At 31.5% G+C, this 247,293-nt stretch overlaps 2 protein-coding genes and 1 long non-coding RNA gene across 6 annotated transcripts; 2 read left to right on the top strand and 1 right to left on the bottom strand.

Annotated features, from left to right (window-relative positions):
• Positions 1 to 11,088: 11,088 nt before the first annotated feature.
• On the top strand, positions 11,089 to 15,144 carry LOC126749245 (uncharacterized). Its single transcript, XM_050458946.1, has 3 exons — positions 11,089 to 13,101; positions 13,204 to 13,510; positions 14,383 to 15,144. Exons 1-3 carry the CDS (start codon positions 12,953 to 12,955, stop codon positions 15,142 to 15,144), a joined length of 1,218 nt encoding a protein of 405 aa, XP_050314903.1. The 5' UTR covers positions 11,089 to 12,952.
• A 3,506-nt stretch (positions 15,145 to 18,650) lies between these two features.
• LOC126748214 (protein grainyhead) lies at positions 18,651 to 239,109 on the bottom strand. Of its 3 annotated transcripts, XM_050457294.1 has the most exons (14): positions 238,962 to 239,109; positions 221,863 to 222,683; positions 52,532 to 52,804; positions 36,968 to 37,277; positions 35,829 to 36,515; positions 35,465 to 35,640; positions 33,484 to 33,646; positions 28,177 to 28,288; positions 23,045 to 23,139; positions 22,703 to 22,858; positions 22,431 to 22,610; positions 21,975 to 22,349; positions 20,691 to 20,755; positions 18,651 to 20,423 (listed from the first exon to the last, which is right to left on the bottom strand). In XM_050457294.1, exons 2-14 carry the CDS (start codon positions 222,537 to 222,539, stop codon positions 20,297 to 20,299), a joined length of 3,396 nt encoding a protein of 1,131 aa, XP_050313251.1. In that variant the 5' UTR covers positions 222,540 to 222,683; positions 238,962 to 239,109; the 3' UTR covers positions 18,651 to 20,296. The 3 variants fall into 3 exon arrangements, with proteins under 3 accessions (XP_050313251.1, XP_050313252.1, XP_050313253.1); XM_050457295.1 differs by lacking the exon at positions 20,691 to 20,755; XM_050457296.1 differs by lacking the exon at positions 35,829 to 36,515.
• Positions 166,784 to 239,703, top strand: LOC126748234 (uncharacterized). Of its 2 annotated transcripts, XR_007664670.1 has the most exons (3): positions 166,784 to 166,947; positions 238,629 to 238,761; positions 238,897 to 239,703. It is a non-coding gene; the product is annotated as an uncharacterized LOC126748234 (long non-coding RNA). The 2 variants fall into 2 exon arrangements; XR_007664669.1 differs by lacking the exon at positions 166,784 to 166,947 and having other exon boundaries at positions 238,405 to 238,761.
• The last annotated feature ends 7,590 nt before the right edge of the window (positions 239,704 to 247,293 follow it).

The following is a 247,293-nucleotide window of genomic DNA, read 5'->3' as shown; positions in this document are numbered from 1 at the left end:
AATATTCACCTTATAAAAGAGTATAAATATATTAGCAATACAAAACAAGACAGTAAAATAAAATAATACGTAAAATAAATGCAAAGGTTCCAGACTCTTGCAACTTGCCAGAAGCAAGCTGTGTGATCTTTCTACATTGCAAAAAAAGTAACTTGAAATACATATAAAACCGAAAAAAATGAAGCTCAAACATACAAAATTTCTATATTTAGTATGAGAAAAAAAATCGAGGCTAACAAAAATATAAAAATACGTTCATAAATTCATCAATTTTACACTTAACTCCCTCAAGCTGAAAAAGGCTCACCTCTCACTAACTAAAATAATTGCTTAATAAAAATTACTTGAACGAATGAATTGTTGTGGGCTGCCAAGGCAGTAGTTGTGCATATAGGTCTCCTGATGGACCCGTCATGCCCCAACGGGGGTTACCAGAGCTCAACGGCCTTAGAGAAACCGATAAGGCTCTCTGGTCTGAAGGACTTAAAGTCGCTCGGTACACTGAAAGTGTTACCCAAGTATTTGAACCTGGCGCGCGTGAGTGCTGGGCACTCCCCGACTACTTGGTCAACGGTTTCATCCTCCTCACAGCACCATCGGCATCCGCAATACCGATAGTATGGATATGGCTTCTTAAGTGCCAGTGACCGGTAGATTTTTGGTGAGACAGGCAGAGGGCCAACCTATGTGCGCTTTAACCTGTCTCATAACAGGGGACTCAGTCCATCTTCGGTGGGTTCACTTGTCCAGCAGATCCTTCATTGACGCGACCGCAACGCATTTGGAGATACCAACTATGGTATCCGGCCCCATCGACACATTCGCGGATCCCAGTCTGGCAAGAGAGTCCGCTTCCTCATTACCTGCATGGCCTGCGTGGCCAGCTATCCAGACGAGCTGGATCCTGCATCCAACCTGTACCAGTTTTTTCAGGACTTTTATGCACTCTAGTACAAGCTTGGAGATTACCTTTGCGGTCGTGATAGCCTTAATGGCAGCTCTGCTGTCCGAGCATATTGATACGACTGTATTGCGGTGTACGCAGCTTAGGATTTTCTGTCCGCATTTTAATACAGCGAATACTTTGACCTGGAAGACAGTGCCGTGCTCCCCCAGCGAGTATGCCCTACTGGTATGTGGGATCCCTCCACAAAGCCCTGATCCAGCTCTGTTATTCATTCTGGAGCCACCTGTGTACCAGATGGTCCCCCTATTTAGCAATGCAAGTCTGTTGGAATGCTGCCACTCCTCTCTGCCTGCAAGGTGCGTCACGAATCCCTTGCAGTCCACAGTCACTGGAGCCATGCAGTCACTGCCCATCAGAAGGAGAGGACATTCCTGTATGGCCCGTGGCCAAATTTTTGGGTGACCGGTCTCGCCAGCACGTAGTTCGCCGAGGACGTATAGCCTGTACGCAGTCCTCATTGCCTCGAATTGCACAACGAGGTCCAGAGGCGGAAGGCTCGGCAGAGTCTCAAGCGCTCTAGTTGGCGCCGTCCGCATGGAACCCGTTATGCTGAGACATGCAGGACGTTGGACTCTGTCCAGTTGAGCACGAGTTTTCGCTTTCTCCGTACATGGCCACCAAACGATAGCCCCGTATGTGAGAAGAGGTCTCACAATGCGTGAGTAGATCCAGTAGAGGATCTTAAGAGACAGACCCCAGGTATTGCCGAAAGCCCGCCTGCGGGCCCATAGCGCGCAGGTTGCCTTCTTCATTCTGTTGTGTGCATGATCGTGCCAGGAGAGTTTGGGATCTAACTTGATTCCCAGAAATCGAACTGTCCTGGAGTAATGCAGCTGCACGCCACCTAGAGATATAACAGGGGGCGTGCCAAAGTTACGTCTCCTCGTGAATAGTAGGAGCTCTGCTTTTTTGGGGTTAATCCTGAGACCCCCGAGAGGCACCATATATCCACCATACGCAGGGCTCTCATCATGGGGCCCCGGATTGAGAGAGCCTGGGCAAAGGATTACCAGATCATCAGCGTAGGCCTGTGTGTATAGGCCATTGTTTAAAAGATTTATCAGGCTGTCGACCACAAGGCACCGCAAGATAGGGGACAATACTCCTCCCTGCGGGCAGCCCCTAGCCGCCAACGTTTCGACAATCTCGTTGTTGAGGTGGGCAGATACATGACGTTTCGAGAGCATGGCCTCTATCCAGCTAACCAAACAGGGTTCTGAGCCGCGGCTCTCGAGTGCTTGGCAGATTAATGCGAAAGGGGTGTTGTCGAACGCCCCTTCAATGTCTAGAAACGCACCCAGACAGGCCTTGCCACTACCCAGAGCACTCTTCACCTTCCTAACACACCTCGTGTAGGGCCAGGTCCGTCGATTTGCCCGCCTGATAGGCGTATTGGTGCACATGCAGTGGTTTGTTGACCAGAATGCTTTCCTTAAGGTACCGATCAATCAGCCTCTCCATCGCCTTCAGCATAAAACTGGTAAAGCTGATAGGTCGGTACGATTTGGGATCTGTAAAATCGCTTTTTTCGGGTTTCGGAATGAAAACGACTTTCACTTGACGCCATAACTTTGGACGTAGCCCTGAGCAAGGGACGACCTGAATAGTCTGACTATGTGTGGGGTTAGTACTTCTAACCCGTTTTGCAAAAGGCATGCATATAATCCATCCATGCCCGGAGATTTCAAGGGAGGGAATGTCTTGGTTGCCCATTTCACCCTCTCGTAGGTAATTATTCTTCTAGCAGTCTCGAACTCTTAGCGAATCGGAGCCCGAGAACAGCTAGGAGGATCGCGAGATGAGTTGGAGTCTGTGTAGGGAGTGCGCAGCATTACCTCCAGTGACTCCCGCTCATTGGTAGTAAAGCCGCCATCTGCAAGTGACAGCGACCCCAATTTAGTTGCAGGTTCCTTGGACAGTACTTTGCACAGTCGTGCTGCGGAGGGTGTGTTTTCAACGTCATCGCAGAACTAACATGACTTTTTTGTGGACAGTGCGGGACAAGCTTTCAACAAAATATCGGCAAAAAACTATCAAAACAAAATGTATTTCAAGACTTTATAAAAATGATGTTTAATACTCGAGAAGAAATATAAAAACTAACAAGAGATTGAAAAAACAAAAAAATGCTGGATACTAATAATCTGATTAGATATTGCTCATCATAACTTTGCCTTCCTCTCAGGCCACTGATTAATAAATAAGTCCGTATATTTTTTTCCCTGAAGGATTAAAGCACATATGGTGGTTGAAAACTACAGCCTAATAACTTTTCGTAATTAAATAATTTTTTGTTCTCAAATATTTGAAAGAGTTATGCGCAACAGGGTAATGTCTTCCTTCTTTCAGCATAATCTCTTGAGCGAATCTCAACATTTTTCAAGCTTTTCTCAAGGGAACATCGATTTGGAACAAGCATATTTTACTTTACATAAATCATTTATAATAACATTAAAAAAGCTACACTAAACACTGGCAGCATTTTTAGTTTTATTCAAAACTTTGCCTGTTTAGACTGCAGGATTTTTCTGGAAAAGCTGAAACTGTATGGGATAACTCAATAACTTAAAAGTATAATTTTATTCGAATACTGAATATCAATAAAATACACAATAAATAAATACCTAAATAAAAGTTAGTTCGCCGGGTCTCTCATTTGATATTCTGCTAAATGTGATTAATTTTTATTTAGCAGTAATCTATTTAACTATACATATGCTTAGTTTCATCATACTATTTTTTTTTAACTTAGCTTAAGTTTTATTAATATCTTAAAATAGTCATAGTGCGAAAAATAAAAAAATCGTTTAGTCCCTAGTTTAGGTAAATTTTTACGGTATTTATATTTGACATTCCCTTTTTTTCTTGACAAATTGTATTTTTTTTTAATAAACTTATTCTTTCTGTCAAATGAACGTTTAAAGAACACGTTTGTCGCATTTTAAATCAAGATTTAGGCACGAGGAACCTGTCCGTGCGTTAATGCTATTTTTGTTTTGTTCGTTTATTTTTATGAAAAAAGGTGCATAGTGTTATATATTTTTGACACGGTACAACAAAAGGCAAATTGAAGGATAATGGAGAAACAAGGGGAATCCCAACATGCCCTCTATCTTTAAAAGAGCTATGAAAATTCTGCGGCATCTTTAGCTTTAGAAAAAATAACACACTGTCATAAAAAAATAAAATGGAATTGCCACCTTTGACAATTTTATTTCGCAACTCCTCTAAATTTGTTGGCCTACTAAATTCATGCTTGTAAATGGTCTTTTTTTAAAAATACTCGTTTTCATTTGCCTTTTCCATCATGGTTTCACAAAATTCCATTCTTCGCCACTGGTCTTCAGGAAATATTTTCTGAGTTTTTGAATACTTGAAACATTTGTACCCATATTTTTTCCAGATACGAGCAACAGTTTTATTGCTCATTCCCAGTTTCTCTCCAACACTTCTAGTGGACCGTGTCGAATCAAGTTCTAGGGTACTGCAAACCATTTCACCCGCCGTTCTATATCCTGGACCACTTCAACAGGTGGTTCTTGACGTTTTGTGTGGCATTTTTTACAATCTTAAAGACAAAAAGATGTCTCAAAATTTGTAAGCACATTTAAAACCGTTTTTGCACAAGGAATCGGTCTATTCTCTAATGTCACTGAAAACAAATCTCTACATTGTACTGCCGAATTGCCTCCATAAAACCATTTAATTAGTTGAACTCTTTCGGAAGAGGTATAAACAGCCATAGTGAAAAAAACATGAAAATAGCGCTCAAAAATTATTATTGCAACGTGCAGTAACCCAGCAAAGTGAGGTCTGCTGACTCCCGGTTCAAAAAATAAAAACGAAAAATTCCGCCGTCTGCAAGCTGCAACCAAGCGGTGTTGCCATTATTTTGGGTAGTACGTAGCTCACGATAACACGATCTGTATACACTTATGAATGCAGCTAAAGAAGTTTTACTTCAGTCGTGTGGTCTCAAGCATTTCAACGTACTTTACACGTATATAATTATACGTTATATGTATCTGTTACGCTCAATAGTCGAATTCGAACAACATTTCCCGAAAAAATACACAAATCTAGTTTTGAACAAGAAATATGTTAACCAAAATAAATTTAAAACAACAACATAAACAAAGCCCTGCTTTGTATCTGGATTTGGGACGTTGTAAAATAAGGAAAACTATTACTGGTAATACAGAAAATGGACAAAACTAGTTCAGTGCATTTAAAATCGAATAAAATTAATTTTTCGGGTTTGGGAGATATTCCTTGCTCAGAGCTAGATTTGCGTATTTTTTTCGAATTCGACTATTGAGCGTAACATAGAGGTGGTATACATAAATAAAATCACATTGCTAAATGTTAACGCTAATAAAAGTTTCACCTTCAACTGCAAATGATCAAATACCTGCCACTTATTTTGTCTATAACCAATATGGCGGCCATAGAAAATTGCCGGCTACATTGAGGTTTAATAGATTTATCAATAAATGAATAGTTCTCTATGAAAATCATCAATTATGCTCTTATGACATTCTTGCGTTTGCATAGCATTATGTATAACTGTGATTCCAGAAGAGGTATCCATAGGTTCAATTCGGTTTTGGTTGTAATTTCTAACAATTGAGGAAGTTGCAGGTCGTTTTTGTTTTGGTTAAATTGGTTGGTTTAATGTTTAATCATGATTATTATTTGGGTTGAAACTTTGTTAAGTTACTTATTTTTACTAATAAATGTAAATTTTTTATTAAAAGACATTATATCTTTTTTGGAGCACCCCCGGTATACCTTTAGGTATATACAACCTATAGTATATATAACCTAAAACTTACCTACCCGGTAAGTTTTAGGTTAAAAATATATATAAAAAAAAGTCCTTTTAAAGTCACTAAAATTTTTTTTCTATATAAAAGTAACTTAACTGACCTGAATGAAAGGTCGTAATAGACTGATGCCAAGTTTAAATTTTTGGACACCTATCCGAATTTTTTGGATGTGGAAGTCCCATTTTAAGGACGTGTATACAATAAGTTCACATATTCAACAACTTTTAAATTGGTGTTATGTAGTATAAAAAGGTTCTAACGTATTTTTATTTGACAATATTCTAGTCTTAGAAATGTTAAAGCAGAGAAGATAAAAAGAAATTAAGGTAGGAAGAATATTTAATGGTGACTAGGTCATATGATATGTTTCTTTGTATCTCCTTGGATGCTCCAAGTTTCAACATCGTCAGAAGACGGTCTAAACAAGCTGATTTCCGTTATTAAGCTATGACTTAAACCGTTTTAAATGAATCCGATTCTCTGAACCCGGGAAAAAAGTTTTTTTGGAATTTTCAATTAGGAGTCATTTGCGTCGTTATGGTTTTTTTTAATTTTTTTGAAACTTATAGGCATAAAACCCCCGATGAAAAGAATTTCTGAAAGTATCATTATGTAAGTATTTATTTAAAAATTATTCTGAAAGTATATTTTTTCATAATGACATATTCATTTGTAAAATATAAATATTTCCATGAACACAGTTTGTATTTGGCTGAGATTATTTCATCCCACTCATAGAACTCACACCACGTCTCACTCCATACCTTTGTAAAAAGAAAAGATAAATAGCGAAATTGAAACCAACACCGCACCATGGCAGTTTAGCTGATCATACCTTTAATGATTATTATATAGCAAAATATTATTTTAGGATCCTCTGGGCGAATATTTTCTTGCAATACGATTTTACCGATATTATAGGTGCATATTCGCATTTAATTTTTTAGGCCCTTTCGAAATAATAAATATTAACGGTTTTATATGAGTAAAAAATTTCCTAAAATTAGGATTAAAAAAAATTTCAATTTTTATACAAAATTTCGTCCTATATTTATACTTTCATAAATTTATAAGTACATAAATAAATTAGAAATATCACAAACTGAATCGTAATTCCAGTATGTTTTTCTTAAAATTGCATATGCCTTTACTTTAATTCGAAAAACCAACATTGCGGAAATAAACCTAAATAAATGTCATAAAAAAATTACGTCATTAAATAAATCTATTTAATTTTATAAAGAATCCGCTTATAACATAATTGATTTATACGCGAATGCTATCAACACTTACTTAATAAATGGCGCATTTATAGGGGTAACATTTAAAAGGTCCTTTACCTTATTAGTACTATTTATAACTTCCACTTCATCAGCGATGTCTGATTTTGATCAGTTTCCAATGTTTCAGGTTGAGAAATGTCCTCTGATGAAGATGCCAATCTAATTGCCTCAATAATATTTGAATCCGAATGCATGATTTTCAATGCTTTTTAAGATATTCCCCTTTAATGTCCTTTTAAAATTTACCAATTTCTTATATTTTTTCAAGAAGAAATTGTAAAAACAACCTGGAGGAGATTATAGTAAGGGTCATCAATACGGTACTTGCCAGAGTCTTCGAAAGGTTTTGCTAGAGAAATGAGTCACAACCAAATTTCAAGGAATGTTGAAAGACCAAATGAAAAAACACATAGAGTTCTAATATTGTTAAACGACTGAGACAAAAATATTGCTTCTATTTAAAAGCTGACAAGGGAAACAAAGTTGTTATTTTAGACAAAGCAGAATATTTTAAACTACTTGATCTTTTTGAAAATGGTCCATATAAAAAGATTTCTAACAACCATTTATCAAAAATGATCTCGCAGGTTAAGACAGCATTGAATAATTGCAAAAACCTCGCTTCTTCTTTAGAAAAAGTTACAACTTTCAGACCCAACAATTCCAATTTTATATTGTTTACCAAAAATCCATAAACCTGGCAATAAAATGAGACCAATTGTCTCCACTATAGGATCTCCAACTTACAACATTTAAAAGTTTTTAGTTAAGCAATTTGAGACATTAAAATTACCTTATGGATGATTTTTAGTCAAAAACAGCAACAGTTTATTTCAAAAGTCAATAATTTAATTCTAAGTGAAAATGAAACTCTTGTTTCTTTCGATGTATCTTATTTGTTCCCAAGCATTCCTGTGATAAAAATTCTTATGATTAAAAATTCTGCGATGGCTTATTGTTTCTATGCGAAATCATAAAGGAAATAAGTGTTAATGTAAAGTTATTGCGTCTAGCCTATAAGTAGGTCGATTAATTATGATAGCGTAAGCAAGTTAGCTATCGAACAAAAGGTTATTATACTTGAATGAAAATAATATAGTTTTGGTTTTAGTAGAGAATGTGTGTTTTAATTTGAGTACGTTCCATTCGAACAATATATTCTTAATGTTCCCAAACTAAGAATATTATATTAGGACCCTGCCAGCCGCACGTGCTTAAGTTAAGTTTTATAGTGGTAGCACAATGCCTACGGTTCCATCACAGATTAAAAAGGCTACTAGCTAAAAAGTTTGCTATTTGTGGTTACAGTTGAAAAGAGTCCTGTTTCCCTGAAAAGAAAGTTAAAAACGATACTTAAAATGGGTAAAACACAATCCAAGGAAGAAGTTATAATAGCACAAAGTGGAAATAGCGGCGGCGTTACTGCTGATGGACGTAATGGCGTATCGGCAATGGAAGTTTTGGGTTGGTTGGTGGTACAGTCGTAGTAATCTGTATCCTTTGGTACTGCTGTCGTCGGGCAAAGAAAACCAAGTCAAGAACCAAGTTTAATGAACTAAGCAGAACCTAAGTGAGTAGTGAGTGAGTGGTGAGTTTAGTAGTTAGTGAGTTTTAGTGTTAAGTGGATAAATATAAATAAAAAGTCAATAGTTATGGATTCTAGTAGAATGGTCTATATGGAGGTTAAAGAGTAAGAACAGATTAAATGTTTTAGTAGTATATACGCTTATTTTTATATATTTTTGTTTCTCAAGTAATTATCAATGGTTAGCGAATTTAAAGAATTATTAGGAAACATTGTTCAGTTAAGACGTAATAATAAAGGCCGGGTTCGGAGATTGTAACTTCAGATGCCCTATCTCGTGTGTGTATAAATGTTGATAAATTAAAAAGTATGAATGAAAACGTGAGGGGTATTATGAATGTGATGACTCGAGCATAATATAAGGAACAAGAAAATTGCTTAGAAGTGGAAAGTAATTCTATGAATCATAGGCCTGATCAACCAGTTATTGTAGAGTTGCTTAAACGTCCAGCTAATTTAATAGAACTACAACCAATATCATCTACAGAATATTTAAAAATAGAAAACAAAAAACTAGCTAGTAATAAAACGAAGAAGGTAGGCAACAATAATATAGTATATGATGTCGATATGCAAATTATTTATATTATTCAGAATGGTCGACCAACGTATGACTTAGGTACTTCGTTGGGACATCTGATAAGATTTTGCAATGAATATAATATTCCGGAAGTCGTTATTTTAAGAAATGAACGTTCAGAAAAATTTTTAAATGACTTAAGAAAAAAGAAAAATATTTAAAAAAAATAGTGCACTAAAAATTATAGTTATAAAGGATAAACAACGCGTTGATAATGATGAATTAAAACAATTGATTATGAATGATTACCACATGCTACCTACAGGTGGACATGCAGGTATAACTAGAATATGTAAAAATATTAGGAAAAACTATTTTTGGTCCAACTTGGAGAAAGATGTAGCAGCTTTTGTTAAACGGTGTGATGACTGTCAAAGGTATAAACATTCAAATATGATTAAACAACCAATGACGATCATTACAACAGCTACTTCAGGAACAGCTACAATGGAAATCAAGTAAAAAGCTTGAAATGATGCAAGAGCTAATATTTTAGAAACAAAATGTAAGCGGAAGGAAAATTTTGATAAAAACTGTAAATACATTAGTTATAAACCAGGTGAAAAAGTATTGTTACAAAATAATAGTAAAGTGAATAAAATGGACACATTGTTCCAAGGATGATATACGGTTATTAAGGAAAGAGATGTAATAATTATTTTAGACATTGACGGTAAAAGTGTGGAAGTGCATAAAAATAAAGTAAAACGTTATAGTGATTAGATTAAGTAGAGCTATAATGGTGTTTATTATGGTTATAATAGTAAGTTATAAGGTTTTAGTTTAAGTTTATTGGGTTTTAGTTAAAAAAAAAAAAAACAATATTGTAACATAGTTTTGTTTTTTTTTTAGCGGGAAAGGTGTGGTAGTATGCAATAGGTTAAAGACCCTTAAAAGTAGTTTTTAAAAATTCTGCGATGGCTTATTGTTTCTATGCGAAATCATAAAGAAAATAAGTGTTAATGTAAGGTTATTGCCTCTAGCCTATAAGTAGGTAGATTAATTATGATAGCGTAAGCAAGTTAGCTATCGAACAAAAGGTTATTATACTTGAATGGAAATAATATAGTTTTGGTTTTAGTAGAGAATGTGTGTTTTAATTTGAGTACGTTCCATTCGAACAATATATTCTTAATACCCCCAAACTAAGAATATTATATTACGTTTAGTGATTTTATTTTTATTCGTGTATAGTATGACAGCATATTCTAAAACATGCTCATTAGAATCCCACTTAATTCCTACTATTATAATATTATGATAATATTTAATTATCATATGTAAATTATTATTATTATTATTATTAGATTATTTTGGACTATAAAACTGTAGTTGCCATCATCTTTAAAAACAGCAAGGAGCATTCCGGAGACGCGAGGGAGACTCAACCTGCTCCTGGTACTTTAAGCTAGTTAGGACTATAAGCACTGTCCTGGCAAAAATCTTAGTTTTTAACCATTTTATTCTTAGAGAGATAATACTTTGCCAGAGGCAGAGGCGAGAATAAAATGACGCCATCATAGCGACCCACGTCTTGTTCCCGGGTGGTGCGGAGGCAATCATATGCTCTGCATACTTTCCGGGCGATGCAGCAGAATAACTTACTTCACAGATGATGCAAAATCCGATTGCATACTGCAAAAAGAAAAACGTGCAGTTTATCCTGGGATGTGATGCAAACTCTCACCACACAGCCTGGGGAAGCACAAAAATTAGTTACAGAGGTGAGTCTCTCTTCAACTATATACTTGGAGAGGGAAAAGCAATTAATAACACAGGCCATGAGCCAACCTTTATCAGTGAAAACAGAAAAGAGTTACTAGATTTGACTATTAGTTCAAACTATATCGGCAGTTCAAACTATATGTTCGAACAATTAGTTCAAACTATATTGCAACTGGGTGGTGTCATCGGAGCCAACATGCTCGGATCACAGACACATACGGTTTGATATTGCTATCGGTAACATACCAATAGTTGAAACAACTATGTACACCGTACTGTTAATAGTACAAAACAGATGCAGTGGTTATGAACACAGGTAATCAGATCGAGGATCAACAAACATCAAAACTGATCAAACACAAAAACTGGCCAAAACAAAACTTAACAGCCTTTAAAGGCAGGCGTGCTTGTTCATTACGGGGGCGATCAGTACCACCCTAAGAGCCGCCATGGAAGTACTACTTGTACTGACCCCTCTGGAGATATTGCAGGGGGAAGCCATAAGAACGACTTACAGACTGCACTACGTCATAAATGGCATCTCGGCAAACAAAGTCTGGATGGAATCAACTGAACTGGCTGAGAAGGTGTGAAATCACAGCACAATTGGTATGCCATCAGACCTAATGCCAAGAAAAACACTAAACACGAGTTCATACTCGGTCAACATACCAGACCGAGCATACTGGGATCAGAAACGGATGAAACTAGAGAAAGCAGACATTCGAGTATATTCAGACGGCTCCAAAACCAATTGTGGAGTAGGAGCTAAGGTCAGAGAGATCTATCTGTCTTGGGAAAGACTTCAGACGGAAGTACATGGGATTGAAATCTGTGCAAAAATGCTTAACCAAATGCAACTTGAAAACAGAACCATCAAATCTACAGTGACAGTCAGGCGGGTCTAAAAGTGCTAGAATCCCCTACCTACACATCTAAAGCAATTTGGAGCTACAAAAGCGAGCTCATATTGCTTGGGGAAGAGATCAAAATTAACCTCATGTGAAGCACCTCGAGCCGTAATGGGAATGTATACCGGCTACTGCAGACTACTACTAGAACATTTAAATTTTCGATAGGGCTCTTGATAATTCGAAATTCATGTGTAATGTTTTTTTAGAATTTTCTCTCTGATAGCTAGAATCAATTCGTAACGGATCAATTAACGCACCTCGTAATATTGCCCCTATATGTCAGTTTTATAGTTTATTAACAAAAAAATAAAAACCATTTTTTCTTTCTATTTTGTACCAAAAAAAAAATGTGGGTTTTTTAAGTGGAGATTGCTAGTTTAGGGGGTGATTAATAGCCAATTTAGAAGAAAAAAATGGTGCTGTGGGAAAAAAACTGTTTTCTGTTGTTTTTTTCACATTTTTCCTAATATCTCCGCTTCTATAGCTATTGATTGATGGTTTCTTTTATTCCGTATTTTTTTGTGTAATAATTCTTTTTATATTTTATTATAATTACCTTTCAAAATAAAAATGAGATATTAAAAAAATCGACGTAAAATCCCGTTTGCCAAATCTTAATATATAGGCTCTTATGGGACCTGATCTTTCCCTTTATATTTTCCCTTTATATTTTCCCTTCCCTTGGTGGCACTCGTATGAATCGTTAAAAAAAATTTTATTAAGTTTTACTACTCTTTGAATAGTCTTCAAGCAGAAAAATGAAATTTTGAATACGGAGCATATTTTGAAAAAATGCTCATTTTTATCCCGGATTTTGTTCCAAAATCGAAAAATATTTTCTTTTTCGTTAACGAACTTTTATTTAGAAGAAAAATATATATAATATTTTTCAAACAGTTTTATAATCCATACCCAATTCCTTTCCAACACTTCTATTGATCGTATTGAATCCACTTTACGCCGGTTCCACACATTGGGCCCAATGTTGGGGCCAACAGCGTTCGAAATGTGAAGAGTGGCCACACATTATCACCAAGCTTATTCCTTTGTGCACCGGGCCAACATTAATATGTCTGGGGCTAAACGTGAAAAAGAAATTGCGTTGTGTGCGTTTGCAGTGATGACTGCTAACAACTATATTATAAATTTAATTCTGCAAAAAAAAAGACCTCGTAAAAGAAGATGGTGGGTTACAACTCTTCATAGGTTACGTAATCAGTAAGTAATAAATCAATAATGATTAAATTATAATTATTTTATAGTGTCTATGTACATACCCACTGCATATTACGAGTATCTTAATTTCTATTTTTGTTTTAGATATGATGGACGGCATTTATTAAATAACTTAAATCAAGAACCTTCAGGAGAATTTAATAATTTTTGCCGTATGTCTCCAGTAGATTTTGAGTATCTTCTGCGATTGATTGAACCTGAAATAAAGAAAAAAGATACTTTGTGGAGAAAAGCTATCCCTGCAAAAGTACGATTGGCAGTTACACTGCGATTTCTTGCGACAGGAGATAGCTTTAAAAGCCTTCATTTTCTTTTTAAAATCTCAAGCCAAGTTATTTCGATGATAGTACCCGAAGAAGCTTTATGTAAGGCATTAAAAGGTTATGTAAAGGTAGGTTGATATAGCTAGGTTTGTTTATTAAATATCTATTACAAGTTTTTATACTGAGCTTGATACTGGATAGAGAATACCAAAATAACGCAAACATAAACTCCTGTAGATATTAATTTTTTAACAACATTTATTTCGAACATTTTGTTTATGAATTTAAATCATTGTGTGTGCGCCATATCAAAAGCTTTGCGCACTAGGTCATTTTGAATAATATGCGCTTTTGGTTTTGGTTGCAAAATATAAATATCGTTTTGATACGTGTGTGATAGACTACAATCTGTTAATGATGGTGATGGCAAAGGTTGTGGTACTGATACCGGCGGAGGAGCTGACATACTCTGAGAAGAGGGTGCTACATAAAATTCATTTCGACTATATACTGACGACGTAGATGATCCACTCTGAGGAGATGGTGCTGTATAAAATTCATTGCGACTAACATATCTTTTTTTATTAAACATTAGTGCATCTATTTCATCCATGATTTCTTTTTGACTTGCTTCATTGAACTTTTTTATTTTTTTTTTTTGAAAGAAGCTTTTAATTTTTTTTTTAGCTTGCGTCAGCTCAGCATTTTGTCGTTTTCTAGACGATGTAGAAATCGTTTCTGTATTACAATTCGGTGATTCACTTTCAATATTTTCACCCATTTCCGTAGGCTCGCTTTGCTCATTAGAAAACTGACATGTCTGAAACAAGGAAGATAGAAAAATAGTAAAATATTAAAATAAACACAAAATGTCTGAGAACAACGTTTCAAGCACTACAACTTTCCTGTTTACATTTTTTTTTACACTTAAGGGGGTGGGAAAATAATGATCGCCCTGGCCGCAACGTTTTTTTTTTTAATTTTTATTTTACTGTTCCAGCTGCCTACAACTAATGACGAATGGCTTCCTGTAGTTCGTGGATTCGAAAACGTATGGCAATTTCTGCATTGTTTGGGAGCTCTTGATGGTAACCATATTATGCTACAAGCACCTGTCAACAGTGGATCGGAGTTCTTTAATTATAAACATAACTTTAGCATCATATTGCTAGCAGTGGCTGACAGTGATTACAATTTTTTGTTTGCCGATGTTGGTACTCATGGACGTATGAGTGACGGTGGAGTTTTTAATAATAGCTTGCTGTATGAAAAAATTAAAAGAAATGACGCAAATTTCCCAGAAGCAACTCCTCTGCCCGGAAGAAATGTGGCTGTGCCATACGTTTTTGTGGCTGATGCTGCATTTTCATTATCAGCAAATATAATGAAACTTTTTCCTGGTATACCTCCTCCTGGCAGCCCACAGAGAATGTTTAATCAACAGCTATCACGTGCCCGGGTAGTAATTGAAAGCAGTTTTGGAATTATGACATCGGTTTTTAGAGTACTGGGAAAACCTATGTTGCTGCAACCTCAAAAAGCTGCAATTATAACTTTAACCTGTGTAATACTGCATAACTTTTTGAAGAAAAGTCCTCACTCAAGAAATATATATTTGCCTGAAGCAAACCACATTCCAGATGAGCAACAAAATTGTCTAATGCCCTTGGAGCAAGTTCCGAGACTATCAACAGAAAATGCTAGGGAAATACGAGATGAATTTGCAAATTATCTTTACTTACGAAGGCAAAATATGCAATGAATAACTAAGTACATACAATATATATATATATTTAATTAAAGAAATATCAATTACAGTGTTGTTTTCACTTACCTCTGTATTTATTGTCACATTATCATCTTTGTTGTACACTGGTCCCAAAAAACTGTCCATCAGAGTATATGCAAACCTTATACCTTAATTAGTTGTGTATAGCTCGTCTGTCGATGCACCGGAACGATAAGATTCCTTACATTTTCTGCTGTGTAGTCTATAAGTGGACATCAATGACTCTCTTTTTTTTTAGTTCCGCAATTGCAAATTGACAATTCATGGCAACTTGTATACGTTGCCATGCGTCTATCATGGCATTCCTATTTTGGTGTTGAGAATGACGGGGGTTCCATAGAAGCGGTTCCGCTTGATACAGTTCTATAAATTTCAAAACTAATTCGTTGGTCCAACAACACGAAGCCATAGCCATTTTCGATTCACTTGACATGTTTACACCTTGAACAAATACATTTGACTGAACCAATGTGTGGTCGGCAAGACGAACGACGAGGCAAATCTCTTTGATCTTTTTCAAAAATACCGACATCCGTCGGGTGTGTCCCAATACGAGCGCCAACGTCGTTCAACGTTGGCGCCAATGCTATTTCGTTCATCCACACATTCGACGAACGCTATTGGCCCCAATGTGTGGAGCCGGCGTTATAGTCGAATACAAACCATTTCTTCTAGTCGTTTTTGCTCCTGGACCCTTGCAATAGAAGGTTTCTTGCACTTGCACATTGAAAATTGTTTTTCGCAAGGAATCGGTCTATACTGAAGGAATTTTCTGCATAAAACCATTTAATAATTTGAACTCTTTCGGAAGAAATGTAAACAGTCATACTTAGATTCAGAAAAAATAATACCGTATTCAAATTAAAATTCAACGTGACAGCCCAAGGCGGCCGCTCACCAATGAGAGGAAGCGGTGTTGCCATTATTTTGGACAAGCGTAATCTTCAATTCCCCAACCTGTATGTTAAAAAATATATCTTTAATATAAAAACTCCGTTTATATACTTAAAGTATTACTTGCCAGTATTTGTATCCCCAGACATTGGTTCTCAGAACCCAGTGAACTCGAGTAATGTGAAAATCTCCTACCCTAAAAGGAGTGTTATTTCTATAAGATTTTAATTTTGAAAAAACTTTCCCACAATCAGTTATTTATACGTGTTTATTTTAAGTAGAAATAATATATTAATAAAAAAATATATGTTTTTATTGATAAATAAGATCTCAGCTTAGGGTATTTATGTTTTACCTATCTATTATTGATTTATAATACCTTAGAAATGGAATATGTTATGGTAGCAATAATAACTGCTATCACACCTAGGGCCATTATAAGCGGGCATTATGATAATGCCCGGAAATTTTAATTTTATTTCTGTCATAATAAAGAATAAACATCCATTTTATACAAAAATAATTTTAATGGACAATTTACAAACTATACAAAATAGCGTTAGTGCTGCCACCTCTACCATCACAAAAAACACCGACTATTCTATAGTGGGATTAGCTACATTTTCCGGGACATTTAAAAATTGTAATTTTTATTTTGAAAATAAAGTTTTTTATTAAATTTAAAGCGTCTAAATCTTCTTCAATGATAGTAAAACTTTTTGAAGTTGAAGTTTTAGTTTCTGGTACCTTTATATCCAAGACCGTTCCTCTATCTTCAATATCATCAATGGTCATTTTGACCAACTCATCTCGTCTTAAACCTCCAAAAACACCCATTACCAATATGACTTTGTGTACCAAGTAGATATCATCAGGAGCCTTCTTAATAAATTTTATTATTTGTTCTCCTTCCAAAACTTTAGACTTCTCCGGGACATATTATCCTTTCGACTTAACTTTTAAAAAAGATATGAGACGATGGTATTGCGAGATGTCTATATTTTTATAGACCATTAACGTAGACCTTAGGGTAGAATACATGGTCCAGAGAGAGTTCGGACTGTATTTTTCCGACTAAAAATATTAAAATTTGTACAACCTATGTACCTATTAAAATAAAATCAATAACTTACCAGTTCCTGAAAATATGCCATTAGAACGGTTTCGGTTATTTGAACAATTGCGTTGGCATCTTTCCAAATACCAAATATGCCATACTCCCGATCATACTGTTGCCTTGATTTAACTGGCAAACGATTTTCGGTCGCTTTTATGGCCTTTTCTCTTCCATTTTAAGCAAATATTTAAACAAAAAATGCCAACTGACTAACTGACAGAAACATCAAGTCAAACTTAAATAATCACTGCAAGTCACTTGATAAATTTCTGTAGGTAGGTATGTACGTATACCTACCTGTACAGGTAGGCCCTATTTTTTAATTAATATTAAAATTATTTTTGTTCATAAAAATAAATTTTTAGGTAAAACATAAAGCATTGTATGCACCACGGGCATTGTTAGACTCTAATGCCCATCCATATCGTCCTTACAATGCCCTTGATATATAAATAGCTATTTTATAAGATAAATTGAACCGTAACGGGTTTGATTTTTTAAAATTCTGTATTAATTAACTGATTAAAAAATATTTTGATTATGTTAGTGAAGTGAGACAGAATTACGAACAAGCCTTACATTTAACAACTTAAATGTCATTTAACGTTCTATCATTATAATGATGGACTCAACTATATCAAATGCGATGCAAGCTAATTTATGCATGCGTGGTTGTGGTTGGGTTGGTAGATTCCTAAATAATTTTTATTATTGCACTTTATTTTCGTAGTTATTTTTATTTATTTATCATTTGAACATAATTTATGTTTACACAAAAATTCATGCTTACACTAGAATAAATCGCTATAATTGTTGTCACTGATCTAAATGCTCATAAATAAAGCAGCGTACCATAAAAGGTTTTTATTTTTGATTACGATGAAGTAGGATAATACCTAAATTCAATGTGGTAATTAAAATTAAAAACACTTAATGTAATACGTAAATATAATTTTATTTATAAACTCAAGACTTACATTAATAAAAACTTAAGTAATATTGCGGATATAATCACCTCATCTAAACATTTCAAACAGATTTAATACCAAAGATGATGAGAGTTGTTCTAGAACAACTAATTTTTAATTTATGCTAAAGTTTGAATACAGAGAGCGATCTTAAGCTAAATAACTAATATCAAAATGGAGATATACAACTGACTATATTGGTTGTACCTTTTTTATAAAATAAATTATAAAATAAACATTTACACATACAATCTCTTTTGTAAATCAGATCAGTACCACGTAGAATATAAAATATAATTTAATACAAAGATGAAAATATTTCGAAGAATTGTACTTCAAAAATTATTATTGTTAGAAACGTTCAATCAATTTTTGGACAATAGCTAGAAAGAAAACGTAAAGCATACTATATAGATCAGGTACATTACTTTCTTATTAAATATTAATTTGGAGATTTTTAATCGTTTAAATATTTTTGTATACAAACTAAATTTTGTGAGTACATTCTTCAGGTTCTCATGGGTAAATAAAAGTTCTTATCACAACACCACAGGTGTTTTCTCTACGTCATAACGCATATTATATACAACAAATAAATCCTAAAGCTATATACAACGAAATGGATCCTTATTTATGTGCCATCATATACACACCTAAACGTTCTTTATGTCTAATGTGTTCTTCAGACCATTATTTTAAAACATATTATACCTTAATTTTGAGATCATTTATGGATTGACCAATCAAATTAAGTGTAAAGTATCATAGAAAATTGTTCGATTAAAGGAGTGTAGTAATATATTATTATTGTATAAACGCTTAAAAGATAATGTATTTGTATACTGTTATACATGGTTAATTATACATGGTGTCCGTAACGGATGGCTCATGTTTCGTTTTCTACATTTCAAAGTAAATAGATTATTGGGTAATAAATTAACAAAGTTTCATTATAAGTATTATTCATTATATTAATCAAAAAAGCCCTAATTTAAATTTTAGGTCAGGGCAAATTCTCAAAATAACAAATAATCAACAAAAAAGTAATTTAAAAAAAACTATTCAAAATTCCGTGCCACTCGGTAAGAATACCACGTATATTAACATTGAGAGTATATTTTATAGATAACTATTAATTATGTTTTCACAGCAACATAATTGTAATATTTTTAATAAATACATTAAAACAATCCAGTTTTTCATTTTAAAAAATCATTGTGGAATAAACTGCAACAAGTATACTCGACAAACCTATATTGTAGTATAAAGATTTTAATTTAAGTTAATAAATTGGAAATAAGTCTTTAAAAGTAGCAGATTTAGGACGGAAATAACACCACTTATCCCAAAAAAAATTGATCGATTTTTGACCGTCTACTCTATTTTATCTACTATAGTGTAGCTTTAGTCTTAAATAAATATTTGCCTCACACAACAAAATTATTTATATTCAATAGTTTTTCAATAAATGTGAATAAAATTGTTAATACTACTGTTGTTTATCAACCGATAAGAGAAAAATTAGTTTGTTTGTCTGATATGTTGTAATTATGGTTAAAATCTTAGACTAATGGCAAAACATGAAGAAGTTCGGTTCAAAATTCCGATTTTTTTTCAAACGTAATAGTTTCATTACTGTCCTCGTCAACTCTGCTATTTCAACAGACTTAGCACAAAGAGCTACAAGGATGCTAATTTTTATACTATGTAAATTAAAAATATATTTCAATATATATATAAGACGGCCACAGGTAAATAAAAATTTATTGGCCTTCAGAAAATGTCAACTATAAATTAAAAAATATTTAAGAAGGACCAATAATGATGACCAATGCACCAAGCACAAAAATACAAAAAAAAAACTTTTTTACAAACAAATAATAAATGTCATTATCACCGAATTAACAGTGTGAAAAATCTAACAGATGCGCTGAATACTTGACCATGTCAAATCTAATAAAAACTAATAATAACAAAAAAAAAGATCTAACAATAACCTAATTTGATTAAAAATCAATAGAGTAATTAGAAAATCAACATTCCTACTATAAACAAATATAAAGTTCTACACTTTGCTCGTAACGTATAAAAACAATCACAACAATTGGAATGAGAAGTACGTGAAGTTACAAAATAAAATTTAATTTTAGTGTTTCATGAGTTCAACAAATGTGATGTCATATAATTCGTCATCACTTTCTTTAAACTCTAACAAAAATAAATCTTCATTGCAGTAGTATGCCACCATATCATCATCAATCTTGGCTATAATGCTAAAAAGTAAAAAGAAACATATTAGTATAGAATATTTAAAATTCTTAAGTTAGTTTTATTATGGTCCCAGAGCTTTACGTAGTTAGTAAAATGCGAACTGTTAGTGCTTACGCCAAGTGTTATAGGTTTTATTAAAAATCACCATTGACCCCATTTACACTTATGCATAACCTATAATACTGGGCCTCGAACCGTCAGTGTCCAGTTCACTTCTTTACAACTACTCCGCTACTTATTATTTTTTCAAACTTCTCTAAAAAACTTACCCTTTTTTGTTTTTGCGATACAAGTTATTTATGCTCGAAGCGCTAATTTTGTACTTATTCTCAATCTGCAAAATAAGGAAAACAGAATTAAAATTTTGAAAAAGAAGAGTTCTTTTCTGTCTTTCTTGATTAAGCTTAGATTTAGAAGAAGTACTGAGCTTTTGGAGGTCGAAAAAGTGAACTGATTTCACAAGGTGGTAAAAATCATATATGAGTATTTCGGCCCAAATTCTTTTAGCAGACATGCATTTTTCGTTTGGATATTAAAAATACATCATTTATAAGTATTAAAGGAGTATTTAATTAAAATTATATTTATCGGCTACTGAAGTCATTGCTATTTGATATATGATGAAGAAAAGTTACCTAATCTGACGGAACTAGATTGGAAAAATGAGGCATTACATATTAAATTTTTGTACTAATAAATCACTACTGTTAGATAAATAAATATTAAAAAAATTATCGAACTTCAGCCATCAAAGAAAAAAGTGGCAAGTTAATTAGATATGATATTTTATAGTTAACAATATGAAGTTCGTAACATTATTGATTACTTATATAGATTCGAAAATTAACCACACTAAAAAATATGCATATAAAATATTTTAACATTCTGAACAACTTATTAAAAAAATAAGACTTTTTCCATTAAAAAATATTTCATAATTAAAACGTTACATCGATTTAGAAGCTCACGAGTATTCTCTTCTTTTAAACATAACCTGAACCATTTTTGATTTTTTTGTCCATAATTCGTCTTTACTCTATATAACTGACATTCCTATTCCTAAGAAAGTATTTTTCCTAATATTGAAATAAATACGCATAGAAAAATCTGACCGACTATACGATTGTCCATTGTTTGTCAATTTTCAAGAACTTGGGCCTACAATGTTAATTAGACATGCCATTTTTAGTCTGGTTATTTTCTGAACGATGTAAATGAAATGAGTTTGAATTTTTTTAAAAAGCCCAGTACGTCCAGGTCCATGCACTTAAGCACAGAGCTTCCAGAATATATAACCCAGTGATGATAGCCCTTTATCCACTGACAAATTATGTAAAGTTACTGCATTAAATTGCCTCCCTTGTTCAATTTATAAACCAACATAAAGTTGTTTAAAAAATGAGCAAGGTTTAGCAAAGGTTACAAATAAAAACATCTTGAACAAAAATCGACATATAATTTTTTTTTCGGGCAATTTAAGTTAAACCTTTTTGGAAGCTCAAAAAGCATTACAAGCTAAAGCGTTATTCGTAAAGCTTCAAAAGTGAACTCACCGCATTGAGCAGTCCTTGCGTTGTAGGAGGCACTACGTGAAGTGGAGTATAGACATCATCATTATCCTGTCTAACGTATAACATTACTCTCTCATTTAAGGGCGGTGGACCAGCACTGCTTTGACTCATCAGTTTTGTTCTTTTAAGAGGGGGTGAAAACACCGAGTTTTCCGTTGATAAGCTCGAGTCTAGGATATTTTCTTTTTTGTCAGCATCTGGAGGAAAGTGATTGTGGAATTTTAAGGTGGGGGTGGTAGGCGGCTTGGACCCTGCATGAAGTAGGAACGGTGAGTTGGCTTTTACGTGATCCACTGAGCCGGTTAGAGAATTGTCCGGATCATGTGTATAAAAGCCTTGAAGCTCCATTGAGGTAAGCTATTAGTAAGATAAAAAGTTTAATATATATAATGTTTGGTTAATATAATACTTGCAAATAGGTTTTAAATCAATACTTACTTTATCGATATCCTCCGCAGGTGAGAATAGAACCGGAGGTTTTGTGAGGTCGCTCATTGTGTAGAACTCTGACCGTTCGCATACGGGATGATACAGCTCGTCTAGCTTTTTTCTGCCTGTAGCTGTCATTTTTCTTTTTGCTGCTCGTCTTTCTTCGTCCCTGGTTTTTCTTTCGGCTCCCTGTAAACCGCAAAGAAGCAATCATATAATAATATGTTTTCTTTATTTAAACAAGATAAATAGCTACTAGGTATATTAATTAAATACCGTACCTTATCACAGAAAACTTTGATTTGACAATACCCTCGATGATATACGTTGCTGTCCCTAGGGTCTTCGTAGGTATCGATTTGGAGATGTAGAGGTAAGCCCTTAACACCTTTCTGACTGCTAAAATCGGTGCTTAGGCATTGGACGGCAATATTAATCTGTAAACAAATATTATTTATATAATTAAAAGATATAAAATTAGGCACTTCGGTTTTTCTATGTCTTTAGTATTTTTAAATATACTTATTTTATGGCATATTTCTTATATAAAAACCTTATAGCACTTTAGAAACGTTCAAATAAAAAAGGCTGAAAAAAAATTTTTATGTGCTTTCAACTATTACCTTAGCAGGGCTTTCCATGGGATTCCAGTATATTGCAATGGCATTATGAGCAACTTCTTCAATGCAGCCAACCAATCCTACACTATTTTTTGTATCTGCAAAAAAAAAATACATTTAATATTTTACTAAAATATTAATGTGTATAATTTAACCGAGAACTTACCAATATTTGGGCGAAACAAATAGAAAGCGTGAAAAAAATTAAATTAATTAATTTTATTTAAGTTTTAATTAATTAAGTTTTTTAAAAATTATTTATTTAGTCTATCACCAGGCTTTTCTTAAAGGAAAAACTACATTAATTATTATTTTTTTTGAAACATTCTATGAAAAATTACTTAAACTTTTAAAACTTTCCTAAATGGGAGACTAAAATTTGGCTTTATTTTTCTTACATGTATGAGTATGATTTAAGAATCTGGAATAAATTGAATAGAAATTAAACTTCTTAATAAATCTATGGTACATATCGATTTTAGCATTCTTCATACTTTGTTGATAATATATGAGAACAAGTGGATCAATCGATCCATCGACCAAGCAGAATATCTTATGAGCTGTTGGAATGATCCAGGGTGGTATACATTCGCGACGTCACACAAGCTGTAAATTCAATTAACAGCACTATAGGAAGGTCGTGGCAGAGATTTGAAGAGACAAATGAAGTCAGACAAGGACAACAAGAGCAACAACGTATTTATCATAGGTTTATTCGCCTTCAGTCATTACGAAACCACAATAATACTGGCAACCAGCTAAGAAATGTTCATGGCGTTAGGATCACTGCGAAAAAAATCAGGAGTTGATTACGTGAAAACAATCTTTATGATAGATGTCCTGTTGGAGCCCAGTACTATCTCGTGGAAATCGCACAAGAAGATTATAACAGGTCAAAGAACATCAGAATCTACACACATTTACATCCTGATTAAAGAACGCTGAGAGTGTGGCGAAAACGTGCCAACGAGTTTGCAAACCATTCAAGAAGTTGATAGCTACTAAGGCAACTTTGATGATTTGATAGGTTTTCGAAATAATCTGCTTCCATTAAAAAGTTCCTAGCAGCAAACTAATATCGCGATTAAATTCTGAAACGTAATTTGGTGGAAATTTTGTACTTATACACGACGCATAATAAAAAAAAACACTAGAAAGCATTACAATAATTACTATCAAACTCGTTTAGGATAGGTTGAAAAGGCGTGTTTTAAATTAAGGAATAGTGTTTCAGACGAGCGAATAATTACTAAACTGTATCCAAGAACAATGGCTACAAATTGACCAAAATGACATGACAATTTCATTAGGAGCATGTCAAAACAGATGTCGAGCTGTTATCAGTGGGAATTTATGGATTTTTAATTTAAAGGGTGCCAGTAAGTAAATGGTAATGTGAAAAAAAGGATCAAAAGGGGACTCCGCCAGAATTTCGCGCTCAGATTCTTGATCGAAAGTCATTAAAAAAAAACATTTTTGGAGCATTCGTATCCTTTTAAAAATAATAGCTTTGCACCAAGTGGAATTCATCTGCTTGAATCCTCCCATTATCAAGCCAAGTAAAAGCAAATGTAGAAAAAAGAAAGTATTTAAAGAATAAACACTACAAAATAAGATTGTTTACTTATAGTTAAAATCTATTCTTCTATTTTTTTAGGCAGCAATACCTTCAATCACTTCTAAAATATTCTGTACCAGTTTTTTTTTTCTATTTAAAGCATAGCAAGAGTATTAAGTCTATCCTGAGCCATCGTACTTCTTAAAAAGCACATACTTTATTTTTAGAGTTGAAAAATTTTTCTGACATTACTTTACCATATTTACTCTCTTGTATATTTTTTCCAAACATTCAGCATATCGTTAATTTTATTTGTAAACCGGGCGTAGGACGGCCTAACTTTTTAAATTTTCTTCATAGGATGGTAGCCTATTTTCCAAAATATATTTAATAGTATTTCATTATTAATAATATTACGTTTAACACAAGAAAATAACCAAAACGAGGACATGAGATCCACAATGAAAATAAAATATTTAGGCGCTGCTGAACTCCGAAGGTGCAAACATTTAAGACCACAGCAAATGCATGACGCGAATGATTTGCGTCATGAGTTGGCATGGCAACCACAGATCTAATCGCCGATCTATTGGTCAACGTGCTTCGCGTGACGTCATATCGGGTTGCATTCGATTCGAGACCCTGTGGAAGTAAATTTTAGCTATACTACCAACGTCCACTCATTATTTTACTCTTGCGGAAATACTCTAAATTATTTCTCAATGAATCTCACTCACGAACTTATAAATATACCTGGACTGCTAATGCATATTGCCACGATACCCAAAAATGACCACTGCATGGTGGCCGCCATTTTTATAGTGGTTGTGTCCTTTTAATGTTGGTCACTCTGAAAATTTTTAGTGTTGCTAACAAAAAATATATTAAATAACGGTAATGAAGTTGACGATGCTGACGTTTGACGTATGAGTATAGCGGATTGCCTAGTTTTTGGCGATTTGTAAACGACGCTTGGGTATATCGTCTGGAACAGGTGATGTATCTTTCTCCTTATTTAATACGTGAATAATGTATCACCATCTTTATTTAAAGGTATTTGGTTCAGTTTCTCAAAACGAATTATTGTGAATTATCCGTCTGTATTGTTTATAATAGAATAATATATTGAGTTGTTGACAGAATAATATATTTTTACTATATAAACCCTTTATAATTACAAACCCTCATAAAATCATCTATATTTTGATTTTTATAGATGGTTGTACCTATTAATGTGGAAACACTGTACTTGGAAGGAAAGTAAAACTCGTAATAGTAAAAATAGAAAGAAAATAAGTGTTTTTAACTGAATTTGTTAAGTAAATACAAGCAAAAATTTAAATAAATATCATAATTTTCATGGTATTAGGATTTATAAGATTCAAGATTATCAGAAAAATAAAACAAATATTTTAAAGTGCATGCATCTATTTCAAGTTGATTAAAACTTTATCTCATTTAAGGCGAGGATTACTTTCTTTCATAAATTTTAACGAAATTCTTTAAGAAATACTAGAAAAATCACAGATCTAACGCAACCATCTTAAATTTTTACCTATATGTAACTTTTTATTTTGTATTTGCGTAAACATAACCTCTCAAAAACTTTAAGTGTTTTGTTTCCCTACAGTTGGCATAACTAAAATTTGTCAGAGTGACCAACATTGAAAGGACACAATCACGCAAAATGGCGGCTCCCTAGTAGTGTAGTAGTGTATATGTGTATAGTGTAGTAGGTCCCTAGTCCAGGTATATTTATAAGTTCGTTTCGTGGTCTCACTGTACACGGACGCGGCTGCCGGTTTAGGCTTGGATGAGATGTTATGTAGGTTATGAGGAGACTTTAATAGTCTACCTTATTTATTTTTATGTTTAGTGAATTTAATATTTTTAATTTTATTAAGGGTTGGGCAGTATTTCCAAAATGAATTCAGATGTATTTAATTTCAATATTTTACTAATATTACAAACTCTCATTTAATTGTCTTTTAATACCTTTGTCCCCTATGGTCTTTCAGTACCATGTTGACGTTTGTAACTTTAGCATTTTTATTTGATTTTGTATTAGATTTATTATGTACTTAACTATATTAAGACTATTGAACAGAGTTCAGTGAAAATATTGCTAGATATTTTACTTATTAATTTCTTATCAATCATTTAATTAATATGATTTTTAAAAATTTTAACAGATTTAAAAAAACCATAAAAAATATAGGTATAAGATTATATTATAACATTTGTAAAAAGAAATTATTATTAAACAATTTAAAACCAATTTGTATTACCAGTAAACATTTTAAATACGACATACGCACGCATATCACTTTTGATCCAAAATCGGAGCATAACTAAATTGAAATAGGCATAACTCTACACGGGCTTGATTTTGAGTAGGCGAGTTCTAATGCGAAGAAAATGATTCTGACATCGAACCAACAATTGTCTGAATATTTAATAGTATAATTATTTAATATTTATACGTCGCGTGGATAATATATGGCGACTGTAAAAATGCTATTAATTGTTTGTACGTAATTGGAAGGTACATTGTATTTAAATTCTAGCGCTGTGCGATTAAATAAACTGCCGTAAACTCATTTGTCGAATTCGAATAATATAATGGAGCTAATGCATTCAGAATACATTTTATATGAGTAATTTTATATTTATTTACTATTATCTCAGTTGAAATTCAAAATCTTTTGAATCATGAAATCCATCTTTTAATTTTAACATCAATAAAGTAAAGTATTCTAAAAATATTTCAATTAAATTAAAAATATACCATTTTATTTAATAGTGTAACACCTATATGAGACAATTTACAATGTTAGATGCAAATTGGACTGAATTAGTGATAATACTTTTACCCACACACATAGAAGAGCAAAATAGTATCGATATCGCCCACGACTTAGCCTACACGAATTCTCTATAGCTGAAAATGTTACAAGATATTAGGTACCCACATTGATACTGTTACAGAGTTGGTTTCCTTTATTATCGTTTATGCAAAACCCACTGTTACACATTACAATTGTATTTAATTTTTTTTTGCGAGAGATATATTAATATGATATAAACTGAAATATTTCTCGAAAGGTAATGTTATGTTACAAAATGCGTATGTACACGAAAGGGCGCCCCGTATAATAATGTTTGGTGATGGTTTCCTTGTGATTTTGTTATATATACAGTTAAAGCGTAAATAAGTCTTTGCTGTAGTATTTTATTTTCAGGCCAGACCCGTGTAGATCGTGGGTTTGATTACTATTACATTACGTATGCAAGTTAAACAAATGACATTGGGCTCTTCAATCGTAAAATATAATATAAAGAGCATTAATCTTAATTACAAATTATTGATTTAATTACAAATGATACAGAAATGTGTGAGGTCAATTAAACGATAAAAAAAAATCGAACAGAAGGAAAACACTTCATCGCGATGCGATTGTCTTTGTCTGAGCGAAACAATGGAGTACTTTAAATTGCAGGACAGTATGCAGTAACAAAAACAAAACGGATGGATCCCGAAGAAAAGAAATAAATAAAGAATCTCGCTAGTGCCTACCTGCGTCCAAAATTCGTTGTTTAACCGAGTGTTGCCGGCCGTGCCAGAACTGCCAAGCTTTTATTTCATCTTCGGGGCTCTTTTCTTCTCTAAACATCAGCATAACAATACTCTGCAACAAAAAAGAAATTATTATTTGAAAGATTCTTTATTTACAATTACTTTTCATTTCTTATTAGGTAAACTTTTAAAAAACTTGCGTTTAGATAATTAATAGTTATTAGATTTATTTTATTGCAACCCTTTTTAATTAATTGGGTTGTTTAGTAACTAAACACTATAATTATTAATTATTAAGTAAGCTTTCAGCTAATATTTTGAAAGGCCAAAACTAATATGAGAAAAAACTCCCAGAAAGATTTGAATTTGATTAAAGTTTGTTGAATGTCAAAAATATAATCGACTGCTAAAAGAAAGGTGGAGCTGAAAAACTAACTTTGTTTAATATTCAACATACCAAAAAAAGACCAAAACCTTTATGACGAGGACGCCATGATAAACTAAAAAAATAACAATAATTAACCTTTAAAATATTCTTCTGGTTATTAATAAAATTCAAAACGTGTTTTTTGTAAGCCGTATAAATTATAAAAAGCTCTTTTTCAGATTCAATAACGTTTTAGGTAAGATTGGTATTTTATTTGTTTTGTAATGTCACCGCGAAGTTATCGCAAAACGCATTAATATATATTATTAAAGTTAATTAGCAACTGTCTATAAACTTTTGTATTAATTGGTATAATTAAAGGTAGTACCAGTGGTCAGTCTTAATGATCGCGTACGTACATAATTGTAAATTGTCTTCATTAGAATTGCTGCATTTTGTCATAGGATAGGAAAAAGGCTGGTGACCAGCGACCATTACTCATGCCCATAAGAGGAATCGAATGTCAACGGAGCAGGTTTTTTCGTCAGATTCTTGATCAGTAATTGGCTTTCGACGTGAAATGCTCAACTGCTAATTCTTCATAATTTAATAAAAATAAGACCATCCCATACATACCAATGGACACGCCAGATTTTTTTTGGAATAAGTTTATTGAAGTTTTCTTTTCATTTTCCACTTTTTAACGTTAATAGACTTATTTTTTATTTGGCCTGCCCACTTGTAATATAAAACGAAAATTAATTATTGATGCGACCATTTAATATCTTTTACTTTAAGTACTCGTATTTAAAATTTATTTGATTATGCCCAAAAAATATCTGAAGTTTTGCTTGATAATGGTTATTTGATTATTTTTGTCGCTTAGCGATTTTAAATAAATATAAGATTTATTAGGTCATTAATCATTTTGCATCCATGCTATTTGCAATTTAATAACGTATTAAGAACGCCCACATATTTACGTAAAATCTATGTATATTAAATATCAATAATTGATCGAATCTGCTTCTATTAAAATTAGCGATTATTAAAATTTCCAATGTGGGTTGATGCAAATAACGGTTGGACCCCAATTCCCGCAATTAGTTCTCTAAATCGATCATATTTAATGAATACCTATCAACGTAAGAAATATTTTAATTATGCCATTTGTATATCGCACTCCTGGTGGATTTTCATAATGGAAATGGATATATTAAAATATTTTAATGAAACCAATTTATTCGAATTATTTATTTATCCCTAAAAGCAGAAATAAAATAAACATATCTATTTTTCGATTAAAAACATCATTACGCACTTCCATGAAATTCATTTGCATAGAAACGACCTGAAAAAAAAAGATCGGCAGAAACTGCAAGAACACAACATTCTGCATTCATGAAAATGCGCTTTTTGATACTTTGATAGTCTTGAGTTTATAATATATGCGTTTTATACCGTAAAACTTATCGGCTAAGCAATTACACTATGTATCCAAATATAGCAGTGACATATGTGGCGTAATCAAAATATGGTAATGGAAGTATTTTCGTAGTATTTCGTTTTTTCATTTCTAACTTCAAATATAAGCTTTAAAGTTAAAGTTTTCTAAAAAGTAAGGTTTACGGAAGGTACGGATAATGATTATAGTATACTAAATTACATCGCGAGTGTCGCAAAATAATAGTAAATATGGGACAGAAAATTCTTTACTTTCTGGAATTTTTAGCAGGCGTACAGTCACCCATATTTACTGCTAATGTATAATTGAAGTGCGATAAGATGCTTGAGATTTGATTTTTGCATACGATGTGCTTCGACTGTTCAAACAACAAAAATTTATTAACATTAGGGTTTAGCTGGTTTCTTGAGCCACATTTTTATCGAATAATACCTTCATAGAATATTTTGATGGCAGATAGGTTGCTTGAAGTGTATACCAAAAGTTCTAATCTTTAAGAACCAATTCAAAATGTTAATAAAATGTAATCAGAATTTTGATTGCAGATGTTAATTCCTTTTTGGTACTTTACCTCTAATGTATCTAGGTGATATACTGAAATAAATGGGGACAATTTTGAGAAATTTTTGTAAAAACCGGCAACCATTTAACCTTTAAAAGTATGTATATATAATAATGTGAATTAACTCTCCTATAAGTGATTTTGGGCATATTAACTTCTTTTGATCAGTTCTACAAATGTTAAAATAAATGACTTAACACTCTGTGTATGGAAAATGGGTGATGGATGTATTACTCGTAGGTAAAGGAGGGATAGTCAGATGACTGTATTCGAGTAAAATGTTTAAATTTTAGTGTACTGTGTATTAATTTCTCGTCTAAAACGTGGTGGCGCCACATCATGTTTAGGAACCACATATTCTGTCTCACATTTAGAGGAACATCTAACAATTGTGGCAACTTGTGTCGAAGAAAATATAAATAAATTTCACCGGTCGGTCGAGCTAAAAAACGTAGGGTTTGATAAGCATGCCATTTACCACGCCAGACCAAACATTTATTGGAAATCTATCTTGAAAATTAGATCTTTTTACAGCATGTGGATTGCTTGCTGCCCAAACATGATTGTTGTGGTAATTTTGCAGTCCATCTCGTGTAAATATGGACAAGCAGTGTTCATATTTAATATAAATAGATTTTTTGTACTAATTTTATGTCTATACATAAAATTAATTTCGTAAAATCTTCATTTCTGCCGAACAGTTGTAACGCTTGTACTTCGTTGATAATTATAAGGATAATACTGTTGTTTTATATTCTACACTTTACTATGAGAGACTTTAACTGGAACTACTATGGCTCTATAGTATGCATTATTGGGTCGCCTTCGACCATTTCTAAAAAGTCTTTCTCAATTTGTAACATTTCAGGTTAAGCAACTCTTCTAGCGTGGCCTCTTCGTTCTTCATTGAAATATGATGTGTCACGAAGTCTAATAACTAAATTTACAAACATACGTGAGCCAGATAATTTCTTAAAGGAAACCTTTCCGTATACAACCTGCATGCTGGAGCTGCATTTTGTTGGAACTCTCCATAGGTATTATGTCCACTAGTTCATTGTTTTTGTCAATATGACCAATTTTTCCGAACAAAATAATGAGACAAATTAAGTACGCAGTATTAAACAACTAATCGAACCAAAGATTTGTAGTCAAAACCATACAATAACAGTCCTACAAGCAGTTAAAATAAATTACTTAACTTTGAAAAAACCCTATATAATATTCATATCTGTTTTTGAAATTTTTAAATAAACATTAAACATTTTAATAATAATAAATTAATAGTTGCTTTGCATAACAGATGGTACGTTATGTTTAATTTCAATAAGTTATGGATAGTCAATCGATAAACACATTATTCCAGTTTTATAAGACATCTTTTGTTAAATGGAAATAGGCCAAAATTAATGAAATTAATAATTAAATGTGACAGTAAGACTAAACCTCTTTAAAAAAATACAAATCCAAAATATTTAGATGGCTTTTTTGCTATTTAATCGAAATTAAAAAGAAGGTAATTTGTACGAGATAATAAAATATATATTAAATATGAATCTAAATAAAAATTAAATATGATTAATTTGAAAAAAATTAATAAAACAATATAAGATACAGTTTTTATTGCACTCATAAAACAGGCCATGTAAATGTAAAATCGCGTAGCCAGGAAGCCAAAATGACTATAAAATTGTAACTTACTGCAACAAAAATATCAATTCTTAGGGATTATCGCATGTGAAAACAGAAAATAATAAGAATGGCAGTTGAATATTGGAAAGGCTATTCCGGGGTAATTAAGCACAAAAAGGCTAAAAGAAAACGTATGGAAGGAATATTACAGCTTTCCACATAAATTGTTTGAGTTGGGTTGAGTATGTTTCCTAGTTGCCTCTAAGTATACTAGGAAATATAAAATCATATGTTGGCAAGTATCATCCTTCCTATTTTCTCTTTTTTCACTTCCTTAAAAAAGGGAGAAAATTGCTTTGCTCTGAAGGAGCTAATAATATATAGAAACCGGTATGGTCAAGCAATATTTTAGTCATGTTTACCTTTTATTTTCCTGTCATCTTTTGTTGGCTTTTTTTCATTTGCCTCTAATTTTTGTTAAAAAATTATACAGTAAAAATTCGTGCAGAACCTTACTTTTCTAGTAAAAAATAGACTGGCGAAACTGTACAGCTTGAAAAGCAATTTTAAAATTCAATTGAGTTCTCTTGTTCTTAAAATTTTGTTAAATAATAGCAAATGAGAAGCCGAATATCGAATATATTATGGTTAATTTATACTAATAACAAAAAAATAATTACTAATAGTTTTTAAACTAAATTTACCAGTTTTTAAATTAAAATTGTGATATATCAGGAAATAATTTTTGCGCGACGAAATGCGACATAGAAAACAACTCCTTGAATATTAACTCATAAATTAAAAACAACGGTGCAAGAAACCGACTTAATTTAAATCAAGCAAATATGCAAATATGTCTTGCATTTTAAAACAGAAAAATAACGATAGTATTGATATATTGTTAATAAATATAGGGTATAGAATTTAAGCTGTATTGCAATTTTTTACATTTATACCATTAATCTGACAGCGAACCTGGGTATGTTATAGAACTTGTCTGCATAGCCATAAACGCTTACAAGAAGCGAAGTGAAAATCGCGTGCTTTAATAGATGGTTTTCCTACTAGACTCTGAAACATCATATAACGGGGAGAGAAAATACTCTTTATAAACAATTTGCATAAAAATAATATAATCACTATAAAAGTCTAAACCGATTGCTGCAAATTGATTAAAACGTATCTTAAAAGCAAAACATTATTTATTCGTGGTTTTTCGTTATAAAAGTGGCAATAGAAGTGAAACATATTAACTAATTACAAAATATATCTCTTGCTCACCTTGACGGTTTGAGATTTTAATTGTTTTTCTGGATCAGGAATGTACTCCAGAGTGATACCATAAAACTGTCCTTTATTGATGTACGTAATTCGATCATCCTCTCTTCTTTGTGATGTCGAAATTGGAGATTCTAGGTGATCTTTAAAGCCATACGGTGAGTATCTGCAATAGAATGGGTGCTTATATATTTCTAATAAATAAAAATTAACTTTTATAATATTTTAAAGATCTGGTTCCTAATAAAAAATTGTACATTTAGGGTATTTTCAACGGAGTTTTTAAACAGTTTTAATTAAATAACTTTCAAGTACCACATGAAAATTTAAAAAATATGTTAAAAAAATAACACTTATTAAGGCCGTGAAAATAATATTTTTTTCCGGATATATGCATAGGTTGCCATCTGACAAATAGAATTTAACAAAACAATGTTAAACTTATCTGAATTCGATATGCACTGATATACTTTTTAGACATATCCTTCTTATACGGTCTTTTAATCGTATTTTTCAAAAATTGGAAAAATATTGCTTAATGATTTTTCAAATATTGTCAGGAGACTCACTAAAATATTTGACGCGTGGTCAGAGAAATAACCATTTTGAATAAAAACATATTTTTGGTCGGACCCGTAAATATATTTTTATCTAAAGACGAACAAAAATAGCGAATTATGTAGTAATATTATTTTCAAAGTCGTAATAGGTGTTGTTCCATATAAAGTCTCAATCCCCACACATATGTGTCGGTGTTAGTTATCTAACTCTTGTGACAGCTTTTATATATCTACATTATCTACCTATATATTCTCTAAAGTTAATGGGTATATTTATAACCTAAAGTGCACTGGAACAGTGTTATTAGAACATAGAAAAGTAGGATTTAGTTAATACACCCATTTAGAATTAAAAACGGTAAAATAATGGCCTCGGGGCAGTATAGGAAAAATATTTTATAAAACTAATAAATTAACATACATCGTTGTACGAATACGCATCTCTATTTCAAAAACATATAATTTTTATAAATATTAAGTATTAAAATCAGATGGTACAATACTTTGCTAAGTATTGTTTTTTTTTTAATTATTAAATATAAGTAAACTTATAGACATCCCTAAACTTTATGAATTTAATTGATGTCAGTGTTTTTATTGTAGTCACAGAACCGTTAAATTAAAAACTTGTTTTATATTATGGTAAACTACAGAAGGTGTACGAACCGATTTACGCGACCTGCTGACCCCGGTTAGCCATTACGTGACGGGCTATAATGGTACTTGACACATGTAACGAATTGTCGCATTACTCGGAAAACACTAGTCGGCAGTGCGCCACTTGAATCATCACAATTAAGAAAACTAGTCTGTACCGCAAACCAGACGTATAACGAAGTTGTCCATTTTGGGAACCCATACAAACATATCGCGAGGTCACAACATTGTGTTTTCACTGTTATACGCGTAACTAGCTATTCAAATCTAGAGTAATTCCGAGAAACCGGCCAGCTTTTTCCCACAATTTACAAGGGATCCAACATACCATAGTCTGCATATACCCGCGTTATAGCGCGACAATTCTCACATTTTTTGGAAGGCAATAAAACGACACTTAAACATGCCGTTTTATAATGCTTTAGAACACATAAATCATAAGGTGCATTGCTTGTTTTTTCTTTGTAATTTTTACAGTATTATTTTGGTGACGTGGTTGCCTTAAATGACAAAAATAAATTACTGCTAACATATACATAATGTATAAATAAACATAGTGTAAAAAAAACAATAACACTTACATAAACATACACACTACATACATACATAATGCCTCAAATAACTTTGAATCGTGCCAATAAATTTATATCTTGACATTTTAACTACTATACTCTAAGAAATTTATCAAACAAGTTTAAGGGCAGAGATCTTTAAAAACTGAATGAAAACAACTTGAAACAGAAAGAAAATAATAATAATGCACTTACATTTTGGGAATTTGAATTTTATCAGCATCGTTTTGTCTGCCGAAGTCATGCCACGGCCGACTTCGTGTTGTGCTTTGTGATCCAGGACTTTGGGAGTTGCTATTGCTTCGTTGAGATAGAGATAAAGGATCCAATAACGAAGAGTTATTTTGGCACATTTCATTGTAGTCAAATGACTGGAAATATTACTTACTATTATTAATTGAGCTTCTAACAAGTATGTAATATAATATGTAAATATTATAAATCCAATATTTACGTATAAGCTTAATATTTATCCCCAAAATCATTTGTTTAATGCGGATAAATAAAAAGACGGTAAGATTAGCTGGGTAATGTTATGTAGGTTGGTTCTAGGGCTCACCTGTTGCAGCGTGTTCTGGTCTCGAGGAGTGATAGCATCAGTTCCAATGCCGCTATCTGGACTGGGAAGATCAACTGTAAGTCCAGCGGCGGCAATAACTCCCTTTCCATGATACTGAGCTTGTCTAACATAACGCTCGACAAAACTAGCAGTAGCACCACCACTAGCTACTTCTTCTCCATATGCGAGCTGACCCTGCCTTAATTGCCCAGAATAAACAGGTTCAGGTGTACCCGCACCCGAAGCAATAGTTGTAAAGTATTCGCGGTAGTATGGATCTGTGGACACCGAAAATGCACTTGAGCTACTAGGTCTTCCAGATGTTGAATAAATTGCCGCACTAGATCCGACAGGACCAACACCCATTGTACTTTGAGTGTATTGTATCGCGTGATCGTTATAGGGAGTTGGAGAAGGTGTGCCACTGCCTGTACTATGGCCTGTACTATTCATGGAGGCGAATATCTGAGTAGTATACATAGTCGGCTTGAGTCCATCCGTAGAAATAAATTCGATCGGCCCCGTGTTGGATCCGTCTGCCAAAAGGCTGCTGTGAGTTGAAGTAGGTGTACCGTTAATTGAACGAGAGCCGTCTTGGGGTGAGTGTAATCCTCGATGTGTTTCGTCTTTTATAGAGTTTACGTCCACTACTAAGTCCGTCGGCTGGCTTGAAGACACCAGCACCACCTACAACCACCAAGGGATGATGAACTTACTGAATTTTGGGCAATATAGCCATGACATGCTGCACTAGGTGACCATAGGACTAACCTACTTCAATAGCTACCAGCTTTAACATGCACTAAACTACTTTAAGAAGGAATGTGCGGCATGACAAGAATAAAAAAAATTACTCTACATCGACAAACATCTTACCTATCGAATGGCGAAATTACAAAACCTTACTATCCCAAAGAAGTGCCAAAACAATGGAAATCTTTTGCCCGCACATTCCTTCTTAGAGAATGTCCAAGCTAACATTTTTTCATTCTCTAAAGAAGCGATTAACTTACGAATATACGTATATACATATTTTGACATTCACTTGCACCAAATCTTTTATTCACAACACAACCTTAAAAGAGCAAAAAAAATCAAACCAGAAAGCGAAACACCCGAGCGTCACTAAAAATAATCACCTTCGGTCTCGATTGTTTTGATATAATAATAGAACTGTCTAGGCTTCCGGAACTAGGTGAGCTGCAGTCTAGCTTCCGGTGATGGCTCAGATCTTCGGGTTCCCGTTTCACGATCTGTAAATTTTGCCCGGCGGTGCCCGCGGGCTGTGCGTACATATGTTGGTTAATAAATAAACCTTGCAACTCTTGTGAGCTCAATTGACCGCCGCTACTCATGGGCGGAGTCGTCAATTCTAAGCCCGTCCCACTCACTAATCCATTGGTTGCCTTTAGCTGCGACGTTAGGATGCCTCCAGCCTGAGCAGTCGGCCTGTAACAAATATATTGCATCATAAGCGCCGTCAATAGTGGGGCCGCAAATAAATTCCGATTTATTCATTAAAACTTATACTAGCTGTTGTATTATCTTTTTCATTTTTCTATGACGAAGAACAAACAACATTCAAGGTCGATTTATTATAAGAACCAATCAAGCATATCAATACATAAACGCCTTTTTTTTAATTCTAATCAAGCCCTACATGTATAAAGCACCAATTTTTGTGAATTTTTTAGTCTTAGCCGTTTGTTAGGCCCCTGAGAATATCCAAATACGATAATAATAAAACTGTGATAAGCTCCTAATTAAAAAAAAATGAATACTTTAAAATGTGATACTCAATAAATACTAATGTAACACAAATTTTTTGTAAGTATATGATTCTATAAGCAGTCCTTTCTAAGAAAAGACAATATTAGTGTAAAAGCAAAGATAAGTAATAAATGCCTATATTCCATTTACTTAAATTTTTTCGATTAATGTTCTGATATTGCCATGTAGTATTTATTATCTTACTAAGGATCTGCAAAATATAAACTAACATGAAAAGACCATAAAATATAACATAACATAAAATGATAAATCACTTTAAATTTTGCCATATGCGAAGTTAATAAAGTATTTGCAATAAATGTGCTTAAATACGAATTAATAGGAAATAATCATTATTAGAACCAAAAAAATAATAGTTCATGTCTGTAAGTCTGGTCGTTGGCGCTAATCTTCGTATCGTAATCGTGATTGCTTGCGACCTGCACCGGGTTACCTTCACAATGTCGTAGCTGCGCACTAAAGAAAGTACGAGTTGTCTGCTCGGTAAATGAATTGATTTTTTTAAATATTGATTTATACTAACATTGTTATTGAGATTTTTAATAATTAATAATTTTCTCATAAGACAGTTAATATGTTATATGCGTTAGAACTTAATCATTTCAGTAAATTTACATAGGTACCTAACTTTTGGTAAAATGTTAATGAAGACCAATTTATCTGCCACAAAGTTTCGTTTTTATTTATTTAAGGGTATTCAAGAAAATTGGGCCAAAAAATTATTTTAAAGGTATTTGAGCTCAATTGTTGTATACAGTTACAGGATCGCTTATAAGTTATGATCATAAATGACGGATAAAATTCAGTAGGTTTTTTTTACCAAAAGTTTTTTGACTATGTTGCCTTGACATTAGGTGCATTGACCCAAATTTCTCATGTTTATGTTGTAACACATCTCGTGAGAGTTAAAATTTGTATGAATATAAAAAACATTCGACGACTATTATTGGTAACTCATTATAGGAGGCCTTAGAATATTTAAGCGAAATTGTGTTTAATAAAATCTGCCAAGTTTTTTGTCAAAATGAATTATTGTTTTAATGAAATACACTTAAATAATAAATTGCAATTAGATTATTTGTGTATAAGTTCATGAAAATTATTGGTATATACCGGGTGACACACCTAGGTTAAGGGCTTAACACTTATTAGCTTTTTTACTTTTTAAGATAAAAAATTATATTTGGTATGTCGGTAGCATCTTTTGACATATTCTGTTGTTTTCCATCACTTCCGGTTTAACAGGAGGTGATACTAACTTTTTTTATTTTTAAATGGGACTTTAATCAAGAAGCCCATGAAGTAAAAGCTAAATAAAAAAATGAACGAATTTATATTTAAAGTCAATAAAAATAGCACAGATGGTTTTTGATTTATTCAATAACAGTGGGTTTGTAATGACACGTCTGCCTATTTGTTTTTAGACAGATATAAACACATCATATTTTGTCAAACGTCACATTAATATTTGAGAATAAAAAAAGAACAAATTTTTCAATGCCATATTTTTTCAATATCTTAATTTATTTTACTTAAGATTTACCTTACCATAACGTAGGTACACACTAACGGTTAACAAACAGGAAAAAAAAAATCGTAATTTTTTTAAGGTTAATAAATTATTCTAATATAATACTTTTTACATGTATTGTTTGAAATGACCACCTTCTTGTCTAATGAAAGTATTCGTATATACGCAGGAAATATAACGTAGGGCATATTAACTTTTTTTTTACTGGTAAACATTTCAAATATTAGTAAAGACTAAAATTCTTTCAAAAAACTTTGGTAAAATTTATTTAAATAACAAATAATAATTGTGCTTGAAAAAATGTCATGTATTATGTCAATTAAATCAAATAAAAAAAATAAATGAAAAACGTATCAACCACGCAGCCTGCCTATTCAAGAAATCAGTTTTCTATGCTATTTTTATTAATTAAATGCGTTTATGTGACTTTGTTTTTTTCTTCTTATAGGCTTATTTATCCACCGATTTAAAAAATTATTAGATCAAATTATTGGTAAAAAGAAACCTCATTTCAAAAGTGGTTGTTCACAATAATAATGTGCTAGTTAAAAAAATAAAGCAAATGACATAATTAATGGTTTGGGACGTTGTAAATAGGCACGTAAAAAATGTAAGTCATAAAATGCAATGAAAACTATTTTTCCGTGATTACTTGATTAAAAAATTAAAACTTTCCAATGCACTCATGGCACCCTATTTTAAAATAAAAAAAAATTTTTTTCTATGAGTATAAATCAAAAAGTAGCAAATGCAGGTATGAAAGTGATGAAAAACAACAGGGCGACTCAGGAAAAACGCGCCAAAATCAAGTATTGTACAGCTGAAAATAATTTTAAAAAAGCTCATATGTTCTTATCCGATTAATAATTATAGGGATTATTAGGAGAAATCTGGACAAAAACGTATTTATCAGAGTTTTTAATTTAACAAACTTTTCTTGACCGCAACTCTGCTTATTACTAGGATAATTCTGGGAGAGATGGCCCGCCGGGTGAGATGGCTCTTTCTAATATTTTCTAAATATATTTGATTTTGACGGCACTGTAGCTTTAGACACATCCTATTCAACGTGCTGTATATATCGTGATCCAGGTTTGCGTTTTTTTCTACACTTTAAGGTATGTTTTGCTAAAAAAAATATTTTACAAGCATTAAAAATATTTAACCTTAAAAGTATGGTTTTTTTCCGAAAAATTTTTTTTTCAAGTTTTTATTACTCATTTTGGGTTTATGCATTTTTGAGGTTATGTTAATGCACCCGTACCTCTAAAATTTAATAAATCTTAGGAAATATTTAGTGGGCCATCTCACACCCTAACTTTTGGGATAGATGGCCCAACTACTAAATGGGTTAGTTGGCCCATGGGCCATCTATCCCAGAAAACAAAAATAATTTTTCCACCATTCCACCACCAACATTTCGCAGGCGCTTCAAAAACAATGATTTCCAGAAACGAGCTCTTGGTCCACCTTGTGTTCTTGGTATCGAAAATGAGAAAAAAATTAAACTACATATCCAGAAATTACAGAAACATGGATTTGCACCAACTCGTGAATGCGTCAGAGCAATGGCATTTAACTTGGCAGAGCAGTTGAAAATTAAACACACATTTAATAGGGAGAAAAAACTGGCTGGGTATGATTGGTTAACTATGTTCTTAAAACGAAACCCCGACCTAAGTGTTAGAAAAGCTGAAGGGGTGTCACTAGCCCGTTGTAAAGGAATGAATAAGACAGATGTTTCTGTGTATTTTAATTTACTTGAAACCACATTAAACGAAGGAGAAATAATGAACAAAGCTGGTCACATATTTAATATGGACGAAACGGGCTTACAATTAAATAATAAACCTGGTTATGTTATTGCTACAAAAGGCTCAAAAAATGTTGCTGCAGTTACTGCTTCAGAGAAGGGAGAAACCATAACAGTAATATCATGTTGTAATGCAGAAGGTTATTACATACCATCTACTTGTATATTCAAGGGGAAAAATAAAAAAGCTGAGTTTGAAGATAGAATGCCCCCTGGCTCCACTGTTTATATGAATGAAAAATCAGCTTACATTAACACTGATATAACGTTTGCTTGGCTAAAAAATCAATTTATACCACGTAAACCGCAAAAAAAAGTTCTACTTTTACTGGATGGGCATGCTAGCCATTGCAGCTCATCAGAGATGCTTGAATACGCTGATGAACATAGTATTATTCCTCTTTGCCTGCCTAGTCATACCACACAGTTTCTCCAACCTTTAGATAGATGTTTTTTTAAGCCTTAAAGCTTTGTTTAATAATGCTTGCAACACATTTATTAGAACAAATCCAACTAGGAAAATTAACCGGTTACAATTTGGTTAGCTGCTATCTAAGGCGTGGTCAAAAGCTGCGACAGTTGAGAATGGTGTATCGGCTTTTAGGTCAACAGGTGTTTGTCCGTTTAATCCTTCAGCAATACCAGAGTACGCATATTTGGGATCTGAAGAGGAAATGATAAATTTGGGTAAGTCCTTCTAACAAACGTATTTTTATTCATTTATAAAAAAAAACATTTTTAGATAATACGGCAACAGTTAATAATGCGATGCAAATAGAGCCAATAATGATGAAGATCAAATGCCAATACAAGAACAAGCAATACCATCCACGTCAACGTCAGGCTTGAATAACATACCATCGGAACGTGATGAAAATCAAAATCAGGACACACCCGGAACACTGTTAAACAAATTTTCGCCTGTTCCAAGCACATCAGCTAATATTGAAAATGCACGAAAAAGAGCAAAACAGGTAGCTTGCGTCCTAACATCTCCGGAAAATATTCAAAAACAAAAATTGGCTAACGCGCGTAAGAAGGACAAAGAAAAGAAAAAAGAAATTAAAAAAAATACAACTATTATAAACAAGCAAAAACAAAAAAATAATGATGATGGGTCAAATGATTTATGTGTAAAGGAACAAACTAAAAACATAAAAGGGAAAAATAAATTAAACCTAACCACCCAAAAACTAAGAGCGAGAAAACTTAAAAAATTAAATAAAGACGACTCATCCACAGATACTGACACATCAGACGAGTATGTTTCCGAATCTGAGGATTGCTCACAAGAAGACGTTTTTACAGAATGCCTTGGATGTGGCGAGATATACAAACTTACAACTAAAACTGATGACTGGATTCAATGTATTCACTGCACAAGGTGGTTCCATGAAAGCTGCTCTAAATATTTGAGTCTCTGTGACCTAGGTGGCAAAATTTTATCAAAAAAGCGATATTAAATTAAGTTTTTTTAATGGGCCGTCTCACCCAGTATGGGCGAGCCAACTATAACCCATAGCACCTGGGAGAGTTGGCCCATTCGGCTTATTAAAACTGTTTGTAGAGTTAGATTTTTTAGTTTTTCTTTAAATGTTACTTTTGACGTTAACTGGAATAAATGCTTATGTTAAATCTCTTTTCTTTGGTTTGATTAACTTTTGGATTTTTATTTTATGTCATTTTTTAAAAAAGTGAGCCAACTATCCCGGACTTACCCTATAACATAATATCTGAACTCAAGGAAGGTTTAGAAAAAGTAGAAAATATTCTGAATTTGGTAGATGATAATGCAGAGACCAGCTCGCGAAGAATTACTACTCAATTGGTGATTCCACAGAACAGAGTAATCAACATACTTCACGAGCAAGGATTATATCCATACCATGTACATACGGGTAGAGTACCTACAACCTAAAACCGGAAGATTATGTTAGGCGTATGCGATTTTGTGGTAAGATAAATAATAATCATCCTGTTGTATCGCGCATACTTTTTACCGATTAAGCAAATTCACCCGTGATGTCATCAGTAATACCCATAACTCTCATATATGGTCAGACGAAAATCCACACGCAACAATCGAAACAAATTTTCAGCACAATTTTTCGGTAAACGTATATAGTATAGTATGGTCGATAGTTATTTAGTTGGCAGACACATTTTAGAAAATTGTCTCGCAGGGTAGAACTACTTATTTTTCTTTTGCGAAATGAGTAAAAAGCATTGTTAGAGGAACTTCTCAATCTCTCAACCCCTTAACATCAGAATGCCAATATATTATCAGCACGATCGAGCTCCCGTATATTTCGCTCCTGAGGTCAAGCAATATTTGGACGAAGAGTTTCTAATTTGTGTTTGTGAAAGAAAGACGTGAATCACTTAGAAAAACAACAAGCGCCATTGGCAGACGAAGTAGAATATGTTTAGAGATTAATGGCGGTATTTTTGAACGTTTGTTAAAACAGCGCTATAATTAAAACTTGGTAAATGTAGGAAATTTAGATTATTTGTAATTAGTATATTTTGAGAACAAATGAGAATCGCATAAGAACATATAGGCTTTTTAAAAATTATTTTCATGTGTACAATATTCACCTGAAGTTTAGTGCGTTCCTCGCGACCCACCCTGTATTTATATATAACTTTAAAGATTTGATAAGAAATGTAAGGGTTTTATTTTCAATTCTTACACCAATTGATTTTTTACTTATTTAAAGAGGAGTCCCTTTGTCGATGCTACAATCTATATCAAAATTTGACTGTGTGTCTCGATTTGTCTCGTTTCTAATACAAGAATGGTTTAAGATTTGGATAGTTTTATAGGCACTATGTTTGTGTTAAATGTCATCAAAGCCGAAAAAGTAATATTTTGTAATGCAATATCAATTATTCTGTCTTAGAAAAAATATAGTGTGTGGAGTGATATAAACCTATAGGGAAATACATTGGATATCTTGGATATGGATACATAGATATCATAGCTCACTGCTTGTTTATATTGTTCTCTAAAGTGAGTCAATAAAAATAAGAAGAAAACGGTTTTATAAAGATAATCCCGATCTCATAGATTGCAAAAAACGATTACCTAGATCTGCTGTTCTCTATATGACCTATATGATCCTTTTATAGGAGAGTACAAAAATGTTAAAAAAGATTATGATAATCTAATAAAAAAGTCAAGATCGATGGGCTGTGATTGCAAAGTTCAGATAATAAATCCAAATACATGTGGACAATTTGTAATGAAATATTCAGTAATAGAAACAAAAGCAACGATATTTCTTTAGTTTGTGACTCAAAAGGAAATTGCAAATCAGTATATCTTATCTAACGTTCAATATAACGGAATTATTCGATAAGCTAGAGACACTTGAATATACTAATAAGATTCATCCTTATAATCATTCTAGGCTAAAACTATGCTAAGCAAATAAAATCATAGTTCTATATATACATGTATACAGGGTGTTTCAGAACTATGGGATCAAACTTCTGGGGGTTGTTCAGTGCAACAGAAGAATCCATTTGAGTATAGAAACCCATGTCCGGAAATGCGTCACTACGCCACTGCGGCCCTAAGACGCGTTAAAATTTATAAAAAACATTAATTACCTAAATAGGATCTGCTGCATTTATTTTTACCTTTTGTACATGATACCATAACCACAATTGTTTAAAATCAACGCTTATCAATGTCAATTCTCAATGTCATGTTTAAAAATTTTATAGCTTACAATTTTTAAACATTTATTGCTAATGGAAAACTTTACCAATCAAGAATTGGCGGATATGCATTTGGCATATGGAGCAACAAACTGCAATGCACGAGCAGCATCACATTTGTATCATGAACGTTATTCCGAACGACAGCATCCTGGATACAAAAAGTTTATTGCGGTTCATCGGCGGCTCGAAGAAACAGGCATGTTTAAGACCAAGATGCATGATACTGGTGTTGCTCGAACCGTAAGAACGGTCGAATTTGAAAAAGAGGTGATTCAGCGAGTTGCCGATGAACCATGAAATAGCACACGTGACGTCGCTAAGAATATGAATACGAGTAACGCTTCTGTCTGGCGGGTACTACACGAGCAACAACTCCATTCTACCACTTCCAGAAAGTTCAAGGTATGACTGCAGCCCATTATCATCCTAGAGTTCAATTTTGTCGATGGCTTCTGGATCACATCATTGCACAACCAAATTTTTTACGATATGTTTTGTGGATGAAACCTCTTTCACAAGAGACGGTATTTTTAATAGTAGGAATAGCCATGTTTGGGACGAAGAAAATCCTTATGCAATTTTTCCAAGAACACATCAGAATCGTTGGTCTGTCAACGTAGGGGCAGGCATTGTTGATGATTATTTAATTGGGCCATACCTTCTACCGAAACGGTTAACAGGACCTATTTATCTGCGTTTCTTGGAGGAAGTTCTCCCAGAGCTCCTTGAAAATGTTCCACTAAACGTTAGACAGCAAATGTAGTTTCAGCATGATGGAGCGGCGGCTCACTTTGCTGTACAAGTACGTGAGTATTTGGCTCAGAGGTTTGAGCACCGTTGGATTGCCAGAGGTGGAGCAGTTTCTTGGCCTCCTAGGTCACCCTATTTAACGTTGCTCGATTTTTTCTTGTGAGGACATGTAAAGTCTTTAGTCTACGAAACTCCAGTAGAATCAGAGCTAGACTTAATTGGACGAATAACAGCAGCATTTGAAATCATTCAAAACGAGGATCAAATTTTTAGTGTAGTCCGCCGAAATTATGTGCGGCGTTTAAATCGGTGTATTGAGGTTGGAGAAAGACATTTTGAACAATTGTTGTGATGGTATCATATACAAAAGGTAAAAATAAATGCATTAGATCCTATTTAGGTAATTAATATTTTTTCTAAATTTAAACGCATCTTAGGGCCGTAGTGGCGTAGTGACACATTTCTGGACATGGGTTCCTATACTCAAATGGATTCTACTGTTGCACTGAACAACCCCTAGAAGTTTGATCCCATAGTTCTGAAACACCCTGTATAGAGGGTAAATTAACTGAGGCAGCAACCTTTCAATTCACTGCAATTTTGAGATATTTAGAGAAAGAACTAGCTCTCGGCATCTGTCTGGGATTTTGATTGTATGTTGTACAATTTTTTTTACAAATTGAAATGTTATAGGTATTTCGCTAAAGTTATTTTAGCCATATTTATAACAAGAAAAACAAAACAGATATAAGAAATGTGGGATAAGATATTTCTCTGATCTACAAAACAGGTACAGCTCATCAGGAAAGTACATTATTTTTTCTGTAATTTTTGTCCATAGTAGATCGAACATCGAAAAGTTTGTCATGTTATACTGATAATACTAACCTATTAGTTGGTGGTTATAATATACAAAACATAACAGACAGAAGTAATATTCTTCGAAAAGCTAACAACTGTTTTACTTAAATCAAACTTATTTTAAATAATGAAAAAATCAACATCATACTATTTCGAAAAAAGGAACGACAAAACTTTTAGATATAGTACGTAGTGCTGCATTCTAAATAATAAAAAAGTAGGTATAAATATTGATCAATATTTAGAATGGCCTGATTATATTTAAAGACTGTTAAAAAAAGCGGAACTCGATGCTATATGATTTGAGTTTTTAGTAAAAATATGATTAAAAAAACACAAGAAATGACTATTATAAAAATTTTCAATCTTGCAATCAGCTTGTTGATGTATATTTACATTTTCTGTGGTAGAAGTACAAAGGACACTCAAAACGTATTTATGGCACAAAAGAAAGTTATGAGATCTATAGGGAAGATGAGTTTTCAGCAGAATTATAGAGATGTTTTTAGATCTAAAAAAAATATTTAGTTTGATGTTTTGTATACTGATACCGATTGTTAAAAACAGATTTAGAACACTGTTTTGAGCAACACAGAATTTATAGATATCATATAAAAACTTTAAATGTAAATTATTTCGTGACACTGAGGAAGGATCTATTATATGTGCATCAAGGTTGTTAACAATTTTCTAAATAACATAAAAATTCTTATATGTATTAAAACCTTAAACAATAATGTCATTATTTTTCTATACAAGATAGGACTGAATATTTAACGGGCATTATAATGAAAATTTTGTTTATTTATTAAGGTGGATATTGTAAGTATTTTTCTTAAAATTGTGCAAATATATTTATGGGTTCGGTGGTATTATTATTATTTATATATAACCTTCATAATTTAGTATGTTTTTTTGGCAATGCTATCGTTTAATTTTTATTTTAAAAATTAACGTGCGTAAACTATGCACAATAATAATGTAAGCCACGTAAAATATTACTCTAAATACTGAAAAATTCCCGTCAAAATTTGTTTTGATAGTAAAACCTAATCCAAAAAAAGGTCGGAAAAAAGTCGAGCAAATATTTTTATCCCGCAATAAATCAAAATAAGTTAAGGCACCGTAATGATTAAATTTAAATCCCTGTATACTACTATACCTACTTCCCAGAGGGGCTTCCCCGTTGGTACAATATCTTACATATGTATTTTTAATCCCTTTTATTAAAATACTTATCTTGAATCTGCATAGTAACGTGATACTGATAGTATCAAGTGAAACCCTTACAAATTATAAGACCTCCGAGGTAGACAAGATGAGTTAGTCGTGAGATTTTAAACGAATGTTAGTTTTACATTTAAATATTCATACCATCTCCAGTATATTTAAAGTAACTGTTTAACTGTTCAATATATAAAATTTATTGACCGGAAAGGGGCAAAATGTAAATAAGATACCGCTATTCAATAAGATTTTATTTTGGTGTTCACAGAGGATGTGTGAACCCTTTTCTAGTGAGACATGACAATAAACTATAGTAATTTTTACTTTTGAAGCCCTAAAAGCACCTTTTGAAGCACCTTAAAGTGTATAAAATATTCGCAATATTAATTAAGTTTATTTGTAGAATTCTTAGGTTTGATAATTTAAAATAAAGATACTACAAAATGATCATAAAGAAAATGTAATCATCACGCAACACTAAATGATGCATTAGACAAAATAAAGTGGTATCAATAATATATTGCATTATGTAAATTCGGTAAAGAATATTTAAGATATTACACGCAACAAGAACCTTTAACATAGACAAATTGGGTACGTGAAGATTCAATCTTATTTATTAATAATGAGGTAATCTTACGGTGAAAAATGATGTATTAAATCAAGCTACGCTTTTTTACAAAAAAAGGTCTTAAGATCGAAAGCTAGATTCTTTGTGCTGTTACATATAGTTACATTATTAATCAATATTACTTTGCAATGTGTATATCTTTAGTAATATTTTAATCGACTTAAAAAAGACATATATATTCATTGGTTTTTTTTTCAACGATTCTTAGTAAGCGATTATTCAAAAATTACTAATTAATATTTACTATTTTTGACTCGCCTGGAAACTTGAAAAAACCCAGATTGAAACATTTTCATCCTAAATTTTTTTTTCTTTGATATACAACAATTATTAGAAACATAAAATGGCCCTGATTTAACATTCATTTGAGTTAATTTATTCATTTTATTAGAGTTGGATAATGGTTAATAATCTTCTGTTATATCATAAATGATCAATATTAACAAATTTAATAAAATGAATAATAAATACTTTTGATTTTATGCGTTTACTTTTCCTTCTATTATTTTTTAGAAATTCTAGTTTTGTCGTCTATTTAAAACTGGTAAATTTTCTATAATTTAGAATGACATTGCTTTAAAAAAATATATTGTAGCAATATATTAATACAAACGCTATTCTTATTTTTTTCTTGTGAAAAAATAGTCTCTCAAGAATCTGGACAATTATTATTTATGACGTATTAAACATGAATATACTTCTAACGTGTTTTATTAAAATCACAGTTACTTTATTATAAAGTTTGCCTATTTTGTTTTTTACTGTTATGATACCTTCCAAAAACGTTTTAATAACTTTTAAAAATTGGAGATGAAGTAAGGTTGGATGTGCATTACTAAACTGAAAAATTCTCATCATTAAATAGTGACAAGGCAATTTTCGTAAACAATTTTAAATGTTTATTTTATAAAAGATTTTTATACTGCTCTTAAATTAAAAGCATGATCTTAATTAATGTTATTGATTTATAATATTTAATTGGGTTAAGAGGTGAGGTGTAGAGCTCAAACGAAACAGGTCTTAGCATCAACATAATATTTTATTATTAAATCGAGTAAAATACTTTGGCAGTGCCTGTTTTTTTTAAACAGTTCCGTTTATCAGCATAAAATGGGCTTAGGTCGTTATTTATAAATAAAAAACCAAAAATTAGTATTTAACTAAAAATTAAGGTAGCAAAAATATGGTATAGTGAGAAGGTTTTGGTTAAGTAACTGTTGCCATTATTTTAGTCAATTTCTAAAAACCTTGTTAATTTTATCCAATATGAAGCATTCTTTTAGCTTAAAAATCTTGCATTTTGGGATATGCTTATTTTCAGTGCATTTTTAAGTAAATTTGGCAAATAAATCAATTTCGCAAATGGCATGGCCGAGGTAAGAATAATTTAAAAAAGCTTCTTCTTGCTATGTGTTACAAAGATGGCAAAATCTCTTTTATTTTAATATATTTAATTAAGTATTTAAGAAATATATTTTATTTTGTTTAAAGCTTTACATTACTCCATTGTGACATTCTGTGTCCGATATAATTTTTTAATCATCATTATTTTTTTTTATTAATGCGTTTAATTTTTATTAACCAAATATAGTAGTCCCCTCTATTAACTATTGTTTCAGACTTTTCACAAGAGCTCAATAACAGGAATAGAGATATAGAAAGAAGATAAGTTATTTTAGTTTAAAAAGCAAATCTGTTCGGATATAAAAAATAGGTGTTTGCTTATTTATTATAATTATCATTTATTTCATGAGATCATTCATTTATACAAAAGACGAGTAGTTTACGTAGCTGGAGAGATCTCAAAACAAATGCATACTACATGATACACACAATTTAAAATACAAAAATAAATCCGTACAAATTATGCAAACGACTCAGATTCAACAGCCGCTATTCAGAAAGATTTTTTTACGTTAAGCCTATTGTGCTTGTCGTAATAAATAGCGCTGCGATACGACCCGAATGACTATAAATTCTACTTGGGGACGTTTTATTCTAAAAAAGATTCGCATATATTTTATATCCTTTTTTTCTATCTAACCGTTTTGGTTTTATATTATTTGATCTATACCTCCTTATTCTTTTCGCAAAACAACATTAAATCTTCTTTCGGTTTAACAGAAAACTCAAAATTTAGTTTTGGTTCCCGCGATAACAATTTAGTTGATATATAGTCTACAGCCAATTTTATTTTAAGTTTTAAGCACTTTAAGTCGAGAAAAGTTTTTATAAACATCTACGAGTCAATTTCATTTTAGGCGCACAAATCTATCATATTATTTTTTGGATATATAGATCGAAAAATAAATAAATCCACTAAGTGAAGTAGAATAATTAGTTAGAAAATCTCCAGTAGTATACAGGGTGATTTTCAACCTATGCGCATAAACTTGGGAAATGATAGCTGATGAGTAATAATGAAAAAAACATGTAGTAAAATATTTTTAGTTTTGGAGATATCCATATTTTTTTAAATAAAAAACGTGTATTTTTTAACGTGTTTAATTTAAACTAATTTAAAGCAACTGTTCGAAGTTGTTTCCATTATTTTCGATACAGACTTGAGCTCGTCGAATCCATGAAGACGTACATGCACGGGCCAAACCAAGCTGTAGGCGAATTGCGTCACTGGCAGCGTTTATGCGATGTCGTAGCTCTTGCTCAGTATCAACTTCGTTTACATACACCATTGTTTTCATATGACCCCACAAATAAAAGTCTAATGGATTAAGATCAGGCGAGCGAGGGGGCCACCCAACTGGACCATCACGGCCTATCCATCGTCCGGGAAACACACGATCTAAATGATGTCGCACTGGTCGTGAAAAATGTGGTGGAGCACCATCATGAAGAAACCACATGTTCTGCCTAACGTTGAGATTCACATTTTCAAGGAACACTGGTAAATTGTTGCGCAAAAATTCTAAATACCGAGCATCAGTCAAACGATTTTCCAGAATAAAAGGAATCAGATTTCAGCCCATACATTTACAGAAAAACGTTGTTGAAAGTACGTTCTCCGTGTAATATGCGGATTTTCCAAAGCCCAGTAATGAGTGTTATGAAAGTTGAAAATTCCATTGCGCGTAAAATTTGCCTCATCCGTAACTAAAATGTTCATGGTAAAGTTTGGGCTTAACTGCTGGTGTTGTAACAACCAACAAAAGTGTACTCGAAGCGGCGAATCTCTTGGAAGTAGGGCTTGTACCCTCTGCACATGAAACGGGTACAGCAACTCGTGCCTTAAAATTTGCCAACTTGTAGATTGCGATATTCCAAATCGCGCTGCAATTGTCCTAGTGCTAATTCCAGGTTGTTCTTCGATAACTTCTAAAATATCCTCCTCCAGATTTAGAATGTGCCTAGGTCTAATAGCTCCTCCATCTTGTCCAGTTTCTCTACCCCGCTGAATAACACGTAAGAAAGCCCCACGTCTCGGGTGATATCTTCGGGGAAATCTTCGGGGAAACGCCATTACATTTGACGCTTTTATTTTGTTCGTGTGAAAATAACGATCGAAAACGATCACAGCCACCAACAAACTAAGTACTGCTAAAGATTCCAAACAACAAATTCCAAACATTATGACTTGTTTACTATCAGTTATTAATAAACAAAATAAGTTCGTCTGATACACGTTCTGTTGACATTTGTTTAACTTTATTTCGGAAACCAAAAATATTTTACTAAATTTTTTCTCATTATTGATCTTCATCTACCATTTCAAGTTTATGCGCATAGGTTGAAAATCACCCTGTATAGTTTGTCTTTTACAGCAAGTGATAAGCATTTGCAAGATTATTAAAAAATGATAATTTCCTGGAAATCATAAGTTCATTCTTTAAAAGTCCAAATATTGACTAATACAATATACATATATTTTTAGAGTTTAAAGTTTAATTTAAGCGAGCCCTAAGAAATAAAAATAATACATAATTAACGTTTAAAGTAACACGACAAAGTTAAAGATCTAAGGTAAAGCGAAAAATAAGTAAAGAATTTCATAGTGTGGGCGCCCTTAGCGTTTATCTCGCGTGACATTATAATATTATTTTTAACCAGTTCAAGTTTGTTCTGTCTATCAAGGCCTGTACTAAGGGTTTAACATTATTTGATGTAGAAGTCTCATGCATGATCTCGCATTCGTATCGTGGTCGTTGACTCGTTTAACGCCCCAAATTTAAGCCTCTTGCATTTTCTCGCCCCATTTAGCAATGTATCTCTAACCCCTTTAATAGAATAAATCTTCGAAATTTTAGCCTGTCAAAAGAAGTATATACAGATACATAAAAAATATAAGAATTATGCAGACCCTGTATATTATCATCTGCAAAATTCGAGCATTCAAAATAAATTAAATAACTTACTGCCAAAGATCAGCTAACTTATCCTTATCAGTAGGCAGAGATGGCAACTTATAATATTCATAAATTAGTCCCATTGTAGCGGTTTGGTCTTCTGCTCCTCCTCCTATGTTTAGCATGGCGGTAGTTGCAGCGGTTAAAGGATGTTCGTAATACGCTCTCCAACTTTGCTGGTCTTCGGGAGGAGTAGCCCCCTCAGGCAATTCAGCCATACCACGTGGACCGACCACTGGTAAATCGCCTTGTGAGGTGGCTTCAGTATTTTCTTTACGCTTTCTGAAACAAGTTAATCGAAATTTATTAAGAGTAATTAAAAAAATATACACGAAATTAAAAATTTACGGTCATCAGGATGAATCAACACGTCTTAGTTTTGAAATATATATTGCGAAATCTGCAGCTTAGATAGTATTCTAAAAGAATTTTATATTTGTTTATTTTAGCCATGCAAAAATTAAAGCAAATCACGCTTGAGTCAAAGGGGTTAAAAACTGTTAAACGTGACGAAGAACTTAATGGAATGTGTGTTTAAGATTTTAAAGGTTTTGACATTGATTGATTGGGCTTAATGACTTTTCAACCCCTCTTTGAACGTAAAGCAACCCTTTAAGGCTTAAGACATTTTTGCAGATGTTTTGTTTATTCTTATTCTAAATCGTTTTTTGTATGAAATGTGATACCATGACCTGATATTTTTTTAGATGAATTTTAAATAGAAATCTGCCTAAAGCAAAGATTTACTGTGAGTATTATTTGAGGATTACAATTATTTATTTTTGTGGTTTGAAAAGGGATGCATAAGCATCCTATCTCTAAACATGTCGAATAATTTTTTTAAACTATATTTATTTTAGTGTTGGTATAATTTTTGGTATTAAATAAATATATTAAAAAAATATAAAGCATGAATCGTTTTCTGGGATAGTTACTATTTCTATTTCTGAATAACTATTTCTGAATAGATTTTAGAGTAAGAAGCTCATTTCGTTTTTTGCCTACCATCGTTTATTTCATTTTTTAGGCCGCCACATATTATAATTAGCCCAATAAATAGTAATTTTAAAGTTGCCATACATGAGATGATGGAACTTCGAATATATTATGATTATTAAAATTATAAAAAAAATTGCAAAATAATTTTTTAGGTCACATTAGGAATGCAACTCAAAATACATGAATAAATGAGATGTTACAATTATTTCTACAGGGTGATTGGCTAATAGCACGTACCAATCATTTTGCATAAATCGATAACGATTTATCATTGCCGTAATATGCGGTAATTCACATTTTAGTCCTAAGCGCTAATGGGTTTTATGTTATTTTCAGATTGTTTAATATTGAGAAATTAACAAGGCTTTTAGCCAGTCCTATAAGATATGATATAAATAAATAATAATATGTTCTATTAATGCCAATTTACAATATTATAAAGTATACAATTATTCTCATTCGGTTTCGCAATCGTTATTGTGTTGTTTTTTTTAATTGATAAAGCGCTTAAGCTCATAATTTAATTATTGCATAAGAATTCTTTGCCGCAAGATGATATTTTTTTTCAATTTATTGCAATGAAAGTATAGGAGACTTATTGTTTTTGACCTGAAATACCTATAATATAAAAGGTCTAACATGCATTTCTAATTTGTTTATTAAAGTTAATATATATTTGTTGTACATTTATTAAAATTTGGAGAATTAGAGCTTATTGATTTCCTAAAACACCATAAGGAAAATCAGAGGGTTGGAAAGCTGTAAATAATTACCGGGAAGGAATAGGAAAAAAAATTAAAAATTTTAATCCTGACGACTGCTATTAAAGAAAATGCGGCATTCACTAAAAATATATATACATTATATACATTAGCAGTGTAGTAAACATGTTATTTTAGGGAATGAAAGTAATTACTTACGGGAGTATACAATCAATTTCTGGGATTTCCTCTGTAGCAAATTGAAGAAAATATGTATAATATTATTATACCGTTCTTTACATTTTTCTGCCTTCTTCACCTAATAAAATCGTATGCAAAATATCCTTAAAAACTTTTTTGTTTTGTCACTTCTTCTATCTACTTTAACCATTATTCGATTTCATTTTTAAGATATCGGTACATACAGCTATGTAGCTTATGTAAGTCATAAAACAAAAATCCTTACAATTTTCCTAAATTTTGCCAAGTTATTGAAAATAGATTTAGTTGGCTAAAATAAAATGAAATTATATTACTTAAATTATTTAAAAAAATATATAAAGTTTTTTCTTAAAATAAACATACATAGATTTAAAAGTTATGCACCACCTTGTTTTTATACGAAGAAATTCTTTAGCATCTGCAATTTTTTGTGGGCTTATTTATCAATGTTTAATTTTCGTATTCGTCGCATATTTGTTGTCCGACAAAAATGTTGACAGTTTTTTGATAAAGTAAGTTTTATTTTTGGTTCTAGAGTTAGGGTATGTAAAGTGATGTGTCTCGGACCTTGAATCTCTATTTCCAGAATAATTCTCTTTATGATAGACCGAGAAACGGTAGAAGGCGTGTAACTGATCAACAACAGAACCGTTATATTCACTTTACTATCCCAAGAAACCCAACTATGGCAATACTAGCACTCCAAAGATTGTTTGAGGTGCCGCCGATCATTAAGATCTGAGCATCATCGACTACAGTGGGCACAAGAGCACATGGCTTTACCTGCAGAATTTTGGAATCGGTGTCTTTTTAATAATAATAATAAATAATAATAAATATTTTTTATTTGCAAACTCAACATAACTACATAAAAAAAAGAGAAAGAAATACGCATTTATTATTTTATGCAAATAAAAGGCCGACAAATTCAGAATTCTGCCAAGGCAGATTCTGGTCTTTAACATTGTGGACAAAACTTAAAAAACTAACTGGAAAAATATTAATTATACACACCTACCCAAAAAATTTAGAACATTAACATTAACATAGTACTTCTCACAAAAAAAAAGGAAAAACACGCACATTAGTTACCCACACTAAACACAAATTTTCAGTCTCCACCCATACCCAAACTAACAATATTGACCCTTCAATATTTTACGCAGATAGCTGCTGACCCCTCAGACGCACCATCATTTCCCTGCGAAAAGTCTGAACAGACACCAAATCCAACTCAAAATTTATGCCCAAAGAGTTCATCTGATATGCAAAATTATAGGAAAAGGACCTTTTAAATAATTAAGTCTTATGTCTTGGAATATGAATTGTGTTTCTTCTTAAGCCCAAATGGTGAACATCATTTCTAAAAGTAATCTTAAGGTATAGGTAAGGTGGACTACGGTATTTAAGAATTTTATAAAAAAAGTAAGTGAATGAGCAACCCTACGATTTTGCATATTTAACTACCCCAGCTCGGAAAGTCTATGGGAAACGCGATTATGTCTGCGTATGCCAAAAATTAGGCGAATACATGAGTTCTGAAGCTTTTGCAATCGGCACCTGTCATAGTCTAGGCACCAACCGTAAACAACATCGCAATAATTGCATTGTGACAGCACTAAAGAGTCACACAAAATTTTTTTAATATCTTCACTTAGATAATGCCTATGCAAGTAAATTAATTTTAAAGCAAAATACCCTTTTTTAGAACATTAGAAACGTGTTGATGAAATCGCAAATCACTAGCCACTATTAAGCCCAAACTTTTGCAATTATCTACAACAGGAATATTAGCATCACCCATCTTAATAGTGTTGCTGTTTAAAATATGGTTAATTTTTTGCTTATGACCAATAAATATTACAGACTACTTAGAAGGATTTAATTTTAGAAAATGCTTTGAAGAAATATCACATATGGCTTGTAAGTCTTGATTAATTTTTGCTTCCGTATTTTTAGCATCTTCTGGCAGAAGAGTAATACAACTGAGCATCGTCGGCATAAAAATGGTAAAGGCAGTTTTTTAAATAAAAATAAAATCTAAAAGTATAAATAATAAAAAATAAGGGTCCTAAAATACCACCCTGAGGCACGCCATTATGAACTTCCAAGGGTTCAGATACATTTTCCTCTATCTTGACTCGCTGCACCCTACCGCTTAAATAAGAATTAATGAAATTAATAGCTTTATCAGAAAAACCTATATAGTGAAATATAGATTTTAAAATTTCGTGATTAACAAAATCAAAGGCTTTCGTATAGTACAATAGAACAAGGGCAGAAATCATACCATCATCCCTAGATCTTATGATGTCATCAATAACATCCGCCATTGCTGAAGCACAACTGAAGTTCTTTCTAAACCCAGACTGTTTAGGGGGCAAAATATCATTAGCATTTAAAAAATTTCGAATTTGAGTGTCTAAGATTCTTTCAAGAATTTTTGAAAATGTAGGCAGAATACTAAGGGATCTAAACTTATTAAAATCTGTTGGATTATTTACCTTTGGCAATGGCATCACAAAGGCCTCTTTCCAACATTTGGGAAAATAGCTGCTTTCAATGCATTTATTAATTATATGCAATATAAAAGGTATTATAAAAGGGCGGCACATATGAAATAATGTTATATTAAGATTGTCGATACCAAATGCTTTGGATTTAATGCTAAATAAAATAGAACATATATCATTACAACTCACTGTGCGAAATAAAAATAAATTTGAAACGGGCAAGGAATTATTTTTATAAAATTTAATTATTTCCTGACTATTATCGCTGCTTTACACCTATACTGACCATAGAATATTTTAACCTTACTGCTGTCAACAAAATAATTGTTGAAATTATCGGGATTCTTAAAAGCTCCAGGAATCTGCTTTTCTGACGAAACAATACTTTGTTTGGGTCAGAATAGCCAGCGGATGTGGGTATGGAGGCAGCCAACAAGAGTGCATGAGCAAGCTACGCACACTCCGTAGTACCTTTTGCAGGAAAAATTCTACAAGATTCTAGACCCTTACGTCAGACTGAGGCGAGGATCTGTCTTAATGGCTTCCGCCATCAGTCTGCAGAATGAATCCCATAGACTAGACATGAATCCTATAGAACATGCTTGGAACATGCTTTCGAGGATAGTAGCAGTATACTGAACGTTAACATCCTTAAGTTATTTTTTACTTTGCCTAAATTAAAATTTCTACCTAGGACTACCTAGGACTATACAAGAGCTTTTGATGCTGCTCAGGAAGAATGGCACAATATTATATACTGCTCATAGACAATATGGGCAGGAGTCTTCAAGCTTGCTATATATTGAGCTGCAAATACGCGGTATTAAAAAGTTTTCCAATACCTTTATTATTTAAAACTAAGTTAAGTTTAGTTTAGTAAGTAAAGTCTAAGTTTATGAAAATAGTAGCAAAGAAGAATAAAACAAAAAGAAATTTTAATTTAGGCAAAGTAAAAAATAACTTAAGGATGTTAACGTTCAGTATGCTGCTACTATCCTCGAAGGCTTTTTCCAGCATGTTCTATGTAATTCATGTCTAGTCTATGGAATTCATACTTTTTACTTTGTCTAAATTAAAATTTCACCTAGGACTATACAAGAGCTTTTGATGCTGCTCAGGAAGAATGGCACAATATTATATACTACTCATAGACAATATGGTCGTGCGTCTTCAAGATTCTTGCTATATATAGAGGTACAAATACGCGGTATTAAAAAGTTTTCCAATACCTTTATTAAGTCAAACTAAGTTAAGTTTAGTTTACTAGGTAAAGTCTAAGTTTATGAAAATAATAGGAAAGAAGAATAAAACAAAAAAATTATAATTTAGGCAAAGTAAAAATAAGTTTTTAAATTTTTTAGCAGTAGTAACATTATATAGAAATGTATATATTATTATAATATTTATTATAAATTTACTAAAAACGAATCCCTGTACTTTTTAAATACTTTTGAAGTTTGTACTGTTACAAAATATATCCAGTTTCTCGAATATCGACAGATGATCTAAATCTTTTAGTTTTATAACTTTGCAAACTTATTTGAATCGTTTCGACTTCCACTAGAAAAAAGCGTAACAAAAGAGAATATCATATACATATATATTTAAAAAGACATGATCTATATGTGACTCTTAAAGTACACAGTGGTACTTATTTTCTTAGATATCCTCTCTACGCAAATATTTTGATTATTTATTAACTTCTTCGGTAAACTTATATTTTATCAATAAAACAGAATATTATTATGGCATAATGGAATATCTTACGAAAGAGCAACTATCCAAAAATGTGTTATTTTTTATAAGTGTTGACCAACAAGTTTATAAGTATAATGTATCATTTATATCCTTTATAAATTAATGCTTGAAATTTTGCATATAAGATGTTTTCATGATAGGTCCTTATGCAATTATTTTATTACCTTCTCAAGTTAAATGTAATAAAAAAACTAATATGTGTATCACATTACTTGAATTATTAAATATAAGACCGTAACCTTATTACCTTCTAACGGCAAACAAAGTTGTTCCGATTTACATGTTACATAAAAATGTGGTTTTTTAGCGCTAAGTATATAAAAAGCTTTAAATATATAACCTGCTTCATTCATACGCTTTACGCGGTCAAACTCGTTTCATACAAAATTTCTTGTTATTTCTGAGCATAGTATACTATTTGCTCTGATGTAATAATTATAGGGTAAACAGGCATAATGATAGCTCGTTACATTTCTTTTATAATGCTTTAATGAAATAGTACCTACTGTTATAATATAAAAATGTTAAAAAGCTAATTAAATCAGCTAATAAAAGTGCCTTGAAACATGTTTATTTTGTTGCAGTTAGATATATAATTATAGCAGCGAATAAAAAAATGATATTTGTTAGCCATTTTTACAGTTAAAGTGGTTAGAAAAGTATGTTGATGTTATGTTCGTAACTATATAGTTTATATATTATAGGATCTCATAGTTAGGATCATCAAATGTTTTCCCTAAAATATTAGCCCAAAAAAGCAAAACCTTAATACATAAATTTAGTAAACACATAAATAGTCGAAATAAAACAATTTATTAACGCAATATCCACAGGCACTATATAGTCTATCCGTATATATGCTATAAATCTAATATCCTTATTACAATATTTTTAACCTCCATAAATCATCATTCTATAATTTTTGATTAATAGCTACTATGGTCTGAATAAGTTATAATGCCATGAGGTAAGATGCGCCCATGTGAAGAGAGCAGGTATGGTATATAGTAGCTATAAATTGACACACAGCCTAAAATTAATGTAAATATATTCTTTTCACGTATAATTGTACTGGGCATACTAAGATTTTCATTGGAGAAAGTCGAGATTCAAATTATTGACTGCCGTGATCAGTTACTTCTATACTTTGATTTTTTTATGCGTACAACTGTATTTTTTTAAATCCCAATAAGTCGTTTATCTGTGAATGAATTGCTACGAATTATTATTCTTTAATTACAATGACCCATTTAGTTTTAATCTTCGGGAGAAGAAAACGTTACCGATAGCGAAACACGTGTCGAGTAAAATAAAGAGCTTTGGTTAGTCGTAAAGCTGTCTCGTAATTTGAGTGTCACACTAAAGGTTCCAACCTCAGGACCACTACTTAAAATTAGAAATTGAGTTAAGCTATTTTAGAGTTTGGACATTTTTATTTACTAAGTTCCAGTTTTTAATCCTCATAGATTCCTACTCATAGAAAAGTAAAGATTAAAATATACCTGCTTGTCATTAAGTCCTTGAAAATGGTACAAAAGATGCAACTGATATGCGTTTATAATATGATTGATATATTAAGGTGCGCTGAAGGGTGATGTCACGCAATGCACCGCAGCTTCCGTGCTTTTTTACCTGCTTGCTTTTATGAATAAACACAATAGAGTACACCTTTTTTCGATCCACATATGCACACTCTCTGAGTAAACCTTTTGTAACTTTAATAAGAGGAATCTCTCTATGAACAGTTACTTTGTGTATACCCGTCTCATCTTGTTGAACATATTACGTTTTGACACCAACTCGGTTTGTTAAAATATCCTCCATGATGCTCTGTTACCTTCTTTATATTAACTTTAATAAAAGCCCTTTTATTAAATTAAACAATGAACACAAATTAATTGAAAAAAGTAGGCTTTATATATATTAGCATATTTAAAGTGTATGCTTTAATATTTAGTAGTGTGCATAGTTTTTACTTTTCTAAGTAAAGATAATCTGATTGTAAAATATTAGATTATTAAAGAAATGTCTTATTTAAATAAGGCTGCACATTGATAAAATTTTTTGTAGCCACGGATATTTTAGTCTGTTAAATACACATTTTATATCAAAATATCTAACATCCTTTTGACATCACTGGGTCAGAAAAAGGTAAAACGATTATTGTAAAGAATCCGTAGACTTGGAAGAGACATGGATTGAGGAAAAATAATTTAGGTAGAGTCGAATAAGGCAAATTGTTAAAAATGTTGTGCCGATGATTACGTGTAACCCATGTAGTCCAGTAAATCCAGTAAGTAAATAGCCTAGTAAATGGGGCTTCTATATATTCGAATCCTTGAAGAATTGTAAAATAAAATCCTAAAACAACAGTAATAGCAAGACTTGTAATAGCTTGGTTATAGTTATTTTCTATAGTTGAGTGGTGGGATCAAGAAATGGTGATTCCTGAGGAAAGGAGAATTATTGTATTAAGGGGAATTTCTAATGGATTAAAGGTAATAATTTGTTTTGGTGGTCAGCTTAACCCTAATTCAATTCTAGGTGAAAGTCTAGCATGAAAAAATGCTCAAAAGAAAGCAAAGAAGAAAAATACTTCTGAGGTAATAAATAAGTACGAATCTTTACGAAGACTTGTTTCTTATCTTAATAATTTATTAGTTACATATTTTAATTTAATTTTTTTTAATTATACTCTTTATGGGAATAAGCATTATTATGGAATGTATTCCTTTTACCTGCTTTGCTACTATTTAAAACTTTAAATTGCCTAACATTTCCATATTGTAAATAAATAAATTTACCCCTAAATTAAGATTCACAAATTTAGATAATATTATATGCATCATACTTACTAGTTTTCAGGTGGTAGCTTTATCAAAAATTTAATAATTGACATAAGAACACTGCAATTCATAATGAGTGAGTGTTTCAATAAAATTCTGACGAATGTTCGAAATGCAGACAAAGATCATCCCTAAATTTCCCTGAAATGTTTGCAGTAGTGCCAGCGAATGGTCTACATTACATCCTTATCTAACCAAACTACAACATATATTAAGGTAAGGTAGAACATATTTAGCACTACCTGCTTTCAGTTCATGTGCACATTATATTATTTACTTTTACCAATATAAAAAAATAGTTTATATACAACTAAATTAAATTTTTTCATTAGCAAATCCATAAAAAGAAAATTTGGCAGTAAAACATTAAATGCTTTGAGTTACTTATTTTATTGGGTATTACGCCACTTATAGCAAAAATCAATTTATAAATTACTATCTTATACACTCAAAAAATTGAAAAGAAGAAAAAAATAGACTTATTCACGCATTTAAAAGAAATATGAACTCAAATCTGTAATGATACCGTTCGATATACTTATAAGTTTTAAATACAATAATTTACTTAAGGTATAATAAATTTTTCATATACCTAGGAGCTGAGGTTTAATCTATTAATCTTTGAGCTCGTTTCTTCTTTTCAATATCCTACCTAACTTTGTTAAGAATATTAAAATTAAAAAACGATAAAAACAACGAGAAAACCTACTGCTTAAAAAATACCTAATTTGAACCAACGTTTCGGTTGTTATATCTACTACAGTTATCAAGGTAATTAAAGTAAAATTAAATTAAATTAAAAATATAAACAAAATATACTTATCTTGCAAATCTTTAGATATATAATACCATCAAAACTCCTTCCTAATTCGAAAATACTTTAAATACTTTTTTTTATATGATTTCACCGTATTTAATTTATTTTAATTTATTTTTTTTTAATGAAATGCTTTATGAACGACTCTTCTTCTTCTCTTAAAAAATTGAGGATGCATCTATGTGAAAACGTTTAAAAAACAAGCCAAAGTTTGCTTACTCACTAAATCAACCATTCCGTTATATACAAACCTTTTCTTATACCTCAAATTATTTTTATATAAAACGTAATATATATTTAAAATGTGTACTACTTAAGCAAATAAACCATACATAGATTTAAAAGTTTTGCATGACCCTAAATTTCCGAAGGTTTTTTTTGTCAACAAAAATAGATTAGAAACTTATTATAAATTATAATAACTTAGTTTTAATTAAGAAAACAACTAAAATGCTTGTAAAAAACTTTATTACTTTAAGGATTTTTTTAAAAATATAGTAGGGTTACTAAACATATTAACAAATTGATAGTTTTTCAAGCTTGGAGACACCTGTCCATACTGTCTATGAGATTGCAGATATGCTGCTGAGGAATATTGTGCCATTTTTTCCCGAGAACCATGAACAAGCTCTTGAAATATTACGTAATACTAGATACTGCCCTGCAAAGCACGTCGAAAGCATGTTCTATGGTTTTACTCATATCTGGCAATAGTTCGGGTCAGTCCAAACGAGTGATGCCTTTCGATTCCAGATAGTTATTCTCCATAAAAACGAAAGCCTCACCAACAGCTCCCAACCTCGCCATAGTCTAACGTAAGGGTTAAAATAATACAATAAATAAAATAAGAGCTTTAAATACAAATTAATTCTGTGCGACTATTAGACATAATACAGGCCAAAACATAGCACTTCATACTGCAAATGGTGGTACCGGGTGTGCATGAGCAAGCTGGGCAGCTCTTGTATCTGATTACGATACTGTACTAAACAAATTTTTATTTCGTCAAAAAAAACACTGAGTTTCAAAATTCTGCATGTTAATCCATGTGCTCTGGTGCCCACTGTAGTCGGCGAACTTTATGCTCAGGTTGTAGTCGCGGTACTCTTAAAGGTAGGCGACACCGTCAAACTTGCCAGAATTCGCCTCTGCAATATAGAGACCGATACTTGCACTCTTAAAGCATCACGCATATCTCTTTGGAGTGCTGCTATTGCCATATTTGGATTTCTTCGGATGATTTAGTGAATATAACGGTTCTGTTGCTGATAAGTTACATGCCAGCATGCAGAAACCCACCTAGAACTATACAAGAGCTTGTTCATGCTGTTCGGGAAGAATGGCACAATATTCCTCAACAGTATATCTCCAGTCTTATCAATAATATGGGCAAGCCTCTCCGAACTTACACATACCCTAGAGGGTATTAAAAAGTTTTCCAGTACCTTTATTAAGAAAAACTTTCAATTTGTTAATTTTAATTGTATTAAAAAATAACCCTAGAATTAAAAAAATGTTTTTTACAAGCGTTTTAGTTGTTTTCTTAATTAAAAGTAATCAATTAATAATAGTTTGTAATCTATTTTTTCCGATAAAAAGACCTTTCGGAAATTTAGGGAGATGCAAAGCTTTTAAATCTATGTGTACTTTAAATCAAAAAGGCCTAATTTAGCAAATGACAAAAAATTTAAATTGAAATACCGTACTTCATATACTATATATACATAATGATGGTGATGGTGAAATACAATAAACTAAAAAAGGTGTCCTGTTGCATATATACTTTCAGTTCAGGTAGAAGACAAACCTCGGCGTGGAAGCTTTTCCTTCTTTTTTATTTCTGAATAGGAATACTGATTTGATAAATGAGCTTATTTCGGTCACGAAACATTTTATAGCACTTAAAACGAACACAAAATGATTCATACATATGTAAGATGTTTATAAAATACCATCATTATTACAATTTATACTATATTTCTTGAGGCTGAAATTAAAATGGTCAACTCCTTACTACTAGAAAAATGTTTTGAATTTTTCCCGACAAAAAAATCAGGTAATAATTAAAAGAAAAGAAATATTAAACAAAATCATAAAATATTCGACTTTCCTATTATTCCAGATACGTTATTAAATTTACTCTCACGATGTCAAAACTTAAGAGTCAACGTTTAGTCAGGTATCATTTTTGGATTTTTAATTTTTTTAATTAGATGGTAATAAAGATTATTAAACATGATGTGACCGATGTTAATTTGTTGGTTTTAAGTCTAGTAATTCAACAATCAAGACCTCTTGTTGTATAATATCAGATTTCATTTTCCTATGCATAATACATTCATTATTAAAATTACTTTTAAATGGAAATATGCGAAATAAGCGATTTATCATTATTTTATGTAATATAACAGAAGATAATCATTCTAAAGGTATGGAATGCTTAGCCTATTAAATAGATATAGCATATATAAAGTATTGTTAGTTCCTTTTAAGCAACTCTACATTTTCTAATTTCTTGCTTCAATCTATCTGGTCATATTTTAGGACAATTATAGTAAAACCGTCATAATTTTAAGTATTATGAACTCAAATTGAAATCAGATTGATATCAGTTAAGTCGGTAATATATCAAGTAACTGATTATAGTAATAATTTTTAATTTTTTAGACAGTTTATTATGAGAAATAGTCGAAAAGGGAAATTTTGTTATTTATGGCTAAATGAACGTTTAGCTGCAGGTTCATTTTTGATAGAAATGAATTCAAAAGCGAAAGGTGGAGTTAATTACATTGAGTAAGACACAAAGTGTATTACACATAATTTTTTCAAAACAGCATCTTAGTAAAGTATTTATCATTTACTGGCTAATGGTGATGCTAATCCGTGTGCCAGCAATTTGGCAGTTAAATTTTAACCCCTGTCTTCTTGTTCAAACAGTGGGGCGATACTTGTAAATAATACTAGTATATATTTTCCTCCTATATTTTCCTAGAAAAGAAAACAATTTTTTTCGCAGAATTTAAATTATAAAAAAAATATTAAAAGTTTTCAATTATTAAGAGCCAGATAAAGACAGGCAATGAGATATAATATCATTATTTTAGCATCAGGCTAGTGTTAAGGTGAACGTGATAAAAATCAGTTCAAAAAAGATGATCGCATATATCATTAAAATTCTTAAATATTGAACTGCTTTGATTAACGATTAATGATATTCAGTTTGAGTGTATAAGATGGCCTGATGCGCTAACTTAGATGGATTTTTTATTCTCGATGCCTTCGACGGATACATTTAATTTGTACCGTTACCCAGCTTAAATAAAAAAGTCTACATGGTTCCTTTATTATAAATTCTATAAGTAAATTTATGTTTTCCCAAGAATAAATTATATGGTATCTTAAGAGTATTTATGATTTGGCTAAAAGGCCTTGAGAAAGGATATTTCCTTGATGAAAAATTGTCCAAAACAACACTTCATTACGTCAGGCGCTAATATCATTAACATAAGTTAAATCTTGTCATTAACGTGTAATAAAATTCTACTAGATAAGGTGCTCTATTAAATATTGATTATGTCAAAGAAAAACCCACAATTTATAAACCATTATTTATAAAAAATATAAAAACACATATTAATCAACAAAAAATTACTAATGCAACTACAAAACAAAATTTCAAATTGATTCTCCCTAGACTTATAGTTAGCCCACTCCTAAATAATTTTATAATACGCATTAACATATTCATGGAAATAAAATACTTCAATTTGGCTACAGATTTAAATCAGATCAGTTGACATTTTAAACGATTAAACAGATTATAGTTTAGATCTTATAGAATGTCTTTCAGATATATTAGCGAAAGTTGCTTTAAAATGACAAATAGCCAAGTACTATAGCAAAATAAATGGCATTCTTAAATTGGAACACACATAGAATACCACACCTTGCCCATTAAAAAAAAGATTGGTCCCGTATATGTATCCTAAGAAGAAAAACTATAACGCTGTAGGCACTAAGATCTACTAGAATAAATATAGATTTAAGCCAATATATCATCCCGGTACATGTTACTACTCTTAATGTAATTGCTTCGAACTAAATATTATTATACATCAGAATGTACTACATTTATGCTAGTAAGCATTTGGGTTTTGGTTTTTGATATTAACTCTTCTTGCCAATTTTAGAGTTTTTATATATAGGTAGAAAAAAGTCTAATTTTGTCACATTATTTATATCGCATTGATTAATGACGTTTACCCCTCTCAATATTCCTTTCATTTTTAATTTTTAAGCTTTTGCCACTTAATTTAAGCATCGAGTGTCACTATTGAATATATTAGAATGCCTGTCACATGTCCGAAATAATTACATAAATACAAAGTTACTATACTGTCTAAGCCCTTAAGCCAACACTATGTAAGTTCCTGGTGAAAAAATATATAGAGAATGTCATACAAGATTGAGATTAATGCAACGTAAATAATTAATAATTAATAAGTAAATACAATATATATGCCGACTTGATAGAATTTTTTTCGAAATACTGGTTGTCTACTGAATAAAATAAAATCAAGTATGTGTATATTATTATATGACTGCCTTATTAACTGATAAAGGCGCGAATACTCTATTTTATTATTTCTACTATTTACAATTTTTGAGAAATATAGTGCCTCCCAAAAGTTATGTCTAAATTCATTTAAAATTCAGGGGTGTTTTCGCGAAGTTTGTATATACAGGATTGCTCAAAAATAAATTACAACAATCAACTTCATTTTTTCAAATGAAAGCATCTTTTTTTTATTTAATTTTTGAATTTCACGTGGAATTCTACGTATGTTTCATGCATCATGTCCTATACCTAAAGTTAACAGTTATCGAAAAAAACACGACCAAACATTAATATTGAAGTTCACTTTACGAGTCACCTTATCTCTGATAATTTTTATACGGAGCAAAACTCCATTCATTCATATTTTTTTATTGTTGGCTGGTGACCGTGTATATTTATAGAAACTGTAGGAAAGTTGTACGCCAAACAGATATTGTCAAGTGTGAAGTGTACGAGAAAAGTTGCGGTTTTCACAATGGTTAAGTTAACGGAACGAGAAAAAATAGAAATTCTGTGCATGGTTGGGTTTGGTGATAGAAAGAGAAGCTGCTCAATTATTCAATGAAATCCATCCTGATCGTCCTCCGATATGTCAAAAGGTGGTGGGTAGAATAGAGGCTAAATTTAGAGAATTCGGTCATGTTAGAGATCTGCCGAAATCTGGTCGTCCTGCTAGAGATGAACAACTTGACGTTTTGCTTTCTTTGGAAGAAAATCCATGCACTCCTCTGTCGCAGATTGGGGCAAATTTACACATGGCGAAATCTATAGTTCACCGAATAGTTAAAAACCACAAATATCGCCCCTACAAAGTTATTCCTGTGCAAGAGTTATTCGATGACGATTTCGATAGGCGAAATGAGTTTTGTGAACGCATAAAAAATATGTGCAATCTAAATAATAATTTAGTAACAAATATTATTTTTTCCGATGAAGCCACGTTCTGTTTGAATGGTAGTGTGAACAGATAAAATTGTCGATATTGGGCAACAGAAAATCCGCATTGGATGATGGAGGTACACACCCAGTACCCTCAAAAACTAAATGTGTGCGCGGAAGAGTAATAGGTCCCTTTTTCTTTGAACAGACTTTAACGGGACAAGTGTCTCTCGTTTTTCTCCAATTTGAATTATTTCCAGCATTACTAGCTTTATTTCCAAATCCATTGGACCCAGACTATCCTGACGAAGAGAACTAATTTTCCAGCAAGATGGCGCTCCTCCGCACTATGCTGCCACTGTGCTTACATTTTTGGATAAAACGTTCCCAATCGGTGGATGGGAAGTAGAGAACCCATCGAATGGCCTGCTAGGTCGCCTGACCTAACACCAATAGACTTTTTTTGTGGGGATACCTCAAGTCGAAGGTATTTGTTAATAGGCCAAAACGACTTGAAAAAAAGAATTCGCAGAGAAGTGCGCGCCAGAACTCCGGAAATGATTGAAATTGTGCAACGAGATTTTATTGATCGCCTTGGATATTGTCAAGCCGTGAATAGCAACCATTTTGAACATTTAACTTAATTTTTGTTCTTTTTTTGTTTGTTACATGAATCGTCTTTTTTTCGATAACTGTTGACTTTAGGTATAGGACATGATGCATGAAATTTGACATTCTTCGTATGGAGTTCCACGCGCTTTCATTTGAAAAAATGAAGTTAATTGTCGTAATTTATTTTTGAGCAACCCTGTATATACAAACTTCGCGTACAAAAATGTGCAACTTGAAATAAAAAGCGACGGGTCCAAGTGTTTTTTTTTTCGAACACACCCCTGAATTTTAAATGAATTTAGACATAACTTTTGGGATGCACTGTATATGTTTATTAGTAGTATAGTATTAAATAGGTTAATTTAGTGTTTTAATTCATGACCTCAATGTATGCGAAGCCCTTATGAAAGCTGGTAAGATGATTCTTATAATTAAAAACGTTTTCCGGTAAATTTTTCTCTAAATCTTCCGCTTCCCATTTTTTCATCATCCTGGTTCAACGTCCGGAAACCAAATGAGATTCCCATGAGATCTACATTTCCTATCGTGTCATTGTTTACTGGGGATATACAACTTTGGATTTTTGAAAGAGTTATTCGACATATTATTTGACATTCTTTTCGTTTATACCCCACACCAATAATTTTTGTAATCCATATAATTATTATTTGTGGCATTGTTTTTTCAGTTTCGCTTTTGATCTAGATTTTACATTGCTAAAATGCCATAGGCATTGTTATTGTTGGCAGCGTAGTACATACAGTACAAAATGCAATAGTAAACTTTTTATTTGCATTGATCTAGTTATTAACGTAAAAAGTTAAAAAAAGCATTAAGGTAAAATAAATGTCTAAGTGTAGGCGTTAACTAGACAGAATAATTAAATTCAGGAAAATCTTTTTTGCTTGACACTCCGCAACTAGATTCTGCAGTTTCTATTTTTGCGAAAAATATTTAATTAATTTAATAGTTTAATAAAATTCCATAGGATAGCCTACTAGATATAATTAATTTAGGAATTGAAAAAATTAAGGTTTATTTCCTTATAAAAAGGGCGGTCTGAAATAAAGAATAAAAACTATTAGGGTACCACCAAGTCTATTTAAAAAGTGGGTAGTTTTTAAAATATTGTTAATTCTCTTTATCCGTTAATAATAATATTCGTTATATTATCTAAATTTAATTGTACGGATAATATATTTTATGCATATAGAAAAACTTATAGCTAAAATAATCAGCAATAAGCATTATTTATAGAAAAAAAAATTGTATAGAATGTGTATTCCATCATTATAATCAAAATCGTAACCTGAAAATGGTCAACTCAAAAATATAAAGCACATTGAAGTCGTCTATATCTGGTTGACACTCTTAAGCTTCCGAAGTGAAGCAACAATACTTCTGCTTTTAAAACGGGTTTATTATACTCATTGTCGGATACTCTGCACGATCACTGACCAACAAAATATGATGGGTGACCGGTGAAGGTATTCAGCAATTTTGAGTTAGTAATACGGTAAAAATTTATTTTTCATATAAGTATAAAATTTAAAAAGCAAAACTAATGAAGCGATTCCTAACCCTTTTTAATGTGTAGTTAAAAAGTTAAAATATGCACTGAGTCTAGGATTTATACTAATGCTTTATGCTAATTTATTTCTATATTTTAATTTTTAGGTTTTATGACTAATATTCACTTCCTTTAATCGCTCGACAATTACGCAGGTGAAAGACATGCACACATAAGTTTAGAGTTATTAAGATGTACAAGTTACAAAATTTGCAAGATAAACATCGACGAAAGATAGTGTTATATAGGTTGAAATTGGGAATACCGTGCCGTAATTTGGAAAATTACACGACGATGTTGTGTAACATGCTTGGAATGCAATAAATATAGTATTCTGTATACAGTGTGTATCAGTCAAATGCAATAAATTTGATCATAAATAAATGAGGTTATTCTGTAAAAAGCGCACCGGCACATCGATATAGGTATTTTTACTTGCCAATTTTTTTCAGTTAAAAAAATTATTCAGGATGTGCCATGTAGCAGTGGCCAATATCAACTTTTTTATTTTAAAAGCGACACCCTGTATATTACTTAATTTTGGGATTCTTCAGAATATTCTCGACGGAAATATTAAGTATTTTCCGATTTATTGCAAAAAGTTGTTAAAACACACTTAATACTTATTTCCCACTTTAGTTTTGATAATGGAAAAATAAACATAAATCGTTTCAATATACCTTGTTACTGATATGAGATTTAAATACAAAATAAATAAAATTCTGGTCTTTACTTTGGTTTACCATGCTTGACTTTGAAAATTATTGTCTGTCAGCAATAGTGATCAGTGTCATAGTTGCTTGAATTTCGTTAACTGCTTACCTGGTTAAATTAACAGAAACGCAAAAAATTATAATTCTACAGATGATTTTCTTTCCAAAGGTATATTAAAAAAGCATCTGCGAATGCAATAACTGATGATACCAAATTGGATATTATGCTTGAGTTTAAGGAAAATCCACATACTTCTAGTCGAAATGTTCGATGGCACCATTCATCGATTGACAGAAAATAAAATGCATTCCTATAATTTGATATCAACTTAGGAACTAATGGAAGACGATTTTGATAGGAGAACGAATTTTTGTGAACAAATGATGGTAAAGTTAGATAACAATGAGATCCAATCAAAGCATGTTTGGTTTTCTCATGAGTGCACCTTTACACTTCATGGTCATGCTAATCGATAAAATGGCAGCTATTGATCTAAAGAAAATCCTAGCTGGATAAGAAAATAACATACCCAATACTCTGAAAGGTCAATCTTTGGGCAGGAATTGTTGGAGATCATATCATAGGTCTCTTGTTCATCTTCTTGATGCGTTCCAAATCGGTAGATAGGGAGACGAGGATCGATCGAATGGCCAACTCGATCCCTTGATCTGACATCGTTAGAGTTCTTTTCTGGGGCTACGTCGATAATATTATCTATAAAACTAAACCTCTCGACTTAGCTGACTTAAAAAGACGAATAACGGTTGCAATTAGTTCGGTCATGCGTGGGATGTTAAGTAACCTTAGAAGAAATTTCTATTTAAGATTAAGATGTTGCCAGGACGTCCGTGACGAGCATATTAAACATCTCCTGCATTGATATTAATGTGTTTTTTGTTTAAGAAATAAATAATATTACTTTTTAGTATGTTGTAACGAATATATGTAACCAAATATTTTTTTTGTTTTTAGTATTAATTTTTGCAATAAATCGGAAAACACTTTATATCTTAGTTGAAAATTGGTATAGGACAACATTGTACATGATTGGACATATTTCATGTACAATATCCTATACCAACTTTCAACTGAGATAATATATTATAAAGAAAAATGCTAGAGATTAGTACCTAATAAGTTTACGTTTTTGGTAAAGTGGCCGAAGAATTAAAACTAAAATTTTAAATGGTATGTGTAATATGGTATATAAATTAATACAAAAAACTTATAACTAGTTTTCATATCTCACCATCTCATGGATGTGTAAAACGATATATAGATTTTTTAAAGATTTGTACTTTGATTATTATTAGACCCTTATATTATTAAAATATTAATATATAATTAAAATATGCTATTAAAAAATTATTTCAACTATATATAGCTTAAGTATATTTATTTTAATTTAAAAAAAGCAATAAGAGGTAAAATTATTACTTTAATATTTGAGCGATCAGATTTTATAAATAATCTATTGATTATTATATTTCATGACATAATTCAAAACATGCAACAAAAAATTAAGCAAAAGAATAGCCATATTCTATGGCTTGATATGTCGTAAATTAATTTAAAAATATTTTCGTAGTGGTCTACTACTAATACTCATATTGCTCCTATTCACATACATTATATCTTCTAGCTATTCGGTTTGGCCAATTTATTAATTGTTTACATGAGCAATATCCAGTACGAAGTAAGCTGAAATCGTATAAATTGTCGATGTTCATATATGTCATCTATTTTTTTAATTGACCGTTTGCTTAAATGCTGTTTTCACGTTTTCAACGAAAAATACCATAAACTTTGCCGAGAAACAGTAAAGAACGACTGGCGGGTCGCTTTCACATTTTTTACAGAACAATTCTCGGAGGATCTAGCATTTTAGCGGCTTTCGTTACTTTATGCAATTTTCAATACACCGAGCTATTTTTATTATATATTGTGCAAGGAAAAACTTTTATTGCTGCCCATTCGCATTCTGCACTTCTTTTGGTGACAACGCACAGATATTTTTATAATATCTTCTCAGGAATACCTGGTTCAAACTTATATTTATTTTAATTTATTTACTTACACGTAATACATTATATATCGAAAAAATTAATTGGCTTAATTAAGCGTTTTATTAGCATGCATTAAATGTATAAAATCTTAATTTCTTTCTGATTTTTTTTAGAACCAAAACATTCCATGTTGTATCCACTCTTTGTGCCAAAACAAAAACTGTTAAGATTTTTTTTTACCTAAAAACTACTTTATATTAAAATTACCAGCTTATTATGTACAACATACATAGTATATTAATTATAGTATCAATCCTATATGAAGTTTGCGTTTTGTTTTAATATATTTTTTTTACATTTTAATTGTTTTTATTTAGAATATACATGTTCTTTGTACGTAAAATCTTTGAAGAAAATAATATTTAACAAGGGAGCTACGCCCCTTTTACCTCTTTTTTACCTCTTGGTCAATAACGCTAGGAATTACCATTTTCGAGAAAAACGCATTTAAAAATAACGCTGCATAGTATTATTAATAACAATTTTTATTAAAACTCAATAGCACGCTTCAAAAGTAAATTGACAAATAAAATTGCAAACAGATAAAAATACTAATTTATTTGAGGCAAATGTTCAAACAAGTTTCCGTTTTCCAGAATGCATAACCTGGATCTTTTTTGAAAGTTTTGGGTCGATCTAAGAATTTCAAATCGGTTTTCTCTTATTTGGCTTGCAGCTGCGAGAATTCGCCTCTGAAGCTCTTCTGGAGTATCAATTTCGGTGGCATAAATAATATTGCACATATTACCCCAAAGATAATAATCCAGAGGATTAAGGTCGGGCGATCGTGCAGGCCAGTTTATTGGACCACCTTGGCCTATCCATCTGCCTGTAAAATTATTGTCCAGCCAGTTTCTCACCTGTCGGCTGTAGTGAGCTGGTGCCCCATCGTGCTGAAAAATCATTTCCAGTCGAGTTTCTATGGGAACATCGTCCAGTAAATCTCTGAGATTGTTTTGAAGAAATTTTAAATAATGACGACCAGTTAACCTGTGTGGCAAAATAATTGGGCCTATCAATTTATCTCCTGTCAAACCCGCCCATACGTTAAAGGCAAATCTATGCTGAAAGTTATGTTCGTCGAACTACTCTCAGATTCTCGATGCTCCAAAAATGAGTATTACGGCTGTTAAAGCCCTTACTCCTAGAAAAAGTTGCCTCATCTGACCACAAAATTTTTTGACGAAGATTTGGGTGACTTAAAATCCAATGACAAAAGTCTACTCGAGCTGAAAAATCTTCTTCTTCTAACTCCTGAACCCTTTTATAATGGAAAGGATGGTATCCTAACATCTTAGTCATTCTTCCAATCTGAAATTATTTTTAAATATTTTAAATTGCATAGGAAATAAGCCTAAACCTTAGTAAGCCACTAAACATTCCAGTTAGTCGTCAAAAGGATTTGTTTTGGGGTGTTTGATGTTTGTGATAAGACTTATCCAAGTAAATAAAGTAAATAATAATAATAATAGTAATTAGAGTATTTTGAAATAAATTTAATGCGATCCGACGATAATAATTAGTAACAACACTATTTATACCAATCTCAATTTTCAGTTATAAGTACTTTAAATTTAATTTTTTGGATAACAAATTAGGTACTTAATTATTTATTTATCATATTTAATTTTACTTACATTTGACTTTGGGATATTGGTAATCTCTTCTAAGGTTCTCAATGATATTTAAGGGTTTTCTTCAATTAAATTCAGCACTTCCCCATAACCATAATTTGCAATTGGTCTTCCTTGCCCTTGAGCACATTCGAAGGATCCACATTCAAGTAAATTTCTATGAATTCTAACAAAAACTTTCCAATGTGGAAGCCTTCTTGCAGGAAACCTCCGCCGATACTCTCGTGCAGCGGCATGTGCGTTTCCATTGCAAAACCCATACATAAAATGAATATCTACTTTTTCACGGGTCGAAAAGTCTTCCATATGTTAAAAAGATATTAACAATTTGAATGCAAAATGACAACTAATCAATTACAATAAATGTTAATGTCATTATGCAGTGTGTCAATTTTTTCCAGCATATCAAAATTGGGAGAATACCAAAATTTAAAATTTTTATATTTACCCGTTTCGAAAATAAGTGGAAAAAACTATCTTCAGGTGCCCCCTTTAAAAGGGGCGTAGCTCCCTTGGGGGGCGCGTTTCGTCCACTAATTTTGGGACACCCTGTATATCTTATCAATGGTTCACTATTCCTCAAATAACAACATAATTACTACTGACCACATATATTTTACTAACCAAAAAAATGTATTTAAGTATTATTCATAGAATTATACATAGGTCTTACGTAAAAAACAAAAACTTCCAAAATTGCCAATCATTAATTAATTTTAAGCAAAAACTATGAATAATAAAATAGTTATGACGTTAAATATTTTTAGTATAACTGGAAGATATTATAATATTTCTAGAAAATAGGTTAAAAATAAATAAAACTTTGCTGTAAATTATATGAAAAATAGAATTGAATACCTTAGAATGAGAGAAACGTAAGAAACTTACGAGTTATTCATTGCTTGTTATTGAGGTGCCCTTGAAAATATTGATACATTTTTCATTATATCATATATAATAAAAAAAAACAAATTTATGATTAAAAAACTATGAAAAAATATGGTAATATGATTGCAATTTTATATTTTAGCTTGGAGCACTGACTATGGCTGTTAGTAAATCATAAAATGTACATGCTAACCAAAATTCTGTGATTTTTAATAATTAATTTAAAAAAAAAACATTGATTTTAAATTATTACTTAGATGAACGCCAATGGAGTTTTATTGGCACTCGGTATATAAAAATCTAATTAGGTGCGGAAGTATAAAATTTAAATAGAATGTTTGGTAATGCCTTATAAAAATTATCTTCGTCATTATTACAATATAGTTCTATAAAACAGTTCGGCAGTGATTTGTAATTAGAAAAGATCGAGCAACCGATAATCTTCAGACGAATAAAAATACTAAATCGCGAGCAGAAACCAATCTGTTGGAGGCTGGATAAAAATCTCTATGTGGTGTAATTTTGATTAAAACCGAGCTACTTCAATACACTATATTATTTTAATAATAGTTGACTAGCATGCAATTAGCTCGAAACTATTTAGTCTTTTAATTGAGAAGATATATCAGGCCTACCCATTATTTTTCTGCAACCGGATGGCTGCTAATAGGCCTTTTTTCACTAGTCTTGCCTTTTTTATTTCCAGAATATTGAAAATTCTAATTTATTGGTAATATGCAGGTTGCTTGCGTTTTTGTTTTGAACGAGGTTTGCGGCAAAAAGCGACGGCTAAATCGAGAACATTTACAGTTTTACTGTAAATCAACGTCTAGTGGCGTAGAAAATCTGCTAATATAAAAGGTTTACATTGAGACGAACTTCTTATTGGCGTAAAATTATAATTTACATGAATATTTAAAGCAAATCACTTCGACTTTTATGTTTTTAAGCTATTACTTATACAGATTAGTTTCGTTTCTCCTTTTTTTCAGAAATTTTACCATTATTAAGGAATCTAAACAACTTAATTTATTCATAGTTATATAGTTATAAATATAGTTTGTCAAATAGAAACTTAGTATATTAACTTTTTTATGGTAGACAAACTTCCTATAGTATTTGTATAATATAATAAATTATGGCTCTACGCGACGCAGGGGCTGCCATATTAAGAGTTTTAAATATCTACGCATAGTGTAAATTAACCTTAAATACAATTTAAATGGAAAAGTTAAGTAAAAGGCAGTTTTTCTGGATTCTTATGTAGCATATAAAACGTCAACAAAAAATGTTTTCTATTTCTTCGCAAGCCTGTGAATAGCGAGGTATAAGTATGTTGTCATTTTTGTTATGCTTATATGTTTTTGATGTTTCATGTTGTTAAATTTTTGCGCTTTGTTTTTCATGTTTTTGTTAGTCCGCTTAGTTAATTCGAAATATCCGGAAATAGTTAATTCGAAAGTCATCAACTTCTCGCAAGTATGAATAGGAAGGCAGATCTATTCTTATACAAAAAATTAATTATATTTTTAATGGTTTTTCTTAAAATTTCGACATTTTCTAGCTTATAGGTTCTTACTAAAAATTAAGTATTTTTGGTTAAATAAATATATATTAATTAAAGAAACTCCAGTTTGAAAAAAAACTTCTTTTAATACATTATTAGCTTCAATCCTATATCCTGTTTCATCACAGAGTTGTACATTAAAAATTACATGAGAACGTAGTTATTTTCATTAAATATTTTATGCTATTTTCGAAATTATTCAAGAAAAGTTTTAATATCTTTCATTATTTTGTCAGTTTACCTTATAGCTTAGAATTTAGCTTTTAAGTTATGTTGTCAAATAAGATATTCAAAAAGGTTATTTATGAAATGTTAATTAAGGAATTATTTACTTTCATTTTACATTGTAAAAAAAGTCACACTATCCCAAGATCTACAGTACTGCACTACCTTGAGAAGTCCCAGTAAATTGTAAAAAAATTTATTCGAAAATATTTCATATTTTTAAACTTAACACAAAAAAAAATGAAAATAAAAACCCATAACGTAAGTAGGGGCTAACCAAACGTAGAGGTATGCAAGAAGGGTTATTATATTCGAGCACCAAAATGACCGGAGGCTAAAAATACCTTTACACAAACCCGTCCAGGGTTGTCCAAATAATTTAAGCTTAATTGACCGTCTCCGAGACTTCGGTTTTTGCCGAATTGTAAGTTTTTTCTTAATTAAGTTTTCTTTTAATTAATGAAACGGGCATAAAGTAAACCGTAAGAATGTAGTATTTTATATTCGAAATGTTTTTTCTTAAATTATTTCGCATATTGCTTCCAAATCCTCTTAAATGTATTGATATTTTTAATTAATTTAATTTCTCATATGGAGATTAGGTTTTTTAATTTGAGCCTTGACATTTTAGGAGTTTGGGCAGTAAGTCGGTTGAGCCCACCTAAATAATTCCTTCAAACAACGAAATGTTAATCGTGCTTACAATGGCTCGCTAATGCTTCTTAAAATAATTAATTTAATCGGTACCACGCCCAAAAAATATAAACCGAAAAATATGTTCCGTGTTTTATGAGTCTCATGACATTAATAAACACGATTTTAAATATGCGTATTTATATATGTATGTGTGCTACGGCTAATGATGATAATCTGGTATATTATTGTGAATATAATGAAATAAATAAGTGATTTCTTAATGCCCCTGATTACATATTATGGAAAACAGGATCATATGCATTTTTAAAATGTATCTAAATAGACTTGATCGAATAGAGATGAAATAGAGAGTGAAAAATCGTCATTAAGAAGATGATTTTTCAGAGGTCTTTTAATAATGTAATTTAGTTAATATCAGTTTGGACGACCCTGGCAAACTAAAAAAAAACTAGCCAAATAATCAAGCCCTTTTGTCCCTCATACAATATAAAATCGCACCTTGTAATGTAGTCCACTACCTGAGAGAAGCTTCGATGTTCCGCAGAGCTCACGTTGCTTCGAAGAATAGACTGTACCCTTTCGTTTTTTAATTACCTATATTCCCCTATATATGAATGCGAAAAATATTCTTGACCCTACGGGTCTCTCTTATGCAAAGATTTAGCATAATTAGACAAACTTTTTACAATTACCTTAAAAGTACGTAACGTATTACTAAAACATGTGATAGTCAAATTTCCGTGGTGGCTTGACCATTTCTTAAACAAACATTTACTTAACTTCCATATTTTGGACTGTTTGGTTGGTTATTTTTACTGAAAATTAAACAGACTCGGGTAAACATTGTAAATGGCTTAATAACAAAAAATTTGTTTGACTAACCAAAACTAATATAACGCTTTTTACTGAGCTTTGTCCAAGTAAATGGTGGAAGGTACCTTTTTTCTGAGTTATAAGTCTTTTTACATGATTTTGTATAAATTTTAATTAGCACCATAATAAAGTGATGTCTGCTCCTAATGGCTACAAGTTTTAAAAATTTACAATTTAAAATAGCAAAAAGATAAAATGAACAGATCACCAGTCCCAAAAATAAATTATTTGTAGTCTGAAATATAACAATTTATTTTACGATTAACATACCTTATTTGCATACACTTTAAATAAATAAATAATTAACATCTAACAAGGTTTTTGTAGGTATCGTTTTCCTATAGCCATTGGATCGCTAAATCCCCATATGCTTTTTAATTTTTAGAACCTGGTATATTCATTATATGTGACAGGCATTTTTCGCTTTATTTATGCAATATTACTGTTTTTTTAGGTATATTTATAAAAATCGTTTGGCAGATTTTAAAAATAATGGAACTTAAAGGTTGATATTAGTGGTATCAGTTGAAAATGGTATCATTTTAAAAATTAAATTATTATTAATTACAATCACATAATTCAACAAGTGCACGTGCACAAAACATCGTATGTGACTTATGTAATATCTACACTTTAATTCGCCTTTAAATGTCTTATTTATTTACCTGATAAAGAATTTAAACAAATATGACAGAAAAAAGCAGTTTATATTTTTGCAGCACACTACGTAACTATGCTAAATTTCTTTAATTGTATAATTATCAAAAATAAACACTAAGTTTTAATTAATTAAATATATTTTTATAAGTCATCTTTTTTCTTTTAAAAAAATTACCAAACATCAATTAATTTTTAAGCTTTAAGAGATACAGTCAAGCATAATTTACCAGTCCTAATCAATTATATAATAGTCTAGATGATTACTGACAGGTACAAGTGCAAAGTTATTAATCATAGGGTTAATTTCTCAATAATCTTCCAATTTTGTTTATGGCATTCAAGCATTCAAGGTCATAAGTTTCGTTTTACTATTAGAAGGCATTTTAAAAGCCTTTTAATTTGGTTTTAATACAAATAATCATCAGCGACAATTTACCTATTCTATTTAACATTAATACGTAATTTTAAAAATATTACTTATAATCATAAGGTTAAATTATGGAAATCTTTTGGAAAAAAACGATGTGTGGATTAACACAACGGTCACTATGAAATTTATTTATTTTTATAAATATTCTTGACGTTTTAAATAATCTAAGTGTCTAATGCCCTGTCATTTTACCCTCCACTTAACAAAACATTTACATAATAAAATTAAAACAATATATAAAATAATTACAAAAATTTACCTTTAAAAAACAAGATCTCGATGTAGATATCCTTAAAAGCGTAATAAATAAACGTAATCACTATCAAAACTAATCACTAAATTGTTCACAACCAAACCCACAAAAATAAATCTTCATTATAGAAGGAAGTAATGTCACCGAATGAACTGTTCCGAAATCTTATAAGTAAGAAACCTTGTCCAACAAGTTTGTGCTCATATGATGGTGACTATGGTCAGACTGAAAGAGTGGCCAGGTAACTTCAAATAGCTGGGCCACCACGAGCAGGTTGCTTGTCCGGGGCACTATGGTCACTTCACGCATGCGTTTTTGTTGTTTTTTTTATTTCCGAATATCACTTCCTAAAAAACTTTTGCATAATAGGACATTACAACTCTAAAACTGACCCCTTTTACTAAGGAGACCACCGGTCATTAGACAAGAGCAGACGGATTTTATTATTTTATTTTGTGTACTACCTGTGGCTTGAAGGGTGGGATACGATCATGGGCATGGTTGTTTAAAAAGGTGCAGGTAGAAAACTCGTCCTCTTTTGATGTGTTATAAGTTTATCATACCATTGATTTTCGTAGACTAGACGGTATTTTTAATAATATCAATTAACTGAGGTAATTTTATTTATTATTTTTTAAATGCTTTATAGCCATTTATTTTAAAATGACTATGCCACCGAAAATGATTTTAATTTTACTTCGCTGTCTTCCGGATATAGGGATTTTTACGATTTAGGCTAAAATAGACTTCGTTTTATGTATGTATAGTCATTTATTAAAGCACGTACAGTGATGGCCAAAAGTAGATAGGCAAAGTATTATTTTCATATAATTGTTTAATGATTTACCCACAGGTCCCCTAGATTTTAAATTATTGTTATTTGTAAGGCGGTCTATAAAAAGATACCAATAAATTTCAGTTAAATATTTTGCTTGCTATCAGATAAAGCAATAATATAAATATAGCTGGTCAAAAGTAGATAGACAAAAACAATTTTGGAATAATTTTTTTGTGTAGATATTTATAAGATAAAATTAGTATAGTATTGCTTCTCTTTAACTCAAGGTGCAACATGCCACGCGGAATTAGATTCTCTCTTGATTTAAGACAACGCATTATTAATGCATATCGCGCGGGTAAGCGTCAAATTGATATTGCTCGTAGATTTGATGTTAAAAGAAAAGCTGTTTGGGCAATTATCAAAAGATATGAAAGGACAGGATCATTAGAGCCAAAAGGTAAATCTGGTCGACCAAAAAAAATGGACGTTAGAGCTGTACGCAAATTAAAACCAATTAGCCAGAATAAACCTTTCATGACTTCTCGTCAAATTCAGATAGAATTACAGGCTCTAGGGATTTGTAATGTGTCCTCAAGGACTGTAAGACGAAGGTTGGTAGAAGAAAATCTATTTGCACGTAGGCCAGCAAAAAAACCATTGCTTTCAAAAAAGTATCGCTTAGCCCGATTGGAATTTGCCCGTCAGCATGTACATTGGACAAAGCATGAATGGAAACGTGTTTGCTGGAGCGACGAATCGAAGTTTAGTTTGTTTAATTCTGATGGAATTCAATAAGTTAGACGTCCTTCTGGCCAGCGTTTGAATCCCAAATACACAAAACCCACAGTTAAGCATGGAGGTGGATCAGTGATGGTTTGGGGTTGCTTCTCAGGTTATGGAATGGGCCCGTTACATCGCATAGAGGGCATAATGGACAGGTTTATGTACAGGGATATTCTCAGAGATGTTATATTGCCCTATTTCGAAGACAATTTACCATTGAGATTCCAATTCCAGCAAGATAATGACCCGAAGCATTCCTCCAAAATTATGAAGCAATTTTTCGAAGAAGAATAAATACCAGTTTTAAAATGGCCATCCCAGTCACCCGATCTTAATCCAATCGAAAATTTATGGAAAATTGTAGATCGTGATATTAGGGATACAAACTATTTAAATAAAGGTAAATTATTCGAACGGTTGCAACAGAAATGGAAAAATATTGGTTTCAAACTCATAGACAATCTTATTGAATCAATGCCACGTAGATGTCAGGCTGTAATAGACAATAATGGGTATTTTACAAAATACTAATATTGTAGATGGTTTAGTTTGTAATTAAAAAAAAAAACTTCGAAAAAAAGAGTATCGGTTATTTTTTTAATTTGTCTATCTACTTTTGTCCAGCGTATATTTAGTTATTTCTTATTATTTAACAAATTAGGTGATTGTTTCTAAAGAATGTTTTATTATTTTTATACATGTTTATGTTGCCCATAATATACTTTAATATCTTTATTATAGAATTTTTATTTTCTTTGATTTTTTTAAAAAACCATTTGTCTATCTACTTTTGGCCATTACGGTATATGTATTTACTTCTCACATTTTAAAGCTTTAGTTGTCCTCTTTAAGGCATTTTCCTTATTTTGGTCCAATAATTACCTAACTTAAATGTTGATAACCAGTAAAAAAATATGTTCTTAAATTTGTATTTTAGGTTCGATAAGGCTAATCAGTCTTTTAAATACGTCGAAAATGTTAGTGTTACTTTTTAAATCATTGTGTCTATTGTTTGGTACTTAAATTGATGTTTTATTGATTTATCTAGAACTAGCTAATAACATTATTTAATAAAATATGAATTTGCGATTATAAAAAAATAACACTGTCTTGTCTTATATGGAATTAAAATTGATATATCTCAAGCAATAATCTAAAAAGTATGCACGAAATCTTAGCGCAATTAAAGCAACTTACCTTAGTCAGAAAGTTATTTGCGTTTAAGACACGGAGTGATCTAATTAAAAAAAAAAACAATATTTGTATGTTTTTATGAACATTTTTTACCTTAAAATAGGTACCTGGGAGGTGTTTGTGAAGCGAAACCATTAGAGAGTGAGGTGAGATAAATAAAAAACCTTAAGATCCTCTCCAGTTTATTTTAATTAAATTTACGTGCTGTTATATAATATATATATTTATATAATATGACACCTCACATGGATCGTTATTCAAACAGCAATGTTTATCCAGATTAATTCAAATTTAAAGCTTAAGAAGAACTAAAGTCTTTTATTTACCCCAATTTTACTCTTTTAAACATAAATATTAAAATTACAAAAATTTAATTGTTGTTTGAGATAAAATTATATGTTCGACAGTTAATGGATTTTTTTAGCATATATTTGTCTAAATATGTGTTATTAAAAATTAATGATAATAAACGCTTAGCTTGGGCCGTAAGATTACCAATATAGAGTTTATTGCAAATAAGAAAGTATTCTATATTTTCAGTTAATTTTCTACATATTATTTTAAAATTATGCTAAACTAAATGTAATTACTGTAAAAATACCACAACTAATTTTTTTATAGAAACGAGCTTAGAAAAACTACTTTACTAAGTAGTACAAAGGCGGATTATTACAAGAACTCATTTAAATTAAACAGCGGAAATTTAAAGAAAACATGAGACCGAATAAAAGATTCTTTTAAAAACTAATTTTGATTCTAATAAAAAATTAACTTAAAATTAAATCTATTTTAAATCATGAAAAAAAAATTATAGTCGATCAAACTAGAGCAAATTAATTTAATTACTATTTTTCAAATTTTGGCAAACCGATAACCAGGCTCCTGTGACTAAAAATTATATAAGAAAATAATCGCATGATTAAAGGTCACTTTTAGCATTGGTTATTATTACAAAACAATTTTTAAAAATATCCTATGAAATAATAATTAAACCTCTAATTTGAACCCTAATTTAATTGATAAATCTAATTTTTTACGGGTAGCAATCATTTTATTGTTCCAATTAATTATAACAATTTTACAAATACAAAACAAATATATAAATGAAACAAATTGCCTTTATAGTCAGCTTCTCTCCAAAAGGAGAGGCTGTTAAAGCCGTAGAAAAATTTTAAGCCGTACTTACATTTAGTTACCTAACCTAAGCCTAATAAAACCCAATACACCAATGAAAAGCATCTAGCTTTGGACCATGACTCGGTCCATTATGTTAAGCGGTACACAAAGATACATATAAACGCCCATAAAAACTCATTCACTGAGAAGCTGCTGTCTGATCCTTCTTGCCAACTCTTAATAAATTGTTATTTGACAACTCTTAATAATTACCGTCCTATTTCACTTAGTAGTAAAAACAAGCAATATTTTAAAAGCCATACAATCACGGCTTAAGTTTCACACTATTATAAGAGTCTCAGGTCGGAGGACGTATTGGTAAGGGTTACAGCTTTTAATTCTAGATCCCTAAATTATAAAGGTAAATGCCTCTTGATATTTTTGACCTGGCCAAGGCCTTAAACACTCTCGGACCGTATCCTGCTGAAACAATTAAACAGACTTGGTATAAGTGGTGTAGCGTATGATCTTATGTGATCATATCTGAAAAACCAATGCCAACAAGTAAGAATTGGTGACTCACTTAGTGACCCTTGCTTGTATGATGAAGTACAGTGTGCCTTAAGGCATTATACTTAATCCTCAACTATTAATGATCTACAGGGTGTCCCATTAATAATGGTAAATATTTTAATAGCATATTCCTCTCATAAAAATAATGAGGTTAGGTTAAATTTTCCTAGTTCGAAAATGAAATGCAACCAAGATACAGGGTGATAAACATTAAGTATTCTTTTGAATTTTGTCTATAACTTTAGCAGTTGTTTTTTGTTTTTAACTAAATTTGGCATTTGGAAGTTTTTTGATATGCCAAATCTAATTTTATTAGGTTTTTTTAATTATCTCATAGAGGGCGCCCCCAGCCACATTTTAGTGGTTTTTTGAACTCCATAGCTTTTTTACGCACTGTATAATTTATTTTAAATATGCATTCTGCAAGCATTTTTGCTTTTTGCATTTTTTGCTTAACCTAAAAGGTATACCTTAAAAATGTCTCTAGGATTACTCTTTTTCTAGATATTTACATTTAAAGATTTTAAAGACATCCATGAAAACCATATTTTAAACTATTTAAATTGCTATATTATACTTTAAATGATTAATTAATAAAAATATAAACCCTAAATAATTATTTAAATTTATCTCAAGACATTTTAAAATTCTTTTATTAAAAAACCGATAAATCTTAAAAAATAATTGCTCATTTCGAAACGACTCAGCAGCGGCTTGAATTTTTTCTAATAATTGTTCCCTTGTGTTTATTTAATTTTCGTAAACAATGGATTTTATGTATCCCCATACTCAAAAAATCCAATAGGTTGAAATCAGGACTTCGTGCGGGCCAAGGTCTTTAAAAGAAAATTTTCTAAATAATCAATGAGTTTTGTTTCTAAAAAGTTTAAATATAATTCACCGTTTAGATTTGGAGGTAACTCGTAAGGTCCTAAAAAATTATCTATAAAACCACACCAAATATTAACTTTAAATTCGTGTTGAAAGTGTTTTTCAGTAATGAGGTTTGGATTTGCAATATCCCATGAATGTTTCTAAAATTAAAAATTCCCCGTCGGGTAAAAGTCGCTTCATCCGTAAACATAATTTTATTAATAAATAGGGGATCTTGATTTTGTTGTTCCTGGATATAGCGAGCGAAATCTAATCTTGCTGGAAGATCTGTCTCCAAAAGATTTTGTACTGGCGTAAAATGGTATGGATAAAGACGCTCACTATGAAAAATTCTTAAAACTGAGAACTTACTAATTCCAGTTCTTGCCGCCATACGCCTTACACTTATTTCTGGATCTTCAGCAACCTGGACTAACACTTCTTCTTGGTCCACATTACGTCTATTTGGACGCCCAACATCTCGCTTGGGCCTAAATGAACCCATTTCCCCAAGTCTCTGGTAAATGATTTAAAGAGTTTAAAATCTGGCTGCCTCCTATTTGGATACAATTGCGCATAACGTCGACAAGCTCTTAGACCGCTTTAATTTGCTTGAGCATAAACACAAACCATATCTCGATAACAAAACTATTAATAACTAACAAAAATAACGCGATAAAAGGTAATAAAGTAACTAATCGTGTGAGCTATAACGCGCCACAGTAACTAAAAAAACATAAATCGTGACAGTGACAGTGACTTTGTTTTAATTTTTTTGTTAGACACAGACTATTTAATTTTTTTCTCAACTTAAAGTAGAAAAATGTTAATTTTTTCTTGAGCGCATTGCAAGTTTTAAGTCCAAATATCTCCAGAACGGTAGATCCTAGCGATATTTTTAAGATATACCTTTTTTAAGGAAAAACACTTGCAGAATAGACATTTATAATAAAACATTATATGATACAAAGTGTAAAAAGTTAAGGAGTTTAAAAAAGACTAAAATAAAACTGGTGGCGCCCTTTATGAGATAATTAAAAAAAAAAATAAAGTTTTATATTTGGCATATAAAGAAACCCCCACAGACCAAATTTCATTAAAAACAAAGAACAAATGCTTAAGTTATGAGCAAAATTAAAAAAAAAACTTAATGTTTATCACCCTGTATCTTGGTTGCATTTCATTTTCGGACTAGGAAAATTTAACCTAACCTCATTATTTTTATGAGAGGAATCTGCTGTTAAAATATTTACCATTATTAATGGGACACCCTGTATATATTTTTTATTTAGTCGTGTAATATTTTATACCAAATGAAACTTTGTATGTATTATAGAGTTGAGTAAATAAAAAAAAAAATATTATATATACTACAATAAAATCCTATTTATCTATATACCATTATGATCCTTACCTTAGATGGGACCCACATATTTAATATATTAATACAAAAAATAGAAAAATGTAGCACAAATTTTATCTTATTTACTATACATAAGAGCTTGGTTACCTGGATAAAATATTTTAACTATTTACAAATTGTTTGTGAAATCAGTTTCTTCATATGGTTTAGTAGTCGTGCAGCGGATACTCCTGTTAGTACAAGTAGGAATAGGGCAAAAGAAAAATTATGTTGGATAAAACAATGAGATTCTCCAGTTACTTGTTTTATAAAAAAGTTGTTAATTACTCTAAACTAACTCATTTGCATCCTTTTGGCAAAGTGCTGCTAAATGAAAAAAGTAAAATTTGGTTAGAGAGGGTGACCAGATAATCTTCAAAATGTAATGCGAGGCTCTGAAACAACATCTTCAAAAACTCATAGAACACCATAGTACACAGTGCCCAAAATGTAGAATATAGTTTCTTTAAATTTTTATATGTAATAAAATTAAAAACACGTTATCCACTTGGAATTTGAAATCAGGAACATATTTGATAAATAAGAGTAAAGTATAATATAAAATATAAATATATTATGTATAATTAGCGCATAATCATTTGGGCTTAATATATATATTTTCTGTTAGTAAAATATATAGTCGTAACAAAACGTGTAACACACAGATTTGATAAGAAGCATTGTATGTTACCTAGACTTACCATGCATTAATTTACATTGATGAAAAATTTTGTTTATTTTGTTATTAATATTGTTATGTAATACTGTTTCGTTAAAATAAGTTTTGTTGATAAATAAACTCTGAATATGATCTACTAAGCAGCTAAAGATCCTGCTTTTCAAATATTATTTACTTGCAGTAGAAAAAACCCTTAATAGTTATAACTTATCCAAAAATTCAATTAACGATGTTTTTTATTCCAAAAAAATAAATCAAATGGATATAAACTGCTAAGAGAAAATCTCGTTATGAAGAATGCTCCGAATTATTAATGTCAATCAAATCGTAAGAAGGTAACTGTAAGAAAATGAGAGACAATTCAGATTACAAGAAGAAACATAGATTACAGTATAAAATACATAAGGAGTTAAAAGAAATACATAGTAGCCAGTAACCATAAGAAATACATAAGTAAGTTTTATCTAAGCTATATGTTTGCGATATGGCCTGTGCGATAAGGCCCAAGCAACACATATATTATTATCGTTAAATATAAGTTTATTCAACGATTTTTTGGTTTTGGTGTATTTATCAACCGTAGGTGGTCAAAGTATATTAATTTAACTGTAGATATACGTATATTATTCTGTTTACAAAAAGCAGAAAATTTTGGCATTTCAAAAAATGACCCATTTCAATTGTGTTAATTTTTAAAGTTGGATGTGGGGTCAATTAAAATCCAAGCTGTTCAAAACTTTTTTCCTTTAATGCCAACGTTTTGGTCTATATTAGGCCTTCTTCGGGGTACTACAATTAAAAAAAAGTAGAGAAAAACAAATGCCCCCTGATGCATAAAACGCATCTATAAATAAAAAAAAAATCTACATAAATTGATTTAAGAAAAAACTTTAAAAATTTCTAACACCCTGAAGATCTGAAAGTAAGATATTAAGAACATACATTCATATAAAATGTTTTGTTGGAGAATCAGTCTGTAGAGTTTGTCGGTACAGTTCCTGAATATCCGTTATAATATATCATATTTTAAGCCTAAAAAGACACCACAAATAAAGGTTTTTTTATCGGGTTTTTCTAAGTAAAAATTTGACTTTTTATTGATGGTAAGTATATTTATTTAGAAGCTCATTCTTTTAAAGGGAATTTTGTAAACGTCTTTCAATAGTATACAATATATCATACTTACACATTTTACTTATTAAATAATTGTATAATATTAACATGTAATAAACCTTCGTAAACGTGAATAATATAAATATAATATTAAATTTCTCAACGTATATCACGCCGACATTTTATCCGACATTTATTGTTGAAGTTCAACCAAAGATGTACACCTAGTGTAAACCAAAAATAAACGTTTATTTAATTAGCGTGTATTACTTGGGGCTTAGGAAATTTTGGAACAACCCTGAAAGAAAAAGAGAAACCTAATTAAATTGGTCGTACTGGTTTGGATTGGACACCGTGGTAGCCATTAGCAAGGATAGGTAGAAGCTATTCCCGGAATATTCCAAGGAGTTCGCGACTCAATGACCCAACGGTGCATTGAAGCAATTGTCGGTATTTTGAGCAACTATTGTAAACAATATTAAAAAACTATACAGGGTGTTCATTTGAAAACTTCCCACCACGGATTTATTGAAAACCACTGCTTAAAAAAAAACGCCGAAATACGTCAAAAGGTTTGTCAAGGGGGACAACTTTTTAATCTAAAATTACTTCACCCCCATTCACCCATTGCCCCCCAGGGTCATCCCCTAAAAAATTTTAAATGGCAAGGGGTATCGAGTAATATCTTGTTTAAAATGTCTTTCGAAGTCTTTTATTTTGACGTTTGATTTTTTGAAACCGGTCGATTCGTTTTCGAGAAAATTAGGAAAATCTTGGTTTATCTTAATTTGTTCAGATAGAAAACAAAAACATGAAAATATCAGCTTTTATTTCAATATAGGCGATGTTCAAATTCCTGCGGACATTTTCAAAAACATGTTGTGGGATATCATGGCAGCTGCCGATGATGCGTTGACGAAGTTCATCCAAACTTTCAGGTTGGGGAGTAAACACAATAGATTTTAAATGGCCCCATAGAAAAAAGTCTAACGGCGTTATATCAGGAGATCTAGCAGGAAATTTTATAGGCCCCCTTCGCTCTATCCATTTATCTGGAAACTCGTCGTTTAGCCATTGCCGAACGGGAAGAACATAGTGAGGAGGAGCGCCGTCTTGCTGGAAATATATTTCAGCGTCACCAAGTATAGGGTTTCCATCATAATCGATTTGGTTTTTAATGGATTCAGTGATAAGCGGATTGATGATATTTTCCAATATATCCAAATAAATGTCACCATTTAGATTTCCGTTAATAAATAATGGCCCAATCACTTTATTTCCTAAAATGCCTGCCCATAACTTTTTGAGATGCCCTTCTACAAATGCATGAGGATTCTCATTGCTCCAATATCTATAGTTATGCTTATTAACAAATCCATTTAGATAAAATGTACATTCATCGCTGAAGCAGATATTCTTTACATGAATAGTATTATCATTAATCGCTTTAGTCATTTTTTAACAAAACTCAACTCGCCTATCGAAATCGTCTTTGGTTAACTCTTGCAATATTTTCATTTTGAATGGATGAAATTTAAGTTTGGTAACTGTATGAACAAAGCCTATTAAAATACCAGTGGCAACAACAATTTTGCGTAATGAAGTATTAGGATTTATTCCAAAATGACCCAAAACTTCAACTTAAGCGGCTTTATCCAAAATTCGCCGATGATCACGTTTTTTATTTGCAACAGATCCAGTTTCAGTAAACTTAGTAACAAGGTCTTTCGGCTAGTGTGTAAACCATTTTGGAAGTAAAATTTTCATTTCAACAAATTTTCACTATTTCAAGACTGTCACAAATGTAACTGACGGCAAAATAAATTCTTTATTTTCCTTATCAACTATAAATAACTAAGCAGGTATAACAATAAATACAGTTCGCCCGGGATATCTGTGTTGATGAACAGAATGCGGAAAAAAATTCAGGTTGTTATTTACTTTTTTCCACGTCTAATCTTCGGAATTGCTGTTTATGTTGGTAGTTTCCGTTTTAAATAATAAACGAATTGTATATTTGGCAAACCCTAACGGGCAACATTTTGAACACTTATTGAAGTAAAAACTGATATTTTCATGTTTTTGTTTTCTATCTAAACAAAGATTTTTCTAATTTTTTCGAAAACGAATCGACCGATTTAAAAAAATCAAACATCAAAATAAAAGACTTTGAAAGGGATTTTAAACAAGCTATTATTCGATACCCGTCTATCTATACTCTTTTAGGTTAGAAAGTTGTCCCCCTTGACAAACCTTTTGACGTATTTCGGCGTTCTTTTTTAAACAGTGGTTTTCGATAAATCCGTGGTGGAAAGTTTTCAAATGAACACCCTGTATGTACAATACACGGGCGAGTCATAAGAGCATATTAAGTGCTCACAATTCCCTTATTTACGCTGAATAACTACATAATATTATTTTGCTCTAATGGTAGGTAGTTAAAATGTTTATTTTGCAAACTAAAGAATGATATTTTGAAAAATTCAACTATCTTTTACGTAAAAATGCCAGTTCCAACTTAGTTGCAGGTTTAATTAATATTTAAAAATTTTTTACCGAAATCCTATACCTCTACACTAATTCTTTCTCCTCAGTTTACCTTGAAGTATACTATTCTTTATTACTTAAAAGAATGAGAAAACACAAGATACTGAAAACTTTAAAGTACCTCTTTTGTTAAAAAAAAAACAATACTTTTGAACTGATATAATGTTAAAAATGGTATCAAATATCGGTCAGTATCAACTTTCTGTTCCACAAGTGTCAGATACCCGTTTTCTGGTTACGATGTATATATTATGAGTGAATCTAAAACTTTGATATTCTTTTACATTGATTACACAAACGATATCATACACTTTAGCATAAATTATTAACCCTCGAGATGAGAAAAATATTTTGACATTTAAATGTAAAGAACTAATAACTTATTGTTCCAAATTCATGCGACATTTTATTATTTGTCAATTTTAAGAGCTTAAAATAGTAATCTTATTATTTTAATGTCAATAAAAAAAAAGTAAAACGAAATGTAACCTATTCTCAAGGCAGTATTTTTATACATGGCATTATTTAGACAACAATAAATCTAAAGTAGTTTTATCAGATTTAAAAATAAAAGAGTTGTCCGGCTTCTGTTGTTTTTTGTTTATTGCTGAAAGCCACTTTTTCTGCTCCAAAAATCTAGTATTATTACCATTTAAATTTGACATTTAATTATATTGATCGCTTGATAATTCCTTCGTGTCTGGTACGGTAATATTTTAAAAAGATTAAGTGCCTACTTAAGTGATTGTTACATAAATCTATTTAAATCAATATCATTTTTGTGTTTTTTTATTGTCAGAGAAATAAAATGTTTTTTTAATATTAAGTCATACAAATGGCACACAATAAGCTTTAAAATGTTCTTATATTTCTTTTTTTACCTTTACCTTATACTTCTTTTAAGTTTTATATATTTAGAATATATATTTTGGCAATACAGGTTGAATGTTACCAATTGTGGTAGGTAACTAGTTAATCATTATTAAAAAACGCCGTAAAGTAAATGTTTTAAAAAAGGAGTATTCTTTTTGTTGTTGCCTTAGACGGATAATGTTTTTATGACTCGTCGAATCTTTTTGATTATGTAAATGCTGCTACTTTAGAGAAGGGTTGTGGTTTTTGGGGTATTTAATTAAAGTAAATCCATTAGGGGGTTCCAAATTATTCTTACCCTTCTAGCCATCATATGCCACACTCATTTGACGTCTGAATGATGTTTTTGAAAATCCCGTATACGCCTCAAGAAGAATATACTGATATTGATATCTTGAAGAATACATATTGCAATCAAATATTATCCAGTTTTTAATGTACAACATAACAAACGGCCTCAGAAGTGGAAAAACACGGTATGGAAAAGTTTTCCAGTACCTCATATTAAAAAAAAATTAAGAGTAATAATTTTTTTTTTATTTTCTTATTTAAAACTCATATTTAGTATTTTCTTAGTTAAAACTAATCAATTAATAAGTTTCTAATCTATTTTTGCCGATAACCGAAAACTTTCGGAAATTTAGGGTGATTCAAAACTTTTAAATCTAAGTTTATGTAACTAATAAATTCCCAATTGTGGGCAATGCTGTTAATACAATAATAATTCGAATAAGTAAATCTTAATAGCTCACCTACATAATATTAAATATACGTAGCCTTACTACGAACAAAAATAATGACATTAAAATAACATAAAGAAATAAAATAATAATAATAAAAAGACAACAGTGTGACAAGGAATTTTGTAATTATTTATTATTATTTTATTTAGAATAAGATATTCTCTAAACTGTGTATTTATCCGACAGCTTTTTGAATCTATAAAACTACAATTATTATGTGTCCTTCCCTTTTAAAATCCTATGAAAATGCTTCAAAGATCTTTCTACTAACCATAAAAGTTCACCCTGTATATTAAAATATTTAAACTAAAAATTATTATTTAATTATTTAATGCATTTTAAGTCTTCTAGTTAACTAACTTGGGCATGTAGGTTCGAAAAATGTCACAAGTTTCACTTGATTAAATTTCATTACTGTTAAAAATATGGCGTAAAAACCATCCTGTATAAAAAAGAAACTTAAGCCAAGCCGATACTTCTCACCAAGTTTGCCAAGTGACAACGTAAGTGTGGCTATTAAGATGGACCATAATAACGCAAATTATGTTGAAACTGTAACAATTTCGGTAAATGGCGTGGCCGTTGTTACACAACCGATTTTTTAAAGGTTAATTGGTTCTCATTTATACAATGTTTTTTTTTTAAGTTGATCTCGATGAAACAAATTAGATTTTTTTTTAAATTAAAGAAAACATTGGCATTTTAAAAGTGTAAAATATTTAATTTGTAAGACATATTTTAGATCTATATATTGTTAGGTAGCATAAAACAAAGACCTACAACTTTGTAATAAAAACTTTTTTGGTAGTACAGAAGACTAAAGGTATAAGTTTATTTTTTTAATATGTAAGATTTTTGAAGACCTTAAAATAAGGTATACAGAAGATTTAGTGGAAATGATTTTATTTAAAATGTTCCACGAATAATTTTATTCCCATAGAAGTAATAATTCTACAGTTCTTTAAGAAATGACAGTGGTCTACCTAAAAGGTCCAATCCAATAGTACCGGACATGGTACGCGCTCATAAAATGCAATTTAAAACTGTTATGTTTAAGGACTTAACATTAATTAGGTATACATTAATAATTTTACAAGCATTGCATCAGAGACTAAATACATACATATATCTGATAATATTACAGTCTTCTTTGCAGCTGATGAGGTTTCTCTGGAGGCTTCAATGTTGGTAGAAATAAGCAAGAAATAATTTGATGTTAATAAAGTTATGAGATTGATAAAGCAGAGATACCAAGTACAATAAAGCTAAATTAAAAGTGCAAGCCCCTAAAATCAAACACATTAAACCTAAAATAATAATCCAGTATCTGAAAGTGACGATGTACAAGTGGACCGCAATGCTAAACATGGAAAGAGCCAATGTTTTCTATACAGGGTGTTTTAGAACTATGGAATCAAACTTCTAGGGGTTGTTCAGTGCAACAGTAGAATCCATTTGAGAATAGGAACCCATGTTCGGAAATGTGTCACTACGCCACTACGGCCCTAAGACGCGTTTAAATTTAGAAAAAATATTAATTACCTAAATAGGATCTGATGCATTTATTTTCACCTTTTGTATATGATACCATCACAACAATTGTTCAAAATGTCTTCCTCCAACCTCAATTCACCGATTTAAACGCCGCACATGATTTCGGCGGACTACACTAAAAATTTGCTCCTCGTTTTAAATGATTTCAAATGCTGCTGTTATTCGTCCAATTAAGTCTAGCTCTGATTCTACTGGAGTTTCGTAGACTAAAGACTTTACATGTCCCCACAAGAAAAAATCGAGCGACGTTAAATCGGGTAACCTAGGAGGCCAAGAAACTGCTCCACCTCTGGCAATCCAACGGTGCCCAAACCGCTGAGCCAAATACTCGTGTACTTGTACAGCAAAGTGAGCCGGCGCTCCATCACGCTGAAACCACATTTGCTGTCTAACGTTTAGTGGAACATTTTCAAGGAGTTCTGGGAGAACTCCAAGAAACGCAGATAAATAGGTCCTGGTAACCGTTCCGGTAGAAGGTATGCCCCAATTAAATAATCGTCAACAATGCCTGCCCATACATTGACAGACCAACGATTCTAATGTTTTCTTGGAAAAATTGCATAAGTATTTTCTTCGTCACAAACATGGCTATTCCTACTATTAAAAATACCGTCTCTTGTGAAATAGGCTTCATCGGTCCGCAAAACATATCGTAAAAACTTTGGGCAATGATGTGATCCAGAAGCCATCGATAAAATTGAACTCTAGGATGATAATCGGCTGCAGTCATACCTTAAACTTTCTGGAAGTGGTAAGGATAGAGTTGTTGCTCGTGTAGTACCCGCCAGACAGAAGTGTTAGTCGTATTCATATTCTTAGCGACGTCACGTGTGCTATTTGATGGTTCATCGGCAACTCGCTGAAGCACCTCTTCTTCAAATTCGAACGTTTTTACGGTTGGAGCAACACCAGTATCATGCATCTTGGTCTTAAACATGCCTGTCTCAGCGAGCCGCCGATGAACCGCAATAAACTTTTTGTATCCAGGATGCTGTCGTTCGGGATAACGTTCATTATACAACCGCCATGCTGCTCGTGCATTGCAGTTTGTTGCTCCATATGCCAAATGCATATCTGCCAATTTTTGATTGGTAAAGTTTTCCATTAGCAATAAATGTTTAAAAATTGTAAGCTATAAAATTTTTAAACATGATATTGATAAGCGTTGATTTTAAACAATTGTTGTTATGGTATCATGTACAAAAGGTAAAAATAAATGCAGCAGATCCTATTTAGGTAATTAATGTTTTTAATAAATTTTAACGCGTCTTAGGGCCGTAGTGGCGTAGTGACACATTTCCGGACATGGGTTCCTATACTCAAATCGATTCTTCTGTTGCACTGAACAACCCCAGTTCAACAATCCCATAGTTCTGAAACACCCTGTATTCATGATTATCGTACATGTGCAAAAATATATTTTTTTACTTCTATATTTTCTTAATGATATTTTCAATTCAGTCAGTGTAAGGCAAATATAAAGGAGTCATTCTTCAGCGCTTGGGTTCGTATGCTTCCATACCTTTGCGCTACTGAAAATGTTTACCCAGTGATGTTAGCTAAAATTTCAAGGAGGTTACTAAAATAACCCGCCCTTAAGGTATTCTAAATAGTGAGAAATAATCTCATTTCAATAATCGTTATTATTAATTATTAAAATTATCAATAACGTTCTATGCATGTTACTAATTTTAATTGTAGCGTTTAAAAATTATTAATCTCATTATTTTAAACGCGAACCAATTTTACTTATTGTATATTTTACTTATTTTACATACTTATAGTATGTTTTATTTTAATTTGTACAGCTTTTTCTTTTTTGAATTTAGTTTTTTAAAAATCCCCAAGCGCCATTACTCAGCTATTGCATAATCACACAATATAAATATAAAAAGGTTTATATATAGTTTTTGTAACACATTCACAAAAATCGTTACTAATTGCAAATTTACTGAAATTTTATATTATACCCGAAAGATTCAGTTTGTATTTATAAATAGTAGGAGTACAAACGATGTCACCCATTTGTTATTTTTGCCTTTATCCTAGTCTTAAATAAATAATAGGCTAAGTGATGGTAATTTCGCTATAGCAGTTTACTGCAACTCAATAAGTTGAAGTCACCTGATTTTGGCCAAGTTTCAAAAATATGGGTTTAAGGTACATCTTTGGAGTTGTTTGCCTCTTATCTCTCTTATCATTACCACTAGGTCTCAGTGAATAAACCTTCCAAAAAGTACCCACTTACGTCCGGTCTACCTCAGGGACATGTTCTTCGGCCTTTGCTGTTACACTAGGGTGCAAAATAATTTGAAGATTTTCAAAAGATTGAACGCAATTTTTTTAACTCTTAATGTAAGCGAGACTCAAATTTACTGAATGGCAACCTTGTGACCCCAAGTGAATAGGTTTCTGGAAATTTAAATTTATAGAAACGTGTCTTCTATAGTCACATAGTCTCATAAATAAAAAACTTGCACAAAGCTATCCGTGTGGTTATGAGTTTGGCATAAAAAAAACAACAAATGCGTATTATGGTTTGTTTAAATCAAGCATGTGTTATGGTATTTGTTTTTTGGGATCTTGTATTATATAACTATTTACTTCAGTTTTTACCTTACCGAGGTAGACAAAAAAGGCTTGATATGTAAGTCAGACGTAGACAGGCATCTTCTTTGATGGATCTCTCTGAAGATCTTCACTCTTGCATCTCTATTTATTATTGGGACAGTTTGTATAGTACGCGAGAAGTTTAGTTGTGAAATTGGACAATAGAGCAACTATTCGCTTAGCTAGCCAATATCTCTGTTATACTTCATCAGATTGTTATCAAAAAATAATAATTTATGATGGAAAGGCTTTTTATTTTAATTAATAGATAAAAAATTTAATGCAAAAAGAAGTTAATAGATTCTATTTGGAAACGCTTTTTCTTCTTTTTATCTTCTTTAATACCATCCTTCGGTACATTTCCACTAATTCTTTGGGAATGCTTACGGTACAGTAAATGAATTTTTGTCTAATCGCAGTTAAATTGATAATAAAAAACTATATTTTAATTACTTTTAATTGTAGTGTTGTTAACCAGTTGGAACTTTATATCTTGTTTTCTTTTTCTTCAGTTTTGTAAATGCGATATAATAATCTTTGAAATAAAGTATATATTTACTATTTAATTTTACCATTGTAGTATTAAAATTAACAAAGGCTTTGCCTGCTTTCACTTTTTAAAATCATGTTTGGCACTTACTTACTTTTTAGCTTGCAAGTTTGGTAGCTAAATGCTTTTTTTATCCCTCTCTTTTTTTTACTTCACAACTTGTAGACTTTAGATCGGAGGGTTATAAGTATAAGTATGTATTACATGTGTTTATTTAAAAAAATATATAATGTTCATGATTTATGCAGGCAATAATAGATATATAGGGTGTTTCGGGAGGAATGGGAAATATTTTGGGAACATGTTCAGAAGATGAAAATAGTATAAACTAACTTTTTAATCCGATTCTCAACCGTTTCTGAAATAATCGGTTCTGAAGTTTTTTTGTTCAACAAGATTCCACTGGATGTTTTTTAAAATACCCCCACTAACTTCAAGGCAAGCTGCAGCACGTTTGTTAAGCGCTTGTGTTGCACGTTTAATTGCTTGGGGATTGTTTTTAATAATATTTGAAGCATTCAAAATTTGATTGTGAAGTCCTTCTACGCTTTCTACTGGTGTTTCGTACGCTACAGCTTTCATCCGCCCCCAGAGGCAATAATCCAGTGGATTTAAGTTTGGTGACCTCGGTGGCCAAACTTGAGGTCCTCCTCTGCCAATCCAACGATCAGGAAAATGATTGTCTAAAAAATTACGCAGTCGGCGACTAAAATGCGAGATCACCCTCTTGAAAATGTTGAACGATTGAATATGGAAAGGCATAAAACCGTTTTTCCTAAGTGTCTTCCAAACGTCCACATGTAATGCTAATCGAAGTTCTTTTGTATCCACCTCGTCCTAATACCTGGGTTTTCTTTAGCCATATCCACAACATTTTCTTTATTTTCTACATTTAGTCCTGCCTCTCGTTCAGAATTAATTCTTCGTCTTGGAAACATTCCTGTTTCCTGAACATTGACAAAACTTTTTGATTTGGAAAAGGACGTCGGTATTCATCAACAGCATGTAATGCGCTACCATTACAGAAACCATACACGAATATCATGTCAGCATACTCCCTATGTGTGAGGCATTATGTAATGGAAACTTTGCTCTTTTTAAATTGAAATGCTCAGAATGAATCAAACTGACAACCATGCTTGTCAAAACTACCAGTCAATTAAAATAGGTATTAACAAACAATGATGACATACCTGCAATGTGAGTTTGAAATACATAGAATGCAATTATTCCAAAAATGTACAAAAAAACTTTAGAGCCGATTTTTTCAGAAACGGTTGAGAATCGGATTAAAACTTATGGGTTATTTTATATTATTTTGACCTTCTGAATATGTTCCCAAAATATTTCCCTTTCCTCCCAAAACACCCTGTATAAATATTACTAAATTCATAATTCGGAAAATAAATAAATAAATTACCCTGTGGGTTAAAAAAATATATGTCAATATACATACCTGTTTGGAGCCTGCAATATAACACAATATCCAACGCAAATATTTTCGCGTTCAATCTGGCCCAAATTCCTTTAATTGGTACGCACCAAAAAGCAATTTTTTCAAAAACATTTGTTGTTCAAACGAGTTAATGATTCTATTTTTAACTTTCAACAAATAATTTGTAGATATTCAACAACAACGTTTAACAACAAGTAAAGTTTAAATTTTATTATTCTTTTTTTTTCGCGTTAGTCGCGTAAGTTAATATGAACTATTAATTATTTTTAGGAAACCAAATGTTTTGTTAATTTACCCATTTTTTAATTTTGTCAACATTTGACAAGACGGATAAAAGTGGTTTTTACTGAAAATTCGTCGTTATGTGGTGGTAATTTGTGATTTTATCTTGGTATATTATAAATAAATAATATAAATGTAATTGGCTTTAATATAGGGGTAAAGTCTAGCCAGACTAATTCATCTATAAAGTTGCCAGCTTATCGCAATATTTTTTCTGATACCACTAGACACCATTTTCCAGTAAACTATTTTATGCTACGACTAAGTTGCAATAATACAAGTACATTAAAATTAGTCATCTAACATTATTGTTTATTCTTCGATAGTTGCTTGCTGCCAATTGCATGCGATATTTTTTTATGCTCACAATAAATGCGTACATGAGTCGTCTGTTGGTAAATTCTTTTAATTTCATTAATATAAAGACTATAATATTTCGAAGCGTAGTTCGGATTAGCCATGTTCTCAGAGATAACCATAATCCACGTGATTTTTATTAATGTAGTTAATGCATATGTTAGATAGTATTGAGTTTTCTATTTTGAGCTCAGTATCGTAAGAAATAGAAATAAATCGTTAAAAATCTTAATTTTTACAGAGAACTTTAGTACCAGATAGATGACTTGCTAGTACTAGTCTAATAAAATATCCGTCCAAGGTAGCCTTAAACTGAAATGTCCTGAAGACGCCCCCCCCCCAGGGTGATTGGCAAAATGTCAGCAGCTGCGACTAAATTGTTATCCCGAACGACAGCATCCTGGATACAAAAAGTTTATTGCGGTTCATCGGCGGCTCGCTGAGACAGACATGTTTAAGACCAAGGTGCATGATACTGGTGTTGCTCAAACCGTAAGAACGGTCGAATTTGAAGAAGAGGTACTTCAGCGAGTTGCCGATGAACCATCAAATAGCACACGTGACGTCGCTAAGAATATGAATACGAGTAACGCTTCTGTCTGGCGGGTACTACACGAGCAACAACTCCATCCTTACCACTTCCAGAAAGTTCAAGGTATGACTGCAGCCGATTATCATCCTAGAGTTAAATTTTGTCGATGGCTTCTGGATCACATCATTGTACAACCAAATTTTTTACGATATATTTTGTGGACCGATGAAGCCTCTTTCACAAGAGACGGTATTTTTAATAGTAGAAATAGCCTTGTTTGGGACAAAGAAAATCCTAATGCAATTTTTCCAAGAAAACATCAGAATCGTTGGTCTGTCAACGTATGGGCATACCTTCTACCGGAACGGTTAACAGGACCTATTTATCTGCGTTTCTTGGAGGAAGTTCTCCCAGAGCTCCTTGAAAATGTTCCACTAAACGTTAGACAGCAAATGTGGTTTCAGCATGATGGAGCGCCGGTTCACTTTGCTGTACAAGTACGCGAGTATTTGGCTCAGCGGTTTGGGCACCGTTGGATTGCCAGAGCTGGAGCAGTTTCTTGGCCTCCTAGGTCACCCGATTTAACGTCGCTCGATTTTTTCTTGTGGGGACATAAAAAGTCTTTATTCTACGAAACTCCAGTAGAATCAGAGCTAGACTTAATTGGACGAATAACAGCAGCATTTGAAATCATTAAAAACGAGGATCAAATTTTTAGTGTAGTCCGCCGAAATCATGTGCAGCGTTTAAATCGGTGTATTGAAGTTGGAGGAAGACATTTTGAACAATTGTCGTGATGGTATCATATGCAAAAGGTAAAAATAAATGCATCAGATCCTATTTAGGTAGTTAATATTTTTTCTAAATTTAAACGCGTCTTAAGGCCGTAGTGGCGTAGTGATACATTTCCGGATATGGGTTCCTATACTCAAATGGATTCTACTGTTGCACTGAACAACCCCTAGAAGTTTGATCCCATAGTTATGAAACACCCTGTATAATAATATAATAGTCAGATACCTCTTCTGTAAGCGGTGAGAGGAGGTATAGAGGCGAAGAAATTATTTTGGCAAAAGGCTTCATTTAGGCCACCTTAAAATATCTACTTATCTATACTCTAATAGTTAACCTATTTATACCAGGACCTATTTTATTTGCATGGTCTTAATATTTTAGTTTTTTAATATATTGTGTATATATATGGTGGTATATATAAATATTTTAAGAGCGTATTGTTGGAGTTAAAATAAGACGTTTTTTCCTATAAACATGTGTCCTAAAATGCATTCCCTCAGAGCTACAGCCCGCGCAAATTGCTTGACGAAAATCTACAAAAAACTACAGTTATACGTCAAATATTTTGGAAATTTGCCTAGTTCTAATTGTTTGGGGTCCTCTTGATATTTTCGTACCCAAGGGTGTAAAATCAATTTTAGGGAAGGATTCAGAGAGGTTTACCCTTTTGATAGCCTATATCTTATGATTCCAATAAGAAAATTTAAAAATATAGATTTTTAAATTTCCTATAGGAAACATAAAATACGGGCCATCAGAAGGCTAAGCTCCCCTGAATCCTCCTTTAAAATTGAATTTCCACCATTTTGAGGAAGGAAAATAAAAAGAGCACTCAAAAAACGGGGATATGCAAATTTTCAGAAGAATTGATGCATAATTGTAGTTACGATACCAAATAATCGATTTTCTTCTTCGACTCAAAAAGTCTTATTTTAACTCCAACCATACGCTCTTTAAATATTTGCACCGAATTGTAAACCCTATATGGTTTAAAGACCGTATTTATATTAATTGTTTAACAGGCCCATTTACTTCATAAATATATTTTAATATAACTTTCCCTTGTCTATCGGAGTTTATTTACGGAACTATATCCCAGAGATAATAAATTAAGATTGCAACTATTACATGAGCTTTTGTAATAAGTTTATTTCAGGAACATAGAAAATAATGAGAAGTATAAAATATTACATATTTTATTGGGTCCATATACTGTTTCTCTCTTTTAAATTACTGAAAAGCTTAATTTATATTTCACTAAAGAGAAAAAGTAAATTGCGTGTCATGATTAATGCCTATTTAAATTCTAAACTAACCTATTGTGATTTACTGCATTGCAAGTGTGAAGCAGAATGCAAAGATAGACTTTAATATTTACGCCAAGAAAAACCTTTATTTTATTTATCAGCTGCTTTTGTGTACTGAAGCGTGCAACTGTTGAAAATAGAGTGTAATTCTTATTTATTTAGGGAATAAAATAAACTTGAATATTATGCATATCTTAAATGTGTATATTTTTTAAGCTCTTCATAAAAAGCATATGTATTTAGTAAGTTTAATTATATATAATAATAATAATAGTATAATACCTATACATTTACTTTAAAAATACTTATTATTATTGTTGCTAAGCTAATCTTTCGGCAATAGATTGTTTAATCGTCGGCGCTAAAATAACCTGGATCAACATCATTTTTTTGCAAAAAAATAAAGATATTTTTAAGAGACTTTCTCAAACAATTAATCACATTTTTTATGAAGGAACTGTTATTAGGCACAAAGTCACCCTCATAGTGACTACGGTCGTTGATTGAATAATAGGAACCTATTATTCAATCAACGCTACGGTGTTTTAATAAGGACGTCGAGGTACCATATTGAAGCTATAAATAATCAAAAAGCTTTGGGGAAAAATGGGTTAATAAAAGTGGCAAAAAAATTAACTTCCCCATAAAAATATATATCGTTGACACTTTCACTATAATTCTACGTCTTTGGGTTGATCAGTTTATGTTATAAAATTTCAAATTAGAGCAGAAAGGGAATGGGGGAACCCTATTCACGAAAGTATTTACAATTTTGGTTTAGCTCAACAGAATGTAATAAGCTTAGTCTCATTTAAGCAAAAAAGGTTTGATAGTTAAAAGAAAACAATCCCTACGTCCTAAATTAATCTCCGTGATCCTCGTTAGAGGGCGTTATTCGAAAAACATCCCTTTTTTCAATTGTTCTTTAAAAAATTAGCTGGAAGAAAGATTATATGCGATATTTTCATCAATTTCTTCTTCCTATTTTTTTTAATTTCCCAATGATAATCAATTTTTGTTTATTGTTTTGTTTTCGTGTACCCTTGTTCAAATTTCATTCAAGCTTAGAGTAGAATCAAACGATGCAAATTTTAAAATGCGTTTAAGGAACAAGTCAAAATTAAAAAACATTTTTTTTACAAAACATCAAAGAGATGATAGTTGTTTTTTTTTTTAAAGAAAAATCAGTTTTTGCAGTTGAATGTTAGTCCATTCATCTGACCTCTTGATTCCCAGAGCTTGAGAACAGCCACCCAATATTGTCTTAACACTCTTAATGTAAACATAAAGTAAGAGCAGCACATATCCAAGAATAGAACCCTATGGTACCCCCTGTTTCATGCATACAGATTCTGAGAAAAAATGTGCTGAGCTATTTGCCAGACACACGACCTATGTCTTGCACCTATGTTTGATTCCAAGAGGAAGTACGAGACCTACCACTAATCTCATAACCTTTCAGCAACTCCAAGAGTCAAAACAGACTCTTGACAGATCAAAGAAAAGACCGCTACCTTCTTGTTTTTACCTACACTGTCATTACTTTTACCTCTAAATAAAGTGTAAGGGAAGAAGTGAAGATAGTAGTTTCTATTTTTCATGCCTGATCGCATGTATTGTAATTTTAAATAGGTAATGATATATTTTTTGCTATACCTCCAAATCTAATAAGAATATATGCGACACGTTATATAATCAAAGCTTATTGCTAATCATTGTTTAGGAAAGAACTTCTTACTCTATAAAATCAAATGCATTTAGGCTTATGATATTATTATATGTAATGTTAATAAAATCTATCTTAATGTAATGTTTTGGTGGTAGATGTTGTCCACTTGTATCGCCCGGTTCAATACCACTACATAGGACTTAGGCGGCGTGAAGTGGTTCCATGGAACTCACGTTTCGCCGCCATGTCAATGTGTCCAGTTTCCAAAGGGGAAATCGAGAAGAAAAGTAAATGCATGATGGCGCCCTCATGACCAAAACTTTCCAGAGGTAAACTCGCCTCCCATTCAGATCTCCGGGCGGAGGCTGGTCGGGGGGGTCCAACAGGCGGATCAAAAAGCCTAAAAATCAATTTCTGCAACATCAGAGGCCTAAACACCAATATTAATGCAGTACACCAATACCTGCAATCAAATAAGCCTCACATTCTGGCATTGGCAGAAACAAAGGTGAAACCTTCAACAACAAATGTTCACCTCATTTATCCTGGATACAACCTACACACCCGATTTCGACTAAACTTCGGATTGGCAGTATTTGTCAAGAACGATTTGAGTTGCCAGCGGAAGGAAACGCTTGAACTTGCGGACTTCGAGGTCATGTGGTTCAAAATAATAGCCAGTGGTGCCACGAAATTTATCTGTTGTATCTACAGACCACCAAGCGACACCCAATATAGACGGCTCTTTTTAAGCCTGGTTGATTGCATTAACCATCAGCAAATTGACTACCCAAGCGCAGAAATCATCGTCATGGGTGATTTTAACGTTCACAATATCAACTGGCTGCGCTTCTGCAACAAGAACGACGATAGAGGACGAGAAGCTGAGCTATTTGCCACCATATGCGTGCTTACGCAGCTTGTGGAGGAACCTACCAGAATCCCCGATCGAGACGGTGAGTTCGCGAGTCTCCTAGATCTGGTCTTGGCTTCAGACCCTGACTCGTACACAGTATCAGTACATGCCCCCCTAGGAACATCGGACCACAAATTGATAACAGTCTCTTGCCAGTTGGATGTTAAAACGCAGGATCCTCCGATGCCGCGGAAGGTATGGCACTATAAATCAGCAGAGTGGAACCATCTTCGGGAATTTTATCGCTCATTCCCTTGGAAAGAAGTCTGCTTTAGAACCAATAACATCTCAGAATGTGCAAACCAAATTACAGAGACGATCTTGGCAGGAATGGAAGCTTATATCCCTTTTTCTACTAAATGCAGATCAAACAACAAGCAATGGTTCAACCTGAATTGCAAAAAGGCAGTAAACACTAAAAACGCAGCATATCGCAAATGGCGTCAACATCCTTCCTCCGAAAATTGGAGCAACTTTTTAACCTCCAGAAATAGCTGCAAGCGAATTATTGATGAATGCAAAGAGAGTCACAACAACAGGATCAAAAACAAATTGCTAAACTGCCCAAGTGGAACAAGATCTTTCTGGTCGATATCGAAAGCCGTTAGTCAAGGATTTGCTAAGTCGGCCTTGCCACCCCTAACAGCAGATGATGGTTCTATCGCGGTAACAGCAAGGGAAAAAGCCAACTTACTGGGTAAACTCTTCGCGTCCAATTCTACTCTGCACGCGCAAGGCAAAACACCGCCATATTTGCCAAGGGTGAATTCATCGATGGGAGAAATTTCGTTTCCTCAACGAATTATAAATAAAATTCTTAAAAGCGTAGACATCCACAAAGCTACTGGACCCGATGGAATTCCAGCCCTAATACTAAAACGTTGTGCAGACGAATTGACTCCTCCCTTATGTAGACTGTTCACGGCATCGTATAAGCAGGGCCAATTTCCAACAAGCTGTACCCAAAAAGGGTAAGAAGACGATGCCCTCCAATTACCGCCCGATTGCACTAGTTCCAGTAATATCGAAGATTATGGAGAAACCAACAACTGTTAAGATATCTGGAATCATCTGGTCTAATCAGCGATCATCAATACGGCTTCCGAAAGCTTAGATCCACCGGCGATCTTCTGGCCTACGTCACACACTTGTGGACGGAGGCCATGGAGAAGCACGGCGAGTCCCGCTCAGTCGCTCTTGACATTTCCAAGGCATTTGACAGAGTGTGGCATGTGGGACTACTAACCAAGCTCTCCTCAATTGGCATACAAAACTCATTATTGAATTGGAACAAAAGTTTTCTTGAACAACGAACAATCCAAGTAGCCGTCGATGGATACCTCTCCGACAAATTTAACATTAACGCTGGAGTCCCTCAAGGATACATTCTATCCCCCACCCTTTTCTTGGTATATATCAACGATTTACTAGGAACCACTGTCAATCCAATCTACAGCTTTGCGGACGATAGCACACTTATTTCCACATTTAAGTCCGCCAAACCAACGACAACCGCAAGTTCTCAGAATCTTAGACAGCAACAAGTAGCTTCAACCAACAACGATATTAGAGCAATCTTGGACTGGGGCGACAACAATTTGGTCAATTTTAACGCTAAAAAAACGCAGGCTGCAGTATTTACGTTGAAGACTAACCTTGGTGGCCCGGAGCTGGTTATGGCAGGGAAAACATTGCCAATGAAGTCATCTTTACATCTTCTAGGAGTCGAGGTCACCAACAGAGTGTCTTGGCATGACCACGTTGACGAGGTCGCCAGGGCGGCTTCCAAAAAACTCGGAGTGCTTTTCAAAACAAAAAAACTGTATACACCAGAACAGCTGCTGACTCTTTATAAGGCTCAAATACGCCCTTCCCTCGAGTATTGCTCGCATGTCTGGAGCTCTGCACCCAAGCATAGTTTAAACCTGCTGAATTCTATACAGAAGAGAGCTATTCGTCTTATCGACAAACCAGAACTGACAAAGAGTCTGGATAGTCTGGAGCACAGGAGAAAGGTGGCTGATCTCTGTTTATTCTACCGTTATTATCACGGTAAGTGCTCCTCTGAGCTGGCAGGCCTGATTCCACCCAGGGCTGTTCCGGCAAGAAGGACGCGTCTAGCAGTTGCGGCTCATCAACATTGAGTCCACCTGCCTACCCCAAGGACGTCGCTGTATCGGGACTCATTCATCTGGAGAACATCTTCTTTGTGAAACGGGCTTCCACCTCACATATTTCCCGACGCATACAACCTACAGCGATTCAAGATAAATGCCCACAAATATCTTCGCGCAAGCACCACTCCAAGAGTGACATAGGACTTTCCTCTTGTGCTTGTGTTTACCATAAAAAAAAGGAACTATAAATAAGTATATATAAATAAACTAGTACGGTATAAAGTGGATAATATAATAAATGATAAAATATTAACTTGAACCAAATAACATGTAGAACAGATGAGTTCTATGTCTATAAAGTCTATAAAGATTTCTTGACAATAGTTCTCAGATACATAAACGTACAAATTTTTGATTAAATTTATATTTTAACATGTACATACGTCGACAAAAGCGAAATGGATGTTGTATAAAACTAAATTGAACTGAAGCCTGTGATTTTCGACAGAGCGGATCGCATGGCGACCTTACACAAGTCAGTCAAGTTACGCCCCTGATAATCTGTTATATATATACCAGAGATCAATGATAAATGGACCAACGTGGAATTACATAACAATGTAAAATTTACCAGGGTTTAAGCAGGTTGAACTTTAAAAAATATAATGGACGTTTCTTCATGGTTAAGTACTCATAAATCAGATATTAATATTTAGAATAAATCAGATTAATTTTTAAATATATCACTTGTTACTACATTTGGAAATAAAAAGGTCCCTTATAAATAATGTAAATTTTTTTATTACGATTTAGTCAAGAAATCAGTATTGACGGATCTGCACTTAATACAGAAATTTTATATATTGTAAGTGTATTATAATTTTATTAATTCTTCGTTAGCTTTTTTTCATTAGAAATTACGTGCAGCTATAAATTTGTTTTTTAGTAATTTCAGCTAAATATAATAAATGTAAAAAATAAAATGACACGGCGATGGATAGATGGATGAAGAGGAGGAGAGATTATAAAAAAGAAAACGTTTACTTTTAAACGAGATTTGCTTAGTAAAAGGCTTCGTGCAGCGTTTTTTATCTCTCTCTCTCTCTCTTTGTACTGTCTACATCTATCACTACCCACCGATTTTACGCAGTATGACTACTTTATTGCAGAATTTAATAGCTGTACGAAGTTTAGCTTATTTAATTATCTTTTTAAAATTCCAAAATCTGCATTTCTTTCACGTTCTATCTCCTCGTCGGAGGTTGGAAATCATCAAAACAATTCTCACTTTATTGACAGCTATTCGACGCAATTGCTTTGCTCTTATTCCGAAGTAATCTCTTAAATTCTTAAGACAGGATGTTCTCCTTACTTTTTCCTTTAATTTTTCCCTCTATTATGTTTTGGATTAGCACATATTTTAGTCCTTTTAGTACATGCCCAAAGCATTCGAATTTCCTCTTCCGTAGCATCATGGCAATTTTTGAGACCTTTGTTTTTAGTTTTATTAATGTAACCTATTAATAAGTTAAGTGAGTGGAGTGATATTGTAACTATGTAAAGAGGATAGCATGCCGTAAAATCATTTTAGTCATTACTTTTTCCTTGTATGGGCAAAGAAACAATTGGTCGAGTTGAACATTACTACTCAGAAAATTATGTACATATATATCAATAGTTTCCCGCAACTACCTTACAAATAATCAGGTAATTATTACAGGTAAGTTGGAAACTTCTTGACTTTGAAATCTATAGACGATCCTTTTATTTTGTTTGTCTTGTCTGTCGACTCGCCTAAAGTGCATACCCAAGTAACAATTTACAGTCACCTAAGTTGAGATTACTATTATTTTCACTAGTTACAACGTTGTTTTCAGTGCAAAATTTAGTTGGTTTTGCAACGACGTTTATTCTCGACCAAACTTCGACGTAGTGCACCTGTATCGCAACTGTTATAAAACTCTGCTGTTTTTACAACGTATTTTTTTACTATAGGTGGTAGCAGTAGTAATTTACACTTAAAACAACGACGTGCAGACGTGTACAATTTTTCGAATCAAAAACCCAGTAAGAACAACGTTTCCTCATCGTTAGCGAATGGATATTACATTGCCTGATCGTCTGTGTTGAGCATTTTTCGCTGTAGAGGGAGCTTTTTGACATGTTTTGAAGAGTTTAAGGAAGAAGATGAAAAACAAAGGTAGAGAGAATAAGAGGAAGAAAAAATATTCAATTCAACATAACCCACTTAATCTATATTTTTATAATTCATTTTTTGCTGGGAATAATTGGGATTTAATATTTTCGTTTTGCTTTAAAAAATGAAGAGATATAAAGACTTTAAATATTCTGCAACTTACTACAGATGTAAAAAAAGTTTTTGTTTATTAAAGTTTGTAAAACGTGCTGCATACGCGCAACAAACTGCAAACAATAATTGAAATATTAAAATTTTAAGTTAGGTCCATCCGTTCTTCCTCTTGCTTGAGGCCAACCAGGGACGACAGCGGGTTTCTTATGTAACCAATAAAAAAAATTACTTTTTTTTTTCGAAATTCTCTATAAATTCAGGGCGTGCATGTTATTTAGGGCTAAAATAACATCTTTTCACAGTAAACTATGTTCCTTTTATAAATTAAGTGCTTGTAAATATTTCAAAACGGGTATTTTACTCGTATAATGAATTCACTTTATTAAACTACATACAAAACAAATATTAATAAGGACTGTTAAAAAGATGGATTAAAAAGGTTGTATTTTTGGAATAGCTGTCTACTGAAGTTATTTATTAGTTTATTGTTAAAAAAGTAATTAATATTTCCGTCGTTATGGCGTCCATCCGTCCAAAAATCAGTAACTCTAAAAACGTTGTAAAAGCGTTTAGAAAGTTAACGGGTAGTCACTGCGTAACGTTGAGACAACTATAAAAATCTCTTTCAAATTGGTGTAAAACGGAGTTGTCTCTACGGTTAAGACAACGTAACAATGCAACGTGGTGTTGCAATTTGCAACGTTGTCGCGTCGAAAAATTGCTAATTGGGTATCCAGTCAATTAGGATGAACCTGGAATAAATATTTGTAAATAAGCCTGCTGAATGCGCAGCGGAGAGAATCGATGATTTGAACTAGCCGGCTTTAAGATTGAAATACACAACCTACACTTCTGCAATTAAAAGACGTGCTTAATCTATTTTAAAGATTTTGAGTAATTATGTGCAGAGTTTAAATCTCACGCTAGATGTCAAGCCTATCGAAAACAGCTTGAAACCCTAACGCATCAGCATCCCCGATGCCTGCTGCCAGTAGTCACCAAGACAACGATACTTCTTGTGTAGTTTACTATAATATTTTCAGACACTAGCACGGAATCGAGGACACGGCAGTTGTCCTAGTTGCCGCTGGCGTTATCAGAGCACTGCTAAATTTATCACATTAAATGGAATTACCCTTTACGCATGCGGTTCATATAAATAAACCTTAGATTAGCCTAATAGATAAGCATAGTAGGTATATTCGTCATAGCTTCCATCTTCGGTAGAAATATACATCTCTCTTAAAGGACAGGGAAAGCATTCTAAAATATCTACATAATAGTATTTTTGATCATCCGTGTTTGATGACGTAAGAAAGACAGTTTTTAGATAGTTAACCAAAATTTCCGAAGAACCTTCGGCAGATTCGAAAGACCGAGCGGATGCAAGGGGTGGTTTTTGAGTATTTTCAATTGGACTGACTATTATAGCTATACAAAATCAAAGACTTAATCGTGACGGATTTTTTAAGAAAATTTTAATACTGACTAAAGATAGAAAGCACCAATCGTAACTATTGAATGCGTTAGAAAACAAAAGTGCGAGTTTATATATTGTTTAAGGTTTAAAGGTTTCATTTTTATTATAAACTAGTTTAATGATTTGAGAGTTGTTGCATTTTATAAATTTTGTTAAACAAGTTGATTTTAACTACTTATTTTATTGAAAACAATTAAAAAAGAGTAGTGTGCAATAACATAAATCAAATTTAATATAAAAAATATGTACGTATATTGTTATGGAAATGAGCAACCACACATATATTAAATGTTACTTATATTTCACGCGTCTATAAACATTGGTATCTAGCACATTATTAAATAATTAGTGCGTTGTTTATTAACCATGGTATGTCTTTGTTTATTTAACGTTCGCTAATAAAAATTATAATCAAATTTAAAGAAAATGACATTATATGAGTTTAATGTATTATACACACGTATCGCATGTTTCAGTTGATTAGAACATAAGCGAAATTTGCTGATCCTTCATTTAGGTATTGGACTTTAAAATCGTGCTGTTGCGTATAGAATCTGCCTATGAAAAAAAATACCACAGCAGCTACCCTATGACAGGATAATTTAATATAAATTCTACATAGCATCCTGAAGTTAAATTTTTATATATTTTTTAGGGACATAGAGGGAAATCTATCTACAAGCAGCTAATTTTTAATTTTATAAATTACAGATTTTTTTAACATGACAATGCAACCCTGAATGTGCAAAGTTGCTCATCTGTGATTAAATTTAAAATAAACAAAAATTAAATTAAACACAATTAAAAATCCTCTACATAGTTTATTATGTTTCGAAAATATTAAAGGTTGAATTTTTTTAACAATAGATGTAGATTTGTCAGTCTTTATTGTTGGTAAATCCTAAAAAAACCATATAGGGTAAAGCGAGGAGAGATGGCACAGCAGGAGAGATGGACCACTAACGATATTTTACATATCGTGGCAACAATGGCTAATATGATAAAGAACACGCACCGACATTCAACATCCGCAGTTTCTTAGTCCATGTGCTCGATTATTTATTGTTGTTTTTAGTAGTTACAAGTGGTCATTGTTTTCACACAACCAAAAAATTTTGCAAGGTGTATTTTGGTCATTGAACAAAGCATTTTCAGCTGAGTTTCAGCCAAATATTTTGTATAGTAATCATCAAACGGGTTTTCTGGCGTAGACCTAACCTAAAAACAATAGTCCATAACGTCTATGAAACGGATTCATAGAAATAGCCTGGTCCATCTCTCCTATAATTTTAGCAGAGATGAGCCCTAATTTACGAAGAGAGATGGACTAATGTTTTAATGTTACAGGAAGATGCCTAACGAGAACACTCGAATGAGACACGTAGCTCCAAGGACTACTTGGAGTGCTGATGATTTACATCTAGCTATAACTGCGGTAATATCCAATGAAATGAGCTTAAATGAAGCAGTTAGGTCTTATAATATACCCAAAACCACATTAAGATGCAGAATATCTACGAATAACTTAAACAAAACGGAGCGGCTGGGTTCTGATGGCTCCCTGGATAAAACTACCGAGAAAAAGTTGTCCAAACATATTAAGAAACTACAAAAACACGGCTTTGCGCCTACAAAAACAAAGGTGAGGATAATTGTGTTTAATCTAACAGAATTACTTAGAGTTAGGCATACATTTAAGGCTGGTAAGAGGTTTTTAACAAATTATGATATCTAGCTACTGATACATTCAACTTCCAGGCAAAGCTGGCAGAGTATGGTTGCAGTCATTTTTACGAAGAAATCCAGACATTAGCATGCGCAAAGCAGAAAACACTTCTGTAGGCCTATAGGATTGTCGAGAGAAACTGTGCGTGAATACTTTGCATTACTGCAGACAGTTCTTACCGAAAATAGATTATTTAATAAACCTGGCCACATTTCTAATACTGACGAGACTGGACCCCAACTCAATACCAGAGCCGAATAAGAGCTTGCAGCAATGGGTTCAAAAAGTGAACCATACATTAGCCTCGGTGAAAAGGGCGAAATCATCAGTGTTATAGCTTCTTCCAATGTAAAGGGGGTGTATTTTCCCCCTTTTTATATTTTCAAGGAAAAGAACAAAAAAAATGAATGGGCAGAAGGAATGCTACCAGGATCTAAAATATGCATGTCTGAGAAGTCAGCCTATGTCAACTCTTAAAAAAAAATTTTTCATTCCGCGAAAGCCACCAGGAAAAGTTTTATGGCTGTTGGATGGTAACACTTCCCATAGAATTTGCAACAAAAAATTATATAATTTTATTTTGTCTACCCTCGCACTGCACCCATTACCTTCAACCCCTTGATCGAGCCTTTTTTAAGAGTCTCAAAGGATTCTATTATGAAAAATGTCGACGCACAGTGATGGCCCATGGAAATAAAAAGCTGAACCGGCTACAATTTGGTAAAATCCTGGGAGAATCTTGGGGCCAAGCCGCTACCGTGAATAACGCAGATCAGCTTTTAAAACAACAGGCATATTACTAGTCAATCCAGATATTATACCAGACTATGCGTTTTTACTGCAGCAAATAATAAAGCCCATTCATCAGAATGCTGGAAACGAAACTGTGGAACAGAATAAGCCAATGCCAGTTTCTCCTCAGCCCCAACCAGGATGCTCACAAATTCTCTGTCAAAGGTTTCCCTCAACCAGGATATTCTAGGATTCACCGCAACAAACCAGGTCCTTCAGCCGAGTCGGAAATAATCTGGAAAAGCTCTAGACCAGGTGTCTCCTGTACCCAAAGTTACGCCAGCTATGAGAAAGGTCCGAGCCAATCTGAGTTTTATCTTCACCGGCGTACATCGAAAATAGAAAAGAGGTGAAAAAAAGAAGCGTAAAGTGCCAGAGTCAACCAGAAGGTCAAAGATACCAAAGAATCCTACACGGTTGGAAATTCGTGAAAAAAACACAGTAGTCTCTTCTTCACAGTCCGATGACATGATTTTAGATGATTTTTCTAGTAAAGAAGAGTGTTTCAGTGATATGGAAAATGAATGCGGTGGATGCAGCGAAGACAATCTACAAACGAAGAAGGACGATTGGATTAAGTGCCTTCTTTATTCAAGATGGATGCACGATAGTTGTACGTCTTATAGCAACGTTTGTCAAAATTGTGGCGTCAGTGCTACAAAAAAAAAAGAAATAAAATTTAAGGTCCATCTATCCTACCAAGTAATGTCCAACTCTTCTAGCCTGAGTAGGATAGACGGACTGATTTCTAGTTTCAGTTTTTAATTTTTTTATACCACTAGGATAAGTGTTTATGTATAGTAACTGAATAACAAGAATGTCAAAGTTTATGTTTATTTCCTGTATTTTTTATATGTTTGTATTTTTTTAAGTAAAGAAGATATTTTATGATTTGTAAAACGTGTGCCATCTCTCCTCGCTTTACCCTAGCTGTTTTTATAAAAGATTTTTTTTAATCTCATGTATTCCAGCAATGAGTTTTATAATGAATATTAAAGCCAGTGGGCAATTATAAAATAATTAGTTAAAAGGAGTCCAAGAGAGCCAAGAGAAAAACAAAGAGATTATCTTTAAGTAAAAATTGCGGCAATACATTATATGTCAGATTTTATATTTCAAGATTTAAGATAGCCACAATATTACTGAGATGGCGATACAAGAGACAAACACATATTATCTCGACTTGGTTCTAGGTAAGCACACGCAGGCATTGTCCATAAGACATTTATATTTTCAACGTCCGTGCTTTTGAAATCCGTTCATCATTTGTTTGTGACATTTAAGAAGGATGTAAATAGGATGAAGTAAATGCCTTTGTAATAACAAAAAAGGCTTTTTTTTAATATGTCTTTAAACCAATAATAACTTTACAAGGCCATTCAACGCTAATACGTTAATCTAAAATATATTGTATTCTGCGACTGTAAAATAGCAAATTGAATATATTTTAGTTCATGGACCAAGGCTGACCTAATCCATATTATAATACATATTAATATATAAGGCCGACAAATAGGTGACAGTTGTTAAAGTCAACAAATCAAGCCGCATTCAAACTTGCACATCTTAAGTCAAAACATAAATATATGTCTGACTTATGTGAACAATTATCCTTGCGGTAAAATGAAAATCCTGCAGTCTCCCTTCACTTAACCTACGACTCCACTGCCAGTTTGGACTATTTCTTAACAATTATCCCTGCTTTGCTAGTGCAGTGATGATGAGAATAAGAAATAACCAATTTTCGGAAAAAAAATTATATTATTATAGTTTAGTATAGGTTGAGAAAGTAGCAATATTGTCCAGGGCCCAAGGCACTGGAATCTTAAAAAAACTTTCCATTGAAATTGGAATATTGTCACTCAAATGACATGATCACGTAACAGACTTCTAATAATGAAATTAAGGAAAACTGAAGATAGTACTTGCAGAAGTGGTCATATATGGCATATATTAACATAATTTAATTAATATAATTGTCGATTATTATGAACACAATACATTGATGCTTAGTTAATGGCGGGAATATTTAGAAAACATATTATTGAAGTCAAATTTTAGTATATGAATTAATACTGTACAGTTCAGTAAATGAAAGATCTCTTGACTTATTACTATATTATTATCACATATTAACGATATCGTTTTGGTATCCTCAAGTTAAAAGTGAATTTTATGTAGCGATATAAGAGAATATGAAATAACAGAAAAACTTGACTAAAACTATTTTGTTAAATATTTTTAGTAATGTATTAAGATTAAGACTGTCAATCGCTTTTCCTGCAACGATCTACATAGATCATTTTGTTTTTACTGAGCTTGTTGGAAATAAACCATATTACTTAATAATCTAAGGTGTGTTTTCGCAGAAAAATGGCTAATAAACACATTTTGATAAGATTGTATTGACAAGAACATATAACTTGCTAATGGATGCTGGAACTTATTCGAAATATTGAGCATATGAGGTCATCGCAAGAATTAGTAATGCTTTTCAGAAAAAAAATACGTATTATTATTGTCTGTTTTGTCTCGCAATTTCTTTTTAAGATATACTGTGAGGGCTATTTGTTGGTTAAATTTGTTCAATAATATATCTTTATCAGGACTTCCTTATAAGTACACCCATACTATCTTTATATATTCTGACTTTTAGAACTTATATAGCCAAATCCCACTATTTGGCAATGAGTGGGATTTTTATAAAATATATATGCCTTATTATTGTATTGGCAGATACTTTATGATCTTATGATGATTATTACTTACCGTTTCAAAGATGTTATTTATTCTTAACTTGGACACACTTTATACGAAAAAATAAACGTATGTTAAATTTTCATTTTGTGACAAATTTAATTGTTTTCTATCTCACACACATACACACACGAAAATTTGATAATATAAATAGAATACTTGGTACATTTCTATATATTTAGATAGAAAATGATACTCACTAAACCTTAATTTTGAAATAAGATGCTTTGAATTTAAAAAAAAATGTTAAATTTTGTTTTAAGCAGCAATGGAAATAAAATAAAATACTGATGGTGTCCTGTTTTTTTCGCTCTACGCGTATTTTTAAAATAAAATAATAATTAAATTTGGAATTTTTTAGGAACAGATTTTTTCGGAATATTTTAGTGTAACCTTTATTAGAATCCATTTAGAAATAACTCTATAGAAAGAAAATACCTCAATTAAGTATACGCAGTTTAGAATATACACCTGAGACTAAATAGCAATTTATTTCCATTAATACCCTTTTTAAAAATAAAATGAAAACAAATTATTAAATAATTAAAAAAATATCATAATGACATTGAATCACTTCATTCAAAATTCCATTACTCTTATTCTGCTATGTAGTTTATTTTGACATTTAGAGTTATAAAATACTCATATCTATATGTTTACCTTCTTTAAATGTTAGTGTATAAAATGTGTGTCCATGATTATTTCACGCAAATTTAACATGTTTTAAAGTACTATATTTCTATATACAGGGTATACCATCTAAGAATGGAAAATTTAGCTGATTTCCCATTAAGTGGCAGAATTTTCGTAATATACCTACATATCAAATTTAATTTAATTGTTTTTGTAATAACCTGCTTTAACTTTTTAATAGTTTGACCGATTCTAACAAATTTGGTATCGTTTAAAAGAGTTTAATTGTTATAAAAAATTGTTGAATTCTTCTCCGTCAGGCGGCTAGTTTTGACGCCATGACCCAAAATCCTAAAAAAAAATTAAAAAACTAATGGAATAATATGAGTTTTTCTTTATGAAAAAGTAGCCAAATAATATCCAAAGAAGCCAGTAAAAACTGGTTTTTAAGATCTCGTTCCTCTCGTTTTAAATAGATCTTTAAAGGTCAAGGATCGCGCAGTAAATTTCCTAAAACTATTAAAAATATAGCTACCAAATTAATAAGATATCAAAGAGGTAATTGTGAGTCTAAAAAATATAAATTATTAAAAAATTTATATCACCAAAACATTCTTATTGCTCCAGATGGATTAATCGCATCAACTTATTAAGTCACTTTAATATTAATCTCGGAACTCTTACCTTTAGTTTAAAAAGTAAATCTAAAAACACAAATAAGTATACTATATCCGAATTCAATCAAAATACAACTTTAAAATAAAAATTAGAGAAAAATGCTTAAATATTGTCTTAAATTTATCTAAATACGAGTTAAAATCCAATCAGCTTATTAGCAAGCATAGCAATTGACAACAAAACTTAATTAAAAATATAACCTCAGAAAATCCGGTTATGACATAATTATGTCAAAATTCATTAATCGTATCTTAAATAAACGCCAGTTAATTACCAGTGACAAAAAAGTTAGTAAAATATAGCCTCACGAACTCATCCCTCCCAACCATCCCCTAACGTTAAAAAATCAATAAAGCTTTTCTTTATGACGTAAGAATAGCTAAATAGGAAAATATTTTAAATAAAATCACAGTTTACTAGTAAATAAAATCATTAGTGCCCACAGCGATTTTGTCCTATTATTAATCAGTTCTCATATCACTGTGCGAACAATTAGCTCGTCCGATTCCTAACTTATTCCCTTGGCCTTTAAGGCAAATATTTAACACAAAAATCTTTAGATGTTGTCTTTTGGAATGATTTTGTTTATAATTGCGCACATATTAAAACTAAATGAATATTTAGGTAGGTCTACCGATTTAACCTGCCTTGATTCATATCTTTGGAGAAGGATTAAGGATATACAGGGTGTTTCAGAATTATGGGATCAAACTTCTAGGGGTTGTTCAGTGCAACAGAAGAATCCATTTGAGTATAGGAACCCATGTCCGGAAATGCGTCACTACGCCACTACGGCCCTAAGACGCGTTAAAATTTATAAAAAACATAAATTACCTAAACAGGATCTGCTGCATTTATTTTTACCTTTTGTACATGATACCATAACAATAATTGTTTAAAATCAACGCTTATCAATGTCAATTCTCATTGTCATGTTTAAAAATTTTATAGCTTACAATTTTTAAACATTTATTGCTAATGGAAAACTTTACCAATTAAGAATTGGCGGATATGCATTTGTCATACGGAGCAACAAATTGCAATGCACGAGCAGCATCGCGGTTGTATCATGAACGTTATCCCGAACGACAGCATCCTGGATACAAAAAGTTTATTGCGGTTCATCGGCGGCTCGCTGAGACAGGCTGAGACAGGCATGTTTAAGACCAAGATGCATGATACTGGTGTTGCTCGAACCGTAAGAACGGTCGAATTTGAAGAAGAGGTGCTTCAGCGAGTTGCAGATGAACTATCAAATAGCACACGTGACGTCGCTAAGAATATGAATACGAGTAACGCTTCCAGAAGGTTCAAGGTACGACTGCAGCCGATTATCATCCTAGAGTTCAATTTTGTCGATGGCTTCTGGATCACATCATTGCACAACCAAATATTTTATGATATGTTTTGTGAACCGATAAAGCCTCTTTTAAAAGAGACGATATTTTTAATGGTAGAAATAGCCATGTTTGGGACGAAGAAAATCCCTATGCAATTTTTCGAAGAAAACATCAGAATCGTTGGTCTGTCAACGTATGGGCAGGCATTGTTGATGATTATTTAATTGGGCCATACCTTCTACCGGAACGGTTAACAGGACCTATTTATCTGCGTTTCTTGGAGGAAGTTCTCCCAGAACTCCTTGAAAATGTTCCACTAAACGTTAGACAGCAAATGTGGTTTCAGCATGATGGAGCGCCGGCTCACTTTGCTGTAAAAGTACGCGAGTATTTGGCTCAGCGGTTTGGGCACCGTTGGATTGCCAGAGGTGGAGCAGTTTCTTGACCTCGCTCGATTTTTTCTTATGGGGACATGTAAAGTCTACGAAACTCCGGTAGAATCAGAGCTAGACTTAATTGGATGAATAACAGCAGCATTTAAAATCATGCAAAACGAGGATCAAATTTTTAGTGTAGTCCGCCGAAATCATGTGCGGCGTTTAAATCGGTGTATTGAGGTTGGAGGAAGACATTTTGAACAATTGTTGTGATGGTATCATATACAAAAGGTAAAAATAAATGCATCAGATCCTATTTAGGTAATTAATATTTTTTCTAAATTTAAACGCGTCTTAGGGCCGTAGTGGCGTAATGACACATTTCCGGACATGGGTTGCTATACTCAAATGGATTCTACTTTTGCACTGAACAACCCCTAGAAGTTTGATCCCATAGTTCTGAAACACCCTGTAGTCTTTGGATCAAGACTTCCCGCAAATATATAATTGCAAGATTTAGAAATGTAACCTGGAACATACCAAGAGTTGAAATTAACGCTGCTGTTTTTTCAACTCATTAGCGACTGCAGATTTACATCCAAAATAACAGAGGCCGTTTTGAACACCTAGGTCGCCACTAGATCACTTTGTTTTTCCTTTCATGGCCTTTGTTAAAAAAAACGATTCTTAATTAGAGCGACATACTATATCATAAAAAAAGTTACTAAATAATACTTTGGAGCTACATGAATGTTCTAATATAAATTTTTTAAAGATTACAATTTTTTAGATTCATAATAGTTTTAGGAAATTTAGTGTGTGCTCCTTGACCTTCAAAGATCCATTATTCTGATTTTCCCAATATTTGGAGGGAAGGAACGAGATGTTGAAAACCAGTTCTCACTGGCTTCTTTGGATGTTATTTGGCTACTTTTTCATAAAGAAAAAGTCATATTATTTCATTAGTTTTTATTTTAATTTTTTTTTAGGATTTGCGTGATGGCGTCAAAACTAGCCGCCTGGCGTACAAGAATTTAACAAATTCAACCCCGACGATTAAACCCCTGGCCTTCAAAGATCCATTAATCTCATTTTCCCAATATTTGAGGTTAAGAACGAGATTTTAAAAAACGGTTTTCACTTGCTTCTTCGGATGGTATTTGGCCACTTTTTCATAAAGAAAAAGTCGTAATTTTATTTGATTTTTTGATCTTTTCAGAATTTCAGGTCATACTGTCAAAACTAGCTCCTGGTGGAGAATGATGCAACTATATTTTGGTCGATTATTTTTTTTTTGGTCGGTTATTTTTTTAACGATACCAAATCTGTTAAAATCGGTGAAACCTTTAAGAAGTTAAAACCGGCTATTGCAAAAACAATTGAACGCCCGCCACCATTTTGAGTTTTAAAATAACCTTTTTTGCAAAAATGACAACCTCGTTTCTTTTTATAATGTGAAAAAAATGTTTAGTTATTATGCAAAATTTAAAGAAAATACAATTTTAAAATTTAAGATAGCAGATAAGCTCTCTGGTGGTTATTTTTAAAATTTGAAAATATTTTCTAGCGATTCTTCATAATTTTTTCAAGTCACACGACAAACGGCTCCCGGGATATGACTGAGGAACAGTCTTATTGATTGAGTCACCAGTAAACAGTATGTAGTGTTTCTCGATCGAGTTTTCTCGATCGTACTGTGAAACAAGTAGTTAGGAATTATTGGGATGCGGTCTGTTTAAATAAATAAAAATCCTTTATTCTAATTACAGTACTCCAATATTTAGCCAGTAATTTGTAGCGTTATAAGGAGAAAAGCTAAAAACAATGGAATTACACACTATTTAAATGTCCAAATGGTCAAATAAGCAAATATATATTGAAAAAATACGAGTAGAATTATATTCAAAATCAATAAAATACTTACAATTTAGAAATAAATTGAGAATTAAAAAAGACGTATAGGCACACATTAAATACACAAAAAAGGACACGGTTTAAATTTTGATGGTTAAAATTAAAATAAATAAAATACACAAGGTTCATGGCCAGGTACATGGTAACATTTCTTGTTTGAAAGTTTTTATAAACCATGAGTGCTATTTTCGCTATTAACAATTAAAATATATACATATATAAATACAAGTCTACAAGTTTTTTTTTAAATACGAGGTTAGTTTTAGTTGGTGCTCATATTTTTTCAATATGTGTTTGGTGGTCTGACCATTTGGACATTTTAATAGTGTGTAATTAATTCCTTTGTCTTTTAGCTCACCTCCTGATGAAGCTAAAAATTAGTGGAGAAATATAGAGGTTCTGTAATTAGGATAAAGAACTTTTATTTATTTAAACATACCAAATCCCAATAATTCCTAACTACTTATATAAACAGTGCTTACATTTCAACATGACTCACCCTTAATAACTTTAAAAACACGTCAATCTATATACAGTGACCGCCAAGTTCTACATAAATTCGATAAAAATTAGAGACATGATTTTTTGAGAAAACGCTCGGACCCGTCGATTTTTATTTTAAGTTGCGCATGATTTCACATAAATTTTTGTATACAGGATGGAACAAAAAAAAGATATGACGTCATCGGTCATTTTTTTAAATAAAATGCTATATTTTTTATTGCATTTATGAAATATAGAAGAAATTCCAAGCAAGTTACGTAAAACACACCTTATCTCAAAACTCAACTGTTTCCGAAATATTCACATTTAAGTAATAAGAAAACAAATAAGTACATCTATTTACAAATTAAGGTAAAATCGAGAATAAAAATAATGCTATAAATATTGCCAATTGTTTCTATTTCCATGGTTGCACTTGTAAAGAATCTCCATTTTCGAATGTTACTGTCGGTTCAAAAATTAATAGTTTTTATCAGAATAAATTATGGTTAATTTAACGGAAACCCAACGAATTGAAATTTTGATGATGCTAGGGTACAAGGATCGAGTGCGCATGCAAAAAGAAGTAAGTGAACTTTTTAATGTTAAATACCCAAACCATTCTATTTCTCAGTCAACAGTTAGTAGAATAGAGCACAAATTCATAACTTCAGGTCATGTTAGGGATTTGCCAAGATCAGGTCGTCCAAAAATTTCTGAAGAAACACAATTAAACGTTCTGCTCTCCGTCGAAAAAAATCCAAACAATGCAACTTCACAAATTTCAGTTGATAATAATATAGCCGGAACGTCAGTAAGACGGATCTTAAAAGCAAATACCACCCTTATAAAATTAGACTAATGCACGAATTAAATGAGGACGATCCTAATCGAAGAAACCAATTTTGCGAGTAAATGAGGAACATTTGCTATAATAACCGTCAGTTTGTGTTACGAGTTTTGTTTTCGGATAAAGCAACTTTTTGTTTAAACGGTGTCGTAAATCAGCAAAATTGTCAGTACTGGTCAGTGTCAAATCCACACTGGGCAACTGAGGCTCATACACAGTACCGCAAATCTATTAATGTTTGGGCTAGTATCGTGGAAAATAAAGTAATAGGGCCATACTTTTTTTAAGAAAACTTAACAGGACAACGCTATTTGAATTTTCTTCAAGAAGATCTTATCCCTGTACCCAGACGAACAGCAGGGTCCCGACAGATAATTTGTGGTTTCAGCAAGACGGCGCACCGGCACATTTATTTTGAGATGTCCGTAATTACTTGGACAGTGTTCCCGGGAAGATGGATAGGACGAAGAGGGCCAATAGAGTGGCCGGCCAGGTCACCAGACCTAAATCTTTGCGACTATTTCTTATGGGGGTACTTGAAAAGTAAAGTTTATATTGAGAAGCCAAACAACGTAGACGATTTGAAAAATAGAATTAGATATGAAATTAGACGTATATCACCCGAAATAATTGATAGTGTTTTACATGAGTTTGTAAACCGTCTTGCTTTCTGCCAAGAAGTAAATGGGCATCAGTTTAAACACTTGATACATTAATAAGGGTTTTCACAATTTATAACATTTTATCCTCCATTTTATCTTAATTTGTAAATAGACGCACTTACTTGCTTTCTTGTTGGTTGAATGTAAATATTTCTGAAACAGTTGAATTTTGAGATAAGGTATGTTATACAAAACTTTCTTGGAATTTCGCCTATATTTCATAAATGCAATAAAAAATATAGCATTTCATTTAAAAAAATGATCGATGACGTCATCTCTTTTATTTTGTTCCACCCTGTATACAAAAATTTATGTGAAATTATGCGCAACTTAAAATAAAAATCGACGGGTTCGAGCGTTTTCTCAAAAAATCATGTCTTTAATTTTATGAGCAGTATTAATATGTCTATTCAACAGTGCCAAAAAAATTAAATCAAAAGTTTTGCCAAATATATTGACGAATTGACGAAGTTATTAAGGGTGGTTCGTTGTGAAATGAAAGCAGTGGATATGTTACTTTTAAAAATTTACTCAGTTTGAACGTATCAATAAATAGAAAAATAGTTTACTCTCGAGTATATTTCGAGTTTTTTATCTTGTTCAACCTTCATACGAAAATATTTTCCTAAATTAAAAATAGAACAACTACAGCAGTTATGTTTTTAAACACATAAATATGTAATTGCGGATATCTTTGTGTATTTGGCATCCGAATGATCTCTCAGTATTACGGATTCACGGCTGTTATCATTAAATTTATAGTGTATGTGTGGGTTGGGTTGGGAAAATATAAAAAAAAAATAAATATCAATAACTTGGTTAGTTAACTAGCTATAGAATAATAGGTAGAACCCAGAGAGTCAAAAATCTTTTTGATGAAATCAGTTACAAAAATAAGTTAATTCAAACCAACTTCTCGCCATGAGAAGCTTTGCGGATTTATATGTATACTGTAACATGAGGCATAACGCGTTCTTATTGGTACGTACGTGCGCAAGCGCTCCTATCCGTGATAACATGCAAATGTGAATGCAGAATTAGGTGTTTCATTTTACTTCGGAATGTTAAGTTGGATTTTCAGCACTAATATGAAATAAAAAAAGCCTTAGTATAGTTCAGGTATTAATTTTCTTTCTCGATCGATAATATAATAAATTTATAGCATTACGAAAAGCTATCTTTTTAATGTTCCAACTTTTACGTCATCCTCCGCAAGAGATAATTTAATTTCTCTTAAGTAACTGGAACTGTAATACAGAATGTTGTAAAATTACATCTTAAATAAATCTTTTCAAGTAATATGGTGCACCGCTGCTTGAGATACCTTTCAGAAAAGTAACGACCGTAAATACCACATCACTGATCCAATTTTTATTCAGACCGCTAACCGCGAGACTTGATCCGACTTGACGTCTCTTCAAAGAATTTAAACATTTCTACTCTGAACTCATTTGCATAATCTCTCCAAAAAATATGTGAAGTGGTTTGGATTCATATCTTTTAATTGACATTCTTACATTATTTAATGCGTGGATCTAATTAATTTTGCTAGTAATTTAAAAAAATACGCAGTAACATGCATATAAACTCTAATTGTTGAACAATAATTGTTAACTTTAACATTATTTACTTTTAATCTGCCTTTCAATTTTAGAGTTTTTTGTTAATTTAATGGAAGTAGTAAATTAATAACTTTAAATGGATTTTGTTGTAAAATTGATAGTTACAGATGTCAAAATAATACTTCCATGTCATTTCGATAAAAAAAAAATTTACATTAAAACTGTCAATTTAAAACCAAAAAATTATTATTTTTTACTAAAGATTTACTTCTACAAAGTTTGTATGTTTTCTCTTTCAAAAAAACACTATCTTTGTTTGAAGTGCAAGTAAACTTTTTTTTTTATTGAATGGTAATTTGAAAAATCACGGTTTTCTCTTTTGTCTTTAAGTTGATTTGCGGCCAAATTCTACAGTGCTTTCATTTCAAAACGATCCACCCTTGTGGCTTGATGAGAATTTTCGAGAAAATGGATTGGCAGGCGTGGTGCAATCGAATGGCCTGCGCGGTCTCCGGACCTGACCCCACTAGACTTTGGGGCTACTTAAAAAGCAAAGTTTATAAAACCCCACCTGAGAGTATTGAGAATTTAAAAAATAGAATATTTTAAGAATGCAGAGAAATTAGCGGGCAGACCCTTGCCAATGTTTGTGAGGAGTTTAAAAATAGGCTTTTTCATTGTCTTGCTGATAACGGAGCGCATTTTGAACATTTAATAAAATAAATTTGTTAAACTAATTAAATTTGTTTTTCTACCCTACCGATTTACACTACCAAAATTTGGCGTAAATAAAATATTCATTATTTCTAGACATTTTCGCTAACTATTTGCTTACACATTTACCGATTTCATTTTTTTTGGTACCGTTGAATAGAAGAATTTTACGCTGCTTACTATGATGTATCACATGATGGGGGTTCCTATTTGACATATTAAAGTGAGGTTAACTGGAGGTGAGGAGGTGATTGACAGAACTTCAGTAAATGCATAATTAAAAGTCCCCCCAAATTAAACACGTATATTTAATTTGACGTGTTTTTTTTTTTTTTTTTTCTTAAGAAAGTTATTAAAGGTGGATCGTTTTGAAATGAAAGCACTGTATATGTTTGATTCTTTTAGATAAACTATAACTTGACAAACATTGAGAACTAGAATTTTTTAGAATAGAGTAGAATTCTCCTAGTTTCAGTCATGACTGTTGTCTATATTAATGATATTTAGCTGAAGAAACCAAAAATATTACACAAAGTAAAAGGTTGGGAGAGCCTGTGGACTGTTTCCAAAAATACTAAGAAAACTCCGTTGGATGTTAACAGTTTTGAGATATTACAATTTTATTTTCTCTTGATGATTCTTTTCTTCAAAAGTTGCGATTCCAAAAAAAGGGCTTCCAGTCTTGTGCCCTCCAGACAATACTACTTCGCAAAACTTGTTGCTTGAATTCAAAATTCATTACGTATGAATTTTTTACAATGCAAAAAAGTTTATATAAAAGCAAAATGTTAATATAAATTAAAAATTAATTGAATAATATATTAGGTATTAATTAAAAACCATTATTTTATTCATAAATTTTTTGTAGGGTTATGGAAACATTTTAATTCTTTTTGTAGGGAGCAGGTACTATCATAAAAGTTTGTTATGTGAATATTAAAACACCTTAAAAAAACCTTTATAACTATATAAACTTCACTTTGTCAAAAAAATACAAGTTTATTATTACCTAAATATAGGCTCCAAGTAAAGGAAAATAATAACAATTCCATTGTATACCTAAGGCAGTAAAAAAGTAAAATTGCATTATAAAATTATTAACATTATTTTAAAAATGACCGATGGGGTAACATGTAATCAAGTTAATTATTGGGCCAGTGCAATACTTTTAAACAAAGTGAACACCCAAATCGTGAACATCGAAAAAGGTTGTTTTGTAACCTTAACCAGACGAAATTATCTTTCGGCGGATGCAGTTGCATTTTTCATGTAGCATTTTCGTTGCAATGCCCTACATACGCGCCCAAGAGAATGTACAACCAAAAGATATATTGGTCCCAGTCACATAATCGGGCTTGTGTAATTGAAATGCAATTTGCAAAAGAAGTGCACAACATTATTGGCGTAACTATATTATCTTTAGTTTACCTTTCCCTTCAGTGCCACCTTTTGCGATTGTTCTCTGCCACTTTATCATCATCTTCTTGCACTTGGCTTAATTCAATGATGAAATCATCAATATAAACCGATTAGCATCAGGTTTTAAGTTGGACCAGTTTTGTATTGGGTTATTTTATTATAAGACATAACAAATATAATTATAGACTGTTAAATATTTAAAAATATTTAATTTTAATCGTACAACTTTTCCATATTTCAATCATTAAATTAAAGTACTTATAGTACAAAGATTAATCTAACTATAAGCCTAGAGTGAGCTTCGCTAGATTATGATTGAGATTTTAGGATTTAAAACAAGCAAAAATAGGAAACAAAATTGCTTGATTTGCAATACTCCAAAATCTATAAAAAGTATCATATTTTAAAGAGAAAGGTCGAGGCTAATATTTTTAAAATAAATTTAAAAAATGTTACCATTTAGCCTCCAAATTTACACGAACAAAAAATCTGTAACAGCCTATTTACCTTGGCAAAAACTCGTAATTTATTAAAGAAAATATTTTATTTTTCTTACCACATAGTTTTTAAAGGTATCCAAAAGTGACCTAACCCAGACATAAAGGTACTAAAAAAAATCCCGGAAGTGTTGAGATAATCGACTTAATAAACTCAAAAAAATAACGCATACTGTATAATGCTTAAATAATGTTGTTTATCAAAATATTTTTATTAAAATTTAACAGCCAATAAGGCATCTTAAATATTTATTTTAAGAATTAAAATAGAAAAGTACAAAATATTAATAATCTTTAATGAAAAATGCATATCTTTAATAATTTGGATTAAAAATTTTGGTAATAATTTTTGAAAATTTGAAGTGTTATGTAAAAAAATTAATAGTCATGTTACCCTATATAATTTGATTTCGCTGATTTTTTCGCTATTAATCTACGATTTAAACATTTGTTTATCTCTGTGTAATAATATTATACTTTATTTTTGAAATTATTATGCCAATTTTTAATTGTTAAAAAAAATTATTTTATTTTAAAGATATTTTTTACTACATTCAAATTACTATTAAACTTTAAATCAATATACATGTCAAAATACTACAATAGATGAAAATTTTTCTTCTGTCTAAATTTCTAAAACTGGTATCAATAGAGATCAGGATGTTTACATTTAATTTTTAACATTTAACTATGGTGGTTAAACTATGGTCTTGACCCTTTTTAGATAGAACCATAACAAAATTCATCAGGAGGGACACAAAGAGTTAATATAAGAGAGTTATTTCGTGACCTCAATAAACTTATAATTTATTAAACTTTTGGTATTTTTTTTACATCAAAAAAATATCTCTTATAATCAAAATAATTAATTAAAAATCAAAATTAGGCTCTATTCCAAGATTTTGACGTATACGTTTTAATATCTAACAACTCTCAGAAGCCGTATCTAAACTTCTTCTATTCTCTCTTCTTGCTCAAGTTCTTGCTCAACTCAAAATTGGGTCTGACCAGGATATATTATAATAAACGTAATGAATATGTATTGACGAAAAGCTTTGGATTTAAATCAACATAATTAGTAATGGTTAGAGATTTTTGATACTCGAGACAAGGTTTAGTTACTGATACCATATTCCTAATGAATTCTATTCCTCTTATATCTCTATTACTCTATCCTGACACCATAAGTCCAACCTATGAGAATCAGATTGCAATGTCATTTAAAGATGAAACAGAGAAGATTAACTTTAAGGCATCTACAAAGGATGGAAACTTTAAATACTTAAAACATTCAGCAATATCATTTATAAAGATGTTAATCAAGAATGGCCTCGAATCGGATTCGTGAGAAAATAGGAGACACTTTTAATATTCAGACTTATAGCTCTTAATTCTTACAATCTGAGTTTTGCCCGAAAGATAACTAGATAGCCAGTCAATCATTACTCCTTGACAACAACCACCCCAAGCTTCCTGATGCTAGCGATGATCTATCCTATGGAATGCTATAGAGAAGTCAACGTATATAAATGTATATGAACCTTACCTCTCCCATCCAAAACATATGAAGTTTAGTATTTAATATAGACTAACAAATTAGGATCAGTTGATTTATTAGTTATCACTGACCCTTATTCAAAGAACTTGCGAATGGTACTAATTTTGCAGAATTTGGGGAATATACGTGGTCGAGAGAGTAAAAAACTACAAAAAATTTAAAAGAATGGGAGAAATGCCATCAGGATCTGAATCTTAAGTTATATTCAGTTGAGAAAATATTTCATAAATAAGAGAAACACTACTCTTCCTAGTACAATTAAAAATACTTAAAGGATTAAGTGATGCATCGGGTGGTAGCATAGTACTGATCCAGAATATTCTGCTAAGAGATATGGCCATGTTTCTCCAGAAAAGAACAAATAAGAACAAAGTGTCATACAAAATAATTATCATAGCGTAGTTTTATGACTAGATAACATTTAACAACCACCAGCCCAAGTTGGCGGCCATATAGGATTTGACCAACCTTGCTACTATGTGTACCGAACAACCAGTGAAAGAAATAATTTATATTGCTGGAATTTTCGAATTTAGGTATGTGTTGAACAACTCAATTTAGGATCATATATATAAGATATCATTTTATAATATAGTACAGGACCAAAGAATTGCTCAAAAGCTAGTTATAGAGTGCATCCCAAAAGTTATGTCTAAATTCATTTAAAATTCAGGGGTGTGTTCGAAAAAAAACGCTCGGATCCGTCGATTTTTATTTCAAGTTGCGCATTTTTGTACGTTAAGTTTGTATATACAGGGTTGCTCAAAAATAAATTAGCACCAACAACTTCATTTTTTCAAATGAAAGCGCCTTTTTTTATTTCATCTTTGAATTTCGCGTGGAATTCTACGTATGTTTCATGCATCATGTCCTATACCTAAAGTCAACAGTTATCGAAAAAAAGACGATTCATGTAACAAATAAAAAAAGAACAAAAATTAAGTTAAATGTTCAAAATGGTTGCCATTCACGGCTTGACAATATCCAAGGCGATCAATAAAGTCTCGTTGCACATTTTTATTCATTTCCGGAGCTATGGCGCGCACTTCTCTGCGAATTCTCTCTTTCAAGTCGTCTAGATTATTTGGCCTATTAACAAATGCCTTTGACTTGAGGTATCCCCACAAAAAAAAGTCCATTGGTGTTAGGTCAGGCGACCTAGCAGGCCATTCGATGGGTCCTCTCCTTCCTATCCACCGATTGGGAAAGGTTTCATCCAAAAATGTACGATAGTCTGGGTCCAATGCATTTGGAAATAATGGATTTGGAGTAATAGGTCCCTTTTTCTTTGAACAGACCCTTAACGGGACAAGTGTATCTCGATTTTCTCCAATTTGAATTAGTTCCAGCATTACTAGCTTTTAGCTATGTATGCTTCATAAAAGATATATGGCTTTTGAAACGCAAATAATGAAGCTTTTCTTATAGAATTACCCACCATTTAGCATTAAAGTCCAAAAACATAAAAATGACAGAACGTAGAAAATTTCTCTTGGAAAAAAGCTCCTAATATGTTGTTTTTTTTTTGTGTAAAACTAAATGTTTTTGTACAAACACTTTTTTGAGTTAAGTCACTGTACTCGAATTTGGCTTATTTTCTAATGAAATTTAATAATTTAAATAAAATCAAATAAAATAAAAATAAATAATATAAGCTAAGAATATTATGAGCAAATGTTTGTTTAATATGTTATAATGTTACTAGGGAAAGACTGTGAAATAGAAATCCAAAATTATTATACACCTTAACCGCGATATATGATAAAAAACGTTCAAATTTTGTTTAAAAATTTTAAACTTATACATGTTGGTGGCATAAGGGTAGCCGACATAAATTAGCACGAAATTAAAGCTTCTTTCTCAGGTAACTGGCCATCCGGATATAAAGAATTTATATACATAATGCTTAACCAGTGCAGTTTCAAGGCTTCCTTCATTAGAATCCAGTCAATAATTTTTAATTTATCAGAAATTGATTCATACTTTCTTCGCCAATTATAAATCTACCACAAAATCTGCACCAAATATTGCAACACTTTTAGTCAAATTGTTAATTTTAAAGTAACGTCATTGATCAATGTTAACAAATCAAGGTAGAAAATACGAAACAAGAAACTAGTGAATGAACAGATTCTCCATTGAACAACGGACTGAGTTGATTATGTTATACCACTAGTTGTTAGATAATAAGAGCAGGAATTGCCTTTACCTTAGCAAGGTCAGAAGTGGTCGCCTGCTGTCTGGCCCCTTCCATCTTCCAACACCCACTACTGGTCTAAGAATCTTAGGTGCCACGATAAATCTTAGCCTTTACTCCTGCATGACTTCGTTCTTATTGTTTGTTGTGCTACAATTACTTTACTTTAGGCAACTAGACGCGAAACCCCGAGAGCACGGCGCGATGTGAAATACGTTCGTTGTAGTAATTTCTTTTTAGGACATTTGTGTTTTTTTTTAATAAATGAAACTAAAGGTAGAAACGATTAATGATATTTTATATTTATAAATTCATATACAATTAACAAATAGATACGTATTGTACTAAATAAAAGAAAAATATTTATATCTTTGCATACTTATTACTTTTATCTATTTATACCAGTACTTATAATTCTTACGCTTATTTTGTTCTATATTAGAATCTTTAATAAGTAGTTTATAATAAAACATTGTTTGAGCAAAATAAAGCATTTTTAAGAAATGTCTTTTTACTATTTACAAAAATTAATTTTTTGTGTAAAATTCGGAATATGAGGAAAAGATAAAAATGTTGCAAACTAAACCACTCGTCCATTTAGAATTGGAAACAAATAATAGTAATTTATAAAAGCTAGGCCACTCATATATAATTTACATTTAGAAAAAATATAGTCTGTTCACTGCTGCTGTCTAACGACCACACCTTTAACAGGCTTAACTTGTAAAATACATTATAATATTAGTATTATTCTCAATTTTACGATTTAAACGGCAGTGTCGAGTTTTCTATTAACAATAGTTAATAGGAGTAAGATATTCGTGATTGTGCTGTAGTAGAGGTACCAAATTAGGGTTATGCTCCAGTATAAGACGATATAAAGAATTTATGCAGTTTCAGTTTAAATCTGACTAGATAATAGAGAAGTTTGGTAAATTAAATTACTTCAAAATTTAAGCACATGGGATATATTTAAAAATCATGTTTTAAATCAAGGAATAGTGTTCCAGAAGGGAGGAGTTGCTGAACTGTATGCAAGAGCAATGACTACAAATTGAGCAAAATGACAATCGTCATACATTATTAATTCACCGGTATACTATGAGGAATTTTTGTGTTTAATTTCAATATTTTCCCAATAAATTTCCAAATGTTCATTTAATTGTCTTTTAATATCTTTATTCTCTAGACCATTTTGATGTGTGTATACAGTGTGACCATATTCAGCTTGGAATAAACTCAGTAGTTCATATACTTTTTTTTTATCAAAAAAATCCTCGGACCCATTGATTAATATATTAGTTGCGCTTTTTTTTTTTTTTTAACAAAGTTATACAGTGTGTCCCAAAAACAAGATATGACATCTTCGACAATTTTTTTAAATAGTAACCTTAATTTTTATTGCGCATATTTAAACAGCTTATCAAATTATGCATAGCTGCAAAATTTTAAGTTTCAAGATAATTAAAATATTTTTTTTTACTTAATATATTAAATTAATTATAAATAATCTTATTATTAAATATAAAATATGTTTTACTCAAAAAGTTTTTTAACAGATGTTTAAAATGTAGTTCATTTACTATTTAATCTTATCCTAAACGTACTTAAAAATCATTTTGAACATTATTAACGATTTATGTAGAAATTAATCTACACTATACAGTGTATACCAAAATTTAAATACATATTATAATGTAACCGATGATTCTTTAAAAACAGCTTTTATTGCTTAGTTCTAAAAAGACTGTGACATGAAGATTTAAAAAAGACTGTGACATGAAGTCATTTAATATTATTTTATAAAAAATTTTAAATCAATTCATCAAACATTTTTTTTTCGTAAGGAATTTCATAAATCTCGAAAAAATGTAGCATTCTATATTCGTTCAAATAATAAAACTAGTAAATTTTAACGTTGTTCAAAGACTTGTCTGAGTGAAAACCATTTTAGTTTTTAATTGATGATTATAAGTGCATTAATTAGATTTAAGTACTTATACTGCTTAAATTGAATCGAATTTCATAAATGTTTCTAAATTTATTACTAATGAAGGCTTATTTACTTTCCAAAGTTTACAAAATCTCTTTTTGAGCTTTACAAAATGGCGTATTTCAATTTTTTAATCTATTGATGTTGCTTTATATTCTAAGTGTTTAATAAAATTTTTTGCTGTCTGTCTTGACAACAAAAACTAGAATAGTTGGAAGTCTATTTATTACATGCATGAGTGATCTCCCCACTCAGGCCAATATAACCTTTTCACTAGATTGAAGACTTGAATATTATCACCACCGCAGGCAGAAAGATTTAAAAATCTTCCAGCTTTCAAACCCTCCTACGCCGAATCCAGGCCTGGATGGACATGTAGGTCATCAATCCTAGGAAGACGCAGGTGAAGTAGCTAGCTTCACTACGATGGAAAAAATATCAACCTTCATTGTTTTAACTAAGCCAAATACCTTGGGGTTATTTACGACAGAAATTTTAACTGGTCTCACCATGCGAAAACTCAACCTAAAAAAGCCAAGAAGCCATCTCTCTTAGCTCTACTCCTTTAGCCCACCCACGGAATATGCTCTTTCAAAGGACCATCCTCACCTATTCCTTCCCTATCCGGGCATACGTCCATCCTTTCATTTTAAGTTAATGCAGCCTGCCCAAAACAAAGCTCTCCATGTCATCACAAGCGTCCCATGATTCGTGAGAAAATCCGTCATCCTAGGGAAGCGACCAAGCGTCTGTCCTTGACGATGTTCTTAGAATTACTAGATGGCCTGAAGGGACGGGTCAATTGCCATAGATCTATGCGGAAAGTATTTAATCCACTATTTTTAGCAAAAAATGAATTATTTATTATCGTGCCGAAAAAAAACTGCGACAGCAAAATCTCCTAAATCTCTTGGTCTATTAGAATAATATATTTTGATGTTGTCAAAGTTAATTTAATTTTGTGACAGCCGCGTCAACAAAATCGTTCTTTCAAAATTCCTGCATTATCTCCTCAACAAAAAGCGATAATATACACTCGTCTGATGGATGGAGTTCCTATAAGAAGGATCGCAGAAGAATTGAGCATTAGTAAAAATACCGTTTCCTTAGCTAAGGCAAAATTGCAGAATATGGAGCTATTGTAAGAAATCCAGGTTCTGGTCGACCAAAAATTTCAAACGACATTCAAGATAGAGAGTTAGTTGGCTTTCTAATAAACAATCCGTTTGAAACAGCAATAAAGGCTAAAAAAGACGCATTTCCCTGGTTCTACTAATACAGCTCGTAGTAGAATAAGAAATTCGGAAATTAAAAGTTGCTGTGCAACAAATAAAATATTTTTGATTGAAGCAAACAAACAGAGAAGATTAGAATTTGCCCATCAATATGCACACTAAAACAATATATGGGAAACGGTAATATTTTCGGATGAAAAAACCTTTCAATCGTACAATAATGGCAAAATCTGCGTTTACAGGCCTTCTAATACCAGACGTGATGAAAGATATACACATAACACTTATCAAAGTGGACGTTTTAGTATAAACGTTTGGGCCTGGATTAGTTTTAGATGATCAGGCGTTTGCCAAATAGTGTAGGGAAGGCTTAATGCCTTAGGATATTGCAATATCCTGAACAATGTTATGATGCCATCGGTTGGTGTAGTCTATGGGCAAGATTTTATCTTCCAACATGATAATGCTCCTATACATACAGCCTGTATAGTTCAAAAATATCTAAACGAAAGACGAATTCAAGTTTTACTGTGGCCCTCGAAAAGCCCTGATATTGGAAAACGTTTGGGGTAAAATGGCAAAATAAATTTATAAATATAACTTTAGGCCTAGAAACCGGAATAAATTACGCCTAAAGATAGTTGACGCATGGGCACAGATTTACAGAATATAGTATTCAGTAACAGTATACAGTATTCTGTAAATCTGTGGCATGGGACCAAATAACCGAAGAATATACCAGAAACTTAATTTTAAGTATGCCACGACGTTTGCAAGCTGTAATTGATAACGACGGTGCGCTTACTAAGAATTAATAATTTTTTATTCCATATTTTCAAAAAAGATATTAGTTAGTTTTGGTTTATTTATTAAATGTGTTCCAAATAAAAATAAATATCGAAAAATAAAAATGTTTTGTATAAATATTATTATTTAAATATGTAATTATTAAGACTCTCTTAATATGCATACCATACCCAAGGAATGTGATTTACTATAATAGACTAGGAGACAATTCCCTACCTAAATTTTAATGTCTTAGTTTTTTTTCGGCACGATGGTACATAGGCAAATTTATTGTTATTTTGTCATAATTTCCAATTAATAAACTTGCCGTAATCGCCGATCAACATCGTTTTCATTAAGTTCTTGTGCAAGCATCTACATAAACTTGCCCTAAAACCCCCTCTTCTCTTGCTTAATTCCTTATAATAATATCAATGTAGCGTTTTTTTCGCGACTGATCCAGTTTCCCGAAATAGAGCTACAAGTTCTAGAACATATTTTCGATGCACGTTACTGTTCTCATGCCGTTCAATAAATATGTGCACTGTTCTATTAGCGCACTCGTTATTTCCGAAAAATATTTCTATAATTTCAACCCTTTCTACCGTGGAATATACTATTGTTAATTTATGTATAAAGCATTAAAAGGTACTTTAGCAACAAAGTTTGGCTAAATTGATCGCAAACTCTGTACTAAATTTCTATTTAAAATGGGTAAAATACATTTTTTCTTTATATTCCTTCAATAAACAACTTTTTACTCCACAAAAAACGCTCCAATCAACATTTAAATCGCTATTTTCAACAACAAAATCATAAACAAACCATGGGAGTAGTGGAAGAAAAGGATTTATTTATTAAGTAAATGCTTTTACTAGATTTCTTTCTAAAAGTACTTAGTACAAACTAATCTGATGTACCTATTAAAGTCTGCTTAAAGCTTTAAATCAATAAATCTCCAAAACTACTAATTGAAGTACATGAATTTTACATCATTATAAAGAGAATTGAAAGATCTTTAAAATAGGATGTCAGAGATCTCGACTTTCCTTTCTATCTAAGATTTTAGGGATGGTGTCGCCACCGCCCAGAGGGCTACACGTGTTAAGGTGATTTTTCACCATACTTGGGTCCGCCTTGAAAACAAAATTGACGAGTCTGAGCGTTTTTCCAGAAAAAAACTAAACTGCCAGTAAATGCCTCTATTTCGTTTGCGACGCGCCATTATGTATATAATGATAACGTGGTTTATTAATTTAATCACTGTACAATACTTAAAAAAATGGGCATTTAAAAGAAGGAGAAGCTGAACTATTAATAGACCTTGTTTATTTTAAAATAATCTGTCTTAGTACTTTTAGTGGTATCTTACAACTTCTTTATACGTAATAAATATAAAGCACATATAAGATTATATTTATTCTATTCCGATATTTATTTACTCCAATATCTACTAGACGGTTTTTTATGCCGAAAATCAATTAACGAAACCATCTTTAGAATCCGCTTAACCATCCACCACCTAAGACAATGTATTAAATTTCGATGTCCAATGTATCTTCAGATATCCTCTGTTCACCAGGTAAACATCTTGGCTAAGTAAACATCTTTAAAACATGCGCGATAACACATAGGTATGGTCGATATTATCGATATCTTTATTGTTTTACGAATAATATTCCTGATCCTTCTTTAAAAAAAATATATATAAATTTTGTTTATAAGTTATGCTGTTTATTCTATTTAAAACAAAATTAATACATTTTCAGAGTTCTTATTGATAAAACAACAGTCAATCTACTATATACTTAAGTCGATAGACATAAAATTTCGATACGATGTCCAGCCAGCTGTATGATAGAGGAATGACCTAAGCCTGGGCCACGCCGAAAACGGGTTTTGGAGAACAGAACCCAATAAAGCGAAAAAAAAACGAATAATAATAAACAATAAATGAAAAGGCAGACAGGCGTTTTATTTATTTGTAAATATCTATTGTATCTATCCCTATTGTAGGTATGTGGTATTTGACTGGAAGGTTAGAATATTATAATAGAAGTATATCTTGTACTTATTTATATTATACTTTGTTCGATTCCAAAGCGGATGCTATTAATACAACATTTTTGCCTAAACCTATGAAATATAGATGTGTGTGTATACACTTATACTTGTGTGAGTCTGTAACTTGAAATAAATTCAATAGTTTGTTTCGACGGGTCTGACTATTCTGATTTCCGAATTTTTTTGAGAAAAAAAAAGTGTATGAACTACTGAATATATTCCAAGTACACTCACATGTCCATATATATAATATACGTTTAGGCAAAAGTTTTGTATTAATAACGATATTTTTCCCAAATTTTTGGTATATGTACAGGGTGAGTTTATAACTTGGAGTAAATTTAGCAGTTTATATAATTTTTTTCTCAAAAAAAATTGCAATGCTAAATTTTAATGTTTTAAAGTTTAGGTGATAACCGTTTTCAAGAATAAAAATAAAATAAATTTATATAATATAAATTATAAAATCTGTGTTACTCAAAAAGGTTTTCCACAAATGTTTAAAATATAGTCCATATATTATTTAATATTATCCTAAACGTATTTGAAAATCGTTTTGAAAATTTTTAACGATTGTAAATTAATTTACAGTGTGCCTCAAAATTGAAATACATATTATAATGTTTTCGATGATTTTTTCAAAAATGGCTTTTATTTCTAAAGAGCATATCGACTAATACAGAACAGCAAAATTTCAGTTTTTTTATGACTAACGGTTTCCCAGATAATTGGAACACCGTTTTCACGAAAAATTAAACTTTTCTCAAAATTTCTTCCTTTTATAAGTGTTTTAAATGGAGCCCATTTACTATTTGGCAATGCCCTAGAAATACTTTAAATTCGTTTTGAACACTTCTCATAACATCTGCAGAAATTAATCTACACTTATGTCTTATTCTCGTTTTTCACGCTTCAATATTGCGGGCTAGGACATATAAGTTTTTTGGATTTCAAATATCCCCATAGGAAAAAATCTAAAGGAATTAGATCGTGATATCTTGGTAACCATACAAAAGGTCCTCTTCTATCAATCCATCTGCCTCGAAATATAGTATCCAAATAGTTTCAAACAAGGCGAGTAAAATGGGGGGCCCACTGTCTATTGGTTCCTATTTGCATATCAGCTTCTATTTGATTAGAAACCAAGCAGCTTGATTTGGAATTAGTTCTTCTCATAAAAACTGCATATATCTTGCTCCATTTAGATTTTCTTTAAAGAAAATTGGGCCTATAACTTGCTGGCCAATTCCTGCCCCAACATCCACTTTCTCTGGGTGTTGAGTGTGGCCTTGCCTCATCCAACACGAATTTTCTTGTGCTCAATAACGGCAATTGTGTCGATTTACTTCTCCATTCCATTTCGGGTTCTTGTTCTATCGTCGTATCCATTTGTCATTAAGATTTTAATCTTGTGCTTTTTAGTTAAATAGAACATTGCGTTTAAATTTTTTAAAAAGTACTTAAATCTGATTATTTGACTTGTCTTAATATATTAAAACGTTAAAGATTGTACAATCAAGACAAGTTTACTGTTTTCCAAATTTATGAAATGCCTTATGAAAAAAAAACTGTTTATAAAAAAGGAATACATAATATAAAATTATTTGCTTCTAAAACCTATTCATATTAATGTATAATTTTACAGTATTTTTCAGTTAAACCAAGTGGTTTAAAATTTTTAAATAAAAATATGCTCTTTAGAAATAATTAGTAAAGTACATTTTTTAAAAAGTCGTCGATAGCATTATAGTATGTATTTCAATTTTGGGACCCACTGCAGATTAATTTCGACATAAATCGTTAAAAATATTTAAAACGATTTTCAAGTACGTTTAGGAAAATATTTAATAGTAAATGACTACATTTTTACTACATTTGTTAAAAAAACTTTTTGAGTGAAAAAGGAGAAATTTAAAAAAAAAATTTAATTATCTTGAAAACGGTTAATCACATAACAACTTAAAATTTTGCAGTTTAATGTACAATTTGATACGCTCTTTACAGGGTGATACAGAATCCTTTTTGAATTAATCCTTACTGGTGGTAATCCTTAGGTGATTTTAAGAAGAAAAGCTCTAATAAAGCCATATCTTAAATCACTTAATTTTTGAGCTACAGAATGTTAAAATCTTAAGAAATAATGGGTTTTTTTCATCCTAACTTTATTAACTTCCTAGATATGTTTATGAAATTTAGCGCATACCCTCTGAGTATCAATAGATATTTTTTGATTAAGAATTTAAAAAATTTTAATTAGTGGCGTCCGTATAGTAACCAAGACTAAATAGTTTCCGTAGAACAGACTTCTATAAAAAAATAGACTTTTCCGTAAAATAAAAACTATTATTATAATCCCCATTTATATTAGGGCAAATTTAATTTGAAAAAAAAATTAAATTTTTTTATACGTGGTCAATTTATTAGTAAAAAAAATTATTTATTTTAAAAGTATATGTAAAAACATAAAAATATGTGCATTATTTTACCATTACAATACAACAACTCAACAATTCTAGAAGTCTAGGGGTACTTCAATAATAAAATAGTTAAAAAATTTCATACAGGGTCTCCTAAATTTGGTTCTAACTTTCAACTCACTGTAGCTCAAAAATTAAGGAGTTTACTTAGAATATAGCATTATTTGAAGTTTTCTTCTAAAAATTACCTAAGGATTAACACCTTTATGGATCGGCATCTTATTCTGTAAAACTCTATAAATACGCAATAAAAAATTAGGGTTGCTATTGAGAAGTTGGAACACAATGTATAATATGGTTTTCAACAAAAAAGAGCACAACGAAAATTATTAATAAATGGATCCGAGGATTTTTTTGAGTAAAAAAAGTATATGGTACAGGAATTTTGATCAAGAAAAATTTAATAGCGACTTATTTAACCTAAACTGGGGCCAAATATTTGATCAAGTTGATCTTAATGACAAAATTAGTACGCTGACAGATAATATTTTGTTACTTTTTGATAACCATGCGCCAAAACGTAAAATAAGGGTAACCAGACTAAAATCTCCTTGGTTTACTGGGGTTTTGCAAACAACGAAAAAATATAGAAATAGCCTTTTGTCAAAGTACAAAAAGTCAAAAAACGTTGGTGATTGGGAGGATTACAAAAGAGCTGGAAACCTCTTTACACGGGCGGTTCGCAATGCAAAAAAAGCTTATCTCAATTTTCTGACCACCACAAATAATAGCAAAAAAATTTGGCAAGGTCTTAATGACATGAATGTTTATAATAAAAATAAAAGCAATTATCACATTCCTATGCAACTACAGGATCCAAATGGAATAAATAACTTTTTTATTCAATCTGTACAGCAAATATGTCCAAGTGTTGATCCAGATACAATAAAATTTTACCAAATCAATTCGACCGTTCAAGACACTTTTGGTTTACGTTTGGTTAATGATTACGAAGTCGGGCATGCTATTTCTTCGCTTACGTCAAACGCATCAGGGTCGGACCAGATTACGCTTTAAATGCTTAAACTATGCTGTCCAGTTATTATTCCGTTTCTAACCCATATTTTTAATCAAATGATTGAAACTAGCACTTTTCCCCAACAATGGAAAACAGCTACAGTCTTACCCTTGGCAAAAAATAGTGATCCTAAGAGTCACTCAGACTTAAGGCCAATTAGTTTGTTGTGCGTGGTTTCTAAAATTTTTGAAAAGATAATAAACTATCAAATTTTCGATTTTTTGCAAAAAAATAATCTTTTCTATAAATATCAGTCAGGTTTTAGAAGAGGTTTTAGTACAGGTACAGCTTTGCTGGACGTTTTGGATGAAATTATCCAGTCGATAGATAAAGGAGAACAATGTCCTCTGGTGTTACTTGACTACAGCAAGGCCTTTGACACGCTGGATCCAGAACTTATGTGTGCCAAGTTACAGTATTATGGATTTAACGACCAAACCATAAAACTTTTAAGAGGTTATGTAACACAAAGATCTCAGCGAGTGATTATTAACCAGAAATTTTCGATTGTGCTGCCTGTTTTAAGAGGTGTGCCGCAAGGTTCAATATTGGGCCCGCTGCTCTTTGTAATCTATACGATGGACATGCACCGGTGTATAACCAACAAGTGTAAATTAAAGCAATTTGCTGATGATAGTCAGATTCAGTTTTCTTTTGAAAAGGAAGGCTGTTTTGAAGCTGAAAGACAAATTAACCAATGCTTAGATCAAATTCATGCTTATTCAAATAAAAATGGTCTAAAATTGAATCCAAAGAAGTCAGTGGTGCTGTTTTTTGGTAACAAGAGGGATTATGTATTATCCAACGTAAACGTAAAAATGATGGGCGAGGGAGTACCGGTGGTTACTGAGTACAAAAACTTGGGCATCATTCTAGATAGCAATTTGCGATTTAAATCGCATGTTGCTAAAATATGCCAGAAAGCGTACTATGCGCTGAGAAATCATTATAAAAGCAAACATTTAAGATCAATTTTGCACTTAAAAAAATACTTTGTGAATCACTGGTGCTCTCTCATACCAATTATGGCAACTATGTTTACGGACCTTTCATTGATTGTGGGACAAAGTTTAAATTGCAAAAGATACAGAATTCTTGTGCACGATTAATTTTCAATTTAAGAATCAGGGATCACATAAGTCATAAAATAAAAGAACTACAGTGGCTTAATATCGAAAAACGACAAAAGTTGCATTTTGCTTCCTTTCTAAATAATTTCATAACAATACAAACACCTCAGTATTTAATAGACAAACTATCATATAGAACTTCTGTACACAACTTAAATGCACGGTTCAGAAATCGACTGAAAATACCAAAATACCAAACAAGCCTTTTCAGAGGTTGTTTTAGCTACCAGGCCAGCAAACTTTTAAATTAAATACCATCCAGCTTGATAGGTTTGCAAAGACAAGCTTTTAAAAAAAGTACAGCCAGACTTTATTAGATTAATAACAATGCTTTTTTTTACATGATTTTTTTCCATCTTATTGCTTATTTCTTGTGTCTTTTAATTAGATATTACATTGAACTTCTTGCCCATTACTGTTTTGTATGCATGGATTATTGTTATTTGTTATAATTCATGGTTTAGTTCGTTAAATTCATAATTTAATTTTTTATGATTTTATTATTTTGGATTAACCTATATATTTTTTCTGTTTTTCTTCATAATTATTAAGATTGTGAAATTTAGATACAGTGGTAATCTTTTATATGTTTGTATTATCTATACCAAACATTATCTATTATGTATACTGATTATTTATGTACTCGGTTAAAAGCAGCATTGCTGAAATTCGCCGAGTCAAAAATAAAGTCCTTTTTATTTATTTATTATTTATTTATTAACTATAACTACTGACTTTATTCCAAGTTACAGACTCATACTGTATGATGGAAAAAATAGAATAAGCAATAATATAGATACCATATTGTATACAGTATTGGGTAAAGAGACTATTGATAGGTTACTCGATATACAATTTAAATAAAAATCGATTATTTTAATTGATCTAATAAAATTGTTAAAAACTGCGTTCTTAATAAATTATTATGCAGGAATTTAACAAATTAATTTGCTCATATCTTTGCTAAATAATATTATCTGAAAACATATTAAATGTCTAGCCTATCAAAGATTACAGATATCCATTTGGCTAACTGGTTTAAAAATACTCATTTTCCATTGACGTTTACTGTGACATTAGAAATAAATAACTTTTTAAATCGCCTTCTGTTATAGTAAATCAAAAACTGCGTCTGTGAAAGTTTAATTTTTTTAGTTTTGGTCTTCCTAATGATTTATTTAAAAGCAAATTAATAAAATTTAGCATTTATTCGTTTTTTATTCAATAAAGTAAAATATCTATCACCTTAATTTGGTTGTAACCTTTAGAAGTATGTTTTTCCATTTGATTCCCATTTTAATCATTACTTTCTATATGAGCTAGTTTTTTAAATGTTAAATATCTTGGTCATTCTCACCTTAAAAATTGAAATTTTATTAAAGTCGCCAAGAGCTTTTGTTATGAAGATATTTGTATTTTTTAAGCAACCATAGAAAAATATTTTTAAGGGCGTTTTCATTTTATTTGCCTTACGCGAATTTCCAAATTAAGTTAACATGACGTTTAATTTTTTTGATGGTACTCTAATAGGAACACTTTCTTGCCATAGATTGTTTTTTAGTATTTTGATGTAACCTTTATTAAAATTTGCCAACATATAACTCCACCAAAAGGAAATAACTATCAGGTGTGAGCACTTTATAACATAAATATCAAACTGCCTTGCAGTTGTTTACATTATAATTTTATTTAAAAATTAAATGAAAACAAACAATTAATTATGAAAAAAGAATGTCATAATAACATGTTGTCCTCTTGTACCATTTTGATTAGTGTCTAAGGTATGTATTTAGTCTGACATTTAAGGTTACAGAATGCTCACATCTTTTCAAGATTAAGTTACTTTGTTTCAGTGAAGTTATTTGTTGTTAGATTCCACGAAAGGTTCTACCAAAATATTCAGATAGAAAATCTAATTCTAAAAGAATATCTTTCTTCGTGCCATTTCAGAAAAATCATTAAACGTGTAGAGCACTTAAAAAACAAATGATTTTTCCAGAGTTACTTATTTAATAATTTCAAATATTATGCATTATTATACGTTATATACCTTTGTACATATAAAATTCTATTTCTTTTGGTTAAAAAGTAAAAAGTGTGTCCTTTTATTCTAGGTAACCTGCTGTGGTACTTTCTCAAATGGTTGAATAAAGCACTTTAATCGAGATTAAAATGGAAATTGATTTCTAGCTAGATCTTCATTAATGAAGTTTAATATTCATACAAAAAAAGAACAAATGCATATATTTCAGTACATAAGCAGCAACTTATAATTTTTTTGAACAAAAACTGACTACATCACATTTATTACTCACTTAATTTTATTTCTATTACTAATAAATGCAATGAGTAAATTATAAAGTTAATCATAGAATCAATGATAATATTTACAAAATTTTTGACACACAGGCAGGGTGTATTTTGTCAAAAAATCACTAAATTTGTCGTAGGCGCTTATACAGGATGTTTCAGAACTATGGGATCAAACTTCTGGGAGTTGTTCAGTGCAACAGAAGAATCCATTTAAATATAGGAACCCATGTCCGGAAATGCGTCACTACGCCACTACGGCCCTAAGACGCGTTAAAATTTATAAAAAACAATAATTACCTAAATAGGATCTGGTGAATTTATTTTTACCTTTTGTACATGATACCATAACAACAATTGTTTAAAATCAACGCTTATCAATATCAATTCCCAACGTCATGTTTAAAAATTTTATAGCTTATAATTTTTAAACATTTATTGCTAATGGAAAACTTTACCAATCAAGAATTGGCATATATGCATTTGGAATACGGAGCAACAAACTGCAATGCACGAGCAGCATCGCGGTTGTATCATGAACGTTATCCCGAACGACAGCATCCTGGATACAAAAAGTATAGAAAAGTAAGTAAAGATAAGATACCAAGATAACACTGGTCTTGCTCGAACCGTAAGAACGGTCGAATTTGAAGAAGAGGTGCTTCAGCGAGTTGCCGATGAACCATCAAATAGCACACGTGACGTCGCTAAAAATATGAATACGAGTAACGCTTCTGTCTGGCGGGTACTACACGAGCAACAACTCCATCCTTACCACTTCCAGAAAGTTCAAGGTATGACTGCAGCCGATTATCATCCTAGAGTTCAATTTTGTCGATGGCTTCTGGATCTGCACAATCAAATTTTTTACGATATGTTTTGTGGACCGATGAAGCCTCTTTCACAAGAGACGATATTTTTAATAGTAGGAATAGCCATGTTTGGGACGAAGAAAATCCTTATGCAATTTTTCCAAGAAAACATCAGAATCGTTGGTCTGTCAACGTATGGGCAGGCATTGTTGATGATTATAAAATTGGGCCATACCTTCTACCGGAACGGTTAATAGGACCTATTTATCTGCGTTTCTTGGAGGAAGTTCTCCCAGAACTCCTTGAAAATGTTCCACTAAACGTTAGACAGCAAATGTACACCACATTTGCATGATGGAGCGCCGGTTCACTTTGCTGTACAAGTACGCGAGTATTTGGCTCAGCGGTTTGGGCACCGCTGGATTGCCAGAGGTGGAGCAGTTTCTTGGCCTCCTAGGCCACCCGATTTAACGTCGCTCGATTTTTTCTTGTGGGGACATGTAAAGTCTTTAGTCGACGAAACTCCAGTAGAATCAGAGCTAGACTTAATTGGACGAATAACAGCAGCATTTGAAATCATTCAAAACGAGGATCAAATTTTTGGTCTAGTCCGCCGAAATCGTGTGCGGCGTTTAAATCGGTGTATTGAGGTTGGAGAAGACATTTTGAACAATTGTTGTGATGGCATCATATACAAAAGGTAAAAATAAATGCATCAGATCTTTTTTTAGGTAATTAATATTTTTTCTAAATTTAAATGCATCTTAGGGCCGTAGTGACGTAGTGACACATTTCCGGACATGGGTTCCTATACTCAAATGGATTCTACTGTTGCACTGAACAACCCCTAGAAGTTTGATCCTATAGTTCTGAAACACCCTGTATAATATACACTGCAAGTTTCTCTGATGACCTATGACAAAGTATGTGACCTTTTGAATGACCTATCCCATAAAAAATCTTTAAGTTTGTTGAATGGTCAATTTACTGTTCACTAATGAACATGGCTTTGGCTTAGACATTAAAAAACTGCATACATTTAACGCTTATTAAAAAATATTTTTAACATATTTTTTAAAAAGCTAAAAAAAATATTAAATTAGGATCCAAATTAAACATAACGCTCTTTATTCTAGTGTTGATGTTTTGACCTTTATAAGATTATCCTGCCTTAATTGCTTTGGTTATTACAACTTTGGGTTGAAATATTTCATAAAGAACAATATTTTAAACTTTAATTAAGTGAATCTGCGATAAATAAAAGATATTTTATAATGATGATAGTGGGAGGAATTAAGTGACAAAAAGACTATTTTTAGAAGTTAAAAATGTACGATGTATCATGGAATGTATAAACTAAAATATCATGTGGTCAAATATAAAAAATTAGCTCTATTCGTAATTATACCGAGCAGTTCTAGTAGGTGATTTTTTCAGTAAAAACGAAAAAATAATGAAGATACTGTATTGGCTATGTACATGATCCGGTAATAGTAGTCAGGGGCAAAGCATTATTGCAAGCAAGCTTGTTGTTGCGTCTCAGAAAGAATACAAGATAAACTTCACATAATAATGAATAAATGGCTCAATAAATTATCAATACTTTTCTCTAAAGAAAACGCCTTCTTGCAAAATCTGCATTAAATAGTAACATGAGACTAGTATTAGAGCTTAATCCAAAAATGAACCTATGGTTATACAAAATGGTAGCAAGACCCATGTTGATAGACGGTTCAATTGCCTGTAGAAGGAAGGTTACAAAAATTACAATAACCTGTTAAATATCAGGAGGTTAAATCATACAACTCGAGTAATGATCCAGTAATGTACAGACTATCTATATCTTCATATAAAACTAAAGGTTGCCCCTTACATGAATAAAGCAAAGCCAAAGTATTACAGAAATTAAAAATTATTCTCCAACAAACCTTCAAGAGACTACTAAAAAACACCAAAAAATAAAAAAAAATGTATTTAGCCAGACAGGCGACAATAAAGGCATGAGTGCCTATATTAAGATTTCTACAATTTCAGATAGTCAGAAATTGAATAAATGATCTGCAGTTTTACCAAACAAACTATCCATACAGACCGTAAAGGGAAAAAGTAGATGGATCAGCCAGGGAAGGCGCAAGCCGCAAAATAATAGGCCCAAACTTCTATAGTGCACGAGAACTTTTTGAGAGATTCTCAGAAACCAGGCAAGATTTCTGAAAACTTGCAAGCTTGGATTTACCGCAGATCGGAGCTACAATAGGAAAGTTGTAAGGATAATAGTAAGTCCAACCGTAAGCTATCCAAGCAGCTGGAACAATAATAAACATTTCAGAAAATCAGATCTCTGTAGAGTTTGAAAGCGAAAGAAGAAACCTCCGAGCATGGAAAACACAAACACAATAATAAAATACTTCAAATAAATAAATTATATTTTATATATATTAAAAAAAAGTTAATAGTATAAAATGCCGGCATAATTCAACCGGAAAGTAACGGCCTTGTCGCCACACCCTCTTAGAAATTGTGTCGATCAAGTGCGTACAAAAGATCTGGCAATGTTTGTGGCATATGATAAGATAACAAATAGTCCAGCCAAATATATTTATGATATTTTAATTTTCAATGAATTCCAGTATTTTTTTTCGCCTTGTTTAAAAAAAAAAGCAAATAACGGTAGTCATTTAATTCTAGAAACAATTTAAAACAATGTAAGGATATGTAAAGCTTCGCCACTAAAAACCAATTTAAAAAAATGGGACGAAAATGAACTTAAGCCTTAAGAAACTATTGTCAAATGCCTTGCTTTATTCATTCCTTTGCTTTGCTTTGCTCATTCCTTTGCTTTATTTTCTTAAATGACTTTAAATCTTGGTTATTTCTGGGATTCTATATTTTAGATAATGGGAAAATAAAGGCAAGGTTCTACATATGTATATGTTTATATATGTTTTCCAACCAGCAAATTTGCACAAAAATATGTTCCTTTTATAAAGGTCTTTACTAGGAAAAAAAATCATGTCAAATATTAAAAAATGAAACTCGATCTGTAGTCAAGATGGCATTGGCATTTCTTTTGGAATTCAGAACCTTTTTTACGCAAATCAATTAAGTAATGTTAAGCAATTAATAATATTTAGATTTGGCAATTAATAACATTTAGACTTTTAAGAGCCTCGCAAAAGAAAAAGGAGAAGATAAGTGACAGTTCAAAATTGCCATAGGCTAACCAAAAAAAAAATATTTCGACGTCCTCCAGTTTCAGTCTTTGCCGTTTTTAGCAATATTATGATATATCAAATTTATATTTGTTAGAGCGTTCGAACACCTCATCTAATTAAATAAAGATAAATTTATTATCATGCACCATTATTGTAAACACTAATTAAAAAAAGCAGAACATATGAAACAGAAAGTTATAGTTTTAAAAGAGCATAATGAACTTCTTGTTATACATTCAGAAAATAGCCAATAAATAATTTTAATAAGCCGATAATAACACATTAAAATAAAAAAATTACATAAAAATTTACACAAAAATCTTACGATTACATTTTAAACAAAAAACAACGATCCTAAATAAATCGTTAAAACATATAAAGTAGAGAATAATTCAAAATTAGCCTTTTTAGATTTACTAATAATAAATAATAACCAAAAATTTTTAACAAAATCCAAAAATCAACCAAAAGTCTCTCAAGCTCTAATTAGACCAACAAATTTACATAACTAAGTAATTAAATTGAATTATATCTACTAACTTTCCGACAACATTTTTTGGGATAAAAATATAAAACACTTACAGTTGAATCTGCAAAATACCACAGACTGCAGAACTAACCTGTAACCCCAAATAATTAATTAACAGCATTCTTAAGAACAAGCCCCTTGACTAATCCCATACTGGTCCAGTCCAACACAACAAAGCTATAATATAAATAAATAAAAAGTCAATAAGTACCCATTACAACGGTGCATCCAGAAAGCTCATGAACGAAAGCTTAAATATTATTTTCTACAGTACCAAAAGATTAGGAAACCTTTTCTATAGCTTAAAGGAGAGAGGTATAACTACATTAAAGAGCAAAGTAGCGTATCAACTCCCATGATTAAGTTAAGGGTCCTACGTAGGACAAACAAAACAATACGTAAAAATAGACAGTAAAAAGATATAAAAGAGATTCCAATACCACGAATTAAAATAGCTAAACATTATTTTGATAGTGGAATTAATTTTGATTATTATAATGCTAAATTTTAGACCAAGAGGTTACTTTGCGAAAAAAAAATTATTTTTGTGAATAAACGCCAAAATTAAAATCAAATCCATATCTATAGATATCTAAGACTCAAGCATCATGTATAAAAACATCATAAATAATATTCTATCATTACATAATAACAATTTACTTTTTTTGTATTAACGCAAACACTTTCCAATGATAATTTGTATTTGTTCTCTAGGATGAGTTGTAGTGAGGTCACGAAGTTCGTTTGTGTGTGTGTATCTGTTTATTTCGACTTCTATTAATGATGTTCTATGTACCAACCTAATACAATTCTGGATGAGTGCCTCCATTTAATAGTGCGTACTTAATTTTGCGATTCATTCTATAAAAGGATACTAAGATTTTACCGGTTTTAAATAATTCGACAGAAGAAATTAGGGTTTTGACCATTTGCATGGATCTGTAATATTTGAAATTCATTTTAAACTCGGTTTTATAATCGTATACTAGTATGAAAACTCTCTTCGAGTATTCTGCCACATTTCAGCTGGACTATTAACTGGTTTGAGTAAAATCTGTATTGTTGTGACGAATTTATACTGTTACTTATTTTGTTGAATATTACCTCACTTTTATAGTAAAAATCAATTTGAGTCTGTGAGATAGTATTTTCTTTGATAATTTAGATCCATGCAAATACTCAAAACCTTAATTTCTTCTATGAAATTATTAAAAACTGGTAAAATTGTAGTATACTTTTATAGAATAAAACGCAAAATTAAGTACTACTATTGAATGGGGGCACTCATCCAGAATTGTATTAGGTTGGTACATAGAACATCATTATTTGACTTCGAAATAAACAGATATACACACAAACAAACTTCATGAGCTCGCTGCAACTCATCCTAGAGAACAAACACTAATTATCATCGGAAAGCGTTTGCGTTAATACAAAAAAAAGTAAATTGTAATTATGTAATGATGGAATATTATTTATGATGTTTTTATATAAAAGTAAAAGTAGTTTTTAAACATGGGAGTTGATACGCTACTTTGCTCTTTAATTTAGTAATATCTCTGTCCTTTAATCTATAGAAAAGGTTTCCTAATCTTTTGGTATTGTAGAAAATTATATTTAAATTTTCGTTTGTGAGCTTTCTGGATGCACCACTGTAATGTATACTTAATGACTTCTTATGTATTTATAATATAGCTTTCTTGTGTTGGATTGCACTAGTATGGGATTACTTGAAGGTTTGTTCTTAAGAATGCTGTTAATTAATTATTTGGGGTATCCATTACAGGTTAGTCCTGCAGTCTGTGCTATTTTGCAGGTTCAACTGTAAGTGTTTTATATTTTTATTCCAAAAATTTTTGTCGGAAAGTTAGTCGATTAATTTTTTTCAAATATTACACGTCCATGCAAATAGATTAACCTCATTTCAACCATCGAAACCTTAATTTCTTCGGTCAAATTATTTAAAACTGGTAAAATTTTAGTATACTTTTTGAGAATGTAAGTAAAAATCAATTAAGAAAATACTATCTCGCAGGTTCAAATTGATTAATATCCAACAAACTAAGTACCTCATTATTAATTGGTTTTCACATACTTTGCCACGAAGTTTATCTAATTTAGGGGCAGCTTCAAAACTGTGCCCGTATATTTTCTCCGTGATACGAGTATATACCCAAAGGAAAAAACCATTAAATATGAGATAAATCGGGAGATCTAGGAGGTCATTTAACCGTGTTCTTTGTGCTAATATTTATATGAGGAAAAAGTAGCATGCAAAAAGTTGCTAACAATAGTTGAATTCTGAGCAGGACAACCATCTTCATAATGCCAAATAGCATTTAAGTTGTTGTTTACCCAAAGAATAGGAATAATTTGTAACCTCAAAAGATTAAGAGATTCCTCTCTATTTAAGTTGTCACCAATAAAAAAAGGATCGATAAATGTCTCCCATATATTAAGCTTTTTAAGGCACTACTTGAATTACCCTATTTAAATCATTATACGTTTATTCTGTTTTTTAGTCTACGGCATGTTCTAACAGATAGGTTATGATGTACATGAAGGGAAACTCTTATTAACTACATTTTCTCTACGACTATTTTATCCCTCTTTGCACGCTTCGTCATTCTTCACAAAATATTATTTGCCTCAGTTTGCCCTCTAATTTTTTTTTTCAATAATAATATATACTCACTTTTAGAAATAACTGTTAATAACTGAAAGCCAGCCACATATATTTTTAAAACTCCAGGAAGATAGAAACTCCAGGTTCTATCATTATAATTGTATATGATTTTATTTAGACGACTTCTATTTCCATTAATAGATGATTTATAAGACATCCAGTATAAGGAAATAACGGAAATAATATTTTTATTTACTAATAAACTAAATGGAATAATCAAAAAAATACAGCTATGTTCCACTTTTTACAGTCTAACGAAAAGCTTTAATTTTTCTGTTGTCTCTGAAGAATGCCTAATATAGGCCGAAACGTTGGCATTAAAAGAAAAAAGTTTTGAACCGTTTTGATACTGTTCGATATCCAGCAAGTCTTCAGCATGCTGCCTGATTTCGGTAGAAATTTAAAATTATTCTGATTATCATCCAACCTGTCCTCTTTCAGGATCTTGATCATTTTATGATGTTGAACGCTATCAAATGCTTTTTTATAATCGATTAGACATGCGTATACATCACAGTTGACCTCTCTGCATCTTTGGATTAGGACTTTAATTCCAAAGTGTTCCGCTCTGGTTTCGACTACATTTATTAAACCAAATTGAGTTTCGGATATTTGTTCTTCGCATTTGATGTAAATTCTTCTGTAGATGATTTTAAGAAACAATTTTAACATATGAATCATCAGACTGATGGTCCGATATTCCTCGCACTTCTTTGCTCCTTTTTTGAACAACGCTATAAATTCTGATTGCAGACATTTTTCGGGAATATTTTCAGAATTATAAATTCTATTGAAGATGTCAGCAATCCAGGCTATTCATTCATCAACAGCTTCAGAAATTCGTCCGCGGGTCCTACTGCTTATTTGTTTTAATGCTATTTCTAGCTCGTGGATTTGTATGGGTGGGCCTGTAACCTCACTGTAACTCTCTTCTTCCGACAGTGAGTATGTATTCGATCTATGATCCTCAAAAAGCTTTTTTAAGTATGCCTTCCACCTATTTTCCTTAATGCTCATGCTCATGTTTCTTGATGATAATTTTTCCATCTGTGTCTATGATCTTCATAACTTGCCGCTTTTCAAAGGTTCCAGTTACCTTTTTTATTTTTTTGTGTAGGTTAGGTTAGGTTAGGTTAGTTAGTTAAGCTGTCGTACCTGGGCTGTCATAGTTCTATTTTTTCGCTCTCTCTGTTGCTTTTTTTTTCTTTGGCTTCTTTAATCTGTGTCTGAATCTTTTTATTATATGTTTTTCTTTGTTCCGTTTATTTTAAAATTTTACTGGACATATTTATTAATATTATGTTTCGCATTTGTCTCATATTTGTTGCCCGACAAAAATGTTAACAATTTCCATCTGAATGAATGACGTTCTGCTTCGGTTAATCTCACCGCATTAAGCATGTTTTCACTCTCAAAAGTTCGTGACTAATGGAATTGAGCACTAAGTTCGTCGACTACAGTGAGCACAAGAGCACATAGCTTTACCTGCAGCTTTTAGAACTCGATGTTTTTTCTGACGAAACGAGAATTTGTTTGGTGCATGATAGTCATTGGATAAGAGTATGGAGGGAGCCAATAAGAGCTGTCCAGCCTACTCATGCACATCCCATACCACCCTTTACAGGAGGAAGTGCACCTCTAATGGTCGCACATAATTAATTTATATTCAAGATAAAATAAATGGTAACAGATACATGAAGGAGATTCTAGACCCTCGCAAGGAGATGATAATGCCCAACCTCACTATACTAATGTATATGAGTATCTGGAATTGGGACATGCTTTCCAGAACAGTGCCAGTTTACAGAAAGTCAAGAAGACTATACAAGAGCTTATTCACGCTGCTCGAGAAGAATGGCACAATATACATTAAAAGCATATTTCCAATTTTGAATAGAGTATGGGTAGGCATTTCCAAGCTTCAATAAACGCTAAAGGTGAAAATTCCAGAAAGTATATCAGTACTTTTATTAAGAAAAACTATCAAGTTGTTAATTTCAATTTGTATTAAAAAACAACCTTCAATTTAAAACAAATTCTTAAGAGTAATAATGTTTCTAATCTCTTTTTTTCGAGAAAAAAAAAATTCGAAAATTTAGGCTGATGCAAAACTTTTGAATCTATGTACAGTAAATCTGGTACAAGACTTGAGATCATAAAATTACATCATTTTAGCTATCTACATTGAGACACGGCCAGGATGGCATAACACTTTAACCTTAAATTTAATAATAAAATTATGGCTATTACATGAGAGTGAAACAAATAATATAATGTAGTTTAAAAATGTTTTGAAAGTACCGCTCACCCAAGAAATAAGGCGTGCCCCTTCTTATCAGCTTCATCAAATTTTTTCCTGTAATCCTAAGATCTAACTAACCCATAGACAACAACAAAAAAATTTAACTTACAGCAATAGAAAAGATTATCCAAGTTATGTACGTTACCTGAAAAAGAAAACAAAAATTAATCTCAACAGATAAAAGTTTTAATAGCCTAAAAAATTGCAACCGATGTTCTTATTTATGTAAGCATCGAACGATTCATAAAGCGTTAAAGAGTACGTCGACTATTAAATTATTATGTTTATACTTAACAATGTCGTTATATCAATATTATTATTTTATCATACATAATGTACATAAATCAATGTTGAAACTCCCTTCTCAAACATTGACACTAAAACGTTGCTAAGATCATTTTAGTCCAATTAAATGTGGATTTTGCAATGCCCACTCAAGTTCTATGTAATTATTATTTATGCTGTTTTTAGTAAAATACCACTCATTATAAGAGGAAACATGATGACTATATTAAATTTGTGTGTTTATGTTTGCATGTGATTGAAAGAAATCTGTGACAAATCGTTATGAAGTATTGTTTTTACCTTACATATTCACTTCAGTAAAACGAACGGGATTATTTTTTTGGGCAGCTCATGTATTGTATGTCTACCCAATCTATAAATGATATGGTTTTATTGAATATCTCTAAAATCAATAAATAATTTACTTTACTGCCAAAAAAAAAATTGAATAATTTTAATGATTAGTTAAAATTTTAAGTAATAGACAAAACTACTAAAATAATATAAAAACTTACAAAATGTTCTTTACAAAATGTTACTTATGTTCAGATTTGCACAACCCCTACTCCAAAATAGAAGGGCGTATTGGAAATGCACTCGAAAAGGGTGTCATAGCTAATCTAGATATTGAGAAGTTTAACTCTTTGGAATTCTATTGAAGTACAAAATCAGTTTTAATTTTCTCCTGAAGATGTTAACATTGTAATAATTTGCAAAATACGTGTCTAGAGTAAAAAAGACTTTTGGTTAGTGATTAAACTGTTTTGTTGTTTCAAACTAGCAATGTCATTTATAAATAGTAGAAACAACTACGTGCTGGCGAGACCGGTCACGCAAAAATTTAGTCACCGGCCATACAGGAATGTCCTCTGCTTCTGATGGGCAGTGACTGCATGGCTCCTACTATGCCTAAAAAGACGCGAAATTCGGCTAGTGACAGGTCTTTTAACCGTTCACTGGCACTTAAGAAGCCATCTCCATACTATCGGTATTGCGGACAACCCGGAATGCTGATGGTGCTGTGAGGAGGATGAAACCGTTGACCATGTAGTCGGGGAGTGCCCAGCACTCACGCGCGCCAGGTTCAAATACTTGGGTAACACTTTCAGTGAACCGAGCGGCTTTAAGTCCTTCAGACCAGAGAGCCTTATCGGTTTCTCTAATTCTGTTGGGCTCTGGTAACTCCCGGTGGGGCATGACGGATCCATCAGGAGACCTATATGCACAACTGCCTTGGCAGCCCACTGTTTCGACAATTCAATTCAATTCAATTCAATAGTAGAAACAAAAAGGCCCTAGAACTGAACCTTGAGGTATTCCACATTCTATCGGATTGCAAGAAGACGTCGTCATATCAACCCTTACAAGCTAAGATATGATTTAAACAATTCGAGAGGTGTTCAGTTCAATAGATAGAAAAACATAGCATATTTTTTAATAGTTGCATGGATTTTTGATTCAGGTTTTTCACACTTGTAAATAAATAAACAATGAAAACTATTAAATGTAAAATAGGTAAATCATTTATGTATGGATATAAATTAATTCGCTTCATTGTCCAAGCTAAAAAGCAGACAGGTACGTGGTGCATGTTGCAATTGTCTATAGCACCGTCTATACGGATACGATTACAACGGAAATCTATAGACGGTGTCTATAGTCTGGTTAATAGTGAGTAACTAACTTGCCTACTTGACTACAGCCTCTTAGCTGCTCTTTTCTTCGAACGTAAAGTGTGCGAGTATTTAGACCTAAAAAAAATTTAATAAATGTACAGTAAGTAAGTGTATTGTACATTTATTCCATTTCTGTTTGTTTGTTTTTAAGAGAAAGTAATTTTTTTAAATATTTTTTTATAAATGTCATGTTATTAACTTTTCTTAAGAATATAGCTGTAAGCGCAATAAATTTAAAAGCACAAATAAATTTTATTTGATATATTTTATTTAATAGTTTCTGAATAAATGTCGAAAGATAACTTTTACCTTTAATTAATAGATAAGTATTAAATCAAAGATTCAATTGCAAAAAGCAAATCGTTATGCTAATCTGCTTTCACCTAATTCTACTCGAGTAAGCAAATTTGAGCTTTGCTTTTTATATGGAACTTTTAAATTATCAAATAACAATAAATATATAAAATACTACTAAGAAATATGGTTTACATAATTTTGATATTTTTTTATTGATATTAAATATTTCAGAAACTTGTTCAATATTTTAAAGTTTTGTCTTCTGCCTGCGTTATATATACATATATATATTTATTTAATTTACTGATTTGACTTAGGTCACCAAATTTAAGAAAAAGTGAGTATGCAATAAGTAACGAGATCTTGTGTATGCTTAAGTAACAATTTTTCTTGTTCTAAATGTTAATGGCTTTTTCTATTAAATAAGAAAATGAAAACTATAGTGCAATAAGACCGAGCAAGCTTAAAGTTTGCATTTTGTTAATTAAAACTTTTATGGAAATATTTTTTGCAACCTTTCTTTGGAAAATACATGTTCGTCAAAAAACATATCGCGGATCTGTGTACGTTTCATAACGACAGATCGACTTTCTCTTAGATTAATCTTACGACTTGCTTATCGATTTGTATGGTGCATAACAAAGTAAAAATGGACAGGTTTTAGTCTATTTAGTCAAAATTACATCTAAAATACTTACTGATAACTTTACTAATTATATTATATATTGTTATATAAATTTTCCTATAATTAAAGCTCTGAGATCATCATAAAACTTATGTATGCATTAAGCAAAGTAAGACAATTCTTTAAAAAAGTTGAAAAATTTAACATTTTTAAAATAATTCCAAGTATCCTACCTTGAAAAATATTCAAATGAGTAATATTTTTGCAAGGCGTCCTTGCGTGTAATGTATATAATGAACACTAACCTTGCTTTATATGCTTCAGTGGACAATTTTATCCTGTATTACTTGCTTGTCGCAAAGATTCAATCTTTGACCTTTTTTCATATAAAAAACAATTAAGAATATTAAAATACTTTAAAGTGGCTAATAATGGGTATTGCATTTTTTGTTATAATATAAGTTAAATATATCTTAAACAACTTACTTAAATCCGCCTTAATTAAATAAGCTGTTTCAAGTACGTCAAGCTAGTTATTGAATATATTGATATATTTAGTATTTTTGGTATTAAAGAATGAGAAGTTTAAAGTAATATATTTCTCGCAGTCTTCCATTTCTTCTATTAGGTGCCAATACAGGTATATTTTATCGTAAAACAATATTCTTATAATTCTACGAAATCTACAATTTGCTGTCAGAGTACTAAGAAAACCGTAAAATAAACTCATGCATAGGATTTTTTAATTATTTTCTAGAACTCTTTTAGCTGCTTGTAGTGATAATATACAAAATAGGTAAAATATCTAATACGAAAAACTTATTGGGCTGTGACCTTCAAAAGAATCACCCGTGGATATCAGCCGTTCATTTATTAACCACTACAAAAACATTTTATTAAAAACTTTCACAAAATTTTAACGTATGTACATATGATGCAACTTTTTATAAATGTCGCATTTAAGGTGGACATCTCAATAGTCGCAAGAGTTTTTGCAATAAAATCATATTAAGCAACAACGAAACAATTGTACTGTGATTTATATACAATCAGGTACTGATTTATTTTTAATTGGGATTTAGATAATTTTAGAAAATAATGGTGTAGCTCTCAGTTTTAGCATAACAGGTTTCACTTAAAAATCTCAAATCAATCAATGTTAAAGCTTATCTAAGAAATTTGATTTCAGGTCTAATTCCAAACATTTTTTAAGGGATAAATTAATAAATATAACCGTTTGGATTTTTTTAAAGATATTGGTTAATAGAGTATATTGAAATCCTATTTGTTTATTAAATATATGCCCTTATTTGGTATTACATTCTTACACGGAGCCTTTGTGCTTAGCTAAACATTTTAATTTTTTTTTGTGATTGTCTCTCCGCTCTAAGTCAGGATAACCTAATATAAAATAATTTAAACTTTTCATTTATTAACTTCTCATATATTACTTTTCAACAATTCTTAATTAACTGAAAAAATTCGTCCATTTTGCTCGAAGAGACCTCATATTGAGGTCTTTTAAATAAGCGAAACAACACAAAGTCTCGGTCTCGAAAGTCATATAATAAAATTAATTTTTAAAATGGTTAGATGTTTCGCTCAGAAGTGAGCACCATCAGACCTAAAAACATAAAGTAAACCTTGTTGCATGACAAAATTTAAATGTAAGTTAAATTTTTTGAAAATATTTAAAAGCATTACCTGAACGACAGAAGACTAAAAACCCACACCCATTACAACCAGCTATATGATAACACTCGAAGTTTTGTCTTGCAATTACGTTTACTTTATGTTTTTAGGTCTGATGATGCCCATTTCTGAGTTAATCATGTAACCATTTTAAAAATTAATTTTATTATATGACTTATGAGACCGAGACTTTGTGTTTGTTCACCTATTTAAAATTCTTAACTAAGGTTTAATTTAGTGTCTGTTGTATTGGTTTTTCTTTTTTGGGTACCGGTCTTTTATTTCACTATTTTATCCAAATTCATCCATTTAGAAAATCAGAGACTTTAATTAGGCTAATATTATACTTTCAATGACCTATATATATGGCCTAGGGTAAAACACCCAATCGTTGGCACTCAGCCTATTGTTGGCACCCCGTCTAATTTTTTGCAAAAATTAAAATGAATCTGACAATATTATCGTCAATTTATTAATTAAGGTAATTTTGGCAACATCGCCGAGCCTAGTGAACCGCCAACGCGTATTATTATTCCTTAAGTTTAAGTAAAATTGCGAATCGAATTTGACGTGTCGAGCGTGAAACTGAAGCAAGGTAGGAATTTATGATTTTGTTATTGGTTTGGTACTCATAACTAACGTGAAAACTTTATGACTTCTTAATCAAATAGTTATTTTTCTTGTTGGTAATATTGTTAACTATCTTCAAAATGATTTTTCGTTTAAAAAATTACATATTTTTCAATATAAATCAAAATTTGTAGGGTGACAATGATAGGCAGAGAAAAATGTTATATTGCCAGTGGTTGGCACCTATGCCAATTATTGGATTATTGCTGCTAATAATATTCTCCCAATCATTGGCACCCTATTCTGTTTTTTTATTTGCTCATCTCAAGCAATGAGTTTTGTCTTGAAACTTAAATTTTTTTTTTGTTAAATTCACCAGGTATAATTTTTAAAATTTTTTAAACATTATTTTTAAATTTAAGACTTACGATATATGTTTCTATTAACTTCTATTCTCAATTATTAAACATCCTGTATATTTTTTAAACCAAGAATTATTTGACTGTATTTTCATATAGGGTTTTATTTACATTTTAAAAAAATCATGAATAAAATAATGGCATTTGTTATACCCACACTTTATTTTTTAAGATGGCTGCAAAACGAAAACAGAATCGCCCCAATGGCTCCACCAGATATAGCGAGGAAATTGTTCAAAAAGCTCTTGAAGAAATTCGATCAGGAGAATAAAAAAAGGCAACATCTCGAAAGTATGGGATTCCAAGGGCAACCCTACAGTTCAGACTTAGTAAAAAATTCAAAAAAATAAAAAAAGGTCCGTCTACAATAGTCTACATACTTGACAGAGGTAGAGGAGATTCATTTAAAAGAATGGATCATTGATAGTCAGTGCAAAGGTTTCCCAAGGCGTAAAATTGACATTCAAACATCTGTTCAAACATTTCTAAATCAAACTGACAGAAGATCACCATTCAAAAATAATTTACCAGGCGATAAATGGTTCAACCATATTTTAAAGCGGCATCCTGAATTAGCAAATCGAACTGCAAAAGCGGTTACTTCAGCTTCAGCAAATGTAGCGGAAAGCGATATTAAAAAGTGGTTCACAGATATCGAATTTTATTTAAAAAAGAAGGACTTATTTGACATCATGAAGGATCCCAGCAGAATTTTTAATGGCGATGAAACAAACTTTTATTATGTACCAAAACTTGGACAAGTCGTTGCTCTAAAAGGCTCCAAGAACGTTTACGAAGTAGATATGGGAGATGCGAAACAGAATCTCACTGTGATGTTCACCTTCTCAGCATCGGATACAATAACACCGCCGATGATCATCTTCCCAAACAAGAGACTTCCACAATCGGTGAAGGACAGTGTTCCAGAAGGATGGACATATGCGTTAACTGATAATGGCTGGATGAAATCCGAAACTTTTTTATTTTACCTTGAATTTGTCTTGCATCCCAGCCTTATCAAATCTGGAGTTGTGTTTCCAGTAATAGTATTTGTTGATGGACACAAAACACATGTCACATACCAAGTAAGTACTTTATGCTCTAGGCTGGAGATAGTCCTAATAGCCCTATATCCCTACTCCACTCAAATTCTTCAACCCGCCGATGTTGCCAGTTTTAGACCCTTAAAAAATCTTTGGCGTTATGGGGTTTTGCACTGGAGAAGAAATTACGAAAGGAAAATTTTGCTCCTATTTTGTACACGGCAGTGGAAAAACTTGATGCAACAACTATATCAAACGGCTTTAAAGCATGTGGATTATTTCCTTGGGACTCCAATGCAATAGACTATACCAAGTGCCTAGGAAAAAATACCCATATTATTGATAGTGTAGGAGAACCAGAAGCAAATATTAGTGAAGGCCAATCAGAAAAACAAATAAGTTTGACTTTGTTCAAAAAGCTAATAGGTGATAGAAAATTTATGGAACTGGGACAGGCGGGAATGACATCGGACGATGAGAATTTTGCAGCCTTAAAAAGATTATTTAACTACCTTAATGAAATAAGTAAAAAAGATCTTTTTTCAACATCCTTTAGGCAAATGGCAGAAGGCGATTTTGAAACAAATTATACAGAAGAGGAAATAGCAAATATGTCTATTGTTTTAGAAGGGGAAAATTATAATATCCTAAGACTTTCAGACCTCAATAAAGAACAGTTCACCATTGAATCCACAGTTATTGAGGTAATCGACACAAATATAGAAGAAAAGCAGAAGAATAACGCCAATGAAAAGATGAATACTGATAGCGAAATTCTAACGCCAGTTGATAATTTGTCGTCCATAGAATTATTTTTACCTAAACCACAAACACCTGGGGAAGGGCAAAAGAGCAGTGACCAAAATGCCTTATGTTATTTGGTCGTCGGGGGTTTCAAAAATATTGTTGAGAAAAAATAACAGCTTCAGAGGGAAGAGGAAGAGCAGAAGAATCAAAGAAAAGAAGTAAGACTCAAGCGACAGGCTGCAAAAAAGACAGAAAAGGAAAACAAAGGCAAGCCTCTAACTGCAAGGAAGGATGATCATCAAAGCCATGTTAGAAAAATTTTCAGTTCTCCGCCAAAAAAGCGTCTGCACACCTTTGACGGAATCCACTTCATCAATGGAGAATTTGTTACAAAATAAAGTTTGCAATGTTTGCGTGAAAAATATAAACAGGTCGAAACCAGGACTTAGGTGTAAAAATTGTACGAGAATATATGATGTAGAATGTTTGGAAAAGAAAGGTCTATATAACAAAGAATTTCTTTGTGCCTCTTGTTTGTCTAAGTCTTAGGCTGCTTTTTGTAAATATTTTTATAAGACATTATATTATTAATCCTACTTTAAGTTTAACTATTCGTTTTGTAAACCTTTGAATATTAGCTCGTTTTATTTATAAACAATATTATTTTGATATTACTTTTAGTGCTATTACATGTTATAATCAAGATCAATTGTTTTTTTAACAAACCGATATTATATTAATAATATCATAAAATTTTTAGTCATTAATATTTGAGGTGCGTAGTGGACAATGTGCCAATAACTGCGATAATTTCGGGTGCCAATGACTGGGAAAGCGTGCCAACAATTAGGCTCTAAACTTTTTTTTTTATTATTTTGCTATTATAATTTCAAAAAAATATCTTTTTTTTTTTCATTTGAGAACAAAGTAGAATCATCAAAGAACATAAACTAGTCACAAGCTGACTATAATATCAATTTTCTGACAACTAGTGGATATGTGAAATCTGAGAAGTCCTTAAGGTGCCAATAACTGGGTGGTTTACCCTATATATTAATATTTTTATCTCAATTTTTTAACCCTATCTATTTTGCTATATAACATTCTCCTATACATAACCTAACAAGAAAAAGAATCATTATTTTGAAAAACATCTGCAATTAAAAAAAACTCCGAAACGGGGTCTCACAAGTGTGTAATCAAATGTATGATTCTACTTTCAAGGTCATTGGCAAACTGTACAGAATTTTTAGGGGATATATGTTCTTAAATTCAGTTGTTTCCCGTAGAACCATGTTAAGCCATGAAAACGACAAATAGCACCAACCAGGGTGGATTAGTGAATGACACGACCGGCTTTACTAGTTGTGCTGTTTTTTCAACTTCAGGTAACCACAGTCTGATATAGGACTTTTTTTGTAAAATAGGCATTTGTAGGGTGCTTAGCAATCAGTTTTATGAAATTAGATTAGAAAAATTTTTGAATGTGACTGATTATAAATGATCTTTTAAGTCAGCTATATATAAAAGTTCTTGCAAGAAAATCCATATTTAAGTAATCAAAAGATGATTTATTCGTCAGCCAATGCTGAAGATTAACGCTGTTTCTCTGTAAAAGTTTGTTAGGTGGATTAAATGAATGAGGCATTTAAACAAAATTACAGTTCCAAAAATTCCTAATTTAGATATGACAAATGTTTTTATTGGTATTTAAGTAGTTGTCTTTAATGCGAATTTTATAAGCCGTTGATGGCCAGTAGATTGCCTTTTCCAAAACACGCTTTGATAATAACTTATCAAAGCGTGTTTTCCAAAATACCTTTTCCAAAATACGCTTTGATAATAACTTATTTGGCAAATAAATTTAATACTTAAAGTCAACATTTTTAAGGGTCAATATATTATAACAACATTATACAACATAATATAAATTACCACCTTATATTATTAATGAACCAGATTATAAAATTAACATTTTAGTAGTATAATTCTTAGAATAGGAATAATTCCTGAAATATTTATTATGAAACAACTTGTTTATTCTAGAAACAAAATATATGCAAGGAGGCACATATGAAATGAAAAATAAATATAAGAAAAAAGAGTGCTGATTGAGTTAAATGGAAAAAATATTTGTTCGATATGAACACATACCATGTTTACATTAATACTTCATTTAAGTTAATTCAATTCATGGAAAAAGCAGAGACACAGGGAAGAGGGAGGCAAAGGATAACAAAGGCTATTTTTAAGGAAAAAATTTAAATGAGAAATAAGAGACAAAGAAAGATTAATCAATGACATGACTATTTATTTAGTAGTAAAAGATTTTTAAAATAAAAATGAAATACATACCAAATATTATTTTACACATTTTTCAAAAGAGAATCAGGTCCAATAGATCCATACATCTCCATGACGATGATCGCATGAATGTTCCATAAAACTGATGCGGAAGAATCAGGCATCTTAAATTTACTATAAGACGATGTTACTTTGTAAAAAAAGGAACAAGGAATTACCAGAGAAGCCTCTCAGTCAGATATGGAGGTATGCTATAATTTATTATTTTTGTTGTAGAATACTAGTGTATGAAGAACTCATCCCTTAGACATGCGTATTTACTCAATATCCTTCAACTTATGGGAGATTCTGGTCGTCAACGCCAAAATGCCAAATACAAGCCGCAAGCAGGAATCTTGGAGCTTTTGTATTCTTCTTAGGTCTGTAGAATCTAAGTGTCATAAAAGATCGTAAGATCGTATTTGATGACGTATTTTTTTCGAGTAGGTTAATAACAATATATAGGAAAATATAGATACAAATAGGCAAATACAGAGACAATTGAGCAAGTGTCATATTTTCATAAATTAGTTCATAAAGGAACACACTAAATACAACAAAGACAAAAAAATAGGATTCCTTTTTGGAATCTCTAAATTGAATCCAACTATCGACGGAGATGATTTTATACTGGGTGGTGCGTCGCCGAGCGGAACATAGGAAATTCCATGTAAATTTTCAGGGGGTCAATTATTGGCTTCCCTGTACATTTTATAGAAAAAATGTAAAATAACTTTTTGAAGAGACCAATCTGGCAATCCCTTGTGCAAAGTTTCAAAAAATTTTAATAAGCGAATCTTGAATTATTCAATTAAATGTAATTGCAAAATTAGCAAATTCGCTCTTCATCTCCTTCCTGCAGCTCTTGATGTTTTTCGAATTTATACGAATAATAATTGTGTTTTTTTAAAGTGCGCAATACCGTTGTATGATGTTTATTTACCTCTTGCCCATAAACCCTCGTATTAACCATCTTGTTTTCCTCCACACTCAGTAGAATATTAAGATCTCTGTTCTCTCTTTCTTCGGCTCTATTTTCGATATCCTGAGTTGAACATTTACAATTATTTATTACGGGATCTTTGGACTTGATCTGGAACCTATTGACAATACGTTTAATAGTTGAAATGGATGGAATGGGCTTGGTGGGGACATAAACTGAAAACATTTCAGATACTCTAAAACTATTTCCCGCATAATGCCACTTAATTATGGCTATTTTTTCGTCGATTGAATAATTCATACTTGTTTTCAAATATCGAATGTCACTGATTTATTGACACTTTTCCTCACGTCAGTGACAACATTCATTTTACTGGTGCCCGTTTGGTTTTACCTAAACCGAAAATTTGCTAATTTTGCAATTACATTTAATTGAATAATTCAAGATTCGCTTATTAAAAATTATTGAAACTTTGCACAAGGGATTGCCAGATTGGTCTCTTCAAAAAGTTATCTTATATTTTTTCTATAAGATGTACAGGGAAGCCAAAAACCGATCTCCTTAAAAGTTACATGGGTTTTCCTATGTTCCGCTCGGCGACGCACCACCCGGTATATGCATAAAATTATTTTATCGACTAGTATTGAACTAAAATTGACAACTTCTCTAGTCTTTTGGGTGGCTAGTAATGGAAATGTAGTCTTTTGGCCGTCCTTTGCATAAAAGAAGAAATTAAGTCTTCAAAAGCTATAAAACATCGGCATGCTTATAACGTTCAGTCATAATTAAAGTTAATTTAAATATATTACGCCATTATTTGTTGAATCTGGTTAGTTCAGCTTGGACCTTATTGGAGTTGAGTTATTGTTGTATTAGATTTGAATTTAAACCTAGCCACTCTTGTGTACAGCAAATTTCACAGCAACCTTCTCAATTATTTTTATGAAAAATTAATAATTAATAATGACATACACGATCGCAAAAGGCTCTAATTAAGGCTATTACGGCGAAAAAGATGCACTCTAAGCTCGCAATGGAGTGCATAAAGGTCCCGGAAATTGGTGAAAGTGGGCTGCAAAATTTAGCTGTTCTGAGTGCCTCGCCACTCAGGCTATGCTGGAAACGAGGAAATGACTTTGATCGGCAAAACGGCCGGTAGGCCTTGAACCTATAATCCGTTTAACCAGTTGTGTAGCTGTTGCATCAATGAAGAGTCTGCTGGATAAGTGCACCCTCCAGAGATGGACGGAACCAACTGGCATAAGCCCAGCGAAGGCACACATAGATGCCTATCTCGCTAGACAGCTACTGCGCTTAAAGGGATGCGAAATCCAGCTAGTAACAGGTCTTTTAACCAGATATTAGCATTTAAGATGACTTCTCCACACTATAGGTATTGCGGACAACCCGAAATGCCGTTGCTGTTAAGATGAGAATTAAACTTTAGAGCACGTTATCGCGGAGTGCCCAGCAATGACGCGCGCTAGGTTCAAATATCTGAGTAACACCTACAGTTTACCCAGAGACATGAGGTCTTACACTATTGGCCTCTGGTTAGTCTCGGTGAGGCACGACGGGTCTTTTAGGAGACCAACGTGCATAGTGGCCCCTTTGGCTGCTCACTGCCTCACAATTTACATTCACTACCGTTAAATGCGTCACTTTCAAGTGCTCTTAAAATTTATAATGATTTATCTAGTAATAGTAAAATTAGAGCCTTCGGTTGCTTCATTTAAGAAAGCTGTCAAACTTCACTTTGTGTTTTGAATACAGGCTTTTTTCCTTTTTTTCTTTTAAAATGCTTTAGTCTTTTCTGATATTAGACATTACAGGGTAGATAAGGATAGTTTGTTTCTTAATGCTAGAATGTTTAAATATTAGGACTATAGGGCTGTTATAGATTACCGTTTGAAATTAATATATTGGCTTGTAAATACGTAGATTTAGCCGCATTTTTTGATACTTTGTTGTTTCTTAAAACAAACCCTAATTAAACTAAACATTTTTGAACAAAAAATAAGACGTCAAACTAAATCAGCCAACCCCTTTCGCAATTAAAACTTTTGCCCCATGTAGCCCTTGTGACGGCTTACATTTTACACAAAACCTAAACCCATTCAATATTATTATTCATGTGTCACTGCGTTTCCCTGAAATATTTAGGTTATTTTATCTGAAGCGAGATAACAGAGGAGGTAGTAAAGTCAAAATGTGCATCATGTTTATGAATAAAAAATTTAAAAATATTTTGACTTTTTTTCATTTTCGACCATGATTTAATTAATAAATAAATAGCTATTAATAAATAAAAAGTATTTATAATTAAAAAAAAAATTGCTTATATTGGCCGTTTTACGAAGTCACACAATGTCTATAAGTGCATGTAAAATAAAACAAAAAAAAAGCCAAACGTGGGCTTATAAATGGTATTGATCTGAAAAAATTAAACATTTAAAAAATGTCATTTTGCAACGTAATGGTAGCCACATATACAGTTAACGCGTTTAAGTGGGTAAGACAATAACCAAGACAAATTCATAATTATAACGCTTTTAAAAGATGAAACAAATGTGGGTGCAGACTTGTACCGGTTTTTTATGTTGATTTTCCAGTTGTGTAAGATAAGGATACCCCAGTGCAGTAGTTTAGCAAGCAGTATTGGTAAACTGCATAACCTACCTTAATATGTTGTTCGTTGTTCATACTATTATAACTGTTTTGTTTTCTTTCTCGCGGCACAGTAGAAAGAACTACTAGTTTTAAACCTAGTTACTACCGTTTAATTACAGATCGAGTTTTAGTGCGTTATTTGCTTTTACGGGTGTAATTCAATATAATTTGCTTTAGTTCCTCCATTAAATGTAATCCAGTGGTTTCATGCATTTTTGTACGTATTTACTGTGATTAAATAGTTAGGTATTTTAAACGACTTTTTCCTATAACCTTATTTTAAAGTAAGTATACAAAAATAACAATTGTAGTAAAAATCTAATTTTTGACCCATGCATCAAGAGTTTTAGAAATTAATCTTATACAAGTCAAGTCCTCTTAAACCAAAGTAAAGTATACTCAGGATTACTTTACATTACCTTATGTATAAGCTAGTCATTAAGGCAAATAAGAAGGTATTAAAAATCAAAACTTTGTTGTTTAAAACGCAAGTTATATTGTCTTCTGAAAGTGGTAGACATTGGCTTAAAACTGTTCAGTTTACATTTGACAACGGTTGGAGATACTTCCCAACTGAACGACGGTTATGGAATGTCTACCACTTTCAGAAACCCATAATAATTGTCTTTTAAAAAACTAAATTTTGTTTTTTTAAAAGCCTTTTATGAACCCCTAAATGGTTAGCTTATACATAAGGTAATATAAAGTAATCCTATGTATTTGTTATAACTTTATTAGTATAAGATTCATTTTTTTTTTAACTTCGTTTTAATTTCTGCATTTAATCATCAAAGGCTTATGTATGTTCGTTGTTTGTGATAGGCAGTTAATAGATCGGCAATATAAATACAACATAATTATTATGATTTTGCAAAAATAATTTATCGATATTTTTAGCACATAAGTTTTTTAGTATTGATTAAGTAAGAACATTAACGTGGCACAAGCACTTTTAGGAATAACTTTGGTTGGTTTACAGGGGTTTGGTAAATTTATTATCATTCGCACGTATTTATGTGGAGTCTTTTATGAGCATGTTGATGAAATAAGAATTACATAACATGTAATAACATTTAATAAATAAGCCATTTTAATTTTGTTTAATTGATACGCTTTTTAAATACAGGATGTAAATTAAATTTTTTTAAATATCTAGCAAAATAGAATTTTTAAGTTTTCAAATGAGCAAAGTTTTTTAAGTTGACGTACAGGCAGAATATAGTGGTGCGGTACTCCATGTTGCTGAAAATATATTGAATTTTTAGCTAGATTCCTGTTCCCATCAATATCCGAATGATTTTTTATTTCTTCAACAATAATGGGTTGAATGTAGGTTCAGCATTTTCCAAAAATTATTGCTGTCGAGGTTGTTATTATTAAACAATGGGCCGACAACAGTGTCACCTAATCTTCCTGCCCACACAATTATTTTTTTTGGATACCGTGTGTGTCCCTCCCTAAAAAATATGTGGATTTTCGTCATTGCAGTATTTGCACTTATGCTTTTTGACGGAACAATTAAAAAAAAGTTTGTGTGCTTGAGACCACACAACTAAAGTAAAACTTCTTGAGCTCTATTTATATGAATATACAGTGCATCCGTAAAGTATCGAATAAATTTAATAAAAATTAAATGGACCGTTTCTGAAAAAAATGCCTTTAGAGTTTTTCTACGTAGAAATTAAATATACAGGGTGAGTCAAAAAAATATTACGTCATCAATATGTTTTTTAAATGGAAACCACAATTTTTTAATGCAGAATCAGAAAGAACGCCTTTTTTTACAAAGGATATGGTGAAATCAAATGAATAGTGATTACATGAGCAATTTTGAACGAAAAACGATGATAAAATGTAAAATTAAAGAAATACCTATCTAAATTAAATGTTCGTATTGAGCACCGTTTAACCTGACAATAACCAAGAAGATTTTAAAATTCTTTTTGAACGTTGTCAATGATATCTGGAGTAATATTTCTAATTTTGTGGCGTATTTGTTCTTTTAAATCTTTTAAACTCGCTGGTTTATTGACATACATTTTACTACAAGTATCCCCTTAAAAATAATCGAGGGAAATTAAATAATTAAATCTAGCGATCTGGGTGGCCATTCAATGAACCCTCGTCTACCTATCCAATGATCTGGAAAAACCTCATCTAGATAATTGCGAACGGGTAAAGCATAGTGTGTGGTGACCTTGGGCTTGACCTTGCTGAAAAAAAGATCACGTTGGTGCATATCGGGTTTTTCCAAATCCGGATACAAAGTTATCAGAGCGAGGATAAGATTATTTTAAAGAAAGTCCAAATACCTCTCAGCAGTGAGTGTCATCAAAGAAGTAAGGTCCTAAAACTCTTCCTTTCACTATACCGCACCACACATTGACTTTTTGAGGGTGTTGTGTATGACATTCTGTCAACCAATGAGGGTTTTCGGTCGCCCAGTATCGACAATTCTATCTGTTCACATGGCCGTTTAGAGTAAAGGTTGCTTCGTCAGAAAATACTCTCTGTTTCATCTATTTTACAAAATTATTGTTATCATTACATAGTTGCTGCATTTGCTTACAAAATTCATTTCGGCGATCAAAATTATCTTCCGATAGCTCTTGAAATAAGAATATTTTATGATGGTGGAACTTTGCTTTCTTTAATACTTTATACACAGTAGATTGTGGCTTTGGGATTATCTTGGACCGTATGACAGAATGTTCAGCTAATCTTCTTGAGTTATTAAACCCCGACCAGCTTTTTAAGTATCCCGAACATGCCCGAATTCACAAAACATTGCTTCAACTCTGCTTACCATGCTTTGGTTAATGGGCGACCAATCAGGATGAGTTGCATTAAACCTTCCATAAATCCTTTTGAGTATGCGATACATCTCCGAAACCAGTCATGCACAAGATTTCGATTCTTTCACGTTCGGTTAATTTTCTCATATTTTATACAATAACTGTAGGTATTAAAGTGTAGTTACTAATAAAATGCAGGATGACACTGCTTTCGCTTCTTTAAAAGAATAAACACCACTTGCAAATGTAAAAATACTTCAAATAGTTGCACCAAAATATATTCACTTTTTGACACTGACAACAACAACTAAAAAACCAAAATACCAACATTTCATTTAGATAGGTCTTTCTTTAATTTCACATTTTATCATCATTTTATGTTCAAAATTGCTTATGTAACAAAATACTTATTGTAAAAAAATACGTTATTTCTGATTCTGCATTAAAAAATTGTGGTTTCCATGTAAAAAATATAATGATGACGTCATATCTTTTTTTGAGTCAATCTGTATATTTAATTTCCACGTAGAGCAACCCTAAGCCCAATATTTAAATCGGGTTCGAGCGTTTTTTCAGAAACGGTCCATTTCATTTATCCGCTGCTTTACGGATGCACTGTATAATATAATTATGTATATATATATATATATATATACTCTCTCTTACTCCTACAGTAATATACGAACCATAACTCTCTCTCTTTCTACCCCCACTAATTCATATCTCATTCTCAAATACCGTTCGCCTCGCCCGAACACACTATTGGTAACGCATTCGCCAACTTACTCAAAAAAGCGTGCGTAAAGAAGTTTTACTTCAAAAAGTGCATTCGTCCAGTACCTATTGACATAGTATTTTGCGTCTCGTCTTATTATTACACTACATAACATACTTCCTCTACAAACTTGAATATTTAAGAAATTTTATCGTATTTTTTTTCGCATTGCGCCTTCGACATATTCCAACTTGATACAGTTCAGAATTTTGAACTAATTTTTTTAAAAATAGTTCATACCGCATAAAAACTGTTTCCTGTGCCGAAGACTACTACTTAATGAAATTTTTAACTATCAAAGGTCGTGGTGGCATTTTAAATTTAGCAGTTCGGGTGGAGGCGCTTAACGGGCAATTTATCCAGTGGCAAAAATATGGCATTTCTAGTTCTTAACAACCATTATGAGAGTTATTCCAAAGTGCGTTTTTCCAACTCCCCTATTTCGTTAGATATTGGCATTATAACTTTTTAATAATAAGAATAAATTAGGGTGGTTTTCGTTTCTACCGTATTTCTTTTATTACTTTTTGAACAAATCAAGAAAATATTTTTAGAAAGTAGTATCAAATAAGAGATGAATATTCTATAATTCTGTTAATGACTCGCTACAGTAGTTATTTATATTTTTGAACTAAATATAATAAAATTATTGTAGTTGAAAAACTGAATTGTATTTTAATCAAGAACTATTTTTTGACTGACACTTTTAGGTCAGTCATGTACTCATAAAATAAACTCAAACATATTTTTTATTCTTGGCATCACGTATGTATTTAAGCTCTACTTTTATTTTTATTATCAAATTTTTCAAAGCCTTGCCATGCATTCACCATTTCCTATAGGTGTTATGAAAACTATGAACCAACACAATTGTAGATCGAAATTGCATAATCGTTATAAGACTAAACTTCATTTGGATAATATTACTAAAAGCAGTTATCAGCGAGAAATCAATCAGTATATCTTTAAGCTATTTAGTGTTAGATTTCTACGCTTTTAGATAGTTTATGTAAAATAAATGATTAATTTTTTATTGTTTATTGTCAAGTCTGGAATTTCTATTAAACTTTTTAGCCATTGAGGCTGCACACTAGTACTGCTAACTTAGTAAATAAGTGTGTTGTGGGTTAAGCATGGGCTAATTCCCGAGTATGCTGTTCTAGAAAATAATAGTTTTGTATAATTTTACTACATTTGAGGTAGCTTCAGGTGACTTTGTTGCTCCACCCACTTATATTTGATTATTTACCGATCTGCGAACTGTTGGATAACTCTAGGAAAATGTGGTCTATTTCTCATAGTCTCATCCTATTTTATTTTATTGGATATTGGCTAGTCTGTAGTATGCTCATATCAAAGTGATGATATCACTTAAATTCCAGCTCATACGTCTCTTATTTAGTCGTAAATTACAATAATAGGAAGGGACTTCATATTTCATGTTGGTCTTACCACATTATTTTTTAAGTAGCAGCACAAAATTCGTTCAGATTGGTAAATTAAACTTAACTTTAGTAGTGAGATGGAATCCATTTTTTTTAAGAAAAATGGCGTCTCAAAGACTGCTGAATACTTTCATAGTAATTATACAGGGTGTCCCGGTTCATGTGGGAAATCTCTCGGATCCAGGTAGAAAAATAATACCGAACGTTTCTATAAAAAAAATTCCTACAGGTCTTCTTTACAAAGATACAGCCTTCTAAAGGACGCTGCTGGAAATTGGTTTTTCATAAATTACTTTTAAACTACCTAGTAGAATTTAATAAAAATTTTAGGTGATGAACACTATTAGGGACCTCTTAAAATGACATCCTTAAAATACATTTACCTTGTTTACTTTACCAGGGGCGGACTAGGTTGTACACTTTAATGCGTATATTTTTAACACCCAACAATGTTAAAGTCTAAAAAAAATAAATTTGGATACCTTAAACCCTAGGCTAAAACAAAGGTACTCTTGTTCATTATCGATAAAATGAACCGTTTTGGAGAAAAAAAATAATAAACGAGCCAATGTTTTTTTTTTTTTAATTTTTTAATGAGATAAGTACGCCAGTTATTCAAAGACCAGAAAATTTCGAAGTCATTTAATTTTAAAAAAATACATGTTCCTAAAAATACAGTGGTGTCCTAAAAAATACTTTTACAAAATATTTCTTATTTATTATACGTTTATTTCTTTTTTGTTATTCTTAAGATAATAAACCAAACATAAAAAAACTAACAAAATTATGTAAACCAATTGTATGGTACCTGACTTATTTATCGGAATTTTTGCATTTTTGAACGCATTATTGTTACAAACGTTGCTATACTCTAAATTTAGCAAATACCTATCATTTAAACCTAATCTTTGTCAACATATTCATCCTTTATTTGATAATATTTTTTTAATTTTTGTATTTTTTGGTAACTTTTAATTTAAATTACGTCAAAACATGGAGTTTGCTATTATTGAGTATGCAGATATGCATCTTATGTATGGTCTGGCGTCTTGCAATGCATTAGAAGCAAAAAGATTGTACGAAGAAAGATTTCCCAATAGCATTATTCCGGATCAGAAAACATTTCAACGTGTTGATCAACGTCAAAGGGAAACTGGTAGGTTTCTGTTTTCCACTTAATGAGGTAATACTATTAAATTTCCTTAATGCAATTTTAGGATGTTTTGAAAAAAAAAGAATAATGTTGGTCGGAGGAGAACAGCACGTACAGTGCAATTGGAAGAAAATATTTTAGACGCTGTAGCTGACACTCTTACAACGAGTACTCGAAAATTAGCCGTTTAGTTTCATTCGTCCAAAACAATTGTACATAAATGTTAAGGTATTGTAGCTCCTTTATTGATAAGTACATATGCCACATAATAAATTGTTGTCTAGAAGCTCACTATTTCCCCGATTAATGGAAAATTTCGATTGGTAAACCCTTATCAAAAGTTACTACTTGAGAAAATTATAACGACTTGCACGTTATAAGTATACTTCCAGTACTTTCAAAAATATTTGAAAAGGTACTTTACCATCACATGGTTTGTTATTTTATTCATAATGACATTATTCCGGCTACGCAATGTGGCTTTAGGGAGAACTTTGGTACCTCTGTAGCTCTACTAAAGGTACTGGATGATATAATGGACGCTATTGATAAGCAACAGATTGCTGTTCTGGTGCTTTTAGATTTCTCTATGGCGTTCGATACAATAAATCATGCCCTTTTACTAGCTAAGCTTAAATATTATGGCTTTTCAATGGAGTCTATACAGTTAATTAAGTCTTATTTGAATAATAGATTTCAAACAATATTTACAAATAATTGTTGTTCTAATCAGGCTCACATTTTGTCTGGAGTGCCCCAGGGTTCTGTTCTGGGACCTCTGCTTTTCCTTGTATATACAGCAGACATTCTTAAGTCCTTAAAAGTTTGTAAGGTGCAAGCGTTTGCTGATGATACGCAGATATATACAACTTTCAAACCTGATAATCTTAAAGAAGCAGAGATTGGTATAAACAATGACTTAAATATATTAAATCAATTATCTAAAAAACATAATTTAAAATTAAATTCCTCAAAGTCTTGTTTTATGGTTTTTGGAAATACAAATAAAATTACAAATATTAAAAGTGTAATAAATGTTCATGTGGAGGGCTCTAAGCTTTCGGTTGTTGAAACTGCCAAAAATTTAGGCATTATGATGGACAGTAAGTTGAGATTCAGGGAGCATGTTAAAAAAATTGTTCAAAAATCGTTTGCAGCTTTAAAACTCTTATATAGTAATAGAGATATTCTTAATCTAAGTCTTAAGCGCAGCCTATGTGAGGCCATGGTGCTCTCTAATTTTAACTACTGTGATTATGTTTATGGTTTTTGCTTAGATAATGATTGTAAAATGCGCATACAAAAAATTCAAAATGCCTGTATCAGATTGGTTTAAGGCTTACGTAAGTATGATCATATTTCGCAATATTTTAAAACAATTAACTGGCTTAAAATGGACAATCGTAGAATTCTTAATTTTTCCACTTTTTTGATAAAAATCATTAGCAGCCCAAAGGCACCTGCGACTATAAGGAATAGATTGTTGTTTAGAGCAAATGTACACGGGGTAAATCTTAGAGCTAGAAATAAGTTAACCATGCCGGTTCATAGGAGTGCTATATTTCAGCGATCGTTTTCTTACAATGCTGTTCAGTGCTACAATAAAATACCTGCAGAATTTGTTGACCTTCATGCAGATAAATTTAGGAGGAAATATAAAATTGTTCTTATGAATATTCAAAACAATTCTCTTACTGTTTAATATGTATCAAATTTGCTGTTTTTTATAGAAGAAGAAAACTTCTTTTGTGTTATATTATAATTGGGAATATTTCTTTACATATAACATGTTGTTATAATGTTGGTTTATATACTTCAATTACACCCTGATTTGGTTCAGTGGAGTAGCTATATAAAGCTAGACTGCGCCAGGTTCAGGTACTTTGTTTTTTTTTTATATCAAGTTTGTAATGAATTTGAATAAAAAAAGACATTTATTATATTATATTATTATTATTATATAGTACTTCAAGAACAACTGTTGTACCCATATCACTTACAAAAAGTGCATCAACTACTGCCCTGAGATTTTGCTCCTAGAATACACTTCGCAAACTGGCTGTTAGATCAGCAGCGAAATAACCCTAACTTTATCAGCACGATTCTTTTTACGGATGAAGCAGGTTTTACCAAAAATGAAATTGAAAACTTACATAACTCGCATGTATGGGCTGATGAAAATCCCCGTGATACTATTATTTCTCATCATCAACATCAATTCCAATCAATAAATATCTGGGCAGGAATTATTGGCAATTTTTTGATTGGGCAATTTGAACTGCCACCACGTTTAAACGGAGAACTTTATTTGGAGTTCCTCCAGAACAATCTTCCAGATTTATTAGAAGATTTGCCCCTTGCAACCCGCCGAGATATGTATCTTATGCATGATGGAGCCCCACCCCATTTTAGCCTTGCTGTAAGACACCACTTAAATAATACTTTTGAAAACCGTTGGATAGGTAGAGGAGGACCTGTTGCTTGGCCACTTCGGTCTTCCGATCTAACGCTATTAGATTTTCATCTATGAGGTCACCTCAAAACCTTGGTGTATTCCACCCCAGTCGATACTCAGGAAGAACTGCTCCAAAGAATTACATTTCATTGTGATAATATAAAAAACAATGTTGGGTTATTGTGGCGAGTGCAGCAGTCCTCGATTCGTCGTGCCCGCGAATGTGTTACGGAGCTCACGTCGAACCTACTTATGAAGTTTTTAATAATTAATTGTTTATTGCTCGTATTGAAGAATTTAACTTTTGTTTACATATTTGGTTTTTGGCATTTTTTGTAAGTTGTTTTTCTAATTTAAAAACATACACTCATCATAGGTTTTTTTTTATTATTTTGTAAAAGTATTTTTTAGGACACCACTGTATTTTTAGGAAGATGTATTATTTTAAATTAAATGACTTACATCGAAATTTCTCTGTTCTTTAAATAACTAGCGTACTTATCTCATTTAAAACAAAAAAAAAAAAAAAAAAAAAAACATTGGCTCGTTTATTATTATTTTTTGCCAAAACGGTTCATTTTATCGATAATGAACAAGAGTACCTTTTTTTTAGCCTAGTGCTCAAGGTATCCAAATGTATTTTTTTTAGACTTTAACATACAGGGTGTTAAAATATACGCATTAAAGTGTACAACCTAGTCCGCCCCTGGTAAAGTAAATAAGGTAAATGTATTTGAAGGATGTCATTTTAAGAGGTCCCTAATAGTGTTCATCACCTAAAATTTTTATTAAATTCTACCAGGTAGCTTAAAAGTAATTTCTGAAAAACCAATTTCCAGCAGCGTCCTTTAGGAGGCTGTATCTTCGTAAAGAAGGCCTGTAGGAATTTTTTTTTATAGGGACGTTCGGTATTATTTTTCGATGTTTTACCTGAATCCGAGAGATTTCCCACATGAACCGGGACACCTTGTATAAAATATAATAGAAATAATTAATTAAAATTATTGGTATAAATATGCTTGTGTATTCATACCTGTTTTTATTCTTTTATCTCAAGTGACAACTGGTTCATATCTATATTGCTCTTAATTAACAAATACCTCATAATAATTTTAAATTAATAATAACATAAGATTAAATATGTACCATTTTCGTAAAAACAGAGGAGATTTGCTTATACCACTAGAGTATATGTGAACGACAAGTTCAAGGTAATCAGATTTTATATTGTAAAAATAAATGGTATAATTGATATTGACGTATGCATATCTACGCCACGTTAACTAGGTACTTATTTAATACGAGGAACTAACCAAATGATTATTTATTGATGCGTAAATAATACTATTTTAAAGATACTGACCATATATAAGGATATAAACTATATTAAGTATTTTATTCTAATTAATTCTAAAATTGAGATAATAAAGTCACTATGAGTCCTTATATGAATTGTTAAGCAACAGCTATTCTTTAGTTGTCTTTGACACATTACCAAAATGTTTAACTTACATATTTTACTGTATCAAATAAACTTTGACCTTTTCATTCGAACTTTTCAAGGCTGAAGTAATTCACCGTTGCCTTGAGGCTAAGAAGTCCCACGCGGGTTTATATTTTATAGCGATTTCTGATGGCAATTTAAAAATATAGGTAGTATATTTACGTTAAGATTTGATTACTGAACTTACTATTTTTATGATAGAAGTTTTAATCTGGCGTCCATTTAATAGCTTATAGAGTACTTCATTTTATGGTTTACTTCATAAACCTACATATATAACAACTTAAACATTTTTATTTCAAATAATAATATATAATATAAAAATATTTACCTATATTATAATAATTAATTTAAGACAAGCGTTCAGAATAATTTTGACACAGCAAACTATTGTTTTAACAAGTTATATTTACATGTAATATTTATTACCGTTGAAAAACATTTTAAGGAATATTGATCTTAGTCGTTAAAAATTGTTCTTATGTACTGGGAGTATTTTTATTGATATCATCATCAATTCAAATCCATTTTGGTTGTCCTTTATTGGCTTGACATGTCATTTTTCTGCATATATTTGCCTTTATTTTAGGTATTTTTCAATATGGCCTGTATTCTAGTTGCCGTGAGTGGATTACTAATTATATTTTTTAAAATTCATAATTTAAATGGGTTTCATAGGTTTTAGAAAAATTTTCTTTATACTGGTGCTATTAAAACATCCAAAATTAAACTTTCTTTTAGGAAAAATATAATTATTATATTTACATTATGACATTACAATTTCGATAAATATGTAGATTTCTCATAGTGAAAATCGTGTTTTAATGTCTTTTTAAGTAAAGAAATAAAATATTGACCTTAAGGGCTATGCAATCTACTCTGACTTTGCAGTATAAGTAAAACTTTCAAATAAATTAGAAATTCTCAATAATGGAATTATACTCTATCTAATTACCGTTACTAATGAGTCTATATCTATGACAGTACTTTAATTTTAGCCACTAATACATGTATACAGTACGGACGCGCAAGTTGGAACAAATTCATTTAAAATTCAGGGGTGTATTCGAAAAAAAAACACTCGGACACGTCGATTGTTACTTTTTGTATGTGCGATTTTGTTGATGATGAATTCATGTATATAGGGTGAGCCAAAAATAAGCAACGACCATCAACTTCATTTTTTTAAATGGACACTATTTTTTATTCCTATTTTTAAATTCTGCATAGAATTTTTTAGTATATTTTGTATTGTATACCAAGTCTTATCTAATACTAAGATTATTAATAAATTTGCAACTGTTTGGGTCATTTGAGCATATTAAAATATGTTTTTTCATAGTTTTTTAACAGGTATATTTGATTGTTGACATCTTGTCACCATTTAATCGCATGGAAACAGTATGTATTACTTTACGTAAATGTCAGTAAGTGTCAAGTGCAGTTGAAAAGTTTAAAAGTATGGCGCGTTTAACTGAAAAACAAAGAATTAAAATTTTGATGATGGTAAGATATGGCGACAAGATTCAGGCCAAAGTTTGCGATCTGTTTAACAATAAGTACCCAGAGAGGCCTTACACGTTATTACACGTTAGGTAGTAAGCAAAATTTAAAAAAAGTGTTCGGATTTTGGTCATGTTACAGACAAATATGACCTGGACTGTCCCACGCTACCAGAAAATAGACAATTAGGTATTTTGACTCGACCAGCTGCTGCAGATCAGTCGGTTAGTAGTCATGTGTTCTAAAACACATGATAGGAATAAATGGCTTCCATATAAAATTCATTTAATTCAGGACTTAATTGAAAATTATCACATCCTCAGGATAGAGTTTTGCGAAATAATGATAAATAAATGCAATGCGAACCCACAATTTTTAAGTAAAATTTTCGCTATTGGGCACCAGAAATTCCATACTGGAGTATGGAAAGTCATACACAATTTCCCAAAAAGTTGAACGTATGGGCCAGAATTGTGGGCACATCATTTGCGGGTCCCTATTTTTTCTTAGGTGCGCACTTGCCTCTGAAAAATATTTAGAGTGGATTCAAAATCAGATAGTACCTAGTTTAATTGCACTTTATCCAAATAGTGAAAACCCATTTATACCGGCAGAATCGATATGGTTCCGATAGGATGACACCCCACCACACTATTCGCGAACAGTACGAGATTACCTTAGCAACATTTTCCCAAATAGATGGATTGGAAGGGGATGGGGTTTATTGAATGGCCAGCAAGGTCGCCAGATTTAACCCCATTGAATTTTTATCTATGAGGTTATCTAAAATCTTAAGTTTATTTTAATAAACCTGAAAGTTTAGAAGAATTAAAAAATTGAATTAGAGCCGAAATACAACAAATCCGGCCTCAAACAATAAGTAAAGTATTACAAGAATCTGAATGTCGACTTGGTTACTGTCACGAAGTTAATGGTCAACAATTTGAACATTTACTGTTTCAAAAATTCATATTATATATAAAAATTGTAATCGCAAATTTCTTAATAAATATAGAGATTAGGTATAGGACATGGTATACAAAATATAGTTAAAACTTTATACAGAATTAAAAAATAAAATTAAAAAATGGGTGTTTCTATTTAAAAAAATTAAGTTGATAGTTGTAGCTTATTTTTGGTCAACCCCATTGCTCTGTGGTTTGCTGCCTCGGACTGGTTATCCGATTTAAATTTGGGAAGAACCATAGATTTCTTTCAACATGAATAAAAGATGCCGTCATCGAATGCTTTCTGGAAAATGCTACATAGTGGAAGAGAAAATGAGGAAAGCAAGCCAAAAATACTGGAGGAATTCTATCAGGCACTCTTACTGAAAATGTCAAGAAGCCGTTGAGTTTCTTTTCCTATAAAATGATGTCTTAAGAGACAGCTAACTGTATGCATGAATTCATTATCAAAAAAATCGCTCGTCCTCACTGTATAGTGCTATTACTGATATTATTATTATTATTGCAGATACCAAATAAGGATAACCTCATTTACTCAAATTTGCGTAACTCTAAATACCATATTGACTTCTCTTATGCCAAATTAATCTCAAACATCGCACACATAATCGCAACTAACATCAAGCAATTCTGAACATACATAGACTCACTTAAGAAGGACTCTGATATTCCTGCCATAATGTATCACAATGACACTCGACTATTATACCTAGGACATTATTGATGCTTTTGCATTCCAAGCATGCAAGGCGGATCATTCTGCATGTCAAGTGTCTCTTAAGACATCACTTTATAGGAAAAGAGACTCTTCGGCTAAACGGCTTCTTGACTTCAGTAAGAGTGCCTGATAGAATTCCTCCAGTATTTTTGGCATGCCTGCCTCATTTTCTCTCCCACTATGTAGGATTTTCTAGAGAAAATCAATGATGGCTTCTTTTATTCATGTTAAAAAAAATCTGTGATTTTTCCCAAATTTAAATCGGATAACAAGTCCGAGGTAGCAAACCACAGAGTAATTTTTTTTTCTTTCCATGATACCAAACGTAATGAAATCAAGTCTCAATACCACAAACACTATATTCTTTTCAATCAGTGGAGGATAATGAACTAATCTGGCTTTATATCAAAACTTTTTCATTGATTTACTAAGAAGAGGCTGCTAGGTGGACCAGGTAGTGGTAAAACTGTCTCGCAACTTAAGTGTCACACCAAAGGTTCCAATCATAGGACTACTTATACGGGGTATTTATTTAATATTTATAAATTTTAAATAAAATTTATAAAAAATTTTAAAATATGCCAATATAAAAAAACTAAACGTCTTAGATTTTGCACAACAGTCTGGTAAAGTTGTAGAAAATAAGCAATTTTTTTTTTGTTAAATTTGATAACCACGTATTTTTGTGAGCTGGAACTCTACTTGCAATTAGTTCTGATCATGAAACTGAACCCAAAGACTCTTTTTTTACTTCTAGTTTTTTTCTTTTTACGATAAGCTATATATTACTTATAGATTAAGTTATTTTGATTTCTGTTAATCTTAGTTTGGTTCCATAATTTTAGTCGCTCAACTGCCTTCCTGTTTTTTCATTATGTTAACAACTTTATTTCATTGCAATATATATTCTGCTCTAGTGAAACCACCTTAATTAGCCTTTTGTACCTTTAAGACATGGTGTAAGATTAGGTCTAAAAATTTGGTCTTATCGCTCATGACTCAAGTGTCACTTTTTTTTACAATGTCCTTGATCAGGCATCACATTCTTATATTTATTAATATCAAGAAAAGTTGACGCGAACTTATCCAATTATTATATCTCTTAGTGTAAGTATATTTTGTATAAATTTAATTTTTATATATAGAAATAAAATTTACGATGTTACGGTAACAATCACGGAGCAAAGTAGAAATAGTTTAAACAGTGCTTTCAGGAATTTTATAAGATTTTCTCGCAATGATAGTTCGTGAGAATGAAAGAGGGGCAATAAAACGTAGCCATTTGAATATTAATATTACGTTGAATATTATTTAACAGATATGAAGAATGAATATGGACATTCAACTTGGGAAAAATTAAGAGTCAGTACTTAGGTAATCAAAGCAGTATGTGTCATATAATGGCATTTATATTAAAGGCGACTGTTATTAATACAAAAGTCAGTATGTTAGTCTATTTTTCTGTAATTCACAACAACAAAAAAAAAACAGAACGACAAATTGCATTGGCAATAGTTGCCAATAAAAATGCCATCACATGACACTTACTAATTTGTTTACTTAATCGTTAAATAATTGGGGTACTAACAAGCGCTTTTGCATTTTTACTACTCATTAAGTAAAAACTATTTATTTTATTTATGTTATTGATTTATTTATTGGCCAAATTATACAATTTATAATATAAAAAATATTATGAATTTTAACATAATAAGTCACAAAATTATATATACACAAAATTCACTAAAAATGCCTTTAATTTATCATTGTTTATGTCGAAATTAACGGCAGTTTAGATATTGTTAAAAGAATTATTATCTGGTGAGTTTATATAATATTATAATATTTAATATTATATAATATTAAATATTATATAATTATTATAATATTTAATAGTATACCCTTAAATTAAATAATAGGAGCTAACTTGAAATAATAAGAATAGATATTCTGCGCACTAAGACTACTTAAGACTATACAGTGCTTTCATTTCAAAACAATCCACCCTTAAGAAACTTTCTTAAAAAAAAAAAAAAAAAAAAAAAAAAAAAAAAACGTCAAATTAGATATACAGGGGGACAATTAATTATGCATTAACTGAAGTTCTGTCAATCACCTCCTCACCTCCAGCTAACCTCACTTTAATATGTCTAATTTTTTTTTTTTTTTTTAAGAAAGTTATTAAGGGTGGATCGTTTTGAAATAAACGCACTGTATAAGAACTCACATGTTGTAAAAAATGTTGTGATAAAAATCCACTGAACCTACCAAATAAGGTAAATGTAATAAAAGATATAGGAAAAGTGAAAATGTAGTTTGTATTATATGTAAATTATATCTACCAACAGTAACCAATAAGTTTACAAAAAGCTATTGGAAAAAACAAATGGATAAAGCATTATAGTAAAGTATTTTGCTTGTATTTCGAAGGCGTTTGATATGCTGGACCATATCTAAATAAGTTTTCTGTCATTTTTTAGGCGTTGCTTCCCAAGAATCTTGCGTTACTAACTAATTCATAAAATAATAAGGCATTTTTTTCCAAATCCCTATGAACCTGATAAAATGGATAAAATATTAATGTTATTACAAGAAGTAGATGTTAATACTAAATTGTTACTACTAGTAGAGAAAACAAAACAGTTAAGCCAAAAAGTAAATTTGTTGTTGTTGGAAAATCGTAGCCTTAAAGTCAAAATAGCTAGTTTAAAAGAAAATAAGCAAGCTGTGACAGTATAGCCAAAGGGTAATGTTGGAGCAACCTATGCTACAATGTTACAAAAAAACGACAATAAGCTATTGATGAAAACATCTTGTCGGACTTGCATTGTCTTATTTATTTCATGTAACACGACGTTTCGGTTGGTAAGTATCTCCAACCGTTATCAAGTGTAAGCTGACAGCAAACTGTCAGGCAGTCAACCGAAACGTCGTGTTACATGAAATAAATAAGACAATGCAAGTCCGACAAGATGTTTTCACTGTACCATTGTCTACCACCTTCAAAAACAAGCTATTGATAGTAAAACAAAAGTGTCCTTAAAAAGATGTACAGAAGGTAAACGAAGACTTAAGAAGTAAAGTAGATCCTACTGATTTAGGTGCGGGCTTAACTTTGGGGAAGACAACAAAGAATGGAGGAATTATTCTAAAATGTGGTACAGAAAAGGATATATCCAATATTCAAGCCCGCACATTCAGAATAAAATGGCAGATTCTTATAGTGTGGATATCCCAAAAGTGTTAGAACACCGTGTTAAGTAGTGGGCATAAGTGAATCTGAGTTATCCACCAGAAAATGAGATTGTAGCAAAAATAAATAAACAAAATGCAACTTACAACAAATAGTCCCAACAAGAAAATAAAAATTTTAAGGAAATCGAATATTCTAAACAAAAAATTTAGCATGGTCCTAGGAGTTGATGCTACTACGTATGGTGTTTTTATCGAAAAAGAAAGAATGAATATCGGATGGAACTGCTGTATAGTCTTCAACGAGTATGGAATTAGGAGATGCTTTAGATGTTGTCGATATGGTCATTTACTTAAGGATTGTAAAGAGAACAAAGTATGTGCAAAGTGTTGTGGAAACCACGATGTTAAAGAATGTAATGTGAATTTTGTTAAATGTGTAAATTGTGTGTTGTCTAACGAAAAATATGGTCTCAACTTAAATGTAAATCATGTTTCATAGGATGTGAATAAATGTGAATCCTAGAAGAGAGAATTCGACGTAGTAAGTACATAAAATAGCAACTAGACTCTAATATTGTACTAAACTCCAACATTATTTATTTTAATTGTCAAGGTTATTTGAATAATAAGGATAATATTATTTTGCTGGTTAACGATTGGAGGCCTAAAGTTGTTCTTTTGACTGAGACTCACATAACACCTGATGTCGAACCATGCGAGCTGGACATAGATGGGTACAAGTTGGAACAGTGTACCAGTAATAGCAGTAGAACAGGGGGAATTATGGCTTTGATAAGATCTGATATTAGATATAAAGGGAAAAGTGTCCTTTTTGTTAATTCTTGTGTCTGGTTATTGTCCTTGGAATTGTCTGTGTGTAATATTAAGTATTTGTGTTCAGTGTTGTATCATCCACCAAATAAATATGACGCCAATTTTTTAGACTTCCTGGAAGAATATTTAGATGGAGTAAGTAGTTTTAATGGTACTACCATTATTGTTGGTAATTTTAATTTCGATCTACTTAAACACACCTTTTATGGCAATAAAATTAAAAATCTTATATATTCAAAAGGATTTACACAAATAGTAAAAGAGCCTACCAGAATAGTTCATACAAGCCAAACTCTAATAGATTTTTATTATCACAAATGATAAGCAATTGGCACATAAGGTACATCTGACCCCTAAAATCAGTGACCACTCAATTATATCTATTTTATTTAACCAGCAAGAAAAACCACCTGTTAATACCGTGATTTATCAAAGATCTTTTAAAAATTTACTGGCAGACTCTATGATTGGGGATATTGAGACGATCTTAGACCAAATGTGCCCTAAAGTCAAGTCTATCCAAATGCAAAAATATGTGGATAAAAAATGGATAACGTCTGACATTAAAAACCTTATGCATGAAAGGCATATTTTATATAAAAGGGCTGTTCTTTATAGGAGTGCGGGTGCCTGGAATGAGGATAAGGCGAAAAGAAATATTATTGTTAATAAAATAAGAGTAGAGAAGGAAAAATTTTATGCAGAATGCATAGATGAAAATAAAAACAACCCTAAGGAATTATGGAAAAATCTTAAGACTCTGCTACCTGGTAAAAGTCAAACAGTGCCCAATCAAATAAACTTTGAAGTGGTGATTGTACAAAAATTTAATGAATATTTTGTAGATAGTATCGACAGTATCATTCAAAATATTCCACCAAATCCATCTCCAAATATGATAACTTATTTTACGAATCATTTTAAGATCTTTTCCGAGTTTAAAAAAATGTCAATGAAAAGAATGAAAGAAATTCTAAAAAATCGTAGGAGAAGGTGAGAGTGGTATATCCAAGGCTGTGCTGTCTGATGTATCTTATGCTCTAGGTAATCGTCTATTAAAAATTATAAACAGTTCTTTAAGCAAAGGTATGTTTCCAGAATCCTGGAAACTGTCTACTGTTATTCCTGTTCCAAAAGTACAAAATACCATTAATCACAATGAATTCAGACCCATTTACACCGTACCTGTCTATGAAAAGTTCCTTGAGGTCTGTGTAAAAGAGCAACTTCTTGATTTTTGCAACCAAAATTCAATAATCGTTTCCAATCAATCAGGTTTCCGTCAGAATCACTCAGTTTGTGAATCAGTAGTTGTCGATATTTCTGATGATTTTCTCAGAGCCATTGATAGTGATAACTATGTTTTAGCCATATTTTTAGACTTTAAAAGAGCTTTTGAAACCATTGATAGGATAATTTTAATTCAAAAATTAGAAATCTTAGGAATTAAGGGTACAGTCTTAAACTGGTTTAAATCTTATCTATGTAACAGAGTCCAACGTGTTAAGTATGTTAGTTGTTTGTCTGGTGTTCTTGATCGCAAGGCACAGTGTTAGGTCCATTATTGTTTTCACTATTTATTAAAGATATGATAAAAGTAGTCAAAAAGTGTAAACTTGTTTTGTTTGCAGATGATACCATGATTTACACAGTTGGTAAAAATCTTAATGAAAATTTGTTTTAGATATTTAGTATTTGTCTTTTTTATCTTAATTTTATTGTGTTCTGATTTTTTAATTTTAACTCATTTTGTATTTTAAAATTTTATTTTTACATTGTATATGTTTGTTTTTCTTACCTTTTTTTAATATTCCCACTCATATGTGAATGCATAATCTTAAACATGTTTATTTGTCAACAATACTGGTACCTCATACCAGCACCATTATTGTAATATTATCCTTATTTTTTGGTTTGTTTTGGTTTTTAATTTTAGTTTATTGCTTTTTAATATTATATTAAATGCATTACTATGTATTTTATTTTTAAGTAGCAGATTTTACTAAATAAAGATTATTATTATTATTATTATTCAAATACATCCAATAAGAAGCTAGTGTAACTAAATAGTCAAATGTAGACAAAAAAATCAATACTTTTATTGATTGGAGCTTATAAAAGACAACTTGAATGATTTTGGTTTAGATATAGCATTATACGTATTGTATGACAAAACGTTATTTTTAAAGCTAATCGATTAGTATTTAAGATTTAAGTGAACTGGTTAAATGCTAAAGTTTAAATTTTCTTACTTTAATATAAACATATGATTGATTTTGAAAAATGAAAAAATATACATAATTTATAAAAAAATATTAAACAAATAACTTTGCTCATAAAAAATGCCTTATTGTCCTTAAGTTATTATAAATCTAACAGAAGCTTTTGACCTTTAAATTTTTATACATATTTTAAAAAAGTATTTATCAATTTTTATAATAGCTAGTATTTTTATTTTTACAAAAAATAAAAATAATGTAGAAAATTTATAAAAAGAAAGCGAAGACAGCATGTGATCTAAAATTTAATTTCTATATCCTGCATGACACAATTGATTTGATAAGTGACATATTTAAGCCCAGCCAAATAATCAGTTCGATCAAAGTCCTTCGAAAAGTTCGTATACACCACGTCATTCTAACCAACACCGTCAATGGTATCGCTTAAGAATTGCGTGATTTGGAGCAGGTTTGACATTGTAGGACCCTGAAGTATAAGAGCGTGCTGCTGTGTGGCATCAAGCCGATGAACTGTTGGAAGATACGCGGTTTATAAAGTCCTCTTAAAAGCTTTGGCAATTGAAACAAAACTTTCATTTTATAAAAAATCGGTTTAAGTTTCATAGGAAATAAACCTGATCTAATATATCAAGCAACAAAAATACAAAATTATTCATGACAATATATATACAGGGTGTTCATTTGAAAACTTCCCAACACCGATTTATCGAAAACCACTGTTTAAAAAAAAAACGCCGAAATACGTCAAAAGGTTTGTCAAGGGGGACAACTTTCTAACCTAAAATTACTTCACCCCCTTTCACCCATTGCCCCCCCTTACTCCCCTTACTCGATACCCTCCCCTTGGGAAGGGGTATCGAGTAACAGCTTGTTTAAAAGGTATTTCGAAGTCTTTTATTTTGACGTTTGATTTTTTAAATCGGTCGATTCGTTTTCGAGAAAATTAGAAAAATCTTTGTTTATCCTAATTTGTTCAGATAGAAAACAAAAACATGAAAATATCAGTTTTTATTTCAATAAGTGTTTTCAAAATGTTGTCCGTTAGGGTTTGCCAAATCTACAATTCGTTTATAACTTAAAACGGAAACTACCAACATAAACAGCAATTCCGAAGATTAGACGTGGAAAAAACTAAATAACAATCTGAATTTTTTTCCGCATTCTTTTCATCAACACAGATATTCTGGGCGAACTGTATTTATTGTTATACCTGCTTAGTTATTTATATAGTTGCTAAGGAAAATAAAGAGTTTATTTTGTCGTCAGTTACATTTGTGACGGTCTTGGAATAATGAAAATTTATTTGTTGAATTGAAGATTTTACTTCCAAAATGGTTTACACACTAGCCGAAAGAGTGGAAATTATTCTAATTTATGGTGCCCAAAATCAATGTGCCTGGCAAACTGCCGTCATGTTTAACGCCAGACATCCGGAGAAGATAACTTTGTATAGGTATGTTTTGGACCTTGTTACTAAGTGTACTGAAACTGGATCTGTTGCAAATAAAAAACGTGATCATCGGCGAATTTTGGATGAAGCCGCTCAAGTTGCGTCAAGTTTTGGGTCATTTTGGAATAAATCCTAATACTTCATTACGCAAAATTGTTGTGCCATTGGTATTCCATTGGGCTCTGTTCTCACAGATACCAAACTTCATAAATTTCATCCATTCAAAATGAAAATATTGCAAGAGTTAACCGAAGACTATTTCGATAGACGAGTTGAGTTTTGTGAAAAAATGACTGTTACAACGCCATTAGACTTTTTTCATTTGAAATCTATTGTATTTACTCCCCAACCTGAAAGTTTGGATGAACTTCATCAACGCATCATCGACAGCTGCCATGATATCCCACATGTTTTTGAAAATGTCCGTCAGGAATTTGAACATCGCCTATATCATTGTTTGGCCAAAAACGGGCAACATTTTGGACACTTAAATAAAAACTGATATGTTTTTTATGTTTTTGTTTTCTATCTGAATAAATTAAGATAAACAACGATTTTTCTAATTTTCTCGAAAACGAATGGACCGATTAAAAAAAATCAAACGTCAAAATAAAAGACTTCGAAAGACTTTTTAAACAAGCTATTACTCGATACCCCTTGCCATTTAAAATTTTTAAGGGGATGACCCTGGGGGGCAGAGATGATTTGAAATCTGCTGTGCATTGTACGAGTTGTAAAATTGGAAATCTTGGAAAGTGTGAAAGTATTGACTTAAAGGGCTTTCATATTAAAAAAAGCATCCTGGAAATGCAAAAAATTGTACTGCTATAAATAACGATGTTGGTACTATAAATCGTGAAAGATCAAGAAAACGAAGCAGGGTAGATGAGTTCTTTTTTGATGAATACACCTAGAATCTATTTACTATTTATTAGTCAAAATTTGGGGTTGTTGGTTGATAAAACGAACTTGCTGACCGAAAAGATGGATATAGTTTTAAAGGAGAATGAAGTAAAAAAGGAAATAATTGGTTTAAAAAATCGCCAAGCTTCAACACCTTGAACTTAAGAGTCAAAAACCTATTCAAATGTTCTAAAAAAAAATAGTAACATTCTTGTCACAACAAAAAGGTGAAACGAAGGATGCAAAAAAGATTAAAGAGGATTTAACAAAAAAAATTGATCCTGCTGACATAGGTGTTAGAATCGCAATAAGAAGAAATACTAAAAATAGAGGTGTGATTCTTAACTATTCAGAGCAAACTGGGAGAAAACTATACTGTGGTTAAACCAACTACAAAGGAGAACAGAATAAAAGTAGTCGGGGTGGATAAAAATGAGCTAAATAGCGGGGATGAAGAAATTATTAATAAGGTAATTAGGCAAAATGAAGTTAAATCTACAAGCAGAAACTTCAAAATGAGAATTGTCCGTAAAACTAAAGTTATAAATTAAAAATGTAATATTATTTTCGAAGTAGATATTCATAGCTATAATTTCATAATAGATGGGCATAAAATTCATATAGGATGAAACCGTTGCTGGTTCTACAACGAGCATGGTATTATACGTTGCTATAAATATAGTAAATATGGTCATGTTATGAAAGATTGCTTGGAAGGTAAACCTGAGTGTATTATAATGTGTTAATGCAAATCAAAAATATGGTTTGAAAGTTAAGGTTGACCATGTGGTTTGGGATATTAAAAGGTGTGCGACATATCAAGGCACGAAGATCTCTAAAGGGATAAATACACATCTCGTGAGAGTCATGAGGAAAGATATCACATATAAGCGAGTAACATTAGAGTGTGTAGAGGAGTATGTATGAAATGTTGAGTGTAGAAATATTTGTTAATGGATCCAAGTATCTTTGTAGCATATTGTATCATCTACCTAGCAATAGAGATGCTAAATTTATTGAATATTTCTCAAACTAGTTGGACCAAGTAAGTAGCACTGACGACATAAATATTATAGCCGCTGACTTTAATTTTGATTTAATAAAATACTTCTTTTATGGTGAAAAAATATTAAAAAGTATATATGGTTCTGGATTCACGTAACTAGTCAATAGTCCTACAAGAATAACAAAAAATAGCAGCACATTAATTGACTTTATTATATCAAATCATAAAAATCTTTTACTTCAGGTTTATCATACTCCAAAAATTAGTATTCACTCCATTGTGTCTATATGCCTTCCAAAAGTAGATGATGATAAACAAAGAATTACCTACTACCATCGGTCAATGAAACACTATAATTCTCAAACTTTACAAAACAATATGTGGATGAAACAATAATTTAACAAATGTAAATATATTGCCAAATTCTTTTATTTTAGTGTTAGAAAATAGTTTAAATATAATGTGTCAACAGTTAAAAATATCTGTTAGCCTTTATCTAGTTGTATTTTACAGCTATTGGAGGATAGGGACAAGTTATATGTAAAAAACAATTCATGAGGGCACTCCAGATCTGTGGGATAGCTACAAAAGGGTTAGAAACCAAATAGTTAATAAAATAAGATTAGAAAAAGATAAATATTTTCGAGAAGTTATCGATAACAATAGAAATAATTCAGCAGAGCTTTAAAAAAAATCTTAAATCACTTCTACCGGGCAATTCCATTTTACCAAATGAGTCTTTGAGGGGCAGACATTTACTGATGAGTTATATCAAACTATAGCAGATACATTTAATAAATATTTTATTAATAGTATAGATCAAATTATAGATATTTTACCCACATTTTCAGCGTTAAATAATACAGTTCAAAATATATTAAGATATAATAAATATATGGGATGAATTTGAAAATACTACTATGAGTGATACAAGATCTCTATTAAAAAATATGAAAAATGTTAAAGGAGGAGAAAGTGGGATCTCAAAAAAAGTGCTTGTAGATGTGTTTGAAGTTGTGGGTAACATAAAGTTGTGTGTTAGAAATAATTAATACATCGCTTCAATATGGTGAATTCCCAGAAAATGAAAAGGTCTCAACTGTCTTACCGGTTCCTAAGGTCTCAGACACAAGGCTGGCGAGTGAGTTTAGGCCTATTAATACTGTACCAGTTTACGAAAGACTTCTAGAATTAACTGTAAAAACCTAACTTTTATCAAACTTACTTTGATAAAAATAATATTTTAACAACAAATCAGTCAGGGTTTAGATCTTATCATTCTTGCGAAACTGTAATAGTTAACATCTGTGATAATTTTAATAGAGAAATAGAGGGTAATTTTGTTTTTGGCAATTTTCTTAGATTTTAAAAGAGCTTTTGAGACAGCAAATCACAAAATTTTACTTCTTAAAATGGAAAAAATAGAGATGGGAAGTAGAGTTCTAAGTTGGTTTAAATCTTATTTGCATAACATTCCTGTTATGTGGCCAAATTTAAAAATAAATTAACTGTTGCTGAAGATATTAATCATGGGGTTCCCCAAGGTATTGTGTTGGGTCTAATTCTGTTCCTTACGAATACTAATGATATTGTCAAAGTAATTAGTAGAAGTAACAACTCAACATTATTTGCAGATGACACTATGCTGTATGTTGTGGGTAAGGATATTGAAAAAATGCAAAAAGATCTAAACTTTGATTTAGTTAATATATATAAATGGCTGTGTGGCTGTGTGATAATAACTCAAGTGCAGCTAAAACAAAATTTTATCTGTTTGGGAGTAAAAATAGGTTAAACGAAGTAAATTTAGATGTAATAAAAGTAAAGATAAATAATAAAACAATATCCTACCAGAAAGAAATTAGATATTTGGGGTGGTTTGGTAAAATTTTGGGATGGGTATTGTTTTGGTTCCACATTTGAATTTTGATTCTCATATTGACAGCGTATAACACGCTCTTTACAAACAAAATTGCTAATTTATAATAGTATTATTTTGTTGTACTTGGGTTTTTGTTCTACACTTTTCTTTGGTATTCCGGATTACAGGGTCAATAGACTTCAAATCAAACAGAACAGAGCCATGAGAACAATACTAAAATGTAATAGATATACACAAGTAGATAATATGTTAAATGTATTAAATATCTAATCGGTAAAACAAAAAATATTATTTAGTACCTGTATGTTTATTTTTAAATAAAAAAAATAATTGCTACCAAACTTTATTTGTGAAAAGATTACAGTCTTTAGTGATCTGCATAACTATGCTACCAGACAACAGGAGAATTTTGTATTGATGGGTAGACTTCAAATAGAATGAAAAACACAATTCTACATAAAGATCTTAAATATTTTAATAAATTACCCATTAATATAAAGAACTGTAAAAGCTTAATTAGAAAAACATTTAAAAATACATATATATATATATGTAAGTATTTTATATTTTAATTGTCTTTCTTTGTGCTTTTATTTTTGTTTTTACACTTTTTAACACACTAGTTTTAAGTTATATATTGGTAATAATGAGTTTGTAGTTTCTCGAATCTTGCCTTGTTATCATGTATGTAGCAAATATGTTAAATATACAAATTATTATAACTTAAAATTAAACAACGATAAAGAACATGTGAGATATAATCAGTGTAAATAAAGGAAAAGCCGATATATAGAATAATCCAAAAATAACATGCGTTACTTTTTAGCTTTTTGGATGGAAACAAATTTGTTTGTGAAGTTTTTGGTAACTTTTGGATAATAAAGCTTATACCTATCTTTAATTTTTATAATGTTATTTAGATTAATAAAATTCAACAAATATTACTTAATACTAGTCAACTAATACTCATAATTAACATCGAGAACATTTAACAGTAATGAGTGACATCGTATGTCATAAAAAAGCTTTGTCTTGGTTTTCACATTTTAAAGTCATCTACCTGATTTTCATTGTGGTAAATAAATATTAAAGGCTAAAACAAAGTTGTTTTACCAAAATTGCAGCAGCGCAAAAGCTACAATCCGGTTATACAATGCGTACATCCAGACAAAATTTTAACGACAAATGTGTCGCTTGCTGACCAGAAAATTTAAATAAAATTCAACCTCAAAAAGATTATGGTTGAAAAACAATAGAGCCAGCTGATAACATATAAATCATAAAGTAAATACGATGATTTTCTTGAAAAAAAACCTTTTATCCATCGATTTTAGCTTTGAACAATAGAAAAAAAATTCATGATGATCAAAAAAATTACCAATTGAAATTAAATTTTTATTTAGGAAATGCAAACTTTTTCATAGACAATTTTATTATCTTTTATTACGTTTAGATATGGTGAGGTATTTAAATGTGGCAACCGTGTGAGTTTAATATCTCGAACGAATACTGTTTCTGCTGATCATTTTGTTTAATTTATTAAAATTGGTCTGCGCTTAACCTTATACAAAAAACTTCCTCTAAAATATATTATATTAAAACCTTTAGATCTTGTCAAAAGGCAGTTGATGTTTAAACATTTTTCATATAGATAAATAAAATAAATAAAGGTAGGATGATATGGCGAAATAAAAAAATAAAAATTTATATACTTGCATTAACACTTTATCTATGTAAATATTACTTTTAGAAAAGCAAAAAACATTTTTTTTTAAACAAAAATGATTATATTCATTATTCGTGCATAAAATATTTTTGTAACTAAACGATAAAACTTATTGTGTCATAATAAACTGTAAAATAAAATCTCGCCATTAAGGATGAAATAGAAAAATAAATAAAAAGAACGACACTCCGGGCCTGATAGTAAACACGGTTATAAATTTTTGTTGTGGACTTTAATTAGAGGTTGACAGCTCTTAAGGCTCCAAAACAGACCCGGTCTAAAATCCCAAGTTATTTCCACTTAATCAAGATAAAACGAAAACCTTTTTATCATTTAAAAATTTTATTAATTATATTATTATAAAAAGTTCACAAATATATTTTACAAAAGCTGATGAAGATTATTGTATATATTAAGTATTAACTAATTATATATCGTTATTATTTGCAATAATAAATTATTTGTTTAATTGCGGTACATTTATATGTATTTAACTATTAATTTGTTATAAAGTCGTATAAGTTTTTAAAATATGTAGACAATGGAAAAGTAGTAGCCAATGGTGGGTCTTTCTATTTTCTAAATTAAAAAAAAAAGTAAGGTAAGTATTTAATAAGTTAAATTGCCATCATTCTCATATTAGACTAGGCGATGGTTTTTCATATTTTGGGATTTTATCGAAACAGTGAACTAATTTTAAAATTGGCACACTCAACACCATAACCGTTTATAGCTCTTCTCCATGAACAAGAACCTTGTAGTAAGGAAGCAAGCTCGACGCCACACCTTAGTAAATACGAATTGGTGATGAAGTCAAGAAAAAACCTAACTAACTGTAATTTGCATTACGGGATTCTATGCTGAATTAAAAAGCGTTAAATTTAGCATAAAAGTCCCAACCCAAGATAAATTTGAGAACGATACATCAGATTCAATGTGACAAGCAACTTGTATTAGTTACTCTTTTGTTAGGCACTCAGTGACAGGTTCTAGTAAATATAGATCTTGATCCACTGTTAATGCGGCAGATTCTATTACTAGTAATCGATCATCGCTAATTGATAAATTAATTAGGATTTCCAGTATTATAAGCATTTTGATATGGATTCAGATACTACTATTAAAGTATTTAAAAAGGAAGTACGGGTTTAAGCTATGAAGGTGAAACACAAATGTACTTTTTCCCAAAATTGTATTTTCTAATCGTTGAATTCTTATGCAAAAAGCTCATCCATTATTCTGAAAGAGACCAACATACAAAATTGATGAAAACAAAGAGAAGAAGAGACCGTGACTTTGTGTTTTCTTTGTGTTCGTCAACCCTGAATTCGTATTTCTTAAAAACAGAATTACAATCAAGTATTTACTTTATTTTACTAGGTGAGGAGTGCATTAAAATGAAATGTAATATACGAGGTGTCCCGGAAAATGTAAAAAATCTCTCGGATTTAGGTAGAAAATAAAAAAATAATATGGAACTTTTCTAATAAAAACATTCCTACAGGCTATCCCTACGAAGATCCGGCGTCTTAAAGATACCGCTAGAAATTGATTTTTCTTGAATAACTTTTGAAGTACTTAATTAGCAATTTAACAAAACTTTTACGTAATCAACACTACTAAGGACCTCTTAAACTGGAGTCCTTAAAACATATTTACCTTGTTTATTTTACCAAGGGCAGACTAGGTTGTACATTATAATGCTTAAATTTTAGGCTCCCTATATGATAAAGATTCTGAAATATTAAATATAGATAGCTTGAACCTTAACTAAAGAAAACCTTGATGCTTATAAGTACAGAAAAGGCACTCTTGTTTATTATCGATAAGATGAACCGTTTTGGAGAAAGAAATAATTAAGAAATCACTGTTTTATGTTAATTAAAAAGGAACCATGATATGCTCTTTTTTTCAGCGATGCGACAGTTATTTAAATAACACAGAAGTTCAATTTTAAGTTGTTTATTCTGAAAAAGTAGATGTTTTTAAAAATACAGTGTGGTTCTTAGAAAGGCACATCAACGAAATTGCTTAAAAAAATTTAAACCTATCTTTTTCTTGAAATGAAAGAACACTTTGAAATAAGTATGTAATAAATAAAAAAGCTAATATTTCGAAACAATTAATTAAAACACCAAGGTTTTGAGGTGACCCTATAGGTAATAATCCAATACCGTTAGATGGGGAGACCGAGGAGGACAGGCAATGTATCTACTCTACCTATCCAACGGCTTAGAAAAACGTTATTCAGGTGGTTCCTTACAGCAACGCTGAAATGAGGTTCATCATGCATAGAATACATGTTTCGGCAAACCGCAAGTAGCAAATGCTCTATTAAATCCAGCAGATTGTTCTAAAAGAACTCGAAATAAAGTTCTCTATTCAATCATGGTGGTAATACGAATGGCCCAATCAAAAAATTACCAATGATGGGAAATAACAGCGGCATGAGATCACAATACCATTTTTAGTAAACCATGCTTCATAGGTAAAAAGAACAATGCTAATGAAGTTTGGATCAGTTCGCTGCAGATTTAATAGCCAGTTCGCGAACTGTATTCTATGAGGAAAATATTCAGGAGTTAGTTCATGCACTTTTTGTAGATGATATGGGTACTACAGCTGTTCTACTTTTATGTATATTTATTCTTGGTGTATTAAGCTGAGCGATTAATTTTCGAGTGCTCGTTGAAGGAGTATCAGCTATAGCATCCAAAATATTTTCCTCCAATTGTACCGTACGTACTGTTCTTCTGTGACCACCATCAGTATTTTTTTTTTCCCAAAACATCCTAAAGAGTTTGAGTTTTATTAGAATAACGTTTTATTTTTCATTATACAATATACATCAAAATAAACATTTTGAGATTTCGATTCTACGTAACATTCTATGGGTTGTACACTGATGTATACAGATTGGCGAATGGATCACCACACATATAAAGTTCCTAACAGGCGAGATTTTGCAATGCCGCCGCTGCGACAGTACGCTGGTGTTCGAGGTTCGAGTTCGATGATTTTAAATTTTATTTTAGTAAGCGTCTGACATCGGTGGGGGCTGTATCTCTTGCTATTGGTATATATTTTTCTAAGGCAGGAATTACATGTGTAAAACCGGCATAGATTCGTAAATACAATTTTTTTATGCTGTGCATTGCATATTGAAAATTAAAGCGTTATTCTTATTAAAATAAAATATAAACTCTAATGGAAATAGGATGTAAGCATTATAAAAAAACAGAAAATAAAACTCTAAATAATAAACTTAACAAATAATTCTTTAAATAAAAGGATCAAAAAGACCTCCTTCTTTACTTCCAAAAGAGTTTGAGGTAAAAAGTAGTCTCCTTAAGATAATCCTATAATTAAAAGTCATGTAATGGTCAATCGCGGGTTCTTGGAGGCCATTTAATATTTCTAGTCGCACTCATAAGGTGGTTAAGAAACGTATTTGTTAAAAAAATTTTTACTCTAACCGCATTATGAGCAGGACAGCCATCTTGTTGAAAATAGATTTATCTCAGCTCTATATCAGGGAGGAGTTAAACGGCAGGAAGAACTTGGTTTTGTAGCAAATCAAGGTATTTTTTGACATTTAAAGTACCATCATTAAAAAATGGCCCACCAATATGGTCTCTCAAAATACCAACCCAAACAATCAACTTTTGGGGGTAATGAGCAGGGAACTGAAAACTTCTGTACTCGTTTTCCTGAGACCATTAACGAACAATGGAAGCATTGTGTTTACCATGCAATGGAAAAGGGGAGTCATCTGAAAATATTTTTTAAGAAATTTTAATTTTTATTTGCCTTTTACATCATGGTTTTACGAAATGTTATTCTTCGCGACTGGTATTCATTAAAAACGTCCTGAGTTTTGGAATATTAAAAAAAAAATTCCAAATACTCCCAACACTTCTGCTTGATCGTACTGAATTCTTTCAGTAGGTGGTTCTTGAGCTTTGATATAATAATATCTACATCCTTGGAGGCAAAAAGGTGTCGCACTTTTTGATTGTCGATTGCACTGCCAAATTACCTCCATAAGTCCATTTAATCAATTGAACTTTTTCGGAAGGAGTATAAAGAGCCATAATAATAAATAATAAAAAAAAAATTAATAGTGCTTTAATAAGACTCAACAATATGCAATCACACAGCAAGATGAGGTCTGATGATTGTGAGATGATCAGAATCCACCGCGCCGCCTATCAACCAGAAAGTAAGCGAGAAGCGGTGTTGCAATTTATAATGCCTATTTGTGATTTTCTATTCGCTAACCTGTATAAAGCATGCATCAGAAAAAATATTATAAAATATTTTTTCCGATGTAATATCGTGCGAAATTTTATTGCAAGTAATATAGTTACCTTCATCAAAGTCAGACGCTTATAAACGTTATACTGAAAAACATGTGATGTAGCAGGCGAGTAGCAGAGGACACGAAATGCATGGGTACGCATTACCATATTTTCTCCTTTAAGCACCTCTCTATGCGTAATGATTGATTCCTCAACCTGTATACACATATACATACATTAAAATAGGCTAGTGCACAAAGAAAAGAAGCCATTCTTCTATATAAAAGCATTTGCTTAGAGGATAAATTGTGTTGATTTTTTATCTTATCATAATCATCATATAAAAATATTTTTTTTATATTAAATAAATAGTTTAAATTCTTCAAGATGCCGCTAGTAAACTAAAAAACGCATTCGGTACAATTCTTGCTGCTAGTATAAAGAAATTTGATTTGTTTTTATTGTGCGTGCTACGTAATCAATATGCAAAGGCATTATCTCGACCGTGACACAGTGTTATGAGTTGTTGGTATAATACAGGGAGGTATGAACCTCCGCGACGACGCAGAAGCTGTAAATTCTACCTAGAGCCCTATAAGAAGGTTGTGGTAGAGATTGAAATAGACTGGTAATGTGAGAAATGACATAATGGTTCCTCGTAGTCTGGCATTAATCTGACTGCTCAAACAATAAGGAATAGTTACATAAAACCAATCTTTATGCCAAACGTTCTGTTAGGACTCCAGTACGATCAATCAAAAATAAGAGAGCGAACATGCAGTAACTTCTAATAGGCTATGGCTTTAAAATGTTAATATTTTATATGACATAATTTAGGCGTTCCGTTTGTACATAGTCCACATTTGTACATAGTATAACATTTATAATAAAATATAATTTAAGGGTTCCTTCACATCTTATACGGCCATAGAACGACAACCTGTTTATTGCTAATTATAAGCATCATAGATAGAAAGAAACAAGTATTTTAGTTAAGCCTTTAAGCTTTATTTTACCCACAAAGTTAAGCGGCTTGAGCCTGTCCCATTTCTTGTATTTTTATAAAATTAACGACCAACAGGATTCCACAATTATGTTTTATCATCATTATAAAAAAGTTCGAAGTTCTTGTTAGTTAAAAAGATCAGAGCAAAAAAGATCGATAATTAAGAAATGGTAATGTAAGTCATTTCCGACGATCCATTTATAATGCGATCTGCAATATAAGAAATGGAAAACCATTTTATTTTCCAGTTCTTATACTGTGGTAATTGGCAATTAACTTTCCTTTTACACTTATTTGTATGCAGAAATGCGTTCATTGGAATTATTGATTTATTAGGTAATATTGCGGCTCTATACAATATAAATTTATTTATTACCACAACTATCTAACTGCATACTGATACTTGGCTCATTTCTAATTAGTTCTGTTATTTTTGGCCAACGTTTACGTCCATAATAATTTAACCTATATTGTATCTATACAAATTCATAGATGATAATAATAAGGTGCTACGATTTACATTTTGTCATTACAGAGTTACTTGCAAGGTTGACTGTATATCATTATTATTGATTACGTTCGATCTACTTCTAATGAACCCCTCGACCAGCGGAATTGCGTTACGTAAGATGTATACAACTTATTAAACAGGTAAATTAGATGTCTTTTAATATTTAAAATTAATAATGTATATTATTATTAATCTAATCAGCAATGGGATTTCAAAAAGTGTATGGTAAGTAAGATTTTTTATTAGTTTATAGATGCCACTATAGTTTAAAATGAGGTTTTCCCTTGCATAAAAAAGTTGATTAAATTAAAAATTCGTAACAGTAAGTACATTCTTAATTACATATTGGTAGACCCGGTATCTTTTTAGGTATCAAAAAGTCACCAGCGCATTATTTATTGCATATCATTTACTATCAAGATATCATAACATATAATATACTGGATGTCCCATTTAAAATCAGAACAAAAATTCACTTGATAAATTTCGCCATTATGTATCATGCCACACGAAGTCCAATAAAAACAAAAAAGCCAGAAAAACGATTAATTACTTAAAAGAGTATAAACGCCGTAAAAACTCATAAAATACTATACAAAAAGAAAACGTAGAAGGTCTTAAGTCAAGCAGTTAATGAAAAATAAGCATACCATTTTTGGTATGTCTGCCCTTGAGCTATCTTAACTTCAATCATGAAGAATCTTTAATATGTAGTTGTACACTCTCTTTAATATCACATGGCTTCAGTTACTTTTAAAACACTGTTATTTTAATCTTATATTTATAGCTGCCTGCGCCATTATGCATACGTTTAAGAATATTTGCATGTTAGTTTACGGAAACTTTCTTTATCAGTTTATTTTTTGTTTAATATTAATTATTACAAATAGAAATTTTTACTTGTTAAAGTTTGTCACAATAAATCTGCAATAAATCCTCTTTAACTAATCCTAAGAAACTTGCGAAAAGTAAATAAAAAATATCGATTCATGCATTTTCAAAATAATATACAATATATAACAGAGAGTCATAAATGCACTGTAATTTATATAAACATAATAAATATGTATATACAGGATAATTAACTGAAGATTTGCCACGCCGTTTTGTTTAGATATCATGGAGGTCGGTTCCACTTAAAGAAATAACAAATGTTAATTGTAGTAGAGATATTGTTTAAAGTTGTCCAGACATGTAGAAGAAATCTGTTTGTATGACGACGCACTATTATGCTAAAAATTAGATTGCTTTATAAATGCGTGTGATGCAAAGATGTTCTTCATAAAAGCAGGAATCCTACAAATCCTTATAATTAATTATAGACCCATTTTTTTGTTCTCTAGCTTATCCAGAACCTTTGAAAAATTTGTGAAAAGAATAATGATTCTTATTTAAATTTTAACAACGCGTTAAGTTTTTATCAATTTGTTAAATGAACTGTTAGTATATTAATGAATAGTTGGATTGAAGAATGAAAAACTTCATTTAATATTGACTGCAACACAACGATTAGTAACTATATACAGCGCGGCTCTTAATTGCCCCCTCCCCCTCTTATCTTTAGAATGCGTTTATATAAACATTTTGAATTTGGCACATATCATTAGTAACCTAAATACTCATTTCTGGTCCTTAGTCCATTTTGCAAAACTAAAATTAACTAAAAAATAAAAATAAATAGAAAAAGGGGTCATGCGATACATCGTTTGAAAGCTCCCACTGAATGCTTTATGATCCTAATAATATAATCCTAATCCATAGCAAAATGGCACCCTCTCAAAATCTTATTTTTCGCATTTTTATTTCCATTTAAAATAAATAAACTTTAGGTAACACAGAAATGTAACTATTTGATGTAAATCAAAGATAGATTCTGGCTGGGTAACATAGACTTTTTGTTACAAGTAGCCCCATGAAAAAAAGTCTAGAGATGTAAGATTGAGCGACTTGGCTGGCCACAGGGTAGGCCCTCGACGACCAATCCACTGATTAGGGTAAGTATTAGTGAAATATTACAACAATGTCTTGTTGAAAAACTGTTTTCAACTCAAATTCATGAAGATTGTCTTCAATAATCTCAAGGATCAGTGGTTCTACTGCATCTTTCAATTTTGGTCTGAAAAGAGAGGCCCAATAATGTAATTCTCTAATAAACCAGCGCACACATTTATTGTGTGTGTGTATCACGAAATATGTGAGAATTTACGTCGCTCAAATAATGAACATTTTGTCTATGAACATTACCAGTCAAAAAAAAGTACATTCGTCAATGAAACAAGTGTATTTCACATAGGCGTCCTATCATTTGAGGTTTATACAGACATTTATTTTTGTTTAGTAACCTTTTCACAGTAGCAGAAGATACATCACACGGGTCACCAACTGTGGAAGTAGACTGTTATGGATCTCTTATCATAGCTACTATAATATCCAACTGTTTCGCTTCTGGATAGCTGGCACGCCCTGGATTCTTCCTACTGGCAACACTACCCATCTCGGTAAATTGAAGAATTGAAGAAGGGTTGAATATTTATATCTAAAACTCTTGATAACTTTGGATTGGCCTAACGAATTTTTAAGAAGCTTACTTTTGTTTTATAGGATAATTATTAGGCTTTTATGTGGTATATTTACTTAGCCGTTTTAGTTGTTTGGTTGAGCGCTAGAGGGCGGTTTGTTTTAATTTGTACTTCTTCAGCGATTTTCTGGCAAATATTAAATACAACGATGTAATTTTTTTCATTTAGGCTAAAAGAGCATGAAAAAACATAGAAACTGATGCAAATCGCAACTCGATATCTTATTTTATTCCGAAATTATAAATTAAAATGTTTTTAAACAATGAAATCTGTCGCCGCGCTGGCACTATTGCGTCACATAGTCAATAGTAAGCTTTGGAAACAAATGAATTTGATAAATATTTTCGGAGCCATGATAAAACGTTTATGATCGATGTCAAATGTAACGTCGAAGACAGATTTTGAAATCATTTAAGTTTTTAAAAATGCCAAACATAGCTAGCAGTGTATTTTGAGTTAATGCAAAATGCATGCATTGCAGCCCGTATATATGTCCAAAGATATCCTAACAGAAGACACTATAATCATAGAGTCTTTACCGGTTTAGGTACCAGGCTAAGAAATACTGAAATGATTCGCGGCAATATTGATCGAAGACGAAGGCGAGGGCACATAGAGGCAAACGTTATAAATATTTTGGCATATATTGAAATAAACCCTCTCATAAGCATCCGAAATATTTCTAGGCAATTGGGAGTGTCCCTCGACACAGTAGAATATATTCTGAAAGAGCACAGGTACCTATTTTTATTTGTTACAACACTAATAAGCATCCTATTATCTTATATTTATTGTTTTTTACTTAAACTTAATTCATATCACGTGGTTCTGCACCAGGCGCTTCTCGAAAAAGGCTTTGATAACAGACTCAATTTCTGTTATTGGCTGTTGAACATGGTTAGAGACGATACCCGTATTTCGAAGATATTATGGATGGACGAGGCATCATTTAGCAGTGATGGTGGTGTAAACTTGCATAATCTGCATTATTGGACAAAACAAAATCCCTGTTGGATTTGCGAGACTCAACAACAAGGCAGATGGACTGTAAATGTGTGGTGCGGAATTATTGGCGGAAAAATTATTGGTCCTTTCTTTTTCAATCAAACACTTTCTGGTAATGTGTATTTAATTTATTTGCAAAATGATCTCCCGGTTACTGGAAGATGTTGATTTGGAAACAAGAGGGCAAATAATTTTCCAACATGATGGTTGCCCTGCACATTCTGCAGTTCAAGTTTGTCAATACTTAACCAGACATTATCGTTTGTGGATAGGAAGAGGAAGTATTTTTCCTTGGCCTGCTCGATCCCCAGATCTGACTGGCCTAGATTTTTATCTGTGTTGAAGGATTAAGGATTTAGTCTTTGTCACCCCACCCAAAACACAGAACGACATGCAGGACCAAATACGCAATGCAATAAATTCCTTACCCACAGCAGAAATTCAGACAGCGGTTCTGTCAACGACGCAACGACTTCGACTGTGTATTGAAAATGAAGGAAAACAGTTTGAGCATCTAAGGCACCATTAAAAATAAAAAACAATTTATTTATTACAAAAATTTGAGTTCTGGGGTTTTATTTTTTTACAAAAACATTTTAATTAATAATTTCGGAATAAAATAAGATATCGAGTTGCAATTTGCGCCAGTTTTTATGTTTTTTCATGCTCTCTTAGTCTAAGTAAAAAAATATATAGTTGTATTTAATATTTGCCAGAAAATCGCTGAAAAAGTCCCAAATAACACAAACCACCCTCTAGGGCTTAACAAAACAACTAAGTCGGCTAAGTAATTATACCACATAAAAGCCTGATAATTATTCTTGAAAACAGAAGTAAGCTTGTTAAAATTGGTTAGGCCAATCAAAAGTTATCAATAATTTTAAATATAAATATTCAACCCTTCCCCCACCTATTATATGACAGATTAAAAAAAAAGTTTGAAATAAAAAATGTTTAGAATTTATCATGCTTTAAAATGGCATCATTCTTCTCTAGGATTCACTTTGAATATTTTCAATAAAACCAATTTTTCCTATTTCAATGTTGTATTACGCCCCCTAGCGGTCATCGTACGAACCTATAAATAATTTCTAACGATTTCTCTTTGCCGCTTTTATGAAAAATATTTTTTTCCCTCTGCTGTGGGATGACTAGTTACTGAGATATGGCCGGCGACCTCTCTTAGTTGTACATAGGTTGGGGAACCAAACATTACACATAGATGCTACGTCGTTGTTTTTGAGTATGACGTTAGTAAGCGTCTGACTTTGATTGTGGTATCTGTATTAAATATTTCGTGAAAGTTCAGACATTTCTAAAATATTTTTCTAATTCAGGTTTTACATACACCCATATAGAATCGTAATCTCAAGTTGTTTAGTATGCTGTTTACTGCATAATAAAAAAATATTAAAAATACTATTCTGTAAAAATAAAATATAACTCTGATAAAAGTAGAAAAATTCTAAAAAATATGAAAATAAAATTAAAGCTCTTAAAAATAAACTTAAAATAAAATTCTTTAAATAAAAGGCTCAAACAGACCTTTTTTTGACTAAACAATAAGTTAGCCTATTATAAAAGCAACTTCGTTCTTCCAAAAGAGTTTCTGGCACAATAGAACTGGCATATTTAACAATTTTCCTTATCGCAACTTTTATAAATTTGTTGGACTACTAAATTCGTGTTTTTAAATGGTCTACTTAAGATAACCCCAAAAATAATTTGGGGACAAATGTGGAGATCTAGGAGGCTAATTTATATCGCCGGTCCCAATAATAAAATGGTTAGGAAAAGTATTAGTTAAATTTTCTTTTACCATAACAGCATTATGAGCAGGACAGCCGTCCTCTTGAAAATATGCTGATCCCAGGTCTAAATCAGAAAGGATTTGAATGGCATGAAGAACTAGGTTTTGCAGACACTCAAAATATCTTTGGACGTTTACGAAGTACCATCAATAAAAATGGCTCTATAATATGGTCGCCAAAAATAACAGCTTCAATTTTTAAGAACACTGAGTACGAAATTTAAAATTTCGGTGCTCATTTTCCTAAAACTAATATAAGACAATGAAAGTATTGTGTTTCCCATGTAATGGAAAAGAAGATTAATTTGAAAATAGAATATTTCGTAATCCATTTTTATTTTATTTTTCCATGATGTTGCTATTTTGGACAATATGCCTTCAGTTTTCCAACCTGTATACATACCTAATTGTATTACACGTATTATACATACCTAATTGCCAAAAATTGTACTCGTATTTAAAGGTCACAACCTTTTCTAAGTCCTTTAAATTTTAATAATGACGTTTTGCAAGAAATCGTCATAAAGAAATAATAAAGATGAGTGAAGGTTAAAATTCAGTTCTTTTACGAAATTTAATCAATCTAATTTTAAAATTGTACATAATCAAGCACTTTTTAACTTCAAAATATGTAAATAAAAAACTTACATTATAAGTTTGAGCCAAATGGGTTACTTAAACAATTTAAGGAAGAAAGTTATAGCTAGACACAACTAATATGAGTACATACTCTAAGCAGTATTTTGTAATTTAACTTTTTTTTTCCTAAAATTAATAGCATTCCAATAATAAGCTTTTTTGTTCCGCGCTTATAAAATTTTCTGAACGAACTTTTAAAGACACCCTAATGTATATATTTTGCAACCTATTTAACTTATTCTGTTAAATATCTAGAAGTCGTCAACTTAATTTATTTTTATTGGGTAACAGCAATTTACTTTAATAGATGAAGCCTTGACTGGTTGACAAATAGTATTAATTAATGTAATTTTAACCACCAAGTATAAAATAAGTTAACTTGTAAATAGCTTAGTAGCCATATAGTTGGCCTTTTACATAATATTTTTGAAATATTTTTGTTAAATCACTTTTTTATATTAGTCTTTATAATGCACCCATTTTATCATTAAGAACCTTAAATTAGAAAAAATATACATTAATAGATTATTAATTTAAAAAATTGTTTTTTATATGCATAGTATTCAGATGGTTCGTAATATACATAAATAAACTAATGTTAGTAAGTTCGGTAAATCGTGGAATATTCTTGGAATTAATAACTTAATAAGACTGTTATTATATTTTTTTAGTCGGCATGGATATATGTGTTTGTATTTGTATTTTATATGGTATTTAGTGCTTTAAAAAGCGTAGGAAATAAATCGCAACAGATGTAAAAAAGGTGCTGTTAAAATACTTGTAATAACGAAATTATATATTGTCATGTTTTTTTTTGGTGGCAGATCCGTTGATTGTTACTAAAACAATTTCGTTAATAAATTATATTTAGCAATGGAAAATATAGTCCTAATATTGGTACCTATGTTTCATTTCAAACCATTTCTTTCTCAGAAAAATTCAAGTTACAACTTTCGAACCTAACAATTCCAAAATTATATTTTTTACAAAAAATACATAAACCTAGTAAGAAAGAACAAGAAGAACGAGACCGCAAACAAGAAGAGCGAGACAGGAAACAGGAAGATTTACTAAAGACAACTAAATCTAACCTGAAGAAGGAAAATGAAGACCTGATTCGAACCATGAAAGATGACTTACTTAATTTAAAAGATAATCTTAAAAAGGAGCAGGAGGAACGAGACAGAAAACAAGAGGAACGAGTTTTACAACTTAAAGAAGATCTGGAGAAGAATCAGAAATAATTAATGACGAACTTTAAAGCAACGGTAGAAAAAGAATTGAGCAAGTCCAAAAAAATTTAAGAACTAGAGATGAAAGTAAAACGGACTCCTCTTCATCCCGATCCTAGAATGCAAATAATGATAAAAGTAAAGCCACCAAAATTCGACGGCAAAGAAGCATAGAGTACCTATTTGAATCAATGTGAGGCCGCTGCTAGGGGAAATCGCTGGGATAACGAAGAAAAGGCAATCAATCTTAAGCTAAGCCTTAGAGGAGAAGCTACAGAAATATTAAGAATGGTGCCATCTGAGGATCAGCTCAATTTCGACGTACTGGTGCGTACCTTAGAGATAAGATACGGTGAAGCCCATCTGCAACAAGTGTACCAGGTTCAATTGAAATCTAGAAGACAACAACCCGAGGAAGGACTCCAACAGTTTGAGGCCAATGCTGCTCGATTAGTAAATCTGGCTTACCCTTCAGCCCCAATAGAGTTCCGAGAACAAATTTCTATAAATTATTTCATTGACGGAGTTCGAGATCCAGATACTAACCACGCTCTAAGGATGGCTCATCATGAAAGTATTTTGGAAGCTTTGGTCCATGGACTAGAGTATGAGGCAGCTTTTCAAGCAACTAGAAGGCAGACACGAATAAGACAAATCAGAAGTTCAGAAAGTGATCTCGCAGACCGCCTAAAGAAGATTGAATCATTATTAGCGAGAAAACCTAAAAGACCATTGCAATGGTGGAATTGCAATGAGGAGGGGCACCTTAAACGTCAATGCCCCAAGCCTTTAAGAGATCCAAGGAACCAGGAAAACTTCAACTTCAAGGTGGCTGGGTGCTACCAAGCCCCACGTATAAGACTAAACCGGCTTCCATATCCTGGAGAGAACTTGGTAGTACCGGGAAAAATATGCGGCCGTGAATGTGAGATGGTAGTGGATACAGGATCAAGTCATACTATCGTGAAGCCGAACATCGTAGCACACTGTAGGCTTTTAGCACCACCCAATTTAATTCTGGAGTCTGCAAATGGAAAAAGGATCCCGATTCTTGGATTGTATGAAACTACAGTCATTATTAGCTTAACAACATTCCAACAGCCAGTACTAGTGGCAGAAATCACGTTATGACATAAAGGCAAATTCTACCAGTTTTAATCCTGGGGATAAAGTCTGGTTATACAATCCACGGAGGACGAAGGGCAAGTCACCAAAGCTCCAGAAGGATTGGGAAGGGCCATTCAATGTGGTCACCAGAATCAACGACGTGGTGTACCGTATCCAGCGACATCCGACAATGAAGATGAAAATTGTAAACATCGTCCGGTTAGCGCCCTATCATTACTCAGGTGGTCCCATGTTTGATCGGGACGATCAAACTTGAGAGGGGAGCAGTATTATGAAAATGTAAATACGTTAATTATTCTCCTAGTTTTTGTACTACTTTTTATTAGTATTCTGTAGTTAAAGTTGATTCGTAGGGTTTCTTTAGGGTTCTACTTACGTTTGGTTTATTATTTTTATCTATAGTCTTTAGTTTTGAAGTTCATCTTGTTCTAGAGCCCCATTTTGGCCCCAATTTAGGTTATTTAAGTTATATTATTGTAAATCCCTGTAGTTCTAATTTTCTAGAATTTGTATACTTGCTTGCTTTGACTGTCAGTATTCTCCTAAAATTATTGGTCTCTTTTTGGCAAAAATAATGAAGATAATTCTAAATATTTCGAAACTGTTCCATCGGGTTTTAAAAAGGACGCCCTTTATGACAATTTATTCAGTTTTAATTGTTTAGTCAGTTTTTACCTTGGAAACAATTAAACGACACTCAAGGCGAGTTAGGTTAGTGTTTTTGACGTTGACAATAAAAGTTTGTTCCCGAATTTCGTTACACATATTATATACTTGATCAATTATTTTTATTTTCTGCATTTAAAATATTTTATATATTTTTATTCTGGCTTATATAGTATTTTCTAATCTTAAAACTTAAAAAATGTATTTATTATTTAAAACCTTAAATGAGAATAGTATCCATTTAAGTTATGCAAGTATAGTATTTTGTTACTATTTATTAAGAAAAGAAATCATTATGAGTTTTGTACGTTTTTGCTTCATTTTATGAGTTAAAATTATTCTTACGAATAAAAAAAAAATTTTCTAATTTAATCTTTCTTTTTCTGTATTTTTCCAACATTCGTTATTAAAAATAGTGATAAAGTTAGTGATCTAATAAAAAACAATCGATTTGTAATAAATGTAACGATGTAATTGTTAAGATTATATAGTGTATTATTAAAAGTATCAGTTATTATTAGATCATAAATTATTTACATTATAGGTTGTTATATATACGAAGAGTTAAGTTTGTAGTTTTTAATTAGTTCATTCATTTAGGTCATAACGAAGTTATAAAGAAGAAATAAATTATAATATACTGGTCTTAAAGTAAATCGAGCCCATCGGAATGAAATGTTGAAATAAAGCCCTTTTTTGGGTAAAGGTATGGGTGATTTTTATAAATGAACTGCTTTTTGCTTGGTAAAAAAATATATTTGAACAAAATAAATCGGGTAGTTGAGAGAATCACAAGTGCGTCTAAGTACATCCATAACATATAATTCTTACGGTGCAATATTATCGCATTAAATATTGTTGAAAATAAGTTTGCCTGCCTAAAATCTATATCCTGCGAGTTGTAAATATACCATTCCTTGAATAAAAAAAAATATAGTAAATTATATAGTAAATTATAAAAGAATTTATGCTCATTCTTTATCTGGACAGCGAAACAGTAGAAACAGGGTTACCAAAACCGTAATATATATTTCAAATAAAATATAGATTTTATAAAAAAAGACAAATGTTTTGTTAGAAGCCTTATTTAGTAAAATTGTATTTAAAATAAAGTATAAATATTTGGGGTGCATTGTTTATTCTGAATCATCCTGTATATATAAGTAAATGTAGAATCATTTTATTATTAAATAAAACAGCTATCGAGAATGATTTTAATTTAACGAGACTAGTTTTTCCAGTAACAACAAAGTAATTGCGTATGTCATGCATTTAAGTAGATAAAATTATCTTCTGCCTTCCACTTTAGGCTATTTTCTTGACAGCCCGAGAAGGTAGTAGCGAAATTCAGTAACGTACAATCTACAAAATTATTTAATTTAATAAATTTTAATTTTTAAACTTGAATATGTAAATATCTATATTTAAAAAACTAAAACGCAGAAACGAGCCAAACATGTAATTACTTGCTGGAATCAGGCAGTCCAGTGTTTTGAAATAGTGTTTAAAAAAGTCCAAAAATGCGACGAATACATAATCACAATAATCGCAATTTAAAAGCACTAGGATTTCATGCAGTTGTTGTAATTTGTTTTTTTTTACTTAAATATACCACCATTTGCCTTAGTTCTAATACATTTTTTTAAGATTATTTGATTTTGGATAAGATACCACAACTGCCTGCTTCCACTGTGATGAAAAGACATGAGTCTTAATGCTACAGCTATATATAAGTACAAAAAAAAAAAATCGTAGCACAAACACCATATTTAGATGTAGCTGGTCTGTATGCAAAGCATTTGATTTAAGCTGTTAAACCATTTTTAATAGTAAGCATTTTATGTTTATTAAGTTTCATCTAATTTTATTTTATTAGCACTCTCATTTTACGAGTAAACTTAATTAAAGTGATGCTCCTCATCACATTATATTTCAACTTTTAGTATAACAATGTAGTATAAATATAATATTATTTACTTTGAGAAGAAAAATTTTAATCTTACATGTTCAATCACACAAACAATTGTAAGAAGGAACTTTTACATTGCAAACTATGAAGAAATCAACCACTTCATTCAACTACAACCAGCGCATGCGAATAAATCGATCTTCGAAAACTTTCAAAATGTTATGAATGGTGCTATCGAACAATACATTCCTACCAGACGTGTGAAAACAAACCCCCAAAAACCATGGATAAATGAAAATATTTTCAAAAAAATTAACAAAAAACGGAAACTATGGGAAAAGTATATAACAAACAAAACTCAAGACAAATATCAAGCCTATATGTGCCAAAATAATATTACCAAACATAAGTTGGTCGACGCCAGAAAGAAATATGAAAATGGTCTTGCAAACTCGGCCTCGCCCAAGAAACTATTTAAATATGTAAATCGCAACTTAAACTCGAAAATCTCAACCATAACCCTAAAAGATACAGCAACCCAGCAGTTTCTGACAGCAAATCCATGGCGGAAACATTCGCAGAACAGTTTGATACAGCATTCACGAAGGATTCAGATCCAATTCCATTATTGCCTAATCACAGCAGGGTGCAACCCTCAATTGTAACTATTCATTTTACAAAAGAGAAAGTCGAAGAAGTGCTTGAAAATATGAAAAGGGACTCAAGCTCAGGACCAGATAAAATCCTAGCAGTTTTCCTTAAAAATTGCAGAAATTCCCTCAGTCCCTTGCTTTTGGAGGCAATGCAGGAATGCTTAGAACAAGGAAAGATAAAATTGTGACACCACTATTCAAGAAGGGAGACCGGAACAAACCGGAAAACTACAAACCTCATCAGCCTCACATGCAACCCACTGAAATGTATGGAGAAAGTAATAGTTAAGGAGCTCATAGCATTCTTTCTGGAGAATGGTTTGATACCTGCCTCTCAGCATGGATTTTTGCCTAAACGTTCAACAACAACAAACCTTTTAGAGTGTTTGAATGACTGGACAAAAAATCACGACAATGGCCAGCCAACAGACATAATATATCTTGACTATGAAAAGGCATTTGATAAAGTCCCGCACAAGCTCTTTATGGCAAAGCTGGAGCATTTTGGAGTCAGAGGAAAGCTGCTTGATCTGATCAAGGCATTACTGAATGAGAGATTCTACCAGGTTATAGTCAATGGGGAGCTGTCCAGTCCACATCGAGTGAGCAGCGGCGTTATCCAGGGATCGGTAGTTGCTTTTTAGTGGCATAGTTGCATAGTTGCTTTTTATCGGTAGTAGAGTGCTTTTTACATCATATTTGTTTGATCTAGTTGGACTTATAAAGATGGACACAAGTCTGTTTGCAGATGACTGCAAAATATATGCTAATCCTCTAACCAGCGCAGCGCTGCTCCAGGCAGACCTGCAAAATGTTGAGATGTGGTCAAGGCAATGGGGTATGAAACTAAACACATCCAAATGCACAGTGTTGAGGATCGGTCCAGATAATCCTGATAATGAATATTTTCTGAATGGATGTGCCTTAAAATCAGTGAACGAACAAAATGATCTAGGAGTCCTAATAACATCAGACCTAAAATGGAAATGTCATATAACCAGAATTTGTAAAAAAGCAAACTCGCTAGTCTATCTAATAAAACAAGTTTTTAGGGACCATTCTATTGAAATGATATCCACTCTATACAAAAGTTACATAAGACCAAAAATAGAATATGCCTTTGTTGTATGGAACCCATATTATATTAAAAATATAGACCAATTGGAGAAATTACAGCGCAAAGTAATAAAAATCCCTTACGAATTAAGCGAGGTGCCATATCCACAAAGATTAATCAGGTTTGGTTTGACCACTCTCAGAGAGCGAAGACATAGAGGCAATCTCATCGAAACCTACAAGATTACCAGTGGTTATTACCAGTGGAATTTGGCGAACCTTTTCCACTATAGCCAAAACCATCATCTCCGAGGACATACAAGGAAGCTTGAAAAAGAAAGAACGGCAAAACTTCCCAGAAAAAACTTTGTAACAAATCGTGCAGTGCACTTGTGGAACTCGTTAAATCAGGAAACGGCGACAGCCCGAAATACGAATATCTTCAAGAATCGCATTGATGTTGAGCTGGGACAAAATTCGGAGAGAATGATCCACTACTGCATGTGAGCAGGTCCACCTACTCAAGCCTGAAACATACGGAAGAAACAATAGCTTCATCGGTCTCAGCGCCTGCTATTGTTAACACAATAATAATAATAATGTGGTAAGAGAAAATTTATTTCTTAGAAATAAATAAATTTGTTCCAATACAACTACATTATTATCTTCTTATTTTAGTATTGTTGGGATTTGGAGCTCTCTGGCTTGTTTATTTAAAATATTTTAAGTAATTTAAAAGCATATATGATGTATTAACTTTAAAATCAACAAATATGCCATACACAAATTCTAGTAACCTCATAGGTTACCGCAGTACTGCAATTTTTTTTTTGCAGTACCCCCTATTTTTGTTCAACAGTCTAAAAATGAATCTTTTTCTTTTATAAATAAAACTTTAAAATAACTCTTACAAATATCAAGCAGTTAAAATTAGAACGAGAAATTTAATAAAAGTGACGCCACTGAATAATCGAATTTGAAAAATATTACTCTGTCCCTCTTTATCGTTCTTCGTATTCGTATATCTTTACTTCGTATATCGAAGGAAGCCACATCGTTAGATGGTTGCGTGGGCTAAGCGTATACTTACTTGAAATATTTCTTGTCTAGGTCTTTTGATGGCTATTATCAATTACAAATAAAATACAAGGTAATAACAATAAATCCTTAATTCGTTACACGTCCAGGCTCTCTAAGACATGTTGAACATTTCAAATTTCTTTTGAATTTTATATTTAAATATGTAAAAGAAAAGAACATTGTTTATTTAGATTAAAAAACTTATCTTAAGGAACTTGTAAAAGTAAGATTTAATGATTAGTAAAAGCTTTTATGATAGAGCTTTCTTTAATATAAAAAATAAAGTGTCAGCATAAATCCTCAGGAGTAATATGACCCTAATAATAAGAAAAATAAATAAAGAAAATAGGTTTATTAATTCACCAATATACTTTATTTTGGTTAATACAAAATTGAAGCTTCAATCTTCTACTGAAAATAAGTGTAGAGATTATATAAAGTAATTTTAAATATTTAAGATGCCTACTAAAAATAATAGTGTCTTATATTATTTGTAATATTTGGTTTTTTTATTTTTAATTTTTTTTTATTTGGTAATCAACACTAAGGCAACATACTTAGACGTATTTTTATATCTTGAATGTAGCAAAGCCGTTAAAATGCAGGAGTTGAAAATTAAACTACGGACTTATATTATACTGCAATAAAAATAAACAACTTAGGATAAAATCTTTTGGAGATATTTATATTTTTATAGCATGTATAAAATCTCGTTTTGATCGAAAACAACATCGTGATGAAAAAGAACATGCTGCAGGCTGCTGCTACATAAATTTCAAGGTCAGATACTGGTACTACTAAGAGACTAAAGGATTGTCGCCATCGAGAAACCGAAAAAATCAAAGCTACTGTTAACGAAAATGAGTATTTAGGCAACTGTTTACCTTGCGATCATACTTGACCACTATATATTTGAGATTCTCTTGTGCCCTAAAGAAGTTCATTAAAGGCATACCTGTGATATGCTTGCTACCTATGATATTTTTGCTGTTCAGTAAGTGAACTAAATTAAATTTTAACTTTCTAGTTTACCTGATAGATAAATAATTATATTGTCGGGTTTTATCTAATCAGATAAAGGGAAAACTTAATTTCGTAATACGTTTTATAATGTTAAAAGAAAGTTAAATTATTTGCGAGAAACTCTTGATCTGGAGAAATGAACCATCTTTCCCTGTGTGTTTTGTTGTGTTTTACATTTCATTATTTTTTTTCCTTCTTGGCGTTTATCTGATAATTTAGATTAGAATTTACTGATACAGATTAATATAACTTTTCCGAGTTTCAAATTAATCATTTAGATTTAACACATAGGTACGCATTTTAGAGTGTACTTGCTTTTTAAATCTGTTACACTATGATAAAGAAGTGAGTGTAAACAAAAATTTTAAAATAATAAAATGTGTTATATACTATGTTATATATATTTATATATAACATTTAAAAGATTCCTTGTAATACTATTAAAGTATTTTAAAGAATAAATAGATCTAAAAACGTCTTGATTAAAAGGGATTCCAGAATCTCTTGGTGACGTCACAACTCGTAAACAAAAGGATACTACGGAGGTCATGAAAACATTAACTGTCATGGATGAGCACGTACCAGCTTCAATTTCCGTTTTGAGATTGGGCCAAGTACCAAAACCCGGAGGACGCCCTCGCTACATTAAAGTTACCTTTACTGATGCTAACACGGTAAAGAAACTATTACGTCACAAAAATAAACTCCTGGATATGGCCTTACCCGCTCGATCAAAATATCAGATGACAAAACCAAAAATAAACTTAACTATTTAACCCAATTACGAGAAGAACTTGAACGTAAAAATGCTAAAGGTGAAGATAACCTTACCATCAAGTACATAAAAGGGGTTCCAGAAATTGTGTCTGTTGATACAAAAAACGATTAGATACATCTTTTCTCTAATGGAAAATCTAATATACAAATCTAGGCAGTTTATTGGCTAAATACAACGAGTTTGTCTAAAAAATTCAACTAACAAACCCAAATCTTATTTTTATAACCGAAACATGGCTTTCAAATAAAATACCTGATCCCTTGGTTGACTTACCCGGGTATACTTTATTCAGAACAGATATAACAAATAAACCGGGGGGCGGAGTTTGCGCCTATGTAAGCAATCAAATTTTAATTGATTTTTCTTCACAAAAGTTACCATTTTCTTCTGAGAACGTAGACACCCTAATATTAAAAATAGCAAGCAAAGATATTTCTTTTACTTTTATGTGTATCTATCGGTTCCCCGCAAATGATACCAGTTTTGAGAACAACAAAAAGCTTTTTGAAAAGATGCAAGACTTGTCAAGGACATGTGAAAATTTAGTAATAGTCGGTGACTTTAATTTTCCTAGTTTAAAATGGCCGCTTACGTTATTTCCTGGACCATACAATTCTGAAACCTATTTTAGTGACTTAATATTAAATAATCTGTCCAACTTATCACTGAACCAACCAGATACAGACAAAACCAGGAACCATCGACCCTCGACTTATTACTAACAAACGAAGAATCTCTTGTTTGCAATATTAAAATCGAGGACCCTATTGGAAAATTAGATTATAATATAATCAATGCAGAACTTCAATTTTCCACAAAATCCCATAATGGAAAACAGAGCACTAGTCAAAATAAATGCTTGGTGACAAATTTCGAACATGTCTGTAGTGATCTAGGAAAGTTGGACCAAATGTTTATATCCTGTGAATCCTCATCTGAAATGTAGTCAGTTTTTTATAATATTCTTTGCGACTCTCAACATTACTCTACTTTGAATTCTCAAGAAAAACCAATGCGACAGAAAGCAAAGAAACCTTGGATAAATAAAAATCTTTTTAACATGGTTAAACGGAAGAAACATCTGTGGACAAAATATAAGCGTTCAAGAAATGACATTAACCTGACGAATCATCGTAATTTTTCGAAAATGCTTACAAACCTAATCAAAAATTCCCGCCAAAATTTTTAAATTAATTTAGCAAACGACAAAAACCCCAAAAAACTATTTAAATACATTCGCTCCTCAATTAAATCAAGGGTTTTAATACCGTTACTAAAAAAAGGCAACAACAACATGTGTGAAAACGAAATGCAAGTCGCGGAAGAGTTGGCGAGAACTTTCGAACAGGCATTCACTAAAGAGCCTGAACAAGATGTATTACCTACCCCACACTGTCCTCGTATCTTAAACTCATTAACAACAATAAATATAAATGAGGAAATAATTAAACAAAAGATTCAAAAATTAAAAAACGATTCGTCTGCAGGTTTGGACAAATTAACGGCAACTATTCTAAAAAAATGCAGTGAAGTGATAGCTGCGCCTCTTTCGCAAAGGTAATGAAATACTCAATGATGAAAAACTCTGTACTCGAACAGTGGAAAGTCGCATCGGTCACGCCAATTTTTAAAAAAGGCGATAAGTTATCAGCAGGCAACTAGAGGCCGATAAGCCTAGTATCGATTGTTTGCAAAATTATGGAGTCCATTGTTCGAGATGAAGTGCAAACATTCTTTACTGAAATTATGTAATACCCAATATCCAACACGGATTTGTAAGGGGTCGCTCTACGATTACTAACCTGCTTCAATGCCTTAACCAATGGATAACAGCTTTAGACAAAAACCAACCAACAGATCTCATCTACCTCGACTTTGCTAAGGCATTTAATAGAGTTCCCATGAAGCGATTGTTACATAAGCTAGAACATCTTGACATTAGAGGAGAATTGTTAAATTGGATTGAAGACTTTTTAAAAAACAGAAAGTTCAGTGTGAGGAGGGGGGCAACATGTCAAAATTCTATCCAGTATCCAGCGGAGTCCCTCAGGGCTCCGTCCTCGACCCTCTCCTGTTACTAGCTTACACGTGTGATTTACCTTCAGAACTAAAATATTGCGTATCAATGTTTGCTGACGACACAAAAATATATGCAGTTCCCCTAACTTCTTATCAACAATTGCAAACCGATCTGGACACTATTTGGAAGTGGTGCAGTGAATGGCTAATTCCACTTAACGCGGACAAGTGTGTGGTGTTACATTTAGGAAAAAATAATGCTGTGTCTGCTACATAAGGCTTTTGTTAAAATTACATTTCACAACTTTATGAAGTTGTATACCACGTTTGTCCGGCCTATTATTGAATATGCAGGTCCCGTCTGGTGCGCGGACTTGGTGCGCGACAAAACTTTACTTGAATTGTTGCAGCGACGCGCTACACGATCTACGTATGGTTTGCGTATGCCGAGACCTACCTACAGTGAGAGACTTTCAAATGCAAACTTGCTAACTTTTGATAAACAAAAGCTTCGTGGTGATTTAATTTTTACATTCAGAATCCTGTATAATTATTTGGGCTATGATCTAAACGAACTATTTGAAAGAAATCGGGATATTAGACTTCGCGGTCACACTTTAAAATTAAAAAAACAGATGTATAAAGCAAAAACACATCAAATGTTTTTGCCTAATAGAGTGTTTGATGTTTGGAATTCGTTACCCGTAGATCTCATAACTGATTCTACTGTAAACTGTTTCAAGAATCGTCTGGATAGATTGGACATGTTTAGTGTTTAAATTTGGAAGCTGACATTTGAAGAATTATTCAAATATACTGTAATGCCTGCTTAGTTCATAGAGCTATACAGAATGAGTTACTTATTATATTGGGTATTACGTCACTAAAAAATCTATTATACCTCAAGTAAATTATTGTATTTAAAACTTATTGAACTTAAATTAAATTAAGTATATCGAACGGTATCGTTACAGATTTAAGTTCATATTTCTTTTAAATACGTGAATAAGTCTATTTTCTTCTTCTTTTCAATTGTTAAGCGTGTGAGATAAAAATTTCTAAATTGATTTTTGCTATAAGTGACGTAATACCCAATATAATAAGTAACTCATTATGAATTCGTCACAACAATACAGATTTTACTATACAGAATGTAAATTATTTTCTTTTATCTAATAAAATAGTTATACATTGTTGAAGAATTTTCAGTATTAAGTATAATTATTTTATTTATACTTAAAAAAATAAATTTTCACACTCAGTAAGTTTTCAATAAATATATCTTATATCGCTATGGTTAGAATTTCGTGCTTTATTATACAGGGTGTTTTCAAAGTTAAGGCGTTTATTTTAACCGCTTGTAGAACTCGTCTTAAGGAGTTAATATACCAAAAATCACCTATATAAAAATTATACATAAAGCATAGTAAAACATTAAAAATGTTAAAAATAAGAACGTTAATAAACAATTTTTTCATAGTTCTAGGCTTGAAACCTTTGGGGTGACACTTAAATTAAGAGACAGTTTTATCATTAACCAAAACTTTTTATTTTACTCTCGACACGTGTTTCGCTAACGATGTTAGCATCTTCGGAAGAAGATTAAAGATTTTCTATTCTGGCCCAGTGTAAAATTATAATTTATGTAAATTCTTACCGTTTGTTGTTTAGTACTCTCACCGTTTATCAAAATTTTTATTACATTGTGCGGTTTTCAGTATGAATTTTTGGTTCAAACAGTTGTATCAGTCTTTTAATAGTGCGTATTTCGTTTTCTGGATTATTTTGTGCCTAAAAATATCCAATTTTACGAAAACAATGAACTAGTGGACATAATACTTAGCTATGGAGAGAGCCAGCACAATGCAGCCGCATCATGCAGGTTGTATGCAGAAAGGTTTCCTTTAGGAAATTATTCGGTTCTACGTCTGTTTGTAAAATTACTTATTAGACTTCGTGAAACAGGGTATTTAAAAGAACAACGAGGAGGCCATGCTGGAAGAGCAACTTGAAATATTACAAATAAAGAAAAACATTTTAGAAATAGTCGAAGACGACCGCGTGAGCCATAGAAGCTCATGTTGAAGTTTCTCATAATAAAGTGTCGAAAACAATACAAGAACAGTATTATCCTTACCATTATCGATAGGTACAAACGTTACAATCTGAAAATAATCCTAGAAGAATTATATTTTGCCAGTGGATTGTAGACCAGTCCAGCAGAAATATAGATTTTACAAAATTATTTTTGTATATAGACGATGACGACTTTACACAAGATGGAGCGCAAAATTTGCACAACAATCATGTTTGGGCAGTAGAAAATCCACATGCTATAAAAAGATCTAATTTTTAACGTTGATTCTTATTAAATGTTTGTGTTGGCGTGGTAAATGGCATGCTTATTGTAGCCTACTGTTTCTTATTTCAACGGGACCGGTGAATTGTTTAGATTTACTCGACATAATCTGCCACAATTATTCGAAGATCTTTCCCTAACTGTAAGATAGAATATGTGGTTCCTACATGATGAAACTCCACATTTTAGACAAGAATTTGATGAACGTCTAGTATAGTTTCATAGTTTCCGAATAGATGGAAAGGGCGCAATGAACCTATTTCTTGGCCTTCTCGCTCTCCATATTTAACGCCTTATAATTTTTTTCTGTGGGGCTTTTTGAAAGAGTCGGTTTATTATGATGAAACAGTAAATACTCCGGAAGAGCTTCACGCATTAAAAATTCTTGTGATCTAATGGACACCAAGGTTTTATTTCCGAAGCTTATAAAGAGTCGTGGATTCAATAAGACCGAAATCGCAAATAGGCTACGTTCAACATAAAACTAGGCCTACTGCAGAATACCTTGAAGTCATGATCGACAACAAGCTGTCTTTTGATGACGAAATTTAGCAAAATGCCAAAAAAGCCACCAAGGCATCCGCTTTTCTAGTCAGGCTTATTCCTATTATCCATAAACCCCTTTCATTGCAAGCAACACACGATAGTTAAATATATGTTTATTTTTGGTTTACACCAGGTGTATATTTTGATTGAACTTCAACGATAAATATCGAATAAAATGTCCGCGTGATATACGTTGAGAAATTTAATATTATGTTTGTGTTATCCAAGTTAAAAAGAAATAAATTATTTTTTTGACTGAGATTGTGGGGTGGTTAAACGTTAACGCCATTAACAGGTTGATAAAAAAAACATAGAAAACAGGCAGACGCGGGTCGCGAAGCCGCTCTGCCGGTTTGCCTCGTGCCGAGTCGTGTCTGGTACGGTCGCTCACGCCACCCGAACGATGAAATTCGGATACCTGATTGGCCAAGTGGCGATGCGAAAGCCCCGAATGTTAACCGACGCGGTGTGGGATAACTATTAAGTTCAATTTTTTAAAGATTTTCCTGTGTATGATATACCATTATTACACTATAAAATTACACAGTGGCATATAATAATATGTGATATCGGGGTCATTTCATCAAATATTTGAGGTGTATTCAAGCAACCTCTTGTACGGAGCTAAGGCTTGGGCCCACACACTGACTAAACGTGTTTACCGAGAGCGCCTTTCTTCGCTTTCTCCGCTCCATATGTGTTAGTATTCCCATCTTCCTCCTTTCGATAGAGAGAGACAGGCGATTTACGAATGAGTGGAGGTTAAGGGAAGGGTAGCTGTCAAAGAAGAGCACGATCGCTGGCAACGCAAGTGGGAGATAAGTCGAGAGATCGTTGGACCTTTCAACAATTCAAGCATGGATTGAGAGGCAGCATGACGAAGTTCACTATTTCATTTTCGAGCCTATTTATATAGAATAGGAAAGATCACCAGCTGGAATTATTAGTATTATTCATATTCTTATATGGAATACATGACAGTGGTTAATGCATGGTTTATGCCATAATTTGGTCAACAATAACCCCCTTGTATACTGAATGGTTATTAAGTTAATGGATTGATTATACATGTTTATGGTTATTAGAGAGGAATCAATTTTTTTTTATAAATGCATTTCATAGATATAGGTTTCATAGATATAGGTAATTATAAATACCATCATCGTATAAGAAACGAGAATTTCAAAAGATGTTATCATAATGTTATTGTCGGCGAATATCTGTTCTATTCCTCCTTAACTTCCTATGATTCTAAAGTGGGGATAATACAAACTTTAAATGTGTCTTTAAATATGCTATTCATAATTTATTATGAATTAAATTTAGAGCATTTACCTCAAGCAACCCTAATTATGATTATGTTGATACACCTGACAAAAATGTGACAATATTATAATAAGCTACTTACCAGTTGCAGCAATTATTGTACGGCGTCGGGCGGCATAATGTTAACAAGTATTAAAATAAAACGATAAGAAAATGCCCTTAATTTAATATAGAATGGCAAAAAAGTCACGCATGATGCAAGTAACTTTTGTCCTTTGGAGAAATGACAGAAAAAAATTATGCAGGTAGAATCTGACGAATAATTTACTGAATAACTTTTATTAAGGTCACTTTTTTGTATAGCAGTACATTTAACAATTTTCTTGAGGTATCGGTCCTTTACCTCAAGAAAATTCTTAAAAAAAAATATATGTATATAATCTATTTAAACCAATACAATTAGTAAGTAGTCTCAAGTCTGTAAATTATGTATTATAAGATGTTTCTTTAAAATGGTATTTATGTAAAGCGCTAAAACAAATTTTATTTATAATTTAATACAATTTTAAAAACTGATATGCTATATTATTTTACATATTTAACTTACTTTCCTTTAGTTGTTTTTAAATAAATTTAGTATCGTTTCTTTAAAAAACAAAGAAATACAGGAGCACATCAACTAAACTAATTTTTATTAGTTTAGTTGAATACAATTACTTAGTAGCATTATAAACCCGTCAAAGTAAAGAGAAAATTGTAACAAATATTTACTGCAGGCAACCAAAGTAAGTTAAGCTATTAAAGTCTAAATGTCTTCAATAAAGGAGATATAATGAAACCCCTAAAAGAACAATTATTTTTACATAAAAAAAATAACAAGACTCTCTATACCCTTTATATACATAAAATCTAAAAATAACACCAGCAAAATTCTACCTGCATAACCCAATAAGTGAGACACCCTTCTTTTTATTGTATGAGATTGCGAGCGATGGGAGCGTTAAAAAGTATAATAGTATTAAAAGTATAATAATATATTATTATATTCCATTGATTATAAAGTTATATGATTGTTCCTTACCTTGTTAATCCAACAACTGGAACTCCGCCAACATCTTCGACTAATTCTGATAGAACCAAGACAGTTGTCCCGGATACTTGAGATTGATGGGGGTATTGAAGAACCTGACCATTTCCTTGTAACACCACGGAAACTGTCCCTGGAGGACTACCAACAGTTTCGCCATTTGACCTCACCATTGTTCCACTACTACCATCAATAAGTACATCATTGATTTGTTGCCCTTGTATTTGGTGAGTACTGATATTGTTTATAGTGATTTCGCCAGAGTTATCTGCGGAATATATCTCTAAGCCTTTTTGATCAGGTGTAGTAGTGTAAATGACTGTCTTGTTTCCATCTTCGTATATCAAATCAATTGGAGCATCATTTTTGTGCTGTATACTTTGAGCATATATTTCACCATCCTCTTTTTCATACAGAACTTCTGTCTTAACCTGAGCATATGAGGAGTTTCCTCCCATGGCACTTTCTTCTTCCATCTCTTTTTTTAAATCCATAACATTAACAGGTGTCATGGTGGCAAGCAATGGCGGAGAGTTTGGCGAGATTTTCGTAGGAGAGCCATCTCTTGAAGAAACTTGGGGATGTGGGGGTGACATTAACCCGTCTTCTCCCATAGGTGACGAATTGCTGGAAGAACTTTCGATGCTTCGTCTAGTCATTTTCAAAGACATTTTATTTATGGCAAGTTATATCACAGAATAAACGTCACTTTTTATTGGTATTGCACTTTTGTTACGTATTGTTAAATGTCTTAAGATATATGGCACTTATATGGCTTTGTTCGATATGAGGCACGAATTAGAAGTTTCTGAAACCTATAAAAGAAAAAAATATATTAAGTTCATTTTTAGTGTGATTTATACTTATACTACATTTTTTAAAGAAAAAATAATTATTGAATAATAGTAAAACAAATAAATAAAAAAAGGTACAAAAAATCGCTTAATATATAACTTTTAAGTACAGCGTTATTAAACATTAAAACTGACTTGCCACTAGCTTCTAAATTAAAATCATATTAGCTATTATTAGCTTGTAAAATAATATTGACGTTAACCTTAAAAATCAATATAAACTTTAATGGAATAATTAACAATAATTTTATATGTCATTGATAGAAATATGAACATAATTATTTTTACGCTTATTTTTTTTCTTGTGTTTTGTATATAATATTCCTTGCTTAACTAAATAGCAATAGATTCGAATATCATTTATAGCAACGGGAATATGAAAAACTTATGAATCGAGAAAAGTTATAAATACAACATGCTAAAATAATACAAAAACACCAGAAATATAATATACATACATTATTGTGCATAAATATAGCAACAAACGATGTTTTCAAAAATATTATTTGCTGCTTTATTTATTCCATATTATTTCTTTACTTTTAAGTACACGCCTCTGTATTATTTATAAATATACCGAGATATCATCAAAATGCCAATGCAGAGCAAGGAACTTCATGTTTGTTTATTTAGACAATGTGCATAAATATAGCAACATTCTTGTTTCGCATGTATTTTATCAGTTAAATATCGATTTACCTACTGTAAAGTTGTTATTTTTGAATCTCAGAATTAACTTAAAATGGGTCGCTCAAAAACCGTCTCTGGTGATGTAAGAAAAATTATTGTGGAGCATTACGAAAATGGTGTTAGGCAGAGTGACATTGCAAGAAGCTTACGGCTTCACAGGTCAATCGTATCCAGAGTTTGCAAAAAATTTCGCCTTACTGGAACAGCTGCACCGGCGCCCATTCCTGGTAGACCCAGAAAAACAAATTTGAGGATGGATAGGCAGCTGCTATGAATTTCCAAAGAAAATCCTTTTTTGTCTTCTTCCCAAATTTTGGCAAAATCAAAAGAGGGTGGAGGAGTAAACCTCAGTTCCAGTACCGTAAGGAGAAGATTACTTGATGCCAACTTACCTGCTCGTCGCCCCACCAAATTACTCTCAAAGAAGAACGTCAAGGCTCGTTTTCACTTTGCCCAATCTCATGTCCACTGGTCTGTAGCTGATTGGAAGAAAGTCATATTTAGTGATAAATCTAAATATAATTTATTGATGGAGTGATGTACGTCAGACGCCCCAGTGAACAAGGATTAAATAAAAAGTACATTTGCCCCACAGTAAAATATGGAGGGGGAAATATTCTTGTATGGGGATGTTTCTCGGCTCGTGGCATGGGACCCATAGTAAGAATAGTGGGCAAAATGGATCGTTTCATGTACAAAGACATTCTGCAAATACATTTAGTGCCATATATGGATGAAGTCATGCCAGTAACAGCCATATTTCAGCATGACAACGATCCAAAACATGCTTCTCAATTTGTTAAGAGGTGGCTATCCGATTAAAAAAAAATGTAATGGTCTGGCCATCTCAATCGCCAGACCTAAACCCTATAGAGAATTTATGGCATTACATTGACACCAAAATCAGGTACCTAACATGCTCTAATACAAATATTCTCTTTGAAATAGTGGAAAAGGCTTGGAAAGAAGTGAACAATGACTATATTATGAAATTAATTGAGTCCATGCTAAGACGATGTGCAGATGTTATAAAGGAGAAGGGGCACTACACGAAATATTGAATTGATTTTAATTTAGTTGGGTTATATGTTTTTTAGAATCAAAACTATTTTTTGTTGTTATATTTTTGCATAATAAATTTGCATAAAACAATTTGGTGTTTTTTTTATTATAATACAAAAAATATGATAATATGAAAATATAATACACACAATACTGTATATTTCATATGAGTGTTGATCAAAGCAAAATAAAACTTGCCACAGCATCGACCTCTCAGAGTTAATTAATAATTTTTTATGGCAAAAAATGTAGAAGCGAAAATACTAATTAACATCTTAGTAACCAATATTATATTAATAAACACTGTTTACATCTAACATTTTATTAAAAAATAAAAAAAACGAGTGTGAAACCAATATTAAAACGACCAAACAGATCGCACTTCCTAAAGCGAAAACGAAAATTTCGTTTAGAAGACTAATACTAAGTTCATATTTCTTAGTACGTAAACAAGTCCATTTTTTTCTTCTTTTCAATAATTGAACGCATGTGGCAGTATGTTCAAAAGAGATTTTTATTAAAATAGTGACGTAATACCCAATAAAATAAGTAAATAACCAAGCTTGATTCAATAAGTTATTGCGGTATTGTAGGGTTTATGTTAATGTTATTGTGATTTTCATTTTGGTTATTTTGATGTGGTCCTATATTAATAAAAGTATGTGGTAAAACTTGGTTCTTTAGATTAGGAAAACAGCACTTAGTCTAGAAGGTTAGACTTAAAGATTTATTAAAAAAAAAGTTATGAGAGACTAAATTACTTTTAATAGGAAATCGTTTATGCAAATGTTGCAGTTTAAGTCTTGTAATAAATTTAGATGAAAAAAGAAATGCACTTAAAAACGAGAAACAAATTCGGTTTCGACTTGTTCCCCGGCATTCTTTCACGATGCAACAAACTACATATTTGTGTTTTTTCAAATATTTACTTCTTAGTTTTTTATCAATAATTACGGTCCATAAAAATAATGTGCTTTGTAAATGCGTTCTTAAAGTTTCTGGCCTTAAAGCTTTTGCACGTGTTATTACTTAAATACAAAAACATTGTTGTCATTTACACACGCCCAGAATAAATAATTATGATCGCAGCGCTGATCGGCCAATAATCTGAAACGATCTCTTTCAAGCAAGCCTGATTGGGCTATAGAAGTATAGCGCATGAATTTTAATAGGGATAAAATAATTATTACAGCATGGCTTTTTCATGCAGAATATTAAGCGACAACAGCACCTTCCAGTTGACCGTTTTTTGTTGAATGTTTTAATTGGAATAAGACAATTTTTTTAAACAAGTTTAAAAACAAAACAAAATTAATTTTAATTTAAAAAATGTTTAAGACCTAGATCTGCAAATTATAAGTTATTATTCAGCTTCTGAAAGTAGTTTTTGTTACTTATTTTTCAATTAAACAACTTTTATTTTATGTTTGAAACATCAATTTATCAAGCTTATAATTTTTTAATGAATATTATTGTATGGTATATTAGGTATTATTGCTTAAATATTAGGTTTTACATACAGTTGAAAAACTACATAATATAGTTAATAGAATTATAAGACTTTATGATGTTTGGGTTACACTATTATAAAAGAAACCCTTTTGCCCCCATGTAGATTATGACAAATATACTGTTTTGACAGTAGTAGATCAGATTCTATAAAATACGACTTTGCACTTAAGAACAAAAAAACAGAAATATATATCATGCCATAACTGAATTAACCACTGATTTAGTTGCAAAGTATATATAAAGCTGACAAATTACGGAGTCATCACTCTCAGTCATGCAGTGAGACTAAACAAACTACTACCCGTAAAAGTCTGGACAGTTATTCTTAGAGATAGAGGGATTTATTAGCAATTCAAGATTAACTTATCCTCTTATCTCAGAGCGACAAGTGTAGATATGGATACCAAATATTAAAAATTATTTAGCACGTCACGGGCCGATGCCAAAAATCCTCCCCTATTGAGTAAAAAGGGCGTCATAATTCAAGAAGACCTAATAGAGAAGAATCTTGGTTAAGGGTTTTTCTGCGTGGAAATTAAAAATACACGGTGACTGAAAAAAGATATGACGTCATCAGTATGTTTTTTAAATAAAAAACCACTATTTTTTTATGCAGAATCAGAAAGAACACATTTTTTCACAAAGGATATGGTACAAATGAATAGGGGTTACGTAAGTAATTTTGAACGAAAAATTATGATAAAATGTAAAATTAAAGAAATACCTATTTAAATTAAATGTTGGTATTTTGATTTTTTAGTTGTTGTCAGTGTCAAAAAGTGAATGTATTTTGTTGAAACTATTTGAGGTATTTTTACATTTGCAAGTGGTGTTTATTCTTTTTGAGAGGCGAAAGCAGTGTTATCCCGCGTTTTATTAGTAACTAGACTTTATTACCTACTGTTATTGTATGAAACATGATAAAATTGACCGAACGTCAAAGAATCGAAATCTTGTGAATGATTGGTTTCGTAGATATGTCGCGTACTTAAAGGGTGGTTCAGTTGTTTAATGCAACTCAAACTCAAACGGCCATGTGAACAGATGGAATTGTCGATACTGGGCGACCAAAAACCCTCATTGGTTCACAGAATGCCATACACAAAGAAGAATTTAAGGACCTTACTTTTTTGATGACACTTACTGGTGAGATATTTGGACCTTCTTCTAAATGATCTTATCCCCGTTCTGATAACTTTGTATCCTGAAGAACCCGAGATGCACCAACGTGATCCCTTTTTTTCAGCAAGCTGGAGCCCCGCAACACTACGCTTTACCCGTTCGTAATTATTTAGATAAAGTTTTTCCAAATCATTGGATAGGTAGACGAGGGTTCATTGAATGGTCACCCAGATCGCCAGATTCCCAAACAGCATCGTACGTCCTGGGTACGTAATTTTTATGTCATATTTATGTTCATACGTCCACTGTTATAAAAATAACGTACTTTTGGAAACGTAAATCGTACGTACATTAGTAACGTCTCGCGGACGTACATATATGTACATATAAATATTTAGAAAATGTCTTAGCTCCTATGGATTATACAAGAATATAAAAAAACATATATAATAATATACATAATAATAATAATAATAATAATAATAATAATAATAATAATAATAATAATAATAATAATAATAATAATAATATGTTTTTGTTAACACACAAAACTATAAGCCAGAAAGATTTTTTTTTTAAATATACGTATTTTTAAATTTTTATAAGTTTTATTTTCAATATTTATAGTTTCAGTAGGGTAAACAGAAAAAAAACTCTTTGCATGTTTCTTTACTTTGATAGAGAAAATCAATGAATTCGGTATAAATTAGACAACTGTCAAATCGACATTCCCTCTTTCCAAAAGACTAACATACCCTATAAATTTAGTTAATTTACATGTTGACGAAAAGTAATTAAATATAGGATTTTCAAAACATCTAAAAAGTATAGATAATAGAATATTTGTCATAATAATGTATCAAAATTGGTCGCAAAAGCAACCCAGTATTTTTGTTGCCCCCACTGACTGTCAAATAAGTAATTGGCAACATGAGGGAGTTGAAACTGTTAACAGTGTTTAAGACAAATGGCAGATGCGAAAACGAATGCCCTGATTTTAATCGGCTTGGCAATATTGGCTATGTGGGTTGTCCCTTTGTGATAAACGTTGTGTATTAAGGATTTATCAAAATTCGGCTTAAAATAACATTTCCTTACTACATTTAAATTTAGTTTTACTTTCCACTCAGTGAATCTAGCCAAATTCATAGTAAGTAAGAGCATATTTATTCATTTTAGTAGTAATGAATTACTTATTTGATAATTTGCTTATTTTAAAATATAATTATAAGGTGCAGCACTACAAGCAGGGATTGGAAGCACAAAGAAAATTAAGGACTGTAGATCACAATAGTTGCGAGGAACACATGTTTTTTTTATTTTTATATATTTTTTTTATAATCAATATATTTGCAGTTTTTATAAATCAGTTATTTTTTCTCCCAAATACATTTTACCAGACAAAAAAGGAGTCATGTAAACATTCTAGATAGGTCATATTATGTCCAATACATGACGTGAAATGTTTTTAAAGTACATATATATGAAGTTGAATCCTGCGGAAAGTGGACGTCCTATATAGATAGGTCCATAGTAGGTCCATACGTCTTTTGGGGCACCTATGTGTACGTACATTATGTCGTGGAGTACATACAAAATACGTCTTTAGTACTATCTGTGCTGTTTGGGTTTAACTCCCCTCGATTACTTTTTATGGGGATACTTAAAAAGTAAAGTGTATGTCACTTAACCAGCGAGCTTAAAAGATTAAAAAAAAAATACGCCAGGAAATTAGAATTATTACTCCAGATGTCATTGACAACGATCAAAAAGAATTTTTAAATTTGATTATTGTCAGGTTGGTAACAGTGCTTAATTCGAACATTTAATTTAGATTGATGGCGTCATATCTTTTTTTTCAGTCACCCTATATATTAAATTTCCACGTAAAAACCCTAAACCAAATATTAAAATCGACGGGTTCGGGCATTTTTTTTCAGAAACGGTCCATTTCATTTTTATTGAATTTATCCGCTACCTTATGATGCACTGCATACGTAACAGATAAGAAATATAAGCTCCTACCAAAACGGCTTTAATTCACTTACGCTTGTGCATTGTGGATACATTGTGCACTACATGTCATAAATAATGTTATTGTCTAATTAATACAGATTTTAGTAAAATAATGCTAATTTAATATAATTAGTTTGGCCAATTTCGATCATGATTTTTTTAGAAAAGCTTTTCATCCTGTAAAGCGGTTATTGAAGTAAAAACTATGTATAAAAAATCATATTTTAATCATAAAAGATGTAGAAATAGTTTCAATGTAATTTTTTCCATAAAATGCATGTTTATAAAGTATTTAATTGGTATTGTTTGAAAATATACTTATATTTAATACTGAGCAATCAAATGACAATTTGATAAAATTTCATTATAATGCAATTAGGAATACAAAAACAATATAATATCGTCTAGAATAATACATATGCAATATAAATAGTCTAAATTATTACACAGACTTAAAAAATTACACTAAACATGCAATAAATAGAGAAATTACCTTCGAGCTTACTTTCAATAAATGTCAAAAGCAGGAAAAGAATTTTGGAATAATGTTAAAAAACTAAATTTTACAAAAAATAAAAGCGATTATTTGCCTGATAATTTAAATAATGCAGATGAATTAAATTCTTTTTTTTTTCAAGCTCTATGGCATTTCTACTTAACTAATAAAAAAATATAAATCAGGAAAAACTTAACATAAAATTAATAAATGATGAGAAAGCTATACATTTTATAAAAAAAATATTGCAAGTGATGTGGTAGGAATTCATAGAATTTCTGTTAAAGATCTTAGGATATGCCTTCCTTACTGTCTGAAACCTTTGGTAAATATTATTAATTCTTGTATTTTGCAAAACAGTTTTCCAAGTGAATGGAAGAAAGCTATTATTACCCCTTGCCTTGCCATCTCCTCAAGATTTAAAAGATATTAGACCTATCAGCACTTTGCCACTGGGTTTATAAATTTTAGAATGTCGTATTGATAATGAAATTTTTGAGTTTGTCTTTAAGTTAAAAATAATCTTAGACTGTTAATTAGGTTTCCGAAAATCATTAAACACTAGCACAAGGCATGACTAATGACATCAAAGCCAAAAATGACGTTAAATAAATTCTGTGTTTAACCTTGCTTAAAGTTTAATTGAAGCCCTAAATACCATATATCAATTATTACTCCTGGCTAAATTACAGTATTTTGGATTTTCAAAAAATGCTATTACATTTTTTAAGCCTTATCTTGAAGATCGCTGTTACTGTGTTTGAGTAAAAAAAGACTCAAGAACAAGATCAAATTTCTTGCAATTAACTATAGGTGTCCAACAGTGCTCTGTATTGGAACCACTATATTTGTCTATTTTTGTGGCTAATGTAACGAAGTGCCTACAGTATTCTAAATTATAACAATACGTAGACGACTCTCAGGTGTATCTGTTTTTTGACATGCCAAACTTGCTTATAGTTCAAAATAAAATTAACAGTAACTTGGAAAAATTGGATTTGTTCCCTCAAAATTATAATTTAAAACGGTGTACTTTGAAGTCTTGTGTAATTTTTGTAAGAATAAAATTAAGTAATAGTGAAGAAATAGTCCATACTTGTAGTGGAGTCGTAGGTTAAGGTAAAATGAAAATCCTGTAGTCTTCCTCCACTTATTTATTAAACATTTAGTTAATTTAAAATTCCCTACATGTTCCGAACTTCCCTACCGTGTCCGAAACAAGTAGGGAATTTAACGTAACTAAATGTTTAATAAATAAGAAGAGGGACTGCAGGATTTTCATTTTACCCTTAAATAAACTAAGGTTATCGATACCCTTAAAATAACTTTATAGTACCCCTTATGGGGTAAAGCTATATTCATCGTTGTGGGGAAACAGTTTATAAGTAGATATTGACTCAAATTTAACTTTTACAACACTTTTTAATAATAAGATTAAGGCCGCTTATGCCCTATTTACAAGTCTAAATCAGTACAAAAATATGCTACCACCAAAAGTAAAATATTAGCTATGTGATGTGCTTGTTTTATATATGTGATTATATGTGATTCTTTAAAAGTCAGTATGAGGTATCCATTTAACATACCATTTAGAAATCACATTACATGTATAATTTAATAAACAGTGCTTTCATTTCAACACGTCAATTTAGATATACGGAGGGACGTTTAATTCTATATTTGACAAAATTCTGTCAATTACCTCCTCATCCCAGCTAACCTCACTTTAATACATATTAAAATCATATCAAACGGGAACCCCCATAATGTGACACATCATTGTAAGCAAATCGAAAACACAATATATTCTTTAATCGTCCAATCTTTGGAAAACCAATTGGATGAAAATGGTGTTATAATGGGATAATAAAAAATAGTTTGTATTTATAACAAAACTCCCCTGCACTATGCTTTGACAGTTCGAGAGTGGCTTAATGAACAGTTTCCAGGAATGTGGACTGGCAAGTAAATGGCAAGTGACTGTGCAACTAAATGATCCGCACGGTTGCCAGACTTAACACCGCTAGATTTTTTGTTTTGGGGATATTTAAAAAGCAAATTTTATAAAGCCCCATCTAAAAATATTAATGATTTATAAGAACGAATTACTCCCGAATATAGGAATATAAGCAAACAAACACTTGCCCAATATTCATGAGAAATTTCAAAACCGACTTTATTATTGTCTCGCAAATAACGGAACACATTTTGAGCACTTAATAAAATAAATTCTGTGAACTGATTAATCATAGTCTGTCTATAAACTTACATTTTTTATACACCGGTGGGTGGTTGATTGTTTGCCCTTTAAAGTGATGTATTACACTATAGGATAATTATTTGACGTACCAGAGTATGACGTCGACAAAATATTCATTATTACCAGACATTTTAGCCCAGTATTCGCTAGTACGTCAACCGATTTAATTTTTTTTGACACTGTTAAGTAGACATTTTATTGCTGCTTATAACCATGTGTCATACAATAGGGATTCCCGTTTGTCATATCAAAGTGAGGTTAGCTAAAATTGGAGGTGATTGACAGAACCTTGTCAAGTTCTACTAAGAAATTACACAAAAAATAACCAAAAAACATTGATTTTAATGAAAAATATGGTAAAACTTCTTTAATATTCAATAATTATGCTTTAAGTTCGAAATAACAAGGTCTCGGAGATAATCCATCCAAATAATTGGTGCACCAGCTCATTTATCCCGACTAGTAAGTGCACACCTTGATACTAATTATGTGCCATGGATTGGATATAGTAATACAATTACCTGGCCACCTCGTTCTTCCGATTTAACTCCTCTGGATTCCTTTTTTGGGGGAACTATGAAAGAAAAAGTATATCAGGAAGCTCCAGAAACCAGGGGCTCCTTCAAAAAATTATGTTTATAGCTGAGGAGATTAAGAACGATCGAGAAATGATTACGAGAGCTACTCAGCAGGTTGAATTTAGGGCAATAGCTTACCATTAGAATAATGGTAGCCAATTTGAGCAAATTTTGTGAATTAATTTTTTTAATAAGGCTTTTTTATATAATGCGTTCTTATTCGTCGCACTTACTTTACCTTATCGTAAAAATACCCCTCTTCCTTATTACCTAATAAAATGTTACCTGCATAGGTCCTACAAGGATTTAATTTTTGTCAATAAGTGGCGGTAATAATTTGATGTTTATTTGTTAGCAAAGCTTATTGCGTACAATCTACAGAAAGAAAAAATATGTTAAGGGTCTGGTGTTTTGAAGTTAAGCATTATAACTGAAAAAATGCACAAAATTTTACCACATTTTTAATCAAAATTAAACTTTTTTGTTTATTATTTTAAGCCATTTCTTAGTAAAATTGATTTTAAGAGCTGGTAAATTTATGCAAGTGATAGAAAAATGAGTTTTAGTGAACTCGTAAAGAGTCGAGAAATAAAATTTTGATATGGCTCCCAGCCAATGGGGTGAAGAGTTCGAGCCCTATTTATATGTTTTTTTAGTCGATAAAATTGGATGTACAATACGTGGGTAAAGTATCGGAAATCGAACCCTTATACACTGTATAAAGCTAAATTCTTAATATTTTAATATTTAAAATATGTTAGTTTTAGTCTTGCCTCTTTCCTCTCATATTAATATAGTTTTTATCTCATATAGTTTTTTAGGCTATAATGCAGACATACTGTTATTTCTAATATTTTGTCTTTACACATGCGCCGTCTTAAGTCTGAGTATTAAAAAATCGAAGGACACTCCGAATACCAGAATAAGATGTTTATTTATGATAAATAGTAGTTTATTAATGTTTAAAAGCATATTATTCGTGTAATTTTTTGTATATCTAAATGGTGTCCAAACTGTTTTGATGTAATTTGCTAATATTTTAAAATTTACCATTTCTATCATCATAAAGATAATTCCATTCTTGTCCTAATATGTAATAACAAATTTTTGTTCCCAGATTTTTAAGTGTTTAAAAGAAGAAAATTATGTTTTTGATGATACATATACCTTTTTTGTGCAGTTTTAAATAATAATTTTACTATAGCTAAGTAAAGTGACTCCACGAATACAAAATTTAAGCATTAATGGTTTTTATCCCTTTTATTTTATAAGAAAAAAATTAATTGGTTACTAATTTGTTTTTAAAGGTAAGCACTCATTAAGGTTAGGAAATTATTGTGTTTTTTTTACACCTAGCGGAATGGCTATTAAACGGAGAACAATTGATAATTGCGCCTAGACTACTCAAAACAATAGTTTAAAAATAACTGTGATTATTATGAAATGCCTTATAAATCCAATATGATTAATGAAAAATTAATACTTTTATATAACAATGAATATTATATTTTTTTAATATAAAATAACATAATAGACATCTCACTTAAGCCATTTCAACGGTTTCTAAAATTTTTTTCCTTATTTAAATATACCAATTACAGGATGGGTTTTTATTGGAACACAACTATATATAAAATAGTAGTGATATATGAATTAAAGTTGTATCTGCATTGAAAGAAAATCGGTAAATCAGTAAGGAGGGGACTTTTAATAGTTTTTTCATATGCGGTATACTACTTAAGAGCCCTTAATATATGATTAATATTAATATTAATAATTATATATTTTAAATTATATATTAATATATAATTTTCCTTATAATTGAAAAAAACACTTTTCTTAAGTTTCTTGTGCCTTTATACTTACACCTTTTACTCAAAAGTTAATTTTTGAGACACAATAATATAATTTACAGAGTGGCTTGCCAGGGTTTAAGCGTAAATACTTCTGTAAAATAACTATAGAACACTTAAAGGAAGAACTCAGAATACGGGAAAAAACAGATCTGTGATCAACTTGTGTAAAACTCAGTTTAACTCATTAGGCAAATGCAAATGTTACTCTGAATTAGGCAAATGCACTTAGGCAAAATGCCTGCCTTTGAAAAGACCCACATATTACTTGGCTAAATGTACAAAGCTTGTTGATCTGGAAAAATACGAGATTAAAATTATACAGGGTGTTTCAGAAATATGGGATCAAACTTCTAGGGGTTGTTCAGTGCAACAGTAGAATCCATTTGAGTATAGGAACCCATGTCCGGAAATGTGTCACTACGCCACTACGGCCCTAAGACGCGTTTAAATTTAGAAAAAATATTAATTACCTAAATAGGATCTGATGCATTTATTTTTACCCTTTGTATATGATACCATCACAACAATTGTTCAAAATGTCTTCCTCCAACCACAATACACCGATTTAAACGCCGCACATGATTTCGGCGGACTACAGTAAAAATTTAATCCTCGTTTTGAATGATTTCAAATGCTGCTGTTATTCGTCCAATTAAGTCTAGCTCTGATTCTACTGGAGTTTCGTAGACTAAAGACTTTACATGTCCCCACAAGAAAAAATCGAGCGACGTTAAATCGGGTGACCTAGGAGGCCAAGAAACTGCTCCACCTCTAGCAATCCAACGGTGCCCAAACCGCTGAGCCAAATACTAGCGAACTTGTACAGCAAAGTGAGCCGGCGCTCCATCATGCTGAAACCACATTTGCTGTCTAACGTTTAGTGGAACATTTTCAGGGAGTTCTGGGAGAACATCCTCCAAGAAACGCAGATAAATAGCTCCTGTTAACCGTTCCGGTAGAAGGTATGGCTCAATTAAATAATCATCAATAATGCCTGCCCATACGCTGACAGACCAACGATTCTGATGTTTTCTTGGAAAAATTGCATAAGGATTTTCTTCGTCCCATACATGGCTATTCTTACTATTAAAAATACCGTCTCTTGTGAAAGAGACTTTATCGGTCCACAAAACATATCGTAAAAAATTTGGTTGTGCAATGATGTGATCCAGAAGCCATCGACAAAATTGAACTCTAGGATGATAAGCGGCTGCAGTCATACCTTGAACTTTCTGGAAGTGGTAAGGATGGAGTTGTTGCTCGTGTAGTATCCGCCAGACAGAAGCATTACTCGTATTCAAATTCTTAGCGACGTCACGTGTGCTATTTGATGGTTCATCGGCAACTCGCTGAAGCACCTCTTCTTCAAATTCGACCGTTCTTACGGTTCGAGCAACCCTAAGAAGTTTGATCCCATAGTTCTGAAACACCCTGTATATCTCGTATCTCCTCAGATTATATGGGCCTTGAAAGTACCAACTCTAAAAAATGTGGAAAACCAATGGCACACAATCACGTTCTGTTAAAATATAGAATAAACATCAGAGCACCGACTGCGAGTGCCACTGACTCGCTAAAGGCTGAGCCACTTTAAAAATATATTAATCAATCCCGAATGGCAGTTAAACAAAAGAGGGATTTAATTTAAGGGGTAAAAATCTTCCGTTTCACGTTCCTATAATTTTTTTGTGATGAATTAATAATCACCGCTATAGTAAGAAAATAAACAAAATATCTAAACTTCTATTTCTAACAAAAAATAATGGAAAATGTATATATGAGTTTTTTCTCAATTTTTTTTACACTAGCTTAAGAGTATGTATTACTATTTGATGTAAAGAAAAATTATTTAAAGAGTTACTTCAAAGGGTCTATTCTAATGGTCTAAGTGCGGTGAGTGTCGTTAAGTGGTTAAATAAATATTTTGTGAATAACTGGATAAATAAAATGTATGCAATAAGTTTCTGGAGTCTTGAAGAATTATGCAAACAAATTAGGCATGCATAAAAATGCATACTCTCCAGGCATTATGAAATGCGTTTCTTCTGTTTTAAAGGAACAATAAAAAAATATAACTTGTAATGATCATTAAGTTGAAAAAAAGTAAAGCAAAATTGATGTATTTTTTTTATGAGAATATTTAAATACACAAAAAATAAGGTATTTATTTTGTAGATTTTTACTTACTACAGAGTAAGAAAGAAAGGCTGATAAAAGTTAATTGGTGCTACATATAACAAAAATTATGAGGCGGTACAATCTAACACATTATATGTATATATTTAAAAAAATTCCAACAGAAATACCCAAGCTTAATTTTCAATAATTACGCACCACTAATAATTAATATTTCCTCGCTAAAAATGAGCAACATGGCCGACTCAAGGTCATAATTATTTTATTAATAAACATGGTATTGCTTTAGACTGAATTTTCTTAGTTTGAATATTTAACGTAAGTATAAAATCACTCAGGGGTTTTTTTATAGAGTATTATTAAATAATTAATAAAAATATTTCAAGGGAAAGTTTTGGTAAGTATATGAAATCTATTTAGGCCAAACAGTGCTTTTATAAGTCCTACATAATGCACATAATATATTCAAAAGTGATATTATAATATTACGTTTTGCTGCCATTCTTTGTGTATAGTAACTGCGTATGTATAACATAATTTAAACCAAAAACGATACGGATATTTTTTTATACAAAAGTATTTAAAATAAATTTAAAAAAATAAGCAAAGAAAAAAGGTAATTTTAAATAAACATGTTTCTGCTTATTGAAATGACATATAAATTTAATTTATGCATTTTTTCTTCGTATTTTCATTTAACATAACTTCAATACAATATATGTCATTTATATAAGAGGTAATATTTTTTTAATAAGTGTGCATGAGATTATTCTTACCAATATATTTTTTTCATAAGACATCTTTTTTGGATAAATTATTAAGATATTATTTATTAAATATTGTCTTCACACCTTTTTCTAGCATTATATGAACATTGAAAGAACAATTTTATCTAGTACAAAAGAAAACAGCAATATCATATTAAGAAATATTCAACTAAAATAATTCCTGCGGATTGTTTTATGATTTTTTGTTTTTTCTTAAACTTTTACTATTTCTTTTATTCTTCTTTTTATTCTTACAGACTTCTACCTGTTTTTTTTATTTTTTATTTGATTTAAAAATTTGTTTTATTATTAAGCAGTATTTGAAAGCAGTTTCTAAATAGAAACTTTTAATTAAAACTAAATAGCGAAAAAAATTGCAAGTGTATTATAACGATAATAAAGAGAATCCAATTCAGCAATAATATATAACGTACCTCAGTTAAGAAATCAAAGATGCTTCTTTTTATTAGTGTAAGCATATGTCAATCACATTGTATTTATAATAAATCATGAACAATATTGTTTAATAATATATGTATAAAAAGAATAAACGGGATCCAAAAAAAAATATTTTTGCAACATTGCTAGTAAATTGCTTTATTTGTAATAGAACATGTAGTTTTATGTCTCATATTTTTAAAAAATGCCCTGCTCTACTTGTAGAATATCGCAAAGAACATATCATTTTGTCATTTAAGAAAATTTTATTTTAGATTGGGTAAAAATTAGTGTTTTTAAATAAAAATATTCTTTTATAACTATACATGAAAATTCTAAAATCAGAGCATATTTATATCTTTAATAAATAATTAACCAAATTGAAAAATACGTAAATTTAAGTTTAAAGCCATTACTGTCTATTTTAAAATTATATTCAGTTTTTCTAACGTTAATCATATAATAGGTATGAATACACGTAATAGACATTGCTATGAGATATGGACAGTCGAGTAAGGCGCTAAATCTCTCTCGTTAAGAAATACCGACACTTTAAATGCAAATAACTTGAAATAACCGATGTAGTTTATAAATATAGATATGTGAAACTTGATAATATGTTTATTATTAATCTTAAAAATTACTTCTAAACAAAAGATAATATATATCAATAAGTTTATTTTCTCATTCATCATTAATTTCCACCATTAAATATGTAACATATGATCAAAGTAGAAAACAGCCCAATACGTTTACTTGTTTTCTTTCTTTGTTGTTGTTAATAATGTATTAATTAAATATTTAAACCAAGCCATAACCTTAAAAAGTTAAACCACATGGGCAGTTGCGTCGTATGTCAATACCTAAGCGAATTAAATGAATCTGCGTGCAAAAATAAAAAAATCTAATATGATTTAATTCATACTACTTGTTTGTTTACAATTGCTGGTAAAAAAAATATTGTTTTGACTAGGTTAGGGGAAAGATGTCAAACAAGTCTCGGGTCGAGCTTGAACCAGACAAGAATCTACAACTGCTGATCGAGCCGCCATTCATGATTGAGTAAGCAATAGTTGATGAACAGGTCTGCCAACCTGGGATAACAGGTATTATTGTAATCATTTATTATTAAACATAACTAGGTGTAAGTAGTAGCGAGCATTGTGAGTATGCCGGTAGATACTAAAGAGCTTAGTGGTGAGATTATTATTCTATAGATTTTTGTATTAGTGAAATTTTAGGTGTCATTCAAGCATCAAAAGAAGTTAACGTATGGTTATGGTGGGTACTAAACAACAATACTTACGTCTGCGGCCTGCAGTGTCCCTTATAATCTAAGGAGTCACAAGAAGGGCAAGAGGAGTGACTGTATCATGATCAGTGATCACGGAGTCGACACTACACTGCGCGGACTCACTGCTCGGACTTTCGAGAGAAACATGCTCTCCTGACTGAATTTTGGCAACATGCATATACCAATTTTAGCCAGGACTTTTAATTTAATCACATACTAGCGTCTACAGGTGTTTCGAACTAATACTCTACTGACTGTTAGGTTACGGCAGCGGTCCAAGCTGATCGCAGGTATATAGCGGCGTGCGCAACATCGCGTCTTACCGTACCATGGGTACTTCGAATCCACTGAAGAAAGAAACACAGGTGCGACGGTCGCTGATTAACTCCTAAACCTTTCGCGGCTCACACAGAACCGTACCAATATAATATATGTTTCGCTTTTATTTACTTGCATTGAATTTTTCTAATTGCATTAATTCGTTTTAATGTTTATAATTTTAATTTATTTTCAAGGTAACCTATTATATTTTTTATAAATTATGATTTTAATCAAACTTATTTAAAAAGTATATAACACGTATACCAACATGATTTAAAGAATATGATCTGTATAAATTTCGGTTTTAGGTGTAATATGTATTTATTAAGTTAAATTCGATTTAAAATTTAACTTGTATTTATATTCAAAAAATTTAAAATCTATTAATAATATTAAAAAAAGAGCTAATTAAGTAAATAACATTTTTAACACATTTTCTGTTTTTTTTCTAGTTTTTGTTTGTACATACAAAACTTTAAATAGTAAAAAAATAATTCAATATTATTATTATTATAGATTTATACATAAAGCCTCAATATGGAAAATTTACAAACATTAAAAAAAAACATTGAGTCGACTTCCTTTTATTCTATCGAGTAACATACTTAGTTTTAAGTGTGTTGCTCGATAAAATAATTCATGAGTTTTAGTTTAACCTGTCCAAGATTTTTGATGAACTGAAATATACAAGCCATACAAAAGTATATGGCGTGGAATATAAAAAACAATGAATAGTTAAGACCTGCTTGCTTAAATTTAAAATTACTATCATATTTTTAAGCATGAATATTATTATTTCCTATTTCTGTTTCACGAGTCTACAGTGACCGCCTAAAGTTCCGCATAAATTCGATAAAAATTAAAGACATGATTTTTTGAGAAAACCCGTTTTTGAGAAAAGACCCGTCGATTTTTATTTTAAGTTGCGCATTATATCACACAAATTTTTGTATACAGGGTGGAACAAAAAAAAAGATAGGACGTCCTCGATAATTTTTTTAAATAGAATGCTATATTTTTTATTGCATTTATGAAATATAGGCGAAATTCCAAGCAAGTTTCGTATAACACACCTTATCTCAAAACTCAACTGTTTCCGAAATATTTACATTTAAATAACAAGAAAACAAAAAAGTACGTCTATTTACAAATTAAGGGAAAATCGAGGATAAAAATAATGTTATAAATACTGCCAATTTTTTCTATTTCCATGGTTGCACTTGTAAAGAATCTCCATTTTCGAATGTCACTGTCAGTTCGAAAATTAATAGTTTTTATCAGAATAAATTATGGCTAATTTAACGGAAACCCAACGAATTGAAATTTTGATGATGCTAGGGTATGGGAATCGAGTGCGCATGCAAAAAGAACTAAGTGAACTGTTTAATGCCAAATACCCAAACCATCCTATTTCTCAGTCAACAGTTAGTAGAATAGAGCACAAATTCATAACTTCAGGTCATATTAGGGATTTGCCAAGATCAGGTCGTCCAAAAATTTTTGAAGAAACAAAATTAAACGTTCTGCTCTCCGTCGAAGAAAATCCAAACAATGCAACTTCACAAATTTCAGTTGATAATAATATAGCCGGAACGTCAGTAAGACGCATCGTAAAAGCAAATGAATACCACCCTTATAAAATTAGACTAATACACGAATTAAATGAGGACGATCCTGATCGAAGAAACCAATTTTGCGAGCAAATGATGAACATTTGCAATAATAACCATCAGTTTGTGTTACGAGTTTTGTTTTCGGATGAAGCAACTTTTTGTTTAAACGGTGTCGTAAATCGGCAAAATTGTCGGTACTGGTCAGTGTTAAATCCACACTGGGCAACTGAGGCTCATACACAGTACCGTAAATCTATTAATGTTTGGGTTGGTATCGTGGAAAATAAAGTAATAGGGTTATACTTTTTCGAAGAAAACTTAACAGGACAACGCTATTTGAATTTTCTTCAAGAAGATCTTATCCCTGTTTTGGCTGCCCTATACAAGACCAGACAGTGTTCCCAGGCAGATGGATAGGACGAAGAGGGCCAATAGAGAGGCCGGCCAGGTCACCAGACATAAATGCCTGCGACTATTTTCTATGGGGGTACCTGAAAAGTAAAATTTATATTGAGAAGCCAAACAACGTAGAAGATTTGAAAAATAGATTTAGATATGAAATCACCCGAAATAATTGATAGTGTTTTACATGAGTTTGTAAACCGTCTTGCTTTCTGCCAAGAAGTAAATGGGGATCAGTTTGAACACTTTTTTTTTTAAGAGTTTTCACAGTTTATAACATTCTATCCTCCATTTTATCTTAATTTGTAAATAGATGTACTTACTTGCTTTCTTGTTGGTTAAATGTAAATATTTTTGAAACAGTTAAGTTTTGAGATAGTGTGTTTTACGAAACTTGCTAGGATTTTCGCCTTTATTTCATAAATGCAATAAAAAATATAGCATTACATTTAAAAAAATGACCGATGATCATATATGATCATCATATTTTTTTTTGTTTCACCCTGTATACAAAAATGTATGTAAAATAATGCGCAACTTAAAATAAAAATCGACGGGTCCGAGCGTTTACTCAAAAAATCATGTCTCTAATTTTTATCAAATTTATGCGAACTTTAGGTGGTTACTGTATAAAACACTTAATACCTCTACTAATAAAGGAATAATACTAAAAAATAAAGGAAACAAATTTAGAAATTGCTTACATAACCCTATTTTTTTATATCAAAATTTATGTGATATTATAATATTACTAAAATCATTATCTATGCTCTTTAAAAAAGTTTAAAGGAGGAGCTCAGACTACTTTAGGCTAGTACTCAAAAAATTTTTTTACAAGAATTTAGCGGTTTCTGCCATACTTGACTGTTACGCTCATATACTTATAATTATTTGGAATATATGGAGTAAATAGATCTTTCATTGGTTTTAACGTATATCAATGACTTGTTTTCATTAAGTATTATTATTTTTAATTTAAAAATAAATATGCAACGGGTATTAATTAATAATGTCCCGTTATGCTTTAAAATATAAATTAATCATCTGGATCTGAAATAATGTATCTGGAGCCGAAAAGGTAAAGTAAATTGAAAAATAAAACTAAATTGATAGAAAAGTAAAAAAATTTTATAAATGAATAGTAGTAAATCAGTGATTTACTTTCTTTTCGACGAAAACAACCTATTCATACTTCCAACTACTGAAGCAATCCTATAAATTTCTTAAAGTAATCATAAACTGCACTCAGTAAAGTTATGATTTTCAATGAATTGCTTGACTTGAGCTAAAAGCGGCTTCTTCTGTGAGGTATGGCCTACTATGGCTGCTACGGTGCATACGCATTTACAAATTGAAACTCTGGATTGAGTGTTTCTTTCTTCTTCATTACTTCAGTGGTTCAATATTTTTCAGTTCAGTTGAGATTTATAAAAAGTTTTTGTTTTTCTTATATAATTGTCTTTGTGGACATTTCTACCTTTAAAAGATTATCCTCAGATTTAAATAAAATTGGTACATGCGAATTAGGTTAAAAATATCTATACCAAAAGTAGGTTTCAGTCCTATAAGATAATATTTATACCTATTTACTCTAGTATATAAGCTTTTACAAAAAAATTCATGCCAATTTCATGTGGTATAAATGAAAAAGAAAATCTTTAATATTCTCTATACCGGGTCTCGTTATTTTATTTGTAGTAACTAAATAAAATTAAATATAATTCTGACATATGTAAACATGAGATAGAAAAAAACTTATACATCCTAAAGGTTAGAGACGCAAAGTAGAGCAAGAAATACGGAAAAAAGCGTGCAAAAGGGGAGAAAAGGACACCGAGAATCAAGTAAAAACAAAACTCTGCCAGAAGACGCGATTTAATAAAGCCGAGTTAAGCGATATTTCTTTTATATCTTGGGTAAGTAATCGAATATTAAAATGATATTTATTTCTAATAAACTGAGTATAGTCACGAGTATTAAAAAGTACTCTTAGGTATAGTAGATCTGCGCTTTTTATTACTCTGTATATAAACAAAAAAATATGATATTTACGTTTATTAAACATTGACAGAATTCAATTATTAGTCAAATATAAGATAATGTGTATTCTGAAAGCTATATCAATGAAAAACGTATGTATGTAGTTTGTAATTTTTGAATAGATTTACAGATACCTACTATAATTAACTTGTAATAAACTTATTAGTCGAAAATTCATAAAACAAGATAATTGCATAAATGATTTTTAGTTTTCGGTGACAAATATTTTTTAAAGAAGTTTATTTTTCTTAAATGCATGTATGCTGTACCAAGTTTTTATTTAAAATGAGTTTGAAATGAGAGGGCATTATCAAACAACATTCCTAAATTTTTCGCTTCAGGAAAACTAATTTATCGAAAAACAAACTGACAAGCAGGAATTATGCTCATTAATTTTAAAAAAATCGTTATTTGATTAGATACGTGTTTTTCTAATATTTTTAAAACTGCAGGTAAAATACTAATCGGTCTCAGATCATTAACGTTTACAGGAGTAGATGTCTTAGGTGATGGCATATCAGTTTATTATCACGCATAGAAGTTGCATCTTTACCGAGTGTATTTGTTTTTATCCAGTTTACAATTTTTAACAGGCTTGCTTCGTCTAATAATGATAAGAAAGAATTATTGGTCACATATTATTTTTCCTGTAAAATTCAATATATGAGAAAAAATATCAGCTCTATTGTGACAATTCGAAAAATAGTTATTAATTTTAGTGACAGTCAGTTAAGTAAGGACGAACATCAGGTTTTGGGTCTTAAGTAATGTTAAGTCTTTTTGTGGTTACCCAGAAATCCTTTCTTTTTTTAGGCAAACTAAATTGAAATATGCAATTTTTGTCGTGCGCAAGTTAAATAATTACGCAAGTTAATAATACTCGTAAAAAAGAAATAAGTTAGTTAAAGAATGACTGAGAGTATTTTTATTACTAGTCTCAGGTACGCACAAATACATATTACAAAAAAAGTTAACATTGTCTATAGTTTTTAGCTTTTTTGAATGAAGTATTATTTTTTGAGCTTTAGTACGCTATTTTAAGTCTGATAAAACTACTGACTTAAGAAGACGCAAAAGTTAAATCTAATATTAAGGATAATAAAGAGCCACTACAAAACTTGACAGTAGTTTTTTATATATATATTGTATATATATACAGAGATTATTTTTAATTATATTTATTTTAATTTTTTTTATATTATATATGTTATTATCATAATCAAGATTATTGTAAAAATAATAAACTACGCAAGAGAACATAAAAATAATATACAGATGAAGCCTATTAAAAAAAAAATTGTTTTTAAAACAACCATTAAGATAGAAACTCATTAAGTAAAAAATATTCAATAAGTAAAGCAGTTCAATAAGTAAAAAATGTAGCGGATAAACTCAATAAAAATGAAATGGACCGTTTCTGAAAAAAATGCCTAAACCCGTCGATTTTAATATTTGATTAAAGGTTTTTCTACGTGGAAATTAAATATACAGGGTGACTCAAAAAAAAGATATGACGTTACCAATATGTTTTTTAAATAGAAACCACAATTTTTTAATGCAGAATCAGAAAGAACGCCTTTTCTTACAGAGGATGTGGTAAAAATGAATAGTAGTTATATAAGCAATTTTCGATGATAAAATGTAAAATTAAAGAAATATCTAAATTAAATGTAATATCTAAATAAAAAAGGGTGGCGAGGCTCCATCTTGCTGAAAAAAAAGATCACGTTGGTGCATGTCGGGTTCTTCTAAATCCGGATACAAAGTTATCTGAGCAAGGATAATATCATTTTGAAGAAAGTCCAAATACCTCTCGCCAGTGAGAGTGTCATCAAAAAAGTAAGGTCCTAAAACTCTTCCTTTCACTATACCGCACCACGCATTGACTTTTTGAAAGTGTTGTGTATGACATTCTATGAACCAATGAGGGTTTTCGGTCGCCCAGTATCGACAATTCTGTCTGTCTTCAACTCTACTTATCATGCTTTGGCTAATAGGCGACCGATCAGGATAAGTTGCATTAAGCAACTTTTGAATACGAGACCTATCTCCGAAGCCAATCGTGGACAAGATTTCGATTCTTTCACGTGCAGTTAATTTTCTCATATTTCATAAAATAATAGTAGGTAATAAAGTGTAGTTACTAATAAAACGCTGGATGACATTGCTTTCGCCTCTCAAAAAGAATAAACACCACTTGCAAATGTAAAAATGCTTCAAATAGTTGCACCAAAATACACTAATTTAATTTAGATAGGTATTTCTTTAATTTAACATTTTATTATAATTTTTCGTTTAAAATTGCTTACGTAACCACTATTCATTTGTACCATCATAGCCTTTGTAAAAAAATGCGTTTTTTCTGATTCTACATTAAAAAATGGTGGTTTCCATTTAAAAAACATATTGGTGACGTCATATCTTTTTTAAGTCACCCTGTATATTTTTAATTTCCACGTAGAAAAACCCTAAACCCAATATTAAAATACGACGGGTTTGGGCATTTTCTTAGAAACGGTCTGAAAAAAATGTATAAAATTGAATTTATCCACTACTTTACGGATGCACTGTATTTATATAGGCTGATTATTTACATATTAGCATAAATATGCTCGTATTATTATAGAGACTTGTGCTAAACCCGACAAATACCAAAACATAACTTTAACCCTAAGGGGCAGAAATTTCATTATGCTATCTATGTTTAAAATTGTATTAGTATGACTTTTATTAAACAATGCATTAACATCATTTAAAATCACTCAATTTCACTTAATCCAATTATTTATTTAATACTATATTATTTTATATGTTGACCTGGTTCTAACATTTTATATTTGATCTTTTACTTATAATAATACTTTTACGAGTATAATATAATAATAATATACAGTGTGTAACATAAGTGATGACTTTAATTTTAAGGGGTGGTTCCTTTGTTGAAATGCTTTGTTTTCGAGATACAGGGTGTTAAACTTTTTTTTTTAACCGATTTTTTATTAATATCTCATAAACGCATTTACCGAATTTGTTGAAATCTTTACATTTTGTTAGTTACTTTATAAGGTACCTTTTGAAATTCTCACATCTGGCCTGGAAATTTCAGGGGCGTGCCCACGGGCTAAGTCGGATGATTTTTTTTGTAAAAAAAATATCGCCCGGTACATTTTTTGTAAGTATGATATTTTTTTCAAATAAGGCATCTAAAAATGAAACTTTTTTCTCTCTTAATTTTTTTTCGTATCTTGCTTCGTTTAGAAATAAATTTTAAAAACCATATTTTAGCACGTCTCGGGCCTCCATAAAAAAAAACCTAAAATGCTTCAAAATTGATTTTATTGGGAATACTACATATTTATGCAGGTATGTATAAAAATATCTCTGATAAGAACATTCCTATGTCTTACATTAACATTTACCTGGGTACTATTAGTTGAATGTGTTTTACTGTGCAGATAACTATGAATAACGCCGAATTAGCTCAAATGCATTTCATTTATGGCCTTGCAGATGGAAATGGTGCAGAAGCCCGTCGAATTTATCATGAACGCTTTCCCGATAGACCAATTCTAGCAGAAAGAACTTTCATAAGACTCCATGTCCGTCTGTGTGAGACTGGATCTGTCAATGCTCATGCTGAGCGCGTTGGTAGACCGAGGGTAATAATGACGCCACAACTAGAGGAAGCAATTCTGCAAGCAGTGGAAGACGATCCGTCAACTAGCACGTGAAGATTATCGTTACAGTTTAACATCAGCCACGAAAGTGTTTGGAGGGTTTTGCACACAAATTTACTTTATCCATTCCACATTCAGCTGGTGCAAGCACTGTTGCCAACAGATTTTCCTGCACGATTAGAGTTTTGCCAGTGATTTCTTAAAAAAATTGCTCAGAATCCAAATTTTACGGGTAAAATTGTTTTCACAGATGAGGCCTGTTTTTCACGGGAAGCCATCAGAAAATTCCAC

Source organism: Anthonomus grandis, chromosome 22 (assembly GCF_022605725.1).
Source record: "Anthonomus grandis grandis chromosome 22, icAntGran1.3, whole genome shotgun sequence".
Classification (NCBI taxonomy): Eukaryota; Metazoa; Arthropoda; class Insecta; order Coleoptera; family Curculionidae; genus Anthonomus; species Anthonomus grandis.
Note: the sequence above shows the minus strand (reverse complement) of the source record. Positions and strands in the feature narration are given on the sequence as shown.

Bases quoted from the DNA above. Each gene is read 5' to 3' on its own strand.
- LOC126749245 (XM_050458946.1), top strand. From the start codon at position 12,953: ATGTCTGGGGCTAAACGTGAAAAAGAAATTGCGTTGTGTGCGTTTGCA. The intron at 13,102-13,203 runs GTAAGTAATAAA...TTTTTGTTTTAG, and splicing joins CTTCATAGGTTACGTAATCA to ATATGATGGACGGCATTTAT. The intron at 13,511-14,382 runs GTAGGTTGATAT...TTACTGTTCCAG, and splicing joins CATTAAAAGGTTATGTAAAG to CTGCCTACAACTAATGACGA.
- LOC126748214 (XM_050457294.1), bottom strand. From the start codon at position 222,539: ATGTCTTTGAAAATGACTAGACGAAGCATCGAAAGTTCTTCCAGCAAT. The intron at 37,278-52,531 runs GTAAGTTATTTA...TATTTGTTACAG, and splicing joins AAGTTAGCTGATCTTTGGCA to GCCGACTGCTCAGGCTGGAG. The intron at 20,424-20,690 runs GTAAGTTTTTTA...TTTACTTTTTAG, and splicing joins TATCGCAAAAACAAAAAAGG to CATTATAGCCAAGATTGATG.